The 288,358-nt window shown below is 40.4% G+C and overlaps 11 protein-coding genes and 3 long non-coding RNA genes across 26 annotated transcripts in view; 6 read left to right on the forward strand and 8 right to left on the reverse strand.

The window, feature by feature from the left end:
* bmper (BMP binding endothelial regulator) overlaps positions 1-11,405 on the forward strand; it is a 27,865-nt gene extending 16,460 nt beyond the window's left edge. Inside the window, exons 4-16 of the mRNA XM_047598210.1 lie at positions 1,157-1,239; positions 1,821-1,911; positions 2,327-2,409; positions 3,094-3,193; positions 3,498-3,607; positions 3,723-3,857; positions 4,328-4,432; positions 7,085-7,130; positions 7,910-8,079; positions 8,387-8,588; positions 9,144-9,486; positions 9,655-9,785; positions 10,175-11,405. Of these exons, the coding sequence (XP_047454166.1) occupies positions 1,157-1,239; positions 1,821-1,911; positions 2,327-2,409; positions 3,094-3,193; positions 3,498-3,607; positions 3,723-3,857; positions 4,328-4,432; positions 7,085-7,130; positions 7,910-8,079; positions 8,387-8,588; positions 9,144-9,486; positions 9,655-9,785; positions 10,175-10,356 (1,781 nt within the window). The 3' untranslated portion in view covers positions 10,357-11,405. The remainder of the gene's footprint in view (positions 1-1,156; positions 1,240-1,820; positions 1,912-2,326; positions 2,410-3,093; positions 3,194-3,497; positions 3,608-3,722; positions 3,858-4,327; positions 4,433-7,084; positions 7,131-7,909; positions 8,080-8,386; positions 8,589-9,143; positions 9,487-9,654; positions 9,786-10,174) is intronic.
* A 172-nt stretch (positions 11,406-11,577) lies between these two features.
* On the reverse strand, positions 11,578-17,422 carry eaf1 (ELL associated factor 1). 2 transcript variants are annotated; one of them, XM_047598213.1, is made up of 7 exons: positions 17,296-17,422; positions 17,082-17,191; positions 15,465-15,559; positions 15,163-15,299; positions 14,784-14,956; positions 14,014-14,235; positions 11,578-13,709 (listed from the first exon to the last, which is right to left on the reverse strand). In XM_047598213.1, the coding sequence occupies exons 2-7, from the start codon at positions 17,182-17,184 to the stop codon at positions 13,660-13,662; spliced, it is 780 nt and encodes a 259-aa protein (XP_047454169.1). In that variant the 5' UTR covers positions 17,185-17,191; positions 17,296-17,422; the 3' UTR covers positions 11,578-13,659. The 2 variants fall into 2 exon arrangements, with proteins under 2 accessions (XP_047454169.1, XP_047454168.1); XM_047598212.1 differs by having other exon boundaries at positions 17,082-17,188; positions 17,296-17,342.
* A 139-nt stretch (positions 17,423-17,561) lies between these two features.
* Positions 17,562-22,183, forward strand: mettl6 (methyltransferase 6, methylcytidine). The gene is made up of 5 exons (XM_047598211.1): positions 17,562-18,062; positions 18,593-18,727; positions 19,059-19,229; positions 19,448-19,589; positions 20,564-22,183. Exons 1-5 carry the CDS (start codon positions 17,751-17,753, stop codon positions 20,716-20,718), a joined length of 915 nt encoding a protein of 304 aa, XP_047454167.1. The 5' UTR covers positions 17,562-17,750; the 3' UTR covers positions 20,719-22,183.
* Positions 22,184-31,318: 9,135 nt separating this feature from the next.
* LOC125017071 lies at positions 31,319-32,315 on the forward strand. The gene is made up of 3 exons (XR_007113798.1): positions 31,319-31,487; positions 31,574-31,686; positions 32,075-32,315. It is a non-coding gene; the product is annotated as an uncharacterized LOC125017071 (long non-coding RNA).
* A 9,473-nt stretch (positions 32,316-41,788) lies between these two features.
* sh3bp5b (SH3-domain binding protein 5b (BTK-associated)) lies at positions 41,789-72,121 on the forward strand. Its single transcript, XM_047598839.1, has 9 exons — positions 41,789-42,131; positions 43,292-43,354; positions 48,297-48,425; positions 62,635-62,799; positions 63,377-63,507; positions 66,485-66,527; positions 67,386-67,605; positions 68,687-69,043; positions 70,218-72,121. Exons 1-9 carry the CDS (start codon positions 42,054-42,056, stop codon positions 70,424-70,426), a joined length of 1,395 nt encoding a protein of 464 aa, XP_047454795.1. The 5' UTR covers positions 41,789-42,053; the 3' UTR covers positions 70,427-72,121.
* Positions 72,122-74,344: 2,223 nt separating this feature from the next.
* On the reverse strand, positions 74,345-89,643 carry capn7 (calpain 7). Its single transcript, XM_047599330.1, has 21 exons — positions 89,281-89,643; positions 88,917-89,025; positions 87,935-88,092; positions 87,757-87,824; positions 87,282-87,521; positions 86,886-86,972; positions 86,220-86,346; positions 85,746-85,831; positions 85,219-85,312; positions 84,403-84,549; positions 84,052-84,158; positions 83,815-83,935; positions 83,504-83,648; positions 82,968-83,067; positions 82,717-82,852; positions 82,517-82,592; positions 82,115-82,260; positions 81,153-81,215; positions 80,820-80,950; positions 79,121-79,213; positions 74,345-77,651 (listed from the first exon to the last, which is right to left on the reverse strand). Exons 1-21 carry the CDS (start codon positions 89,380-89,382, stop codon positions 77,507-77,509), a joined length of 2,481 nt encoding a protein of 826 aa, XP_047455286.1. The 5' UTR covers positions 89,383-89,643; the 3' UTR covers positions 74,345-77,506.
* Positions 89,644-98,818: 9,175 nt separating this feature from the next.
* On the reverse strand, positions 98,819-103,607 carry LOC125015883 (killer cell lectin-like receptor subfamily B member 1B allele C). The gene is made up of 7 exons (XM_047597921.1): positions 100,966-103,607; positions 100,728-100,802; positions 100,551-100,640; positions 100,272-100,382; positions 99,966-100,129; positions 99,729-99,841; positions 98,819-99,654 (listed from the first exon to the last, which is right to left on the reverse strand). Exons 1-7 carry the CDS (start codon positions 101,012-101,014, stop codon positions 99,528-99,530), a joined length of 729 nt encoding a protein of 242 aa, XP_047453877.1. The 5' UTR covers positions 101,015-103,607; the 3' UTR covers positions 98,819-99,527.
* Positions 103,608-104,371: 764 nt separating this feature from the next.
* Positions 104,372-116,413, reverse strand: LOC125016018. Its single transcript, XM_047598183.1, has 5 exons — positions 116,227-116,413; positions 116,105-116,131; positions 111,278-111,288; positions 109,918-110,718; positions 104,372-106,195 (listed from the first exon to the last, which is right to left on the reverse strand). The coding sequence occupies exons 1-5, from the start codon at positions 116,411-116,413 to the stop codon at positions 105,077-105,079; spliced, it is 2,145 nt and encodes a 714-aa protein (XP_047454139.1). The 3' UTR covers positions 104,372-105,076.
* A 3,749-nt stretch (positions 116,414-120,162) lies between these two features.
* LOC125016522 lies at positions 120,163-127,386 on the reverse strand. 2 transcript variants are annotated; one of them, XR_007113696.1, is made up of 3 exons: positions 127,271-127,386; positions 127,018-127,198; positions 120,163-120,763 (listed from the first exon to the last, which is right to left on the reverse strand). It is a non-coding gene; the product is annotated as an uncharacterized LOC125016522 (long non-coding RNA). The 2 variants fall into 2 exon arrangements; XR_007113695.1 differs by lacking the exon at positions 120,163-120,763 and having other exon boundaries at positions 125,937-127,198.
* Positions 120,755-124,568, reverse strand: LOC125016521 (CD209 antigen-like protein A). Its single transcript, XM_047599052.1, is given in 9 exon segments — positions 120,755-120,897; positions 120,900-120,943; positions 121,016-121,128; positions 121,209-121,372; positions 121,460-121,741; positions 122,309-122,416; positions 122,604-122,681; positions 123,434-123,520; positions 124,429-124,568. Coding segments are annotated over 9 exon segments (1,014 nt in total). The 5' UTR covers positions 124,487-124,568; the 3' UTR covers positions 120,755-120,817.
* Positions 127,387-127,416: 30 nt separating the features above from the next.
* LOC125016020 (C-type lectin domain family 12 member B-like) lies at positions 127,417-133,143 on the reverse strand. The gene is made up of 8 exons (XM_047598184.1): positions 133,140-133,143; positions 132,643-132,720; positions 131,859-131,924; positions 130,908-130,976; positions 128,560-128,664; positions 127,715-127,921; positions 127,464-127,627; positions 127,417-127,422 (listed from the first exon to the last, which is right to left on the reverse strand). The coding sequence occupies exons 1-8, from the start codon at positions 133,141-133,143 to the stop codon at positions 127,417-127,419; spliced, it is 699 nt and encodes a 232-aa protein (XP_047454140.1).
* Positions 133,144-133,877: 734 nt separating this feature from the next.
* nes (nestin) lies at positions 133,878-141,757 on the forward strand. Its single transcript, XM_047599831.1, has 4 exons — positions 133,878-134,895; positions 136,037-136,161; positions 137,719-137,792; positions 138,399-141,757. The coding sequence occupies exons 1-4, from the start codon at positions 134,065-134,067 to the stop codon at positions 141,122-141,124; spliced, it is 3,756 nt and encodes a 1,251-aa protein (XP_047455787.1). The 5' UTR covers positions 133,878-134,064; the 3' UTR covers positions 141,125-141,757.
* Positions 141,758-148,008: 6,251 nt separating this feature from the next.
* On the reverse strand, positions 148,009-231,504 carry mef2d (myocyte enhancer factor 2d). 10 transcript variants are annotated; one of them, XM_047597791.1, is made up of 13 exons: positions 231,273-231,504; positions 199,079-199,452; positions 191,794-191,997; positions 179,412-179,549; positions 172,791-173,016; positions 170,218-170,274; positions 163,362-163,540; positions 162,572-162,592; positions 159,897-160,014; positions 159,277-159,454; positions 158,661-158,729; positions 155,389-155,439; positions 148,009-152,653 (listed from the first exon to the last, which is right to left on the reverse strand). In XM_047597791.1, the coding sequence occupies exons 2-13, from the start codon at positions 199,130-199,132 to the stop codon at positions 152,242-152,244; spliced, it is 1,707 nt and encodes a 568-aa protein (XP_047453747.1). In that variant the 5' UTR covers positions 199,133-199,452; positions 231,273-231,504; the 3' UTR covers positions 148,009-152,241. The 10 variants fall into 10 exon arrangements, with proteins under 10 accessions (XP_047453747.1, XP_047453745.1, XP_047453748.1 ...); XM_047597789.1 differs by having other exon boundaries at positions 162,563-162,592; positions 231,273-231,503; XM_047597792.1 differs by lacking the exon at positions 179,412-179,549 and adding an exon at positions 179,731-179,856 and having other exon boundaries at positions 162,563-162,592; positions 231,273-231,502.
* A 23,552-nt stretch (positions 231,505-255,056) lies between these two features.
* Positions 255,057-270,361, forward strand: LOC125016481. 2 transcript variants are annotated; one of them, XR_007113692.1, is made up of 5 exons: positions 255,057-255,316; positions 256,992-257,041; positions 260,172-260,449; positions 265,217-265,477; positions 268,561-270,361. It is a non-coding gene; the product is annotated as an uncharacterized LOC125016481 (long non-coding RNA). The 2 variants fall into 2 exon arrangements; XR_007113693.1 differs by lacking the exon at positions 256,992-257,041 and having other exon boundaries at positions 255,064-255,316.
* The last annotated feature ends 17,997 nt before the right edge of the window (positions 270,362-288,358 follow it).

Consider the following 288,358-nt stretch of genomic DNA (forward strand, 5'->3'; position numbering starts at 1 on the left):
GACCTTTTTTCATTCTGACATACTGTACATCCTCTTAAAGTAGTAATCAGCATCAGAAGGATTAGTTTACACAGAGAAAAGAAGATCAATGAGTGTGATCAGGTTTCATTGTATAAAAAGTTAAACATTGATCTGAGACCACTTACTGTAAATAGGATGAAATGAATAGGCTATTCATTTAGTGGTGAGAGGAAAATGGTTGACAGCTCTGTGGGTGTGAGCTACTGAGCAGCTGTTACATCCAAGTGTGTTTTTCTAAGAGTCTCTGTGAGACAGAGTGAGGGACAGATTGATTGATTTTTGGCGGCAAATTTAGTAAAATGTTCATGTTTGTAGTCAGACTCAAGTCTCCAGAATGAGACATGACTTGGTCCTGACCTCTGAGACTGCCTTGACATTGTAATACTCAGAGTAAACCCTGCAGTCACAAACCTCAAATATTTAAATATTAGGTCTCGACTTAAGTACTACACTAATAAAAGCTTTGGAAGGATGATGTTGAGACCTGCCCCAGAAGACTTAAAAAAGCATCTCTGCTCCCACTGCCAGTACAGTGGTCCTATGTGCAGCACAACAAGTGAGTGAGGAAAGAAATAAGCAATCGGTAGTGCATTCATGGAATAAACACTTTCTTTCTGTTCCTCTGTTTTCTGTGTATACATCTAACTTAAACATTTGCACCAGAGGTTTATGCTCACTGGCATGAGCTGTGCTGTGTTTTGGATTATAACATATTGTTTTACATCAGAAATGACTGTTACAAACATCTGAAAAGAAATGTTGCTGCTCAGTTTTTTCTCTTGTTAATGACTCAACAAATTACATGAATTAAGTACAAGTACTTACAAAAGTGAGAAATTCTGTGACTGAGAAAAGGTGCTTAGTTTGCAATTTATGTATTTTCCCAGCAGAAAATTAAGCAAATGAGTCCATCAGTACTGAGAGCATTTGGGGGAAACAAATGGTCATCCATTGGTTGTGAGATGTCTTGGACCGTTATGGTGTTGGCCACGAATAGTCAGCAATGCAGAGAAGCCTCCTTTTAATGTAGACCCTGTGATGGAAATGCTGAAGTTCCTGAAAATGTCCCTGCCCCTCAGTGAAAACAAAATGTGCATTGAAGCATGTCTCACATCACTGTGTTTCTCTCTCACAGGTTGCACGTTAGATGGGCGATCCTACAACAGCTCAGTGTCCTGGACCAACTCCACCAAACCCTGCATGACTAGACGCTGCCAGGTGTGTGTGTGTGTGTGTGTGTGTGTGTGTGTGTGTGTGTGTGTGTGTGTGTGTGTGTGTGTGTGTGTGTGTGTGTGTGACCAAGCTACGCTGTCAGCAGATGAGAGGTGAAGCAAGCAGACGGTGTTGTTTCAGCTCACACGTCACCTCTGACCTCTGATCTGAAAAACACGCAGGCGTGCTGGTCCGAGAATAGAAGAGAGATACAGGAAGGAGTGAAGGATGGAAGAGAAGAATAAAGAGATCAAAAGTAGTATTAAAGGCCAGGGGAGGGAAAGAGTAAGAGTAAGAAAGACTAATGGAAGAAAATGAGGGAAATGTGAGAAAAAAATGTAAGGAAAGGACATGAAAGAAAAAAGGAGGGAGCAAAAAAGAAAGAAAATGCATGAAGGAGAAAGGAAGGAGGACAGGAAATAGGCAGATAAGTAAGACTGGAGCAAGGATGGGAGGGAAGATGGAGAAACAAACTATAGGATGAGATGAGAAGGAAGGAAGCACACCTGCAGTGTGAATGAGAAAACATTTACATTTTTAAAGAGATCCACAAACTGAAGAAATGATTTGTATCCTGGTTGTGACAGGAAGGTGTCATCACTGAGGCCGAGGTGCAGTGTGTAGTCCACTGCAAGAACCCCAAAATCCACCCCAAGAAGTGCTGCCCCACCTGCCCCAGTGAGTACGCTTTCTCTGGAAATTCAGCTCCAGTCTTCCTGCTGTAAATCAGGGAAATATTTCTTCTAAATAAAAAGCTTGTAACAACTGACTTGTGTCTTTGAAGTATTTAGACTGTTTTATTTTTTTGTGAAATAATAAAAAATACTCAACTCTTATTTTGACATGGATTGACAAGTTGCTCATTTACCGTAGTCTTATTTAACCGTTAAGTCTTATTTAGGGAAACCTGACTGTTTGAGTATTTATTCTGCTGTCAGGAGGTTTCATGATTTTCATAAAATGTGCATTGGTCAGTTTGTTGATTTTTATTTATTTATTTATTTATTTATTTATTTTTGAACAAAATACTTAAAGCTAATTTTAATATGTCCCTAAACATGAAGGTGAACTAAGCAATCATTTCTCTCTGCAGGTTGTATCTTTGAGGGTCGTCTTTATAAAGAAAAGGAGGAGTTCAGTCCAGAAGGAAAACCCTGCATCAAGTGTACCTGCACTGTGAGCATACAAGCACACTGCCTATATTCTCACCTTTGAGCAGAGGCTCTGTCCTGTAGATTAGTTAGTTTTGGAGTCTCCTGGGAGTCACAAATTTCTAGCTGGAAAAACATTCTCTTCCTTGCTTTTTCCGCTTAATTTCCTCCCGTGTTACCCCCCTTCTGTGTCCCCCAGTCCTACTCTCCCTCCCTCTTTCCCCCTTAGAAAAACAAACCCTACAGGTACGTCCATAAACACATTACAGCATTAATGTGCTGACACCTAGCTGGGGTGCACAGAAGGCTTTTTGACAAATATACACACACACAGCGGTGCTGAAGTTTGTCCCGCTGATTTATCGACTTACGAGATAGAGACAGATAGACACCTTATTTATCCTGTGGGAAATTCAGTATCCAGCAGCATCGTTACACAGGGACAGGATCAATTACAGTCAGAGCAACGGATCCAAAAATAAACTGTTTAAATGTGTAATAATAAATCACTGCTATCCTTTTCATTCAGGTGATAGCAATGAAACAACCAGCCAGATGTTAATTAGATAATTAAATCAAAGTAATCAGTGTAATTAGTAATTAATTTACTAAATATAAGCATGTGTGGACACATTCATCTATGAAGCTTTATTAGATCAATATCCCACAAAAGGGCATAACTTAATGTCGTCTGTCTGGGTTCTTTCAGGGAGGCCGAACTCTCTGCATGAGGGAGGTGTGTCCTGTCCTTTCCTGCCCTGCCCACCTCAGCCACACCCCGCCTGGACAGTGCTGCCCCAGATGTCTTGGTAAAGACCAGCGAGCATTTCTTTTTTTGTATTTATGATGTGGGGAAATTCCTGTAAAATCTCCACATGTTTGAAAACATTTCTGTTTTCCAAAATTTGCTCATAGTGTTTCATGTTAGTTATGTTAGTTTTTCATCCATCTTTCACAGTAATCCTGCATCTTGCAATTTTATTGAAACAATTGTTTTTTTTGTAGATAAAAGGCTCACATTTCCTGACAGAAATCCTAATTTGTTTGTAAAAAATAAACACACAACAAAATGATTATTTATTTATTTTGTGCCTGATTCTTATCCTCCTGCAGGCCAGAGGAAGGTGTTTGATCTGTCCTTAGGAAGCTGTCTGTTCCACAGTGACGTCTATGAGAATGGCACTTCCTTCACACATGACAACTGTACCACCTGCACTTGCAAGGTCTGGATATCAAACTTATCACAGTCTCTTCCACTAGTGCTTTACATACAAGAATGCTGCAACTTAGGGAATGCAAAATCTGGGGTTTATTGTATTTGGTCCTTCTATCCCCCAGGATTCCACAGTGGTGTGCAAGAGACGGTGCTCACGGCAGGGAAGCTGCCAGGGCAACCAGTGCTGTGAGGAGTGTCTGTCCTATGTGAAAGTGGAGGAAGTGAAGTACTGCAGAGTCCGCAACAAGATCTACAGGGTGAGAGGGCAGGGTTAATACTGGATGGATTCATGGACAGAGACAAGAATGCACAGATGCATGGATAAATAATGGATGTCCATACAATACCGTATAGATAAATGACTCATTTACGGTTAAATATATGGATGATTGGTGGTGTATGGATTAATGGATAGATACTGTATATGGATGGAGGAATGCATGGATAGATGGATAGATGACTAATGGGTTGTTGGATTAATGGGCAAATCCATGATGATGATTGGAGTGTGAGCAGATGGAGGTAAGGATGAGTGAATCGATGTTGTATGGATGGATAATGGATGGTTAAATGGAAAATGAAGGTATGGAAAAATGACAGATAAATGGAAGGTGGATGAAGTGATCACCAAATAGTTGATGGAGGCATGTATGGATGCACAGAACGGACATATATACGGATGAATGGATCAGTGTTTTGATCCTGTGGTGCACTTTCTCCCCTACAGGAAGGAGACATGTGGTCATCAGTTAACTGCACTCTATGTGCCTGCGTTAAAGGAAACATCGAATGTCGGCCCAAACAGTGTGTACCCATCACCACCTGCCCATCGGTGAGTGTCAGGGCCCATACATACATCTGTTTGTTGGGTTTCCATGAGGATATCGTGGTTGTTCAGCTCTGTCTCTGTCCCTCCCCTTTATGTGAACTCGTCTTTCCCTGACACTCACACTTTACAGCCCATGACTAACGCTGTCATTTTCACTTCACATGCGTGACGCCTAAAAAACCCCGAAACCGCAGTAATTTATCGATGGCGATGCCATAACTGCCTCTCAAATTCAACAGTTTGACTTTAAAAAGAGGGTGTAGAGTATCAGTCAGAGCAACAAACACTGAATACCCCATAATCATCTTCTAATCTAAAACTTGTAATGCCTTTCAAGTCTCCCCAAACATTCTGTCATGCAGTCAATAAAAATACACGACGGAAGCCAAAATATTCATAAAAAATCTGTTTGGACAGTACAGATGTTTAGCTTTTTGTTTTTTCGAATATTTAGATTTCTTTTTCATGTTCAGCTCAGGTCAGTTGATGCCTGTTATTAAGATAGATTAATAGCCTACAGTAAAACCTACAGTAAAACTGTTGGCAGGAGGAAAGCCTGTGCTGCGTTCACCTGTCGCAGAGGTCTCTCTGAGGTCATCTGTCGGTTGGCTGGTGATGGAGTGGATTCTTCACATACCGCCGGCTGATGGCGGTCACGCAGTAAAAGCTGGTGTCAATGTTAGTCCAAGTTCACACGCTTCCAGCGGTTACAACATGCCCTCACCTGTTGTTTGTGGTCAGGACGGACAACTGCATTCATGTAGGTGGTCCACACTTTCGTGGAGTTTTGTCTCAAGCGAAAAGGGAAAGTTTCGCTCCATGTGCTGTTAATGGAGTATTTGAAGATGTAAACACATTACAGAGAAGGATCTGTGTCATGCAACAAAGCAAAATAACAGGACGAGGTGCTGGTGATCCTACATTGTTGTTATGTCGAACTTCACAATTCAGCCATTTGTTCTGAATGTTCTTGTTTTGTCACACATGTTTATGCTCCTCATTCATTCACAATAGTATTGTGCAGATATCACAGCTCACAAAACATCACATCAACTTTGTTTATGGTAACAAGTTTAAATACAGCATATTAGTTTATACTCAACCAAATGAACACAATCAGCTGTTAGCTCTGTTGATTCGTAAAGGTAAGCTAGCCTCTAACACACTGGCACACCTGTCCTAAGTTATCATGAATGTGACTTGTCTTTCTCACAAAGGTCATCACAGCCCACATCACCCTTCCCAGCATACATGCACTCACACACACACTCTCCTGTGCTGTCATGCTGCGGTCAGCAGCCGGTCGACAGTGTGTGGGTCCTTTTTGGAGACAGTGTGTCTCCGAGCAGCCTTTTGTCTGTTTGGCGTTTGAATGACAGCAAAGAAGAGGTTCCCTATATTTAGGCCCCTGAAAACCAATCTGTGTCACAGTGCGTGCGTGTGTGTGTGTTTGTTCTCAGCCTGTCAAAAGGCAGCCCTCTTCAAAGAGAGAGAGTGCCCTTTGTGCGGAGGTTAGGACTATGGAGTTTACAGAGAACGAATGTATGGCATGACAGATGAGTGCTGTGGCTCTGTATGTGAGGAGGACAGGGGAAAGCAGTGTGTGTATGTGTGTGTGTGTGTGTGTGTGTGTGTGTGTGTGCTTTTTACATCTATGTTTGTGGGGACCAATTTCAGCTTTAGACTTTGGGGGTGTAGCAATTTTGGGAACATGAGGACATTTGAAAGGTCCAGACTTTCAACAGATTGATTGAGGTTAAAATTAGATAAGGTTTGAGGTAAGGGTTGGGACATTTAATTTTTTAAGAAAGAAAGAAGGTGTCATATTAACGAGGGTCCTCACAAAGGTAGAAGTACAAACACAAAAAGTATGTGCGCTAATGAAGGGCTTCCCTGAGGCCACAGTAAACTAGGTGTGTGAAAGAGTCCTCTGATCTGCACTTGTGATGGAACTTGACACATACTGTACACCCACACACACACACACACATGCAGAGAGTCCTATTACACAGACAAAGTTCCGTGGTTGAAGTTGGAGTATCGGTGTCTCAGAGGCCGTCCTGGTTTGACTGGGAACTTGTCAAAACGTGAACTTTTCCTCCATGTCATTTCTGCTCTGTCTGGATGAATGACAGAAGGAAAACAGAACTGTTACCTTTGTTTTTTCTCCACCTATAAAAATGTAGGAAGAGCAGAAGATGTTGGAAGTGATATTTTTCAAATTCCCAGTTGTCCCAGATGTTGGCTTGTTTTTATCTCATGGTGCATGCTAGCATCACAACTAAATTAAGTGCAAATACATAGAAACTATTGCAGTGTCATTTAATATTTAAGCTTTCAGACATTTTATTCTTACCCTGATTTATCTATGTGCATCTAATACTATCAAAAGATAACATTATGTGCTGTCTCTTCTGTTTTTCTCACTTTCTCACCCATCTCTGGCCTCTTTGTCCTTATTTCAAAGAAACCCATCAAGCATTTTTTTAATATCTATTTATCTGTCTATATATATACACACACATGCATGATATGTGTATTCTTGTACATATTTTGTCCCCTGGACGTGTTTTGCACTGAATGTTTGGCATCCTGCCATCTCATCATAATGTAGCTAATCCTTAGGCTAACAATGTATGTTTTTGACTCTTGCAGAATAAGATCCTGAACAGAACCGGCTGCTGTCCAGTTTGCACTGAAAGTGAGTAAGTCCATCTCCAGCCACCCCCCCCATACATCTTCTATAAATCCCTCCACACACTGAACTGCAGGATTCCCACTGCAGTGTCTTCTCATCTCTATATAATCAAAGAAAAGCCTATAATTTGAGGTTACAGCAGTCTTAAAATATCTTCAATATATTTATGCAAGTTTTCTTATAGCTTAGTTTTGTGTTAATGCAGCTCACTTCTGAATTATTGATTCGCAGTTAGGTAGAGTATATATGGAAAGATAATTAAAAGCCAAAACCTCCAGTATGAGTAGTCCACCTTAAAAGCAATCAAAACAAATCCAGCTTCTGTAACTTCAGCTCAGTATTCCTCATGAACCTCATTCCAGACTGTGGTTTGCCCTCGGGTCATTTTTCTTAGGCTTTTGGCTTTGACATGCAGGGAAAAATCCCCCCAAATCACTGTAAATGTTCTATTTCAGAATTACAAATACTCCAAAAACCTCACTTGTACATAATGTAGAGTTTGGCTTTAGTTGGTAAGGCAGACATTTCACCACACCACAGATCGTGCATCCACTTCTGAGCAAGCCAGATTATTGCCACATATTTTAGCGTTTATCATAAATTAGATTTTTGCTGCCGGCTGTCAGGTTTCAACATGCACCCTTTTTAAAACACCACACTTTGGGATGTCTCTCGTGATCTTGGTTCATGGACAGAGGCCTCTTGCTGTTCCACTTCTGGTGTTTTACTATATTTCAACATTTACTCCATCTTTCTTTGTTTTTGTCTCTGTCCCTTACCAGAACCAGGTGTATGCACAGTCTTTGGCGACCCTCACTACAACACCTTCGATGGCAGGACCTTTAACTTTCAGGGAACTTGTCAATATGTGCTGACTCGTGATTGCGGTGGTGTCCCCTCTGGAGGGCCGGGCAATACCATCAATGTCAACAGCCCAGACTCCAGCTTCACGGTAGGGTGGCAGTTGGAGTGTTTAAAGGAGATTTAGGGAAACTTGGTACTCAGAGTTAGAGTACCCCAAAACAGTCAGGTTTAGTTTTTCAGATGTACTTAATCACATTTTAACTAAGAATGTAAACATTTACTGTATATTTCACAAAAAGCGGACAAATTCTTTGGATAGCTGTGACACACTGATTAACAAAAAATATGCACACAGTGATATAATCCCTCTCTAAACCCCACCCAGGTCATGCTTTGTTTTTATGGGAATAATCACAGTAGCAGCTGTAATGGGTTTAAATATGTTTTAACTCCAGGTGCTGGTGAAGAATGATGCTCGGCGAACTCGCTCTTTCTCCTGGACTCAGTCTGTTGAGGTGAGGCTGGGCGGTTTGATCCTCAGCCTCCACCAGCACCTGACAGTTCGGAGGAACGGTACCCGCATCGCCCTGCCCTACCACGGCCCTGGAGTGCACATCGATCTGGACGGATACTTGCTCAAACTCACCACCATCGCAGGTCAGCTCCCCTGTGTTTAAAGTTAAATATCCACCTCTCTCTTTAGTCTCAGATAGAGCTGGACGACATTTTGGTAACACTACATTTCCTAGGTATTTTAAACTTAAAATATAACAAGTATAACAATATAAGTGGGTATTTATTATAAGTAAGCAGCTGGTGTAGCTTCCTCTGTAACAGCACAATACAGTTGAATACTGGAATGCATAATGGCTACCTGAACCATTTAGTTGGAAACAATAAAACACATTGAAGAGGGCTGAATGTACTGATTTGAATTTGCCTTTAAAATTTAAAAGTGTATTGTCATTGAGCACTCCTGTATCAGACCACAGTGGATGCTGAAAATGACCCATTATGTCAAAACATTTGGCCAAGCTTTGTTTTCATGAAAACCGACCATGGACTGTATGTGTGGTTAAACGAGTCAAGAAGGAAAGCAAGATTTCTTCAGTTTTTGAATGTTTAAAGCACTAACCTTATTTGCGGATCGAAAAAAATGTGTAGTGAATTACCATCACTCCCAATCTAATCTGGATTTTGTTCCATCTGCAGGTCTGGAAATCACATGGGATGGTGACAGCTTTGTGGAGGTTGTAGCCGCTCCCCACCTGCGTGGACGCCTCTGCGGCCTTTGCGGCAACTACAACGGTCACAAGCGTGACGACACCATGGGAGGTGATGGCCAGTTCAAGTTCGACGTGGACGAGTTTGCAGAGTCGTGGCGAGTGGACGGAAATGAGGTTTGCAACCAGCAGCATCCGCCTCGCAGGCCGACGTCCTTTCTGTGCCCCGGCAGTGTCAAAGTCAAGTTCAGGGCCCACCGGGAATGCCAGAAGATAAAGTCATGGGAGTTTCAGAGGTGCCACCGTGTTGTGGACTTTGGCCCTTTTTACAGGTGATGATGAATAAAAAGTGCATATGTTATTTATTTATTTTAAATCAAAGGACATTTTAAATCCGTTCTGAATCAGCCTGTTAATATATATAATATATTAACAGGCTATATATATATAATCTATTCCCTGCTCAAACCTCATCCTAAACTAAATGCTGCCCTCTGTAGGTCATGTGTGACGGACATGTGTGAGTGTCCAGTCCATAAAAACTGCTACTGCGAGTCCTTCATTGCCTACAGCCGAGCCTGTGAGAGGGAGGGCATGCCTGTCCTTTGGAAACCGGACTCCGTTTGTATGGGTTAGTTATTTTGCTGCTTTGATGCTTGTCTTTAACTGAAAAAGTGAAATCTTTGCCAAACTGTCCCCTAAAAACTGCTTCTGAATGCATAAAGGGGAACAAGGTAAATGCAGAACAATTGGGAGTGTGAGGGAGCAGTGAGGGAAGCTAAATGGAAACAACCAATATCTGTATAATGCAACATCTATTTAATACACTGAAAATGAACCTCTCCAAATTGCCAAAGTTCCAGATGCATTAATAAAACACACCTTTAAAGGATCTACTGTATGTAGCTTTGAATTCCCTCCCCCTTTATACTGCGTACTCTGAGCTTAGTCAAATGAAACAGTCAATTCCAGAAATAAAATACGCTAAACTTCTTTCTCTTTCTATCTGGTCTCCATCAGCCACCCAGTGTAAACATGATGCTGTGTATGACACCTGCGGCCCTGGCTGCACTAAAACCTGCGACAACTGGAATGAGATCGGGCCGTGCCAGAAGCCCTGTGTGGCCGGCTGCCACTGCCCCGCCAACCTGGTGTTGTTCCAGGGACGCTGCATCAAACCCACAACCTGCCCCGGACGGTGACCCTTGTGACCCTGGTGGGAGGGGGGCTTGGTTAGGAAGGGTCAGCTGTAGCATCCACATTAGGGGGCCAAAACAGCCAAGAAGAGTTTGGGAGGACACTACAGGGGCTCAAGTGGACAGATTAGATGCAGCAAGGTACTCAGGGCCCATACATTTACGCGAGGAAGCGCGTTGCAGAGACGCATGAGATAAAGACTGTGGCGATGAACTGAAAGGAAACTTGCTAGACTTGCTAAACTTGCTAGATGGGAGGCTGACTGTGCTTGCCACTTTCAGCTTCTGACTTCCTTGTGCCTCTTGCAACACTGTGTGCTGTAACTATATTAGTCACCACCACACGAGGAGCTAATTTCGTTGAAGAAGAAAGAAGAGGGGAATCTCAGGAGCCTCATTTGGAGAGTTTACATCTCACAGAGCTGAGGAACATTCGACAGGTTGCCATCGACCCTCAGGAAACTATCTGGGCCAAAGGACTCTGGTTAGAGCCAAAATGGCAACCCGAATTCCTCTTGCAAACTTATGTGGGAAACTGGGCATCTGCATTTGGAATAGCGAGATTCAAAGTGGAGGAACTGTCCACGCATGCATCATATCAAAGTGCCCTTGGGATCTCTATTCCAATATTTCATACTGTAAGCTAGCCAGATTTATATGAAAGACAGACAGCTTTTATATTATTATTGTTCTAATTATTCTAATTATTATTATTATTATTATTATTTGTTGTTGATGTTGTTAATTTATATATCGGGTCAACTGACATGTTGTAGCAAGAGCCAGAATCATGAATATAATTGCGTTATAAATGATTTAAAGGGAAACAAAAGCTATTTATGTATTTGTCGTGTACTTTTGTGTTAACTGTTTGAAGAGAAATGCCCAAATGTGACTCAGTGGTTGCACCATCGCAGGGAAAAAGTACTGTATTGTATTATGCTCCATGTACAGGTTGTTGTGGTTCGTATCAAACTGAAGGTGTTCCTGTAAGCATATGTTTCACTTGACGATAATTATTTAAGACCAGCAATATAATCTTTTCTCAAAGTTCACTTTTGACTGCCGTCTTTACTCCTTGAAGTAAACATGAGACAACCAGAATATGATGTTTACCTCTGAGGTTTGTAGTGGAGATGGCTTCCTTAGATGTATGCTACTGAAAAAAAAAACGATATTAGATTCATCTGCACTAAGAAAAAGAATCACACAAATCCAATAAAAGGGTAAATCTATGTGAAATACACATGCACACCTTTAATACACTTCAAATTCCTACAAACATAGTTCACATAGCTCTATGTAATGTAATGTAAAAACACAAGAACCACAGCACCAAATACGTCAGAGCCCAGAGGACCACAAAATTGTGTTACAAGAAGTTTACAGTTTTCAGACAAAACACCAGAGGGTAAAATTAGACATTTGTGTCTGTCTGCATCATCACACATTCAACAGTTCCCCGCTAAGGATTAACAACCTGCAGATGGATCATTCCCTACGCAGTGGAAGAAATACTAGTAATTTGAGCATTAGCAGTTTTCAGTGACTGTCTCATGACTCAACCATGTCTCCTCTGTTCTGTGCCAACACTACCTTAATCTTAAGATGCTTTTTGAGGAACGCGGTGATTATCTCTGTTTAACCAGAGATAATGTTAGCAGTGTGATGATGAAGTTACACTCACTTTCCACTTCCTTAGGTACACACATTACATTTAGTTCATTTCAGGTTAATTATACAGTGTCAATAACAATTCAAATTGTCTCAAGTAATCTGATAACAGTCCTGCACTAAATCTGGACTTCATGATGGTTATTAGATTCAGAATTTGCTTCAAATAACTGAGTGAGCTGTAGATTCAACTATGTTTTAGAGAATGCAGTTGGCAGTACTGTTAGATAGTATTGTTAGTGGGCTAGACTAAATCACAGAAATACTTTTGTGTTTAATTTAATACAGGTTAGCAGTATCAAAACCTACACCCTCCACAATGAACATACCGTTAAATTATCACCTTTCTTCCTTTGCTTTAGCTTAAAATTAAACATTAGAACAAGCATGAAGCTAAGACTTAAGGCAAGAAGGAATGCATTACAATGCATTTATTTTCCCTAGTGTACCTATTAAACTGGCAAGCATGGGTATGCCCTGAAGTTTCAATTACACACCTGCAACTACCACTTATGAAACTACCAACAGCTGTGTATCTGGCTGACAAAGAGAACTGACACCACAACTCGTATGTACGACACTGGGAGCCTGAGAGCGAGGTAAAATAAATACACACACTGATAACACTAAGAACAATCCTGCACGTGAAGAGGGGCAGTTCAACTCTTTGGCATTTTCAGAATGACACATTCACCTTCATTTCCAAACTGAAATGCTCTAAGGCATGGAATGGTACTATGGTAAAACATTTTTATGAAAATACTCGATCAAAAATAAAATGTTCTCTGCCTGATAAAACAACACATGGCTGATACAGGAAATGTGAAACAAAAGAATGTCTGTTCCCTTCTCCAGCTTTAATCCTGCATACTTTGTTTTAAAATCTAATGCTGCTTTTGATCTAGACTTTTTTTTTTTATTTGGATCAATTATTATCCCACTACTAAACTGAGAAGGATTTATAATCATCAAGTAATCTCTTTTTATACTCTTTTCTGTGTTTTGTCTTGACACCAGAATAAGCCTATAAACAATGCTGAGGTACAGTTACACTGATCAGCCACAACTTTCAAACCACCTGCCTAATATTGTGTCATTCTCACTTGCGCCTTCAAATAGCTGTTTTCATTGAATTGTTGCTCATTCGCTGAGTATCTGTGCAATTCTGCATGTTTTTGTAATCTTGGTAAACTAATAACAATCTTGGTAAACTAATAAGAACGTAGCAACGATGCAGAGATAACTTCTATAGCTCTCTCTGAGAAAGAGGAGATAATGAGTGGTGACATTTCAGGACTACATTTGCTTGTCTTACCATAAAGACAAAACCCAAAACCAAAAAAAAAAATGTTAAAAGGAGCTGCTCTAAGTACAGAAAATATGTATGTGCACTCTAAAATATAGTCTTCCAAACCTCTCAAGTAAAGTTTTCTAAAGTTTTGCTATACAAAAACAAAATATACATCTAATAAAAATACACTCTTAAAGTTCCAGGCTGGCCAGCTTTAAGGACATACTAAAATAAAATAGAAAATACAGTCAAACCATGATATCTAGCTGGAGTCAGCTATCACAGCAAAGGAACAGGTGAACTGGGAGAAGGAGGAGTGTGGAGTGAGAGACTGACTAATGAGTTCAGTCGTCATCACTGTCGCTGCCCGATTCACTGAGCTGAAGATCGTTTCCTGTGAAGACCAGAAGAAGAAACAGTTGAGAGTATTATTTTACTGTTTACAGCCTTTACTTATGGTGTTGTTGCTACATGTACCAAAGTGCTCACATATTGATATTGAGGCTTCAGCTTTAGTCGTTTAGCCTTGGTTTGTTTCAGTTTCATCAAAGTATGGCATAAATCTCCACCGCGCGAGTTTTGAACCGTTCCTGCTTCAGCCATAACCATAAATACACATGAATCTATCACACAGTTGATTTTTAAATGTAACAAAAAATACACACGAGGCAAAATCTGAATTTACAAACAGTACTTACGGAGAGTGTTCATGAGCTGGTTGCTGCCCTGCTGCCGGTCGCCTCCTTCGTTGGCCATCAGGTGGCGGCTGGGGGAGGTCTGGTTCAGCGGTCGGGGGGCGTCATGCTCACCGTCACTGCTGCTGCTGTCATCGCCGCTACCCGAGGCGCTGGCTGAGTCAGAGGAACTGCTGCTGCCGCTGCTGCTCATCTGCTCTATCACCTCCACCTCGGCTCGCAGCTCTGTGAACAGCAGGGACAACAAAATACTGCATTCTTTCATCCACTAAATGGCATCATAATGTAATAAGAATAACACTCAGCTGATGTTAAAACATAATGAATGACAATATAGTAAATCACATTTAATAATACATTTAATAATAATGAATAAAGCATTGGTTTTATATAGTGCTTTATCATAGACACTCAAAGACACTTTACATTGGATGCATTATTCATTTGCTCACAGTCACCCCCTAGTGGTGGTAAACTACCTCAGCAGTCACAGCTGCCCTGGGGCAGACTGACTGAAACGTGGCTGCCTACAACCTCTCCGACAACCACCGAACATCACTCACTCACAAGTGGGCAATATATCTTTTTACCACTACTGACAGATTGGTTTACAATGTTCTAAAAAGACTTTATTAAATGGTTATATGGTGCTTATTAATGGTAAATATGGCAGCTTAAAATGAAAGTTACCATAAAAATATGTTTAACCTGTTCCAGTTATTGCTCTAAAGTCTATTCCAGAACGAGCTTTGACTGTGTCTGAATCTCCTCACCTCTCTTAATGTCATCGAGTTGAGGCTCTGGGGAGGGGTTATCTTTAGATGGGGAAGGGGAGGTTTTGACCCCAGCTCCGGGTTTGGTCGGGGCCCGGAACTGAGAGCTGGGCTGACTGGACCGAACCGATTGCTGCTCTATCCGGGCCTGGATCTTACTGCTGCCCTCCGCCCTGTAAAACCCGCACACACACAACATGCAAATCAGTTATGAGATACATCTGACCATCTACCATTTCACTTGGAAAACTATTCGATCAAATTGGTTTTACACAAGTTTTTGGTGGCTTTACAGCAGCTCATAGCCCAGCCTGATAACTTTCCTGTCTATCTCTCTCAAAGTGTTTTTATTGGTCCAACCCAGACATCATCCTCTCACCGGGTTTTCTTGACCTGGATGCTACTGCTCAGCTTCTCCAGGACAAATTCCCCTGTGTCATGATTAATGATGAGCACACAGTCTTTCTGGTATGGCCGCTTGTTTCCTTTGAATACAGTCATTGGAGGAGTGGAGCCCTGCAAAAATAACAGCAGTCGAAATGGGCATCTTGGTTTAGTTTTAACAGACCTCACAGAAACAAAAAAAATGCCAGGGTTCTTGATAGGCTTAGGACTTTAACTAGTTACAGTTCAACTCAACTCCAGTTTAAGCGTGAAGTAGAGATTAACAGGCAGTCTTACTGGAATATGAGGTAGTGTTATGGTAACTTCATCTCCTTTCCCAACTTGTAGCTCTCCCTCACAGCTTGTGTCGATAGATGCTGGTTTGAAGTCATCTGTAAAGGAAGTACATGAGGAAACTCAGAGTCAGAATAAGAATCCCTTTCATTGTCACGTATATTTCCTCAAGAGAGGAATTTGTTGTGGTGGTTGGTACAATAAACATAAACAGAAGTCAGGAAAATGGAACAATCCATAAAGTATACAAACATATACATACAGAGGAGGGGATGTACAGGTTGTGTTTGAAAAATGTGTGTATTAATAATCAAAGTGTAATAATATTCTCATTGACAAGTTAAGCTGAATATGTGAGGAAACTGTTCCTATGGCATGAGTTTTTGGGCCTGATGTACCTCAGCCTCCTGACAGAGGGGAGTGGCTCAAAAAACAAATAATACGCTGTGGCCTGTCTTTGTCCTTGGCAATGGCAGCAGTGGAGCAGATGGTGAAGTAGGAGGTAAGGATGGATGGATGGGTGGATGGATGGATGATTGAGGTGTCCATCATCCGTCTAACTTCTAATAAGTCAGGTGATGTGTTTCTGTGTCTAATTTTAAAGATGAAAGACTTCCTGTAAATTATTGGCCATAAGTTGTTTTTGTGTATGCTGATTACAAGCATATTACATATTAATATGGTAATGTTAGTTTGGATTGCAGTGGACTGTAATTATGTTAAACTGACTTAAAGTTAGACAGACATGAAAAATAAATGAAAAATAAAAAACTGTTTGGTCATAGTAGCTCAGTTATTAAAAAAGATGAGGTGTTATACAGCTGGACAGAGTAACAATCACTACGGGAGCGGAGCTGTATCAGTCTGTTGATTCTGCCCTCTAACATTTGGTGTAATGGATGGATGGGTAGTCCATGATGGACAGGTCTCCATGTCTATCACAGGGCTAACCAAAGACAAACAACCAATCGCACTCACACTCACAGGGTTAATTTAGAATCACCAATAAGGCCCAAATACCATATATTTTTTATATATTTTTAAATTCAAATCAGATTTCCGAATAGACTTCCTGAAAGTCCTTTCTTAAAAAGGAGATTTTATTATGTATTTTTCGATAAATCACCCCTCTGGTTGAAATGACTTGCAGGAAACTAGTTTTTAAATAATTAAAACAACAATAACAAAAACATGTCCTTAACCTGCAATAAAGGAAGTACATTGTTCTGTACTATTTTAGTAATAACGATAAAACTAATTTTAATAATATTTTGCCATTTGCATGACTTACGTGCAATATTTTTCACAGTTGTAACTTAAATGTTTTTCTATAAAATTTACTGGATATACATATCCACTTAACTTGCTACTTTATATATATATATATATATATATATATATACATACATACATATATATATACACACACACACACACACATACATATATATATTTATATACACACACACATATATATATATACATACATACATATACATATATATACCACAGTCTCCTCGTCCATGTGAGCTGACTACTCCTACACAACAGCGAATTTAACAGGGAGCTTCGTGCGCTGGCAAAGTTTAAATAACATACACCAGGTTTTTTTGCACTCACATCTGATAGTGTGGAAGGAAGATTTTGGCCTCTTCTCAAAGCTTTCTCCGAGCTTCAAAACATGTTCCTCTTTGTCCAGCAGCGGATTCGTGCTCCCGTTCATGGCTCTGCTTGTTTGAGATTAGTTAAAATTAACATTTATGTAAAAATAATACAAAGATAGAATCTGAGTTAGAAGACAACTGTAAGACAAAGTTAGCTTGTTGCTGCTAACCTTTAGCAAAACATCGCTCACGTCATTCGGCCCCACCTCTTCCGTTTTGGGTCTGGCTGTCAAATACTACCGAAAACAAGTCGTCAGGAACTTTTCGTCTAACATATAAGCATATCGCATATTATCAAATAATATTAACATAACATATTAACAGTAATAATTACCAAATGGCACTCGGTGTTGTAATTCGATCATGTCACTAAAAAGAAGAGAAGTCATGGAGTCGGAATCAAATTCTTAACGTTACACGGAAGAATTTACTTGACGGACAACATGGTGATAAAATGTGTACAACTCTGGCAGAACTCCGTGAGACCCACGTCTTTTTAGATTTTATTGTTTTAGTAACATGTCTAAATGCCGTGTGTAAAAGTAATTGAGAGGAATCTTTTTCTTTTTCAAATGAATGTCTAGAACAGGAGTCAGAGCAATCACCGGGGCGTTTTAAAAGTAGCATGGCACTGTCGAAAGATCCAGTCTTCAGTAGTGACATGAGTATCACACATTTCGAAGGAGTGGACTCAAAAGACGAAATGTCTTCGTGTGTCCCAGGACAAACGAAAACCTCCGCCGTCAGAGTTTTAACCCAGGGCGAGCTGGACAGACTCAGCGGTGACCGGGCTTTGGTGTCCGAGTTCAAACAGATGAAGTTGGAGAAGGAAGCTCTGAAAAACTGGGACTTGTTTTACAAAAGAAACACGACAAATTTCTTCAAAGACAGACACTGGACCACAAGAGAATTTGAAGAACTCAAGTCATGCCGAGAGGTGAGAAACGAGCTAAGAGATTATTTCCAAAAGATTTGAGAATTTGATGTAAAATCCAATAAAAAACAAAAACAATAAATCACAATAAGATAAAAAGAAAATAGGAAAAATATACAATGAGAGAAAAAAACAGGTCAAACCTGTACACGCAGCAACTCAGTTGTTAATTTCTCTTAACAAGTTAAATCATACATGTTCAAAAGGGCGTAGGAAGAAGTGTACACTTGAACATAAATTTTTGTCTAATTAACCGCACTCGTGTCTACATAAATTAACTTAGTACGCTGAGTTGTACTACTGTCATACATGTATTTGGTACAGTTTGACATCATACACAACTTACTCTTTCAAAACACTGTTTTGAATATAAATTTACCATAACATATTGTATGTTTCAATTTGAATTGTCAGAGTTGCTGTAATAAGCATAGGTTAATGCTAAGTTGACAAACATGAATTCAAATGAATGAAGAATGAATTGATAGTTGTAGCCATGTCTCACTTCTGTCTTTGTCTGGTCTGATTTGCAGTTTGAGACTCAGAAGCTGGTGCTGCTGGAGGCTGGATGTGGTGTGGGAAACTGCATCTTCCCTCTGCTGGAGGAAGACCTTAGCATCTTCGTTTATGCCTGCGACTTCTCACCACGAGCTGTTGAATTTGTCAAAGTAAGATGCGTATCCCTGATGGGCCTGTGAATTACCCTTTGTCCTCTGACTTTCAAGCAACTGCCAACTAGACTATTAGGCCAACGATAGGAGTTGAAGAATTAAGAATCTTGTTTAGAATTTGTAACTTTGAGTATTTATTGTGGTCATAGGTTGCACTTGCCTACTTATTCATAGAGGTAGATAGGTGCAGTTTTACAAGACAGCTGGTGACAAAAGAAAAAAATGGCATTTGATAAATTGCATTCCTTGGAATAAGGAATTTAAAAAATCTCTTTAAATTAAAAAACAAACAAACAAACAAACTACTTTATCCTTTTTCCATTGACAGCAAAACCCTCTGTACTGCCCTGAGCGCTGCTGTGCCTTCCAGTGTGATTTAACTAAAGATGATCTGACAGAACATGTGCCAGAGGGCAGCGTGGATGTCATCACTCTCATCTTCGTCCTGTCGGCCATCCATCCTGACAAGATGAAGCTGGCTTTAGAGAACATCAGCAGGGTGAGGGCAAAAACAACATGTTTCTAAATCCACAGCATCATGGAAAGTATTATTATTCTGAAAGTTTTAGACGTTGTTGGCTGTATAAACTATGCAGTCAAGTATACACACATCTTATGTGCATAAAAAAAAACATTAAGTACGAGCCAGTACCCTACAAGCATTTATTCAATGTTCCCTAATACAGATGCATTAAAGTAATGTGATGTGACCTTAAGGTGTTGAAGCCTGGAGGCATCGTATTGTTCAGGGACTACGGCCTGTACGACCATGCCATGCTCCGATTTAAATCTGGCAGCAAGCTGGGGGAGAACTTCTATGTTCGCCAAGATGGAACCAGGTCCTACTTTTTCTCTAAAGGTCAGTAAATTACTTTAAGGCTTAAATAAAGTCTTTTTAGGGTCAGATAGATATATATTTAATATAATTAGTCAGATAGTATAGGGATATATATAGAAGGCACTGTCACTGTTTTTCAGTCTCTTTAGTGTATTTTTTAATAGTTATAGTAATTTGTTAACAGTTAGTTTGGTCAGTTTCACAAACAAGCCTCAACATTGTATCCAGTAGTTAGTGACATACGATGTAGTTCATGGCTGGTGAGGTACAAATTTATAGTTATAAACTATAGCTTAAATAGCTTAAATTCATCATTCAATTGGCTGCTACCCCACTAACTGGTTAAGTTTCATATCTAAAATGAACATTCTTTACGTGCATATTTGGCCAAAGAACGATGTCCAACCTATGACAGTTAAGAGGGAGAATGAGAGAGAGTGTTTCCTGCTCAAGTTCGGTTTAATGTCAGTTAAACAGGATTATATGTTACACTGATACACGAAGTACATTACCTAGGCTATGGAAAGTTAAATAAGAGTGTTTACAACCATTATATTGGTGGCATGTGGAGAGTAAGCCTGAGCTACGTGTCAAGGACACGAGCCTAACCCAGTTTGTGAGAGATGAGGCTCAGCTCACTGGTGTCTCTCCCTGTATTTACACATGAAATATGTAAATTCAGCGATTTCGACTATAAAAATGATAGAAATTACTGGAATCTGTCTTGCTGTCTGACGCGCTCGATGACCACAAGGGGTTCTTATGTGTGTATGTACAAATGGCAAATAAGTTTTATGAATCTAAAATCTTGGAATTATACCGAAATGACATTAATATCATAGACCTGAAAGGTGTATAAAAACTGAAATTCACTAAAATTCTTCACTTTAGTTACTCATCAACTTAATCAATAGTAGGAGTTACACACCTGTTTGAAAAAACAAAAACTGCATTCTGCAATGCTTCTTCATTCTGGGGTCTCACTCTGCTTCTAGAGTTCCTGGCCGAGCTGTTTGAGGAGACAGGCTTCCAGGCTGTTTCTAACGACTACGTCCTGAGAGAGACCGTCAACAAAAAGGAGGGGCTTTGTGTTCCCAGGGTGTTTCTGCAGAGCAAATTCACCAAGCCTGCCCAGTCACACAGCTCCTGATGTCACCTGGCATTGGTCTGTCATCTTACAAATTTCCCCAAAGATGCAGTGAAATATTGGACTACAATCTTTGGTTCTAACTGGATGGCAAACAATATCCCTGTTGGAATTTGTAGCCTAAATTTTATTAGAAGGGGATGTACAGCTTAAACAATCACGGTTTTGAGTCCTTCAAAGGATTATAAAAGTCGGTTGTAATAACTCTGTCACACACCAATTAACCAGTGTATGCCCTTCAGTGAGTGGTGCTGACAGACTGGCTGACAGCTGCTCTTTTGCCAGCAGTTAAAGAGGTAGAGATATGTGGAACTTTACAAATGTACAAAAGACAGATATGTAATTTTTTGCTGGGTAACTAATGAAGAGTATGATCTTCGTATAGCCTTTGTCAGAGCTTAAACAGCTGGTAGTAACATCCTGAGACTTCTCTGTGGGTCTTTGAACTTTTCTTCTGCGAACAAATGGATAAAGAGGTTTCTCTATCCGATATTTCCTTAATATTGTCAGTTTTATGATTTTAATATTTGTGCAAATGAATTCCAATGTGTTTTTATACTGCAGAAAAATCAAGTGCACCCACATTGTATCATTTCACTCTCCCTGTTTTTACGTAACCTTTTTTGGAATGGGTGAACTGACTTCCAGTATATTCCTGAAATAACAAAGGCAGCACTCTAAAAGACTGAATTCAAAAAATTAGGTCAAGAGAAAATTTACTTACATTAGTTCTGTTATTTCAAGCAGGATGGCAGAGTTGACGGATGACAACTTTTTTGTCATCTACAGACTGTGCTCCGTGCATTGCTAGATTGCAGTATACTAACAGTCAGTTTAAAACAAGTGATTTACTCAGCATGGATTCTGTTATACAGATCAGACATGTATTCAACAGCGTTTCTCCTCCAGCTTCAATATTCCCACAACAGTCTGATCACAGCCATACCCCCTTAGAGATCTCCCCTATTCAGTCTTGGGCTTCACCCACAAGGTTGGGTCGATCGTTTTCTAGATTAGAGTCATAGTGACTGGTGTTATGGAATTAAGGATAAAACAAGTAGAGAGTTTTGCTGAGGTTTTGGCATCATTAAAATGGAGTGTGGAGATCCTGAACCTGCTGTCTTTACTGTAGTGACTCTAGTCATACTTCCCTATCAGTTTGTTCATCTGGAGTGGAGCAAAATAACTATTGTGGTGAATATCACATTTTAAAATGATTGCTACTAACCTTTATTGTCATTGGCTGTCTTAGAACAGCATACTGTAATTCAAGTGTCTTCTGTGCCTTCTCCTGAATGTATTTACAGGCTTTAGGAAAATCACCCTGCGACGACATTTTTCCACCAATCACAGGCCATTTTACGGAATGTCACTGATGAATTAGATGTTGATTTAAAAGCTATTTGACCATAAAAAGTGGTAGAAATAAAAGAATTTCATGCAAGACTCATGAAAAACATCCCTCAAAGGAATGTGTTCTTTATCAACAATGAAATGATCCATTCACGCTATACACTGCCTCTCTTGTACATGCACGCAAAACTGCACACAAAACCACACAAAACCACGCAAAACTGCACACAAAACCACACACTCTTAGACATACTAACAAACACACACCACACACAGACACACTCACACTTGGGAGTCCCTGGTAGTCACGTGGCTCCATTATGATGAATGGGAAATTTACAAGAATTTCATCCATCGACCGACAATGAGAAAATGACTCAATCTGATCAAGTACAGTAAAAATCTCAAATATCAGTAGTTTTCTTCTAAATGCAATATTAACATCACAGAATGAAATGGTAGCCAAATTAAAAAAATTTAGTTCTAATGGAAGTCTATGGGGCATTTTTGGTCATGAAGGTGTCTACAGGGAGTATCTGACACTACATAAAAAACACTAATGCAATCAAATCAATTTTATTGCTAATCTTTGACATATCCAAGACTCTAATTACCACCAACGTCCCATCCACTTATTGTTTATTTTATGGAAAATAATTCAGTTTTTGTCTTCTTTGTAAAAAATGTTTAAAACTTGGTATTTTCAGACCGGCATTTAAATGGTTAAAATCCTGAAAACTCTTGAAATTTTGACAGTTTGGAGCAGGTCTGAAGTTTATTCATGAAACCTGTGTACCCTGTATTTTACTGTCCTGTAATTTGCAGTGTTTGTTTTCTGTTTCTAGAGGCAATGAGACACTTTGTAACTTTATCACAGACAAAGAGGTGTATATATAATGAAAGAGCAAGAGAAGAAATACACAAAGGTGGGTGGGCAAAAGTAGCATATTGTGTGTAATGGCAGACCTGCTGCCAGTAACAGACAGAGTTGAGATGAATAGTGGTAAATATGAAAAAGGAAAATAGCAAATCCGGTGCTATTTGTGTCTATTGCTTTAGCTTGTGTGTATTCTTAGCTACTTTATGCCTTTTGATTTCCCCAATGAGAACAAGTAAAGGGATCTGAATTCAAGTGAATTTAGTTGAATTATGATTTCCATCATTCAAATTATGCAACAAAGGTTTAAAGCATTTTGCATATGGGTGCAATTGAATATACATATATATTACTTGTTGCAGCCAATAAAACATTTGTATGGCTGTAGAATACCATTACCCAATGATACATGAGACCACTGTGGTGAGGTCAGCTTTCTTTGTAGAGCCTTGCAGCATGCACCAACTGTGGCTTCCTGTTCAGGAACCATGTCACCCTCTGATTTCCTCCCTTCAACCTTATGCTGTAAACGGAAGGGTAAAATAACAAAACAGTAAACTCAACTGTGAGAATGCCAGTTTTGGTTTTTACAAAAAGATTAACCGTTCGGTTCAGTAAAACAGGCCTTGTTAGAACAGACCTGACTTTGTACCAGGTGGAAAAAAATATGAAGTGTAACAACTTGAAGAACTAATCAATTGGGTTCAATTAGTTTTCATATTCATTTAAACGGCATAAGGTATCAAGCTGTTGTGCAATATAACATTCATTTGTGAGATCTTTGTTTATCGTTGCATCATTCTCCTGCTAACATATGGTAATTAGCTTCAACTGTTGCTGAAGAAAATGAGAATGTTCTTCATATATATTTGATGATTAAAAATATTAAAGTACATCTTGACCCTATCACACCAAACCAATCACAGCAAGCCATCTAATAACTGTCAAGATATTTCAAGTAACAATATCAGCCTCATGAAAGGAAGAGTTCAGGAATGTTTATGGTCATGATAAATAATCTGAGCAACATAAATGAGCACACATTGGTCCCGATCCAGAAGATGATCTGTTTATACTATTTAATTTCAATTTCATTTTTTTTTGTTTTTTTTTTTTGTTTTTTTTGTTATAGCATAAAGATCAACTAAAGCTGTTTCTTGACGAACCTACAACTCTTTGAGAAACAGTCCAGCCAGCCAAATACAGAGAGAGAAAAAAAGGGAAGGAATGTAAAAGAGGAGAGTAAGTAGCAGATAATTAAATGCATCTGCCTTGTGCATGCAACTTCAAGTGCCATTTCAAAGCAGCACAGTGAAATTGATGCAGCTTCCTGTTCCATGGTTTGGTTTTGTTAAGCCCACCACCCGTACGGTTAGGTTAGAAAAACATGTGGGTGTGAAATAGTCACATATACGTGTCAAGTTTATTCTTGATGTACAGTGCAGGTGCAATCTTGGGTAAGGTTCAGTATGGCAATAAATGTATGTGCGCTGAATGTCTTGAATGCAAGGATTCAGGGTGAGGGCTGATACTTGCTTCCGTCACTCAAACAGATCGTGACAGAGAAACTGCATGGAGTGCTGAGTGCTTCAATGATGCTGCAGCCTTCATACTAATTATAACTTCTGATACTTTTTTGCGGTTTTCCACATGCTTCTTCTCAATGTGCTACTGCATGTCTGATCTGTACCAGCACAGGCAGCTCGCTGGAGGGTTTTAGAAATCTGTACAGGGCTCCAAAAACGTTTTAGTGCCATGAAAATGTCTAAAAGTCTTAAAGATATCCTGTATGTATAGTGGTACAATACATTTGTAATGCCTTTATTGGATGTTTCATGTCTGTGATCTCTATACACAGGATGTTTATTGGCAAATCCAGGTAATCGGATACATTATCAACTAACATGCTTAATTACAGTCTTGCAAAATATTCACAACACAGAGTGCATAGTTCAACCAGAAGTGTACTCCTGTCCAGAAAATATAATGGCAATAAGGAACAAGCTGCTATATTATTATTTAACATTTCTACTGACAATATAGAAGCATGTGATATGATTTAAAGGCCTAAGGTTTATGCAAAGACATCACTAAGGTATGCCTCAACAGAATGACTGTCTTGACTAACACGGCTAATAACGTAGGGACATAATCATGCTGTAAGTCTTTAGTCAGCTGACCAACCAAAGCAGTGACACTAGTTGACATGCTTTAAGTCCTTATTAAGTTTAGTCAATGTCCATTTAGTTCAAATCACTCAAATCCAAAACAAATATGAAGTTTGCTGAAATGCTTTTAAAAAAATAGTCTTTTCCTTTCTGATAGAGCCTGCTCAGCCATGATCAACCTGCAGGAGAACAAGAGCAGAACAAGGCATCAGTGTACATCTACTCTATAAACTGACCTTCTCCGTTTCACGGCATGGATTTCTCACAGTTAACATGGTACAAGAGTCATTTCATTCTGAAACTAGAAGACAAAAATGTACTCAGTTATTATGATAGTTCTAATGACTGTTAGATCAATACCTTCAACAATGACCTCGATGAAATGTCCCATCGCTTGCTCTCCACTTTTGCACTCAGCCTTGCATTGAAACTGCCCGCTGTCCTCTGATCTCAGTCGGAGAATCTCTGTCACGACCTGCCTGCGTCGCCTGTTGCCATCAGAGACCGTCTCATTCACGATGCTGAAGTACTTCTTGGGGTCAGTCAGCTCAATATTTTCGCTTCCGATCTTACACCACACAACATGCACCATGCTACACCTCTGAAAATCATAATTTGCCTCGCAAGACAGTTTGACTGATGAGCCTCCTCTAGCTTGGATGGTCCTCTGAGGGTAAATGACCTCTACGTTATCTAGAACACAAAAAATTGTTATCAGATTCAGGAAAAAAGGTATTTTTTCCCCAGGGAGCAATCAGGATGTTGGCATCATGTTTTAGCTTTATTAATCTTTTTCAAGTGTCTTAAAGAGGTTTGACATTTTGGTAAGTACACCTATTCCATTGCTTGCTGTGATGAGATGATCACTCTCACATCTGTCAGATCAATATATGCTGTGTGCCCAAGCATTGCTCGTCTTCTGGGCATATTTTTGAATTAGTTGGGAGTTACGTGGAAGTCAGGCACTTAAAAAGAACCTATGGGTGACCTCATGGAGGCTAATTAGCTTTACAATAGATAGATAGCTATCTATACCAATAGATATAGCAATAGATAGCTTTACAAACAATAGGAGGAAGTTATGCTCTGTTAAAATGAGCAGGAACTCTAAAGATTACTTATTAAAATGCCACAGCTTGTCTTTTTAAGAGACTCAAAACCCGAAACATAAAAGTCAATTCTTGCTACATATATCACAAAGGATCCCTGTGCTGTGAACACGCGGTTGTCATCAGGTTTTGTGTGTGCCTTAAGTAATACCCAATTCTGTTTTCTTCGTTGGATTAACAAGAAACTTGTGGTCTATTGTATGAGTTGGATGATTTTCTAATTAAATATAGTTTCATCTTATTCTTTATTCTTTTTTTCTAATTTTTCTTCTGACAATGACATGACACTATTTTATATTAAATGACGACCACATGTAAAACAAAACAAAACAAAACAAAATGTTGACTGACCTCTCTCCTCGGCGAACAACAGACACAAATTCATCAACAAGAGCACTGCAGGTCCAGTAAGCCAGGCCATTCCGTAACACACGCACTGGGAGGACACTGAAGATGAACACGAGGACCAGAGCACGAGTTTAAAATGGCAGGCTCAGTTACAGATGTCACCTTAACTGAGATGCAAAAAAGGGTGTTGGTATTGTAGGAGTGTGTTTGCTTTGTGTGGGTGGAGGATATGTTCGTCTGCAGTCTGCATTCTTGTTGACCACCGCAAGCCTTGCGCTTTCTTAAGCTCACTACTGTTTCCATTGTTAAGGTTTGCTTTGCACCTTGAATCTAGCATTCTGTTTCACTATTTAGTTTAGTTATGATTCAACCACTTTTGCAGGGCTACATGTAATGGTTGTCTGTAGTTGCATACAGACAGGTATATAGTGTCTGCTCTCTGACCACCATATTTTTAGAAAAGATCAATCCCAAGATGTGGTTTTTATTCATTGGTGCACAAAATAATTCAGTCATTTCTTTCCAGGAAATCTTTGGCACATTAGGAAAACATCATAATAACAATGGTGAGAGCACTAAAGATTAAAGTGATAATAGCCAGAATTTCAGATTATTCATAGCTTCATAGCTGTATTTCAGTAAGAAGAGATCAAGTAGGTATAAGAAAAAGAACATTTTATAAAGGCACCTCTCTTGAAGCCTAGACACTGGTGGTGGTGCAGGCAGTATGATGAGTGAACCTCTGTTGAAGAATTCTAGGTCACGCAGGAAGAGGTGGAGATGGGTAGGAAGAGAGTTGCATAATACACTGCCAGAAAGCAGACAGATTTACATGTATGTAAAGAAGGGGAACAGCGGACTGACAGAATCAGAAAATGAGGGTAAATAAATTATTGAACAAGAGTGGTGATGTTGGTACTGACAATGAGGTGATTTTGACAGCATGGGAAAGTGGAAGAGAAGAGGAAATGGAGCAGCACGAAAAGCCCATATTCTACACAGATGGGAAAAAACAGAACGTGAAGGATCAGATCTTCCTTAAGTCCATTTTCACCATGGCTTAATTTAAAACACATAAACAGTCTTTACAGAATCTCAACACTGATTTGTCAGATTCAGCAGTGCTTCATGATAACTGCAGTGTAAGTGCTGCCCTCTAAAGTCCATTTACTCACCTGGTTCAGGCAAACTAGTCTCAATCCAGATTTCTGCACCACCTCTCCAATCCCACATTTTGTACAGTATGATGGTTTTCCTACAGGGTGATTGTACTTAAAAAACAAAACAAACAAAGAAAAAAACAACACAAAAATCAGACACAAATGATCATTTGGTGCCGAGATCTTTTTCCAAACTGGAGGAGAGCTGTGAACTTTTGAGTGTTTTCAAAAAATACCATGAATATTAAAAATACTTATTTAACAGATTTTTAATGATGGGAGCAACAGGCAAAATTGAGAAACACAATAGGTACCAGGTGCCTATTTACCAGCAGAAGTTTAGGAATGGGTTCAATTAACAGTTAAATGATTCACTTTCTTGATGTCATAATCTTCACTTAAGTGGAAACAGCTCCTTGCTGCTGACGTCAAGCAAGATTAGTGTACACCTGATAGTAGTGGGCCATAAAACCAAAACAATGAGCTGCTGTGCTAAAAAAAAAAAAAAAAGGTGGAGTTATCAATTCAGTGGAAGTTCGGATCTGTAGCAGGTCCTTGTTTAGACAGAGAAGCATTCAATGATTCAACTGTGAGAAGGAGCTCAACTCCACCTCCATCAAGCCTGAATAATGTATTAAATGTTATGTTTTCACTCTGGTGAGTTATGGTTAGTGTGTATGATTTAGTGTATGATGGCCAAAACATCTATATGAAAATGTGACTGTGTTTCAGGAAGTCCTCCAAAAAACTAAACAAAAACAGACATCTACAGTTAGCATACTGCAGAAAGGATGGAGAAAGGACTTTAAACGCTAATAGAAAATAGTAAAGGAAAATAAATGACAAGTGATTAGAAGACAGGAGCTTGGTGCCAGGGAAGAGAAAGTAGAGGACATGTCCTCAGTGCATCGTGGGGGAAAGTTCAGTCCAGCCTTAACTATAAGCTTTGTCAAAAAGGAAAGTCTTAAGCCTGACCTTAAACGTAGAGACTGTGTCTGCCTCCCGAACCCAAACTGGACTAGTTCCACAGGAGAGGAGCCTGATAGCTGAAGGCTCTACCTCCCATTCCACTATGAATATGAATGAAACATGTCAGTTACATTTTTTTTTCTGACTATGTTCATTTGCTTGATGGATCAGCTCTACATGATATGAAATAATGTTTGCAAATGCAAAAAAACATCAACTTGTGCTGCCTTGGAGAGCGATTGTATCCCCACCACTGCCAAAATCAAACCTACTCCCTTGTTGTGTGTGGTGACCTTATATATTGATTGCTGAGCCATGTGTTTTTGTTTTTATTTTATCGTGTGTCAGAAGGTCTAGGTGTGAGTACAACTCTGGCCCTTCTAGATGGAGTTTGCATGATGCTTGGGTTTTCTCCAGTGTCTCTGTTTTTTTGTCATGAGGGTACTAATTGTGGTATTTCTGGATTACAATTTAAGATGCATTTTCCTGCATAGTCCCACCAGAATTTCCAAACCAAAATCGCCACCGGTGGACACACTAGATTCCTATCATTTTCAATACCGCACAGTTGAAATCTAAAATGTATCTGATGTCTTGTTCCCTTCCAGTAAGTAACTGCTTAGCGAATGATGCATTGTCAGTAGGGATGGGAAGTAGGGGCAGACAGGCAGGGTGGATGGGGAGGGGTTGTGGGTGGCTGGACAGCTTAGGTCGGGGATACAACCTGTCTCCTTTTACTTTTGCTTCTGATTTGTAAATTTTATTTTATATCGTCTTGGCTTACCTCTAAGTATGCATCAATAAAGAATGGAGGAAAACAAATAAGTTTGACATAATCATCATAATCATCACTAAGAAATTAGTATTTGACATCACCTCAATATCTAAACAGAACTTCTTGACTGCCATGTCCTGCCTTTAAATTACCTCGATACTACTAGTAGAGATCACAAATTAGTGCACAAAAATACTCATGGCACAAGGTGGGACAATAACTCATCTGCCTCCTCCAGATTTCAAAAGAAAGGGTTTTGAGCCATTTAAGGAGAATTTCAGTGGGCAGCTGTGTTTGTGGGTGTTTTCCAACAATTCCTTTTTTTTTTTTCTTTTTTTTTTTTTTTTTTTTTTTTTTGCTGTCTGTGGTTAGTGACACAGTTTTTGTCATTACCTAACATCCGTTAACATAAATAGGAAATGATGAAACTCCCTTTTGGGCACAAGAAAGGCAACAGTCAATAAATATAGGCACAGTACTTAAACCTTAAAAAGATGGCAAGTGTGACAACAATGGAGATGGGACACTATGTCAATTCACAAGTTGTTGGAGGAGAGAGACAAAAGGAGTTGATGACACAGGATTCTCAATCAGGTAAGAATTTCCTTAATGGATTCAAGTGTTTTTGTTTGTTAATTCTTCCATCTATTATGATGTTACAATAACTGGATTGTAGATATAATTTAATAGATGTCTCTGTGTAGAGGGAATATGAGCATTTAGCACTAGAGGCTTTGTGCAAATGTTTTTGTAAAAGCAACAAAAAAGTAGGTGATCAAATATGAAGCTTTTCTAATTTTACGTCAGTGACATTTTGATGAAGGTTTGTCAAAATCTACTTTTTTTCTCCTAATGTTTGTAACAGAATTTGTTGAACTATGTGTGTGTTTTTGCCTGCCTGTAGGAGGATCAAAAATCCACAAGTTGGTTGGCATCAGCTTCATCCTGCTGTGCATCACACAGTTCTCTCTCAATGTTTTTCTACACAAAAGTAAGTATCAATTCAATTCAATTCAGTTTTATTTATATAGCGCCAATAAAAATACAAATCGTCTCAAGACACTTCACAAAAACCAGCCCACACCCACAACACCACAGTGCAAATCATATTATATATCATTTAATATTGTTATATTGTTGCTACTCTCATTGAATAGGAGTAGCTGAAACTGTTTGGTGCTTTAATTTGTTGCCATGACTCCTGGCTAAAGTTTCATAGTAAACATTAACTGTATTAACTGTAACTGGCAAATATGTGTATTTTCCTGAGCACTGAGATATTTGAACAGATTGGAAACATGACTCTTTTTATCTTCTCTCCTAGGTGGAACTTGTGATGGCTCCAAAAACGTTTCCATCTGCAATTTCACTACATCAGATAGTGACACCCTGATATTAGAGAGAAACCAACTCATTCTGGAGAAAGAAGAACTTCTTCAAGAGAAATACCACTTGAATCAAGACAAAAACAAACTTCAACAAGCTAAGGATCAGCTGAATCAAGAAAAATCACAACTTCTTCAAGAGAACAGCCAACTAAAACAACAAAATTATTTACTGGAAAATAAAAGCAGAGAACTGCAGAACACCAATGGGTTGCTAAAGGGGAAAATTCTCTCACAAAACAATTTGACTCAGGAACTGCAGAACAGAGTAGACATGGGTGAGTGAGCAACTTTTAGTGTTTTATATATTGTTGGTTATTCACTACTGGCTGTCATGCCCTCTTCTCTTGTCTGTTTTTGCTACAGCAATGTGTTCTACTTGTGTGCTTTGTTTTTGTTTTCAGAAAAAAAAGGCTTTGATCTTGTCTGCTTACATCCCATATTTTCCTGATGTGCTCTGTTCATTTTCTCAGCAGAAGCAAACACCCAGGGTTGTTCCCCAGGATGGTTGAGATTAATGGGAAGCTGTTATTGGCACTCCTCTGTGCCAGACACTTTGCATGAAGCCAAAAAAAACTGTGAGGTGGAAGGAGCTCATTTGGTGATTTTTGACAATGACACTGAAGAGGTATTTGTGATTTTTGTTTCTGTGATATCATCTGATCTAGTCCATACCCTGACTTGTTCTGGTCTGTCTAAATGTCTTCCCAACAGAAACTTATCAGCATCATCAGCAATACCACATGGATTGGCTTGAGTGGTCAACAAAACATTTCTACTGGCTCAGTGACTTGGACATTGGTTGATGGACACTCACTGACCTATGGGTAGGTTTTTTTTGTTTGTTTGTTTGTTTTACTTTTTATAAATACATTTTTAAAAAAGCAACCTGATTAAAAGTAATGTGCTGATTCAGCAGATGGACATCATTTTACACTCTTAAGCATTTAATATCCCATTTGCAGAAATTTGACAGACCTCAACTGCCAATTCAAAATTTGCCGAAAAAAAATGTAAATGGGAAAACCTCATTAGCTATCCATTTTCAGAATAGCCTTTCTATGTGTTTCCTTTCGACTTGAATACCAAAAAAGTATATTTTTGGCATAAATTAGTGCTGCACTTGCCAGCCACAAGAAAAGAAAAGAAAGTAGCATAAATCTCTGAACTATCCACCCTCAACAAATTCACTTTGTACACATTTTTTTTTTCTAGTTACTTGCAGATTCATCTGCAAAGATGGTGCAAAAGGCTTCACTGCTGTGCATCTGTTTACGGGAATAAATGGTTTCTGCACCCTTGCCATGAACAACGCCAATGGATTTGTGAGAAAGAACTGTAATAATTTTTTGTACTAACCACCGGTGACCACGAGAGGGCAGTATTTTATGATGAACAACTTAACCTCTGTACCGTTCAAGTTAGTAAAACATACTTCATGACAGTGAAAGCAAGGATTAAACTCTCTGGAAATGACTTGCAGCACTTAAAACTGCTATATTGCGATCACATTTCTTTACCAATATAATCAGTTCACTTGATTAAATATATTTCCATTGCACTGTTATTTCGGTTATTTATTATCATGAGTTGAAAATAAACTTTCTGTTGCCATGTTGTGATTGTTTAATTTGAATGTAGTCGTGATGAAGTGACTGGTGTCTTACTTCTGACTGCAGTAAATCACAAACAATTTAAGTTTAAGTATGTTTTATGTTCACAATACCAGATAAAATAATATCACAGAAGATGATGGTTTTAAACATGGAAAACCACCCCAGAATCCTGTCCCGTCTTTGGGTCTTTGGCTTCCATAGGAGACGTTCAAATTAAGAGATGGTGTTTCACTACACTTAATGTCAATGTTTCTACTGTTAATGAATGCAGCCTGTTCTCTACTCTTCCCTCAGCCCTGTGTTCAACAAAGTGCTCACAGTCCAAGCATGGCTGCAGTGTTGCATCATGGTATAAAAGACTAGATTGGTCTATAGGTGAATGAAGGCATTTGATGTTTGTGTTGGTCCTCCTCTGGGTCCATGATTCTGGACTTGGCTCTGCTAAGGTGTTCATAGCTGCACACATAACTGCAGAGTGTAGGTTTTCTACCTGGACAGGAACTATGAACATCATCAGTCAGTGAAAACACTCACAGACAGAGATAGAAACTTCATGAACCAAGGATAGAAAGAGGAATGTGGTGCTGGGCCAGAGCCTGAGTCACTTTCAAGCCGTCCATTTTCTTCACCCTGTGTATTTAGATGAAAACAATAAATGAATCAGACTAAATGTGACGTAAGGAGCTAAACAAAAGCGAACTAAGGTTTAAACTGCTTCTGAAATTAAATGTTAAGTATATGAAATGGATTTTTTATATGACGCAAAAGTCACAATATGTACTGTCTCCTCACTAAAATTGGCAGGACATCTGAATGTCACACTGAAGAGTTTAATATCAGAACAATCAGCAGTAATGTAACTCTCCCTCAGCTGATACAGCACACTGCTAAAACTGTTGAACAACACTGCAACACCTTTGCAAGGTGCAGGAAAGTCCGGGGTTGTCTTTTTTTTGATGGAAAACAGTTGGTGCTGTGTGGGATGTGCAATGATGTGTGTGCGTTGATGTGAGACATGTGGTGATGTGCCGCAGGAAGTCTAGGGTTGTCTTTTGTTCAATGGAAAAAAGGTTGGAGGTGTGTGGCCCAGGGGCACTATAAACCGTCATCATGCTTACTAACACAAATGCCATCAACACACCCTGAGTCTGATGCCATGCTGATGACGCTGCTCTTTGAAAGAAAGACAGAAATCTTTTAATTCCTGGTGGTAGAAGACTAAATAAAGGGTTATCCCCTCTGGTGTAGTTAGTCTCTGATGTTCTGACTGTGCTCACAAAATATGAATCTCACGGTACATACCCATTACTACAGTTCCAGGCCATCTCTGATGCTACAATATTTGAATGATGTATCAAAATAAAATCTATTAGATTTAATTGAGTGGACCTGAATAAGTGAGCGAGTATAACTACATCTTTGTGGTTAATGGTTTAAGGACAAAAACTAAAGTTAGTTGTACATTTAAGTAGTAGTAATTACATTGTACTTAAATTGAATAACTTAGCTGTCATTAACTTTGAGGTAAAGAGTTTTTACTAAGAGCTTATTTTTTTAAAGAAAGGTCAGTTTATTACATTTTACAGTGTACACAATAATAGGAATTTTGACTTCATACTTCATAATTTAGTATTTCTGCATAGTTTGATTAGTTAACTATATTCCATTTACTTTGTTGAATTGTGAGGCAGTTTAAAAAAAAAAAGGTCAAAAATGATGCAGTGACTTAGATAGCCTGACCACAAGTCCTTACAGCCAGCACCTAGACCTGATGCCCAAGACATGGCAAAAAAATAAAAAAATAAAAGGCTTTCTTTTGAAAATGCCAGCATCTTCAGTCCCTCTCAGTCTGCTTTTTTTATTTCTTGAGCCTAATGACTAAAATGTGGAATGCAAATGCACTGGGCATTGTTGCGTCATGAGTGGATATTTGTGAGCTGTCCCTGAAAAGAACAGTGTGTCTCAGTTGCCCATCCTGTCGTCAGGAAGCAGACAGGAAGTCAGAAAGACAGAGACAAAGAGGTCAGGTACCCGGCCTCACAACAAGGTCTCCATCATAACTGCAAGGCCTCTGTGCTGTTATGTAACTTTCTGAAATTATATCTCCTTAATAACACCTCCACAGCTATAACTTTAAAATGAAAAATAGGTTATGACTAAGAAACTCTTGGGCTGATTTTCAAACAGTAAAATACAGTCTCCTCATCTTCGTTATCAAGCAAGAGTGAGATATAATCTTGAGCACAAGCTGACATTTTAAATTAATCGTAAATTAAGTGTAAATCACATCTATAAAAAAATTAGTCGGTGATAATGATGTCCTACAACCTGTTCTAAAAACTGCCAGCCACAACTCCACCAAAGTGTATGCAGTAAGAATTAATCTCAACAATGCTTCATCCATTTTAGTCACAGAAACTTCTGGAGTGTGTTACAGTTATATACAGTGTATAGTGAAAAGGTTAAATTTCACCAAACCTTAAGTATACTGTAGGAATAAAATAGAAAACACTATAATTTTCAAAAGAGTCACATGAAAGGCACAGATAAGTTCTGTAGTGTCTGATTATGATAGTTTGTCTGTTGTCCTGCCTTGATGCTCATATGGGTAAATCTGGAGAATTATCCAAAATAGAAAGGGTTTCCAGTTTGAGAGGAGCATGAATGATTAGTCATTTTCAAACTTTAGCATTTCTTGTGCACATATTTTACCATTGTGTTGGTACCAAATAAATGTCCAAAATCTTTAAGAATCATAATTTTCGGACCATGGGTATCCTCAGCTAATATTACGTCAATGTGCGCAGTATCATCCTTGTGTAATTTTATTATTTAACTGAATACTAAGGATAATGTATTTTGAGAGCTATGCAGTATTTTTCAGTGTCTGAGAGGTTAGCTTTCTGTATAACACCACATACTGTAGGTAGGGTTAATTTCTCTGTGTCTTTCCTCGAGCACCTTCTCCTCTCAACTATCCAGGTATTTAGCTGACTCTCTTAGAGCCACTTAAACGAGTGCCTCGGGACGAGTGAGCTTAAACAAAGTTAAACGGATACAATTGGCTCCTATTTGCGGTGAATGCAGCCGTTGTTTTGGCTGGTACGTATGGCGAAAACCACATTGTTAGCTCCTCCACACCATTCATAGCTTGGCTATTTAGCTGACACTCTCATCTGGTGTTAGTCACAATGAGAGCAAGGGCAGGAGAAAGTTTTGCTCTATAAGCTCACTACTGTAAAGGAAACATAAGTGGGCGAAGAAGTACAGGAATGAAACAGCCCCAAAATGTTATCTCAATCTCTGCTATGTGTCCTTTATCAAGACAGAAGCTCCAAGATGTCAGGATATCAGGAATCTGCTGACAACGTCCTGTTCTGGCAAGTCCCCACGAGGCCTCGAATATTTCAAATATTTGGAAATTTGTATGACATATTCATCATTAAGAAGTTTTTACTCTATGTCTTCCATTTTTTTGCTGTGTCTTACATTGCTTCCATGTTGTTGGAGAATACTTTTTTGTCATACTAATAAGGAATAATATTGTCAAACATACTTTTTTGTGATACATGCTAACATGTCTCTATTCCTCTACGGTCAGTTTGTCCTGTTTCTTCTTCATTCCCTTCAAAATCCTCCAGGTTCAATGTCATTACTCTTCTCCAATGATCAGCTTTCTACATTCTTTAAGACAATCAGTCCTGTGTCCCTCGTTCTTTACACATACACGTATATACACACATCATCCTAGTTGTCCTGGGTGTCTCAGCCAAGGTCTCCATCAGCCCCATTGCCGGTGATGTTGTGGGGTTGGTTGGTTTGGTAATTCAAATAGCGACAGACAGTAAAAGAGAGAAGAGAGAGCTAAGGACGGCTGCTGAAAGATAGATAGCAGAAGACAGATCATTTTCCTGGATCTATCCAACATCATGTAGTGTGTGGTTCTAGCTAGCTTGGCTTAGCTGCTACAAACGGGGTGTTGCAGTGTTTATGCCCAGACATCTTTCAGTGAAAGCATTACCACTTCCAACACATCCACGTCCTGGCATACAATGTGGAAAGTACGGACCGTGGTGAGACAGGACAGGCTGCAGATCTGTGGCCTCTTTTAGTTTGTGATGTTCTGTTAATGGGTGCCTCAGTGGTGCAGTGGTTAGTTTACCATGTGAAGTTTGTGTGTTCTCCTTGTGTCTCCATAGATTCAAGGATGCCCTCATGCTCCGGAGACAGGCATGTTAGTTGGCAGTGTTGGTAGATTTTTTTTTACCTGATAATGGAGGGTTCAGTCATATTCTCTTTCTGTTTTGCTACATGGGTTATCTGATTCACTACTGTGTTATATCAATTCCCTGTGCTTGTATTCATATAACATTGCTTCCTGTCTGGAAGAAGGGATATATTATGATTACCATAAACTAATAGCCATTGACACACATATTCGCACAGAGGTCAGCAAACCAAGGCTATGACCGAGATTGACCAAGAGCAGTGAGAGGACACTGCAGTCTGTTTCCTTCTCTTTATAATGGTTTGACATATCCTGTTATTCAAACAAATCACCAGCAGCTCAGCAGCCCAGCGGGAGACACTCAGAACATGCTGATATAATTCTGGATATCCTTCAGGCTCTATTGGGTATCAGCAGTTCTTTCTGCAGCTCTGCAGGGAGTGGTGAAATTTGGTCTGCACATGGATATGTTTTGCATACAAAAATCTGCACCTTCACCTCTAGTGCAAAGAACATCAGATGACCTTTTGGTGTCTGTTTTGTGTTGACCACTGAGCAGCACCTCTTCTATTTGACTATATGTACTTTGATGTTCTGATGTTCTTAGGATCACTTAGAGGTAAAGGCAGACTTTTATTCATTCAGCTGTATTGTATTCAACCATCTATGTCCATCCACTTAGGTAGCAGAGTGTGACATGTGCTTGTGTTGCTTTGCTCACCTTTATTTGATTGGATGAAAAACATTTTATTTCCTTAAGCAGACAAGCTATATGAATCATAGAAAATTGTTGCTTGAATCAAGAAAAAGCTGCCATATTATCAATGCCTCCTTTATGTTAAATCCTCCATTCGTCATTCTCCATATTTATGTATGTCGTAAGGAAAGAGAATCTGTGGTCACTCAAGGTTTTTTTTTGTTTTGTTGTTTTTTTTTTTGTTTGCCTTTGCTGATTGTCTCATTCTTGGAGCCACTTCATTAGCCTCAGCTCTTGAGGTAAGAATGTGTAATGCCTCCTCGGGCCTCAGTCCTTTCAATCTTTGTGCTCTCAGTTTTTTATCCTCTGATGAGCAAAAGGAATGAAAACAAAAGACATGAGAGGTGGTGCCAGTCAAAAGGAAACCTATCTCTGTAGAAACCCTGGTGTCCTTCAGCATATCTGAAATGTCTTGAGGGATATGAATGTTTTGTGTATTTTGCATCAGTCTTTGGATACATTCAGTTTGGGTTTTCTAACTGATTACAATCTGTGTAAATGGTGGTCTGTCAATATTGAAAGTGTGGAGGTTGTTTCAGTTTTATGTGCCCTTGAAATTAAAGCCACAGACATCACTAAGTAGTTTTCTCTGGACCTGCCTTTTACTGGAAAAGCATGTCACAATGGTGTGATTATGCTAGGCAGTCCATTAAAAAAATAAATTATTGGGAAGACCTGGAAAGACACTGATTGGAAATTTATAAGACAGAGAAATAAAATATGGGGAGTTTAAAAGGCAACAGACAAGCTTTTGTTAAAAGGTTCTGGTGAAATATATTTAGTTAAACATAGCTTAAAGACAGGACAGAGTCATACCAGGTGACATATGGAACAGGAAAGTCTACATGTTTGTTCTGATAAAATTCTCACTACACGCTAATAAGACATTCAAAAGTTTTTTCCATTTGGCACATAAGACCTGCCATTGAATAGAAATTGAATCGAAGTGTTTGTTAGTTTGCCACAGAACTGTGTTTGGCAGCCGACATCTAACCAACATGTAGAAACATAGAATTGAATTATTTTTCATAATTAGATTCAGTCTTGTTTCTCGTTTCGTTTCTAACTCAATAAAAAGTCCTTTGTTTGTAGCTTTTTTTGACCAGTGCTTCTAAGAAGAGTTATATCAGGGTCCCCTGAATCGTGAAAAATTTTTGCCATTAGTGAGGCCCAAGAAATGCTGCATTTCCCAGAACAGGAAGAGTTGAGGAGTGTGTCTTTGTGGCCTTTGTGTTTTAAGGCCTTTAATGTTAACCAGCAATGGGTTTCCAGGCCTAAAGAGGGGTATGGTGGAGATAATAAGAGCCATGAATGTAATCTCTGGCAGACAGGATGAATGAAGTTGGATGTAGAAAGTTTCCAAGAAAAGCGTCTAATTTGGAGACAGAGGTGCAGGCTAAAATAGACAGTGTTCAACAACTACAGATTACCATTGCTAATGCGTTTTTTCATTGGTGAGTGCTGGATTCTGCACTGCAGCTTTGTCTGGTTTTAACTTTAACAGCATCCATCTCCACAGCCATGTAAAACCAGACATAGGACTGGACTTCACCACTCAACTAATGCATACAAGGTGGCTCATAGACAGACAGGCCTTTTTGCAAATTTAACATATTTTCCAAAAAAGACAACCTGATTAGTGGTGTTTAGGGTTAACTTTTGATTGTCAACATTGTTTTAAACGGACTAAAGATATTGTAAACAGTTGAAACACACAATACAAACACAAGGGAATGCCAAAATGATTTAGCCTGGCATAGCCATTAACAGTCATTTAGATTTCACTATGGGCTGTGTTTCATCTTACGCCACGTGCACATATCTGGATAGTTTTCCACAGATCAGAGTAACAAATCAGTCATCCTGCTTCTCACAAATGCTTTAATCACTGTAAATTGTTTGTCCTTTGAAGTGATTTTGTTTATATGTATTTTTTATTTTTTTTTTACATAAGATGTAACAGAGGAATCTAAACTTCTAGGTTCTTCAATGGCTGCCATTTTGTTGGAAGGAAAATCTACTCAATGGTGTCCAGATCTGATGTGTATGACTATAGCCTCTGACTCCAACGACCTGGGTCAGTGGCCTGGCAATCAACTTGGGATGTTATCGGCTTGGCTCGACGCAGCTTCGATGTGAACAGGAATTGTGTCAAATGACCCGGGTCAACGACTTTGGCAATCAACCCGGGATTTTATTGGATTTTTATCGTTTTTTCGCTCTGACACTGATATATCTGCCTGTTACATTCTGACTCGATGGCCTGTCAGACTGTATCATTGTAGAAGCTTCAGCTCAAAAACAAGTTTTAGTCTACTCCCATAAAGACTGATCTCTGAAGGCCAGAGATTTTTGTTCATTTTTTTTTTCAGTCAAACAAATCAAATGTGTTGTTACATGATACTTTAATGGAAGCGCATAGGTGAACGGTGATTGTGTTTGTATACAGTTTGTATAGCGATATGGCAGATCTGCATCCAAGGAGAAGAGGAGATTTGGCAGAAGATCTCAGCCTCTGTGAAGGACACAGTGATTTATTCTAATATTAGCAGCCTTTTGAAGGAGCAGGGGTTTGACCTGTCCATTCTTTAGGTCATCAACAAAATGCAACGTTGTCTGCAATGTACACAATGTGATGCAGGAAGGCAGCAGCTCTTACGGCGGGAGGTCCGACCCCGGGACTTCCTGTTTAACCTACATGTGCATGTAATTTATGTCAGTGTAGACAGTCAAATTAAATTATACTATTTCTGAATATTTATAATTTTTCAGAGTAATTTCAAACTTTTCTCCGGGATGGATAAACATGGGAGACTGAGGAGAAGGTAAACACTGCTCCATGACTAATGGGGTGATTGGGCTACAAAGCATTTTACCGGCTCACTTAAGACATTTAAAGTAAGTAGACAGTGGGATATTTAAGTGAGATTATATATTGACAGACGTTGCTAATAACATTTATAGGCCAGCCCCACACCCCCATTGTAGAATCGTCTGATCACCCTATTCTATATGAGCTGGGTTTCTTCCTATTAAAAGGGCATTTTTCCTTGCCGCCGTCAGTGCTTGCTCTGGGCGCCTTGAGACAATGTGTGATGTTATTGACACTGTAGACCAGGCATGTCAAACATACGGCCCGCGGGCCGGACCCGGCCCGTTGGGTCATTTAATCCGGCCCGGCATAAATTTCTGAGTATGTCAAAAAAAGAAGCGAGTCTCTAGCTAATTTCTATTCAAAGTTGCGATTTTTTAAAATAAATACAAACCAAATGCTCCCTCCGGCCGCTAGAGGGCAGTAAATGTGTAAAAGCGCTCACGTCAAGCATGCGGCACTGACACGAGTTAGTCACAGGAAATAAACATTCGCCACGTGATGTGTCCAAGTAAAAATAAACCGGCAATCTTGCTTCACCATTCACCACTACTAAACAAGTTATCGGTCAACACACCCTTCCCAAAATGGCACTGTCAAAAAAAAGAAGAGTGGACACGGAGTGCAGAGTTTTCCAGGAGAAATGGACCGAGAAGTATTTATTCACAGAAGTGAATGCAAAACCAGTGTGCTTGGTATGTAATCAGCAAGTTGCAGTGTTCAAAGAGTTTAATATTCGGCGCCACTCATCATAAAGACAAGTATGTCATATTAAAGAAAATTAATATTGTGCAGTATATTCTCAACTTCAGTAGGCCCAGCATAGTAGTTTGATCTGTAGTCTAATCCTATTGCCCATGCACTGCTATAACTTTTTTATTTATTTATTTATTTTATTTTATTTTGTATTTCTTTTTTCATTTATTTCAAAGCAGTATGACAATTAAGGCGAAAATATTTTTTTTTTATAGCTCCCACTTGAGTTTGTTTAGTGTGGTGAGTTGGTTCAGGTGTAAAACTGCATTCACTCAACTGTTAAAATAAACCAGTTGTTAACACATTCACGGCCAAACATGAAAAATATTTTTTTTTCCCCATTGTTTTTGAATAAATGTGTTGTGCTTAGAAAAGATCCCTTGTCATCCGTGATTATAATATGTAGGGTAGGCTACAAATGTAGGCTGAATGATAAAGCATAGTACTGAAAAACAAAGCTAAATATTTGGAGTTGACATTCTTTTACTGATCCGGCCCACCTGAGAACAGAAAGTCTGGATCCGGCCCCAGAGCCAAACTGAGTTTGACATGCCTGCTGTAGACTGAATTGATCTAAATTAAACAAAATTCACTACGAGGGTTCGCCGCTACGTGGCACTAACCACCCCTCATACAGCCCGGTCTCCTGAAGGGGGCGTTCCCAGTCTGCAGCGGAGCAAAGGCAGTCCGAGTCAATTGTACATTAGCACCGGGCTGAGAGCTCGCTCAGTGTGGAGGGAGAGGTCGACCGGGACGTAGGCAGTCATTCTGTCCGGCGGAGAGAAGCAAGGATGTTTCTCTTCGAAAAGCCGTCCATTTAAAACCGCGTCGTTAAATTTAAGGACTAAAGTAAGGACGGTGAATCCGCCTCGCAGTGACCGGCTGGGGCAGATGAATGTGCGGTGTCTCCGGCTGTAGTAACGTCTGTCTTTGTTCGGCTGAGGCGTCTCTCCTTCACCTCCACCATGGATCATTTAGAGAAGGAGCACAGGTCGGACGACGAGGCTGAGTATGAAGACGAGGAGGTGGACCCCAGAATTCAGGTAATTCGTTAATGCATTAATTAGTATTTTCAAAGCCTCCAGCGAAGCCCAGTCTCTCTCCACAGCGGCCCTTTTTTGTTCATTTGTTTGCAAATATAAACAACAGCAAACTTCACCTGTTCCTTCATCGGTTTAGTTTCTGTGCACATAACAAGTCCTTTCAGTGCATTGTGTAAAACTAGAGGCTAATATTCTGATACTCATGTAAATGTGTTCGAAAGTCAAAAAGAGCCTCGGTCAAGTCAGAAAGAGAAGGGACATGTAAAAGACAATATTTCATCACATTGGTTAGGCAATATAAAGAGGGCTTATAATTACAGGTTTTGAAGAGTATTAGTAGTGTCGATCATTTTCTTCATTAATTAATTATTTTGTCAAGATAAAAAGTCATCAAATTACTATCATATTAACAATTTTACTATAATAGATATAGATAATAGACAATTACTCCAGGTTTAATTGATACTGATAGAATTTACACAGTTAACTTTTTTTTCTCATACAATGACTGTAAAGTGTGATGGTGCTTTTAGTATGTGATGAATATTCATGTCATTCTTTCAGGAGGAGGAAGTAGTGTAGTGCAGAAGTAGGTTCATTTCTTTTGACCATGTTCTCACTTCTTTGGCTTCTGTTTTCACTGTTTGCACGGGCTCTGCTTTTGAGATATGTTAGTTCTGCTTACCTGTTACTGGGCCAATCGCATTCATGCGACGCAGCAATAATGAAAATTTCGTGTTCTGCAAAGTCATAGGGGCTAAAATATTTCGTACTGCGGACACTTGCGCTTGACAGTGAAGTGTTTAAGAGGAAAAGAGGTTTCGGATGATTGTATCAATAAATTGCAGTTTATTCATTTAGGTTGATTAAATGTTTAGCCACGTCGAGCTGAAAATCAGCAATGCTAGGAGGCAGTAGTTGGTTTCCTGAGTAAAGGAAGTAAGAAAGGACACTAAATGTCACGTATAATTTGGATTGAGTAATTTTATGAGCCACTTCAACATATCAGACTATTGCTTCTGTTTAGATTAGTTTAGTTTAGAATATTCTACCTTCCTTTCTGCCTTGTGTTCATGTGTTTAACTTCAGATGTTGCTTATAATACTTCCTCCTACTCTTCCTTCATTTTCTTAATCTCTCTGTTCTTCCCTTTCATCCAGGGTGAGCTGGAGAAACTCAACCAGTCCACAGATGATATCAACCGATGCGAAACAGAACTTGAGGTCAGTATGTTGACACACACACACACACACACACATGCATTCAATGGGTTTGCCGGTTATCTTTGTTGGAGCAGCTTGTTAGCTTTTCAGTGATACAGCATGTAACTGTCAGTAATTGTCAGTGTCAGCGGATGAGAGTTCAGATCTACTACTTCACCTCTGCACAGACTAAGTGTTCACTAACGGCCTGAGAGAAAAGTGTTTCGAAGACACGGCTGTTTGCAGACACAGCAGTTTGTTTTTGCTTTCTTTACAGAATTACAGCTCGACCTTTAACCTGTTTCAGGGCCACATATTTTATAAAGTTCAGATTTTACTCTCTGTCAGCAGATGACAGCCTACAAGGGACTAACTTGTAGCTATCTTGTTTTACAAGAAACCCTAATGTGCTGTATTGTGTTACAATAAACTGGTTTAAGTGCTTAAAGTAATTTTTACTGGGAGCTGTATTCAGAACGTTTTGCAGACAGAAAACAGACAAAGGTCAGAGTCTAGCTAAATACCAGTGTTATGGAGACCTGAGCCTGTGATAAAAATGAATGCACTATAGAGGAATTACTTTAAAGCCATTTAACTTGCATAACTCATCTTTGAGTCCCATTGAAACCTAGTAAAGGCTGATGACTTACATTTATGTAGGTTAGCAAGAGTGCTTCAGTTTTGTTGAGGTGAGAGTCCAAAGTCTTCTTGTGCGTGGGGTGAATCAGGTGGCTGAATACTTAAGGGAAGCTCAACTCAACGTTGTAATTGATGATGGCATCGTATGTAGTCACGTCTTCCGATAATGAAAGCAGGACTAAGAATCATGGACATCCACTGGTGAATTAGTTCTTGATTTATGGTTGCATTTCAGAGAACTGTATCAAATCAGTTTTTTTGTAAACAAAGCTAAAATAAAGGCAGCTGGACCTGCTCTGTGATTTAGGTCTGAAGTGAAGAAGCTTGAGTGGTGAAGTTGCTTTAATGTGACTGTGTAACTAAAACTAAAAGTCGAAATTTATTACATTTTAAATTAGTTTTAAAAGTCTGCAAGTAACTGAAGTTGTAAAAAGCAAACCTGTATATTTATACTTAGCTATCAGCTGAAAACACTTTAATTTAAACATGTTTCTGACACATCAGCGTCATCTGTGACTTTTAGACTTTCACACCTTTTTTTTTTAAACTCATTTCAGATACAGAGGGCCTTTGCTTCGTACTGCTAAAGTGATGAGCTTGAAATATGACAGGCTATATTTCCTTAAAGAAAATGTGTCAATCAGTTGAATGGCTGGGGGAGTTGTTGACCCAGTTAAAGGCTCTTAAAATGGTCTTGACAGTTACAACATAATGGACATTTCTAACAATTTAGGAAATTCAACTCAATAATGGTGATGTTTGTAATACCTAAATAAATCCCAACTCAAATGTAATGGCGATATGACTACAATATTGTTCTTAGTAGATTCGTTGCTTATATTAGTATGCTACATGCTAAAAGAAGATGAAGACCATACCTGAAAAAACGGCATTACAAGCATTGCTCACATTTTGGTTATTTTTTTCTAATGGTACAGTTGCTGCAACTTATGTTTGCGGCAAGTTAGACTCAAGTAACGCATGAATAGATACATTCTTAGTAGGCATTTTATAAATAAAACAAACCCGTTTGCTCCCGGTCATATGCCTCATCATATCAGCACCACAGTATGTCATTTGTTTAGCCTTTACTGATTTATGTTTCTGCCTTGTCAAGAAAACTTGTTGTCATGTCTGACAAAGATGTCTCCTGTTCAGAGCTGTGACAGGCTATTTTCACAGAGGGGAAAAACCCTCATGGTCGCAACATAGTGCGAAAAAAAACATCACACACTGGATGTTTTTGTGATCACTAACAATCAGGAAATTATTACCAAGAATTCAACATTTGAGACATTATTTAGGGAAAAAAATTCAGACTAAACATGGCGTGTACATTGGTTCTGGTACCATTTCTGCATATCTGAAAAAGCTGTTGTCATTTAATTCCTTATTGACAATAATTCTAATTGTGCACACTAATGCTAAAAATTACTAAAATAAATTGCAAAATGTCTGAAATATAAAACAATGAAAATGCCTTAAACTAATCCTTAAATCCACTTGCAATTATAACATCTAGTACTTTGTTTTTCTTTCCGTATGTCAGTAATTTGAACATAATTGACAGTGTGAAATCTTATTGTTTGACCCAAAGAGGATTTTGATCTGAAGCATTCATACCTTCTAATGTGAATGATTTGAGTGACTGTGATTCCAACATTTTGGGAGCTTCGCTGTTATGATGATGGAGATGATAATTTACCTTCACAGCAATGATGCTTGCTAATTAAACACATAACCATAACTTATACGTATTATATGTAATATATGTTGTTGAGGTAATTTTAGTACTGTAAGATTAATATAACAGATTTTTGTACGTAGATGGGTACTGGAAATGGAATTATAAATTCCATTTATTTTTTAGATCCTTTTCAATTTTTATATTGATCAGCTGTCTTTGTGGAAAAGTAGTACACTGTTTTCAGCAACAAGCCAGATGCTTTATTGTCTGTCAATCTGTCAATGGATGTATAAATATGTTAACTTACTGAATGTGGTAGTAGTACTAGTATGAACGTGGTTGACTTTATGTTAACTAAGATGTGTAAAATTATTTCCAATTGATAATAAGACTATGATGGGCCACCATAGGAAATTAATGGGAAGCGATGTTTGCATGAAATCACAACCTTGCACTGATTCCAAATGACATCAGAGGGAGAAGAGTTTTATGACAATTCATTCCGTAAATTTTAATCTGGGCCTTAGTGGTAGAGTGACTGATTAACGTTGCCTTCCTCAGAGACTATGCTGCTAGCACGGCTCAAAATACATCGTTAATATACTATTAATGCGTCAGTTCGTGTCACTTGATGTGGGAAAAATGATGAGCAATTGAATGTCAGTGATAGAGGAAAGTATGCACTAGAAGGGTTTTTAAGACCTGATGAGGATGAGAAGAGAAGATGAAGGGTTGAAAAAGAGGCTAAATGTCAAACTGGAGAGGACGCCTGCTGGGAGAGATGTACTCAAAGTCAAGATCAACCTTAGACACGAGTGAAAGTAAATAGTTTTTCAGGAGTTATACTTGATGTCAACCTTAAGTCTAAACTTAATTAACAAGTACCTGGAAAGTGTAATTTTATGTTCAGTGGGCCAAAGGCCATTTCCCCTTAGTTAGGCCTACTGTTGCTAACAATAACAAGAACTTATATACCACTTTATATTGATTCTCATTTTTGAAACAATAGAGCATTGACACCTAGACAAAATAATACTTTTTTTTTTTAACTCTGGAGCTTAGTTGGGCTATTAAAAATTAGCTCAGTAAATTCCTTGAAAACCATCTTTATCAGTTTTCTGTTTTTTGTTTTTTTTTCTATCTGAAGATGTAAAAGATTAAAAATAATACTACGTGATTGGTATCGTAGTCCTTCATTGTTTTGTAGCGTTCACTATGGCAGTGGAGCTGAATCATTCTGAGAGAATGAGCTCCTCTGACCCTCGAGTGTTTGGTGTAGTGGATGGGATGGACTGTCCATAATGGAGACCAGTTTATCCAGTGTCTTGTTCCTCACTGAGACAAACGTCTCCAACTCCCTACCAATCACTGGATCCTCTTGGATCAGTTTGTTGATCCTACTGATGTCTTTTTTTGTTGAACTCCAATATTGTAACAAGAACATGAGGATGTGAGAGCCATCCATGACCCCCATAGACCTTTAGCACAAGTGTAGTAATGATGACTCAATCTGTTACACTTTTTTGGTGTCCCAGGAATGTTTCCTTCATTAATCCACATATTTTTTTCCTACTGTGAGAAAGAGCTATTGCGTGATTGTATGTATTGTTGAACTAAGGAAGTGAGTTAGAGGTCCAGTCCATTGCATATTTGAGCCTGTGGTCTATAAAACAAGTCAGAAACGTTCTTTTCTTTTAGGTTTGCTTCACAAATGGCTTGTTTACTGTAACCTCAGAGCTAGGTCAGGGATTGTATAAGAAGCAGTTTAACCTTGTATCATTAAACAGTTATTCTGTGCAAATCTGTGATGTTTTTGACTTGTTGTTCTACTCGTTGCCCTTTTTCTTCTTGCACAGGCTCTTCGCGCCAATTAGATTGCCATGATGACATTTCCGAGACAAATTCTTATCAGTATGAAAAATTTCTTTTCACGAGTACAAACAGAACTCTCTAAGATGTAAGGTAAACGGTTAGTTTTCCACAGTCTGGCTATGATCTGTTTATTGGGACAGTCTTGCCTTGAAGAAAACTTTGTCAGCCATATCTGGCCCCTGTGAACACTTTCCCTAGGTGGTGTTAATTTGAATAATTTGGAGCTACTTTTTGTGCACTATTTAGATCAAATTTTGTGTGGTTTTATCTTAGAGTTCTTGGCTTTTGTGTGCTTTAGTTTTGGCCATGACCCATAGCAGAGGCAGCAATAGAGCAAGTTTCATTTCCTCAACAAGAAACATTACAAGCTGTCATTAGAAAGGAGGTAAAGGGTCAAGAACTGCAACACCCTGTGAATGCGAAAGATGTAAGAAGTGTTCATCAAAGCTATATTCTTACGGTCTCAGCAAGAGTGTGTTCAGAATGAAAAAAAGAAACAAGTTTTGTGGTTGTAGCAAACTGTGGAATTGAGCTTGCTTTCTTAACCTAAATACTTTATATAAATAATCCCAATTAAAAACTCTTAAACAATAACACCTTTTTCATAAGTTTTGCCTAAAGTTTCAACATGTTTGTTACAAATCTGGAAAAACTACCGTGTTCATTTTTTTTGGGTGTAGAGTAAGCAAAGCATTTAAATTTCTTCCAGGAAGAGGTTAATTTGACTTAAATAACTAAATCTTCTCTTTCCTTCCTTTTGAACAGGATGCAAGGCAAAAGTTCCGTTCAGTTCTGGTGGAGGCCACAGTGAAGCTGGATGAACTTGTGAAGAAGATTGGCAAGGCCGTCGAGGAGTCAAAGCCTTATTGGGAAGCCCGTAAATTGGCTAGACAGGTTAGTCAGTACAGTACATGATTGGTGGGATGAATGTAAACACACTATAGCTTTACACTGACGAGTAAATGTTGATGATTTTCTTTTCAATACTGTTTTTACATAGCCCACATACTCTGTGCTGAGTTATACAAGCCCATTCTTTGTTACATTCAGAGTGTTGCATGGCCTTTATTGTGGTGGGGATTTAAAAGGTTCACTTGGTTGCTTTTACTTTTAATGTGGGATAGAAAGAAATAGGAAAAGTGGTGGTTGAAGGGGGACTGCGATGGAATAGAATGGTAGTTTTAAATGCCAAGATAATAAAAAGGTAGGATGTGATGGATGGATTTTATAATAATCAATCGTCGTTGTCCCAGTGACCAAACCTGATTCTGTGGTCAAATGTCCGTATGGAATGTCAGCCTGCTCTAATTTTTAGTAAAACAATAACCTCTCATTACTTGCATTTTGTCTGATGTTTATTCATCTTTTAGATGTTCTGTATTGAAATGAAAGGAGAATTTTCCTTTATTAAAGTTGTTCAAGCTAGTTGAGGAGTAAGACTCAGAAAGTCACAGCAACTGAAATAAGGGAGGAGGGGGAACAGCACAATTTCAGAATATGGTGTTAGTTCCCCTTTTAGCCTTTTACAACAAAGTGGATGCGATTTGTGTGCAAATAAATGAGGAAGGAGCCACCTGCACGTCTCACTGAGAGCCCGTGCAGCTGTACGGACCCAGTCAGGAAGCAAGTGAGATATCAAGTGAGACTCACAAGGCTTTTTGTATCCTTTCACGGGCATCTACTCTGGGATGTAGTTCATAGTGGGCAGTGCTATTCACATATTCCCATGGAGATACATCATTGCTACATTCTTTTGTAATTGTCTATGATGTGCTGAAATACTAGCAATGGTGAAAGAGTTTCTGTAAACTGACACTGCAACAGAACTTCCTTTTTTCGTACCTCTTATGAACTTGTTTTTCTATGAACACTAGCATTAGCCATGAAATTATGAAAGTAGAGATTAATCAGGTTTGTGTCCATAAATGCAAAGTTCTTAAGGAATTCAATGACATCCAAATTCTATAAGGTCTGAATTATGCTGTGGATTGCTTGACTTTGAAATTTTGGGTTATGTACTAGTAATTAATCTAATTTTAATTAATCTTGTGGATGTTCTGTATTGAAATGGAAGATACATTTTCAACCATAAATGTGAATCCATTTGTAGTCTGATGAAAAGTAATTTATTTGTTACAAAACCCAAATTACCTTAAATAGGGAAGTAGGGTTCTATTAGAAATGAAACCACCTGCCTGGCCAGTATTAATACTATTGTTTTGGGCACAGCAGTATTTCCTACAACAAATTCTGTCCAAATTGTGTTATGATAATTATACATTTCAAATGAAAACATACATGAGAGATATGATAATGCTTTTGTCAAACATATACTAAGGCAATATCCTCTGTGCTTGTGGTCTGCCCGTGTTTCAACACGAATGGTCTGAAGTGGGTGGAACTGAGATGAGGATGCACAGCATGTGATCGTTCTAGTTAGGTCTACCTGTCAACTCTCCCGCTGTCCCAGTTTTATTCTGGGGTCTTCTCCAAGCTTATTTTCACTTTTTAGCCATGTATGTGGAACAACTTGGGTTCAGGCAGCAGAAACACTGCATTTATAATGGGTGCTTTTCCTGTGACCCATGTGGTGAGGAAGATCAATGTTGAGGTATGGATTGTGCTTTCCGCTAGAGCAAAAGGCCATTACTACTGTTTTCACCCACTCCCCCCTTTTCTCACCAGAAAACAGTTCTGTGTCAACACACTTTGGATTTTTACTTAGCCTTGTGACAGACGAAAGATGACCCACTTTTGCTAACTTTGCCAACATTGTCTTCTAACTTGAATAGAGAATGTGGCCCTTGTGTTGGGTAGCATTTCTGAAGTGGTCTTCTCCTTGTTTGAGTTTTATTCAGTGCGTTTACATGCACAGCTTAATTGAGCTATGCTTGAAATTTGACTTTCTGATTACAGTCCTCGTTCCAGTTTACAGAGAAAATCGAATAACTGACGGGAACATGTCCTCCTCCTCCACAATAGGTGGTGATATGTGTCTTTTCAGCAGGTTAATACCACGTTACGGCCCACTTTCCGGTTGAGTCAGTCATGCGGCAGACCGACATTTAAACAACAACCAGATGGATAATACTACATTTTTTTTATTCTTGTACATAATGTGCGCGCTACTTCTAGTGAAGATGAGATGTACACTATACCTCAGACAGTTCTTCTACTAGCTCTGTTTACCTTCTTCTACTGCGACTGGCTTTGTTGGATGTTTCTATTCTGGGGTCACACGCCAGCGCAGCGGTTGTGGAACATGCGCACATGCATTATTCTGTCATAGTCCGATTAAGCGTAAACATGCCGGAGAAAACTGATTTCCAATCGCATTATCTGCGTGTTTTGAGTCGGAGTAACGTGTTTACATGCACTTAAGTTCACCAGTTAGAGTCTGATTAAGGGAATAATCTGTTGTTGTTCATCAGTTTTGATAATCCAGTTTTGTGATGCTCTCAGATCTTTTACAGTCTTGTTCTTGCCATTGTGTTTTCTTCTTCCATGCCTACTGCTGTGAAATTTTAATTATAATTTTTATAATTTATTTAGTTGTACAGTACAAGTCTATACCCAATTTAAAAAAAAAAAAAAAAAAGGCTTTCCTTGCAATAAGTCGAGGAAAGAAAGTGCTGGAGGAGGTTTTTGACTTGTACTTGAGCAGAGTGAGAGCAATATTGATCCATTCCTGGATAACCTTCTGATTTATTGATTTATTTTTTTTAATTCTACAAAAAGTAATCTACAGGTCAGTTATTACTACTAACATGTATATTAAAAATGTGGATTGTTCTGTTTAATAATATAGTTTTATACCTGATTTAGAGGATGCAGTCTGACCTCTCAGAGAAGATGGGATGTTGACCCTAGTACTTTTCCGCATGAAAACGTTTTTGCTGGGATTTAACATCTGTTCCTCTTGTATGTGTTCCTTGGTATTCACAGACAGTCTCGATCTAAATGAGCCCATGCAGACATTCAGACCTTAACTGTGTTCAGTCTTTTAACACCCTGTGCCTCCATGGACATTTAACAGGTGTACCTACAGGATAAACAGATGCTGAAAAGGACTGTTGGAACCAAAATAGAAAGCCCTGAAGTCAAGTACGAAAAGCTTCTGTTGCAGGACGTGAATGCTTTTGCTTCTCACTGACGGTGTCTCATGTCTTTAATAATGCTGTTTCCAGTTTGTGAATCAAACAAATGGGTCCTGACACAACAAGGGAAATACCCTTGATGTCATTTACTTGAGTGATTTGCCAACTAAAAATATATCCAGTTTAAGAAACAGTGGGACTCTTTGTCACTGTCCTTGTGTCTCCTTCCATTGCTTACGCTGTCCCCTCATTATATACTAGTGTGATTATGCCAGGTTTATTAATTGCAGTCAGTGTTTTCAGTACTACGTGCTTTGTCATTGATAGCTTAATGAGTAAATCTGTTTGGGAGTAGGAAAGCTTGAGCTTTCTTTTTTGTTGTCTTTTCTCAGTTCATTTGATCCTCCCTGCTTCCTTTCATTGCTCTCCTTTGTACATATTATAGTTGTCTAATTTTCTGTAGCTGGTCTTTTAACTTATACCGTGTTATGCAGCTTAGTGTCCCCACTGGCCTAGCAGTGAGAGTGCAGTCTTTGGATGGTGCATGCATGCATTCTAGCCTGACAAGCCACATGGCTGAGGAGTCCTTAAAAATTTTCACTCCTCAACTGGAGAGGCTCACCATGCCTCACCTGTCACCATTATGCAATATCTTAATGAAATAAATCATCTACTTTTGCAGTTCTGATGTCGGCCTCCACTTTATGTACAAGACTATTTAGCTTGAGTCATTGTTTTGTTTGCCCATTCATTTTTTGGTTCCTTTCTCTCCATTCTCCCTTCATCTCTCTACCACTCAGTTTGATAAGAAACTAATTATTTGCAGTTGCAGATAAGCAACAGCGGCGCCCTGGGAGTGGTGGCAATGGCACATGGAGATGACGGACTCTGTTTGACCTTGGTTTTAGATAGCAGATAAAACACAGACTTATAACTCTGAGACTGCTGGATAATCGGCATTACAATATCAGGCGTCTTGTTGCCACCTAATGAGTCATTTTGCAGGAGTATTGTACAGGTTTCCCCACTGAGGTCCACCAGGGTTTTCTGCAAGCTTACAAAGCTAGCCCACATAAGTTTATGACCATATGCAGAAGTTAAAGGAGGAAATTGACAATAGGCACCACACTAAAAATGAGTTAGAAATATCAGCATCCTGTGTTCACATTATTTAAGGTGATTGTATGCAATTTTCAACACATTTTTATATAGACTCATACACTGAATAGAAAAGTAATGGATCTGGAAAGATGAGATCTAGTGCACATAGTTAAAAGAGCTCACAAGTCCATACTGTTGAAATGAGGAGTTGATTAATAGCAGTAATACTAGTACATGAACAGAGAATCGGCCTGCTATTTACAGCTTTTTTTTTTTATGTAACCATCTGCTGTTTGTCTTTGTCACATATAAGGGGTTAATGAGGAAAATGAGTGTTCAACAAGTCACCTCCAGGAAGTGAACCATTAAAATGTATTCATCAATTTTTTGAAACTGGAAGCATGGTGACAAAAAAAATGATCGCAATGTAAAATATTGCTGTTGTAAGTACTTTTGCTGGCCAGTCCCTTGTGATAATCAGGCAGAACTCTTTTATTTAAGGACACACTAAGCTTTGCATGAATCAAACTTGTGACCTTTCCGTTGGAGAGCAGTATCTCAAGACGTTGACTTTAATAGGTTTAAGCTCCTCTTCTTCCTTTTGATTTCACTGCTAAAGGTTTGTCAGAAGGTCCAAAAAGAAACAGGTGCAATTATTGGTGACCTGAGCATTAATGGAGGAAATGGGTCAGGGTGACGAGGCAAAAAAATTTTACAGAGTAATCGCTAGAGTGGACGTCACTTCAAAGAAGCAGTTTTAAGTGCTGACTCTGGGGTGCAGCAGGGATGCTGGTTTTATTTATTTATCTATTTTTTTTTAACATGAAATATGCATTGGGCTCACTATTTATTCCACTTCACCTGTCATGGTTCTCAAGCTTGAGCTGGAAATAAGGCTGTAAGCACATGCAAGTGCCTTTTCTGGCACTGCTAATACTATATGTTGAGTTTCTTGAGCACTGCACGTTTAAAAAGTCACATATATTTGAACACAAGTGGTCGGCTTTCAGAACTGTGGGTGTTCAATTTTGCAGCCGTCAACTTGTCTTTGCTGCTTATTCTCTGTACTTTAAGAGAGAGACTGGGCAAAGCAGCAGTGAAGCTACTGGATTTGTGTCACGATGGAAGTAGATGACTCATTCCCTCCCCATCAGTCTGACAACTGCAGAATGTGATGGAAACCAGCAGCCCCCTCAGCCTGCCTCACCACGCTGTGTGCCTGCAGGGCTGCTGTGTCTACTGATGAAAGAGAGGAGGTTGTAGGCGACTGAACATGGGGAGGTAAATAACGTCAGGACAACATGGGAAACACAGAATATGTATGAAAACTGAAAGTAAATTTGTAGATAGAATGAATTTTACATGTCCTGGCAAAAGAAAAATAGGAGCCAATGAAAATGTGTCTTACATGCACATGTTTGCCTTTAGTGTAAAATAAATTCTGAACAAATTAACTACATGACACCCTTTGAAGCAAACTACACAGAGTTCAGTATATTTAAATGATAATTGTCTGTGAGGAACTCCTCAAAGACTATAACAGTGGTTTGAGTGTACATTTGAACAGGTGTCAGGGGATTAGTTAGAGAAGTGACAGTGAAAAAGACAAGCTAATTGCTGACTGTTGAGAAGATGATGTGGAAGACGCAGCTGGGGAATAAAGCTGTAAGTAGGTGGAAGAAGAAAAACACTATGAGGGAGACGGTGAGAGAAAGAGGTCAAGAAAAGACAACAGACAAAGACAAACGCCCAAGTGCCAAAGTGGATGTGATTGTTTTGGCTGTGTGTCAGGAGTGAGCAACACAACCTGTGTAGTTTCTGCTTCGGCCCCATTAGACAGATGGGGCTCAGTGAGAGGAGGGGTGAATTTGAGGGGGTGAGGTTCTAAGCTACACATTGACTGCACATTAAAGTATATCTATACAGAAATTATTTTACACTCAAATAAAATTAGTCTCCTTGGTGAGCAGGAAAATTGTGATTAGTCATTCATCTGTCACCCCAAACATAAAACTGATGATGAAATGCTGCACTAAAGCTGTTTAAACTGACAGAAAACTGACATCTTTCCAAATTTCACAGTGCCATTGCACTATAAATACACATAACTTTCCCTTCAAAAAACTTCAAACATCAGTTACAGCAGGTGGGCATCCTGCCATGAAGAACAGAAGATGCAAGGAAATCATTGACAAATATGGATCTGGATAAGTGGTCATTTCGCTGTTTTATAATGTGATGTGAATAAAATGAGTAACTCATTTATCCTCACACAGTAATTTTTTCCCTTGCTTCCAGTCACCTTCACCTTCCCATAAGCCTGTTTTCCTCGCTTTCTCTTCCCCACTGCCTCTGTTTATCTCACCCTCCCAGCTGGAGTGAAGTGTGTTTTGGACGCCAGGCATCGCAGGTGCACAAGGGATGGTGATGATGGATGGAGTGAAATAAATGGATAGATGGACTGAAAGATTTGGGGAATCAGGGGAGGGAGGCTGTTCCTGCAAGGTTAAAGCCATCTGGTTTACTTTAGGTTTCCGGGATACTATATTTGTGAGAGTGTGTGTGTGTGTTGACTGAATTGTTTCAATACCGTTGGCTGGTCCGTTATTGCATAAGAGCCTGTTGTCAGAGCAGCTACTGTGACATGCCTGCATTTTGTGGTTAGTGAGTTTCATTTTGTACTCGTTGGCAATGACGCAGTAAGAACATACTGTATGATGGTGTTTGATAGTGTATGTTTGCTTTGGTGTGCTTGTGTGCTTTGCTTTAGCATTCCTACAGAAAAACCTTGAGACTAAATATAGCTTTTATTTTGTTTGTTTGTGTTAAGAAAACTTAAAAATGAATATTTAAGACTTGCAGAGATTAGACATCCTAAAATTTGGAAAAACATGAACATAAATTAAATTATACTGACACATTTTCTGTATGTGTCTGCATTTAAATAGTTCAGCTAAGAATGGTTTGTTTTCTGCTTTAGCCACATTGGTTACAAGGAGTTTATTTAATTTAGGATATCCATTTTTTTTTCTCCGTTGTGTTGACATGGCATTATGGTTAACTCTCGTTTTCGCCTTACAATTCCCATTTCCTCACAAGTTCTGCAAAATGTACATGATTGGTCACACTCTTCCAGACAGTAAACACTAACCTAAAAGTGGGCACTGGCTTACCATACCATATCCTTATGATGGTATTTACCACATGTCAAGTGATACCAGTGTTAGTGTACAAGATATGACAGTTAATAAGTAACTTCAGCTGCAGAATATTTAAGACAGTGCCACTAGTTTGTATAGTGTTTAGTCCAACAAAGATTATTTGTAGTTGTTCTGAAAACAGGACAAAGAAAGAAGCAAGACTCAACAACGGTGAGAATATTGTGATAGAAATATTCAAACTTACAGATGTAAGTGGGATGGCCCTGGAATACATTCATATTGTTGTACATATTTTTACATGGACTGTGACAGGAATTTGAACAAAAAAATAATAATTGTGCTTGACAGAGTCTTTTAGTACTTTCTCACCTTCACACAGCGGGAAACTCTTGTTGTGAAGTGTGATGATTGATTGCCAGTTTTCGAAAGCGCAACTATCTGACACAGTGTTTTGGCTCTTTGCACACTACGTTTAAGTTCTCCCATTTAACAACAGTCCCTGCCTCAGGACTGCAAATGGCAATTGTCCATCATCAATACCAGAGTTTAATTAGATTTGTTTGGTACCAGCTGACTAAATCTAAAAAGCAAGCGCTTGTCACAACTTTTCCCTTTCAACACACAGCCAGAGCAGTCCTACTTCTAAGCCAGGACGTATCTGGGTTAATTTGCTTATTAAAGGCCGTGAAGTGGACATTAGAGGCTAAGGCTTCCAGTTCTTCACTGCTGCTGAAGTCCTCTCTGAATCGTTCAACCCTGGAGCTCTCTAGTATCTGGGCCAGCCACAGTTTGCCCATCCCTCTCCTGGAATAAACAGCAGCATCAAATTGAGGTTTGCTAAAGGCATGGTTTAGTTGGATGTCTCAAGAAAAAAAGGATGTTTTGTTTACTGCGCCTGCATTGCCTTCGGTCAGCACCTCTAATAGACTTCATTGTTCGAGATTATGCTCTCAATTAATTTCCAGACAAGATCAAGGGGCAGAATTAAACATAATCCTGGGAAACTGGCCAAACCAGGTCAATTTGAAAACAGACACACCCTCTTTCAACTTGCTTTCCTTCTCTTGCCTTAATTGTAATACGTCTAGACTCGCACAAGATTAGACTGGCATTAAGGCATTACGATTACATATGGGGAATGTCAAAAAGGGGTATTCAAGCCTTTCTGTCCTGGAAGAATAAAGGAGAAACACATGTACATGGCAGTGCATTTAACAGACGCGGATAAATGAAAAGCACTTTGAAGTCTGAGCATGTCTTTAGTCTTTATGATCTTAAGGTCCATTTCCCCAGAACATCTTTATTTGACAGCTCTGACTGATTAGGACAATTGTCCTTTCTGTATGTCCTCTCATGCCATGTCCTCTTTTTTTTTCTCTCCCGGGATTTGACCAATAAAAGGTTGTTCCAGCAGCTTAAATTGACTGGAGGATAAAGATATAGACAATATACAGACAATATGTGCTAATTTAACCAGCTTTATGTCAGACTGAACTGAATTTTTTGTTTAAGGGGCATGTATGTTTTAGAGAGCTCTGTGTATTGTCTGGAAATGCATTTCACAGTATAGCAAACTGATACCAAAATAATAATTTTGGTTATACGAAATATATTAGTGTTAAACAAGGAAGGCTACATCACTAACATAAGTTAGACAAAGTTGCCTCACCTACAGAAATGAGTCAAGGACACAGGCCTCAGAATAGGACTATATGATGTTACATTATATTATTATATTATATTGAGGATACTTTTGTGATATTAAAAAACTAAAACAAAGATAAAGTACAACAGAATGTGCATTCATTTTTGAATGCAACAAAAGCGGTACTAACTTCACACTAGCAAACAAATCAACAGGGAGAATGAGTTATTATTGCATCCACATGCGTCTTGAGATCTGATCAGAGGGACTTTGCGTGTGTCAGATTTTTTCAAACAAAAGCCAACATTTACTTTCAGAAAGTTATCGGAATTCTTTCAAAGAGAATTTACTGTCAAAGTAAAAGCTCCCAGATATTAAAACCACCTCGTTGGGGCTCCTGGCTGATACCATCACCTACAGCATTTCAGGGAGTTGTACTTAAAGGATAAAAGTCTGCAATAATAAATAACCTAAGGCAGGAACTTTCTAAGTCCCTTGTCCTCCACATCTCATCACTTTCTGGATTTTCCAGCTTATCTCGTGGCATCTTTCTGCTAAACTTTAACAGCAACCCGTTCTTTCCACCTTTTAACAGGTTACACATTAGTAAAAAGGTAGATTTTCTACTCTCAGCTTCTTTAGCTAATGCACTTTAGAAACATCTTTAGTACTGACCAAATATCCCATATGGTACGTAAATAAGTAAAGTAAAGTTAGTAAAGCAAAACAATGCATTTTGTCTTGATAGCTGATGGCTGGTTTTAGATTAGTAACTTAATTAGTAATTGTAATAAACTATGCCGAAGTTAGAAGTGCTCTGAAAAAGTTTGACTTAAGATTACTCAGCTGTTATCCTTATCCTTTCTTATCCTTTCTTATCCTTTCTTTCCATTTAATATTTCTGTGTTAACAAGTTAGCTGATTGTTTTCTCAGCTTAATGGTCTCTTGAATAATGAATACCTCTGCAGAGCCACGTTCCCTTCTGTCAGACAGACTGAGAGGGAATCACAGATGAGTTTCTGAAGTTCTGCATTACTTACACATCGGCTTCCCCTCTGGAGGCTCGCCTTTTTGAAAATTTCATAGGGCCTTGTGCAGAGTGATTTAAATATGAAGTAGAAGAGCAAATGAGAGGAGAAATGAAGGAGTGAGAGATCAGTGACAATGTTGCTGACATTCAAAGAGGTGTAGAAACATAGTGGAGGATTAAACATGACGTGGAGGGAAAGGCATGTAAAACCAGGCATGAGCAAGGCCAGAAATGTGGCAAACGAGAAAGATTAAGTGGGATATAGAAAGTGACATATTAGGAAATGTAAGAACAAAAGACATGAGACACGAGGAGGAAGAAAAGATAATAGAAGGAGACATGGATAAAGATAGAGATTACAGAGGAGGAGAAAGAGTGGAAGAGACAGGCTGGATTAGAAAAAAAGTGGAGAAAAATTAAAATGGGAAGTTAAGGTAAGAGAACTGGACTGTAAAACATATCTTGGATATAAGATGATTGAGAAATAAAATTATGGAAGAGATGCAAAAATTGAGGAAGTCTTGTCATGGTTGGCCATATGCTAATGTGGCACACTCGCACACTCTTCTCCTCAGCAAAGCTGATCTGCTGCTTGATTGCACTGACCCTAAGGGGAAGTACTGTGGTAGCAAGGCTCAAAGTGACTTCAGTTTTTGTGCATTGGGGGAAGTGGTAGCACGTCATCTGTTATACATAGTCTGTGGTCTGGTCTTACCACCTGCGGGTTTAAAGACTTTGTGAGAGCACAAGTCATTGCGCTTTAGATTTAAACATGTAGAAAAACAATTCAGAGGCAACATACTGCACATGAAAGCATTACCTCCTGCATCTCTTGCCCTCCATCCATTCATTGCACTCCCCTCTCCGTCTGTTATCCCTTCTTATTTGCTTTCTCATGATGACAGCACTGAAGTGATGGCACAGAAAGGATACAGGGGAGGAAAAGCAGGCTTTGTCATTTTCACACATTTAGTTTGCCTGTTATCGTGCGTCATATGTTGACTATTCAAAGTTTTCAATTGTTCACTGCAAAGAAAAGCAAAGGTCATCTGTTAAAGCTAAAAGAATCATTAAGTAAGTTGATTTGTAAAATGTTTGTTGTTGCTTCTGAGCATTTTACTACCTTTTGACTGAAGCAGAGTGTTTCATATCTGTGCTGATAGAAAGGCAGAGGCAGGCAAGGAGAGCGAGTTAGCATGTGCATGATGGGTTTCTTGTGGAAAACGTGACAGTGGAGGAGGAGGAGGAGGTAGAGAAGGAAAACTAGGCTAAAAAGCAAGTAGCACAAGTGGCACTGTGAGGTAGTAATATATAGCGAGATGGAGAAACAACCTTTAGCATCTTTTGCTTTTGTAAATCATTTAGCAATTATTGGACAAAAATATTAAAACATGGTTTGAAGTTCTACACAAAATAAACAAACCCTAAACTCAACAAATATATGAAAGGTGTGATCATCAGAACTTCATCAGGGACGTCACCGAGATCATTGTGTTTTGGGTACTTCTTGTCATGTTGTACGTCATTCAGGTCGTTGGTAGGATTGGACAAAACCATTTGCTGTTACCAGTCTCATCTGTATATAGCCTCAAGGGACGTTGCTCAGATGTTCATGGCAAGATAATGCTGTCCACAACTTTGGTCGCTAATACCAAACACAACTCCCTGATAAAAGGCTTGGATTATTGGGGTAGCCCAGATAAAACAATTTATTATAGGAGAGCAACCTTATTCAACGCTTTTTGGATAACCATGACCTGGATGACTGGGAACCTTCACCGACATATAGGAGAGCAAGTTCTTGGCAGTCCAGAGTTACCGATGCAAACAGCCTAGAAGTTCATATTATACAGTAAAAAATTATTATTTATCTACAAACACTTCAATATAAATCAATTATTTGTCTGTGTTAGAAATGGTACTCTAGTACTTATGGTTACAATGTCCAGCATCCACCAACCCTCAAGCTACAAAACAATGGGCGCTGAACTAATAGATTTATAGGCTGAACGTTTTAGTTCATTCTGTTTGAAAGGTCATGAGGTTATAGATTCATTCAGTACAATAATCCACTATGTAGTATAGACCGAGATTTGTTGGTCTATATATTTTAAAATGACAAGCACAAAGTCTGGCGGAGATTCATTTTGGCTAAGGCTTGATCTTCTGCTTTAATAATTAGATTTTCGCTAAAATGATTACCTAAATTACTTAAATACTGACGTGCTTAGGCCTAATGTCACTGGTGTAACATAAGAGACGTTACTGTAGGTACTTCGTAGCTCTGTAGTGTTCAAGAAGTGTGGAATACAAAGTCAACCACATGACGGCAACAAGGCAGAGGTTGTTTGGATCTTGCTGCGCTGGCATGTTGATGACCGTCCATAATGAAATTATAGCAAGCATGTGGTGACGTCAGTGTCTGCAGGAAAGAGTCTGACTGAGTGAGCTGATGGAAGACAGATACACTGTCTGTGGACTGAAACTGCTGATAAGTGACATATTTTGTGCTTCAAAACCATATCAAAACAACAACAAATCCATATACATTCAGAGGAATTGGATGCCAGAGGGTCAGGTTAAACTCCCCTGCATTTGGTGTATATCTAGTTAGCCCACGTTTAAATCCAAGCTGACTTTTATCTGAAACATGTATCCATACAGGGATTGGATCAATGTTTTTAGGTACAACACTGATATTCAGTAAAGTTTGTACAGTTGCCCAATTCATATAAACTGGGCCGGTAGAATCAAATCCTTATTTGATATTCGGTAAACTGTCAGAGATCTGTCACTCCACAGATTTTTACAGTCCCCTCCTCTTGGCGAGCTCTTTCTGAGTCGAACAGTTTCCTTCACAACCTCAGAAAACTCGTGAAGAGCTTATGGGGCAAAGTACGTACTGTCACTCTTTGACAGGAGCTTCTCATTCTGGACTAAAGCTGCCGCTGTCACCTCAAGCTTTCATGAGAAGTACAGGATTAACTTAATGCACAAACTCTCCCACTATGCACACACACCTTCTTTGTTAAACTTTCTTTAGTTGGTTTTTACAGTATTTTAAGGGGTGTGCCGTGAGTATGAGTAAAGGCTTGTAGATAAAGATCTCTGCCACATACACAGAAACCATTAACACACCCTGGACTCAGCTTTGTGGAAAGTAAAATCATTTTAATAATAATAAAACAGTTATTAATAATGATTTAATAATTCAGTTTAATAGTTTAACCATAACCCTAAGACCAATATCTATTTATAGAAGAACAATCTGTACTGCTACCTGCCTGTATCCTATTACTTGTAGTAGATTTTGAGATAACCAGCGTCTCATTGTTTCTCCTGTTGGCTCGTGGCCCCAACAATACTTTTTAGATTTTCTTAACTTTCTTATGTTATGTTGTTATGTTTTAGTGTCTGAATTGTGATGGCAGGATTTGTCTTCAGGCTGTGATGCTAATGCTAATTCTCGCAGGTAAATACACACTACAATAATTGCCTATTGACAGTAGTTATCCTACTGCTGCTACTACACTTTGGTTGGAAGCCAGTTGGAAGTCTTGAAATATGGACCTCAAAGCAGGTGGGCCCGTGAAACGTGACTGATCTTGCGTCTTCCTCTGTGATATTTGGGTCCCAGTCGTATCAGCTGGAGGGAAATGGCACTACTGCTGCAGTACTGAGCCTTTATACGATCTGTGCATGCATGCACAGCTGTGTGAGTCGAACAGCCAATTTATTCTGGTGGAGCTGACAGGGGCTGATAACAGTGACAGACTCAACATGACACTGAGACACAATTTACACGTGACATGATTAATCATTCCCATGCAGAATGACTGATGCTGTTGAAATTACAATAATCTTCTAAAATGATGTGTGTATGAAGATGAAGTTAGGGTTAGTGACAGATTAGTGCCTTGTTTGAGCCCTTGCTGAAATCCATCAATATACACCACATAATGGCTGTACATGATAAATAAACTGTAGCCATGTTTTACATCAGAATGACTCGTCAGTTACAGCAGTTAACAAAAATATATTCATCATATCTCTCTGTCTGTTCTCCAGGCCCAGCTGGAGGCCCAGAAGGCCACTCAGGACTTCCAAAGATCCACAGAGGTTCTGCGGGCTGCGAAGGAGACCATCTCCCTGGCCGAACAGAGGCTCCTGGAGGAAGACAACCGGCAGTTTGACTCTGCCTGGCAGGAGATGCTGAACCATGCTACCCAACGGGTGAGGCAAGGGGAAAGTGGGGCAGCTCACAGCAGAAATGGAAGGTTTTGTTCTTTGCTTTAGAGCAAGTTACCTTCTTATTACTTTTGACTATTCTCTAAAGCTAAACTTCACATTATCATTATCACTTTTGTAGAATTTTTGTCTTTATGTAGCTAAATTACCAGCATTGTAAAGTGTGTACATATTAATATAAACCCAATAATGAGAAATCTTCCCCACTGAAGTACAATGTTTAAATGGATTTGATTCAATCTCTTGATAAAATGCCTCAGACATGGTTGTATCATTCATTCATGCAGCCAACAGTTATCTTCACTACTAATTGATTGTTTAGTGTAAAATGTAAAGATGTAGTGAAACAACCACAAATCAATGTGTTTAAATTAGTCTGATTAGCAGTCAAAAACAAGAAGACACTGGTTAGCACTGGTTAGCAAGCTATGTAAAGGAATTTTGGTTGATTTTCTGTGCAATTAACTGAGCAGCTTGACAGTACTAACAATAACCTAAAATGACTTTTAGCTCAAGATTTTAGCGCAAGTTTGATGGTGGAGGTCTTGATTGACTGTTATAGGTGATGGAGGCAGAGCACACCAAAACGAGAAGCGAACTGGTGCACAAGGAGACAGCCGCCAAATATACCACAGCCATCAGCCGCATGAAACAGCTGGAGAAGAAACTCAAACGCACTATCAGCAAGTCCAAGTAAGAGCCTCAGTCTGCTGTCTAAATGGAAGCCAGATTTTTCTAGGCTGCTTATACAGTTTTCCTCATTTAAAATCAATAATGTGAGATTTTGTGAATAAAATATAAATATTTTTCAATTTAAATTATAACATTGAACGTGGATTCATTCTCAATATATTGGGATTTTCATTGGCCATAATATAGACTGTTGAAACCCTGGCACATTCATGACTTCGAGGCAAATATAGAAGATTAGTTTGTGGACTTCTAAATAAAAATTCCTTGTTAAAGTTATTCATTGACTTAACACATGACTGAATTCAGTTATGCTGCAGTATTTTCAGAAAGATCTAGCTGCTAGCCTGGGTATATTTTGATGTGTCTTTTGGTGGCATGTGGACACAGTAGGGTGCTGAGCTGAGGGATTTTAACCAAATGTTCAGCTGCAAACAAAGAAGAAAGTCCTTTATCTTCACATCCTATACCATACTTCAATGTCATACCGTCAGTTTCACTTGCACACACTTGAGGACATCTGTCAGACTTTTATTAAACACCGTAAAATACCCTCTCCACAGATGATGAGGCTTGTTCTACTCCCTTTAAAACTCTGTAGGTTTTTGAATAAAATAGCAAGTTCCACTTCTCTTTTCAACCGAAACGGTGAACAGTGAAACTTAAACCACACTGAAACTGTTGATTGTAAACAGGCAGGTGTTAAAGGAGAAGTCTGTCTAAATGTAGTACAGTCACGAGTTGTTGGCCTTGTGATCCTGCTGCCATTCTCAAAACTCTGGTCACTTTCGAATCATCATTAATAAATAAAAAGGGCAACAGAAGTCCCCTTATTACCATTTGTCAGATGTTTCCTCAGAACTGCCAACTCAGTCTGATGCCATGAAAACTCCTAAAAAGCTTTGGATACAAGATTAAGACTAAACTAAATATGAATATGTTAAGAGTAAATGTAGCTCTAAAAATTGGTTTGACAATGAACCACCAGTGTTCCCCTAAATACATTAACATTAAAATTAAGACATAGTTAAACTAGCAGCTTCCTGCAATGCAGATTAGCCTTTTAACTTGTTTTTGTTAATTTATAAAATGACCTTCATGCCCTTCAGATTTAATTACCGTTTTCAGTGAAAGGAAGTACATTTGGAGCTCAGTTGCCCTTCTGTAAAACCTTCATTCATACCATTAGACGTTACATAAGACCCTCCCTCAAATCTGTGTCTATACCCAACACTCACCACGCCTGGGGGAGTCCGTGTCAGCCTCCCGCTGTCACAGACTATGAGGCATGTAGGCATCTTTGGCCTTCTGCGTAACTAAAGGGAAAACACAAGGTTTGCATTTGCTGCATCTTTATGGCTAGAACAGGCGAATAATGCTGAATCCTGATATGCCTCCAGATGTGTTTGTTTAGTTTCAGAACACAAATATGCTTATATGTGTTAAGTATTTCATATCAGTTGTTGGTAGGAAGTGTTGTAAAATCTCTTTAACTGTAATATTAGAATTTAATAGGCTGCGGTTAACATAAAAAAAATCCAATCTTCATCTTGTTGTGTGATTGGAAAAAAAAAAAACAGACTCAAACTGTCAACAGATTGTCATTGCTACAGTGGACATGATGAATGAATGTAAAACAAAATGGTTTTAGTTTGGTACAGGCACAACATACTGTAAATTACAATAATGAAATAAAGTACAAGTTTGGAAAATTTTGTCAAGACTACATCCTGTTTCCTAGTCACAAGTAGATGAAACGTGACTACAGTAGCATGTAACCAAACTGAGCCAACTCCCTGATCGTCACTGAGTCAGCCTGTGCAATCATTCAGAAAACAATCTGATAAGAGAAGCAACTGGATGAAAGTTTAAGCTGAAACATCGACAGGAAACAGAGCAACTTGCGCTGACTCTTGAAGAAATCCTTATATATGTATAAACTACAGGAGTTATACTACTACTGGAGTTCTACTAATTCAGCATTGTGCAGCATTGATATTAACCAAGTGAACTTAGTTAAATCTTGACAGAACAGTGGTGACATGTGGAGCTTCAGCTTCATATCAGCTCTATTTTACCTGAAAATGCATTGAAAACAGTTTTGGTGGTATCTTCTACAAAGAGTCTAAACATTTGTTTAACTTCACCAGTGTGAAAAATGGACACGAGTCCAAGAGAATGAATGAATGAATGAATGAATGAATGAACGAATGAATGAAGGCTTTATTTCAAACATGAGAAAACACACACACATGCAAAAACAAACAAAATAGTCAAAACTACAAAACCAGTGTTAACATAAGATGTCCAAAAGTGATTAGTAAGAAGCATATGCTTATTTAATCCTACCTCTTCTCCTTTCTCAGTAACTAACAATCAGCTGATTCCAATTTATAAATACATTTAAAATGTATGTACCAACACCTCATTACCATTCATATTTATATATGTGCATTTTACAGACAAAAGAAAGTAAATAATATAAATAAACAAGTGAATAAATGATCTGCGTAAACACCTGATGATGGTCAAAGCCCTGTGAAAACCAGATTTTTGTACCGCCTTTTGAACCGGGTCATGCTTAGACTTTGCTTGAGCTCCGCACCCAAATCATTCCACAGCTTCACTCCACATATTGAAATACAAAACTTTTTTAATGTTGTGCGGACACAAAGATGTTTTAAATTGTACTCTGCCCTCAGATTATAAACCCCATCTCTGTTCAAAACCTGGTTCTGGATTAGTTACATTAATAAAGCAGTTTGGATCCAGTGTAGCAGAGTCCTTGCATCCTTCCTGTGTGTTCCCTCAGCAGGGTGTTAATCTCTTCACTCATCCAACATCACAAACCCTTTATCTCCCTCTCCTCTGCCTGGTTGTCATGGTGATGCTGCTGTGGGTACTGCTCTTTTCTGGGTTACTCTGTATTTTTCCCCTCTGATCTAATCTCTCTCTCCTGACCTCTCTTCCTCCTCCACAGGCCCTACTTTGAAATGAAGGCGAAGTACTATCTACAGCTGGAGGTACGTACGTTGAACTACTGTTGGCTCTAATTTACTGATGGCCTCTAAAAACTCTGTTCTCTGTTAACACAGCTTATCTAGCACTGTTTGGTCTGAATCTGGTTAAATGGCTGTGTCTTTTTGTGTGCACATTTCATGGGAAAATCCATGCTTCAGGGTGCAATTACAATGTTTCAATAACACGAGCTGTTTTTCTCTGACTTGAGCACATATTACAGCTGTTGGTATTCTTAAGAATGAAGAGAACCGTGACTGCAACAGAAGGCACAGTTGAAATTTAGTATGATACATATGTTCATATACCTGTGTTCCTATATAACTGCTACAACTGAGCTGATGACAAACTTTCTATGTTGCAAAGTATCATTTACATATAGTCGTGTTATGCCCATAAGTCTGTTTTTACATTTATTTTCCATCCATGATTCAACATAGAAAAACAGCACAGAAGGCCATAAAACTTTACCATTTTCTCTGTTCTTTAATTTTTCTTCTTTTTCAAAAACAAGCAAGAGGGTCGAAAATGTCGAACCTGAATAGAGCGAAACAATGTTGATTTCTCTCACTAGGCAACCCTTTGCAGGCAAATAATGCAACTGCATCTCCGCAGTCATTAAAGTCCAGTCGAAATAGTAAATAAAATGTTTTCTCATCAGGTCTGAACTGAATTCATCTTGACTTTTGTTGAATAGTTTGATTTTCAATATGTGGTGGAACGTAAACCAGTGATGGTACAGACTGACTGCTGCTGTTGTCCTGCATAAAGAAGCATCTGATCCTCACCTGATCTCAGATCAACTGAGACACCCTCATCACTTTCTGTCCCTCCTTCATGACCACCCTGTTTCTCTCCTCCAGAACCTGAAGAAGAATGTGGACGAGCGGCAGGCCAAGCTGTCTCAGGCCAAGGGAGAGTACAAGACAGCCCTCAGAAACCTGGAGATGATCTCAGATGAGATCCATGAGCGGCGCAGAAGCTCCGCCATGGGCCCGAGGGAACGCGGCGTTGGAGCCGAGGGCGACAGCGTTTCAGGGGACGACATCTCCAGCTTTAAGATGGAGTCGGACGGAATATCCAGTGAGTACAGTTTATACCGCCTCATCAGTCTCACAGAGATGTTGTCACATTAACTATATTCACAGAGAAAGCGTCACTGTGCTCTCTGTCGTTGTGGCCTGACTCAGAGAAAGCTCATTAGTAAAGGTTAAACTGTCCCCTCTTGTTTCTCTGCTGTTGACATCCGCACTAACCGCTGGAACACCTGGTGACTCTAAATGTCAAGTACAGCTGTAATGAGATTTAGCCGTCTTCAGTGTGAAATGGGCAGTAAGGAAACGTTTAAAACATTGGCTCAGAGAGCAGAAATTCATTTTTGAAAGTGTTTGTTTCCTCCTAACCAGAGGGAAAGCCAGATCAGTGGAGTGTCTGAACAAATCAGGAACGTCTGTAGACCATAAGCCAACAGAATAATAATTTTGCCTCCTATTAGGTTTGCCTATAGAATAACTGGAATTATGTTACCATGGCAACGGCAGTCCAGTCTAACAAGATGTATAGAGATAAAGCAACCTCATAAGAACCTCAACCTCAAAATATGTGGTTAGTATGTTCCACTCCAAATGGATACAAAGAAGCATTGACTCATCGTGGTGTTAGTGATCTGAGTGGCTAAAAATACCAGCAGGCTTGATGGTGCGTTCTTGTGCTTTGAATTATGTTGGGCAAATCAAACACCTCCTCTGAATGTGATGAGACACTTAAGAGTCCTCTCGGTTCTATTTATATCTATGCACTCACACGTTTTCACATCTCATCTTCACTTTCTTCTATATCTTCGTCATCCTCAAGCCTTTCTCCTCCGTTCGGTAGAATTGTTGCCCCTGTCATCCTTATCTCCTTCCTATTTACCATTTACCATACCATTTTTACCATTTTTACTTGTTTTGCCATCACTCCACCTTGTCCCTCCCCTTGTTCTTTTCTCTGTTTTTTTTTTTGTTTTATTTCTCATTACCTCCTCTCTCATCATCATATCTTCATTTTCACATTTCTTTTTTCCTACCACTCACTCCTCCCTTTCTCACCTTCTCTTAACTCTACTTTTGTGCTTTTTTCTGCCTCCTCCTTTAACCTCTTCTCCACTCCCTCCTTCCTCCAGTGGCGTCGGTGTGCTTTGATGATGATCCGTGCGGTGGAGGCAGCATCATGTCCGAAGAAGACTCAGAGACTCACTCCAGCTACAGCCTGGGTTCGTCTCCCAGCAGCCCCCAGGAGCTCCAGTCGCCCTGCCTGTTCGCCAGCTCCTCTTCCTCCTGCATGTCCTCCTCCTCCACCTCTCCGTCACCCACCCCCTCCTCCTCGTCCTCCACGTCCTCCCCGTCCCCTCTGTCCAGGCCCTGCAGTCTGGACCTTCCCAGCCCCGTGTCACTGTCAGACTTCGGGCTCATCTCACCGGTGCTCGGCCCTCGCAGTGAGTGCAGCGGAGCTTCGTCACCTGAATGCGACATGGACAGAGGTGAGTGATGGGGCGAATAAATTTATGGTTTGTGTTTTATAAATGTGTCAGCATAATAAAAATAGACTGAGATTGGAAGTATAATCAGCATGGGGATTTTGATAAGCAAACACAACATACTGTACAGCATCTTCTATCTTGAAAATACGCTCAGCTTCAAAAAAAAAAAAAAAAAAAACTATTTCTAATGGATATAAATGTGTGCTGCACACAGTGGAAAGAAAAAAAACTACTTGGAAGTGAGATGTATGATAGTTGAGGATCTATTCTGGGGACACTGTGCTTTCCTTCACCTGCCTGGCTCACACCTGCTCCACCAAAGCAGACTATCAGTCAAAGTGACAGTGAGCTGAGAGCTTCACCTGCAGAGAAGAAACTCACGTGCAGAGCTTCCTGCAGGGAGGAAAATAAGAAGTCTGATCTGTGCCACTGTCTGTTTACTTTGTAATTCAGTATTATTGCTTGTGTCTTTTCTTTGCCCTTGTGCTCTTCTATATTTTGTTGTAGCTCAAGGCTGAAAAACAATTTCTCTCATTTTCCCTTTTTTTAAAAAAACCTTTCAGGGGTTTTAACGAGCTGTGGATGCATGTAAGAGACAATAAGATAATACGATAAGATTATCCTCTAAGGCCAATAATATTAAACATTAAAAACATGTGGGTCAATATATCAGCTGGTAGTTATTTTTAACACTGACAGGTTCAAACAGGTTTTGAAGAACTGTCATAAAAATTGAAAATCTGATGATTTTAATTGTATTGTACTTCATGTCACTACATCAAATACAAAACCTCCTCCTCAGAACATATGATGGCCACAGCAGCTTAAAAGGAGGTTTTGGTTTAACTCAGTAGCCTCACCATTTGATTTAAATATAATATTCCCAGGTTTAAACACTGGGAAAGATTCACATTAATTAAATGTATTTGTTCTTTTTTTGATTGTCTGAAGATTGTCAGATGCCCAGGTCATAGTAAAACAAAGGCAAACACAGTAGTAAAATGTCTTCAAGAAAGCTCCACTTCCCTTGATTTAGCTTTTTCTGCTTGAGGTTAAGTAAGAACATTGAGTTTTCTTTCTTTAAAAGGTGTCACTGGTATAAATTCTTGATCTCTTTGTACCCCTGATGGCCAACATGCTCCATCTTCACTGACCTCTTTCTCTGGTGCTCCAGGTGACCGGGCCGAAGGTGCAGAGGGAGATCTGGACAACCCTCCAGCCAGCAACAACAACACTTCAAGTTCCAGCGCCAAGAAGAGCTTCAGCCTGGAAGCACGCTTCAGCTTTCTGAACCTGCGACGCCCACGAGCCAATCAAAACACAGCCAGCTGTCCCCAGAAAACAGAGCCTGGGCAGACCCTGGTCCTGGTCAAAGGAGTCTGAGGAACAAAAAGAGAACTTTGAGATGGAGCGGCCTCCACTCATTCTGAACTTTATAAACTATTGCTGTTCGTAGGTTAGCTGCCACTACTGCACTCACATCAAACAGAGTCAAAGAGACTTGGACTGTAATAGTCGGTGTGTGTTAAGTTTCCTGTGGCAGTGACAGGAGGGACTCCTTCAATATCTGAACTCTGGTGCCTGAGAAACAAAGAGCACTGTTATGTTGAAAATGTCTTGGTTAAAGGTGATGAAAGGAAATAGTTCTAAGTTATTATCCATGTTATTTTGTACCCTAAAAGCTGAAAAAATAAATAAAAATGTTTGTCAGAAAATCAACCATACACTCGCTGCTTGCTACCTTCCACCTTCAGATCATGTGAAACCTACTGTACAGAATATCTGACAGCAGAGATTATCAAATGGCACATAGCATGCTGTAAACCATCCAGAGACATGTTCTGCTTACTTCAACAGTTGAAAGTCACATGTGGAGATGTTCAATAAATAACTAACCTCTAATGATCCGATATATGCTCCTATATCTGACGTTATCTGTGTGACCTTGTAGAGTTTCAGCTTCACATGTTAAAAACGCTTTATTTTCTACAGAAACAATATAATATGATGGACTTTGCCAACATGACAACCTTTATGTAGATGTTTGTGTATCTGACGTTGACTAGAACTCCTCTATATTTGTGCTTCTCAGATTTAAGCAGGTCACAATTTAATGTTTTTGTGATAAACAAGAAAGAAAAGTGCCATTATCCTGTGATTGCTACTTGTGCTCACCGTATGTTGCAATTTTAAATTTAAAGTTTATTGAACCTGTAACCACATGAGAGCAGTAAAGATGAGTCATTTGCCAAACAACAGCTTAAATGTTTGGGAATTGTCTAGTAAAAAAAAAAAAAAAAAAGTTAAACATTATCTTGCCACTTTCGGATTTACATAATTTAATTTGTTATTTCATAACTATCCGTAGATCATTTATCATGGATGTGTTATTATTGGTCAGGCAAAAAATGGTTTCTTAATCCACCAAACCTTTAAAAGACGAAACTATTCATTGCATTTTTTCCCCCTCCATCTTGCCATGTAATGGACACTCCATCACTGTAGCATTGGGAGACGTCAGCACCACTAAAGTTTAGTGTAAACAAGAAACCCCAAGTTACAGAAAGACTTGACTAGTTGCTTCATTTAGAAGTTGGAACGTGAGATCACAGATCACTTTTACATTCAGTATTTTGGTTTTTTAAACACATGAAAAGGAGGTAAATGTTCTTGCAGTTTGAGCCAAATAAACTTCATGTATGGAAAGTGAAGTTCCAAATGGTATTTATCTGTTTTCCTTTGTCTTAAACCAGTTTATTTTGTTCCTTTGAGTTTCTCACTGTCAGCAAATCTCATAAAAAGACCAAAACCAACCATCTTTTATTTAGTTGGTATTTAAGCGTCAGTTCATTTTGTAGTCCTAGGATTTTGAATCTGATAACACAGCGTATTGTAGGAGCCATAATAACAGATGTTTAAAGGTATTCTGTATATTGATCCACATTCTTTTGAAGAGTAAACGGGCTGAGTCATCAAGGCAGGTTGTGTCTCGGACTGTGTTACTCATCAGAAGGATCAGTGCGTCTGTTAAAGTTCTGCAATTCAATGCCACATTTTAAATAAAAGAAATAATAATCACGTCAGCTCTTTATTGCCTGTCCTCTCTGACCTCAGTGGCTTAAAGCGCTGGGTCAGCTTCTGTACGTTTTTCATTATGGGTCAAAATAAAAAGATGTATGCAGCTGTATACTTCTAGTGACTTGATTGGCCTGGCAGATCTTTTCCAGGGTATAATCAGTTCCCAGTGGGGAAACCCAGACAAAAATGTTTTGGTCGGGGAAGTTGGGGCTGGGGCATAGTGATTCTGGGACTTTTTTTTAGCAGCAGATTAAATCCCCTTAGTTCATTCAGGGGAATTTAGGAGATTTTAGCAGGGCAGTGTATATTGAACTAAATGAAAATATGGAAAGATTCATAGGAGAATAAAAGGGTGTTATATTTCTTTGATATATGTGATAAGAGGAGGTCCCATCAGCTGTATATTTGTGTGTCTCTGTGTCACTTTCCGAAGTGGCATTAAGGACATAAACTGCTGACCAGCCTCCCCTTTCATCGTCTCTCTGGCATGTTTCCCAGATAAAATCAATCTGAATTTAACTTAATTGTCGTCCTGTGTCATTAGAAGTCGGAGCCCATGCTGCCAGAGACTGGGGACATGATTCTGAGCTGAATGTCAGCGTGATAAAAACACCCAAATAAGCATTATGTTTTGGTCTGTGATTGAGATATTTAAAGAGGTCTGATCCAGTCAACAACCAGACTGAACTGCATTGACATCAGCCAGTTTAGACACTGTCCTGCAGCAAAGAGAAGCTCTAACTGATCTAAATGCAGGTCACATTTTCCCAATAGAGAAGAAAGCACCAACACACAGAGGCCCTCTTGTTGTGAAGGTAATATGGACTGCACTCATGTTCATGCAGTAAAACTGCTTTATTCTAACCCGATTTCATTTAAATGAGTCTTTTCATGTTAATTACATGATGAAACGTGCTCTTTGATTAGTTTTCAGTTCTCTGATTCTCCACTGATTCTTATGAATGGTTACATTCATAAGAACGTGTGTCTCACATTCAGCCTCAACAGTTATCAAAGAGTTAGCTTATACTGCATTTAGCCAAATTCACACTATCAGTTTAAGTTTTACATTTGTTAATTAGCATCAAACACAAGAGCCCACAACCAGACACAGCAACTTCTACTGACATGCACATGGAATCATTAAGGAAACTCTCAACCTGTCATGAAAACCATCAGTATCATATATTTGACAAGTGTTTTTACGTCTGCTACACATATACAACTAAACTGACTCTTTAAGTTTCCAAAGAAATGAAACTACCTTGCATAGATGACTTGAAATTTGTCTTGGCCACATGTGCCTTGGGACAACAAATTAGCAGACACGTGTTTCCAACATCCTCGAAAGCTCTCTTTAATTGACTTACACAATATCTTTTCAGTGGTTTTCCCATGACCTTCCCATGTCTTCCTCTTTGTACACTTTTTTCCTCTTCTTGTTGGTGTTGATAACATTGAGGAGAAAACATTAGATTGACCTTCAGGTGTTGCCATTACTGTGTTGAAAGGTAGAAGAAGAAGAAGAAGAGGTACAGTAAATGCTTCTCTCCCTGCAAATAAATGAGGAAAAAGCTTTGCTGCTGATATTTACACAGCTGTTGTGACTTCTGGCCATGTGTAGTGCTGGTAGTGTCAGAATCAGACATAGATGTTGTTATATATATATATATATATACGTGTGTGTGTGTGTATGTAAAGTTTAGTAAACCAACCCCAGTCATCATCTGCAAGAGAGAAATAGGTTTTTTTCTACCTCAGTTTTTTATGCTATTTTTTCAGCATATTTTTATTAATTTATTTTATATTACTTACTAAATAAAGTCTACATTGTAAGACAAATAATATATGGAAGTAGCACCAGTTTAAAAGCTGAAAAAAGTGCACAAAATACTATGATTCACATTTTATACAACGAGTCCCTCAAGGCTCATTACTGGAGTCTCTACATTTCTTTTTTTCCTTTTACAAACCTCTCTATTAAACTATTTTGACAGAGAAAACAATACAAGTACAAACTTTGCATCTTCTAATGGACACGACATGAAGAACAAATATTTTTTTGTGAATGAGAGACTTTTGACAGTGTGTAAAAATGTTTACACAATCCAGCCAGAGAGTACTCATACAGTACATGTGCTACATACAGAGTACAACATTTGATGCTACGAAAAAGGAAACAAAATATACTACCAATTAAATAATTCAGAGCACAGACAGAAGCAGATATAATTTGCTGTATTCAAATTTCCGACACATCATTTTACCCAACATTTAGTGCAAATTCTGCAACCATTACATCATCATTCATACGAACAGGTTGCTGCAAGATTGTCCAGCTGCATCTTTAAATGAGTTGGCTAGTTGACAGTTTAAAAAGACATAACAGAACACAGTAACAGACAGAATTCAAAACAATAATAAATTATTATTAATTGACAGGAGAACAGAAGTGCTTGGCAAGGGATAGTTAAAGCTATATTCCACTCTCAATACATTTCAATCTTAACAACCCTACAGTTCATTTACAGTCAGCCTGCATTTAGATGGAATAATGGTACATGGACAACATTTTCAGGTTATAGCCAGTCACTTCATATCTTCAAAATAAACTGATTGTACAGAAAAGCCAAAATTTGCTGTTAACATAATGTATCATTACACATGTTTGAGTACTATATTAAGACATTTGTCTGTCTTATGTCTACATTCAGGTCAGAGTCCCACTGAGTTCAGCAAACATGCCAAAAATACACATCTGGTTCCAGATAATGACGTTCTTTATATTTAATTTCATAACTAATTTTTCAAATTTTTGTTCCATTTTGTTGAACAGTTAGTTGAATTAAATTTTACAAATAATTAGTGACAGATGTTTACACGGCACTGAATGAGGAAGGGGCTTGCAGCAACTTACAGTTGTGTGCATCAAGGTCAGAGAAGACAGACTTAGTCCTGCAGCGTGCAGCTTCAACACTGATACAACTGTGTAGTCAGACACACTCGTTTACTATTAACCCTACATGTGGGCATGTGTGGCTGAAAAGCATTGGCCAAGTCAATTGCCTCACTTTGAATTTGCCAAAGTACTTTTTCTCTATTTGGGAAAAAAATATATACATATTGTTCTTTTGATATTATGATGTAAACATCACGTGACTTGATGAAACTTTGGAGGTAGAAATACAAGTTGAGTTTGAAACAATAGATTCTTCTATTGAACGAATTCCGCATTGGTCAGTAAAAATGAGGGAACAAAAACAACTTAGTCCTCGTATGATGTTTAGACCAGATTCATGCTCCACAGAATGAGTTCAAATGTCAAAAAAGTCCTATTCTGATTGTAGTTTTGGGGCATAGATGAAATATTGTGAATGTAGTCACACTGATATCGTATTTGAATTGGTGATTTAACTAAGTAAGAAATGTGTTTCAGACACAAATGTTTGCACATAAAGCATAGTAAATGAGTGTGACATGATCCGTCAACTTCAAGACAATGTAACTTCTCAGTGAACAACGCCTGCATTTTAATCTCACACAAATCATTACCTCCGAAGTTGAAAAACACACATTGTCCCCAGGTGATCTGCAGCTGTGCAGAGATAAACGGCACACAATGTAGGAGTGACATTTGTGCAGAAGACAATGACGATAGGTGGGCTCACCCAAAACAAAGCTTCCACACACTGAGGAAATGAGGTGACTTTACATGAGCTGCTGCTTCCACTAATGAATCAAACAGAGATTTTCAGTTCCAAATATTGTGTATGACAGTAAACATGTTGAGAAATTATTTCAAAAAAGTGCAGTAAATTTACAAAAAAGTAAAGTAGAATACGAGTACTTGGCGATACATTTCAAATTTTACCTGTAAAAAGTTGATAGCGACATTCAAACATTTACACACACACACACACACAGACGGGTATAACACATGCAGTGTGCGATACCCGTCTCATGCAGCGCTGACGTGAGGCCTGTCAGTAACAATCAGGCTGATGTTTGTCAATCAGCCATCACATCTGCAGACAACATGAAGAGACATCATTCAACTGCTGCCATACTGGATCCCTGTGGTGCTGCTCTGCTGCACTGCTCCTGAGAATAACAAAACCTTCACCGCCATTCACCGAAACAAAATGTCCCGGCCTTGGCTATTGTTTGGCAGCCCAATAAACTCATAGAAGTCAAACTGAATGACAAGACGTCACCAAATCCCATCAGGTCTGAGAGAATATTTTCAGATCAGCTGTTACTTATTTGGCTGTCGGCATCAAGGAACTTCTTCTTATTCAAGCTGTTTTGCAATAATGAGCAACTCAGACATCACACACTATCAACAAATTCGTACTTATGTGAGAATTATGGTGGAACCAACAATAAATGTTTAATTTAACTAATTTTAATGAATTTAAAGCTTGTAATAGCCTGCTATCCACCACTAAGATGTTTGGACTGACATATAATAACAAAATAATGTGGGTGAATTATATAAAAAAATCATCTCAACTTAGATTCACCAAAGGTCTATGGACACCTTAACATTTAATCCATATGTGACCCCAAAACGATGGGGAGGTAATTCTATATTGTTGAGTTGCTCATTGTTACAAAACCGGTCTCAACAAAGGAGAAGAATATGGAGAAGAAGAAAAACAAGGAGGATGAGAAGAAGGAGGCAGAGATCAACAACAACAAGAGCAGGAGGAAGGAGAAGAATAAACAAAAGAAGATAAGAAATAGAAGGAGGAAGCAGAGGAGGAGGAAGTAGCAGACTTCAAGGAGGAGGAGGGGGAGAAGATGACTCAGCTGCTTCCAAACAACCCTGGCACAAAATTTGCAGCTCATTTAAACCCTGCAACATCTCCTGTGGATTCCAGGATGTTGTCGTATGATCACTATCTTCTCAAGAAACCCCTCAGATTTGGCAGACAGACTAAAAACCGTTTAATTGATGAAAAGCCTAATTAGTCTGATAGAGGAACAGTGTCTGCCATATTATGGCAAAAGGAGGTACCGCTTACATCACCATTACTTTGTCAGTACTGTAATGGCTGTTTCATTTTTGGTGTATATCATTCTGTCCCAAAACGAGTCGACGGTTATGGGTTTCACCCTGTGAACATTCCTTATTAATGATATATTTCTTACATTGTATCATCCAACCAATGTTAAACTTCAAGGGCCCAATGTGACCATTAATGTTAGGAAAGTTTCAGTGAGAGAAGAGGAGGAAAGGCTAGCAGCAGTCATATTCTAGGCTATTGGGGCTTTAAGGAAACTCTGACACCACATCACATCCTGTTTTTAAATCAAGCGTCCCTTGACGTCGTTAAGTACCTTCCTCCAAATCCCCACCCTGAATGTTCTCCAGCTCCATCTTCACTGGAGCTGGGAGACCTTGAGAGGTGAAGTGCTGGCAAAGTCCAGGAAGAAGGGTCCCTCCTGTTTGGGTAGGAAGGTGGTGGGGATGACGTTATAGATGCCTGCCGGGACATGGTCCGCCTCCATGTAGCAGAAACCACATCTGTAAAACAAGAAGGAGAGATTTTAATGTTCAATAGAATTTAACATCAGTTCAAAGGGTTTGCAATCCATGAGGTTAACATCCATGTCTGTCCAGACTGATTTGGATGTGGAGAACGTTACAGTTGATCATTGAATGTTTACCATCACCTTGTTTATCCCATTAGACCTCTGGATGAGTTGAGTGGTCTGTGGGGTTACAGTGAGTTTTGAACTCCAAATTAAATTCACACCATTCTTGAGATTAAGTAAAAAATACGCTAGTCACCAACGTGACATCCTCATCATACGTATTGAGTGGAAATGGTCACATGTCTTAATGAGTCGGTCAGGAGCCTTTGATGCCGCAAAGGCTGACACACTGATTAGAACTACACTTGACTGCATCACATCTTACAAACTGTCCTTTCCAGAGCATTTTTTTTTTCTCGGGTTACATAGAAACAACAAACCACAGTGTATAGAAAAGAGAAACACAATTTCTCACACCTGCTGTTGAAAATAATGCATTTAAAATAAGACATTGAATTGACGCACACAGAAATCCTTATTTAAGGCATCTCTAACAAAAATGTTTATTAATGCTGCCAGTCAAATGAGTCAACACATTGCTGGCAGACTTTTTAATCCATATGTTTTTTTTGTAAACAGTGCAAAATAAAAATTGTAATCACTGATGAGCTTTATGACCAGGAAATGCATTCATCAAGTTATCAAGGATACACACTGTGTTTCAGTGAGGAGCACTCAACGCTAATAGTACTGTTCCTTTACCAACTGGGATAAATTTATAATTTGAGTGAAAAGGAGGCAACGCAACTAAAACCCTAAATATCCCAGACTGCAGATAGTGTATGATAGTGCCAGTATATAAACATTGTGATTTTACTGGTTAACTTGAGCAGCACATCAGTCCACTGTGAGGCAACTGTGAGATGGGTGAATATTCCTGTGACCATGCCTCCACATGTAACTGATTAAATTAAGTTGTAGAGTGCAAGCTTGTGACATCCCAAGAATCACAAATACTCTAAAATAGAACGTGGAAATTGTCGACGTTTTCTTATGAACAACATGTTGACTGGCGAAGATCTAGGAAATGACTTTACGAAGGCATGACGCCGTTTCCCTCAGTGTGGCTTCACGGGTATGTAACGTAAATTATTTTTGTTGGAGGTCCTTCCAACAAACATACTTTCTACTACTACTTTTGTATTTATTTAATGTTCACTCTTCCTTGTCTTGTGAACTCTGCTTAATCAGAAGTTGCTTTAACTTTGTGTTTGTCCCTACTGTGGGATAAAACAAAGGATTATTTTATTTTATCTGAAAAAGGTTTACATTACCTCTTTCAATAGATTGAATCATTCCAAATGGACAACTCAGTGGCATATTAGTGTCTATGTGAATTTTGCTCATCCTACCATCTGTGTTGAGGCAACACCAGTGATGCTTGTTCACTTGCTGTACCTGTAATCTCCACTGCTCTTCTTCTGGAAGGCAGCTGAGCCCGGATCACCCACTGTTGACACCGTCACCATCTCAAAACCAACACTGTACTGCCTGCAGACATACAGATTAAAAAAAAACAAAAAAAACAATGACATGGAGTAACTATTGACCTCAACACAGATTGATGATGATCACGTCACACGTTTTCAGTGCACTAATCCCATCTTTATTCATACATTCCTGACCTATTTACAGTCTGTACATTTTGATGGTGATTGCAGAAAATGCAGATATGCCACTGAGTTATGTAAGTAATTCCATGAGCCTAATGGTAGACAGGGTGAAATGTAATGTGAAACAGAACATTTCTCATGTCACTTTAAGACTGAGCCTGGCCCAGTGTGTGTCTAGAAGAGAGGGAAGGCCAGAAACAGATAAAGAGAAAGAACCAGATGATCATTATGTCTTAATGCTACATTGGAAAGGTCAGTGAGTCATCCTCCTAATGAGTCACTTAAAAAGTCTGACGCATTCATTTAAGAGACAAGTTGGAACATCTTTAACATGACCAAATTTAATGCTTTTATGAAAGTAAGAGATGCAACCATATCTACAGCAGTGGCATTTGACTATAGACATGACATATCTATTAAGTGAAGCTGCAGGCGCTTGGTTTTACATGTCTGTCTCTATGGTCTATTATAACCTTCCTCCTGGGAAAACACTCAAGTGTTTTATTTCAACTTTTGTTCATTTTTTCTGTATTTAAAAATTCAATTTTACTTCTTGGCTAATATTTCTGCTCCTGCTAGTCCACTTTATACACTGCAAGGCCAACAAAATGGTTACACTCTCTTTCAGCTTTGATTACAGCAGCACCCTCTGTGGCATTGTTTCAATAAGCTTGAAATAATGCAATGTCACAAGATTTATTTCCATCCAGTGCTGTATTCATTTTTCACCCAGAGTCTGACCACCACACAAACCTTTCTCCAGCATGTCCCAAAGATTCTCAGTGGGGTTAAGGTCTGGACTCTGTGGAGGCCAATCCATCTGTGAAAATGATGTCTCATGCTCCCTGAACCACTCTTTCACTATTTGAGCCCAATGAATCCTGATATTATCATCTTGGAATATGCCAGGAAGGAAGACAGTAAGAAAAAATCCATTGATGGAATAACCTGGTCATTCAGTATATTCAGGTAGTCAGCTGATCTCAGTCTTTGAGCATAATGTTGCTGAACCTAAACCAGAGCAACTGCAACAACCCCAGATGATAGCACTGCCCCACAGGCTGGTACAGTAGGTACTAGGCATGATGGGAGCATCACTTCATCTGTCTCTCTCCTTACCCTGATGTGCCATCATGATGGTTCCCCACTATCCTTAGAGTTTTTGATAACGCCTTGGACAGTTCTAAACCTTGTTTTAGTAGTTTCTGCTTCAATCTCCTTAATTTTCTCTGCTTGATGCAGCCAATGATTTGACTTGTCAAACAGACTAACATCATCTAACCCAAAACCAGAGGCCTACAGACGCGACAGCAGCAAATGGCCACCATCAGCTTAGTCTGTCACTGCCATGAAGGCTGAGATGAAGTAAACACTGGCTGCATCATTCTGCTGCCTTAAATATCTCATTGAGCTAAACTAATTTGACCATAATATGATACTGAGGTCACAGTGAAGGCTTAATCTGTCACTGTTATGAGCCTGACCTGGATCCTCGCAGCTCGATGAGCAGCGGCCCGGACCGCTCCAAGTTTATCTGATAGATGGGGTTGTTTTTGTATGAATCCTTGTAGTTCCCACAGCCTCCGGCGCTGATCCCCTTCCACTGGCCATTCAACTGAACACAGAAGCAGAGTCACAAACATAAACACCCTTTTCAGATTTAATCACAGGCAACAGATTTAACCCAAACAGAAACAAAAACACCTTTGACAATGTATTCAATATGTGTGAGGCAACAAAATTCCCTCCATGATTAAACAAACACAGCTTGACAATCTATGACGACACACAGTGTTTGTACAGAACAGGTAACTTACCCTTTTTGTGTGAGTGAAGGGATTTGGGATCTTGGAGAAGGTGAATTTGCATCCAGAGTACACCTAAAAAAATAAAACCCTCTTATTATACCCCTGGAATAAAATGGTCTACATTCTCAGTGTTCATTGGAAAACTCTTAACTAAAAAAAAAGAAAGAAAAAAAGAAACCAAATAGCAAACAACAAAACACTAGCTCATTATTTTTTCATTATCAGCATTTCAGCAAAACAAAGCCATTAATATATGCATAACTATCTGCTCACAGAACAGATATATATTTCATAGCAGCACTGTTCAGGCAGAAGAAACATGAGAAAACAAATCACGTTTAGTGCTTTGATCTCTGGTGAAAACTCAGAGACCAAAACGAGTTCAATTGGTTATTATCAAGACAATTTTTAAAAAGGAACGCGGATCTGAGTTGAGATTATTTCTACAGTTGGTTGAGAGACAACAAGAAAAGAGACAGAGAGAGACTGCAGAGGTTGCAGCAGTTGTTCTGCTGTCTTACACGGAATACAAACAAATGTGTGTATGCTATCTTTGTGAGGACATTCACTGACGTAATGTATTCCCTAACCCTTACCCTAACCCTGACCATAACCTAATTGTAACCTTTACTCTAAAACAAAGCCTTAACCCTGTGTGACCCTCAGCTAGTCTCAAGAATCTGGGGAGAGAATGTAGTAGAACAACATGAGAGGTGAATTGTAACACAGGACACAGGATGTCTTGAACTTCCACAAACATAAATAAAGTCTTCTAAGCCACACCCTATTTTATAGTAACTGCACATTTGTGGGTATGGAAGTTATCACTGCAGTTTGAGCAAGTTTTGAGTCTTCGTGGAGGCAGTAACAGCTTTTCTATGCTCAACTAAAAGACACTGAGGCAGGGTAAAAATACTGTCTATTGTTCTACGATTTACAGATAACCACTCAAAAGTTCCTAAATCTCTCACCCGCAGCGTGTACTTGATGGTGTTCTGTTTCTCGTACTGGGAAACCACCAGGGTGAAGGTGTGCGTTCCCGCGCTGGTCAGCCTCATCTTGGTCAGATAGTGTGGGCTGTTGATGCGGATGCCATCAATGTAAGGAGGGGGGTCCGCTGTGGAGAACATAAGGTGGGTTATTTAAGCAAATGACAGTATTCATCTCACATGAAAGTACTAATTAGTCCAGTGGTGTTTTATTGCAGAGGGAAATATCTGTATCTTGGTAAATAGAATAATGTGTCAGACAGGATTCTAATGGCCAAATCTTCTTCCTAGCTATCTGACCACTCTGTGTCCCTCTATGGCAGACGGTAAGACAGTGTTGCCATGACACTGCAAATGCCATCTAAGGCGTCTAACAAAGCTCACCTGGATAGTAAACCTTCTTGCCATCTGTCTTGTAAACAACCAACGTGATGAACTCTCTGTTTTGTGCAAAATCATCCTAGAAAAACAAACAAACAACAAACATTAGACATAAAGAAGGAATTACACCACCAGTCACTGTGCTACAGTAAATGAGATTATATCATGGTGTTACTTTGTACCTCTCAGCTCTATTTGTCTACCTTATCAGTGATGTGCCTGGTGAGCAGCACCCACACTGCAGCTCCCCCTGTTGGACACTGGACCTCCAGCTTGTACTGGGGATTGTTGGCAAGACTGTAGACATCCTTCACTGGACCCTGCTTCCCATCCCAGCTACTGCAGGTGGAACACAAACAGGAAAACATACACATAGTCCTGATAATGTAAATGTGTGAACAGATTTATATTCCACCAGAAAAAGAACCTATAATTGTAGTACATAAACACACACCTGTGAATGCAGGAAGAGTCTTTGAAGAGTGCAGGGTTCCAGCTCAGGTAGATGACATCGTAGTACTGACAAAGGTCCTCCCATGCAATCCAGAAAACACCTGGAGATCAACACAAACTTCATTAACAGAGTTTACTGTGATTAAACTGTATGTCTATGCCTTGAACTTCAGCCACACGGCACATTTTTTTTTTTTTTATTAACAAATACATTTTGATGCAATTAGCCTACTAAAGCTAATTTTTACTTTTTATGTTGCATAACATTTAGAATTTCTTAAATCTTTTTTATAATCTCCCTGGATGTGAAATATGAGAGACTGTGTGTCAGTATTGCTGTGGTAGAAGTTGCTATAGTGGCTCCACTGTATCACTGAACCAAGTTTTTACCTGCTCATTTAAGAATTTATGTTATGGAACCAGATTCTCTTTTTTGTTCCCATAATAAAGAGGAAGACGAAGACCCTACACTGTTTATGTGTAAACAGACTGATTTACGGGAAATCACTGCATTTACAAAAATAAAAAATTGTGTACCGTTGTCAAACTTCTGTGCAGTCTTGGGGTCAAAGTTGAGGTATTTGAGGAGCTCAGGTGTCCAGTTCTTCTCATCCCGTTCGCTGTAGCGCCCCTTCCACCGCAGATGGCTCCACGGATTCTTCAGCTGCAGGAAACGCATTCCCTAAGAGAGAAACATACCCACAGACATAAATACAATGGAAAATATTTGTTGATTATTGTATATTAATTAAGAGATCAGTATAATACATGTATATTTTCTGTACTCTCTCTGAGTTATAATGAAAGTGCTTATGATGACATGCTAATGCTACACTAATAATGCCAACCTTGTAATCCCTGATGTCAAGAACAGCGTAGGCGTGTGTTGGCACCAAACCCCATCTCTCCCCTTCTTCCTCTGTCATCACCCCTGTTGCCGTGGTGATAAGTACATCGCCTCTATGGAACCTAGAGATGGAGAGAGTGAAATAGACACAAAAAAATATGTGAACATGAAGTAAAGGGAAAAGAGCCTGGCAGGTCTTTACAAGAAACTAGAAAATAATTGTTCATGAGTTTATCACCTCTGGAAGAGCATACGGAAGGTGTCATCTTTGCTGAATGACTGATTGTCAGAGTGCATGGCGATGCGTTCAGGGATCCAGCCAGTGAGTGCATGCAGATCAATATTCTGTAAAAAATCAAATCAAAACTTTAAAAAATTATTTTTCACAACTTAATTTGTTCCATACTTGTCAAAGCTTGGAAATGATGCAGACTTACCAAACAAAACTAAAATACAAAGCTTTTTTTAAATAATAACTAATCCGTGCTGTAATTTTTTACAAATTTTTCCATGGGACAGTCTTTAAGCGTTGGACATGAAGTCCTCTTGCAACGGTAGTAAGTAATTAGTTTAAAGAGAAATGGCTCACCGAGTTGGAGCCAGGGAAGTCGTAGCCACCCATCACCTTCATGTAGGCCTTCTCGATCAAGGAGACCCAGAGCTCGTTCCTGTTGCTGGAGTAGGAGCACAGCAGCTCTCCATTACGATCCACTGGGAGGTAGTCGTCTATAATCACCTGCAACAGGGGCAGAGCTCAAAGTTGCAATATATCCGGTAGAACAATTCTTAAGACTACCTGGAAACTGAATTACTTAAATATTCGCCTGGCTGGTAACATTGATATTAAACATGTGAACAATGCTCTGAGCTGCTTTCATTTTGAATGAACCCACATGAAAATTCATAATTCACTCGCTGAAGTTAGCATCAATTGCATGGATTAAAGATTTTTTTGACAACCAAAGAGATAATTATCCTCCATTCTTTTTCCTCCAAGAGAAGAAAAAAATATGATATGCATCTTGTGCTGCCTCCTAAGTGTTAAGGCAGGCGTCTCCAAGGACCGATGGAAGAGATTCAGTAGGGACCCCCTACCTATATTAAACTCAGCCTAGTGCTATTTATAAATATACACTATTATTATCATTTTGCATTCAATATTAAGCTATTCCTTATCCCTTTACTAAAATATGCCAGATTCATGTTAATGTGTATTTAAAGAAATTTAAATTTGTGGGGAGGAACTTAAAAACATATATATAAAAAATGTCTAATCAACCAAAGACTTTACGACCCCCTTGCAGTACCTCCACGGACCTCCTAGGGGTCGTGGTCCCTCTGTTGAAGACCTATGTGTTACAGTACACAGGTACATATGAACTGGATGGAGTAATTTGTTTCTTACCTTCCTGGGAACTCCGTTGATGTGAAGCTTGACCATGTACTTCCCACAGGGGTTATACTCTGGTTCACCTCGTCTGTTCTGAGGGTAGATTATGCTGCAACACACAAGAACACGCACACTCAAAATAAAAAGGGTTGAAAATATTATTATATTATTAATTGTATTAATATAATTGAATAAGCTCACAATTGTTTATTTAAAAGATTAGCAACTGATAGGTGATATAGATGTGTCGTCTGGCTTTGAAGACATTGATAAAATACACTGAACTTTTTATTGAATGTCTATATAATAAGGGCTGTTTTGTAAATGTACTGTATAACAGATGAGTTGACTTTTTGGGTACCTGATGTCAATAACGACTGACAATATCAGTATTGCTTTTTGTTTTGTGCTTAAGTAGATATTTGGTACATTAATAACAGAATATTTTTGTTTTTGGGATGAATGAGGTCAAAATTCATTTCAAGTTATAAATACACTAAATAATCAAGTATCAGTCAAGACATAAAGCCTATACACAGTACCTGGTGATGAGTTTTTTGTTGTAGCGCCTCTCATAGGCAGCACTTATGGCTAGTGATGCCACAAACGAACAGTCAGATACCACCGTCTGGGTGACAGGAAAGACCATCAAATTAATACCTCAGGTAAAGCTGCAAATATGGTATGTGCATAATATACAATATATACATTTAAACAATACATATTAGTAAAAGGTTGCCCCTTATTATAAAAACGTGCTATACATATGCACAACAGTTAAACTTATTCAGTTACATTTGGATTTTTAATACTCAATGCTCGTTCTTACTTTTTAGACCAAATGTCTGCAAAAAAGTTTGTGTCTTCTACTGGATCAATTTAAACATTAAATAATAGAATACTTTGTCAAATAAACAGAAGACATTAAAAAGAAGACAATTCTAAATGACTTTGAATAATGCGTGTCATTCAGTACTGAAACCCTCCTCTGGTCTGGCTCCAGCCGCTAATCTGACCTGTTTGATGCTGAAGCTGGACACAGACATGATCATGGTGGGGTTATTGCAGATCTCGTCTGGACGGACCCAGCGGGAGAAGATGGCTTTCTGTTTGGGTGACAAGGCCAGTTTCCCCATTTTGTCCCTGGTGGGAAGAATTATTTTGAAGAATTAGAAACTGTGTTTAGTTACCTAGTTAGGATGAATGGACATCCAGTCTGATTGCCCACATTCACATCTTAAATCTATAGTATGTTATACTGTCAATAGTAATTACTGCAAGAGGAAACAAACGCACACACACACACACACAAATAAATAAATAAATAATAAAAAAAATAAATGCTACACTAGTATTGGGGTTTTCAAAGTTACATTTCTAGTCCAGGTCATGTTTTTATGGTCACAGCATTTTAGGTATTTATACAGACACTGGTATTTACTAGCAGGTGTTAATGTTAACAGGTTAAAATTATATCTTTGTACAATCAGGATACAAGAAACATTTTAATGTCAGGTGTAAATGGTTAGTGGAAAAACGATATGGCATGATGAATGAGATTTCTGTAAATAGTTGTACAGGTCAATACAGTGTCAACCACACAAGGCAAGCAATGTTTGTGTCTCTGATATTTAGAATTTGTCATCATCAAAAATATTACAAGAAATAAGAAGCACACTCACGAGAAAGGGACAGGAAAGGCAAATCGCTCCTTCAGGTCCACACTCATGAAGGGCACATAGGCTATGCCATTGATTGTAGATGTACTCCTGAAAAATACAGATAAGTTTAGTGGAGCGGAGCACCTTTACAACATATTATTCTGTGGTTGCAAGTGTAGTAGTTCCTACATAACCACTACATGGCACTAAAATAAAATAGTTTCTAAAATTATTCCAGGCATTTTGGAGACCCTAACAAATTCAGATTTCCCTTATCACTGAAATTTCAGTGTCAAATTTAGTACGAAATTTGACACACATTGTTTTGCATTCCAATGTAATTTTCTATTACATTTTGCCACAAGAAAGTTGTTTTAAAGAGTCAGCTAGGTCAAAACATTCTACCAGAGTTCTCACCTGAGCACCTCGATCTCCTCAGATGTGTAGCGCTGACCTTGAGGCTCACTGGACTGGACAGCCCGAATAGGTTGTGGTTGTGGTCTGTCATGGAGAGAGAAGTCTGGTCCAAGAGGGAAAAACTGTCGGACCGGTCCTCCAGAACTGGCACAATTATTGGGCTTGGTTGCAGGAGGTCCCGTCCTGTCCTGAGTCTGGGCTTGAGCAGATTTGGACTGAGATTGTTTAAGACCTTCCGCCCTGACAAACATAGTGGGAGAGGTCATGGCAGTCAAGTTTAACTTTTAATGAAAGTGCTTAGAGAAATACGTGAAGACACCAAGAAAAAGTCCAAGAGTACATCAGAATTCACCTGTTACCAAACACTTTAACCAAAGCTAGGAAGTGTAGGAGTCACAGCACAGCCAAAACACAAAGCAGCTTCTACATGTGAATGTCTTAGCTTACACCAAGAAAACAGTGTCTTCATATTTACCTGTCCAACGCCTGACGTGCTAATTGCTTTAGCTTGGTCTGCAACGCTTGGTCTGATGTTTCATTGGACTGTAACAAAAACAGAAGGGAAACAAATGCGGAAACGAGCAGGAATAATTAACAGGAAGACCAATGGAAAGAAGAGGGACAAGAAAGTGAAGACAAAAAGAGTGACCTACCGTCTTAATGCACAGTTCCACAGCCTGAGTGTACAATTCAATAGCTTCATCGCCATTCCCCTTCTCGTCTTCCTCAAAGGCCTGGGTGACAAGGAAGTGGGCACGCTCTAGATCCAACTGGTGGCGGGATTTCAGCGGGTCACTTTTCTGTGCCTGGACTAAGGCCAAAAGTCAAGAGAAGGAATGCTTAAAACACATGCTTTGTAAAATGAACAGATTGCTGAACAGCAAAACCTTGCAAAGCACGTTTTAACAGGGAGTGTTGTTGTATCTTTTCCACATAAGTTCTTAATGTCATTGTTAGGATGTTGAGACTAATTTAGTTAAACCTGCTTGGGACTGGGGTCTAGTTGAGGATGGAGGTCTGATTCTGTTTAGTAACTTCTGTTTGTATCAACATCCTACTGTCCAGAATCAAGGCTCATATTTAAGCGTTGTCTATACTTGTGTTTCTCCTAGAGTATTGCTGGATGCTGAAATTGAATATGAGCTTCCGACACATGTGTACTCAATATCCAGTTAACTAAATTCAAGGAAGTCAAACTGAGACAACCTCATTTCAGATAAGCAGATAATTTCTTGTACTCTAGATCAACACCAGACAAAAAATGACAAAAAAAGTGTGAATAAAATGTTCAATTCCTTTTGCAAAAAGCAGTAAAAAAGAAACCAACAGCTAAATAAAGCACTAAACGTCATCGATTGGCTGTCCAACAAAGCAGGTCACTCTCACGATATGGTGTCACACCCATGTAAACACACACCCATAGCATAAAAAAAAACACGGAAAATAGCAGTCAGCCACAACTGGAGAAAGTATATCCTCAGTGCCCATTCAGTAATACTCCTGAACAGCTGACATTTGACCAAGATAACACATTCCTTGTTACTTTAGTCACAGTTTATTTGTAATTCGCCCAGATACCATTATTTAAAAACCTGAAAAGCAGATACCATGTGTCCCCTTGTTGGGTGAGCTTACCAGCATTGTGAAGGGCTTGGACACGATCCAAGTACTCATTCACTTTATCCTGGATTCCCTCCAGCTTAGACCCTGCCATGCCAGCATATATTAGGGCCTGGGCTGCCTCCTATGGCAATCATAAAATAAACAATAAACAATATATAACAGGGAGTTAGTAACAGTCTAAGATCTCAACAACAAATTAAATGTCACGGTTATCTAATGAGTAGTAGATTCAAACCTTTTTTTTAAAAAAAAAAAAAAATCGTATTCTTTGAATCCATTATCGAAGTGAAAGCAAATTACAACTTCTACGCTAGATGAGCTAAATGCTAATTGTGACAGCTAGCTGTGTTTACCATTAAAGCATGCAGTCATTTACCTTATAATAAAATACAGCCTCGTTATATTTGCCATTCTGGTCATATGTCACAGCCGTTTTGGCAAACTTGACAGCATCGAGCTCCAACGCCGTGCTGTCCATGGTGAACGAAACTTGTTGACAGAGTGACAAGCTTTCAGTTAGCCGACAGGCTAGCGCACGGCCAGCTACCGTACTTCACCAAATTAACCAAATGTCAGTTTTTGACGAGCAAAACAGTTCATTTCATCTGCTCGGGTAAATAAGAGTTAACATAGCCTCGAAGTGTGTCCTTAATCCCACGGCCAAAACAGGATAACTAAAAGTTTTGCTTTACCTTTTGACAAATGACTACACTAGCTGATGCCAAAACAACCATCTCGCTTCCGGGTGTCTCAGTACGCGCAGCCGCAGTAGGAGACACCGTGTTGCCTTCAGGTGCAATACAGTATAGACCAGGGGCCTCATTTATCAACCGTGCTTACGCACAGATCTGTGCGTAAAGAGAGCGTAAGCACATTCCGACACAAAGTACGGCATTTATCAATTTGTACGTGTGCTTAGAAACGTGTATTAATTTACACACAACTCTGACCGTGCGTGCACACAAAATCTAGTGTTAGAACAGTAGAACTATCCATTAAGAGAGTCTCAGTGTTCAGCAGCATCTCAACCTTCACAAGTTACCACATATTGCCGGTCTCTTATAAAAAATATTCAATCGCTAGTTTAGCGGACACTTTGAATAATTGGCGTGACAAGCTATAAAAGACAACTTGAAAAGAAAAGTTGACGTACACTACTATTGCTTATTTTGTCTTATTGGAGGATTTTGAGAACCGTGCGTTTTCAAAGAGCATTAATTAATCTGATCTGTCCAGCACTTGGTATGTCTGATGACTTTATTTAGCCCTGTCTTTGGAAATTAGACAATAATGAATACGATTTATTGGTGGGTTTTCAATAAAGACGTGATAACTTTTGCAATGATCCTCGTGACTCTGCATTGTTTTTATCTGATCTGGGCCCTCCATAGCATTTGCTTCTCGTGTTTGGATATGTTTTGAAGTTCGCAATCAGTTTTCACCTCGCAAAAAGTGATTGAAGGCATAGTATAGTTACTGAGAGGTTATTTCTGCATATATATGACGTGATCTCATTCATGAGCTTCATAATGTAAAGATCTGAGCTCACAGAACAGCTTAAAATTCTTTTAAAGGACCATTACAACACAAAATAGGTCTGAATCAATGTTCATCCAAGTCTAGCCAATCAGGTTATGCTCCATTGGTCATGAGGCGACACCGGCACATAGGACGGATCACCCATAGCCACCAAGAGTACTATTTGCGTTCGTGAAATTGTGTAACAGATATTACTCGATTAGTTGAACATTGACGGAAGTATTGAACAGTATCTACACTGAACCTTTAATGAAGTGTCAGTGTTGAAAATTGTGTTAAAAACTAGCTAGTTACTGGCTGTGAGCATCTTTACCCTCAGCTACAAACAACAAGCCAGTCTGAACTGAGCAACTCCGAAGTGATGCCTTTAATGCGCTACTTAGTAATCAGAGTAACTTAGTTGCTGATCCAACTCACTGTCCGTTACTATTTTTACAATGTACATTTACGCTCTGACCGTACATACACACAAAATCTGGTGGTAGAACAGTGGAACTACACATAGAACTCATTAAGAGAATCGCAGTGTTGATCAATCTCAAACTGCACACATTACAGCATATTGTCGGTCTCCTATCATAAAAAATGTCAATCAGTAATTTAGCAGACATTTTGAATAAATGGCGTGACAAGCTATAAAAGACAGTTGTGATGGGACAACCTGAAAAGAAGAAGAGAAACCTGAAGTTGAAGTACAAGTACCATTCATTATCTTGATTAATCTGTTAAACAGCGCTTTCCCAAAAACATACTCATGGATTTTCGCCGTGATTTAAAATTCTTGTTGGAGCCAGACACAACCCACACCAAGGCTATCCCAGTACACATCCAGCTCCTGTCCAGCCTGAGATGTTCAGCCACCGGAACTTTTCTGCGATATTTGGAGACTTACGCGGCATTTCACAGCCGACACTAAGCAGAATCATGCGGCAGTGATGGATGAAATCATATCTCTTGCCTCAGTTTACATCCAGTTCGCATACAGACAACACCAACAGTCATTCAAGCCATTGCCGGATTCCAAAACATGTATATATATATATATGTATATATATATATATATATATATATGGAGAGAGAGAGAGAGAGAGACTTACTTTATTCATCCCCGAAGGGAAATTAGGTTGTCACAGCAGTCCGGTATTTGTAAATGGTAAATGGTCTTGCTCTTATATAGCGCTTTTCTACCTACTCAAAGGTACTCAAAGCGCTTTTACAGTCAGAGACACATCCACCCATTCACTCACACAAGCACACACACATTCAAACACCAGCGGCAGTTGCACTGGGAGCAACTAGGGGTTCAGTGTCTTGCTCAAGGACACTTCGGCATATGGCACACTCGGGGGATAGAACCGCTAACCCTTCGGTTCATGGACAATCCGCTCTACCTACTGAGCCATAGCCGCCCCGGATTTGTACAATACAATAAAATACAATAGAATAAAATACTGAGGTATAAAAATAAAAGCAAACGTAAAAACACAGAATAGGACAAGGACGCTTAAAAAACAGGTAGATAATGTGCAGTGGCAAGATGATGGCAGTAGTACTTATGATATGATGGTAGTGTTGTAACTAAACAGTACATAATAGTAGTATAGTATATAATATAATGATACAATATATAACAGAGTATATAATATTAATAAAAGTATGTAGTACCAATAATGACAGCAGCATCAGTATGTAATAATAATAATAATAATAATAACATACATATAGAAATGTGTCATATGTGCAAGGTGGCCATACATAATTGCAATATATAATATATAAACATGTATTAATGCATGTACATATATATACACACATATACACATACATATATACATACATACATACACATACACAATATATCGTATAGGTTTAATATATGCATATAAGTACTTGATTATGTAAGATATACTTGAAGTGCAAAAGTGACATGTAGTAAAGGGTGACAGTTCAGTGCAGATTAAGTTCTGTGATGGTGGATCTGACAGAGGTGGATGAGTTGTAAAGTCTTATTGCAGTTGGAAGGAATCATGTCCTGTATCGTTCGTTACAGCAGCCAGGTTGAATGAGTCTGTTGCTGAAGCTGCTCTTCAGCTTATCCAGTGTTTTGTATGATTGCCAGCAACTTTGCCAGCATCCTGTCCTCCTCCACCTCCTCCAGGGTGATAAGCTTAGAGGCAACAACAGACTCTGCCTTTCTGATGAGTTTGTTCAGTCTGTTTGCGTCCTTAGCCTTGATGCCTGCACCCCAGAACACCACAGCGAAGAAGATGGTGCTTGCCACAACAGACTAATACAACATCTGCAGCATCTTGTTGCAGAAATCGAAGGACCTCAGCCTCCTCAGCAAGTAAAGCTGGCTCAAGCCCTTCTTGTAGACAGCCTCTGTGTTAGTGGACCAGTCCAGGTGATTTGTCCAGTGAGACCCCCAGGTACTTGTACGCAGGTACCATCTCCACATCCGTCCCACCGATGCAGACAGGAGAGGGGAGGGGCTTGTTCCTCCTGAAGTCCACCACCATCTCCTTTGTCTTCGTCGCGTTCAGCTGCAGGTGGTTCTCCCCACAACACTTCACAAAGCTTTCAACAAGGTCCCTGTACTCAGCCTCCCTCCCCCCCTCAACACACCCCACACATGTCATCAGAGAATTTCTGCAGATGACGCCACTCAGTGCAGTACTGAAAGTCAGCAGTGTAAGTAGTGAAGAGGAAGGGGGACAGTACATCGGGCCCCGATGTTACTAATCAGACGATCAGACACACAGTTCTGTAACCTCACAAACTGCGGTCTGCCCGTCAGATAGTCATCAACCCAAGTGACGAAAGGAGCACCAACCTGCGTGTTCTCCAGTTTGGCCTCCTGCTGTCTGGGCTGGATCGTATTGAAGGCACTGGAGAAGTCGAAGAACACGATCCGGACTGAAGTGTTGGGTCTGTCCAGGGAGGAGTGGTCCTTCTGCATGAGGTAGATGATTGCATCATCAACCCCAACGTGGGGCTGATATGCAAACTGCAGGGGGTCTTGTGATGGGTAGGTGTGCCAGGACCAGTCTCTCCATGACCTTCATGATGTGAGAGGGCCTGTAGTCCTCCAGTGCAGCAGCTTGTCCTTTTTTGGGCACTAGGACCAGGCAGAATGTTTTCGAGAGCACTGGCACTCTCTGAAGGTGTAGGCTCAGGTTGAAGAGGTGCTGGGGAACTTCACAGAGCTCACGGGATCATGCCTTCAACACACGAGAGCTGATACGGTCCATTACAGCAGCTTTCCTCTGTTTCAGCTTCTCCAGGGCTCTCCTCACCTGGCTGGCTGTGATATGGAGTCTAGACTGGGGGGTGGGGGATGTCAGCAGTGAGTTGGAGGGTGGTTGTGACGAGGGTGGTGCAGAGAGGTGTCTACTGCAGGAAGTGGTGGTGGGCTGTGGGGGATGTGAGGATGTCCTTGGGGAGGGAGGTGTGAAAAAGTCTGTGGTGAAAGGGGGTGACGGGAGTGGTGTGGGGCAGGGGGTGATGGGGGGAGGAGGTGGGTGGTTTTTGCTCGGAGAAGCAGTAGAAGCAGTAGAGTTGAACCTATTGAAGAACAAGTTCAGCTTGTCAGCACGTTGTTCAACCCCCCTCCGCTGCTCCCCCACCTCTCCTCTGGAAGCCGGTGATCTCCCTCATCCCACTCCAGACGTCCCAGGTGTCGTTTTCTTTCAGTTTGTGCTCCAATTTCCTCCTGTAGTTGTCCTCGCTCTCCCTGATGCTGCGTTTGAGTTCCCTTTGTACTCTTTTGAATTCTGCTCAGTCCCATGATCTAAAGGCCCTCTTCTTCTTGTTGAGAAGGGCCTTCAGGTTGTTGGTTACCCATGGTTTGTTGTTTGGGTAGCAGGGGACCTCTTTAGTGGGGATGGTGTTGTCAATGCAGAACCCAGTGTACTCAGAGACATAGTCAGTCATGCCATCAATGTCCTCACCATCTGGCTCATAAAGAGCATCCCAGTCTGTGGCCTCCAGCACTCCACGCAATGTATCCATGGTCTCAGGAGACCATTTCTTCACTGTCCTCACTGCAACTCTGTGCCGCTGAACCACAGGCTTATATGATGGTGAGAGCAGGACTAGGCTGTGGTCTGACCTGCCCAGTGGTGGCAGGGCAGTGGAGCTGTACGCATCCTTAACATTTGCGTAGAGCAGATCCAAAGTCTTATTTTCACGGGTGGCACAACTGACAAACTGGAAGAAGGTTGGGAGTGTGGATGACAGAGACGCATGGTTAAAGTCACCTGTGATGATGATGAAGGCACCAGGTTGTTGAGTTTGTAGTCCCTCAGTCACAATGTGGATGACGTCACACACTGCTTCGGCGTTTCCAGATGGAGGAATGTAAACAGTGATGGCGATGACACTGGTAAACTCCCTGCAAATAATATGGATGAAGTCCAACAGCAATGAGCTCAATGTCCGGGCAACAGACCAGGGAGTGTGGAGCTACGTTTCTTCGCTTCGGTTTATTTTTATTCTGCTGTATGCTACTACGTGTTAACGTAAATTTATACTATTCAGTGTTCTACACTGACAATGTCGTATCTTTTTCCTCCTATAATCTGACAGTGGTATTTAACCATTGTAGGCTAGACGATTACTTAAGCTGTGAATTCAAGATCACATTGACTGGAAATGTAGGCTACATTAAACCATAAATGCAATAAAAGGCTGGTCTTTCGTCTTTTATTTTGTGAATATTTCAGGTCATGACAAGTGAATATGGAGAAGTTTAATCTATCCTAGCTCAAGCTCCCGCGGCCAGGGGATACAAATTCCATCTTGGCACGACACCGGCGAGTGGTGCCAGCATGGCTCCCAGTGCACCGGAGAGACCAAAGTGCAATTAAGGTAGCAAAAAGTATCCAATTTGTTGCAAAAGTATCTAAACGTTGTGCGTTGTGGAGATGCACAGGACAGTGCAAAAATAAACATCTTGGTATAATTTCGGTTCTTTGGGCTCTTCCTTTCTTCATTTATAACCTAATCGTTTCTGTTCTGGGGCCTTATTTGTGAAACAGTACATGCTCAAATGCTCTTAATGTGTACGTGTGTCAGTAAAAAAAAAACATGCGGGATTGAAGGGATTTTTTTTACCCTCACCGAAATCCAACCCGGTACAGTTTCATGATCCACAGGTTGCGAAATCATGGCAAAGAGAAAGAGGGTCAGTCCCACTCTGTTGTTTGTAGCTGTGGAAGGTAAAGGTGCTCACAGCCAGTAACTAGCTAGTTTCTAACGCAGTTTCAATAACACCACTTCATTAAATTTTCAGTGTAGATACTGTTTAATACCTTCCGTCAATGTTCAACTGATCGAGTAATATCTATTACACAATTTCATGAACGCAAATAGTACTCTCCGAAGCTCCATCAGTCGTGTTGGTGGCCATGGGTGATCTGTCCTATGTGCTGGTGTCGCTTCATGACCAATGGAGCGTAACCTGATTGGCTAGACTTGAATGAATAGAGACGGGGTTTTGCTCACCCGGAAGCTAAGTCCAGCTTTTTCAGAGGTTGAAAGTTGGAGGTTGAAGGTTTGTAGTTGAAAGTTGGAAATTGGAGGTTGAGGGTTTGTGGTTGAAAGTTGGAGGTTGGAGGTTGAGGGTTTGTGGTTGAAAGTTGGAGGTTGAAGCTTAGAGGTTGAACTGTTTGAAGGTGTATCTTTGAGGTTGAAATTTTGAGGTTAATTTTTTTATGTTAAATTTTATTAGGTTAATTTTTTTTTATTATTGTTGAATTTTATGAGGTTGAACTTTTTTTTGATGTTGATTTATGTACACTACATTTACCTAGCAATTTATATTCAAACTCTGATGGCACAGAAAAACTTCATTTTTCTTTATTTTAATTTTTTAATTAAATTTATTCAACATTTGCGATGCGCATCCATCAATATGCTTCGACGAGTCGTGTATATGTACAGTAAAGTACTTTCAATGTTCATCAGATGAGCCTTTATTTCATTTATGGATTTGGTGGGGTCTTGTTGATTTTGCAACGATTTTCTTCCGACTCCGCGCGTACAGCCTCTTTGCCGTGATTTCGGTGGCGGTAAAAAAACAAGAAAAAATGGTAGTTAAGAACAGGGGGGATTTATCATCACTGATTACTTATTAGTGTGCGTAGGACCAGTGTCCACACGTTTGATAAAAAAAAAAAAAAAAAGGTTGAGAAGAATTAAAAATCAGAGTTACTTTATTGATACCAAGGGGAAATCACTTTTCAGCAGCTCCTACTCAAAGTGTACCAGTATTCAGAACAAAGACCAATGTAGGCACTAAGAATAAGTAACAGTAAGTAGGAAGTTATAGTAAGAATACATGCATCAATGTAAAATATATATATATACAGTACAGTATGTACAAGTTCAAGTGAACCTGTGTTCCAAGTTGTTGTTCTATAATAACACTGAATATGGAGTATTGCAAAATGGGAAGTTAATTGCAGACGGTGAGTCCAGAGTCCAATAAATATATAATGAAATATGTACAAGTATATGAAAAGAAAGTGAACATGAGTTATTGCACAATGTTGTTATAAATATGGGCTATGCACATTGAGCACATTGCTGTCTGCTGTTAAGTCCTGGGTCTCTGTGTTGTGTTCTGTCCACTTCTCTTTCTAAAATAGTGATTAATTCAAACATTGCGTTCTTCCACAGTGGTGGAAAAGAAGATTTTCGGACACCCTTAAAATTTTACACAATCCAAAATATTATCATGAAATATCTGCGGAAAAATCTTTGTGTTTCAAAAGTTGTGGCTGCATTAGACAGACAAAGACAAATACAAATTATAATTATTAATATAATTATTATATTATTATATTATTATTTTGTTTATTGTTTACAAGAAAAACTAATAAAACTAAATTCTTGACAGTGTCAGTATGTCAGTTCTCAATATTTTCGGTATCACAGTGAACAAATAACAGAGAATGTGATCAAAACTGAACTAAAAAGAAATAAAGGTGAGAGGAAGGGTTATCACAGTCTATCACAAAAACAGAGAGAATTTATTTGCACTCATGCTCACACCAATTAGCGAGCATGTCTTTGGAGGTGGGAGGAAACCAGTGTGCCCGGAGAAAACCCGGAGAGAACATACAAACCCCACCCAGAGATGCATGAGCTGAACTCGAACCTGGACCTTCTTAATGGGAAGCATCAGCGCTAACTACCGAGCCACTGTGCCACCCTCTTCCTGAATTATTACTTTTAATTCTTCTAAACTCTATAACCTACCACAGATTTTCGATGGGGCTCATGTCTGGGATACTGTGCTCCTGCGGCCAAGTTCTACTGGCTCTGGATGTGTGGCAAGAGGCATTATCTTGTTGAAATGTCCAGTTTTGACCTCTATGGAACAGTGCACCTGCAGGAGCATGCGGGTTTGGAGAGTGGCGCAGTATCTGTTAGAGTTCAATGTGTCTGAGAAGACCAACACCAGCAGCACTCATGCATCCCCAAACCACGATACTGTCTCCACCATATTTGACAGTAGGTACCATACATGCTGGAGATAATGCTTCGCCTGGTCTTCTGCATACCCTCACATTAGCAGGAGGAAGATAAAGCTGGAAACTGGACTCACCTGACCACAGAATTCCTGACTGTCCAGTTTTAACCTCCGTTTCTCATTGATCAGGGGCTTTTGACAGCCTTGTAGGACCTTAAGCCATGATCTAAAAGTTAACCACGTGCAGTACAGGTGGAACACTGGACACCAGTTTGGTTTGACCACTGCTGTTGTATGGTTTTACCTGCACATGTGGCTCAGGATGCGATAATTTCTTGCTGAAGAAACCCTCGGACCCTTAGATCGTGGTTTGTCTCCACTGTTGGTTCGTCTGTATCTGTGCAGAATAGATCTAACTGTTGCATCTGCACTTCCTTGTCTGTATCTTAAGGCGTGTTTCCTGTGTTAGGTTCCTTGTTTAAGACATTTCTGTCTCTGAAGAACATTCAAATATACAAAGCATGGCAACAAAAAATATGTCTTATATTTATGGAACCAATAGATTTTATGTTTTTAATGGCTGTTTTAGGAGTTGTTTAGTATTTTGTCTTTGATTGTACTAAAAGAAATTGCACTTAATGACCTAAGAGTGATTCTTAATGCAATATTTCACAAGTGCATGGGGTGTCTGATAACTTTTTTCCACCACTACATGCAATTTTCACACATTGCAAATTCATGCTGCAAACCGAATTAGACCCTCTGGTGGTCCTGTTATGTTTGACACATAACCAAAATTATTTATAGAAGTAGAACATGGTTACAAAATACAGTTTCCCTTTTTTTTGTTATTATAGACAAACAAAAGACTAAAAAAGACAATGACTAAAACTTGCACACAGAAGCAGTTTTTATTTTTCTGTGAAATAGAGGTAAGATGGAAGTGTTCATTTATTACATGCTGTAATTATTGAGCAAGCTGACATTATTTTAGATATAGTGAATCTTTTTAGACTACAGCATTTAAACGGATAAAGACTTATGTTCTTTGATCCATTGTTTCCTGTCCAGTTACAGCTCACTGATTGCCAAGGTTTTTACTGGTGGAAATCACAAAGTAACTCACTACAGGTTAAATGATAAGACTATAGATAGTAGATGGGTAGACAAATAACTGAAGGTAACAACCCAGGAAATATTTCATCAAGTAATCAACCAATGCAGCAGCCAAACGACAACAATGATATAAAATGTTCCATTAAGTCAGGAGACTGATCAGTCAGAAGTCATCCTACTCTATAATCGTTGTGCAAGACAATATTGACAATATTTTACATTTAGTTCATCTCTACAGCAGTGAACACCAGAGCTTTCTATCCAGGCAGCTGTCAAGTATAACAAATGCTCCCAAGTGACTTGCTACAGTACTGCTACAGGTAATAAGAGTCTGTTCATACTGACAAAGGAGGAAAAATAACAAATGTGGAAGGAAAATAAATATATCGAATAATAATATATCACTTAGGATGCTATATTCTATTTATAGTTTACAAGAGCATCTGGATCTCAGTGCCTGCTAAGAACAAATATAGTTGATGACACCTTGTTCACAGAGATATAGGCTCCTTTTCACAGATCCATTGGTTCTTGTTTTTACAGCTCACTGACTTCCATCCTTCGTTGAAGACGGAAATTGCACATTGGCCACTGATGGGAGGCTGTTTCACCCAGAGGCTGTGACAAAAATGTTACTTAGATCAAGGCTGGTAGGTTTTGCGATTTGTGGTGTCAAGAAATGTGCCTCTTACTTATCAGTCAGATCACTTCCATTGACCCACTTCCATTTCCCATCTTCAACTCTCAAGCCAATCCAGTATCCACTAGTTCCCGAACTTCCCCAACTGTTATCAGCAACAAATGTCTGAGGACAATAGAGATAAAGAGATTGGAGATATTTCAATACTTGAAAATACATGAGGTGACCAAAGACTCGATGTGTGTTCAGACCTATGCAGAATGTCAGAGAGATTCTGTTTCCTTTATACCTTTTCAGGTTCATTCATCACAACAGCCAAATCTGAAATCTTGCCTCTGCAGTTTTCTCGAGCTTCCTCCCAGGTTTTCTTATTAATGGCTTCAGCATTATTGATGGCATAGCAGCTGGACTGGAAGTCCATCCAACCTTTCTGACAATATTTACAGTGCATTGCTGCAACAACAGAAAAGAACTGATAAACAAAGTCACTGCAGTTATAGTTATATTTGCTGTTAAATAGTTCTGAGTATGTGGTTATTTTCATTGGGACAGCTGAGGTTAATGCACCACTGATCTCAGCTGACACTGAACTCACCGAATTTTGTCTTCATGTTCTTTATTTGGTCTGTTAGGTTTTTGTTTTGCGTCATCAGGTTGTAGTTTTCCTCAATCAGCCTGGTATTGTTTTTATAAATTAAAAAGGTAACTGTTGTGTCAAACATAAAAGATTTAATGAATAACAATCAACTGGATTTAAACAAAATACGTCAGAAGGATTGTATTTTACTCTGGAAGAATAATTCCAGCAGAGCAATAGACACATATACATATTTAGTTAGAGAGGACACAGAGTTACTATTGAGATTATACTCACAGAAGGTACGACAGCCAGTAACTGCCAACAGTGTCAGCCAAAACACTGCCAGCAGTGGGAGAGTCCGAGCGAAAGAGGAACACTTCTTATCTGATATAATCAGCAGAAATACAGTATGTCTCACAAGATCAATGTGCACCTATAGAATTTGTCAAGTAAACTGTGTTAATAACACACCTGAAGTGGCTGGCATTTTGTTCACTGTGCACGCTGCTGGATTTATATAGTTGTGCTTCCCACATATGTCTGGAACTGTACACATAAAAGACAAATACTTATGCATCTCCAAAACAATCTGACAGAGGCTCCTTAGAACATTACATTTTACCAGTTTGTTCTCGTGTTATTACTTGAAATGTTCATGCAGACAACAGCAGTAAGAAAATAAATATACAAAAGTCAGGTAGTATCTTACCTGTAGGTTGATGGATTTTTCTCAAATCCATCGTCTGTGTACTGTACATCTGGGAGACAATGCTTTGCCTGGTCTTCTGCGTACCCTCACATTAGCAGGAGGAAGATAAAGCTGGAAACTGGACTCACCTGACCACAGAATTCCTGACTGTCCAGTTTTAACCTCCGTTTCTCATTGATCAGGGGCTTTTGACAGCCTTGTAGGACCTTAAGCTATGATCTAAAAGTTAACCACGTGCAGTACAGGTGGAACACTGGACACCAGTTTGGTTTGACCACTGCTGTTGTATGGTTTTACCTGCACATGTGGCTCAGGATGCGATAATTTCTTGCTGAAGAAACCCTTGGACCCTTAGATCGTGGTTTGTCTCCACTGTTGGTTCGTCTGTGTCTCTGCAGAATAGATCTCACTGCTGCATCTGCACTTCCTTGTCTGTATCTTAAGGCGTGTTTCCTGTGTTAGGTTCCTTGTTTAAGACATTTCTGTCTCTGAAGAACATTCAAATATACAAAGCATGGCAACAAAAAATATGTCTTATATTTATGGAACCAATCAATTTTATGTTTTTAATGGCTGTTTTAGGATTTGTTTAGTATTTTGTCTTTGACTAAAACTGTACTGTGTATTTGTCTTTTTTTCTCCGGCTTCTGCTCAAGGTTTCTGCCTGTTCAAAGGAAGTTTTTCCTCACCACCGTCGCCCTCAGGCTTGCTTATGGAGGTTGCAGGCCAGCTTTTGTAAAGCGCCTTGAGGCAATTTGTATTGTTATTGACACTACATAAATAAAACGTAAAGAATGAAGCTACACAGTGTGATGTACAATTATAAACATGCCTATCTGTGGGTGTTACTTTTGGTGTTGTCTTATAAACACTAAAGGGGTGTTTCTTTGTTTTCTGCTGCATGCAAATATAAGTAGCATCAAATACAATGTTCTTTCTAAAACATTGATTGCAACACTTCTCAGATAAGTTAAACTTCGGGTCATTTTCTGGAACTCTGCTGATATTGATGTGGTTAACATGTGACTATGTTACGACCCGACAGGGCAGAAAATGTCTAGGGGAACACAAGGGGGTAACAATTGAGGTAAAAGGAGAAAACAAAGAAGCCAACCAAGGACCGTCTGCAATCGCAGGGATTTATTTACAATCTACAATAAACCAAGAAGAAGCCTTTTCAGACACCACAATGCCGGCCAGAAACAAACACGCTGCACACGCTGGCTGCAGGATCACTCTTCTAATGACGCACACAGGTCGGATCTTTATGGACTACAGCTGGCAATCAGCTAATCAGCTGATTGAGGTGGAGGGGGGGAAGGCGGTACCTGAAATGAAAGAACAAAAAGACAAGGCCACACACACACTGGCCCGTAACACCCCCACCGATAAGAATAAACCCCGCCTACAGGCAGAAAATAAGCATTACACTATATATAAATCACAGATCATACACTAATATAACACAGATGTTAACAATTGACTTTGCAAGCAATGACGTTACCCACGTGACAGCATGTCAGCCACCAGATTATCAGCCCCTTTCTTGTGCTTCACCTCGATGTTATAGCGCTGTGCTTGGAGCGCCCAGCGCATCAACCGCTGGTTACTGTTGTACATCTGCATCAGGAAAACAAGGGGGTTGTGATCTGTGTACACTGTAACCGGTACAGACGTGGAGCCCACATAAACTTCGAAGTGCTGCAAAGCAAGGAGCATGGCCAGGGTTTCTTTCTCAATCGTTGAGTAATTCAGCTGATGCTTTTTAAACTTCACTGAGAAGTAGCAGACAGGGTGGCACACATTATCAACACCGTCTTGCAATAGCACTGCTCCAGCTCCTATGGCACTAGCATCGACTTCTAGCTTGAAAGGCCTGGAGAAGTTGGGTGCAGCCAACACTGGGGCACTACAGAGGAGGGACTTGACAGCAGTAAAGGCATGGGCACAGTCATCATCCCAAACAAAAGGAATGGATGGGCTACACAGCTTGGTCAATGGGGCAACCACTACAGAAAAGTTTTTACAAAAACACCGATAGTAACCGGCCATACCCAGGAAACGTCTCAGTTCACGTCGAGTCGTAGGTGTCGGGAGAGCCAGCACAGCCTCAACCTTGGTGGTCACGGGTAGAACCTGCCCATGGCCAACCTGCTTCCCCAAGTAGGTGACCATAGCCTTGCCAAATTCGCACTTGGCCAGATTTAACGTTAGTGAGGCATCTGCCAGGCGCCGGAACACATCCTTCAAGCTGGAGATGTGACTCACCCAGTCTCTGGAATAGACCACCACATCATCCAAGTACACGCTACAGTCAGGCACATTTCCCAATACATGCTGCATGAGGCGCTGGAAAGTGGCTGGGGCATTTCTCATGCCAAAGGCCATTACGGTGTACTGCAAGAAGGCATCAGGGGTTACAAATGCAGAAATGTCAGATGCACGTTGCGTTAAAGGGACCTGCCAGTACCCTTTTAGCAGATCTAGTTTCGTAATAAATTCTGCAGGACCCACACTGTCAATACAGTCATCAATACGAGGTAAAGGAAAGGAATCCGGCACAGTCACTGCATTCACCTTACGGAAATCGGTGCAGAATCGAGGGGTTCCGTCTGACTTAGGAGTCAACAAACAGGGCGAGCTCCAAGACTACAACTAGGTCGGGCAAAAGCCGTGTTCAACCAGGTACGCAACCTCTTGTTTCATTAATTCTCTTTTCTCAACAGGACAACGGTATGCATGCTGCTTAATGGGTGTATGATCACTCACATCAATATCATGTTCTAACACGTTGGTACGGGATGGCACATCCCCATGCAAAGTGGGGTAGGTAACGAGAAGGTCAAGCACATCCTGACGCTGAGCTTGGGGAAGATAGGACAGATGTTGCTTGGCATTCGACATGAACTCAGAGTTGGACAACCGGCCAGACTGCTGCGCATCAGAGGGTGGAATCAAGTCATCAGTTACATCAGCTACACAAACAAGCAAAGGAGCGACGGTAACAGAGTGCTTTGAACATGCAACCTGTTTATCCTCTGGTGAGTGGAAAGCTTTAAGCATGTTAATATGGCACAAATGAGTCTTCTTGCGACGCTCGGGCGTCCGGATGACATAATCTGTGTCAGAGATTCTACTCTCCACTACATAGGGACCCGTGAATCGAGCTGTAAGCGCGGACCCAGGTGTGGGTAGCAACACCAACACCTCATCACCAGGCTGGAACTGCCGCTCAACAGCCTTCCGGTCAAATCGTTGTTTCATACTGACCTGAGCAGAGGAGAGGGCCTCTTTTGCCAGTTTAGAGGCAAGATGCAGACGCTCTCTGCATTTGGAGACAAAATCCACAATGTTAGTTTGTCTTGGGGAGCTGCCCACCAACTGCTCCTTCAAGACTGCTACGGACCTCGCACATTGTACCCAAATACTAGCTCTGCTGGGCTGAACCCCAGGGACTCCTGCTTTGCATCTCTAATGGCAAACAATACAAATGGTACCCCCTCATCCCAGTCTTTACCACTGTCATGACAAAATTTACTCAACATAGATTTTAAAGTTTGATGCCACCGTTCAAGCGCACCTTGAGACTCGGGATGGTAAGCACTCGACACAGAATGACCAATACCCAGAGACTGCAGGGTCTCATTAAAGACCTTGGAAAGAAAATTAGTTCCCTGGTCAGTTTGCACCACCCTCGGCAAACCAAACAGAGTGAAAAACTTCAGCAGTGCCTTCGTGACCGCTGGTGCTGTAATTTTTCGCAAAGGGACAGCCTCAGGAAACCGAGTGGAGACACACATCATTGTTAACATGAACTGGTTGCCAGCCTTAGTTCTAGGCAATGGACCCACACAATCAACAGTCACATGCTCGAAAGGCTCACCAACGGCTGGAACAGGACGAAGAGGAGCAGGGGGAACAGGCTGATTCGGTTTCCCTACAATCTGACAAGTATTGCAACACTTATAAAAATTCGTCACATCATCCTTTAAACCGGGCCAAAAGAAATGCCGGAGGACTCGATGATAGGTCTTAGTTACCCCCAGGTGACCAGACCACAAATGTTCATGGGCCAACTTCAGCACATGCTGGCGACAATTAACAGGAAGGACTATCTGATGGACCACCCCCAATCCTCACCAAGCTCAACTGCTGCTCTGCCTGATTGTGAAGCCCACCTGCGCATCAGGACACCATCGTCAAGAAAATATGGTTGCTTAGATGTACACTCACTGGATTCCTTCACAGCAGCAGCCATACATTTAGCCAAGGATTGATCTGTTTGCTGGGCAGCAATGAGAGCCTCACGATTAAGTGGTAAGGGAGCCGCAAGAGCAACAGAAGCAACAGGCTCCCCACCCTGTTCAGGTTTTCTGAACCCACCGTCCTCTGAACCACCACCAGGGGGCAGCTCATCCTGGGAGAGAACAGATAGAAACAGAGAATCGGCCAAATCAACCTCCTGGTCCTGAGCCTGCCCACGGGCCTTAGCTCTTGTTAGCACACTAACCATAAACACATCAGGATGTTTTTCAGCCAACTCATCAGGATAAGTCTCTGGAATGGGCTCAGCAACGACCTTAGGAACAGGATAAACCTTTCCGCCAGCAATATCATTACCCATGATGAAATCGACACCACTAATAGGAAAACACGGGCGAACCCCCACATGAAAATAACCAGTTGCCAGATCCGACTGCACATGGATTCGGTGCAGAGGGGCGGGAATGAAACCCATCTCAATCCCCCTTACCACAGCACTGGCGTCAGACTCAGCACCAGATGGCAACACACTGGACAAAATGAGGGACTGCGAGCAGGCAGTGTCACGCAGCGCAGTCACTAGGCGCTGGTCCCTGGCCTGTCCCGCAAGAGACACCCAACACTTGAATATGAAAGGCCTAAAACAGTCTTCAGGAACCTCTGACACTACGGTCTCGCTACTGATGGACGTTTTAATAAGCCCCACGCCTTTTGGTGGCCTCGCAACAGGCTGCTTACACTTCCAGGCAACACAATCCGCGATCAAATGACCCGACTTATGACAATAAAAACATTTCCGATCAGCTTTGGAAACAGAAGGAACAGCAGCTCCTGACACCTGCGAACCAGACTTCAGCAAAACCTCCCGAGAAGACTCACGTTTAGCCAATACACTTTTGTGTGTGAGCGCAAACTCATCTGCCAAGGTAGCAGCCTGCTGCAAGGTGGACACTTTCTGTTCGTTCAGATATACACTGCAGTCACGCCATCTGCGCTTCGGCGAGGCACGGTCGCGCTATCTACACTTGAAAATCGAGTGCCCGTCTACATCGCATCGGACGGTAAAGCGTTTGAGCGGTTTTATGGTGCATTCAAGTGCAGATTCTTCTTCTACACGTCCCCAGCTACCACTGTAGAGATTTTCAATTTATTTCACTGCATCATTTTCAGATAAACTCGTGTTGAAATCATACCCAATGAATGATGTATATGGGCAGATTAAAAAAATTATTAAAAAAACTAAACAAATTGTTTTCTCAAAACTCCACCAGATTCTTGTTCTACATCTCCCCAGCTACCACTGTGGTGATTTTCAACATAATTCACTGCATCATTTTCAAATAACCTCGTGTTGAAATCATACCCAATGAATGATGTATATGGGCAGATTAAAAAAATTATTAAAAAAACAAAACAAATTGTTTTCTGCAAACTCCACCAGATTCTTGTTCTACACGCCCCCAGCTACCACTGTAGGGATTTTCAACTTAATTCACTGCATCATTTTCAAATAATCGGATGATGAATTCATATCCAATGAATGATGTATATGGGCAGATTAAAAAAATATTTAAAAAAAATAAACTAATTGTTTTCTGCAAAGTCAACCAGATTCGTGTTCTACATGGCCCCAGCTACCACTGTGGTGATTTTCAACCTAATTCACTGCATCATTTTCAAATAAACTCGTGTTGAAATCATACCCAATGAATGATGTATATGGGCAGATTAAAAAAATTATTAAAAAAACAAAACAAATTGTTTTCTGCAAACTCCACCAGATTCTTGTTCTACACGCCCCCAGCTACCACTGTAGGGATTTTCAACTTAATTCACTGCATCATTTTCAAATAATCGGATGATGAAATCATACCCAATGAATGATGTATATGGGCAGATTAAAAAATAAATAAATAAATAAATAAAAACAAATTGTTTTCTGCAAACTCCACCAGATTATTGTTCTACATGCCCCCAGCTACCACTGTAGTGATTTTCAACTTATTTCACTGCATCATTTTCAAATAATTGGATGATGAAATCATACCCAATGAATGATGTATATGGGCAGATTAAAAAAATAATTAAAAAAACAAAACAAATTGTTTTCTGCAAACTCCACCAGATTCTTGTTCTACATGCAACCAGCTACCACTGTAGTGATTTTCAACTTATTTCACTGCATCACTTTCTGATAATGTGATGTTGAATTCATATCCAATGAGTGATGTATATGGGCAGATTAAAAAAATATTTAAAAAAAAAAAACTAATTGTTTTCTGCAAACTCCACCAGATTCTTGTTCTACATGTCCCCAGCTAACACTGTGGTGATTTTCAACTTATTTCACTGCATCATTTTCAAATAAACTCGTGTTGAAATGGTGCCCCATGAATGATGTATATGGGCAGATTAAAAAATAAATAAATAAATAAAAACAAATTGTTTTCTGCAAACTCCACCAGATTCTTGTTCTACATGCCCCCAGCTACCACTGTGGTGATTTTCAACTTAATTCACTGCATCATTTTCAAATAATCGGATGATGAATTCATATCCAATGAATGATGTATATGGGCAGATTAAAAAAATATTTAAAAAAAATAAACTAATTGTTTTCTGCAAAGTCAACCAGATTCGTGTTCTACATGGCCCCAGCTACCACTGTGGTGATTTTCAACCTAATTCACTGCATCATTTTCAAATAAACTCGTGTTGAAATCATACCCAATGAATGATGTATATGGGCAGATTAAAAAAATTATTAAAAAAACAAAACAAATTGTTTTCTGCAAACTCCACCAGATTCTTGTTCTACACGCCCCCAGCTACCACTGTAGGGATTTTCAACTTAATTCACTGCATCATTTTCAAATAATCGGATGATGAAATCATACCCAATGAATGATGTATATGGGCAGATTAAAAAATAAATAAATAAATAAATAAAAACAAATTGTTTTCTGCAAACTCCACCAGATTATTGTTCTACATGCCCCCAGCTACCACTGTAGTGATTTTCAACTTATTTCACTGCATCATTTTCAAATAATTGGATGATGAAATCATACCCAATGAATGATGTATATGGGCAGATTAAAAAAATAATTAAAAAAACAAAACAAATTGTTTTCTGCAAACTCCACCAGATTCTTGTTCTACATGCAACCAGCTACCACTGTAGTGATTTTCAACTTATTTCACTGCATTACTTTCTGATAATGTGATGTTGAATTCATATCCAATGAGTGATGTATATGGGCAGATTAAAAAAATATTTAAAAAAAAAAAACTAATTGTTTTCTGCAAACTCCACCAGATTCTTGTTCTACATGTCCCCAGCTAACACTGTGGTGATTTTCAACTTATTTCACTGCATCATTTTCAAATAAACTCGTGTTGAAATGGTGCCCCATGAATGATGTATATGGGCAGATTAAAAAATAAATAAATAAATAAAAACAAATTGTTTTCTGCAAACTCCACCAGATTCTTGTTCTACATGCCCCCAGCTACCACTGTGGTGATTTTCAACTTAATTCACTGCATCATTTTCAAATAAACTCGTGTTGAATTTGGCTCAATGAATGATGCATATGGGCAGATTAAAAAAAATAATTAAAAAAACAAAATCAAATTGTTTTCTGCAAACTCCACCAGATTCTTGTTCTACATGTCCCCAGCTACCACTGTGGTGATTTTCAACTTATTTCACTGCATCATTTTCAAATAATTGGATGATGAAATCATACCCAATGAATGATGTATATGAGCAGATTAAAAAATAAATTAAAAAAAACTAATCAAATTGTTTTCTGCAAACTCCACCAGATTCTTGTTCTACATGTCCCCAGCTACCAACAAATTTTCAACAATTTGATTTATTTATTTATAATTTTTTTTTAAATCTGCCCATATACATCATTCATTAGGTATGAATTCAACATCACATTTTCAGAAAATGATGCAGTGAATTATGTTGAAAATCACCACAGTGGTAGCTGGGAATGTGTAGAACAAGAATCTGGTGGAGTCTGCAGAAAACAATTTGATTTGTTTTAATTTTTTTCATTTTTTTAATCTGCCCATATACATCATTCATGTAGCCAATTTCAACACGAGTTTACTTGAAAATGATGCAGTGAATTATGTTGAAAATCACCACAGTGGTAGCTGGGGATGTGTCGAACCAGAATCCGGTGGAGTTTGCAGAAAACAATTTGTTTTGTTTTTTTAATTATTTTTTTAATCTGCCCATATACATCATTCATTGGATAAGAATTCAACATCACATTTTCAGAAAGTGATGCAGTGAAATAAATTGAAAATCACCACAGTGGTAGCTGTAGAGTATGCGGAAAACAATTTGATTCTTTTCTTAAGTTTTCAAATCTGACTATGCAGAAATGAGTTGGATTCTGAATATGCTTCAATAATTATGTTCTGTCACTTAGTTTTAATCATTAAATAGAATGCAGTAAAATAACAACAAAGTAATGACTGATATATGTATTTCAACAAATGAAAATAAGAAAAATATAGACTTCCGAGTTTACGGGATGCACTTGAATGCACCATAAAACCGCTCAAACGCTTTACCGTCCGATGCGATGTAGACGGGCACTCGATTTTCAAGTGTAGATAGCGCGACCGTGCCTCGCCGAAGCGCAGATGGCGTGACTGCAGTAGATATACAGCAGTACGCTCAGAAACACAACTTTTAAATTCCTCCAGCAACATAAGTTCGCGCACCGAGGCAAAATTGTCAGCCTTACAGGCCGCACACCACCGGTCGAAGAGAATGCCCTTCTCTCTGGCAAAGTCAATATGGGTCTGGTTGGATGTCTTACGAAGATTTCGAAATCGCTGTCTGTACGCCTCAGGTACCAGCTCATATGCCCGCAGAATAGCACCTTTAACTTTGTCATAATTGAGACCATCCTCCACGGACAAGGAGGAGCAGGCCTCCTGAGCTCTACCTGTCAACCTGCATTGTAGCAAAATAGCCCACACATCCTCTGGCCAGCGTAATGCAGCGGCAATACGCTCAAAGGCGCCGAAATAAGTTTCTACCTCTGCCTCACGAAATACAGGGACCAAGGAAATGTGTTTAGTCACATCGAAAGTGATGGATGGAAGTGACACAGGTGGAGCCTCGCCAGCAGGAGTAGTACGAGCCTGAAGCTCAACTTGGCGCAGCCTAACAGCTGTGTCCGCCTCTAACTTTTTTAATTCCAACTCCCTGCGAAACTGAAAATCACGCTCCCGCTCCTCTTTTTCTAACTGAAAACGAGCTAAACGGACTTTCAGTCTGGCTTCCACTTTTGAGCCAGGAGTGGACTCAACAGAGAATGGGACAAACTGAGGTAGTGTGACCGGCCTCGCCGCCGTCCCCACCTCTTTTACAGCAGGAGTACCCTGATCGGCCACTTCCACCGGGCCGCCCTCACCAGAGAGGCTGCTGCCACAGCCGGAGCGTCCCCAGGCAAACTAAGAACTCCTCTACTGACCAACTCATCTAAAAGCACCGCCTTTAGCTCAGCTTTGACAAGGGACATAGAAACCGGAACACCATAATACTCGGCAATCACACGTAGATCACTTTTTGTACATTTATCAAACACGATTAATGAGGGATCCGACAAAAATGCGCCAGCGTCAAACGCTGCCATTACCAAAAAACTCCGCGAGGAAATAACAGCAGACCACAAACAAAACAATCAACTGGGAACCACCAGGAACACACGCACCACGTATGATGTCCACACACAAACAGCCGCCGCGAAAGACAAACTTCCCCAGATCCTACCTAACATGAACTTCACCTACCTATCTTCTGGGGCGTGCCGGGCTCGAGGCGTCTTATTGGCAACACATCAGCGGCCGAAACCCTGAAACGCCAGCCCCCACCGGAGACCAAAGCCTCCACCCGGAGTTAACCCCGAAAATAAAAAAGGCAAAATAACAAGAGAGCACCCGATGGAAAGGATGAGTTCAACTCAACCAAACTGGGCACTCACCTGTGTAATCTGGAGAAGCTGCCACTGACGTCGCCACCGGCTGCAGGCACACAGACACCAATACGCAGGACAAATTGAGAATGAACAACGAAAAAAAACTCTCCGGTACGGCTGCGAGAACGATCCCGGACGAGCCCCCAAAATTGTTACGACCCGACAGGGCAGAAAATGTCTAGGGGAACACAAGGAGGTAACAATTGAGGTAAAAGGAGAAAACAAACCAAAGAAGCCAACCAAGGACCGTCTGCAATCGCAGGGATTTATTTACAATCTACAATTAACCAAGAAGAAGCCTTTTCAGACACCACAATGCCGGCCAGAAACAAACACGCTGCACACGCTGGCTGCAGGATCACTCTTCTAATGACGCACACAGGTCGGATCTTTATGGACTACAGCTGGCAATCAGCTAATCAGCTGATTGAGGTGGAGGGGGGGAAGGCGGTACCTGAAATGAAAGAACAAAAAGACAAGGCCACACACACACTGGCCCGTAACAGACTATATATGAGAAACAAATAAAGGCAGTCTGTCAGGGATAGGGATGGCCAATGAGAATAGGTTCTTTAATAGAACCAGTTCCAACTGGTTCAATTCATTGATATCGTCAGCTTTGACGTGAAACAGTCCAAAGTGTGGCTTCATTTCACTAAAAGGGATTGCAACAGTTCAACATGCAGTTTATACACCACTGTGACTTCAAGCAAGGGTGGCAACATCATCAACAGAAGCTTTTGTCATCGACACACAGCATTAAGAGAGTGACATGAGTTTGTCAGTCTCCAGTCAACAAGTACAGCTATCGTTAGGCCTCGTCAGAGCAGTGCTAGTGAGGATCCAGTGGTACTGGAAATGTAAATTTCAAAGGCTACTGTAACTTATCTTGGCAAACAGGTCGGTCAAGGCCAGTGGAAAGTAAGATCCAGGCCATCTTGGAGTAGGTCCTACCCAATACCCCAGACCAGGCGCGAACGCCGCCGGTTTCTGGGGACGGCCACTACCGCTTCTACATCAATTTCCTGGATGTGGTTGCTCCTCTCACTAGCCTAACGAGTGAAAAGAAACCTTTCTTGTGGTCAGCCAAATGTCAAATTGCCTTTGAGTCTTTTACAGCTCTTCTCTGCAGCACACCCGTTACCTGTTGACTTCTGTAAGTTTGGTGAATCTTTTGTTTGAACTTAGTAAGAAGCAGTAGGGGTGAACTGCCATTTTCTTTTGAACCATATTCTCTCCTGTTTTTATTTAGACTAAGCAGTCTTTCTATTTCTTCTTTTTGTGTTGAGGGTTTATTTATTTTCTTGGGCGTGAGATAGCTGGTGTTTTGTTTGTTGTTTTGGCCTTGGTTCAGAGACAGAGAGAGTTCACTTGTCACAGGCGTTGTTTTCATATTGTAATTAAACGGATCCCCTCATTTGTGTTGCGTTGCCTTGCCTTTTATGTTATGCCCACGACCCCCTAGACCGGGTCTTCTGTTATTTTAATTATTGTTTCTTCCTTTTGAGTTACCATGCTAGTGGGAGGTCCTTCCTGGTGTGCAGCATAAGGTGTGGCTAAGGGCAGTGGGCACTTAAATGCTATGACCTGCCCATCATGCCAGACCTTTAGAGAGTGATGTCAGTTAATGTTCATTTTTGTTTCCCCTTTTAGTTTGGCCAAACCACTATAAATGTCCCCTTACGTCTCATTGTTTTAGTGTTAGGTCAGTTAATGCCCCTGTATTGTTCCTGGGTTGGTTTCGCTTTTATAGGCCTACATTTTTGGTTTTGATTTAAATTGTTTGTGAATTACCTTTGGGGAAAATACAAAAAAAAAAAAAAATGTTTTTTTTTTCAACGATACTTCTGTTTCCTCGTTTCCTTGCAACTTGGTCCCTGACACAGGCAAAGCCACCAAGAAGTGTTACATCTTATGTGTGGGAGCACTTTGACCTTATTATCCTAAAAAGGTCAAGTGTTTGATCTGTGCTCAAGAGCTGGCCTTTAATAACAACATGTCTTCAATGCTGAGGCACCTGTGCTCTCGAGTCTAGACACCCCAAGACTACACCCAATCGAGCTGCTCCTGCTGGTCCTAGAGTAGCTGGACAAGGTAAGTAGGCAAGTAGGCTGTATATATCAAACCTTGTATGTGCTGCACTTTTTATTAACAAGGTTCAATGTTCAATGGTAACTGTTCTGGATCCAAGGTTCAAAACGTTAGCATTTGAAAACCAAACAAATGCACAAGAGGCAGTTGCCAGGGTCACAACTGAATGTACGGGTAATAACTTTGTTGTTATTACTCTTTTAAAGAACTGTATGCCTATTTCCATTTTTTTTCTCTTTTTTTTTTGACACTCTACAATGGAGGAAGCCTCTCACCTTCTTCTGTTCTGATTACTTGTAGGTGTAACTCAAGAGTCCAAAATGCTAACAGTTGAGGTTCAGCAATATTTGTCTGAGCCCTACCTCTCCCTTTGAAGTACTTTTAAGGCATTTAAGGGTGGCAATTTATCTGAACCTGGACAAGCTTGCCAAACAGCAAGTTTCACTAAGTTAAATCACCTAGTGAAAGTAATTTATCAAATAAAACCTTGACAAACTAAATTTGGGAGAAGTGTGTACTTTCATGACTGTGTGGCTGTCGCCATCACAACCTCCATTCTCTTATTTCTCCTTTCCTCACTCTCAAACACTTGGACTATGCAAACTAATCTATTGTTATATTACTCTTACCTTAAACCTCACTCTCCCTCATTCTAAATCATTGACATACGCAAAACTCTCTTCTCAAAAAACCATTACATTTTGAGAAACTGTGGCTATTTCTATGCATTTGTGAGTTTGACAGCCACATCCTGAATTCAAAACTGTGACATGTGCCAATTAACATGTGACATACATGTGCAATACTTCTACTTTGAAAACTCGACAGTGTGTCAACCTTCTGTTCACACTGTTGACTTTTTTTGGGGTAATAAGGTAAAAGTGCTCCCACACATAAGACCTAGCTCTTCGTGGTGGCTAGTTTTTTTTTTTTTTTTTTTTTTTTCAAAGGAAATACACAAACAATTTAAATCACAACTAAAAATCTAGGCCTATAAAGAGGCCAAAGAAACAGAGCTATACTCAAATTGGCAGCAACAAAACAGGGTGTTAACAGAACAAACTGACCTAACACAATCTTCTTCTTTCCGGTTTATTGGTGGTTGGCAAGCAACAAAATGGGTCTTGGCCTATGGACTGGAGTGTGAACAGGAGATACAGAAGGAAAAAATGTTGATTTGATTTTGAGCTGTACTACCTCCCCAATACTCTAACAATTAAATTCACTTAATCAATCCAGTTTCCATTAAAAACTGCAAAATCTGCCTGTATAAATGGTATGATTACTCACTGAGAATACTCTCCACATTGAAGCTGATCTTTGTTTCATCAACTGCATTTCCTCCCCTGCTCCTCATATACAGTACACTGGATTAATACATGTGCTACTGACTCTGTCGTCACACGTACCTGTAGGACGTTTATTAAGCATTGTGTAATGTCTTGTTTAATCCTGAGTGCCCTATTAGCTTTCTATTAGCTTTTCCTCCATCACCAACCTGTTTTTGTATACCGTACAAGTGTCTGCCTGTGTCTTGGAGGTCCAGTGCCTCCTGCCATGGAGTATAAATGTTTCTGAAATATGTCTTTTGCCGCTGCTTTGCTTAATGATACATTAAACTAAACTGTCTTAGATTTGAGACGCAGAGTAGTATATTATCTTCTTGTTTTTCTCTTCTGTCCCTTTCCTGTGTTTGGGGTTTGTGAAGTGTGTATAAAGTTAAAGGTCAAAAGGTCATTTACCAGATGCCAGCTCGTAAAACTAACCAGACATAAGGACATCAGTTTTGTTTGTGTATGGGGGTTCTTGGGGATGACCATCCTATATAAGGTGACTGTGGGAGCTGAACGAGAGAGGGGATTCAACGATTGGCCAGAAGCTCTCTCAGATTCGACTGAGTTTTTGACATTGTTCTTTCTAATAAACCTTTTTAAATGCAAGATAAGACTTGTCAGTGGTGATCACTTCTTTCTTCAGCACATCAATATACAACACCAGCTTTCCCGGTATGTCGGTATCCTCATTACCTTCTACCCCAACATGTGCTGGAACCCATACAAAAATAACCCTAATTCCCTTTGATTCTAACCTATACATAATGCTAAATATTTCTTTCAGAATGTTTTATCTACAGCATTTTCCTGACCTAATGCTATTGAGAACTAAAATGCTTTCTGAAGCAACCACAATGTTCCTGATCCCCTGTTCTCTATCTAATGTAAGTTCAATCTGATGGCTACTAGCTCTATTGTGCACACTGCCAAGTTGTCTGAAGTTCTCTGTTTAATGGTTATATTACATTCTGGAATATACACTGCAGCGCACATTCACACAGTTGTGGGGTCCTTAGAACCATGAGTAAAAAACATAATTTTATTATGAACATCTAACTGCAAAAGTTGAAACTGATGTTCAAGCTCACTTAAACCTTGTTCTTGTCTTGCAGTTACTTAACTTTCTTTGCTTCACGAGCCTCCTGCCTCCCCATGTGAGCCATAAGGATGGCCATAATGTCCATCAGAGTTGGCTCCCTACCTTCACCTTTTTTTCTCTGTAGAGCAATAACTCAGAACACAGGTTCACTTCACTTATACTTGTACATATTGTTATATATATATTTCCTATATTTTTTACATTCATACAATATTTTTTCATCTACATCAAATCGAATATCATCTCTTGCAATGCAGCGAGGAAAGTTTCTCCTCGAGTGGCAAATCCACCCTCTGCATCCATGGCCGCTAGTAGGGCTGTGGATGCTGGTCACATACCTTCCACCTCCAGGAAGAGAACAACACCTGGATTTAGGAATGGTGAGTAGGGAGGGAGATATTCCACCAGCAATCTATCATGTGCTTGAAATCACTGCACATCATCCCGAACATCAACATACTTGTCCAAATGGTCTCATTCTCAGGGATTATGTCCCTGTAAAGAGTGTTTAAAAAACCCAGCAGATGTTGTGTGTTGTATGGACCAAGACGGGGGATGTGGGTGAGGACACTGTTTTCTGAGATGGCTGCACACAGTAATATTCCCTCCTCATTGGCCTGGGACATCAATGGTTGCTCTCTGTCCATTGCGATTCCTTCCATGCCTTCTACCCTTTGCCAGATTCAAACCTGCCTCATCAAGATATATATATATATATATATATATATATATATATATATATATATATATATATATATATATATATATCTATGTGCAGCAGTTCCCTGGCCTCCAGCTTCAGTACACGCTTTATGACAGAAGAGGGAGTGAGAAAATGTGGTAAAGAGTAAAATTACAGTAAATATGGCAAATCTTTACTGTAATACCACTGTACACTACAATACCATAAATCTGTGCTACAGTAAAGCTGTAAGTCTAAATGTAAAATGTAAAACGTTCTTGTCCCACTGCAAGCTTCATGTATGACACAATGATAGTAGTGCAGTGGAGATTGTTTAGTGCTGAATTACTGTCCAATTACACATTTATACCTGTTCTCTCGACAAAATGTTTGAATAATTGAATTTACAGTGGTTAATACATTTGACTGCACTCTTCGACCAGCCTCAGCCACTGTGAGGCTGTGATTGACATGATCCACAATTGTAGCCCTGATTTCATCAGGAATCTGCCTATGTACTTGGCCCCTTCTTCCTCTTTCCCTGTTTTGCCTCCTTCCCCTTCCTCCCTGCACCCTCACCCCTCTTCCACAATGCTGACCTTCCATGTCACAGTACTGTAGAAATGGTACACACTATGTCCTGCTTGGTTCATATAAGCTTGTAAAGTGGGGGTTTATGGGATTCAGCTCTGAGTGACTGTAGAGAAGTGACTTATCACTGCTTGCAACTAATGCTTCACACATCCCTTCTCATCAGTGAAAGCTGAGTTTCAAAAATGTATAAAATATGCTTGACAGATTTTGACAACTAGTTCAATATTTTGTATGTAAAGTCTCAAACAATAAAATGAAGTACTGTTCATTTTGACCGACATGACATAAGCGAATGATAATGTTATAAAACAGCAGAGAGTTGTATGAAGGCGATTGATGCATGTCCAAAAGCATTTCCAACTTGTTGGAAGGAATGAGAAACTGCTACTATGATGTGGACAAATGACTAAATGTTGTGGAGGTTGAACTAACTGTAAATGTTAATAGTGATGTGAGAAACGTTTACACCACTGTGAGCTGGTACTCATATACACTTGATCAGTCTGTTCCTATTCTCACACCTGAACAAAGTCTCATATATTTCATTAATTATATTCTGCATGGCATTACATGTAAAAGACTTAAGAGACTCTAAAGAAGAACATGAATCAGAACATATAATAGCTCTCTCCATTTTTGAACCCTCTATCCATTGCAGTGTATGTTAGCTATATTGTTTGTAATCTATCGTTGCAACATCCCCCGCCTCTTAGTATATCTTCGTTCTTTCCAATATATAAAAGTCCACTTCCAGTGAAGGAAACGATCATGGTGGTGTCACTGATAATGGAACTGTAGCACTGTATCGCCTGGATAAATCTGTCCCAATTTTAACTTTATAAATCTATCAAATAAAAAGTTTCTAATCCAATTATATGTTTTTCCTGCTGTTCCCATCGTTTTTAGTTTGATCACCAACCCCTCCTTCCAAAGGGTATCATAAGTATTTTGTACATACAAAAAGACTGCAATAACAGATTCTTTATTAACTTGTGCTTTCTTGATCTCTGTTTCTCATGGTTCCTCTCCTCTCACTGAATCTGCTCTGTTGTAGTGTTATTATTCCTGTACTTTCCATATAAAATGCTCATCTTTCTGTGATCATTATTAAAGTTTGCCAACTCTACCTTTTTGCTTTACGTGCAACTTTCCTTACCGTTGCTTGTTCTTGCTTGTATTTAATTAATTCTGTGCATTATGCGTTCTTCTTAATAACCTGAAAGTTTTATTCTTCTCTTTCACTACTTTTCTACTTTCCTCTGTCCATCAGGGACCTTCCTTTACTTTTAGGAATTGCCTATTTAGCAGCATCTGTTACTATAGTATTTAAACCTTTTATCTATGTCAGTATTGTCATTAAGTCAATATTTTCCATTTCTCTGTCACCAAAATACTTGAACATATTTCCCACTTTGCACTATTAGATACCCACTTTCCCCTTCTCCCTTTTCCTTTGCAGTGACATGACAAAACACTGGAAAATGATCACTGCCTGTTTACATTTCTTCTAACACATCCCACTTGCATACTTTATGAAATGATCTTCAAGTATACTATTTTTTGATAAGGGTAACTCTTTCAATCATCTCCTCCTCAATGGACGTCACAGCTAGGTGTTTGAGGAGTCTACTTTGGCCCGTGGTCCTTCTCTGCTATGGATTACACTTACACCTGGGCTTTAACATCAACACATATGCCTACCAAAAGATTAACAACAGCACAGCAGCTCCAATATAAACTGTGGACACTAATTGATTGACTTTCATTTCTGTGTGGCTGTGGCCTTCGCACAGTCTTACACTGATTAAGCAAGTAACAGTATAAATTAAATAAATGTTGTCTTACTGACCTTTTCCTTTTTTTTTTCCATTTGTCTGCATAGTTGAACACCACAGGGTGTCAACATTATATGAGGTTGATGCAGTTATATTCTTGCAGCTGAAAGCTTTATTACTTCAGTGCGTGAGTGTGACCATCACCAGCCCTCCCTGAGAACTGTCCTGTTGATCTTTATTGAGTGTAGTGACCTTGTGTGGCAGGGAGGGCAGTGCTACACCTCAGTGAATAGAGGGGGAGAACAAAGGACAGAAAAGGGACCTTTTCCTTTAACATTTTACAAGAACATTTCAGCAAGGACAATAGTTACCAGATACAAAGATACAAATATAGTACTATCTAAGTAGAAGTAATGCAGCGTCCTCTGTTGGACAAATAGGAGCTTCAGTGTACAAATATGATCTATTACACAGGGGTCAAACATGGCCCGCAGGCCATAAGCAGCCCGCCAAAGGGTCCAGTCTGGCCCGCAGCATTTTTAATGAAAATAACTACTATTCCTAATTTATACACATGTACTGTGTGTCCACATGGGGGACAGAGCAAGGCTTCACAGGACAATCAAGGCAGCCCAGAGGATTGGTAGCTGCTCTGTCCCCTCCATGATGGACATCTACACCACACGAGTTTCCGGCTGTTTGAGCTGTTGCCCTCTAGGAGGCGCTACAGATGCATCAGAGCACGGACATACAGACTGAAAAACTGTTTCTTTCCGAGAGCCATCACCACCCTGAACTGTCATATACAACAATCTACGTAACATGCGGACTTGTAACTACATTGATGCTGCTGTTATGTCTGTCCTGTCTGTTCTAAAAACCTTGAGCGACACTTTTACCACTGCTGCAATAAAAAACAATGTATAGTTTATTTTATATTTTTTTTCTACTAGTATTTTAAATTTCACTGTAAATCTTTGTAAATAATACCTGCTTTGCACCATTTAGTACATACTAGTGTTTTTTGCACTTCGTTTTTTTTTTTAAGAAATCTCATTTTCTTTAAAGGCAAGCTGATCTAAACATTCTTCCTTTGTTCTTCTTTGCAGTAAAAAAAAAATAGAAAATGTAGAGTTGTCCTTACTTATAGGTTAATATTCTGTTATGTTGCTGGTCCAGCCTGCTTGAGATCAAATTGGACTTTATGTGGCCCCCAAACTAAAATTTCGACACCCCTGTTTAATTGCTTTCTTTGTTATTTGAGACATAAAACAGGAACACGAACAAACGGCTTAATTCATAAAGAGTTTTAATAACATTTTCACTATTAATAATAAAGGTAATCTTTTGCTTGTATTTACTTATATTTACAGATGATCCAGTACCTTTCACTAGTTTAACATTAACTCCCATCTCAATATGAAAATATTATTTATGTCATATACTGATTTTTATTAACATTATATATCAAGAAGTGACGCAGCACCCTCTGCTGGACAAATAGCAGCAACAGTGCAGAGATTTAACCTAAAGTACAATCTGTGAATTTGTTTTCACTTACGAAGAACAAACCAAAATGGCAGTGTCACTATAATAATAAATATTTTTTCTGTTTATAATAATAGTCTTTGAAAAATGTTCGTTTTGGTTTATTTGGAGTCTCTTGTATCTAGGAGCTGTGGGGGAAAAATGGCAGTCATAAAATGTTCTATCAACCCATTCCATTTCCAACCTTCTGCTCTCAGACCAATCCAATATTCATTGGTTTCTGGATTTTTTTACTTTTTTCATTTACATAATTCTTAGGACAAAAAAGAAAGAAAGTAAAACAGTGTGTAAAGTGTGTTCACATCTGAGGAGAATACAGTTTCATCTCATGACAGTTGTAAGACACTTCAGCATGTGGCATATTCCAGGGAATCGAGCCACTAACCCTCCTACTCTGCCTTCCAAGCCACAGCCTCAGACTATCTAGTAGCCTACTCTAGTTTAATTATAGTTTAAAGAGATAAAGCCTTCTTTTCACAGATCCATCGGTTCTTGTCTTCACAGCTCACTGATTTCCATCCTTGGTCCTGACAGAAATTATACAGCGACCTGTGATAGGAGTCTCTTTCATCCAGGAGCTGAGGGGAAAACACTAGTTAGATCAAGATTGATACATTTTGTGATTCACTCATAAGAAATGTGTCTCTTACCTATCAGTAAGATCACTTCCATCAACCCACTTCCATTTCCCATCTTCTGCTCTCAGGCCAATCCAGTATCCTTTGATTCCTGAATCTTCCCAGCTGTTTTTATGGACATAATCCTTAGGACAATATCAGATATATTTAAAGTGTGTTCAGATCTGGAGAGAATACATTTTCATCTCATAACAGTTATTGTTACCTTTTCAGCACCGTCCCCTACAACAACCAAATCTGAAATCTTTCCTCTGCAGTCTTCTCGAGCTTTTTCCCAGGTATTTCGATACTCAGCTTTAGCATCATTAATGGCATAGCAGCTGGTCTGGTTGAGTAGCCAGCCTTTCTGACAAGGTTCACACTGTCTTGCTGCAACAACAGAGAACAACTGATAAACTGTCTCTGTAGAAGTAGATAATTATCAGTTATTTTGCAGATGATGGGATGTAGACGTACTATTATTATGTTTGGAGCGGCAGTAGGCGTCAATGCTCCACTGAGCTCGGCTGACGTTGTGTATTGGTTCTTTTAGGTTTTCCAGCTCCTTGCTCAGGTTCAGCTTTTCATCATTCAGGCTTTTGACTTTGCTCTCAGCAACAGCAACAGCTTGTGTCAAGTTTTCAGAGTCTGACCTGAGTTTATTGATGAGGTCTGTGTGGTTGAGGATGACAGCCAGTAGGGACGTCTGGTTGTGCTTCAACTGGTTCACCATGCTTAAATAATGAGATGATACAGTATCTGCAAAATGAGAGTAATTGTTCACTTTTGATTTTGCTCTTGTCAAAGTTATTTTGTGTTTGTTCTGCTTCTTTCTTCCTCATTGTTTCAGTATTTTGTCATTTCCACAGACCATACTAATTCTGTGGCAGCTAATTTGATTATACTTCCTGTCTCAGATGTTACTCATTAGAAGAATCCGTTCATTTGTTGGATATGTCACCACTAAAAGATCAGTACAAAACTAGAAACAATGTGAACAGAAGTTACTTGTTACTACTGATTATTACATTCACAACATGTGTCTCAGATTTTTCTTTCCAAATCCGAGTTATGGATTTTTCATTATTTGTTTTTCATGCAACTGCATTGGGAATTTTATAATGGATGTGTGTAGAATATAAAATGCAAGTTTAAAAAAGTATAGCTCATTGGCTGTATATCATTAATTAGTTGTTCATACCAGATTCATAAAATGTATAAACAGAAACTTGCTAATAAATAATACAACTTACTGACTATTTGACTCACATCTAAGTCAGAAGTCTAAATCAGTTCATGTATGAAGTGGTTGTTTCACATACTTACAGTAAACACAGACTCCTATGATGCCCAACAGCAAAGTAACACAAAGAGTCCCCAAGCAGCACTTCAACTGCTGCCGTCTGCCCTCTGATTTCTTGTCTGTCAAGAATCCTGCTAAACAACACATTTAATTTTAACTGAAGATCTCCAATGCTTGCACATGCAACACACTCTGGTTAATGGAGTGTCAATGGAACTATTGTGAATTAGTTCCTGTTTCATCGTCGTAGGCTAACCGTGATAACAGTAAAAGAAATCCTTCTAGTATTACTGAAAATGTTGAGAACTCTTTACTTACCATTTGTGTCAGGAGTTTGTACAGTTGCTTTTTTTTGCACCTTGACGTCAACGTTCACAGTTTGCTTGTTCCTTTGAGCTGAAAGGTTTAAATGTTCATTAGTGTACCGTGGTTAATCAACGCAAAGAGCTTTTTAGTCGATTCCATGTTTTTTTTTTTTTTCTGTTATGCATGAGTTTGACAGAATTTAGTTTTTTGTTTTAGTTTAGTATTTTTAGCATTAAAAATATATAATGTGACAAGATATTTTCAAACAATTAGCAGATCAGAATGTTTTGTTTTTGCGTAATAAACAGCGAGGGTGGGTGGTGTAAAAAAAGAAATCTTTTTTATTCAAAAACAGAAGGAAATCCCCAGTTATCAGATTTGGTTGAAGTGTCAGTAAGTTTCAGCTGAATTAAAAAGGAAATCTGAAATGTGTCTTTTTGAAAGTAAAAAGTAGATCATATAACTGAGTTTGGCTTCTCTTGTCACAGTGAATCATTATTAACAATGGATTCTAAATTTATCAGTGCAAATGTTGTGGGTTTGTTAAGTCAATATATAACTTGCCCCTGTTTCTTCCTAAATTGAGGTTTGCCTGCTCTGAACATCTGAACCCTTCTGATACCTATTTTGTGTGGAATCAGGCAGCCATCTCTAAGTGGTCATAACCATTGCCTGGTGGGGGTAACAGGGACGGACCACGGGTATCCTAAGCGCCAACTCCAAATGTCTAGTAACAAGACGAAGGCTGAGTATAACTTGTGTAAATCACTTCACACTGAATGGTATTAGTTCAGTTATGATGACAGACACCCAGGTTATAGAATTCACAGCTCTTTACTTACCATTTGTGTCAGGAGCTTGTACAGTTGCTTTATTTTGCACCTTGACTTCATCGTACACAGTTTGCTCGTCCTTTTTAGCTGAAAGGTCTAAAGGTTAATTAGTGCAAGAACTTTGAAATGATTGTTTTACACTTTTTGTATGATGCTGGCAAGTGGATAAGATGGAGTCCTCATTTATTTAGCCCACATTATTATACGGTGCCTAAAATGTGCCTCTCACATAGACACACCATTTCACGGTTTCAGGCATAGACCCATTCATTAAGCAAACTCAGGCAGGAGTTGCAAAAAGAGGAAATACAAAGCAACTGAGTTTTTTTTTTATCCAGTGCATTAATCAAACAACAGAGGGGAAAAAATGGGCTGCGGAGTTGTATCTGAAAAACAATGCACATTCAAACCTGTGTTAAAAATGTTTCAGTGTGACATCTTTCAGTCAGTGTATAAAGACCAGGCAAGAGAATGCAGCAAATGTCTTTCTAATGCAATACGTTGGAAATTTGAGGATGGGATTTGTTATATTACAGCTGTTGTACTGTTAATATTATAGACAGAAGCATATTTACAACATTTTAATGGAGTCATCATTTTACATTTTGAAACTGAGTTAGTGTTAGATTAAGTGGTTTTACATCATTCAAAGGCAAATGAAAGTGGGCTTTCTGAAAGCAAGTCAACTGTGGAACTATGTTTGGCTTTTCTTTTCATTTATCATAAATCATAATCAGCACTGGGATTTAAAATTTATCAGTGCAGCTCTGGTTTAGTTAGCTTAACATTTAACTCTTCTCACAGTTTTTTTTTTCTGTTTGTTATTACTGAATCAAACACTAGTACAAGAAATACTGTAGAAACAGTGCATTTACAGTACAGGTGACCACATAAACAAAAACTGACTGTTTGTGTGACCAGCTAGCACACATCTGTATCAATCAGTCAGATTCCCCTTTAAAAAGGCTTTTCTTGGTACATGGTATTTTAAAACTTTAGCTTACCTTTTAATTGCTTGTTGGATTTGAATATGACTGAAGTGTAGGTAACCTCCTCTTCCATCGTTACAGTCTAAAGGCTCCTAGACAGAGAATTTCCTCCTGTAACTGAAGCTGAACCCGACCTGGTTCATCTGTAGAGTAGATCTGTCACTGTTTCTCAGTGACCAATTTCTGCTTTTGGATGGAAGTAAATAGCATCCAGCGGTTGATTTCCATCAGTTCACGGGCTCCACCTCCATCATTATCACATGTATCTTGCTTTGCTCACGTGTATGTAGTGTGTAGTTCTGCCTCTCAATCTGTTCGTTGTGAAGTCACCCAGGGTGATTCTATTGTCAGCCCTTTACTAAAATTTAGGCAGTATACTAGAAGTTTACTATTTATATACTTTATTTTAGATACTGAAGAATAGTATAGTGAAGTATACTTGGCTTATATTGAAAAGTATGAAGGGAAGTCTAAGACCAAGTACATTAATACTAAGACTTACGTACTGTAATACTAAAGCTTAAGTGTTTAGTGTGCTTTTTACTTCTTCCTGCCACAGAGTAGCCTACTAATACTTGATATATATTGATCCAAGTACAGAATAAGGTTAAGTCATTTACTCATGCTTACGTTTAATTTAATAAAAATGTTTTTCACTGCACACACTTGCTTTGAAATATAAACGTACATGTTCAAGATCATATAGTGCTGGAGTTTAAATATTTACAGTAATAGTTCCAGTTTTGCAGTAGTAGTAGTATTAAGTAGTAACGCACATTTTGTAATGATTTAAGCAGGCATTTGTAAATACACTGCATGATATACTTTCAGTATACTTCAATAAGTCATAATGTGGACTAGAATGATGTAACTAGTAAAATTGGCCGTGTATAGGAGAGTGTACTTGTGGTATACTTTAAGTATACTTCAGTAAACTAAAATGTGGACTACAATTATACGCCTAATACACTAGTAGTCAACAGACAAGTGTACTTGTTGTATAGTTTGGTAAACTTAAAACGACCTTATGAACTATACTTAAAGTACACTTTTATAAACTTAAAAATGTTGCGGTTTAGTCTGAACAAGTATTTAATTTGATCATAGACAAGTAACCAAAAGAAAAAAAAGAAAATCAACTCTTATTTTAAGGGGTGTTGGACAAAGTTTATGGGTGCTTGGTATTGAAGTTACTTTGTTCCCTGCTCCTGCCTCCCCTTGTATGTTGCATTTGGATCCTACCTTTCTATTCAATGCCCACTAAAGACAACAGAATCTAGCATATAGTCATTAGGCTTTGTAATGAATGTGGTTTCAAAGTACAGTCCATCTTTAATTCAAAGACATTCACAATCACTCCCTTTAATGTGTAGCTCTTTCTTTTTGAAGGCATCCTGGACTATTGACTTAGTCTGGAGTTCATTCCAAGTAAAGCCTTTGTTTTTTCTAAACCATTATCATCCTCCAGCATGTTTGGAGATGAGGAGTCAAACCAACATTGTATGTACAATGTACTCATGACATAGTTGTTCATCACATCTTTATTATACATATACAGTATGTATTAATCTGTTCCATCTCCACAAACAGATGCAACAAGAAAATTCAGTATCTGCAGCAAACTAGTCCTCATTTGCAAATCACCAACAAAACACAGAGCAGGCTGGAAAAATCATGACTATTATTATACATACTATTATAGACACATTTTAGCTGCAGACGTGTGGTCCTGCTTCTTTATGTTCATAATATGAAAGTCAACTGTACAAATGTTATACTGGTTAGTAATTCTGTTTTGACGTTTTCTGGCTTTTGTTGGAAACTTATGCTGAGCTGTTATGAGGCGAACTATTCTCTGTTATGGGTTTTAACACATGCAGCCATCGACATCACTCCAATCGGCTGCAGTTCACCTTTCATTGCATTCATTATGAGTAAATGTTTTTTCTGCAGTGACTAAAGACTGATATGTCAAGCACAGCATTTTATATTCAAGCGCTGTACTTCAACTTGTATTCATCCATACACTGGTGAGGCTGCTGCTTTTCTCAGATAAGAACAGGGACTGATCTTCAGTTTAAAATACAGTTTATATACACACTAATGTGGTCATTTGGCTCAGAGCAGAAACAAGTGTGAACTTTAACTTTAACTTTAACAGAGGCTTCAGTCCCATTCATAACCTCCAGAACCAGTCAAGTACAGATCTCTAAGACAACAGACCAGTAACATAAAAACAAGCACTACATCATCCTCTCCTGAACCCCAACAGTGTATAAATTCATAATTCAAGAGTTATTTTATTGTCTTACAGCCTGAGGAAAGAAGCATGTTCATTTATTGAAGAAAAAATAAAAGTCTTTTTTGTAATTTACTTACATGTGGTATATTAATGGTGAATGGTCTTTTTAGATTATTTTATATATTTTTTATCTATTGCTACTCAAAGCGCTTTACATTCAAAGTGACACATCTGACCATTTATTCACACAAGCGCACACACATTCACACCCCAGTTCTAATAACTGGAAGCAACAGGAGGTTCAGTGTCTTACTCAAGGACACTTCAGCATGTGGCATATTCCAGTAACCCTCCTACTCTACCTACCAAGCCACAGCCTCAGACTATCTAGTAGCCTACTCTAGTTTAATTATAGTTTAAAGAGATAAAGCCTTCTTTTCACAGATCCATCCGTTCTTGTCTTCACAGCTCACTGATTTCCATCCTTGGTCCTTGACAGAAATTATACAGCGACCTGTGAAAGGAGGCTGTTTCATCCAGGAGCTGAGGGGAAAACACTAGTTAGGTCAAGATTGATACATTTTGTGATTCACTCATAAGAAATGTGTCTCTTACCTATCAGTAAGATCACTTCCATCAACCCACTTCCATTTCCCATCTTCTGCTCTCAGGCCAATCCAGTATTCTTTGATTCCTGAACTTTCCCAGCTGTTTTCATTGACATAATCCTTAGGACAATATCAGAGATATTTAAAGTGTGTTCAGATCTGGAGAGAATACATTTTCATCTCATAACAGTTATTGTTACCTTTTCAGCACCGTCCCCTACAACAACCAAATCTGAAATCCTTCCTCTGCAGTCTTCTCGAGCTTTTTCCCAGGTATTTCGATCCTCAGCTTTAGCATCATTAATGGCATAGCAGCTGGTCTGGTTGAGTAGCCAGCCTTTCTGACAAGGTTCACACTGTCTTGCTGCAACAACAGAGAACAACTGATAAACTGTCTCTGTAGAAGTAGATAATTATCAGTTATTTTGCAGGTGATGGGATGTAGACGTACTATTATTATGTTTGGAGCTGCAGTAGGCGTCAATGCTCCACTGAGCTCGGCTGACGTTGTGTATTGGTTCTTTTAGGTTTTCCAGCTCCTTGCTCAGGTTCAGCTTTTCATCATTCAGGCTTTTGATCTTGCTCTCAGCAACAGCAACAGCTTGTGTCAAGTTTTCGATGAGGTTCACTGTGCTAAGATCATGAGATGATACAGTATCTGCAAAATGAGAGTAATCGTTCACTTTTCATCTGATTTTGCTCTTGTCAGAGTTATTTTGTGTTTGTTCTGCTCAAAGTTTCAGCAGTTTTCAGCCAAGTTTTCATAGTCTGAGCTGAACATGAACTCCTACATGTTGTTGTCTATTTGTTCTTCTAGGTTTTTATTTCTCTCCGTGCGTTTACATGCACGTGAAAAAAAAAATATATATATTTATAGGCTTTTGATCTTGCTCTCAGCAACAGTATAGGTTTGTGTCAGGTCTGCTGTGGTCCCTGGTAAAGTTTACATAGTCTGAAATAATAAAACAACTGCTAAATAAAAATTTGCATTTTAGGAGTAAGTAATAATGCAGACGTTCTTACAAGTGACATAGTACTGTCTTTGTAAATAGATTTTTTTTAATGCTAAGAAACCTTTAAGCAGGTGGCTTTATTATTTAGCGTGATACTTTTCAAACTACTGCATTGCACATTTTACAAAATACAAATCAACTGTATATACAGAGCTCAAGGTTCGAGTATTGACCATTTCAGGGAATGGATAGAAAGCATGGTAATAGAAATATATAGACCAACAAAACTATCGTCATTTGCGGGGATTATAATATTGATATATTAAACCCTTCACATACTTACGGCAGATGCAGAATGCTTTCATGACCATCAGCAAGATGACAAAAACAATGCCCAAACAACACACCAACTGCTCACAGCGCCGAGCTTTCTTGTCTGTCAAGAATCCTGAAAACATTTCACAGTCAAAAGCAAGAACGGGAAGAACCTTGAGTATCAAATCAAAGAAACTATATTTAGAATTCATTTTACACTATTTTGTAAAATTCAGACAAACTTTTTTATTATTATTATTGTGCAGTGAGACAGTGACAATGACAACACAGTGATGGTGAAGCAAAGAGAAAAAAAAACAAAAAGAGAGGGAATAACAATATTTCTGGTCATGTATGTGTGTGTGTGTGTGTGTGTGCTTGTGTATTAGTTGCATATTACATAGATGACTATGATAATAGTGATAGTTAAGACAGGAATAATGATTGTTACAGAGCTTATGATAATAATAGTAGTTATCAGATAAACAAGAGCAATAATAATTAATAAAGTATTTAGAAATGTTTACGTTAATGTTTTTGTAATAATAATAATAATAATAATAATAATAATAATAATATCTCCCTATCCCTGGATACCTCAGAGTCCATGTGACACAACACCATACCCTGTATCTATGTAGTCTATACATACATTTGTAATGTATTTATTTTAGTTTTATTTATTTATGATGTGTGTTCGAGTGCATGTGATGCATTAAAAATAAATGAAGAGGTGGACGGTTACCATGGACTGATTTTGTCTGTTTGTTTGTGTCCCCTTTCCTTTTGTTGTTGCACAGTGCATTAAAAAAAGACACACTGGGACAATCCAGGGCAAAAATAAATAAACAAACAATACATAAACAAATAAAGAGCAATAACCATTAGCAATAATAAAAATAATAATAATATCAATATATTGGTAGTTCGGTTTAAGAAGGTGGAAACATCAGTTAATGATGACACCTGCAATAATCGATACATAAATAGATGGGAAATAATGGGAAAAATTAACAAAAGAAAGGAGAAAAAAGGAAAAGGAACAAATGAAAAAAAAAAATAGGCAGAATATTGATAAGAAAAAGAATAGCAATGACAGATTGCAGATGCAAAACAGTAGGAACAAGGAAAGTGGGAGAGGAGGCAGGACAGTGTGGGTTGTGATTGGTGGCTATGAGAGCGCATGCATGAATAAGTAAATAAATAAATATGATATAGTAGAATATTTATGGACTGAGAGAAAGGGATGAAGAATAGAAGGGGAGATAAGAGAGGAGGTATGTAGGTGTTAATAAGAGTAATAATGATAATAATAATGATAATATTAAAAGGAGTCAAGAAAATAAATCAGCAAATAAACAAGAAGGTGTTCCCATTTAGCCCTAGATTTCAGAGTTTTATTTGCCAGGAGGTCCAGTACTCTGCTATATATCATGACACCTGAATGCCCTTCAGAAAGTTATCAGTTACAGGAGATTCTAGAGGGGTTGGGTGCCCAGCCTAGGAATTGGGTTTTCTTGTGTATAATGGTTTCTAGTTGTTGTAGTTGTTTTGAGTTGGGTTAATTCCTGTTGTATTTGTTCACTGGGGTTCATTGATAAGTTGCTGGATTAGCTGTTTAATTCTAGTCTCTTGTGTTGTTTCCTGTTCTTGTTGCTTTTTGACTTTAGTGTGTAATGTTTGATCGTTTCCTAGGTACTCTGGTTTTGTATGTAATTGACCTAGGTTGATTGAGTGTGAATGGGTTGTCCTGTGTAGTGTGATGACTGGAGACCTGTCCAGGGTGTACCCCGCCTCTTGCCTGATGCCAGCTGGGATAGACACCAGCGACCCCATGCCCCTAGTGAGGATAAGCGGTATGAAAGATGAGATTAAGACTGCTTTTCTTGTTTCCGACACCCACTCTCTTTTAAATCAGTGGGGTAAGATCTGGATCTTCTAAGAGTGAGGTGTTAAAGCGGCATCAGGAGACTGGATGATGATGTGAAGTTTTATTGATAAAGAGACGTGTGCGATCACTGATTATGATAGGGTGGATAGTATTTAATTGACCTGTACTCACACTGACAATTTACTAACCAGTTTCATTAAGTTGGTTCTGAACGAGTGTTGGCCTGTGACGAATACCTGAGCTCTTCTGGTACCAGTGCTGTAGTGAACCATCTAGGATGGTAGCATATCTATTGGCTCAGGGTGAATCGATGTCATGATCATGATCAGGTCCACATCATTTACACACCTCCAGTTTGCAACACAAATGCTGAGCTGTACTTGTCACGATTACAGAGTTCCTTTTCAATGATAGCAGCAAGAATTGTCCCCACAGTTTACATGAAACTTCCTCAGCTGCGTGCATGTGCTTTCACCACAACTTACCATTTGTGTCAAAAGTTGCTTCATTGTCCACTTTGATTTCATCACACGCAGCCTGCTTGACCTTTTTATCTGAAAGGTTAAAAGGTTAATTAGTGTAGGGTTCTTAAACTTAAACAACATCAGAAGTGCTTCAGTTCTTTGAATGAAATGATGATGCTGACATAATTCAGTATATTAAAAGCAGGTCAGACTGCATAATGAGGTGATTCTTTTCATTAACTAAGTTATTCTAAAATAGAAGGAAAAACCCAGTCAGATTTGGCTGAGGTGTTGGTGGTATAAAGTTTCAACTTATGGAAAAAAGGATTCTGCACATTCAAACCATGGAAAATTTAAATTTGGACCACCTTTAAGGCATAAGCAGGTGGCACATGAATGCAACAGTAGAGATGAAAGCTCTTCTGTTGCCCAAGTTGTGCAGATGTCTTTAAAAATCAATATGTTAAAAGTTTGAAAAAGCAGATTACAGTTATTTGTCATTTTGAAACAGTGTCACACCTCCAGTACTTGAAATTACATATCATTCAAATGAAGCTGAAATGGGGTTAGAAGATTAAAAAATATGTAAATTTACTGAAGAGAAAAGTGTTTAATTTTATATAATTATATACAGATACATATATAAGCATACTCATTTTCCTGTTAATATGCAATATTCCTCCCAACTGCACATACATATACTTATATTTTTATACCTGCTGTTTTGCACTGTCTGCATCCCTGCCTACAGAGATGTGTGAATATATACATATATTTATATATATAAGCACATCCATTTCCATATTTTGTTACTTGTTTGTAATATAGTTTTTGTATATTTTGTGAATATTCTTATATTATGCCCTGTGTGCACTGCCTGTGATGCTGAATGTCTTATCTGTACCAAAAAGACTAATATTTTTGTATGTACTTTACAAAAAAAACAAACAAACAAACAAAAAAAAAACTTACCTTTAGATCTTTTCTTAGCTCTAAATACGACCTCCTCCTCAGCCATGGCTAAAATCTTTATGTCAGCTTGTTGAAAAAAGAAAAACAGAAGTAGTAACACAGGACAAAAAAAACAAAAAACAAAAAAAAAAAAAAACCCACAACACTAAACTAACACTGAATGGTTCCTGTGCTGAGGTCTGGTCTGTCACCTTTAGGTTCTCAGATTTTGGCTGAAAGAAATTTCCACTCGGCACTCGATGGGTAAATAGCATCAGGGATTTTTTTTTTTTTTTCAATCCTGGTCAATATTACAAGAAATATTGAATATTGAATATACATTTGGTTTTAAAGACAACAACTTAGCATGTATGCTCCACACTTTGAATAGATAAATCCATATTCAAAATATAAAGAGTGTTACAGTATATGGCTCCTGCTCCAAAAACACTGGGATCCTCTGATTCTATGATGATAGTATAAAAGTAAAATGTGTAAATTCTGTTTCATAAACTGGAAAGAATTCAGTACTTGCTTAAATAAACATTAAAACTACTGACAGGAGAGGTAAATAACCACCTTGTGACAATTCAGTGTTCTGCTGCATTACACTTAAATAGATGATGACAATGCTATAAGGGCAGAAAGATGTATGGACAAATAACAACAAATTGCTGCTGTGAGGCTCTGACAAGGCAGCACAAATGAGGTAGTCAGTGTCTGCAAAGGATAGTTGACAATGCAATAAAATGTCATTTATGATTATGTTCATTTGTTCAATTACATTTGAGCCCCTAAAACTCACCGTCCCAGTACTGCCTCTGCAGCCTGGGAAATGTGTTGCCACACAAGACACAGTTACTGGGGTTGGTGGAGCACTTCACTGAAAGGAAATGTTTAAATAGGAGAAGTAATCTACTCCTTCTACGCCTTTATCTCTTGACGTAGAAAACTAGATGAACATTGTACAGAAGTCCACCATGCTCCTGCAGCTCTGCCCAAATGTACAGAACAATAGAGATGTTGAACCAAGACATTATACAACGCTGTCTCCTCCTGACAACAATAATGAGCGAAACCACTGATGATCCAATTGTTTTACATTGCATTGTTACAGTTTTAAGAGCACTGCTATTTACTTTCCTATTCAACCTATTACTTTCCTATTAGATTTCCTTTTTATAGTCTTTGTTGTGCTAAGTTTGCCAAGGCCTGTGGCTCTATACTTACAAGAAAACATTTTAACAAATTGTTTTCTGTGTAAAGCTAAAAAGTATGATCTAACATCTGTTGTACTCTTACCCATATTGATATATTTCAGTGAAATGTGTAATACAATATAGAATTACCTACTGATGCTCTATTTTCTGGCTGATATAAAGAGGTCATTAGAAACCTTTGTTGAAATTTTTTTCTTTCCTAAGATGAGATAAGATAAGATAAGATAAGATAAGATAAGATAAGATAAGATAAGATAAGATAAGATAAGATAAGATAAGATAAGATAAGATAAGATAAGATAAGATAAGATAAGATAAGATAGATATTCCTTTATTCATCCTACTGTGGGAAAATTGTGGTTGTTAACAGCAGCAGACATTCAACATTCAACATTCAACTTCACAAGCAGTGCACACAGTGCACATATGGGGGGACTAAAAAAAAGAAAATATATATATATATCAAAAGTATATAAGAAAGGCAGTGTTTACATAAAGAAGTGGGTATGTTTATAAATATAAATGTGCATATATGTTGACATATCTCCAGTGACAGGGAGATGCAGACAGTGCAAAAAATGGGACACAGTGCGAGGTACCTTAAACACAACTAGAAAAGGTTCCAGTGGTGAAAGAGTTAACCTTGGGAATGACATCACTGTGTCTGTCTGCCCTTTCCCATGTACCCCACCCCTCCTACTCCATCTCATCTCTCCTTTGCTGTCCTTCATTATATTCCCCCTCCCTCTCTAGCCTTCAGTCTCCTCCCTTTCCATCCCTCCTCCCATTCTATCCATGTTCCCAGCCCCTTCATTAAGTCCAGTATGAAAGGGAAGCCTCTAGCTGGCAGTCACACATCCAGAGCCTCGGAGGAGCCTCACTTACTCAAAAAAACCTACACACTGACTCAGGCCTGGGCACAGGGGTACATTTGGCTGCCAAATCCTAATCAGTGCAACTCAGAGTGAGGCCTAGGTTTGCCAAACTCTCTATTTTCGAATACTGACATGGAGCTCCACAGTGCCCATAAAATCTTCCACCCCACCCACCTGGGTGACGAGAAGCAACAGATGCTTAACCTTAACCAACGCCTAGAGACTTACCTGAGCAGAGTCAAAGTACTGGAGGAGGAAAATGCGCTGCTTGCAAAGGAGATCCAAGTTATGAGATACAATAATCAGGGAGCTTTGACTCGAAGGAAGGGACTGGAGGAAGAACTGCGGCAGGCAAGGCTGGAGGTGGATGCTGTTTGGAGGGACAGAGTCTTCACAGAGCTGGAAGTTAGCAAGTTGACTGAGGAGCTTCGCGACCTGCATCTGCAGAGGCAGAGGGAGGCTCAGGCCCAAATGAAGGCCAAGACAAAGATGGAGCAAAGCAGAAAAGAGCTGGAGGAGGAACAGAGGGCACAGATCTGGCTGAAGGAGAAGGTCAGGCAGCTGGAACAGGAGATGCAACTTCTTATTCAAACCCATCAAGAAGATGTGGTCCATTTGGAGGCCGCATTGACCCATTCCTCAGCCACAATGCCTCACACACTGGCTCAAAGGGACAACCAGGCGGCAAACCTCCGCCAGTTGGAACATGAGTACTCCCAGAAAGCCACCAGAGCATGGCAGGAAGCAGCAGAAGCCTATCAGGGCCAGCTGGATCAACTAGAGGAGTCTCTTAACCAAGCCAGGAGCCGTTTGACCCATGTGAGCCAGGAGAAGTGGGAGAGCCAGTTGAAGCTCCAGGCCTTGGAGAAGGAGATCACCTCAGCTCAGGATGTCAGGCTGCATCTGGAGAAGACTGCTGCCCAACAGAGAGAGAGACACAGCCAGGATATCCAGCAGCTCCAGGTGAGTGTAATAATTCATACCTACTGAGATGCAGCAGTCACTCACTGATTCTGTGAACACACTAGTTAAGCATCAACCAAAGCTTTTTAATATAAAAACAGTGTCATTTCCTATCATATCTTTTTCAACAATTAAATTTTACTAAAGAGGAGAGGCAAAGCAATGCTGAATTTTAAATCAGTAGAAAGTTGTGGGAGTATGAACAGCCTTAGGTACATGTAATGCTGGGAAAATGAAAAAAGCTGAACAAAATTCAGACTTGTGTGACAACAATTACCACAAGGCTATTATTCAGCTTTCTAAATGCACAGTCACAGTGGCTGATGTCTCAACCATAGCTTTACATAGCACAAATGAACGCAGTCTAAAATAATTAAATGACAAACCACAAGGGAATGCAAGCAGCTGATAATCGTCAGACGTGTTACTTAGGTTGCTTGGACATGACAACCTAAGCCACAGAGTTTAGATACATCCTCTTTCATGTCAATGCACTACTGATAAAGCCTAAGCTCTGTCTTAATCAGGAAAGTTAATTTTTTTCTTTTTCTTTTTTTATTCAAGTTCCTGGTAAATGATCAACGTGTTTTGTAAAATGTAAGCTTCCCCGATTCAGAACGCACCAGGGAACATTTGTGTGTTCTTCCCCCCAGAGCTTTTGCTTCCTTGGTATGATAAATGAATATGCTGATGCAATTAAAACATTTGGGTATAAAAGGGCTGGGGACTACGTATTACAGGTTGGGGCTGTTGGGAGCAGTTTATGGTCCCACTGAGGCCTGTGGGGTGAGGCACCGGGGAAAACACCTTGAATGACAACACTGCTTCTCCCACTGTGGTCCAGAATGAGTAGCATCAAAGTGACTGACAGTCACAGGCTGCAACAGTTTTTAACTCTAATAAGAAACCAGTAAGACAAGCCAAACCTTAACTGTCTGTTTTGTAACACTTGATCTATACTAGATTAGAACATTAGCAACATAACCTTCTCTATTAACATTTGATAACCCACAGTGTATGACAAACAATAGAACAAAGACGATTTATATTTACTTAGCATGCTTTGCAGAGAGAACATATTTGCAACTCTTTTTTTTTAACCTGGTAACCACTTCCTCTTTTTCTCCCTCTGTTTTGACAGGAGCACTTACAGGACCTGGAGGTGGAGAAAGAGGAATTGGGCCAGGAAATTGATCACCTCCTCTTGGAGAACCAAGGCCTGCTGCAGCTGAAGATGTCTCTGGGCCTGGAAGTAGCAACATACAGGTAAACTGCACCAGTAGCACCCTTTATGTTAAGGAAACTGAATTCTGGTCACATCTGAATGAGGGCTTTCCATGCAGGCAGAGTAGATCTAGCCTTATTTTGTCATGTTTTATAAAAGTTTATTATGGAAAATGTATTAACTGGAGCATGAAAGAGCTCATGTGCAGGCAGTTAAGTGGAAATTGTGTGTAACAAATTGCAAAAGTTAACCATAATATTATTAGCACATGCAGCATTTTTTATTTAACAAAAGGAAGTTCAAATGCTTCGAAGAGACCAACAAATCAGGAAATATCCCAGTATTGGTGTAAAATTATTGATGACTTAATACAACTTACAACTTGTGTGGCCCACTCATCCCTAAATGTTGTTATGGGCTTGTACTGTCAGGTTGTGAGACAAAAGTCTATTCTTGTCATATGCCTTGCATTGCACAAATCATATTTCAAGTTATTACAATAAACGCTGTTGTCGTATCAGGTCATGGTAATGGACACATGAAACCTACCACCATCCCACTGTAAATGTTCCTTTTGTTGAATTGTACAGTGCATATATTTTTTTGTATATTTTGTATATTTTAGTGTGTATATGTTTAGATTTATTTTATTTGATCTCATCTTATTTTTTTTTTATGCCACAAACACCAAGGCAAATACATTTGGAAAACACTTGCAGTTCGTCAGCTTTAAGTCTACATGTGTCCTCTTGAATTATTATTGCATCACATGTGATTTATATCATTAGTTTAATGCATTTAGAAACTGCTGCTCAGTAACAGGCTTGACAATCCCAATTCCATCAGTGAAAGAACCTGACAAACAAAGGGTTCTGGCAGCCGGAGCAGCCGTCTGGACTGTGGGTCACTTCATGGAAACATCAGCCTCCTTCGTCTTCAACTTGTCCATTATGAAGCTCTATAATGGCGTCTCCTGTCTCCTCCACCCCCAAGTATTGACCCTCGCCCTTCACTGAGGACCCACCAATTTATGAGCTATGGGAGTGTAGAATAACAGCGCAGGGAAGCAGCTGTGTAGGGGATATGACTGGAGGACAAATTTCAATGTCATGAAACTATCGTTGTCTTCTCATATAATATTATTTCTGCAGTTATGTTTTAACTGTGTTACATAAGGAAATGTAGCCTAAAAACTTTTCATTTTGCGTGTGCAGCTGTGTTGGAATGAAAATTGCGATGGTCCACATGTGTGAATGGAAACAGTGGTATTAGTGCTGCATGGGCTGCTCCTAATATCTGCAGTCGTTTTGTATGTTTGTGTGTGTGGGGGTGAGAGAGAGAGAGAGAGAAATTGATGGCTGTGGTTTGTGTGCTGCAGATGGCTCCTCAATGGCCAGGCTTTTCCTCCATTACCATAACAACAGAAACCTTGGTCTGTTCCTGCTGCTCAAGAGTAGAAAACGTCTCCCCTCAGATAAAGCTCTGTGTGCTGTGCTGCATCATATCCACCTCATTATGGTTCTTGCAAATCTAAGCATCACGAAAGTGTGCGAAAGCTGCACAATATTGCAATGTTAACTTGTCATCTCTTTCTACAGAGCTTTGCTGGACAGTGAAAGTTTCAGGGGAGATGGCTCTTTGTTAAATCAGCCAAGACACGTTTCCATCACAGGTAACTGGAGTAAACTACAACTACATTCATACATCATCATACACCACAATAACAACTTCACTTCTGCCTTGTTTAGAATCACATAAATCCACTCCTGTATGTTTACTCTCCTTCCTACTTTAATACCTCCCTCTTTATGAAATGAATCATTTCACTTACTCTGAGTAAAAGCCCTCAGAGTGGGGAACATGTTTGATACACCTTGTAATCGCATTAGTCTTGGTGGAGGCTGGTGGTGGTGGGGGCTTGGATGAGGGGGCTGAGGTAGGCACTTTGGGTCCTGTAATGCAAACCACCCATGAGAGTCCCCAAAGGTTACTGAGCCATATGGCTTTGCTTGCCAGTAACATAAAGCCCAGTGAAAGGAAATGACGATCAATATCTCCCCATTAGTGTCCAAACTCCATCAAGGACATACATTTTAATCATTCTTTGGTGAGGGAGTTTTTCCCTGTTTCTCCCCTCACATTATTTAGTGTTGCATGGGGATATCGAAGGTACAGAATACTGAATATTTGAGTAATAAAGGTTTCGCTTAAATGCCTGTACTACGTCATTATTACTACAGTACTTCATTATATATTCATGAGCTCTTGTCTTCCACAGATGCAGTGTTCCACTCCCAGGGGGTTAAAAAGAATTACCAGACCCAGCTGCCAGCTCGCCTCAAGACCACATCCCTCTCATCTGTCTATGGCTTAACAGGAAAGACAGTGGTCACTGCAACACCGGGCTGGAGTAGGAAACCTGTTACTTTGACTGACACTCAGAAGATTTCAAGAAAACCTACCGAAGTAGATGCAAAGTCAGCAACACTGGACATTTCATATCCAAAAATACTATGTGATGGAGCGGTTGAAAGTTTCAGACCACAGGAAGTTAATGAAAAAGTCACATATGCTGCGCCTTTGTCACCTACTAATGAGCAAGAAGCATCAGGGGACAAAGAAGGAGAGGGGGGTTGTATTAATGCTGATGTTGAACCTCCTGAGGAACAAACAGTTGTTGAGTCAGTGATCAGTTATCAGGTTAAGTCTGGCCTCAGGAGTGAGCCATCATTCCACGATAGAATGACAGGACGGGATGAATCTGATAAGGATGAGACTTATGATGGGGAAGCTGAAAAACAAGATGTGCTGCAGCTACCTGCTCTAGTTGATACATATGTAATAGATGAGTGTATTAGCAAAGAAACAGACCAAGAGCAAGGAGAGTCCTCAGATTCTGAAACAGAAGCAGTGCTCAAAAAAACTTCCGAATCTAGGCCAAGCAGTCCCGAATCTGAATGTGAACCTGAGGAAAGTGCGATTAACCAAGAGACAGGTTACCACCTTGATGCAGCTGTAAGACAAGGTAAAAGCTGCCCAGTGGCAGGAACACACGACACAGATGTTGAGGAGATGTTATACCCAGATGGAGAAGAGATGGATACGTGGGATAGTGTAATAGAAAAGAAGGTTGATCTAAAGACAGATGAAGGAATAGAAAATGATGATGAGAAAAGACAGCATGCTGAACCAGAGGATGACATATCAGCAAAAGAACCAGATTATGTAAAGCGAGAAATTAGTCTGGATGTGGTTAGAGATGACGATGTAGTCTCTACACTGATGATCACACAAGAAGATGACAGAGCGCGAAGTCCAATAGATCAGGAGAATGCACCACAATCTGACAAAGACGAAGATGATGAAGAGGACTCTCAAAATGTCTCTGTGTCATGGAGGACGGAGCTGGAGGGTGACAGCTACGCTCAGGATAACACTCTGGCTGACACTCGTCCTCTGATTCGATACAAAAGTGATGAGACTGACGGCAACACTCATGCATCACACATAGACGAGAGCGAGTCTAGCGAAGGTGAACAGGAAAAAAAGGTCGGCGAGACGGAAGCATTGAGTGAAGGCAAGTCAAAGAGATTTGGAACAATGGAAGACCTGTGCGAAGATGTTGAGGAGGAAACAGTGGATGAGGATATTGATCTAGGATATACTCACATTAAAGAGAGGGATGTGGGCCAAGGTGCAATTGCAAATGAGATCACAGAAAGCGAAGAAGAAATGGACAAAGTCAGTGAGGGACATTCAGATGAAGAAGTCGAAGAACTTGCTAAACGCGTGGTAAGCACAAATGAAGGATATGACGAGGAACTGGATACAGACAGACTGGTGGAACAAGAATTAGAAAATCTGTCCACAGACAGCTATAGTGCTCACTTTGCACAGCAACAGGTCAGTGACGAGGTTGACCAGAAGTATGTCGGAGAAATGACAGAGCAAGTAGAACAGATTGAAATAGCGAAACCAGAGGATATGTCTCCCTGTGAGGCTGGAGAGAACCAAGAATCTCCCACTACAGTTATTGAACAGACGTCTGAGAAACTAGTTTTCATTGATTCATCATTGGCCACGCCTGAAACAGACACCATGGCAGAGGAGGACATTGAGCGTAAAGATGAGGAAGATGTAGAAACAACACAGAAAAGAGAAGAAGAGGATGAACACAATGTGTCTCTTGTGACACATGCGGACGTAACAGAGGATCTGTATGGTGTCAGTGACTGCATCAGCAGGTCTTATATGGAAGAAGACAACAACTCAGAAGATATAAACTCTGTGTCACTGACAAAGGCAGGTCAAGAGAATCTGCAGGATGAGGCTGATCCCACCAAGGAGATAGAGGATGAAACATCTACTGAAACATCTAACGAGCCTCAAGAACATCTAGTTGTGGATGTTGCAGACTCTCAGGAGCTTCCTGAAGCTCCAGAAACAACTGAGTGGGAAGTCCTAGAGAACCCAAGAGAGGACTTTGAAACCAGGGATCAGAATGAACATGATCAAAAATGTGACAATGTTTCTAAATCAGCTCATGAAGATATGATGACACGCCAAGAAGAGTCCCTGGAGATTTCCCCCGACACTACACATGCTGAAAAAGAAATCTATTTTGTGAAAGATTCAACAGATAATGCCCTCCATGGTTTCTTCTCCTCTGGTGTAACGAATGACTTCTGGGGGTCCTCCTGGGAGAGTGGGGCAACCAATCAGATTGATGATGCCTGTAATGAAGTAGCTGAGCAAGCCAATCAGAATTTAGGATTTACTGAAAAACTTGTTTGGGGAAATTTGGAACACCCAAATGTGGTTAACGGAAAGTCTAGGGTTCACACCGACTCATCTGAAGCCCCAGCTGCAGAGAAAGAGCAAGAAGAAATGCACATGGAGGTGAAGCATGTGTTGTGCAGAAAGGTTGTTGAAGGGGAATATGTTCATTCTGAGGAGTCTGAAGCTGAGGGAGAGCTGTGGTCATCTGGGGAGGAACAGGCATAGAATGTAGTGAGGAGATAGGTTTAAACTGTTTTTTTTAATGATAGTCAGGTTGTGTTTTCTGTATAATTCATTAAATATGAAAACCAAATCCGTGCCTTGGTGCTCTCCTTGGCGACGCTGTCTATCAATGTGCCAATGCTCTCTATAAAGACACTGAGAACTTGTCTTGTTCGAACTGACACATTTGACTTACACTGTCTTTGCTAATGGTCCAAAATTTCAGTCTTTTAGTGTGCATGTGACAGAAGATCAGGAGATTGTGCATGAGGGAACAGCATGAACAAAGAATGTCATTTGAAAGTCAAAGCATTTATTGATCTTTGCCTAATCTGATTTTTGTGACTGATGGAAAACAATGAGACCAGAAGGGTAGAATTCCTTATCTATTTATTAGTGCATCAAACCAACAGCTAGTGTTTCTGCAAGTGACTTGTTTCATTTCGCCGGACAACTACTGACTCATCTTTGAATGTTTTACAAATGTAGAATAGGTGATGGTGGTCATAAATCAGTTCAGATAAGCAAACTGTTAGGGTTATATTTGGGCAGTCTGTGAGAACACAGGTTTATTTCTGAAAGTTTAATTCTACTATGGTACATAAAGTTCAAAATAAAATGTAGATTCAGAATAAACGCTGTGTCTTTGTGATCTTCTTTGTGAGCATCTTGTTAGCTCAGTCCTCTTCATGAATTCATCCTAAAACTGTCTTTGTCATGAATACAGATACAAAGTTGTGGATACAGGCCCCGTGTTTTTCAGAATCGTGAATTAAACTCTTTACTGAGCCTATATAGAAAATATTCTGGCTCCACAAGGGGCTGAATCTGCTTATTATTACAGTTGCATACTAGACCTTAAAGGCTGTTTTTTAGATTAGGATAAAAAGTAGATTTTTCAGTCTGTAACTTTCCCTGCAGAGGAAGAATTGTAAACAAACTAAAGGGAAACTACAGTTCAGATTAACATGTGAAACAAATCTGTAGGCAAGCGTGCCATCCAACATAGTGAGTTATGTATCCAATAATGAGCGAGTGAATAATTAATGTGATCTAAGAATCAATGCTGCCAACAATCAAAGGTACTAAGCACAGTGTTCTTTCAAAAGAACTGCATAAAAGGTAGATCATTCAGCTACAAAATGCAATACTCTTGGTAAGAAATAATAGGAGGTGATAACTGTGGTGATTAAAACTCTATAACGAGTTGTTTAGTTACTGATAAAAATATCAACCCTTTCTTTTACTAAGAATACAGTTGCATCCTTGAGAGAAACCAGCTGCCCCCCGCCTAGCAGCAACATCCATCTCTGCTTCCTTTGTGGTTTGCTCTGAGGAGGGCTGTGAAGCTCTGTGTGTGTGTGTGTGTGTGTGTGTGTGTGTGTGTGTGTGTGTGTGTGTGTGTGTGTGTGTGTGTGTGTGTGTGTGCGCGCGCGTGTGTGTGTGTATGTGTCTGGACTTGGCAACATCCCAGCTTCACTGACCTCAAAGCAGGAGTCAACAAAGCAGCACCGGGGCCCTCCACAAGCAAACAGCCGTCCCACGAGACAGCTGAGCGAAAAAGTAGGAAAGAGAACAATGTGTGACCTCACCTCCTCTCCTTCCCATCCATGCCCCCACTCCCTCGCTCCCCCCTTGTCTTTCATTAGTCAGTTTACTGAACAATGATGGCTATTTTGGTGTGAGCGCCTCCTCACTGCCCAGATCTGCCCAATGGCAGCTTCAGTGAGGAAGGAAATGGCAGACGGTATTCACCGTGACAAGGCTGAAGTGTTGGAATGGTATTACGGCAGCTGTCTGGCATGCTCCTATTCTCCTCCCCCACCAATAGAGCTGTCCTACCCTAGACAACCGCTAATTGTGTTAAGAAGAAGAAATGTATTATTGCCTATTGCTTATTGAGAGGAGAGCAGTAACGGAATACACACTGATAGAATTAAGCACTGTGATACATATTTAAATAGTGACTGAGTCACTTGAGGAACCTGATTTATATTTTATTAATAAAGTCAAATTATAAATGAATATCCATTTTCCGGTATGGATAACAGATGTGCATCGAAGAGAAGAATTTGACTATAAAGTGCAATTTGGACTGGTGGCATCTTCTTAGCAAAAATAGTTTACTGTTTCACTAATACTACATCATTATTGAAGCTGTTAACTTGAGAAAAAATGTTACAATTGGATTATTTTACACTGCAGTTTGAAACTAAATCTGGTCATGATCAGGTAGTACACTTCTGATGTGTCAGCATGTTGTCCACAGATTGTCACATTTATACTATACTGAGGTTTATATGAAAAAAAGCTGTAAAAAAAGAGCCTGACAATGAATTACATGGCTTCATTTAAAACAATGTGGGCTTTATGGGCATCAAGGGAGCCAGGTACACTTCAAACACACAAGCGTAATTAAAGTAATGCTGGCTCAGACTCAGACATCAGTCTTGAGGACATACTGTATGGCCAAATTAATGGACGCCACTAAACCAACTCGGAGGTTGGATCCATTTTTGACAGCTGCATGAAAAATTTTATTCCTTGGCAACATAACATAATAAAACCCTGTTGCAGACACACATGTTTAATGCGTGCCAAGTTTTCAGTAACAAGTTCCCTAGTTATCAAAAAATAAATATTTTGGCATGGTTGCTAATTGGTTTTGTTTATGGAGTTTTGTTGTGTTTGAGACAACTCAACACATTTTCTGATCTTTGATTGTCCACCCATGAGTACGTTGGTTCTAATTCTCTTGGATTTAATTGTTTTAATTTTCTTATTTCTTACCGACTGCAACACAGACACATCCTCAGAAATTCTGTTATAGTTCTTAAGATCAGTGGCCATCGGTCCAGCAATGACCAATGACTATTGATCGCTGTTGATTAACACGGGGGAGGTGGGTCCATACGAGTCCATTAAGAGCGACAGCAATCTCTTTCAGCTCTTTGTGTTAGAGTGTGTGCACATGTGTGCTCTGATAGCCATCTGCCAGCTACCATCAATCTCCATTGATTTACCCCTGATGGTATTGGTGTGCATGGTGGTGGAGGTGCAGAGCATGATTAAGGAGGAGTTTGTTCCACTTTAGTTAGTCCTGTTTTATGAGAAAAGACACGATGACACATGGGAGAGAATAAAAGAAATGCTCTATAGTCCACAGGGACAGTGAGGAGGTTAAACAAAATCATCAGCACTCATCCTCTGAGGATTCCAACATTAAATTTAAAATGTGACGTCAGACATGTAAATGGTTTTATTTTTGTATAGCGCCTTTCTATCTATTAGTAGTCTAAGTGCTTTACATTCATATTGACATATCTACCCAATCTATGGTTGTTTTCATTTACATCTTTATATGCCACAGCTGTTTGGTCACTGTTATATATATTTCTTTTTGTTTGCAATTGAGTTTTGTTTGTACAGGACATAACAAAATGGGTATCTCAAAATGAAAACAAAACACAGGATAAGAGCTAAGAACTCTAAGAACTCTGCTTAGGTGAATGCAGTCCTCCGGTGAGGGACGAGGAGCCAAGGAAACAACAACCACTGTGTTACTCTCAGTAGTTTTCAATACCTTGTGACTTACCATGATGCTGGTGCCAGAGAGATGCAAAGACCTTGAACAAAATCCGTACCCCAACACGAGTATACATGCAGTATTTGCAGACAGTAATTTAAACATAGTTTTGTTGCGAAATGTTCTGTTATTATAGACTATAGTTATTATAGAAAATCGTTAGACTGAATTTTTGAGCACTTTATACTGATCTGATGCCTAAAAACTGAAGCCAAGATGAAAGTTCCTTATGTCCTGTGGTGTGATGATGACACAACTTGCAGTGCACTTCAAGTTCAACAATAGAGACTGTGGCTGTCAAGTTGCATCATTAAAATAATGTAATAATACATGACAATGGGTTTATTGCAAGAAAAACACAAGTCAGAAAGTCCACTTCCCCTTTGTGGATCACTAGTTGTTTGTTGCAAACTGCTTCAATGTGTGTTTAAAGCAGTTTAGTTTAAATCTATTGTGGTCCTAAAACAAGTATTTGTAGCTGTGTCTCAGCCTCTGTCCTGACTAAACAATACTGTCTATGTGTGATTTAACTCCAGTATAGTACAGCACTATCGAACTGCCCATCAAACCATTGGTCTCCAGGCTGTATCAAAATAGAATGCAAGTTGCACTGAGGCGTGCAATCTGCTAATGACAGCTGCAAGTTGTAATCCATGATGAGTGGATGAGTAAGACTTCGGGAATGGCTGAATGAATGAAGAATAATCACTCTAATAGCCCATGAGAACAATATTAGAAAGAGGCATGCCCTGGATATTTGAACTGATACTCATCTGGTGCAATATGAACTATTAGTAGAACAGACTCAGAAGTTCACCCACTTTCAGAAATCATGATTTAATTTGACCACATAAATTTTAAGACCTTCTGTCTTAGACAAGGGGATGAGGATGGAGACTGTTTTTATGTCCAGCTTTGTTTGGTGTGAGAGAAACATCCAACATGCATACTGGATGAGTCCAACTAACATCTCCTCTCCAGTGTCAACATTATCATAACAACATATCAACATCCTCCTAAACAGGAATTCACATGGAAGGTTGGAACTTAAAGAAAATCATGTTTTAATTTTATACAGATAAATGACGCGCAAGAAATGTGGCCATTGGGCCAAGTAGAGGTGGCTGAGTTCCTCTGTTGGTGTGTGTCTCTGTCTCCCAACAGATGCCCACACAGTAATCTAATTAAGTGCAGAAATGAAGTTAGATGTGGTCTGGTAGAGAGGCCACGGGCCACACCCATCAACACAGAAAGCACACTGTATGGGAAAGAGGAAGATCACTTGCAACAGATTCTCAGCTTCTCTGCCTGAGCAGCCACTAAGGGCACTTTGTGCAACAAATACACCACATATATCACAAATTCGCTTTCTCAAAATTTGTTGGGAAATCTACAATTGATACCCTCGTATGAGTCATGTGAAAATGACGATTAATATCTTAACAGATCTATCTTAATGATAACAATACATTTCTCCCAGTTGCAACTGTGTGAATGTCTGTGGTTGGATGTGCCAATAGGTACAAAAGTGCTATATAAAAGCAGAACCATTTAGGTATAGGACCATGCAGATAGTGCATACACTATTCTGCATCTCTGTCTCTGCGTGACCAACTGTACAGCCGTGTATACGAAGGGTTGCAGCAGACTCTACTTCCTGAGGAACCTGAGGACCTTCAACAGGAAACTGTTGAATCTATCTATCTATCTATCTATCTATCTATCTATCTATCTATCTATCTATCTATCTATCTATCTATCTATCTATCTATCTATCTATCTATCTATCTATCTATCTATCTATCTATCACATACATGAGCACTTTATCAGTGCAGCTGATGGACATGCGGCATTAGGGAATATGAGCATTAAGTACAGGGTGGCAGTGACAGACCATATACCCCTTTTGGCCTTGTTAAGATATACTACCCTCACACATGTTTGAGCCATAGTCAAGACACTCACTGATGTGTTAAGTGTAGAAAGACTGACTAGAAAGAACCAGCGTGGGCTGCCTGGCAGACAGTGGTCCTCCACTGTCTAGATTGACTTTTGATTAGGCTGTTGAGCATGTGTGGTTATTATTAGAGGCCTGTTGAGCCAGGAGAGTGTGTCTGTCTGAGACGTGAGCTCAACGGCTGCTGTACTCAAACCAGCTGACGGTGCCAGATGACGGGCTACGGTCAGTTCGGTCAGTCCTGCGTTGGGTTGGGTGAGCGGTTGCTTGGGTATTGCTTCTTTGCCACACGGGTCCAACCACCCTTATTTAGCCGCATTGCTATGGTAATCAGTCATGTTCTTCTTTAATATCGCATCAACCGTTTCATATGTAAGCTTCATATGTGTAGCATGCAGGAGACAATGCCATGTTTAATTGACTTCTAAATGGCTATACAGATAATACATGCGTAATAGATTATAAATACTTGAGCTACTACATAAAGTTTAATTGTAAAATCCTGCTATTCTTGGTCAATATGGGTTGTGGGAAGCAAGCTGTGCTCAGCAGCAGTTAAGGGTTCGGGAATTTCAGCCTTTTAATATGTAGCCATTTGTTTTTTTAAGGGACCAAAAGTAACTGGACAGTTGACTTAAAAGCTATTTCTTGGGCTGTTTGGGGTATTCCCTTGTTAATCTTTCATCATTTAAGCAGATAAAAAAATCTGGTGTTGATTCCATTTGCATTTAGAAGCTTAGGTTGAATAGAAAGAAGAAATACTTCAGAGGGATAGCAGAGTGGTCAAATCAGTAGTTTGGCAAATTCTGAGAAAAGAAAAACACGCTGGTGACCTCGGGCCCTCAAAAAGGCCTGGATGTTCATGGAAGACAACTGTGGTGGATGACTGTACCAAAGCACCAAAGATTTCCTCCTGAACTGTAATGAAAAGCAATAAAAAATAAGGCGATTATAATAAAAATAATCAGGAAGTATATTAATATAAAAAGGAAGCAACTCACTTAAATACATCCCCACACCTAAATACAATAGTAAATGTGACTCTTCTCAGCAGTTGAATAATTTAGCTGAATAATTCACTCTTATTTGCAGCTCACAGATTGGTCTCTGAGGGCTTCACAGTAAGAACAAAATGTCCATCCTTCCCTTCCCCGTCCCTCGGACATTTAGCTGTTCCTGTTACTGAGATTTGACCACCTCTGGACTCTGGAACTCTGAGCTTTTTGACTCATGAACAGCTCAACCATCAATACTAGATGTTACAGTGCCCTCTAGCGGTAACAACATGGCAGTGCTTCCACAGATCAGAATAACAAACTATTGAATAAATGACACAAACTCAATATTTTTCTGTAGGTCAACTTGTCTATTTAATATATAAAATACGGTAAAACATACGCAAAAAGAGGAGGAGGGTAAGAGGGGACCAATGGATACTTTGGTACAATAACAAACACTTTTTTTGTAAAAGCAGTATAGAATTTGTAATAACATATCAGTGCATACTTTATTTATGAAAATATACACAAATTGTATATCATTCTCCAAAAACAACAAAAAAAATTATCTTTACAACAAAAAGCAGACTAGCCGAACACAATATATTAGCTATAATTTATTTTTAAACTTTTTTCTTCAATTTCAATTTTTTTTTTCTTAAATGTAATCCTGTGTGATGTGTATTTGCGTCAATATTACATTTGACTTCCTATAACATGATATCACTCTTCTCTTGTTTTGAAACGTCCATGCATTGACATCATTGTGTCTGGTCAGAAATAAGTTAGACGTGTCACTCCCCCCTGCCCCCCTCCCTCCCTCCCTCTCTCCCTCCCTCCCTTCATGAGAAGTTTGTACATTAGACTCAAAGTTGCAGCACTGAAGCGTTCCCTCGCAGTCGCCTCCATCCATCCACAGCCACACGTGTGCTAACATCACTACGCCTGTGGTGTTTGATTCATAAAAATCGTGCAACATTAGTAACACCCTTTTTGAAGAGAAAAAGAAAACAAATCCCAAAAAACTAAAAATATATTTATAGAATATTTTTATATAATAAAATAAAATCAAAATCCAAATAAAACAAAATGACTAAAACTACACAAAAAAAAGGTTATCATCATGACAGCTACCATCAGCGGCAATGATGATGATAAGAATAATATTAATATCAATTCTCAGAGAACAATTAAAAACAGACTGTCACCAGCACAAATTAACACTGGAAAGTGAGTGAGACTTCTAAACATCATTATACAGGAGCATGTATCGCTTTCTCAAGGGGAGGAGGGGTATGCACGTTCATAGAAGTGTTTCTCAGCACGATTGTCTTTCAGTTTTGTGATTACAACGACTTCTAGTGTAGTTCTAAGGAACACGTCAGGGCTTCATAAGAGCTCTCGGCCCACCTGCTGACAAACAAATCCCCTGTGAGTCCTGTCGCAAAGGATCTCATCTAGTTTATTCCTTGGACAAACCTATGACCCCCGACTTAAACGCGGGGTCCTGTTTTATTTTGTTCGAAGCTCAGGGCACAACAGTCTTAACAGTCAAAGTGTTTACACTCGGGGGATTTATATGCTCACGCTGCCACATGCTCAGAAAAGCAATATTGACACTTGTCACGGAGAGGATGAGAGTATGTGTGAGTGAGTGACAGATGGAATAAAAGGAAACGAGAAATAAGTGATGGACTGAGGAGAGGCTGATGGGAGTAGTGTGTGTGTGGTAAAGCTGCATGTTGGAGAGGGGGTGGGGTGGGGTGTTGATTTATCCGTGGAAATGACCACGAAATAATTTGACTTCAGCGCTGACACCCGCTGCCTGTAATGAAATGTGAATGCACGACTTTGTGGCCGTCTCAGATTAAGTGAGTGACAGGGGCGAGAGGGAGGTGATGAGGGCCTGCCCATGAGAAGGATGCAGTGGCTGGATGGTGGTAAAACCCAAAGTTGACAAGTCTGCGTTGGATTTGGGAGGTAGTCATTAAAAGATCAGGAAATCGTTCTGAAACCTCCGGCTTAATGACAAATGATACCCAAACTCTGCCTCCAGTGCTTTTAACAAGCAAACGGATGGAGGCTGAGAGTGCTTTTAGGAAAATAAACACGAATATGCACTTTTGAACACCACATTTCTTTTTTAAATCTACCCACTAAACCCTAAATCACCCCTTGCCACATTTATAGTAGTACGAAAATGACATCCTTCACATTTCTATTTCCTTCATAGGCTTTTCATCTCTCCATAATAGAAAAGAACAGCCAACCAGTGATAGGTGAAGGAGAGAACCTTTCAATATAGATACATGGCTTTTAATAAGAGGGAGGGGTAAACTTCTAAAACAAACACAAAAAGAGAGGAGGGTGGGGGTGGGGATCCTTGGCTCACTTAATCATATACTATCTGTGTTTGTGTGTTCTGGAGTTTGACTGATATGTCTGTAACACACATTTGTTTTTTGTACCAAAGTTGCAAAAGTAGTCATCTGATCAGCAAAAAACCTGAAGGTAGAAAATCTTGATCACGTGACTGAAGCTGAAGACAGAAGCTCTTCAGTGGTCTTTAGTAGTTTTTAGTGTAAACAGCTGCTGTTGGCTTTGAGGGATGGATCTACAAAATTCAGTAAAAACTAAAATGCTGATCTTGAACAATTTAAATTCCTGAATTTCTTTTTTTATATCTTAAAATGATTAATTATTGGATGGAGGTTTGTATGCAAACGCCATCTTCCAATTCATTTTTCCGTTTAGAGTCTTATCCAGCATCTGCAGAGTAATAAATACATTTAAATCAAACCACAACAAAATGCAATATTTTCTTTTTTTCTGCTGATTATCGGATTATAAAGCTTTTTCACTTGTCAGTTATATCAGTCTAACCCTTGTGTGTGTGTGTGTGTGTGTGTGTGTCTATAGGTCAGGTGTGTGCAGGTGTCTGAGGTGGGAGTTAAGGTAAAGTGCGCTCCATCTGTGACAGTCCTAATTGCTCACCCCAAACAAACCAAATCACCATGGCTACATCTTCCCTTTCTGCCTCAGCAGCACCCTCTCTTGGCTCGTCCACATATTACACTCTATATACACGCATAAATAATGATAAAAAAAAAAAAAGAGAGACCGATCACTGAGAATCAATGTTTGATTTTTTTCTCTTTTGTTCAGGGATGTCCTGCCGAATATAGAGTTTATATATATACACAATCCCTGTCGTCTGTCTCATGTCCCAGATGCAGAGCTGCCCTTGAGACCTCCTGTTTAAATATATACTTGTATATAATCTATTTTAACCTTCAATACACCTTATCCCTGTCACACAGAAGCCACAAAGGTTACAGATTGCTTATATACATGGTACCTCACGACTCTCCCTGTCAGCTATCTATTCAAAAACATTAATTGCTTCACAAAAATAATTTCAGCTGTGTGCATTGCAGGTGTGTGTTCAAGGATGAAATTGAGAATGAACATTTGTCCAAATCACAAAAGAAAAAAGAAATAAAAAGAGAGCAGTTGAGGTAACAAACCTGTACACACACACTCACACGCCTTTCTCAGCATCTGCAGTTGACACAATGTTGGTGAAACGAGGAGAACCTGCGTCATGTGTAGTTGAGCTGTTGCAGCTCATCCCTGATTGAAAGAAAAGCAGTCTTTTTACCTCAGCAACGAATCGCGCTCCTCGTTTTACAGCTAGTCTGCATGGTTCTGATTAAATAAACACCCAGGGTTTGTCATTCTCGTACAGAGGTGCCAAAGTGCTGACTCTCCTTTCGACGGAGCCTTTTTCTTGGCTGGGACGGGAGGGAAGTTTTTATTTTAGTGTCTTCATATTCAAAACTGAGGGGAATCCAAACTCTAAACGTCAAGAGTCAAGACAGGAGGACAAAACTCCACACTTTAAAAAGAACACAGCCGCCCAGGCTCTTAGACTAAAATCTAGAGCGATAGCAATACAACAGTGGACGTGTGGATGTGTACTACGATGTGGACTCATTTGGTGGCGCTGATTTTAATACAGCAGTCATGTCAGAGCAAAACCTACTGTGGACAAACAGTAAGGACATGAGGATGGGATATTGCCACCTGCCTCTAGTTAAAGCAGGGCATGCTGGGAAACCAAGACTGATTTGTTTGTCTTCTCTGCCAGGAAGTGTCACATAGTAGTACGATTACTTGCCACTGTGGCCTGATTAGAAACTCATACACTTCTATTCAAATACATCTGAATGAATTCCAACGTGGTCATTGTTTGGATGAATAATCCCTGTTTTGGTGGCTCCACCCACTGTGGGTTTCAGTGTGTGTTGGTGAAAGTACATTAAAGTTCAGATGTGAATGCACATTGCCATACAAGTGAGTACCAGTGTCCACGCGTGCGACATGAGAGTGTGTTAGCATGCTTGTGTTGTGTGTATGCGTTTCCTTTGCAGACAGTAGTTACTGGGTCGATAGTATATTAGGCATGTGTGTATGCAAGGGGGAGACATGGGGCGTCGGGGCTGGTAGGGGCATGTACACAAGCCACAAGTACACATCCTCCATCTGTCCTTACTTCCCTTCCCATCTTCCATCTCTTTATGTGACCCAGGCATCCAGTCTCATTCTCTTGACGTTGGTCCCGTCCTGTTCTTGGGGTTCAGCCGAAGAGGGCCGCAGTAGGACCATGGCGGGTTGCTGGGCTCCGGCGCCGGCCTGGTGGTGGAAGTCCGTACCCCCGACTCGACCTTGGTTGCCATCGTCCCGGTCGCTGCCCTCATATGAGCTGCCGTTGCTGCTGAGGCTGTCAATGGGCGAGCGGGTAGAGTAGGCGACCGACACCAGACCTTGTCCCTGGACTTGACCCTGGCCCCCTCCACCTCCGCCGGCACCGCTGATTGAGCTGGGAGTGCTGCGGTCACGGTTTGGAGAGACAGGTTCGGACTTGATGTTGACGTTGGGGTTTGTGTTGACTGTCAGTGCGGCACCCTGAGTTAAGTGGCTCACAGGCCTGGAGGAGAGGGGAGAGAAAAGACAAAAAGGGTTATGACTGTATGTGAATGCACAACTACTGCATGTGTATTATCCTCAATAGGACAGAGGTTGACAAGGATGGAACATAAAGTTCAGCCACTAGTGTAAACAAATTCAAAGAATGGGTCGCTGTCAAACCAATGTATGTTCAGATTAACATGTGCTGGACAAATACCCAAAACACCCAGGCAATGCTGTGAACTAGGCAGATGTAAACTTGGATGGACAACGAAAACACACATGACAGAGAAGACCACGTCTGATCCACATAAAAGCACAGTCCATAAGCCATGCAGCTCAAACACTCTTACATATCGGTTCTGATCTGTCGAGCTTTACAGCTGAATGTGGGCATCAGTGGAGGATGTTTCTGAGGCAGTGATACTTTGTTAGTGTTTTTTCAAAAAATAAATAATGCTGCTCACGTAGCTTTTAGAACAATTTGAAGAAATGACACTGGTCCGAGCTTTTGATTGCAAATCTAGGCAAGCTCCAGCAATACTGAAAGAGTTTTAAGGCTTATCAGGAGGTAGAAGACTGCATAGCAAGAAATACATAGATCTTTTCATTTCTAACGAATGGATAATGGTTGTCATTGGTTGTCACATTAGATTACATGCAACTACTTGTTTTAGACAAAAAAAGGACTTACAGCTGGCCTACACTCCGTACTGTGCCTGAATGCATATTTCTCAGACATAAACAATGCACTGAAGCTGATGATCCTCTGCCCCTGTGCTACTCTTGCTACACTTCCAGTGTCCACCAACAGTATTTAGACGAGCCCAGCGTTCAGGTTTCCCTCTCTGATCTACAATACATTTAAAGAAGTTGCTTAACAATTATTCAAAATCTTCTCTGCTGCTATCTTAATCAGCATACTTAGACACCCACCTCTGAATCCCGTATTGCACTCATAAGTTTTGAAAGTATAATTGTGGCCTGAAGGAGAGCACACAACTCCAGCATTTGACTCAGCTGCTGTACAGATCATTTTTGTGCACGCGCCCTAGGATGCTCGGGACAAAAATCATGTGCCAAAAAGCTTTCGTCTGTGTCACTGTCTGTGCTCCTACCTGCCACAACCCTTTGATCAACCCCTCCACCCTCAGACTCAGCCTCCACCTCCTCCTCCTCCTCCTCCGCTGGCTGGAGGCTGAGTCGAACCTGTCACTGGGGCTGACACCAGCTGTTGACGCTGCACTGTGGCTCGCTCCTTTGACGGTGTCGACATCATTTTTTTCCCGCTAGAGCTCGCTCTATCGCTCCTTCTCCCCCAGCCTGACATGGAAGATCTGAATTTGAAGCTCCCAATTACTGCGTTTCGCCCCTCGGGTATGTTCTAATATGTCATATCATGAGCCATCTGCAGCACTGTATCTCTAATATTCCCTCAATTACTGGCAGTCTGAGAGGGGAATTTAAGATAGCATTCCTCCAGGCCATCTTGGTCCACAGCACTCAAATGTGCCCAATGTCTTCCTCTGCCTGACACACACTTAAAGTTGTGCACTCTTGCTGTCTTACATATACAAGTTCTTCCCCTTCTGTACCCTCTCTCTCTCTCACACAGAGATCCCTTGGTGGTGGCGAGGCTCACTGTGTCTCTTCCTGTACCCACTTCATCAAAGCTGAGCGCCGTGGCTCGGGCCGGGGCAGGTAGATGGATGGTGGTGCCACAGGAGTGCCGCCGCTGTGGCGAGTGAAAACAGCCGAGTCAGCGGGCCAGTGACAGTGATGAAGGCGAGAGCGGCAGGCTACCCCCCGCCCCCCCAACCAGAGCATGAACAACACGCGAACACAGCCACAAGCAGACATTTGGTCACAGTGCGGTGTGGTGAGCTGCAGCCGTGTTTCCCAAAATGATCTGCTTTTTTGTTCAAGATTTCTTCAAATCTCAAATCGGGCCGCTTTACTAAAGTTTATGTGTTATAACAGTTTGTTATTAGATGTGACAGATCACAGTCAGCACTGCTTGCAGTTAAGACTTTCATTTGGTTAAGTTAGTACTGTATTAGAGGAGGCAAACTTGAATACTAAATCAATGAGCGACTTCAGTCTGAGCAGAGAGCTCACAGCATCTTAACACTCCCACTCCATCTACACAAATTAACAGACAGCTAATGTTTCAAGTTCCTCAATCAGTAACTCTTAAGATTTTAAGAAGTTATCTTGTTTTTAATTTAACTCCAGCCTGTGTAAATTTTAATGAATCCCACTTGTAGACACCAGCACTCTGACACATTTTTAGCAAGCACAGTGGTGTTTTATTGATATTGTAGCAGTAAGTCAAAAACGACTTATGCAATTATGCTATTAGGCTAACAATATTCAAATACTGTTAGTAACCTACTATAATATGTCAGCTGAATATGATTAGATTAAAAAACACCTATGTCAGACTATATCTACTTTCCTTTTAAGACCTTCAAAAGAGAAGGAGGCACAAGTGAATAAAAGTCCAAACAGAAAGGAGAAGGACCGTCCAGCATTACTCAGCTGCTTAATTCTGTAATGCAGTTGTAACAGCTTCTCTCTTTCAATGCATTTTCAAAAAATAATTGTTTTTATATAGTGTACATGATAAAAATTGTTTCATTTCCACAGCAGGTTTGGGTAAAAGTTTCAAAACTGTGCTGAGGTTCCTTTCTGCAGGGGATATTTTGGGAAAGCAGTGTGCTGCAGCTGGCTTTAGTGGAAAGAGTACAGTACCAGCAGAGGCCCTCCTCCCTGCCAAAGAGCAAGTTGGACTGAGAGGCCAAGCTGTGGAGGGAGGTGGAAAAAGAGACAGGCAAGTTTAAAACAGCTAAAACAGCAGGGAAACAGTGGAACGGAGGCCAGTGCGGGTACGGTTAAAACAGGAGGCTCAACAGCTGCTTCGGTCACGCTGGGATGCTGTTAGAGGCACAGTCGTTTACGGGAGGAAGTGTTAAAACCCAGCTGACGTGAATTTGATAGTCAATCACATGCAATGCGTTTTTACTGTGATGAGCTTGAAATAGTTGGATTTTCTAGTTGGTTGTCCTCAGGCTGGTAGGAATGTGTCTGCAGTGCTAGCGACCATTAAAGGACCATACTGCCAATTTTCATTGTATTTCAAACACACTTTTTTTATACCTGCTGCTCCCATTTGCTTATTTGTTACTGTTCTCATTTGACTTAAATTTTGAGTTAATCTGGGATGAATCAATGCTAATTGCATTGTGAAGATTTTTCAGTGACAGTCAAGATAGGATTACTATTGGTCCTTCGTTTAACCGGGGACCATCCCTGAGGAGAGCGCAAGATTTCTGAGCTCTGGACAGCTGCATGTTGAGTCATTTTGCATTGAAGCAAACTAACTTGTGGCCATCTTTTATCTCTGTAAGGGATAAGTAAACAGCTTGGCACTCATTAAAACTTCAATAGATTTTTTATCTTCCAGGTAGAAGGATAATAGCTTCTAATCTGTGGTCTGGGACAACACTGATTACGCTGGGGAGGTTTTACTGATCAGCCTCTGATAGCGTGTGTGCATTGTGCACAGCTGTCAAACACAGTGTCCTGTAAGCAATTTAGACAAGTGTACAGTCTCTGCAAACGTTTTCCTCTTAAACCACTGCAGAGAAAGTTGACAGAGATGAGAGGCCGACTGTGACAGACAGTGTTTTGGAGGATTAAAAATAAGAAAAAAAGTGAGACCTCCATGAGGCACTACAGACTTATTTTATATTGAATTTATTCTGTAGGCTATGCTAGTATACTGATGGTTCAAGTGGACGAGAAACATGTCGCAACACAAACCTGAAAAGTGTTCATTCATTTACTGCTAAAATGTCCCAAATGGACACCTTGTCTGCTGGTAACACATTGACTCAGGTGGGCAACAAACAATGACAACACGTCCTGAATCAACCACCATCCTAACAGCACTTCTATATAAACACACCTACTGGCTGAGAGTGAGCCTCTGCAGAGAGGAGGTTTAGGGGGCAGCCGTGACATTAACATTTAGATTGGGGAGTCAGGGGGAAGATGAGAGTCAACAGGTGTACACAAAATTAACCGAGCCTGAAAAAGAGCAGGAAATAAGCGTAAAGTCGGAAGGAGTGGGAGAAGGATGATTAAAGGGGGGAGGGAAAAGGGTAAGATGACAGAAACCATTTCCTTGTGGAACCCGTGGCGAGGAAAAATGTGTACAACAGCAAAGGCGAGGCTCGCAGCCAAGCCGTCAATCACCATTTGATTGGAAGGGCTTGTTTGCTCGCTGTGAGGGCGCACTGTGATGAAATCAAAAACAAAGCAGAGCGGTCTGGGCCGCAGAAGTGCCCACGTCTGCCCATGCTTTCCTAGGACGGCACGATTTTCCGTTGTGCCGAGAGAACAGTTTGGTGAGCTGGGAAAGCTTCCCACATATCAGTGGCGCTCACTTGTTTTCAGTGACAGTTATTCTGGTCCCACACGCAACACAGCAAACCTGCCTGGTGCTGATTCTAGTGTCAAACCTGAGGGTGCTGAAACTCTGCCACAATCAGCATCTGGGCTGCATGATTATGGACAGAAGGTAAATCCTGCTTATTCAGTAAAATCCAAGTCCATGGCTATTATAAAACATAGGCTCTACACAAAATCTTTTATCACTAAAACTTAACTGACATATAAGATTACCATACAGATGATTTTCTCTGTGAATTGTTTACTGTATAGAATACTTGCCAGAAATAAAAAAAAATTTATAATATCAGGATATGTGCATTTTCATTTACTTTTAAATCTTAATTTATATGTTTAAAAAAATAAGAATGTGCTTTGAAAGATTGAAAGCTATTTGCAGGCTTGTGCTTTTACATGATTTCCAAAAATGTAGCCCTACTCTAGGTGTCAGATACACACACACCACTCAGAATAGGAACAGTAGTTGGATCGATGAAACTAACACTCAGGGAACACTAAACGCAAATAAGTGCTGCTTATTCAGAATCTCTGCGTGGTTTAACTGATCTGTTTGCAGGATTACATACAATCTGGACTACCATTTGTTAACATCTACAAGGCGATATGAAAAGCTCTGCTGCATCTGAGTTGGTGGTGACTGTTAACTATATGGTCCCTTTTCAAAAAAATAAAATGCTCACCCCCCTGGACACACAGCTGCTGTGCAAAAATAACAAACACTCTATTATCATATTTTCATGGACAATTTTCAGCTTGTCAGGCAGGAAAACAAGTAACAGTCTTTCTGCTGACAGCTAGAATGATTCTGAGTGTCTCTTTTTAAACACTTTTCTGTTACAGGGATTCACAGCAGGTTGGTTATAAACCTGGTCATCAAATTCCAAACTGCAAACCGATGAATGCTTTTATTCTAAATAACTGACTTTGACAGCTCTTTCAGTCATGCCAATGTAGGAATTTCAGGCCTCCATGTATCTGAGGAATTGAATCTCATGTCTGACTGTCAGCTGAGTGACAGCTAAATGGCTGAGGAGTAAAATTTTAATGCAGTAAGCGTGTCGGTGGTGCACAGCTGTGCACTGGTTCAGTGCTGGGGATTGAAAGCGGCACCCATAGTCTCCTTTCATTCCAGAACTTAGCAAGGTGCTGCTGCTGTCACACTGAAGCTTCTTCCTCTTTGTTCTGACACTTCCAAAGAGTTCCAGATCTAAGCTTTCGGTGGCATAAAAACACAAAACAGCCACACTAGTGAACGGATAATCTGGGAGGGGGGAAAACGTGATTTTTCTTCAACAGAACTAAAAGAGCAATGAAATACAGACAATGCAAAGCAACAGGCTTCACGTCATACATACAAATGGAAGGAAAAAGATTATTTGATATCATGTTTGTCATTTAATTGCATCTATTCTGTAATTTTGTCGGGGGTTATTTTGGTCACACTCTGTCAAGTCATTATACAGTCATACCAGCGTGTGAGCAGTATAATCACTTGGCAGAAATATGGCATGGCAGAGCTGCACAGCGCTAGATGCTATCATGTCATTCACCTCAGGTTAGCAGCAAAATTGGAGATGCAGTTAACCATCTCCGCATTCTGTTTCTCTGCACCCCACATGCTGTGGAGAAAAAGGGGGGGGAGGGAGGACAAAACAAGAAGGCAGTTATAAGCCACTCCCCTATCCACAGGTTAGCCTAGCATAGCCAGACTGCTCACACAAGCACTATTAGCTGAATTCATAAATGAGACTGTAAGTAAAAAATAATTTGGCAATATTTGACTTTTCAACATGCTAGAACGCAATAATAGAGAGTAGGCTATACAGTAGTAAAGAGATAATATGCAATGGTGGTTTGAGTTAAGTTGTTCCAAATGTCTCTGACCAATATCTCAGGTAGCAGCCTTGCTACCTACCAGGAGGTAAAACTGAGTGGGACTGCAGGCAGAGCTGAGTGGGGGGTGAGGTGGGGGTGATATCTAGGTCACCACAAAGATGAATCAACTGCAGCTTTGTAAGCTTTGTATGTGATCAGTGCTTCAGTGTGTTTTATGTGCATGTGTTGAACTGGACTGTAAAAGATATATGGCTTTAAAGGGAAAGGTCAAACGTCAGGGAATTGATAAATCAATCTCACTTATGAGTTTAGTAAGAAAAGGAAGCTTACACCAAGTTACTGAGTGATGCCAAGCTCAGCTGCTGTTGCTGTTGTTGTTGCTGTTGTTGTTGTTGCTGGGAGACTGCTGGTTGCTGTTGCTGTTGCCAGGCAGCCATGTTGCCAGGCACCAGCCCTGGTGGTGTGAACGTCTGGAGCGCTGTGAGTTCTGCACTCGTCAGCTGGTACTCTGGGATTAAGGGACAGAGGAGGGGAGGCACAGAGGGAGAAAGACAGAAAGGAGGTGGAGAGGAGGGGTGAGGGGGACTGTTTTACATCATACAACTTTCTGGTGCATTAATATTAATCAGGGCTAATCCATATTAATGGAGATCTTTGAAGTGGAATCATTCCAGAAGCTCTCACACAATGAACAAAGTGAATATTCATAGTGGTTTGTGGCATCACACTGCAAGGTTTTCAAGTATTTCTCTGTGACACTCACAATGTTTCCTAAAATAATATAGACTATATCTTTTACTAGGCATGATGATTCACATTTTCCCTTTTTTTCAGTCGTGATGGAAGTAGTTCCATTTCTTCCCTAATGTGAACGGACAGATTCAGTTTGAGCTGTGAAAATGTCCTGTCTTGCTGCGGGGGGCAGTCTTCTGCTGCCTTCAACGTCTTACCAGTGTTGTAGGCCGTCTGCATGCCGGAGAAGGGTGCTAGGAGACTGGGTGTTGCCACGGAGACCACTGGTGTGGTGAGCGGCTGTGCCACCTGGGAGCCACCTAGCCGCTGAGCATTCTGGGAAGATAGAGAGAGAGGTGGAAGAAGATGAACATAGTGACACAGGACATTTACTGCTGCGGTGATTCTGAGGGGGTCTGCTGTTTTAGACTTCAGGTACTCAAGAACTGCTCTACTTCACAAAAATCTAATAAAATATAAATATATAAATAAATATAATAATATGAATAAAAACTATTCAATCTAAGTGCTATACATTTGACTCTTTGTACAATCGTCTGCATCTCCTCTGTGCACAGAGCAGTTAACTCATTGAAATATGGCACTGATGGAATTATAAATGCCATATTTTAGGGTCAAAATGTAAAGTAACCTCTCCTTAGGATCACAAAAGCATTTTCAACCAAACTCTTTCTTTCTTGTGTCATGGCTCAGCGTTGTAATAAAATCTGGTCCAGTTCCACAACAAGTCATGTCTTTTTCTCCTTATATGGACTGAGTGTAGAAATTCATGGCTCATGACTTCATCCATTTTCAGCAGCAATAATAATAATAGTTAGCATGTGCTTCCCAGTGTACAGCAGAGTGAATGCAACGTCTTTGCAAAGTGACCAAAAACCCTTCAGTTACTACTTCAATATTTCTCTATAACGCACCATGTTCTACTTCTACAGGAAACAAGAACAAATTGGAGAAATGCAACTCTGACTGACCTTCAACCCTAAACTTTCCTGCTTCTTTTTAAGTCTTATTCACATGTTAGATGAAAACAAAACTAATCCAACTAGGACCTGATATCTAAAGTATGACATGATAAACTGTTAGACGACATCATTTGCTTGTATAGGCCAGTGGAAGATGTTTTATTCATCACGCGATAGCCAGAAGTCTTTTTGCTCCCTGTGAGAAAACCCAAGCCCCTCAGTTCCGTCTGAGGTGTTTAACTTTTCTGTGACACTTGAACATCGGCATGCAAGATGAGAAATGTCTCGCATCTCAAGGTGGCGTTGGCACGGCAACGCTATCGCCAGGGCCGGGCGCTCGTGTTATGTAGCGTCACTGTGGAAAGTGTTATGAGAGGCATCGCTGTGCTGGAGAATCATGCTGACAGGAACGCATGCATCGACAAGGATGACAGAGGAGAGATGAGTTTGTGCGGTTGTTTGTATTGAAAAAGTATGTGTGAAGAGAGGTATGCGAGGAACGAATACACAATGTGAGGAGAGTGTTTCTTCAGAGGCGTGTGTGTATATTTTTGCAAAGAAACACACATGAGCATGTCAGCATGCATGTTGCATGTGTGGCGAACCGAAGGGGTCAGCGTATCTCAGTCTAACGTGACCATCTGTGTTCCAGGTTGGAGACTTTGGGAGCTTTCCTCACTGTGATCCTCGGAGCATCGACACTCAGATGAAACCAAACATGCACATGCTGAGCAGCTTTCACAAACAGCGGAGAGTCGGCTGGTTGCTCCTGTTTCCTCAATATTTCCTCCCTACAGTCTTATTTGGGTTGCACAAATGTCACTTCAGGCTGGGTTTACTGTTCCATAAATAGGTATATATTTTTAAACATTTTGGTTCAAATATATTTGAAACAAAGCTCTAGATTTTTATCACAAAACTCACACACTATTCAAGAGAAACAGGAGGGTGTGGAAACATTCTTTCAAATTCAATATATTTGAAAAACAATTAAACATAAGAAGTGTATTTTAAGAAAAGAATAAAACGTTTTCTGTCCTCCTACACTCAAAATTTGACACTTAGAAACAGTAATAGCACTAAATTGGAGGTTTAAGTGCATTCAATATGTAATACAGTATATTTAAATCAGTATCACTTGATTAAGCTTGTCAGGTTTGGAAGTAGAAGAGCAAAATCTCCTTGCTCCCCAACAAGAGTTGGTTTAATTCCTATTTTTGTACGTAATGACCTGATGACCTTATTTTTTTAAGGAAGGTACAAGTCATGTGTTAGGACATTAATTAAACTCAAGATAAGCCTGTTAGGTTTAAGAGACACTCAAAGTAAACCAGTTTTATTCATTTAGTTATTGTGAACAATTCTGCGCTATTTGCATTATAGGGCACAACATGCTTGTAGTTATCTGTAGTTTAAAAGGGATACACTTCCAATTTTGGTCTAAATGCACTTACAGACTAGACAAACTGTCTGCCAAATGCATGTAATGTAATATTAGAGTCCTTTTGATGCAGACACAGTTTAAATGCAAGGTATGTTTTCATATAAAGCCTGTGTATCTGTACTGATGCTCTCATGCAGTCTTGAAGGTCAGGTAATTTAGTAATCAAATGTCAAAGTACAAGTTAAGTCTTAAGTTCTCATTTGTGCAACTTAAGTCCACAGCTCTGCTTGGTTAAGCCTGTAGTGAAATCTTCCAGGAACAGAGGCAACCAGGTAGTATGACCACTATTGGTGTGAAGCTCCACTGCTCAAGTATCTTTACTTGTACTCTTGCCATAGCATCGGTGCCACTGAGTCTACCCTGATGGGATGCTGATCGTGTCACACTCATGCTTGGTGAGATCACACAGTGATTTGACACGACATCCATGAGGCTAAAACTCTAGAAGTCTATTCACCTCACTCACCAACTCCAGCTCTTCCTCTGTCTGCACGGCCGGGGGGGAGGGGTGGGGGTAAAAAAACAGACGACTGTTAAGTTTCTACAACAACTAATGGCTGTCAAAAAAGGAACACTTAAAATCTATAAACAAAATAGTAATTGTAACATAAATGTGTTACTGAAAATGTGGCCTCTAAGTTTTGGGCACTGCTGCGCTACTTCACAGAGCCGTGCTGTGGCAGAGATAAAGACGAAATAGTTTTTATCGAGAAGTGGGACAGGAAAACACAGGATCCATGACTAAAAGGAGAAGCGGTTAAGAGGGAGCGGCAGTCATCTGAATGCATTTTCATGGTATCACACATGCTGCTGGAGGCTGAGAGGATGTTTGCCCCCTGCATGGTGACATGTATAAAGCCCCTACTATACTACTGTAGTTTTCATGGTAACACCTTAACCTTTTTTTCTTACTGGAGAGTCAGACTATGCATTATTATGACTAGATCTATGCATAATCTAAACAAAATTTGTCTTCATGTGAGTTGTTCTTGCACGAGGACCATTGTATTATTAGACAAAAACTCAAAATGATCGTAACAATTAGATGGGGAAAAAAAGAGATTCCTAACGCTTACCATGAGATGGATAATTATTCATTTTTAAGCCATTAGTGGAGCATCAGAGGGAGCTCACCTTTGACCAATCAAAAAGCTTGGATCTTTCGGATGCCTCATTGTAAATATTACCCATTTAATTTGAAAGACAGTATTAAATCAGTGACTAATTATGAGTTTAACCGCTTGTGTTCTCCTCACCAGCTGCATGAGGCTCTTGCCGCTCTGCGAGGTGATGACCTTCAGGTCCGGCTTGCGGCTGTTGACCATCTGAGGGCTGGGCGGAGGTGGAGACTTAGCCAGGACTACTTTCCCCAGGCTGTTGCCGTTGGATACGGAGAGGAGGCCTGGGGAGGCCCTGGCACTGATGTAGCCATTAGCTGAAGAGACACAGAGAGAGTGAGGTTTAGTGAAGAGGGAGAGTAGGGGGAGGTTGTGTGTTTTTGTCTGTTTTGATGTTTTAAGTTTGTGTATCTACCTGTCTGTGAACTTGTAACTTTATGTGGTTGTTTGTCTGTCTGTGTAAATTCTGAACTCTGTGTGTGTGTTCTCATTAGCACGTCTGATTCCTCTGTCACACCACATGCTCCTCATCATTTCAGCAGCGCTTCCACATCAAAACTATGTCATGCTCTCTCCACAACTATTTCATTTCTACCATCTCTCTCTCTCGGCCTGTCTGCACGTTTCCCTTCTTTTGTTTCACTCGTCTCGGCGTTTGGTGAAAACAAAAACACACAAACGTCTCTAGACCCCATCCATCTTACACTTTCACTGAGCCCTTGAACAACTGTTTCCAGTCACGCAGTAAAAAGCCTCTAATGCAGTGCGATTATTGCACTGTGCTTCAAATAGTGTATAGAAGTAATTATTGGAGCTCCAAATTATAGCTGCACAAGTGTGCGGATTCCCATTGCGTAGCGTCCTTGTGTGAATGTATGTCATTATGTGGCGGATTTATCCACATTTGGTGTGCTACTGAGTATTTGGGACAACAAGTTGCCCTACGCCAGATTGAATAATAGATAAAACACATTTTATCAGCATTCAAGCATGCTTTCTTTCCCCTTGCGTCTTTGAGTGGTGCATTCCAGAAACATGACAAGCCACATTACTGAGAGTTACATGTGTCGAACGCGCCCTTCTTAGAAACCGTCACATTCCAAACTCCTACGCAGTAACGTAGACTTACTCTAGGAAAAAGCGACACCTGACGTACTAGTGTCGCACAACAGCACATTTCTGTTTGTGTGTGTTTGTTCGTGTGAATATTCTGGTTGTTTTTGATGTATATAATTTTTATACATTTAAATTTTGTTGTGCATTTCATTTGCATGTGGTGTTTGTTCTCACTTGTTTTGAAACATATTTTTTGGGGGAAAAGAAACTATGGAGGGGTAGGGTGTCTGGGTGTCATGACAACAGGACTCCAGCAGACAGCAGCCTGTCCGTGTGGCTTAGGTTAAAAGACAAGTCATAGAGTGTATAACAGAAGGACAGCAGGGACTTTCCCAGGCCTGACTGACACACACACAAACACACAAATGCTGTATTCCCCTTAGACAAGGGGAGAGAGGGTGTGTGTGATAGCAGATAGCACTGCTCCATGACGCCGCCACCAGACGACAGTGGCATGTGACTCTGCTTCATCTCACACACACACATAGAGTGGCCATAAACGAAACCCGACAACTACAACAACAAGCGAATACCGCCTCTGTAATCAGCTCACTGGAGGGAGACTGGGCAGAAAGGTGGGAAGAAAGAAGAAGAGGAAATGGAGGAGAAGAAGAGGGGTAAAACGGAGGCTGGTGTAGGAGAAAGTGTTTGACGGTGTAGGAGAGGAGAGGACTGTTTACTAGTACACAGGGAGAAGAAAACAAGCAAACACAAATAAGGTTTATTACCTACATATCACTACATTGTTCAAATGGAATTTTATTAAAGGTAGCAGCACGCAAAGACTTGAGGCTGACACAAGCGTCAGGTTTTCTGAGAGTTAGTTTCAAATATGCAGAGAATAACAAAAACTACTGTTGCTTCTCCATGTTTAGTTTAGACTCTGGGGACATTAAGCAGACCTGTCCTCGTTGATCTGAGAGGTCTGGATGGATCCTAACAGAGCGGCAGATCAGAAACATATTTTGGCCCTAAAGCATTCAGTGGGAGGATACGGATAACAAAAGAAAAATAAAACAGAAAAAAAAAACAGAAAGGAGGTTTAAGAGCTGCACAGAGAGTAATACTGTTCAGTACATTCATTTTATTTGCCCTAAACTGTAATACAAGTCCTCCAACAACCGCCAACCAGAAGGAAAAAATACTAAAAAAAAAAAAAGAAAGAAAGAAGAAAAGGTAGAAAGTAAGGAGAAGAAGATGGGGCAGGAGAGATGAGGCATGAAAGTAGTTCGGAAGGAGGGAGGAAGATGGGAGAAAAGAGAGCATGTAAGGAATAACAGAAGGATTTTGGCAGAATGAAAGGGAATCAAAACTATACGAGAAGGTGAGAAAGTAGAAATAGAAGGAGGGTAAATGGAGTCAATATGGAAGGGGGGAGAAAGAAGATGTCTAGAAATGGAAAGCATGGATAGAACAGGGATAACAAAGGAGACAGACAGAGTTGTGCAGAAGGACTTAAGCATTGGAGGCAAATGAAAATAGCCGTTTATTAGATGTGACTGGGGAATGGCACAGAGAAAAAGGCACAGAGGGGAATGTACAATAAAAGAGAAGCATTGAGATGTAAGGACTGAGAAAAGGGAGAAAACTCCAGGAGAAACACATATGGATGAAAGGGAATGTGGTAAAGTAGGTACGGCATGGCCTAAGGGTGGAGAAGAGATGGAGGGAGGAGGCTAGAAAGGAAGAAAGGATTTCTGACACAGAAGGTAGGGAGACACTGTGGAGGTAGTGAAGACTGAGAGAGAAAAAGGGATTTAGCAGCTATCTGACCACTGATCAGCTGTGTCCTGACGCACAGCGACCTTTCCCCGCATCAGTTGCTTCTGGGAAATCCTGCGACTCTCCGTGTGTGTTTGTGCTTGTGTTGCGTAATGTGCACAGTGTCATTCACTGATGGGAATCTGTTGCTGACTGCTTTGTGTTAATGTTTGTGGGTAACAGATTAGGGGCGCAGGTTTGTGGTGAAGTTATGACACACACAAACACACACACACAGTGGGTGAAAGTGAGTCAGTTTCTAGGTTAGCGTGTGAAACTGACATGTTTTACAGGTGCCCTATACAGAAAATCCCCTGACGGAAAACCGCCTGAAGAGCGGGCATCTTTACTATATTGTATGTGCTGGCGTGGCAGGAATTCACAGAAAGAGGCAGTTGAAGCATTTCTGTGCGTTACTGTGTTCACTACAGTCATTTTAACTAGACCCCAGATGCATTCGTGTTTGAGAGCCAGTGTGCACATTTGGGGTGCAACTTTAAATTGAGGAGAGACATGGAACACAATGTCAAGAGATCAATGCTGACCCTTCAAAGGTATGTTTATTTTCAGGCATCACATTCTGTCGTGAGAAAGTTACAATATGGCTGAAAATATGTTTAATGGGGTCAGAGGGATCTTGACCTTTGACCACCAAATTCTAATCATTCCTCCTTCAGGCTGGGTGGACATTTGTAACAAAATCTGAAGAAATTTCCTTGCGTTATTGGGGTTACACAAGTGAGATGAAGGAGGGTTAAATATTGGTTTTCAGTGCTCAACCCACACAGTTTTCTACGGACAGTTTCCACTACTTAAAGACGACGAACTAAATGTCATTACCTCCACTGAACTGAACCGGAAACAAATGAAACATTGTCTGCACTGACAGAAACCACTGGTGGTGAGGACAAAATGTGATTTGAGGGAGAAAAAAATGTTCCACTACAAAAAAAAAAGTTTGGGATGTTTGGAAAGTTACACCAAATAAGTTTGATGGGTTTCAACTGGCAATAATAACACGAACAAGAAACAAAAGTCAGGTTCTTGTGTTTTTCTGACTTTGTTATGTTTTACCAAATCGCAAGGTGACTGTTTTAGGTGTGTGTTTATGTATGTAGCTGACACTGTGACTGTGGAAGCTCACGTGAATATCAGTCCTGGTGTAAGTGAGTCACAGAAACATTGTGAGCTGTTATTTATGTCAGCTGACTGTTTGCATGTAAGTCCACTGTTTGTATGCACCTTTTTTGTATCTTTTACATGTGCTCTTGTGAGTGTTTACGCGTGAGTACCACTGGTGCATGCATGTGTGTGTGTGTGTTTGTGTGATGTCTCCTATTACGCGAGACTGGGCGTGGGAATGTGTGGAATGCCAGGTGACGTCAATGGTGACATTCCCGGGGCCCTGAATCCCAGGACAACAGCTGAGAACGACAGATCCGAGAGAGGAGGTTGGATAGGAACAGAGAGGGAAGAACGGAGGAAGAAGAGGAGAAGAGGGAGAATGAAAAGACATTAGAGGAGTGGGAAAACCAGCAGTGAGAGGAAGAGATCTGGGCAGAAAGAGTGGAAGAAAAGTAAGAGAATAGTGTGAGTAGGAAAAAGGGAGATAGAAGGGAGAGAAGGAAGAAGGAGGAGATGAATATAAAAGTGAGAGAAGAAGTGGTACAGAGTTTAAAGGAGGGCATGTGGAGGGAGCCATCCGGGTGGATCAGGTCACCTGAGCCGAGCTCTGGGGATGACAAGGTTTCATTTTTCGAGACATGAAGGAGTCGTGACGGCATTACAGCGAGCTGCAGGAATTCTGATTCATCCACACTGAGACACAGATGTCCACCTACTATTCACCAGTCTTCTTCATCCAAATAACAACTAAAGAAAGACCGATACCAGTCACCCATGAAAAATCCACTGTTTAAAATGATTACTTAAAAGTTAACAGTCAACAGTAGATGAAAATAGCCTACTACTTTAAACCAAAATGATCATTAAAGCAGCTCTTGAAACTACTAGTCAAAACAAAAAGGGACTTTAAACAACATTCATTTATTGATCTAGACTAACATTCAAGAACACCACTTGATAGGGAGTATATACACTTTCATTAATAGCCTTGAAAAAGTAATATCAATATTGAAACTTGGCTTTGGTGTATTCCTCTTATACAGTGCTGGGGAGTTAATACAAGTTTATTGATTCCTTTTGGCCCACCTTACCTTGAGACAATACGTTTATCAAGTGGATAAAAGAAGAAAAAAACACACCTTTCCGCTATATCTATTACTATGGGCTGGCTGGCAGTATCTATCCTGGCTAATGGGATTTAAGAGGGGAGCTCTGGCCAGTGTCAAAGTCACCTCTGAGGAGAGTCCTGTGCCAAGACAAGGGACAGTTGGATAGGGGGGTGGGGAGGTGGTGAGTCGGGTGGGGCGGTAGATTATTCCAGAGAGGAGACGAGGGGGAACAGCTGAGAGAGACAGGATGAAAGGGGGGAGGTGCGGATAGAGGGAGCAGATGAAGACGGGAAGCAGTCAAAGTGAACAGCAACACTGTAGCAGTAAAAATGGAACATTACCGACTGTGACTGTTGATTCTGAGAGGTAGATAGACAACTGGCACAAAAAATGCCCCTCATCAAATGGTGGGAAAAGTGTGGGGGAGGGGATTTCTGACACTGCTCATGCAGTTCTGGAGATCATTAACCATACTTTTAAATAGCCTCCAGTTCAAGATGTGAATGCTTTATTTCTTTGAGCCTGACTGGTTACCAATTAGTGAATCACACCTGTGATTTGTTGTCTGTTGATGGGGAAAAAATAATTGATCAATCATAGTTCTGCATGGCAGGATAATATAGACACATGTACACAACAAGCTATCGTATGTACATAAATCAACCTGTTACATTGCTCAGTGACAGGAGCAATCTTTGTATTATTGTATTATCCTCTGCAGCTTACAGAAAAGTTTGGAACAGATTCTGTATCTTCTTGTGCACTGTTTCACATTGTTTAATGCATGTGTGCATCTGCATGTTGCTAAAACACATGTAGATCCACATGAGTAATGGGTTTTGATGGGTTTTAAGCAACGGGGTAACATTTGCATCAGGATAAGATGGTAGCCAGTCATTTGTTTTATCACTTACAATCAAATCACAGTGATCAAACCAAACTGTTGTGGTCCCGAGGACTACAAAATACTTTCCATGAATATATTATGGAAATATACTTTGAGGGACTATAGCTTCCACATTTCAATTTCATTTCCAGTTTCCTCCATATATTTAGAGGATAAAATCACCAGCTTGATGTGTAGTACTCGTGATGGCTGAAAATAACACCAGGGACACTGATAGTTTAGGGCAACACAGAGCTAGATAACCCCCTCCAAAACAGAAATCCGCTAATATTAAGAGTCAGGTTGAATGAAAAACATTCAGTGAAATAAGACTTTAGTCTGATTAAAAGGATGTCCCAGATTTCTTTTTCTTTACTTCAAAGGGACAATTCACCCATTTTCTGAACTTTTCTACAGAGACAGGCCACACGAAAACTGCCCCAAACGACAGAAAGGCTGCTTTTGAGGCCTTAAATATGCTTATGAATGTCAGTGGTCACAAATGTGAACTCACTTTCAGAGGCTTTTGTCATGTAAGAGCTGTCAGATTTGAGACCAGTTTAGAAATTTTGCCAAGGTTTCAAAACATATTAAATTTTGTTCCCAAGTCACTACTCAGAAACAGCAACTACACAAAAAAAGACCTTCGTACAAGTTGTTTTCGACGGCTGTCAGTTTATTTTCCTCTTTTCAAACGCTCTCCTTTGGTTTCTCTGCCACAACCTGAAACTCATTCTGTTCTTTGGACTGTTTACAAGCAGCTTGTACTGTGACCCTCAGCTGTCGCCAGTTAACAGGTGTTTTAGTGCAACTGTGTTTGAGTCGCTGTGTGAGTGGTGCGCACGTGGCCAAGCCTGTTGCCACACATGAAATATTTTGCATTGCTCTGCCAGTAAGTTAGAATCAAAAAATACTGTATATGTATGTGTTTGTGTGTTTGTATCAGCACAAAATGATTTCTTCACAAAAATATGATCTGTGTGAAAGATTCACTTACGGACTGGACTCGGGCATGCTCCATTTGAGTTCCCCAAATCTCCTCCTAACAGAGCACCTAGAACAAGAAAACACACCTCAGTCATAAAAATATGACACAATTAAAGCAATCTAATTTTATTAAGTACATCATTAAACAAAAAACAACTTGCCACTGACACTCATATCCACTCTCTGAAGGATCTTAATTGGTTCCAACTGTGAGCTTCCAGTTAATGTTTAAGCGCTGGTTTCATCAGTTCTCAGTGGTCCTTGAGTTATGTTGTGAGTGGGAAAAATTATCTCATTTTAAATAGAGAAAAATGAAGCCAGCCAATGTTCATCATCATTTAAAGATACAGGACTGTTAGTGGAACTGTCAACCATAATACTTCACTGTTAAATATCAGTCAACCATGTAATTACAACCATCAAGGTAAACTAAGGCTAAACTAATATTTTCTCTTGTCCTTATCTGTATCTCTGTGTTCCTGTGTTTGAACTAGGGCCAGGTATGGTATTGGCAGAGGTTTTAATGTTACATTTGGTGGAAAAAGCTCTCACGAAGAATCTGAAAGGGAGTCAGGGTTTGAAGTACAATAAGAGTGAGCAGAGTAATAATGAAAAGCTGTGATTATCTGAACGTTACCAGTTAATTAGTAGCTGATCTTGAATAAATAAGTCAATGAGCATTAAAGGGGATCAGGATTTAGTGGATGGTGGTAAACATTAGGCTTTGTTTTGGGGTCATATATTTTGCTCTCCACATTTAAGAACATACTGTATATGCAATAATGTATACTACTATAATGGTATAATGTTACCATGCAGGTTGTTTAAAATTGTTTAATAACAGACATTCTGTCACACATTCATCATATAGACCTAATAAAATGAAGTCAACGTTAAGTTCACCCCAGTGCTTAAAAATGTCATGGTAGGTACATGTTTATTTTATTTATTTATTTATTTTTTAATAATCTCGGATGTAGTATACGACAGCGATATACTTTTATTTTTCATTCTAGAAAATGCTAAGCTCACTTTTCCTCCAATAGCAGACAGCATTTTTTAGACATGGCACTTATTTTCCCTCCTGTGCTGCAGATTCAGTTTTGGGATTTTCAGAAAGGCAGAAAGTCCAGGTCATTACGGTTTACTGAAAAATATCTGTCACGGACAGAGTCGGGGAAAAACACCAATGAGTAAACACGATGAACCCAATACTTAATGTTGGATGCATAACAGGGTAGGGCAGAGCATTTGCACTGCCGAGGTTATGAGGAGAAGGAGGGGGGAGGCTGGGGCGTCCATTACTACTACGTGAAACTCACTTGCCTCAGAGAGCGGCATGTTATGAAAGATGCTGTAATGCATTTGTTGTGCGTTACATCACCTAATTCTGACTTGCAATGAGATTACGCTGGTCAGAACAAAGCTTGATAAGTAACCTTGTCTGAGACGCAAAAATGGGGCACAAATCCTTTTAGTCAGAGGGTGAAGCATTGGTTTGCCACACAGAGGCAGGGGGCGCACACAGCAGTGTACCCGGCCATGGTCAAAGAAATGATGGATGTCTGTCATTATAGCCAGTCTGCACTTATTTGAACAGGCAGGAGCTACCCAGACTGACTGAGCATGACGGCTGGACAGAATGTCGATAAACAGACTTCTCTGGTCATTTCTACTGTTTGTTGACTCAGAAAATTCTCTATAAAAGTGCTGCGGTTACATAAACGGAGGGTGCACCTTATGAAAAAGGAAAAAAGGTCCTTAAGTAGCTGCATTGCCATGACAACGTTGTCTATAAAGGTGGCTCATATCTTTTAAGTTACAGACTTTGACATGAATAGAAGATGCCAAAAATGATGACAGCAAACTGTAGAAGAAGTAGGCCAAACACAGAGAAAGTGTAGCGACAGAAGAACAGCACTCGCAAGTTTAAATCGGGATTTGAGCCCCATATACATAATACAGTGTTGACAGATGCCGCTAATTGGCATTCAACACAGTACGACCCATATTTACAGCAGGGTTTGCTGTGGTCGAGTAGCTACTTCACGACCTCTTTCACTGAGACATTTACAGACTACGGCGACGCTGTGTAAAGCTGAAAGAAGCACTTACATTGATCTGATCCACATTTAAGAAAATCGTACACTCTAAAAGTTGTTTGACATCTTTCAGGCTTGAATGAAAACCTATCATTCATTTAAATACAAATCTGAGCATCGTCACTTTCAGAAAATTGTCTTCATTTTGTCTCCAGCGCTTGTCAATCAAACAGCGTGGGTGGCAGTCGAAAGCATGTTTTCTTTTGAAGAAGCTTTGGGATTTTGTTCTTCTTCAGTGCCTCTAAAACTGCTGTCACTGTTCTCAGAAATGCAAAACTCATCAACTGCTATCAGTTGCTCGGTGTTTAGAACTGCTAACAGAAAAGCTATAACGTACTGTTTGGATCAATCAGCTGCATGTGTTGAAACTGGATGTGTATTTATATGAAAATGCCACAGATCGTTGATTTAAACAACTACAGGCGCTGCGAGGCCGTACAGAAACCAAAGCAGTCCAGCTGTGTTTCAGCAGGTCTCTTACCTGCGCTGGCTGGTCGCTGTGGTAACCCTGGTGACACGGTGTTCCTCTGCAGAGTGGGTTGCTGTGGCGACAGGAGGCGGGGATCTGTGAGGGTGGAGGTGACAAAGGAGGTGGTGGTGACCAGGGCACCGGCAGGGTTGTTAGTGAACTGGAGGGCCGCTGCTGCGTTCTGATTGGATACTGGCACGGTGACTGGCATGGAGAAGGTGGGCTGTGGGACTGCGGACTGGTGGAGAGAAAGGAAGAGGGCGCTAGTTAGTGAGTGGCCATGTTTACACCCCTCACACGCACATACAGTAGAGATACAGTACGGGACAGGTGATCAGTTAGTGATCAGCAGCAGCGCAAACAAGCCCATAGGTGACACATACACAAATACAACCAACATACACGAAGAGCCTTTCCAAAAGGAGATACATTTCTAAGAAGCAACTGTCAAACATTTAAATCTTATCTGGTCAAACAAAAAACATTGAAAAGAGAAAAAAACTTTGTTTCTTACGTAAATTACTGTTTAAGTCATTTTGCTGAAGAATGTTTAGTGCCAAAGTCATTCAAACTTTAAATACTGACATTTGTAAAGCTTATTTAAGAGGAAATGCTGCGTACTGACATATTTGTTCAATTTAAATTAAAGACTGAAAGAAACTAATGAGTGACATTTCCAGTTTGCTGAGTAATTTCTGTCAATATGTATAGAGCTGAAGAAAACACATTAAAACTGGTTGAAACCAAAATATTAGGAAATACTCATTTGCGTTGGAAAACATTTTTTGCCCCCTGCACTTATTTGTTTTTGTGTTACGGTTCACTGTTGGGGCAGAAAGTTATCATCAGGCGTGTTTGCATTCAGTGGAATCAAACATATAAAAAGAGCAACTGGAAACTGTTCCTTTAAATAAAATTTGTCTGCCTCGTGTTTTGGAAATAAACTCTTCAAACAGCCAAATACACAGAGAATCCCTCTCACTCTCACACAAACACACACACATAAACACACAAACAGTGGCTCAGTTTCAGCATGCAAAGTGACTTGGTGGAAAGGCCAAAAAGCGGTGTCGCCTCTCATGTCTCATGCCAGGTTAAACTCTTGTCGCAGCAGCAGGTTATTGCATCAGGTTATTGGTGACATTTCGTAGCGTGCGCGTCACATTCCTGCAATATCCCACCACCCCCACTGACGTGTGCTCATCACCGGGAACGTTATATCCTGCAGAGGCTGTACTGAGAAAGTACACCGCTCAGGTCAGCTACAATAACTGAAGACATACTGCTTGTCTCGACTACAACAACTTTTTAAATGGTCTACCTTGTCATCTGATTTGATGGAAGTAAAGGACCAGATAGCCCAGGGTGCTGAAAAATCAAGGGCAAGGACCTGAGGTTGTCCAGCCAGCTGACCCATTTCACCCTGTTCCAACTCAATCTGAAATAAGGACTTCTATATATAGAATATGGGCCAGTGCTGCACTGTACTGTACAAAAACTGCCTGGGACCCAGTTTGATGCTGAGGAGGACGAGGGCACCTTCCTGCCCTTGATCTCTGCGTCTTTCGCTTCTGCAAGCTTTTGTTATTTTTCTCTGATTCTGGAGATAGCAAGGAAGGAAAAAGGAACACAAAAAGAAATAAGGAGTGGTATCTAGCTGGGTCTGACAAAAAAAAAAAAAAAAACTTTATCGATAAAACTTTAAATGTCTGTAATTTTCAATCAATATATTGACAAAAGTCAACAACATTCACAGAAAAGAACTATGCAGTTTGGTCCTAAGTATGATAGAAATGTAAATTATGAAGAATAATGATTCATTTTATTTATTTAGTTTATTCTCCAAGCTTCTCATTTTTTCCTGAGATGTACAAGTGGAGACAGTCTATTTTTATTAACAACTCCCTTCCAACTAAAACTCCTTCTTCTGATCCAATAAAATGACCCTTGCTCAAAAGGAAACTAAACCAAAGATAAAGGAGTCCTTGCAGCCATTAGCCACAACTGCCTGAGATGTCCAATTCAGGCATCAGGCTGCAAGAGGAGGTTTGCAAAGGAGAGAGCTGTAAGTGGTGACCAGGGAGGGTGAAGATAGCAGCTAACAGCACTGCACCACTGCACACTGGCCAAGCAGAAGGTGAAGGGAGGGGATGGATAAATGGAAGGGTGGATGGGGGGTTTAATGCAAAAGGGGAAGAGGTGTGTAAACACAGAGCATACAGCACTAGGAACGATTTATCCTCACAGGACTAGGGGGTGAGTGGGTGAGTTTTATTTATTTATTTTTTGTAGCCCACATGTTTCGGTATTAAGCACTTACTGAAAGATAACAAACAGAATTTGCTGAAGGCCATTTTCATAGAACAATTCATTCATGAGTTTAGATGACTGTCTTCCCTCGAGTCAAACTGCTGTCTGACTAATCATATCTAAAATTTGCTAACCATTTGGATTTTTGATCTGATCTTTTAACTATGCTGTTGAAGTTAATATGACCACTGTCTACTGCCGTGTACAACTGCAGATATACAGCATAAGCTACATACTGAAAAATTATGAAAATGAAACAAATAAATAAATGCTACATTCAGGGCAGCTATCACTGAGGCAGCACGACCTCAGCAGTAACTTTGTGAGGTTTAGGAATGATCAATTACAGAATTTAAACTTAACAAGACGTTTTTGTGTGCGTGTGTTTTATACACCTAATTTTAACACATCTACAGCCCTACCTCAACAGTCTTCTCCAAGCAGCAGTCTCTTTATTGCAATTTGTAATGCTTTTAGCCTTAACTTGTTCAAAACCACTTCTCCACAGGACCTCTGTGGCCGTGCTATCTTCAGGTTGATAGTATATTGATGACACAACTCTCTTCACTTGTTCTGTAAATGTAAATTTAAAATGTGTCCTCGCCCTCTTCTGCTCTGTGTTTCGCTGAGAATTAATCTGTGCCTCTGGCAAATTACAAGAGAATTTACATATACCCGCTGCAGCAACATTTAACACCAAAGCTCCTAATTGCAAATAAAAGAGAGGAGGGTTAACTGGGTACTGCCAGTCACCCTGCAGATTTAGCACAGAGGATAGAAACCATATACTAAAAAAAAAAAAAAATACAAACAAGAAAACTGTTAGGTAAATAATTGACTGCGAGCTTTTCCAGAGGGTCATGTGAGGAAGCTCAAGGCTTCTTCTGCGCAAAGGGAACAAAAAGAGAGAGAGAAAGCTAACCTATTTCCCCGCAGAGGAGCCCTTTCAACAAGGGTGTGTTTCCTGGATGCAAGGGTAAATCAGAATGAATTAAACTCATGGCCTAGTTTCCCTTTCCTTTGCTCTTGTCCTGGAAGCCTTTGAAAGTTTTTCTATTTTCCTATTTCAACTTTAGGATTGTCGCATCCCATTTGTTAGCAGCTTTGGATGTAACACAGAGGCAACATTGGAAAGGTTTCTGCATTTAGATAAGCAGCTGACCAGTAAATAGGTTTTAGTTGCTGTTTTGTTTGGCGTCCCCTCCCTCTGATTCACCTTTTACTCTAATATTTGAATAAAGATTAAGCTTTACTGCTAAGCTTCTCCAACAGGAGAAGTTAAATTGAAGCTCTTGTATGTAATGCTCCAAACAGAAGCTGCTAATATTAACGCTTAGGTTTCTGATGCCTTTGTGGTAAAATAAGGAAACTAACGTGACAAACATTCATATTATCTTCAAGGCTACAAATGTTCATTGATGATGTTCTTGGTTGTTATTCTCCTCTCAGGCGACTAATAGGAGTCTATTATTAGTGCTCAGTATGACACAATAATATTATACTGGGGAAATGTTTTTTGTCCATATAGAGTGCATGCAGTGCAGAAGGCAGATTGATAACATAGACATGTTAATTATAGCTGCTTTTTTCCATCATTACAAAACAGGAAAAATTATTCAGAATTATGTGGAAGGAACTTTAAATTGTTATCGAGACTTAATTAAAATTAAATGATTTAGGGACCAAAGTTGATCGACCACATGTCTTAACTCTGACATCACAAACTCATCTGAGTGCATTTCACTGATTAATAAAAGTCAAAAATCCGACCTCTAAAAATTAGATTAGTTATGAAAGACTGTGATTAGCTGCTTTACTTGACATTCAGAATGAGCCTGTGCGGGGGACAAAACGTTTAGCTCCTAGCTCAAGGCCACCACAGAGGTGGCTGTTAAAAGGAAGAAATCTATTTCTTATTTAATTTCCAGAATCTCAGAGCCAGAAAATGATCAGGCCAAGGACCCTCTGGTAAAAAAAAAAAAAAAAATCGCTGCCTTTTTCCTCGCCTACCACAGTGCCAGTGTAACATCAACAGATCAGTTAGCCCGGGGTTCGTCTAGCCAAGTGTCCTGCGCATTCTCCCTCACCACTCTCTCCTACCTCAGGAGGTATTTTAGTACAAGTGGGATTAAGCTTGTATATCCCGGCCCCTGGCTGTCATGCTGCGGATTAGGATGCTGGGAGGGGGGGTGGTGGGTGGCGCTGTATGCTTCCATTTGTTGGTTGCCCGTGAAAGGTGTGCTGGGCGAACCAGGAAGGCAGGCAGGCAGGCTGAAAAACTGAAGGACAAGGTTGTGACGGGAACTCTGCTAGCTAGGGACATTTCGGCTAGCATCAATTGACGTGCGCCAAGAGCTCCGGCTCTCCAGGGGTGGTAGATTGAATTCCAGCCTTCTTCTGCTGTGGCTTTCTCTTCTGAGAAAAGCTTTTAAGAGCCATTTCAGCTCACACAGCACAGAGCGACTGGGTCAAACTGAGAAATTCACTCAACTGATTAAACCAAGAGGTGGCTCTATTTCTCTGTTGTTTGGATCGTGTTGACAAATTATTATTAACGTTAGCATCTGAACGGTTCTGTGGTGGCTATACTTTTTAAGGAAAAGTAAATTATTCACCACATGATTTTGTCCATCTATGTTTTACCTGTATTCTCTATCTTGCATTGCAACTGTAATATCCTTAAACTAGCACTGCATTTCCTGTCCATATTTCATGTACCTTCTCTCATTACAAGCAGTAACAAGCAGTCTGCAAATGTAAGACAAAATGCTCATCCTGCAGATAGAACAGCTGTCCAAAAATAGCTGTCAAATAAAACTCCATCCATAATTAATTGACAGATCACAAACACTATGAAAACGTAAGACTCTATTTGAGTAAAATAATGATGGACTAAAAAAGTACTTTTGCGTGAAGTTATAACACCACAAATGTGATTTTAGGAATAACTGCTGTCTGACTCTCCTACAGCATTTCAGTGTGACTGTGTTCCATCCCAAATGACCAATCAGAGTGGCAGGCAGACAGGAAGCGGGGCTGTAAATTAAGTGCAACTCATTAAAGTGACATTAATGGCATTATTGAGCACAGAGGAAAAAATGAATCACAGGGAAATTGGCAAAGGAGCGGAGTGGTAAAAGGGGGTTGGCAGAGCGCCAGTCAGGAGGCAGAACCTGGATAATGTCAGGAGCAGAGTCAGAGTAAAAGGACTACACTGGAACTAACTGGCCTCACTAACACAGTTAAAATCCACCAGTCAGTAACTTTCTGAATAATGTCTACAATTGCACGCATCTTTCTTTAATGTTGCTAAGTATTACACAATGGGTACTTTCAGCCAAGCAAGCTGAGTGCTCAAAGGCATGCTCCAAACGTGTTGATTATTACCATAAAACATGATTTCCCCTTCCAATATCTGTTGCTATGCCAACTTTTGTGAAAACCAGGGACCTAGTTAGCTCTCTTCTCCCTCTTTTGTTTATTCTTGTACATTAGTAAACTTACAGAAGCATCAGGAACAGTATATTAAAATCACAATATTCCCAAGGAAGCTCTTCACTGTGATAGCGGTAGCTTCAGACAAGTAATCCCAGTAAATCATGTCCTATTTAGCCCTATGCTGCTTTTTTTTAAGGTTTTCTTTCTGTCTTACCCACAAAGTTATACATGTGCAGCATCGCAGAAAAATCTCAGTCGTCTTTTTCGGAGTCTGCCCTCGTTGAAGGATTCTGTTACACCGTTTCCAGAGCACACCAGATATTTCAAAAATTGTCTGGAAATGCTCTTGAAACGAGAGATACTGCACCAATAAAAATCAAGTTCAGATTTTTAACTGGAAACCACATTAAATAAAATCTCTATGGAAAATGTTTTTGCAGTGCACTTGGCTTTTTAAGTTTTAAGCTTTGGATTCTGGATTCTTATGACAGCCTTTCATCATTTTCTGATATTTGTAAGAACAAACAATGAATTGACATAGTCACGATGATTAAGATTAATAAGATGAATTAATGGTGCAAATAATTCTAGTTTTATAACTGTTTCCTTGAGTTCCTCAACTTGGCTGCTCTGCCATATGTTTCTTGCTCACACCATTGCTGGGGTGGGGTGGTTGTGGGTGGTGATTTGGTGGGTGGGGACAGGTGCTGTTGGTAAGAGGTGAAGTGGAGAAGGTAAAGGGTGGGGAATGGCAAAGGCGAGTGCTCTGTGAGTAGTCAGGCCGCCATCAGCAGCCGGAAACCTCCGGTTGTCTGGTCAGCGGCAGCAGCAAGGTACCAACATGAGGAGGGGGCAGGGTTACACAGAGTGGTGGGAGGTACTCACTGACAGCCTATAGTTCTGCATCATTTTATCAAACTCCTCGTCAATTTTTTTGTATTTCTCTTCAGTGCGAGGGGTGAGGGAGAAGGGCTCCTCGGGGTCTGGGCTCTCAGAGTCCCGGTGCTCTTTCTTGTTCAGAGCCTTGGTTCCCCAAACAAAAGAAAAAGAAGGCAGAGAGAGAGAGAGAGAGAGAGAGAGAGAGAGAGAGAGAGAAAGAGAGAGAGAGAGACAGAAAGAGAGAGAGATGGAGGAAGGTAGATAGAGAAAGAGAAGAAAAGAAAGGGTAGGTTAGATAAGGTGACAAAAGTATGATGGTACTCACGCCGTAGCGTTTGAAGAGGCTGTCCAGGTCCTCAGTCTTGCGGTCATTTAACGGGCTTTGGTCGATGGAGTCGTCGCCGTCTGGCTCAGGGCTGTTGCAGCCATTAAAGCCTTTCTTTCGCAACGTCTGAAGCGATTAGAGAGGGGTAGAGGAGAAGAAGGAGGAGGCACATTTACATTTCATTTTTCATGCACATTTCAGAATTACCACTTTGATGTTTGGACACAGTGAAACCATTTTCATTTATCAAACACAAATGAGCTTGACACCCTCATATGTGTGACTCATACACGATGTCACTGTGTAAAAATGAAGCTGTCAAGGTCAAATGAAATAAAAGGAGTTGTATTTCTCATGGCGAGTTGAAGGACTTCTGCCTTCTGGAAAGCACCTCAACCTCTGCTAACCCAGTCGATTTCAAAGGTCAACGTGCGTAACTTCTGCTGCCCACGTAAAAGCAAGTTATTACCACTGCGTCTGCACTGCTCACCTGGCAGGTGCTCTCAGGAAGTCATGGTTTAAAAGGGTGAAAAAGACACCTCTGCATCAAAGAATGTGGCCTAAGAAAACAGACACCCCACCTATCTTTACAAAGTGCACAGGATCTGCTGTAGGTACCCTATGGCAAGTGTGCAGGCCAATAAAATACTAAACTTACAAACTTGAGACAAACATTACAATGAGGCATCACACCTCCGCACGCATTGGCTAATCAACAGTGTTGGTAATTGGTGAGAAGCAAAAGGGGTAAAGGGTGATCTAAGAAGCATGTGGTGGTGTCATTTCTGCAGCTAACAGCAGTCAGGTTGTGTCAGTGTTAGCACACTTTGGAAAGGGCGAGAAGAGAAAGAAGCAAACTGTGGAGAGAGGCGAATAGAGAGGCTCTTATTTTGAGAGGATTCTGCTAAACAAGATTTGCTGTTAAGTAGCTTTGCCTGGTGGGCCCTCGACCGCAGTGCCAAGCACAAAGATCCTCGCCACGAAATGGATCTCAAACTGGAGCCGAAGAATCTTCTGTGGTCCAAATACAAGATTTACCCCTGAGTGGCGCAAAAAGAAAGAATCCCTTCACAAAATTCTGTCGAAAAGAGAAAAGAATCACTAAAGTACACTGCAAAAATCTCAATCATCTCATCAGATCGTTTCTGGAATTGATTCCTGAATTCTCCTTTATTAAAACAAAAACTATGGTGGAATAGTTCAGTCCACACTGGATCAAATGTTTTTAAGAATTATTAGAAAAAGAGGCATTCACGGTACTGGATGTTTGAAAGTTATGATGATAGATCCTAGAAAAGAGGTGTAAGAATGGACAGCCATACACGACATGACTTTACATGTTTATGTCTGTTTACCAAAACTGCTGCATACATCAGACATTTTGCAAACCACTCTAAATAAATCTAGCAGCAGACTCCTGAAGCTTAAAGCAGCAATAATTGATTTCAGTGCCCACATGGAGGCAACGGATAAAGGTGCAACCACAACAATGTCACAATCTAACCTAATGGAGGTTATGGTGGTTTCATACGGTCCAAGTCTAATGCTCCTTTTCACTATAGTCTCATCTTCAGCTGCTTAATGTTCCCCTTTTCTGACAAATGAATCACTAACACTTTATGCCTGCTGTTGGGGTAGGCCATGTACAGAAGGTATAGATGAAAACAGCAGCCTTCTGCATGAAAAACTGAGACTCAATGAGCTGAAAGAAGCAGCATATCAGAGGTGGTGGCTCGTCACTTCTGAAAACTGTTGACGTCTCATATTTCATTCATTGCTTACACAAAAATGTAACTGCATCTTCAGTTTGATGGACTGCTAAACTTAAGACTCACATTTCAGATTCGGAAATGCATCCAAAGTCTAATACTTTACAGCATTGTCCTTTTGAGATTTAACTACAGATACATCTTGAATTGAAGGATTTGTTCCCCAGTATATTGTCTAATAGCTCTAAAATATATAAAATATTTAACACACCTTATATTTTCTTTAATTAACAACCACCTGCTATGTCAGGTGTGACTGGAGTCTAGTGGTGGTCTGATTAAAACGTAAGCACATGCTTCATGACTCCCCACTGTGCACAATCAACACTAAGTGAGAATGATTCAACCGAGTGCAATTCAGCATCCTAAGTGGAGCTGGTGGGAACTCCTACCTGCAAGAACGCCAGACTAAGCCCCGAGGAGGCAGATAGACATTCTTTTCATTTCAGATGAATTAGCCCTAATTCCTCAAAACAGGTGAGGGCAGGAGGGTAATGATGCCATTTGGATGTAAGGGTAAAGAGACTTTCAGCGTTAATAACAATAGCACCCTTTGATATGAATCTCATTAAAACTCAAAGCCATTATTATTATTGCGGTGTCAAAGCTGCGTTTTATCTACCCACAGAAACGGGTTATTAGAAAGATTTGTTCCAGCATGCAGACAGCCTCCTGATTCAGCTGTTCGGTCTCAGCAGAGTAAGTCAGTGCTCTGATCTGCAGCTTAATGCAAATTTAACGCGCAGGAGCCACCACCACATGCTTTGTTGTTCACAGAGAAAGCACTCCATGGTGGCAGATGTGTGTATGTGTGGTCTGACCTAAAAACTGAGAAAACAAAAGAAAAAAAAATTAAATAAATAAAAATAGAACCACTTTGGGCACGACAATGACAACATGTGACAGAGGGCTGCACGGAGGACGTGATCGAGCCGTGCACCTCCTGCCCCGACTGTCAGGACACAAAAAGATAAAGAAAACTGTGATGACAGTGGAGCTGTGTTGGTTCACTGTTCACATGTAACGAGGCACATTTTACTTGAACACTTGTGAAGACCGTCAAAGACATAATTCAGGCTTTGGCAATTCCTACAGTACACGCCTAACTCGAACCAGAAGCTAAACATAAGCGGACTAAAGAAAATCTGGGATCATGGCATCAACAAACTCATCTTTTGATATCATTTTATCTTATTAACAAATTTTAGTTAAAAGCATCAATTCTATAGTTACTGTAAGTCAAAGAACTGTGCAGTCATTATATAAATAAGGGGAATGAGGGGATCTAGTGTATTGAGGCCAGGTCAACACCTTGTGCTGTTCATGTTCTAGGCACATGGTACATGTCTAAGTAACATCCACATGAATGCCAGGTCTAAAGGTTTCCCAGCAGAACACTGAGTCGTCACAAGACGCTCAATGCTATTAGCTTCTCCTGTCAGTGGTTTTAATGTTGTGGCTGATCGGCGTATGAGCGAAGCCTGTGTGATGTCACCCATAGATTCCTGAAGAGCGGTTTTGAAGCTTAATGTGGGTGTTTGGCAGATTGGCATCTGACATGATTCTGACATTTTAAGGCTTTGTATAATTTGAGAGTATGAACTTCATTCATATATTTCGTCATGAATCAAATCGACTCAGGTAAACAGACCTGAACTATCTTTGGTATCAGGCTCTAGACATTATTTCTGCTGTAAAGTTTGACTTTTTGCCACTGAAGTCTATGGGGACTGGCGCGCGTTTCGAACTAGCCTCGAGTGACCATTTGAGGAACTGTGTGTTCTTGGCACTACTGTGTTGGCGTAATTTTCAGCCTTTAAAATTGTTGCTTGGAATCTTCGACGGCCAAACTTTTATCAGTTTTGAAGATTGGGATCAGGATTGAGTGCACCTGAGTGTTTGTGCCCACTCTAAAGAAATTACCTTGTGGTGCTCCTGAGATGTACTGTATTTTGTCTAGCAGTAACTGTCTAGCAATAACTTTGAGCCAACAACATTTTATCCAAGGGAAAACTAATGCAGAGCAATACAGACCTTGGTGTAATTTTGTTGTATTTTAATCAAAAAAGTTTTTTAAAAATTGCGCTGTTCAAGAGCATTTTACAAAGCTGGCAAACTTTACTTTCATCTATAATTTCTTCAGTCTACAGTTTTGAATTCTAAATCCTTATGCACATCATCTTTCATACAGAGACATAAGTATCCATTCTTGCTAGCTGGCTAGTTTAATCAATTTCCCCGTCAAAGAGGCATGTGATGCAACAGATCAGTGTATTCATAACAGTCCCCACAGGAGTGCAAGGCTCAACCCGCAAATTTTAAACTTGGACGGAACATATTTTTTTATCCTGTATTTTATGTGTTTCATACTTTGACTTACATAAAGTGACAGCCCTAATGCACACACTGACATATGGGTGCTAACAGATGCACAGTATGCTTCCTTCTCACACTGCCTCCACTTGCTTTCACACACACTCGATATTTTTTTTTTTGGGAAATCACAGGCTTGTCTCTTGTCTTCATCTCATGTAAACTCAACTGATATTTTGTGAACACTACAGAGCAAACATTGGGCATCTTTCCCCCCTCTCTCTGTTTCTTTGTTTTTCTTCCCACTCTCTCATACAGTGAACATTTTGTGTTACATGACAGTACATTCCCATTCTTTTCCTCTCTCCATCCCTCTTACACACACACACACAAACACACACCATGTGTAGTGGACTGATCAGCTTGTCTCTCAGTCAGTCAGCCATCTGTTCACCTGTCCACCGTCTCCCTCTCTCTTGCTCTATTGTGTTGCCAGGGTAAGATTCACCCTGCAGAGCTCCACGCCGGCCTCTAACTGGCTGTGGCTGCTCACAGGCCCCGCCCCCTCCTCCCTCCCATCCTTCCCCTCTGGCTCACTCTCTCGCCCACCCGCCTGTCCGCCCGCCCTCTGTTTCCAGCTCTCCATGAAACGCTGCTGCCGCTCTCTCCTCTATCTCTTTTTGTCTTCCTCTCACCCTCTCATCTCTGGGCCCACCACCTTTAACGCAGTTCCCGCTCTCTCACGGAAAAGTGCAAAGTCTCACCATTAGCCTTGCGTGTTTTTCTACCTTTAACATCCCTCTCATCTGTTCAAATTCTTCCCACAACTCTTTCTCTGTCCTCTTCTGCCCCGTTCCATATCTTATTCCTTCACCACTGAATTTCTGTCTTGATGACTCATGAAAATTATTTTCTCATTGTTCATTGTCTTACATGTAGTCACTTTAAATGCCACGATTGTATTACTGCTTGTATTGAGGCAACAGTTGGCTTCAATGCCACACATTTAAAAGTTACCCAGCCCCCTTCCCCTCCTTTTATCTGCCTTTCTCTTCTTCCTGATGTCTTTTTGTCATCATTTTGTCCTTTTTCTTCTTGAAACAATGTTTGCATGCGCCTGTGTCTTGATCTGTGTGTGGCAGGGCATGACTTGTGCATCTTGCCTCTTTTGTTTTATGCTATTTCTGTTTTCATTCCATTTTGTATCTGTTTTTGTATCTGGACATCTACAATACTTGTGCAAGTTTAACTGCATATACATCTACGTATGTGTTCGGACAAACTGGGCAAATGATTGAAGCACTTACGGATTCTTAACAAATCCAAACAGAGAAAGCATGAAGTCCACCTTCAGCATCAAGATAACAGTGTGCAGGTGTATCAAGGAGGAAATGAGCAGCTTTAAAGGCAAAGTCTGCTCAGACGAAATGTGGATTTGCACTGCACTTTGAAATTAAAGGTAGGGTCACAATATCTTGCTTTTACACAATATGGACTTTGAAACATTTTTATTTTTCTACTGTAATAATTCCAACAAGAACTTTTCCAGTGTAAGTGATGATAGGCAAGTAAAAAGTTTCATACAGGCACTGAAACTTATTTTTGACTCAAGAAGACCTTTTTGTTTCTTTAAAGACATCTATACTTCTGTTGTCTAAAGCTTCCACAAAGTGCATTGCTATAGACTACTTAGACTTAAATAGTACGTAGACTCCCTGATGCTTAGCTCTGGTCAATGTATGCCACCTCCCATTGTGGCATGTCACATACAGAAGAGCAGAAGCAAGTCGGACACAGTCAGACACACAGCCCCCTCCAGTCAGTCATATGGACATTGTGTCCACAGTCTCAGCACAGTGCTGGCTGCCAGGCACCTCAGATGCTGTATTAAAGATCAGCAAGCTCTGAGATGTAACCAAACACAGACTTGACACTGTAAAATGTCAAAAATCTACTATAGGTCACTATTCCTTAGAAAACAAAGACCAACTAAATGCAAATGATGCTTCCTGTCAACGTTCCATTGAGATTACTCACTCTCCCTCTGGCTTCTGCTCTCTCCATGCAGAATCAATGACTCATTCAATTGAAAGACTTCAGTCAATTCATATCAAATCTTCTTTGGCCGTTGTCGTTCACTTGTAAAGGTATTCTTAATTCAGTTTAATAAAGTCTAATCATTTTTTCTATCCAAACATTTGGACACAGTTTGAGTTTTCAGATTTCGTTTTGTCACCCACCACTGCCCAAACAGCCATGACCTCAGCTCTGACTGAAGTTATTTATCCATGACATCAGTGGAACTCTACCCTCGCTAGTTTCTTGCGAGACCTCTGGTCAATTTGCTGCTTACACCGATGTGAAAAGTGGAGAAAGTCAAGTTTGACAGAATGCTATGGGGATTCTTTTTAGCATTTTGGGGGGTAGGTGTATATCACTAAGTGAGTTCACACTGAGAGTGAGTCACCAATTCATCAATCAAGGCCTTCTAACACTGAATATCTTTCAAAGTGGCCTTTTAATTTGCATGGCAATCAATGACTTGGTAAAAACGTTTCCACTAAACTAGATACAATGCTACTGCTATTGTAAAAATAAGCTGTAACTTCCAATAAACCAATGGTTTCCCTTATTTTTGACACTGTCTATCATATGTATACTCTGTATCTATCATTAGAATCAACATGTGTATAGGCTGTTGACATTTTCTTACATTGTTATTCAGATTGCCATTGTAACTTGATCTTCTAAAGAATTTGTTTACCTCAATTTGTGTTGGATTTGTGAAATAGTGATGTCTTCCCCCAAACATTTACTGTTCTTAGTGCATTTTCTAATTTATCAATGAAGAGATTCCCTTACAGTGTTCTTGAGATGGACCCTGTGTTTATTAATTTCTTCGAGAGAAGTTTTATGATAAACTGATTCAAACAAGTGAGTCAGAGTGATCAGTTGACATGTGTTGACAGGCCTAACGGTGACCTCCTTTAGTCCAGATTAGGACTTCAGGATATGACAGGTCTTAGCCGGAAGTCCTCAGAGTTTGGATAGCAAAGGAGGATTATCTGAGCATCTCCAGGGCAACAAAGGAATCATCTCCAACCTGTGTGTGCTGGAGGAGGAGGGGCTGGGGGAGATGTGGATGCAAAAGTCTGGAGAGGGATGAATTTCCCAGCATGTCCTTATATTATTTTTGGGTCGTAGAGTATTTGTTTGAAGTGCTGAGGCTATCATGGCAGCAAACAGAATCGGTTGCTTACTGGGCGAATACTATCAAGGGCTGTTATGTGATACGTGAAGCTCCGCTGGCTGCGACCCAGGAAGACTGGGGCGGTGCCCAAGGTCCTTAAACCCCTGCAGCGAAGCTCGCCGCTGAGATCTGCCTCCTTGAGCCGCTTAAAGAAAAAAGGGCATTCCCCTTCTCCGCCCAACTTGCTCTCTCTCTCCTTGGCTATTCATCACCACTCTTTTAGCATTTCGCTCTTTCGCGTTCCCTCTGTCTATCTCTCTCTCTCTCTTCCTTTCTTTGCCCTGATTGGGATCTGCAGTCAAGCGGATTAACACATTCTGACAGGAGAGGCAGGCTGCCCACACACACAGAGGCACGCACAGACAGACACACACTTTCAAGCAGCACGTGCATCTCAAATAGAGGCTGTGTGTGCATATGCATTGCCTCTCAGGCTTGCACTGGAGTGAAGGAATGTCTAACTGTGTGATGAATACAGAGTCCATGCTTACATACACACACACACACACACACACACACACACACACACACACACAAACCTCAATGAAAATTTAAGTGCTCCTAAGCATTCAGGGACATTGGTGCGTGCATGTATAGTCCATACAGTGTGACATACACTAAGCATAACCCTGGTGTGTATGCGTGTGCACGTATGAGTGTGTGTGCCTGCCTGACTATATCCACACTTCATAATTTATACTCAAAAGCACTTGCTTAGAGAGGCTCACAGAGGCAGAGCAGCAAATGGGCACATTTTGTGACTATCCAATTATTCCCTGCTCTTCCTCTCTCTCACTCTGTCACTTGGTATGTCTCAACCCTGTCCTCGACCAGCGCTGTTACACCAAATGCCACTGTAGATATGCTTTAATAATTATTGTATAATTTATCCATTCGGTCACACTGGCTGCTCTAATCTGTTGGGTTCCACTGAAAGCTCCGGCACTTATATTTGACATTTTTGTTAAACCTGACCAGTCGTAGCCTAATGTACAACACACGTAAAAGTGACCCGGACAAGAGAGGACAGCAAGGAAATGAAAAACTAAACTGAACTAAACTACTAAACTGGTCAAAGAGCCACAACAATAATTCTGGGGGGATTGGATGCTTGATTATTTCTAATTCCTTGGTGCTATAGAGCTCCGTTGTTGTCCAAAATGTATTAATAACGCCTCAGTGGGCCACGCGGTTTCATTTGGTGGCATGTTCCCTCGCTGCCATGAACACTGACACACTGTGCGGTAGTTTATTTGGGCTAAATCCCACATTCAGTACAGGCCTCACTAGAGCACCAAATTTGGATCATTCTGCAGCTGAAAATAGTCCACTTAACTAAAGTACAATTTTCCAATGCAATGTTTACTAGAAACTATAAAGGAAATGTATATTTGTGAGCTGTAGGAACCAGTAGGACTGGATCAAAGTACTTGACTTGAAGTCTTAGTAAGACCATATGAAATGAACTGTCGCTGTATCCTTAAATGTCTGGTTACGAGAATCTTCTACTTTTTACACTTTAAAATAAGTATTACAAGTTCCACTACATTGTATTCAGTGTATTCACAGATTTAGATTTTTTCACGTAATAACAAAGGTTTTTACATTTTTTTGAGCAGAATTTTGATTGAAAGTTTTTAAAGACATTTTTAAAGACTTCTCTTTAAATTGTAAAGATTCATAATGTTTCGCTAAGGCAACTGGAAAAAGAAGAAGGACTAATGGGAAATGGCGGGGACGAATCACACTAACATCCACGTAACAAGGAGGTGTATGAAGGGGACAGCTGAGGTCAAATGTTGGCGAATGTTGCTAAATGCCTCATGTCCTCTTCTGGCCTGCAGGACAGGACGGATGAGATAACAGGGTGGGTGGTGAAGACAGTATAAAGGCGGCATAGGAGGGAGGCTCCCATGTAGGACACGCAGCCAGGCTGACACACGACCAAGAGACTCACCAAACCTGAATATTGTATGAGGCGTTCTCATGGGCCACTGCAGAGTGTGCAAACAGAAAGAGTGGTGGACTTCTGCACGCACGCACACACCCACCCACACACACACTAATGAACACACATAAAAAGAAAGTAAGAGACAGAGCGACACACTTGAAAACACAAACACATGTACGCACACAAACAGAACCAGTGGAGCATGAGCTGATGTGGCCTGGAGCAGCCCAACGCCCTGCCACGACACACACACACACTTGCATACACTTAAGAGGCATCTGCAGCTGGAGATACAGCCTACAGAAAGGCTTTACTGCTGACACTCTGAGACAGACAGAAAGGGAAGGACGGCAAAGAAGGGGAAAATTGTCGTGACCGAGTGAATCGGGAGATTAAGGAGGAAGGGGAGCAAGAAGGAAGAGTAAAAAGGAAGAGAGAAAGTGACAGACAGAGAGGAGGAGGGGGAAAAAATGCAGCCCAAAACTTTGCTACCTCAGTCTTACCTTCTGCCCACTCAAACACGAAACTGCTTCACCAACACTTTCACTAAGATTTTAGCAATTACTGGACTCGAGCCCTTATTAGATAAAATCCCCTTAGATTAATTCTGCTCTGGCTCCAAAGACCTATAGTCCCTTTTCAATCAAAACATTACCACACTCTGTACACTAAACTCAGGAATTTCAGGAATACACTTAGGACAGGTCCCCCCTGCACATCGAATTGGTTGAATCTCTTTACACACATGCATAGTGGACACTGTAGCCTTGATATAATGGACATTTATTAAACAATGGTTTCTCTTGTATTTACCCTGATTAACTTTTACTTCAGATGAGAAGCAAAAACATTTGTCAACAGAGAAGTGAGCAGAAAGCAGCTGTCGGCTTTGAACGTGAGATTCTGATTCAGATTTATTTAAAATATCTCATATATCACTTATAAGTGGGCCAAGAACCAACTGTATTTGAAAGGCCTCCAGCACATAACAGTAGTTAGAGACTGATTTAGATGCTTGTGGGTAGCTGCAGGAAACCTGGAAAAGAAGGGAGCCTCTGAGGTCAGATGAGTTTCCCAGGGGTTTGTGAGATGAATCAAAGCCTCTGGGTTTCGTCCAATAACATATTTGATAAAACAACCTGAAAAGGGGAAATAAAGCTCATCATTTGCTGCCAAAAATCACCACTCCTGGGACAGTTCACTTCATAAATGCAGTAAATCAGAAACCAGAGGAAAATATTTATTTCTGTGGTATTATTATCTTTTCTTTATGTTCTTTTACTGAGCAGTTTAGAAGCAGTTGATAAAAACCATCATGGGGATTCACTCCCACATTATGACTTTTTCGTTCATAGTTAAGTCATTATCATTGGGAAAGTTCTCAGTCGTCCAGGTCATGGTATATCCAAACATGACTTTGTTTTAGTATATTTGGATAAGCTGAAAGAATGTAGGTCTTGTCAGTGTCCAACCTTAGTGGCTTAAATATATTCGTAAGCTGTCCACTGCGTCATCTGTAACTTAACTACTTTGTTGAGTGTGTTTATGTGGAATATGACTTAAGCATAAACATTCCTTCTTGACTTCCTGTTGACAGTGTTTGTGGTTCAACGATCATGAGCTTCTGTGTGAAAAAACAAACTCGAAAAATATTCAAAGCCAAGCGAGATAGAGCTTTAAGTCGACGCTCCATATGACACGTAAGTGCTGTACTGCAGTGTACACGGCTCGCTGAATCATACCTAACCATCTCGTGTTCAATTCATGAGAGGGCCATTATGTATAAAAGGGTCAGCAAGGCATGTGAATCTGTTCCGTATTCGCCTGAAAAGCTCCAGCGAAGCTTTTTCCCACAGGAACGAAAGACGTTCAGAAAGAAATGGATTCATATTACACAAACATTAAAAAAAGGAATTCAGTGATTGACCTCACACCTTCCCCTCTCACCTCATTTCTGCCCCCTCTTCTAGTCAATATGCAAATGAAGAAACATTATTTTTCAGCTGTTCTTGACAGGCACACTCTCTCTGGTGGCCATTTTGTGCCGGAGTGGTTTCCTGTTTGCTCCAGGTATTGCCCTTTGGCTTGTTGCTGTTGTTGTTGTTGGGGAGGTCTCTGGGTAACATTATGAGTGATGCCAGGGGAGCAGACACCCAGGTCATGTGAAAGGTAGGTCAAAAGAAAATATAAGACCTTATTTGTTTGCTTACATGAATAAAACATGTCAATAATGAGGGTGAAGAGCATTTACTCCCATAACCAGGAGGCAGTTAGCAGAGAAACTGAAAGCATGGAGAAATAAAGCTTTCCTGGATCTAAAGCTGTCCTAACCCGAATAATACCACTTCTTCATTTTACACTTTAGCTTTTGTACGGATTAAACAAAAATATAAGTGTGTTTCAAAAAAAGCTAAGCAAAGCCAAACAGTTAAAAAGACTAGAGTGCAGTGGACTGGACTAGTCTTAATAAACTGGATGAGACTTAATTAACTCTGAATCTGAGTCTAGAGAGGGTCAGATTAGATTAGTTAAGATTAAATCTTAATGATCCCACTGGGGAATAAATTGAGTACCAAGTACTGGTAGGTTGCATCAACAGCATGCCAACATTCATAAATAGAAGAAAACTAAAAATGAAAACGTTTTAAAAGGACTGATTCCAGAATCTAATATTTTCACCGAGGACTTAACTTAACCAGGGTACATTCTTTCCCACTATTAGATATATTACTGTTGAAATATTATACCCACTGCCCTTCTCTCCCGACTCCGCGCTTTACCTCGATAATGTCGGCGTTAGTCCGGCTCTCGTGGGGCTCGTTATACTCGGTGTACTTGAGCAGGACCTTGTCCATGTCAGTGCTGGCGTACTGAAACAGCTTGTTGGAGTGGTTGAAGATGATGAGGGCGATCTCGCAGTCGCAGAGGACGCTCAGCTCGTACGCCTTTTTCATCAAGCCAAACTTCCGCTTGGTGAACGTCACCTGGTGGAGGAAGAAAGAGAAGAGAGAGGGAAAGGACAAAGAGAACTGAGCTGATTGAGATTTTTTGATGGTGATAAAAGTCTAGTAAATTTTGAATTTTTAATCAACAACATGTCCACAGAAGAATAATATTCATTGTTTATACATTACAATTCATTTTAATTAACGCCCTGCACATGCAACGCTTCAGTTAACATCCACATATATTCCAAAAAGGATGTTGACAGCAGTGTGGGCAGGGGTTATGAGTCCCTACATTGTCTGCGTAGGCATATTCACATACTTGCAAACATGAGCTTTTCAGGTTTTGACATTCACAATGAGGGAAAGTTCTTCATGAATAATGTAATGTTTACTTAAATTGTAAATTACAATAAATAAACTAATAATAATACTCTTGTTGTCTTGCAGTTAGAAATCCATTTTGGACGCGTGAACACATAAAAATCTGTTGAAAACCTACTCCTTTCATAAATTAGTTTAAAATTCTTATGATTATTATAAATCTGCACAAAATATACAAGACCTACAAGAAAGCTAAATTGATTCCACTGATAAAATATGAACATGACCAGTTGCAATTTCACTGTAAGTTATCTGACCTCCCACTGACTCTCAATCTCAGTCTTGGCATGAAAGTAGAAAAGCATATTTCCCAAAATGTTAAGCTCTTCCCCCGGGGGTTGACTCCACATCATCCTGAACCAGAGAAGTTTAAACCAGCTTATGCTCGGTTAAACAGAAAGTATAATTTAAGCTTTTGCATTTCAAGACTCTAATCACTCTTTTATAGCTCTGATGCTCGCGCAAGGGCTTCTGAGACAAAGAGAGACGGACTGTTCAACTGTACTGTGTGTTACAAGACAGAGGCGTTCTTAGGAAGAAGACTTCTAGACACTGTCTAAACATGCTCTCTTTCAAGTACCCGGGCTTGTGTTCACCACACACACTGGCTTTCATTTCCCTCCACACACTCTTCTTTCTCCCGTCACATTCACTCTCCCAGTCGTTTTCACACTCTGTTATGCTCTTTTCCATGCTCTCTTTCTATGTCAGACACTCTCCCTCGCTCTCTTTTCCACACTCTCCTTCTGTCACACGTTATTTCTCTCTTTCCCTCACACACGCACGCGCACATAACACACACTCATGTACGAGCCCCCTCAGTTGTGAACAAGCAGAACAGAACTGGGAGTGTTGCTGAAGCACAGGGTCCCTTGTTATCTGCTGGTTGGCTTTAGAAGCGCTTCCCTGCTATAACCAACTGGTATTTACAATCCGGGGAGATTTGGCTTTGTTTGGATTAAACACACAGGATAGGATAAAAACAAACACACACAGGGAGAGAAGGATTAGCGGAAGAAAAAGAAGAGATGGCTTCAGGTAGTGCTACAGTGTCTGCCGTTTGATGCGGGTGAAATGAAAGTAAATGTGTACACAGATGGGGTTTCAAGCATGCTGCACTTCAGGCCACACCCTCCAGTGACGTCAACACATTTTCCATCAGACGTAAAAGCCAGAAACCTGTTGTGGCATCTTTGGGGTCATGGCCTGAGGTGCAGCATCCTGGAAGTTCATCTGCACTACATAATGTGATCCAAAACCTATTTTTCTGACATCTCCGACGCCTGTTGTTCTTCTGAAGCTGTTTGTTTTTTACACAGACATTAGATTAGTTACATTTCCTGAGGTGGAAAAGGGACCCAAAGCTTGAGTTCAGACAAGGCATTTCAATTATTTTTATTTTTCATTGTCCCAACAGGATGAATCCTACCAACACTAGAGATGCCTTAACCCATGGTACCACTGTCAGTTTGACATGATTGTGAAATGATATTGACAACTGTTGAATAGATTACAGTTTTTACAAATATCAAATATTCAAAGTTCCCAGGGGATGGATTCTGCTTACTTTGGTAATCTTCTGATTTTCCATGTAGCTCCTACACAGGAAGCCAGCCCAAATTTTGCACGCTCACACAGTGTTTGTGGTGGAAAGTTGGTCTCAGGCCGCTTTAATTCTGGAACTGATTATTAGCCGACGGAAGATCTCTTGAGCCAATCAAATAATTTGGACGCCATGAGGTTGTAGGATTATCCAGGTCCATGTTGAGGTACTCTTTTTTTCAACGACCAGGCCTAACTTTGTGTTTACTTCCAATTTGCAAAAGTTAGCATGATAGCTTACAGAACCAAAAGGGTTAAACTGGTTAAAGAGTTTCTAGCATGGCTGCTGCTTCACAGTTTTCTTAATACCAACCCAGTAAGGTGTACGTCATCGGGCACGATTATTAACTAAATAGTACAGGAGTATAGTAAAAGTACATTTATCCATAGGTGTTGAAAATAAAAGTACTGAAGCAGGAATGTAAACAGTAGTTTCATATTAAGAAGATTGAGAAAATTCTAGAGTTGAGAGGTCAGTGAGGTAACTTCTACTACTACATGTAATACTGGAATTATATGTATGGTCAGTGAATGAGTGTATTCATTATTTTTCTTCTAGTGTTCACTTGCATTGATACAGGCTGCATTTCTGTGGCTGCAGGCTGCTCTGCCGGCAGCGCACTTTTGAACTGAAACTGTAATTGAAATGAATTGAATAAGGAAAGAATGGGAGGAACAGATAGAGAGGTGGAGATAAGATAGAAACACTGAAGATGAAAGGGAAAAAAAGCAGCCATGTGAGACCCACAATCTCTCTATCTCTCCCTCTCTCTTCGGTGATCACTCCATCTCTCCTATCTTCTTCTGCACCCGACATGTTTAAGCCTCCCTCATCCCTCCTTCCCTCCTTTTCTCCTCTCTTACTTTCTCGCCCTCGTTTTCTCTTCTCTCTCACTTTTTTCCACATCCTCCCTCCCTCCCTCCCTTCCTCCCGTCGTCCCTCCCCCTCCTGTCTTCCCTCCCCCTCTCTCCCGTCTTCCCTCCCCCTCCCTCCGTTCGCGTTCGCTCACTCATTGCTTCCTGCTGCCACAAATCAAATTATATCGGGGTCGTATCCATGGGCAACCGACTCCCCTCCTCCGCCCCCCATTTCCCACCTCATCACACACTGCTACCATCATCTTACCTCCCTCGCCCCATCTTTATCTCCCTGCCTATCTACATATCTCCCCTCTTCTCTCTCCCACCTCTTCCTCTCTCTCTCTCACACACACAGAATGAGCAGATAAATTATGTGGCGATGTTGGGAAGGGAGGAAATTATGGCTGTGCAGGATGACAGGACTAGTTGGTGATGAAGAGACAAGCCACTACAAATCAACAACAACTGCTCTCTTAACAAATTATACAAGGCCATGGACCAGCACTGAACACAAACAAAATTAGTCCAAACACAGCAATGAAACAAGTGTTTTTCTTTTTTCTTCTATTCTTAGAAAAAGTGGGCAGCGTGGTGGTGACTTTGGGTCTGAGCATCAATCCCGGTGTTTACCACAAAGGATAAACAAGCTGAAGGTAATTGACATTAAGAGCTGAATTGCCAGGTAACCAATGGCAACTGAAGAATAAGACATCCTCAGTGAGGAGAGAAAGAAAGAAAGAAAGAAAGAAAGAAAGAAAGAAAGAAAGAAAGAAAGAAAGAAAGAAAGGGGGCGAGCGGCTTTATTTGACTGTGTGTGTGTGTTGGCGAGGTTGTGGTTGTGTGGCAGATGGATGAGGAAACCTCCACTGACAACCACAACCTCCTCTTGCTGTTTCCCGTAGCCAGAACGTCTCTTTCATTTGCTGTAGCACAGTCTCGCTCACACATAAGTGAGTATTAGCACGCTTCTTTTAGGTAATTAGTTTTAAAGTAGTAAAAACGCTTTTACAAGTGACATGCAGCTGCATTGCGGAATGACTAACATTTGCCACTTGTTTAGAGTTGCAAAGTGAAAGGTGTACTTATTCCAAACATTAAGCTGGAAAGATTTGAACATAATCTTAAAGTTATTGCAGATAACCATGATTTCAGAAGTAAAATTATACTTCTAAGATTTGGATGGCCATGAAAATCTTCTGGTTAACAATCAATGATAGAAAACATAAAGAAAAAAAGTCAAAGTTAAAAGCAATGACAATCACGTGAATTAGATAGGTGTATTGCTGAAAGAGAGAATCTAATCACAGAGCTTGAATCTCTGCTGTGCCGAGTTAGGGCAGATGAAAAATGAATGCTAAACTTTGAAAATCCTAATTTTATGATTCATTCATTTTCCGTAACCGCTGGTCCTCTAGAGAGTCGCGGAAGGGCTGGAGCCTATCCCAGCCGTCCTAATTTTACAACCCCAAGCTCAGATTGTGTCACAAACAGACACAAACACAGTCGCAGAGTAGGAGCACTTCTTGTTTTAAAGAAAAGATCAATTGGAATACCTCCATAGCTTAGACTTCACTGTACGGGACTCTCCTGGCTGATTTATCCATAGAAATAAATGGATTTTATACTATAAAAGGTCAGGACCGTGAATGCAACAGTTGATTAGATTGAATTACACTTACTCTTAAATATGTTCACATCACAGGTCGATATGAATTCAATCACAGCATCACGCCATGTTTTACTCCTCACTTCACTGACTAAGCAGAGAACTGCTTTTTGTTTTAAATCAGGTTGTTCTCCCATCAGTTTGGTCAGGTGATCGGGTTTAAGTAACTCTAAACACTACAATACCCATAAGCCTGAGGGATGGAAAACAAACCCAAAATTCGAAACTAAATGCATAATCAAGTTTCTACCATGTACGCAGAAGCAAAATGTAATATTAAACTCTGTGACTGAGCATTTCGTCCTGAAACACCCCCCACCTCCCCCCAGGAGTTATAGTTGACTTCTCCGTTTATTTTTGTCCACAGCTCCTTAACTTTAATGTATTTCCTCACAAGTAACCATGTGTACTAATAGCATTTGTGCTAAATACTCTACAGATGCTCCTCACATGAATACAATTATTGTTTAAGGATTGTTGGATACCTGTCTTCCTATGTCGTATTTGTGCTAAAATGGGTCACAGTGCTAATCTAAAGACAGCTCCTTCTGTGTTATCTTTGACAAACACTATCCAAAAAAAGCTGGCCAATACTGCCAGTCCTGGTCTCTGTTCTTTCTCGTGGGTCTTTGTCTCCATAAGAAATGTGGTATTTGAGATGCTGTCATGTTTCCAGCCGGGGCCCACACTCTGAACGCTGTTTATTTTGCAGAGCTTATGGCAGCATCTCTGAATCAACATGTAGGAGGGTGACGGGCTGCATGTACTCCAAAATTCATTTGATTTCCTTTCAGAGGCTACACTGTTCATTAGCTGAAGCAACACAGCCTAAGCATGTAAAAACCACTTATTTCTTCGGCAGCTTAATTCTCTGTTCCACTTCAGAAGCTAAATGTTGCTGATAGAACAACTGAATCCTGTTTTCCCTGAGTAAATTGTTCGACAATGTACAGCAACAACGTAAGATAAACAGAAAAAAAAGTGAAAATGCAAATGCTGAGAGCAGTTCTGGTTCAACGCAAGCATCAAAATGTCATCTCTCTGACTGTCCTTTTGCCAAAGTGATTAAGAAACAATTTTCTGCTGGTTTATCGCCTTATCCGAGTCAATGAGTAATCTTTAATTCTTACATTATGACCATGTATTACCACAGAGTGCATCACCTTATTGACAAACGACTCGACACCTGATACAAACACAGGGTCCATTAACCAGAGCTTGCTGAACCAGAAATAGCTGCAGCCCCCTCCTCCTTTATGTCCGATTGTGTACTGATGAATAACAAGTCATCATACTTCAGTGATCCCCTGCAGGCCCCGTTTCCTCTCTCCTTTATAGAAATGCAACCTGCTAAGATTGATGAGGAGAAAACTGAGGATGATTTTCCAAACCCTACGGCCACCTCTCTCTCACGCCGCTCGAGTCTTATTCAGCTAGCCACCTTGTTTCTCTCCCTCTGCCTCTCTCAGTCTTGTTTTTCTTCTGTCTGCTTTAGAAGGTGGGCACGTCAAATCCATTACTCAATCTGCTCAATGGAGCGAAGCCCATTTACCAGTTGACTCATTTTAGATGGATCATTTACCCTTTCATCCTCTCTGACAATGCCACTGAAGTAACCAGAGGGACTCAGGCATTTTTTTTTTTTGATTTTTTTTTTTTTTTTGAGCGGGGGGTATCATACTTTCCTGCTCTTTTTCACTGTAGGCAGAAACCCCATGATGGCTCTGCAGAGTCATATGAGCCTCATCAAACACAATGCTATTATACTGTTCTGTTGTGGCACTGCTGAGAGAACAGCTACTGTGTTGTTCATGCTACATGGGACATGTGAAAACAGAAAAGATCCCTGTGGGAATTTATCACGCATGAGATAATTTTTTTTTTCTGTCACCATAGTGGAATTCAGTCAAGGAGGAGGGATAATGATTGTTTCTTTCTTTCTACTACAAAGATGTGGAGCTCTTCTGAACCTTGTGGATATGCTTACCTTGAGAGGCAGCTGGATTCTTGTGAAATTTGTGCAAACGGGAGATTAGATAAGAATCCGTGTTGTGTCCAAAATGTGACAACAGCCTGATAACAGCAAGATGTGAATGACTTGTTGAAATAAGTCTGTGGTATATGCATGGACAGATGGTTCATCCAATCATCTGCCAAGGATTTTTCAACTTTCCTGCCCTTTTTCAAAATGCTTCCTAGGACAACTTCTCAGATGATTTTATGTAACAAACCATCTGGCTTGTCAGGTTAGATTGTTAATTAGATTGTTAATTAGAATTCTTCAGGAGTCCTTAAGTTATCCTTAAGTTAAACACATCAAACCAATACAGATTTCAACAGGTCACATGTACAAAAAAGCTAAAACATGCACTGAACAAAACGATATGTGGAGCAAAACTTTTGAAATATACATAAAATGATAACTCTAAATGTTATTAAATAATAAAATACATATATAAATTAACCATTAACCAGTCCTCTGTATTAATTATTAATCATTAGGATTATATATCATTATATATCATGGACAGGATGAACATGGGCCATGAATCTGTACAGTCAGAAGTTATTATACAGATAGTGTTGGTTCATGTCGCAGGTGCTAACCTGTCTGTTGCGTTCATCAGTGATCCTCTGAATCTGGATCTTTTTCCTCCCCATGGTTGTGGTGTTGCAAAGGGAGGAGCAGGGGAGAGAGGCAAGTTGTGTGGTCACGGATGACTGTTGGTGTATTTCTTCCTCTTTAAACTTTCAGTTTACCCTCACTGTGAACACTGACCCTGTTTGAAGCACCTGGGCAGAGATGCTCTATCCACTAAAAAAAATAAAAATAAAAAAAGGAGGGAGAAGGAGGAAAGGAAGAATGGGGTTCTGTGTGCAGCACCCTCTTCAGATCATGGTCCTGTTTCTGCGGGCAGGTCATCCACACGCAGGCTGAACTGGGATCTTCTGCCCTCCCCTTCACCTCAGCTGGGCAGCTCCTGGAAAACAACACAGAGGCTTTCATCAGACTGAGAGGGAGAGACTCTGAAAAGGGCAAAGAGGGACTTTGTTTGTATACTCTGACCCAATTCAGCTACTACAAACGCTGCCTTTGCCTTGACCCAACATATACGAGAGAATAAATGATGCAGCAATACATTTGAGGCGCCATCAAATCAGAAGCACATTAGTCTGAAGTGTGTGTGTGTGTGTGTGGGGTGGGGGGGTGGGGTGTTTGTGGTGCTGCATGCAGAGCAAGAGGCCCTCAGGGGCCCGCGAGGAGGAAGGCTGTGCTGTGTCAGCTTCATTAGAGGCATCACCGCCACATCAGTGATCTGCTGGTCGCCCGCGGCAACCGGCTGCCCGGCCTGGGCCGCCTGACACACCGAATGTGATTCCCTAATCGGAGGCACAACAGAGAGGAGCCACTGAGTCTGTGGATTTGACATATTTTTCATTTTCAAAACTCTTAAATCTTATCTAGGATTATTCCTCCACAGGAAACTTGACCTACATCATGGAACCAAGCAAGACAACGTGGCGGACCATGCTAAGTGGAGGGAGATTGGGACTGAAAAGCAATTGTCAATTTTCTTTTCTTTCAATTAAGATTTCCACATGCTCATGACAGATAGCTGACCCGTCTGCAATGCAATGGGAGTGGGCTGATTTTGCACGAGTGACATTGAGCATTTGAAGACGAGATTGACACTGTGGTGTTCTGTCCAGTAATATCATTATGCATTATTACCTAACCCGAATGCTGACCTAGTTCCATGCAACACAGGGAAAGATATAGAGTGTGAAAATGTGTGTCTAATTCAGTCGTCTATCTAACTAACCATGAAATAAGGGCGGTCTGCAATGCGCTACCATGCCTGATCAGCAACAGACTACAGGTGCATTATAAATTCTAAATTTCACAAAGGCAAGACAAACAGGGAAAGCCCCTCTGCAAATTCATGCAAAGTCATGAATGAATGAGACGGCAGCAACCCGGGAATGGCAAAAGAGGCGAGCACCGTTTTAGGCCCTGTTACTACTATTTGTAGTTCAGCTTTAAAAATAGCGCTCTATATATACATTCAGACAGTCTGTACACACACTGTGTGCAAACACACACACACACACACACACACACACACACACACACACACACACACACCCAGACAGCGGTAGCCAAGTGGCAGCATTACAGAGCTGAAGCATCTGGAAAGCTTAGAGTACAGACACCACACCAGCTCCTCAGCATTGTTTGCATTGCCTCTACCTGGGGGAGCAGAAGCAGAAGAAACCCTCTATTTACATCCATTCTTATGAAACAAAGGAAATGAAATAGTCTGTTGTGAGACTGACATTTCTTTTGTGAAGCTGTGGGCGCTGCACTGCCTGCTCATTTAGAGGGGATGCAATTGGCTTAGCTTTGGCAATGAGATGCTTATGAATTATGCACTGATGGGAGAGAGTGGAGGGGGGCTGAAGAAAGAGGGTGTTATGAGTGTCATAATTGCTTTGTAAAGAGGTTTGATGGAGAACTGGAGGCTGCCCGAACATCTACAGTGAGCTACAGGAATTGAATCTACTGTATTGGCAACATTTTTCAGATATTTTGTTCCAGCCCCTTCAGCGCCATCATTTCCTAGAATCCATCTTTAACTCAACTGCTTCTGCTTATCTTTAGCTTCTCCCTTTTTACTGGCACAGATTTATGACCAGTAACGGATAATGAATTATGCCTGGATCACCTCATTAGTGTACTTGTGGAAAAAGTATCTATTTCCAATATGTTTTACATGCATTCTTTTCATTTAACTTTAAATGACAGGTAGTAAGGTGGCGGTGACACATTTGTAACAAAATGATAATGAGGTGTGTGTTCGTTTGCTCTCACAGTCTTTGTTAGCCACAGAATAAGTGGGGGACTCGCTCCAGTTGCGGTGAAGTTCAAAGGCAGCGAACTCAGGGATTTGTCTTTAGGCTGTGGGTTGATCACACATGAAAAGGCTGCTTTATCTGCCTGGGGTGGTCAAGAGTCGACCTTTTACCCTTCATGCCGCTGCAGCTCGCTTCCCATGTCTGATGTCAGGAAGAATCTCTGCTCTCACATGGGAAGTGAAGGGCCTGGAGTGTGTCTGCTGCCTCGCTGAACAGACAAGAGCGATAGAGACACTCTGAACAATGAAAAGATAAACGCTGATAATGAGGATTCTACAGTGGCTCCAGATTAGAACCCTGGGGAACACCTAATGCATTAAGGGACTTTCAAGAAGAATCAAGAAGTAGCTCTTTAATTTATACGTGTTGAGAAAAGATTTTGGGTAAATCAATTCAGAATTTTGAGGAAATTGAACTAACATTAAAAGCAGTTTTCAAGTACAGATGCGAGAATATTATATGCTGTCAAGATCTGATGAAATATTAATTATCCCTGTGGGTAAAATGGGCAAGTGGATGTTGATAAAGCTCTGTGATGTCTCCAATGTAGAATGCTTTGATGCACATTTGTATCAAAAGAAGAAAAATATTCAAAATAAAGTGTTTCTACATTATTTCATGTCATTTCCTTTGGTGCTAATTTGCTTGGTTTTGGGCTGGCAACCGTTTTATACTAGATGTACAGTATTTTCTATATCATTATACAAGCAAGGATATATCACACAAATTGGCAATTTATAAGACATACTGTATTACCAAAAAGGTACGTAAGACACATGCGAAAGGATAATAGTGTAAAGAAGAAATCTGGGTGTGAAAACAAAGCTTCTTAAGCAAGCATCACAAATGGTACAAAAAAGAAAAATACTATTACTATACAAATGCATCCACTAAGCTTTAGAGAGGGCACACCAGGTCATAGCCTTGGGACAGCCTGCAACAAAGATTAGACCATAAAAGAACAGTTAGAAAATGTTACATGGCATCATTGACCTTGACATCTGTGGCTGTGGCCGTTAAGTATTTCGAAGCTTTAATCTTCTCTTCCAACAAAGTGTGTGGAAAGCAACGAGCTCTGAGAGCAATACTATGATTTCAACATTTATGAGCAGAAAGTTGACAGGAATGTGGTTTCACGCAATAACATGCTTCACAATTATGCAGAATTGAAGGTGGAAGCGTCCCAGTACAACCATATTCATCTACAATTTGACAAGTTTCTATTGGGCAGTCAGGGGTTAAGTGACTTGCTAAAGGGCACGTCATGTAGATTTTCACAGCCAGAAGTGGTTAGCGAACTAGTGACCTTCCTCCTGACAACCTGCCTGGCTGTCCCCAAAGCAATTGCCGCCCTCTATATTACTGATACATTGCCACCAGTGTTTTTGCTTCAAACTGAATGTGTCACAACCTGCAGTGAAGGCACACACACATGACTGAGTCACGACACACAAAAATCACAAAGGTAAAGCAGCCGAACAGGATGTTTGGGTTAGACGTGATCTGCGTCAATATGTCATTCTTTTGGCTAGTACGAAAAAAGATGTGATGTAATAAGATGACGATGATGCTGGGTGTGTGTGTGCGCAGGCTGATACAGTATAATATCTAGGTCAGTAATGAGTGATAATTGGAGCAGAAAAAAAACTGAAATAGCCTTAAATCTAAATTAAACTGAATGCAATTCTTAGTGTGCCATAGTGAGGCCACTAAGAATTGCATTCAGTTTAATTTTGTAAACATTTTGTACCAACTGGCATTTAAAAATATCATGATTCTGATGATGAAGATCTTTTTTTCTGTGTTTATTTGTTATTTGTTATGGACAAAATATGTAACAATCATCTTACTAAAATAAGCATCAATATATTGGTCAGGGCTAGGCATTTGTTATCTGTTGTGCGCTGGCAGGTGTGTGTATGTCTCCCTGCATGTCCATCCTTTACTGCCCTGGCGTGTTAAGTGGCAGTGGAGCAGCCTGAAGCAGAGCGATAACAGTCAACAGTAGGGGGCTGGTGTTTGAGGGGAGGGAAGCTGGTGGTGAAGATGGTTCTGGGTTGTTGGAGTGATGCCAGAGGACTACTGAGAAATCCATCACTTCTCCCACTCAGCACCAACATCTGTCCAACCGGACCGCAACCATTTCCACAGCAGAAACACACTTTGTGCCGTACATACGAGCCCAAACTGTGATTACACCAACCTAATCTGGTTATCTGCAGCTTAGTGGATGCAAAGGCTGGCAGTGTCATGAGAATTGTCAGAAGCATAATCTATGCATATGTACGCCCTTATGCCAGTTGTGATGAAGCAAGGGAAGTGAGTTTCAATACGCAGAAGGCGAGCAAAGATTAACATATATATATGAGAAAACTAATGTCAGAGATAAATAAATAACTAAAAGAAAGAAACTACAAATCCTGACCAAACTCGTATGAAAAGGTTATTACACTCTAAAAACAGTTAATCAAAAAAAGTTTAACTTACTTAAGTTTAAATTATTGATGTCCCATCAGAGCACCTTGAACTGAGGTACATAATCAACAGCCATTTATACATCTCCAAAATCTCTCGAGACACTGCTGACTAATGTTGATGTGGGAGTCGGTATTTTTTGGGGGCATGTGGCTCTTGGCTACCACCACAAAGTGAGGAATTATGGACACTACAGAAACAATGGAACCTAACTACTCATGTATAATTGGAATTCGTGGATAAAGAAAAAAAGAAAGCACCACATATGACTGAATTCAGTCTTTGAATTTGCACCGCCTCTAATTTGCATCATATTTCATCTGGAAATTTTCTGGATGACAGAGCATGCATCTAAAGACATACTGAATCATACATTTCAGTTTTATTTGGTTTTTGTGGGGGCTTTTATAAACAAAACAGGGTGAAACCAGAGTGTCTCACTTAATCAAGAATGGATGCAGAGCTATATCATATACATTATAATCTAAAGTGAGCTGGGCTAGAGTTTCCAATCAGTAGAAGAGGTCGTATGACATGATATAATTACAAACAAATAATGTTATCCGTTGAAATACGGATGAAAATGAACACAGGGGTCACCTCAAGACCTGCAGAAGTCTTCTGGGACTCAGGTTCCAAAAGAGGACCGTCTGCCTGGAGCGCCGTAGCAGGCTGCCAAAATGACTGATCCATCACTCACTCTGGGGTCAGGAGGATCGATATTTCACCGATACTCATTCATCACTCAGCATGTACTCAAACTGGTCGGACATGATGGACAAACTACAAGATGACAAACGATGCCATCAGATGCTATGTACTACTTGAAACTACATGATCTGAGGTTACGTTGAGGGTTTTTTGGCCAAAGACAAAAGCTGATGGGTGAACAAACCGTCCTGCCACAAGATTAAGATGCCCAAAATCTAACACCTGAAATGTGTTTGAGACTTTTAACATCTTAATCCACACAGAGCACAAATGCTGGCTCATCAATAAATGTATCGATGAATCAATTAATCAAAGTTTGTCTTTTGATTTTGACTACTCCTTTTCCTTTCTCCCTTGCAGGTCCCACAACTTCATGAAAGCCACTCACTAAATGGCAGGAACACTCTTGCAAATATCTGCACACAGAGTTCCTGTCACCAAGAAGGCATTAATGCCAAGGTTCAAGCAGAGCTCACCGGCTTGGAGACACACAGCAACCCTGAACCAGGTTTTGTAAGGGAGGGGAAAGAGGAGAAGTTCCATCAAGATTTGTTCCTCTCTGTGACACTGATAGAACCGCCGATGGGGTCGAGGCTGAATGGTTGGGGGGAGGTTGGCGTGTAACTGGGATGTTGAAAAGCCCTCATCTGACCCGGCGGGGCTCAGTTTGCGGCTCAACCTTGAGGGTGTTCTGCCAGCACCAGCTGTGTGATATTTACAGCCTGTTGCCTCATGTTCCCGGGCAACCATTGGACACAGCTCCCACCATACTCATGCTTCACGTCAGCCAGCATTCATCTTTATAATATCAACAAAACCCTAAAGTACGGTTTATTTTGTGGTAGAAGCATCAGCAGGTGGAGGAGGGGACATAGATGGAGGAAGGAGGCTGCTGGCCTTATATCTGAAGCCTGGCTTATGGTTGCGACTGTGCCTGCGTATCTACGCTGCCAGTCCTGGCAGTGGAATACGATCTCCCCTTCCCCCTTCTCCTTTTAACCAATCATGGGTGAGACTTTGGAGAGGTGGGGGAGAGTGGGGAGGGCGGATGCAGTGCAAGGGCAGCACTTCTGAGGTGGTGGTGGGGGTGGTTAGGGGGATGGGATGAGATGGGACCGGAGGGCTGGTGAAGAGATCTGTGCCTCTTGGCTCGTGAATCACGGCGGCGCTGCCGGGCCGATATCAATACCACCCGAGCCCGAGCACATACACACACTCCCAAACGTGTCTATAAAAACAAACAACTGCACACACAAAGGAAAACACACACCTACACACCTAACTACTGTTTGGCTTTAACACAGCACAAACATTCCAGAGGGCCCACATAAAGATGTATTTTGTCCAGAGGTTTACAAAGCATGTGGAGCAGAGAGGACTCATTGGCAGGCCACACAATACTTTCAGCGTCGCTTGTCGTTCACTCCTGTACCTGTCACTGCATCTTCTGCGTGGATTGTGCGGTTTGACCCGTCAGGTTACATCACAACCAAAGGTAAACAAACTTATCATGCTCAGAGGCACACCCATCACTGAAAGGTGTGACTGGTGGGAGTCAGTGGAACAATGAGAGGGAGAGCTGTCACAGTTTACGTTTTGTTTTCTCATTTATTGGAGGTAATCTGGGCTTAAAAAATAAATAAATAATAAAAAGAGACATGGTATTGTAATAAAATAATAGAGGGAGATGCATCAGAGGGCCGCGTAATGACTGAGAGCACTATCAAATGATCTATGCATAATAACATCCTCTAATTACTTAGCATATGAAATTGGACAAATATTTAATCTTCAGATTGATATTAGTTACAGGTTTGCTGTTGATCTGTTACAGACTGGCACATTTTTCAATGAATTTGAAACTTGCTTTACTTGGTATCCTCCAGAACCGTCATGTTTTTTTCAATCTATCACATTTTGTTAAAACATCTTTGCTCTAACACTAAAAATGTAAATGCTGGTATCGCCTCTCTCATGGTAGAAGAATGAAGCATAAAGCAGGGCTAAGGATTGGTCCAGTACGGCTCAGGATGCTTATTTAAAAGGCTGGTTTGATAGACATTATGAGGTCACAACACCTGCTGACTATTCTAAATAATCAGAACGTTATTGATCATTTAATTATATTTGGTCTAACAAATGCTTAAGCCAAGATGCTGTCTCAAATCTCAACAAATTTACTAAACTGTTTCTGAAATTATCAGGTGACTTAAATCTTAATGTTTTGGGCAATTGACTGTAATCATGTTAGAAGATGTGACCAGACTGCACCATCACAATATACATACCTGAGAATCAGAGTTACTCTGACACACAAGTCATTATTCATTCAAGTAACTCATTACTTAATGCTTCTGTTTGCTTTAAACATCAGATCATCTATAATTCTTCTAATCATTAAGGCAAACAGTGCAGTGCTTTGGAATGGAACTCCTGAGATGTGTGAAGTGAGCTCTCTAAGATGGTTTACAAGTTTCCTCCCTCATAATGTGTCCCATCGTCTCAAATCTGTGCAACAACAAAAGGTCTGACAGAAAAGAATGTTCTCTAGACAAAACACTAATGACATCAATGTGCAGCTTGAGGACTGAGGGCGTGCATGGCCGGCATGTGTACCAAAGTCTGCCATCACCAGTTGAACGTGTTCTCATCAGTGAGACCTAACACAAGAGCCAGACAGGCAAGATCAGGACAACTGCCGTTTACAGACCTTTATCTGAAGTACTACTTTCATAAATGCTGGTGAGTGGGAGGAGGAATGCTGTTGTTTTAGGCACAATAATACCTGCATATTTATAGCATGTGAGATCTATCTGTCATTTACTATGTAATGTGACCACGGCAGGTACGCAGAGGGAACTCTATAATAATAAACACTCAATGGCTACAAACACCACTGTTTTGAAAAGAGAACTGCATCTTTTCAACAGACGCACCTTCCTCCAAGAAAACAGTTTCTTTTCCACATTCACAGAATAAACCGACTCATGACTGTTTACACGTGTGGTCATTAACAAGCTCGAAGTCCCTCAGCTCGAAGAGGCATCTTTCAATCTGGCCACAGGAGATCGAGCCAGGGTGGCTTTGTTGTCAAGATACCCTTCAAAACAAGTGTCGAGCAGCTGCTTGGAGACCCATGAGCCATCTACGCTTCTTCTGAGAGGTTGGAAACGCAACAGGACAACAAGGCAAGACAATGAAACTTGGAAAGAAATAGAAATAGTAGAAATAAAAGGGTGGAACAATATTGCCATTAAAGGTCAGAGACAATTGGTTTAATAATCTCTTACATACAAATAGAGGCCGGAATATGATCCTTCACATTTCTGATATGTTTTTCTAGAAGATACAGATAAACATAATCAGACTGCGCCTTTATCTCTAAAGAAATACCTTTAGTCTGCTGAACATGGAAAAAGCACTTCCTGCTATCTACCTCCCACTGAGTGACAAGGCTTTGAAAATCCAAGACAATAAAAAGAGCAATCATCAAGGTCAAAGAAAATCACAAATCCTCTATCTGTACTTTTACGTACGCACAAACATCACACGCGTTTGAACAGGTGTCAAGGGCACAAGCGTCATGATACTCCCTCACCACCTTAACGGCCATGTAAGCCTTCAATTCAAGAAAGGAAAAGAACAGGTGTGAAGCTATGAGCTGCATGACAACACAAGCCATCAACCATAAATCACCCAAGAGCCACCCTCCACTGTCAGACCTACCCCAGTAGATTTTGGGCCGTAGAAGGTGTCAGCGTGGTGGCTGACGCTGGACAGGCCACGCACCAAGTCACTTCCCATTCCTGCCTATCGAAGTAGTAAAGTCCTCAAAAGCGGCAACAATGCAACCTGAACTGATTAGAGACGCCAGAAAGCTCTAAATATTTCGGAAAACGGTCTCTTCAGAATGTAAACCAAGTTTGGGAAAGTTGAAAAGGTTGAAAAATGTTAGTTTTAGCCCAAGCAGAGGCCACGTGAACACTTAAGCCATCAGCTAAGACATTTTCTCTTGAATTGATTATGGTTTTAGACGAAGCAGCCATGTCAATGTCTGTTCAAACCAACTACATGAGTGGAAACACACAGAAGCTTAGACCTGCAGTGTCTCTATGGGTCACTCTTACCGTCAAAGATCAAAGGTGCCACGAGCTGTTTTGACAGTGTGTGACACAACCCAAATAAAAAAACCCGTCTGGACTGTGGATTGAGGCCAGTTAATATGAAAAAAGAGCTCCAAGAACGAGATAGTCCAAGATCGCAGAGGGATACAGTCCTGAAAAGAAAGAGGGGCCCACTCAGAGAAGCACATGTGCCACTCTTCCACCAACTGCTGAAGTGACAACTGCTAGCCGAACGCCTTACTCTGGACGCCCCAAGTTACCCTTCTCACAGGACACCCCCCGCCAACATCAAGGCCCCCTCCTCTGCTGCTGCTCCTTGTCACCCACCCCACCACAGAACGCTCATCTCAGCCCTCCTCACCCATAAACCCCTCCCAGGTCACCCTTTGCCCTAATATGCCTTCAGCAACTGCCACCAATTCATCAGTGTCCATGTTGGTAAATGAGGTGGTTGCTGTTGAGCTCTTTAAAGGACCAGTCCACTGTTTATTCCCCTATTACTTCAACTCATGGATACTTCATGGTAGCAACTAACGACTTCTTATTGTGTCATAAATATGTCACTACCTAAAACGTTTGTCTGCACACAAAGGTCCCTGAGCCAAAGGCCTTTAAATAACTTACTGATTATTTTTTTACAATGAAATGTGAAATTGTCATGTGGTCACATAATATAGAGTTTTATTATAATCTAAATAATAGTATCAAATCAAAATTGAGTTTCAACCTTTTGTAATGGTCATTTATTGGCAGGAACTTCGATAATTGGCTGAGATAAGAGATTTATGTATTAAAAAACACACTCTATGGCTAAACAAATAATTACTGTTTAGTGAATTTGACAGTTTTAGATCCTAAATTGAACGTCTCTGGGTTTTGGACTAGTGGGTGGACAGAAACAGGATCTCTGAAGAAGTGTGTATGCATGTGTGTGTGGAATGTGAGTGAAGGAGTCACTAACTGCCGGGCTGTGTGTGTCAGAATCTCGTTGCACACCAATCTGTCCCTCGTGCACTTGTGTGTGTACATCTTCCATTTGGATCATGAGCTGCTGGCAGTGGGATGGCAGCTGCTAACATACCTTTTGTTCCACTGGACCCTTCAAGGCCCCCCACCCTACCCTAAAATCTATACACGCACAGACCCACACACACAAACACCACCACCACACGTATCTACACTTGCATGCTCAGCTGTCGAAGGGTTCAACACACTGGTAATGTCTCGTGCCACTCAGCCAGGCCTTTTCCATTTTAAAATGATTTCTTTGCTGTCAAACTTCAGCGGCTACACTGCCACATCTCCACCTCGCTGTCAGCTTCAATGAAGAGCGCTGATGACTGCTGTGATCTGACGCCACGTCCAAAGTTGTGGAAATCAAAAGTAAACCACACACATCTGAACGGGGTGAGATGCACTTAGATGACCGCGTATAGGACTGTAAAAGGAGAGATTCACTCTCTGTGACCGTTTACGACAGTGGATCTGCTTCCCAAGAAATGAATCTCAGCCCATGCCCTTTCCTGACCTTGAAATCTCCAATGGGGCCCCGAGGGTGTGGGAAATGGGAGGCCAGGAGTCTGCTAAACAGTTGTGTCATTGAGTTTCCACACAACACAGAGAACGCATGTATGGGTGAAGCACGTATGTGCTCAGAGCTCAACGGGTTAACCAAGGGGCAAAAATTCCAAAGGCTAATTTCATCTTGAAGCAATAACTTATATGGATAAATCTGAGAGGGGAAAGCAGAAAAAAAGAGCTCATTCTTCGTCTATCTGGAGCAGGAAATCTGCCCGTGGATGGGAAAAATATACACCGCCACTAAACACAACAATCCTAATGTCAGAGCACTGAGGACACAATTACTTCCACAACAAACACAAGTGCTCAGATAGCCTTATCTTTCTGCCCTTTCTCCAGGTTTTTCCCCCGCTTGCCATCCACATTTGTCATCAGTGTGCACGACTGCCTGGGGGCCCTCCATGTTCAACACACGGTGTTGGCCTGGCGCCTAAAATGGGGATCTATGAGCCTACCTCCGCTCTTCCTGACACAAACGCAAGCCTCAGCCAAGACTGTGTGGTGCTGGCTACATGTGGTGGGGATCCGGCACCGAGGAGAGGTGGGGGAGGCACAAACACTGAGCAAAAGGATATCTATTCTCTCGTCTTTAAGAGAGCGGTGAGAGGAATCAGCTCTTTTGCCCAGAGGCAAAGTGTATTTATGTTGAAAGGAAGCACAAAAGCGTATAAGCTACAGCTCTTGAAATGATAAACAACCATCCACGTAGCTGTGAAACCTTGGGAACAGCTGTAAAAGAGGCAAAAACACATGTTCTCATGCGTCGTTCCATGAAAAAAGGTGCAACACCTGAGTGATGCGCTGTAACGAAGACAAACTCAAGAGGTTTTGTTGAAGGCAAGCTTATTTGGTACTTTGTCTTTGTACCAAATGACTAATAGGTTTGTGAATAAACATGATATGCTTTCAAGGCTTTGACAGTGAATACCCTGATTATGCAAATCTGCCTCCCAGAGGATGGGGTAAATTAAAAAAAAATGACAAAGCTTTTCTCTGGTGTGGCACCACTGTAAGCTTTTCTCTTGTGTGTGACCTACATTGTTGAGGAATCCTCCACTTTTTTTGTCGTCTTTTCGACAAATCTCACGGTACAATAAAAGCTCAAAAGACGAAAAACAGATCCAAACAATGAGGCTGTCTAACACTCTACATTATCAGAGCCACCATCCAAAGCAAATCTTCATTTTTACCTGCACTTCACGTTAGAAACGGTGACTTCATATCGGCCCATTTCTGTGAAAACAGATGTCTCGAAGAGTCAAACCAATTTCAGTCCAATTTCACCCACTGTCTTTTTCATCTACTTCATGTCCGAACCATCAAAACACAGGGTTTCCTACGCTCTCTTCACTGCAACTCCATGATTGATTTCCTCATAAGGATGATAGTTTTGGGTTTTCTTAAAATAACGGAGGAGGTATGCTATACATACAGGTTGTAATTCCTGAAGCAAACATGATTTGGTTTAAAAATAAATGTGATGAGAGACTATACTTTATTTGATGTTGCTTTTATTCTTCCCTTCATATTTAATCTGAAGTTGAGCCATGGAAGTGCGTATGCTGCTGACAATTTTGCATATTGGCAATACAAGGTAAAATCTGTACTAAATTCTATAATTGTGAAAATGAACGTCAACATAGGCTGCTCTCAGGGCTACTGCTGTCTATGCGTCCCAATAAATGTGTCAAGCTTCGAGTTTCCATTCATTATCTAATTTTCTGGGTTGAAAAGTGTCCATCCAGGAGTGAAGAAGGGGTTGTTTTTATTTGCCGCCACCGCCACCTTGTTTTCAGATTACGGCTGAGAAGCCAAATGTGTTTTTCCACATAGGTCGATCAATGCTCCCATAATAGACCAACTAAAGCTTCAGCTACCGGTTATCTCTATTACCTACAATCTATTTTCTCGAAAAGTTGAACTATTGTTTTGCCTGTGATGTCCCTCTCTTTATGTCTGACCAACAGCTCAAACCACAAACATGTTCAGTTTACGATGTGTTGCACAGAAAAACAACATTTGATTACCAAATTGTAAAAGCTGGAAAATGAAGTTTGGCATTTTTATCAATGACAAGATCGGTGCACAATTTTAAAGCTCTTAGATTAAGTCTAAATTCAACAACTCCCTTTAACTCATGGACTTGTGTCCAGGTGGTTTTGTATTGTTTAACAAAGTCATAAATCTTATAACATTTCTTACACATAACACAATACAGCTATTCTTAAAAACAGCATGGGACTGCACTAGAATACCCTTGTGGTGAGTTTTGTCTCGTCTGTGTCTTATCTAGCCGTCGCTCTCCCAATCTGAGGAAATGTGGTATCGCCCAGCCCCTGGAGCTGTCACAGCTAAAGGTTAAAGGTCAAGAGCAGCAAGACGAGTCTTAACAGACGCAGCAACCTGTTCCCTTCAACTGTCTGCCTCACTCAGTTGGCACCACAAAGGCTCCAACCCCCCCGCCTCCCAAAAGCCTGTTTCTGCAGCTCCAAGTCTTCTGCTTTTCCAGACTGTCCACTCAGATAAAGGAAGTGTTTCAGGGACAGATTATTAACGTCAAGGTGCACTTAAACTGCATTTCAAATCCTCTTTTCAACTCACAACAGCTATTTAAGATGCTCTGTGATTCTTGTTCTTTAGAATTAGTTTTGATGATAAATTCAATCAATGCACACGTGAATTTATGTAGAAAGCCATACTCTCTAGAGCAGAAATGTGCCTTCCTGTGCAGAGCGTGCCTTTACAATCTGTTAAGTGAAGCAGTGAGCTGTTTCTGCCCCGCTGCCAAGTGACTTAAAACAAAAACAGAAGCATGCTGTGTTATCCTAATTAATGCTTCGTGCTTGTTGCTATATTATATTTTAATCTATCAAGTAAAATTAAAGCCATAAATCACTCAACACCTGTGACTCCCACGCCAGCATGAGCGACTGGAGACTGGAGACAGCAGACGTTTAGCTTACAGGCAGAAAATTAAGAGCAGACGCATGGAATTTAACGTTCCTAAAAGAGCTGTCTAGATCGAGTGGCTGTGAAGAAAAAATCTTTTCTTAAACTTAATTCTACATAACGTGAAACCTTTATTACATCTCTTCTGACTGGTTATTGTCAATGTTAATTACTTGGGGATTTAAGATCAACTTATTCCTACACTTCCTACAATTTCTTGTGGATAAAGTAACAATGTATTTGTTCCCTTTAGACGACTGAGTTTTGTTTGAAGTTTAACTGTCATAATGGTTTAATGGCCAAAACCAACATGAACTACCTCTGCAAATTTGATGGAGATGCCGCCGGATGAAAACGTTTCCTGAGAAGGAGACAAATTCATGTTACCATAATAACATACAAAAAATAGACCGGAGAAATAATCTGAGGACACCCTATGGCTGTGACAAAATAATGGTGGTGGGTAGATATTTGCCTGGTTGGTTGGGTGGTCCTTGTTTTCAAGGCAATCACAGGAAACTGGTCTCGTAGAGTTTCTTGAAGACTTTCCATAAAGAGTAGCATCTTCAGATTTAAAGACCGATGGGGAGTTTGATTGAAATAGGAATATACATACTATCAGAAACTCAAATTACTAGGGTCTGAAGAAGCTACCTTGATGAGACTCTACAAGTCCACTTGCTTTTGTTTCAGCTTTGTTGTTTATGAATAAGCATGGAAGTTTCTCTACACCCAACAACTAAGTTGGCTAACACTAATAGAATGCCACACGGTAAAAATGACGCAAAGCAATCTTGATCAATCAAAGATATGTATATCTCTGTAGTTAAATAGGATTCTTTTCATCCTTCAAAATCTTTTTTAAATGAAGCAATCTTTGATGTAAAAATAGCTCCTTGGTCGTTCACGGTTCATGAAGGCCATTATCACTAGCAGTGGCCTTCAGTCAAAGAGACTGGGAACCAATGTGGCACATGGTATTTTCCATGAACGCTGTATAAAATATCAGAATAAAGAAGAAGAACGTGAAATGAGCAGATGTTTTAGAAGTTTACCTGATGACAGCTGAGGGTCAGAACAAACAGCTGTTGAACTAGCTCAAAGTGTCCAACATATCTTAAATTGAAACAGTCTACTTAGCTCATTCATGGTGAAGAACACCTTCCCTCCAGTTTCAGTCTTGTTCTATTACTATGATCAGGCATTGTCTAGTGTTAATCATTTTTAAGACTGTTTTATTTTGGTAAATTTAGTACAGCTGCTTTGTGTGATAGAAACTTTAAAAGCACTTTGGCTTTGGGTTCAGTTTAGAAAAATAGAGTTTCATAGAATAGCAGGTTTTTATTCCTCATAGACACAGAGACTGGCGTTTCCACCGACAGTCTTCTTCATACATGTTCGATATTAACTGTGCTGCTTTTTTTCTCCATTTCTATCTTTTAGTCTGGAGAGTTTTCAAAAGGAAGTGGTTGTTGACTAAGGCTACAAAAAGCAGGAAAGAGGCATGGCAAGACTAGACCAACACAGAGCTCCGAGCAGGCATGAGGCGCTGTGTTGTGCGCAAACAAATCCCCGAAGGCGACAAGGCGTTTGATGTGCAATGGGGCGGTGAGGGCCACACGGAGCCAGGCCCCCACCCCACCATCCTCCAAACCTCCACAAGCTCCCTGACTTTGACTAACACGCAGGCACACACACAGACGCACACACACTTCTCCTCAGAAACAGCTGACGTTTTAACAGGCTTACAACAGCTGACAGGCTACAGGTGGGGCAGAGGGGACCCTTCATAAGCCCTCCAACCCCTCCTCCTCCTTTTAGTGGACGGCTCATAATTCCCCTCTGCAATCCGCACACACACACACACACACACCTGTTGTGACTCCAGAGGAATTGTCCTCTGCGGAAAGCCTTCCTGCATACTGTATCACCCACCTACTCACACACACACACACACACACACACACACTGTGTCTCCCCTCTCAGTGCATTAAAGCAAGGCTTTATGACCCTGCAGCATGTGTTTGAGTGGCTCGAGTATGCGTATGCTGTGTCCGACTGCAACAACAGATGCTCCCATAGACCAGAACTACAGGCTAAAAGCACTAAGCTCCTTTGCTTTGCTTCAGTGGAGCCGGTGCTGGCATTACAGCGAGGAGAAAACCATGCTGTCATGTTAATCCATAATCATTTTAACCTGCAACACCCAGGTTTTCACTTCAATCACCGCCATGTATAATCAGAATGACAGGCTGACCATATGTGGGTCATATAATGCTACGGTCACGTTTAAGTTCAGAAATAAGCAACTCCTTTTTATTATTGCAAGGTTATTAACACTTGCTCGATTGTTAACAGCGAAACTTTTTGGGCGTTCAGATTCTGCTGTTGCACAATGAGGTTCCTCCTTTGATGGAGACAGAAAGGCTCTGACACAGAAGTCTTATTGAGGAATCCAGAGACACTACCCCTCCTGAACACTCTCCACGCGCTTTTGTCAGACAAAGTTCCCTGCGAAAGTGAATTGTGGTGAAACGAGGGTGGGATATTTAGGGCGACGAGTATCTGTTTGTAAAAAGGAGCAAAGCTGGGAAGAAGAGAGGGGATTTGAAAGCACAGCACTTCTTTGGATTGGATGAGAAAACCATGGGGTGAAGGGGAGGGGAAAAAAAACATCTTTGGATTATGTATTCTTGCTGGGTGTGCAAAACAGAGCAAAAAGAAGTTTCCATAACTTTTAACAGACTTTTTAACCGTCAAATCTTTTTTGTTCTCTTCTCTTGTCATTCTTGTGGCACCTACTGTGACGGGAAATTACTTATCAATATTCATTTACATCTGACTGCATAAATCTATAGTACATGTAGGTTAACCATAGTTTTCTTGCTTCTATGATGATAACTTCTTCATATCATGTAGAACCAAAAGGTCTATTATAAGGCATCAATCATGAGTGTCTACATGCAGGTGGATATGAAACCCTGTAGACAAAAATGCAACAATAAATACAATCTTAGAGAACCTGAGGATTAGGAGTGTGTGGGAGAGTTTTTGATTCACCTCTGTGAGAAACAAAGGTAGAGAAACTGAAGCTGCAATGAGCCCTCTATATTAAATATCAATATGTGTCATCTGTTACTGCCCTGCAGGAAGCTACACACAACAAGTAGCTACAGTCAGTTACAGACATGTTCTGATCCGATGTCACTGTTGGCAGGAAACCAGCAGGATGACACGATATCTTCTTTGCTTTCCAACATAATTAGAATTGGCTTAAAGGTAAAGTTTGTGTATATCGGGGTGGTGTTTAGCTCAGTAGGTAGAGGACCCACCCCATGTGTTGAGGCTACAGTCCTCGTTGCAGTTTGAAAAAAAAAAAAAAAGGTTTGTGTGTATTTGGGCACATATTGCAAACACAATTGGGTTCATCCAATTTGTTACCTGTAGGAAGCATTTCAAATCTGCTTATTAAAAAAAAGTCTGATCTCAGTATTTAGCTGTAAAAATGTTATTGGTTTTACCAACATTAGCTCAAATTTGTTTGGTTCTGTTGGGTCTGTGAAAGCCATCTTCACATAATAGATTGATTCATTATTGCTTAACATATGGCAAGAAAACCTCCAACAGGAATCTTTTTTCTTTCTTTTTTTAACCATAGAAACACACTATTTATGGCGTTATTATTTTTTTTTTCTGTGAGAATGTGTGGGTGGGTGATGGTTAATCAAAGTCTGTGTCAGGGCCTGTTCAGTCTTGCAGGACTGATCTGGGCTATCAATCAAGTAAACAAGTGGCCAGCTTAAGGTATGTGTGTTCAGACCTGGCATTAATATGTGTCTGCAGATCAGATCTCAGTTCATGTTCTTTATGTAAATAACCCCCAACATTTTCTGGGGCCCAGTAGAATTAACTGTTGTCTCTAATGGATCTCTGCCACTGCTCCAGAAATGAGAACACTGTTTTATGTGTGTCTGTCATCACTTTCGTACAGGGCTGAACCATTTTGTAAAATAGTCCAATTGCGATTTTTTCCTCCAATATTGCGTTTGTGATTTAATAAGAAATTATATATAATTATATATTATTATTTTTTTTTAAATGTAATGAATGATTTCAAAATCTAATATTAGATATATGTATAGCATAAACTATCACCTGAAAAGGAAAAAGCCACGTAAGTGATGTATGGAAAGTTTTGGTTAGGTCTAACTAATGTCAGGACTGATCAATAAATACTAAATTAATGTGTGTGCTAAAGTAAGGCTGAACGATTCATTGAATTTGCAATTATATCGCAATATAATAAAGCGCAATTTTCAGTTTCCATATGCACCGTAATCTGACATCGGTGAATGAGGAAACATGTAACTTAACCACACGCTGCGCCTTATACATCAACATGACAACAACAATAATTAACACAGAATCAAACTTGTGTACATTGTCATTTGTAAATTTTGACGTAGATTTATTGATTTTTTAGTTGGTTAGTTTACAGCTGCAAGGACATGATATTTTAAAAGGCTCTCATTACCAATGAACATACATGACTTATCCTGCTTCTTCCTTTTCAGGTGATAAATTATAATAGTGGCTGTATGTTTTTTTCTGAATGAATGAGGCAAGACTCCACTGACACAGCAGAAACAATGCTGAGTATAGGAGGTCTTTATTGCATTTATTGCATGCATTGTGTTCACACTACCAAAGGAACGGAGACCACCTCCAAATGTGGTCCTGGGGCTGTTCACACCTGTCTTTTATGTGATCAGATCGTCCAGATTGGGTCTTAATGCAAGGTCTGAACAGGACCTTAGTCTATTACCTAACACTTGCTTCTTTTTAGCATGACAGAAATCTTCCCCTATCCACAGCAGATCATTTGTACCAAGCCTGAAATATAGCTGTGGAGGATCAGACAAGTCAAATGAATCATCAAAGAAACTTTCATATAGATTTTACAAGCCACCGATAAACTATTTCTTTGTCTAAATAGGGTCACAGCAGAGTGCTCTGTAAAGGTCACAGTCTTTAATACTAGTAAGTAGTAATAAGAAGCATGGTGATGCTAATGAGAGCAGTGCAAAAACATTTTAGCATATTTTTTATCTAGTCTCCCCTCTGCTCTTGTTTTTCCCTTGCCCTCTCACTGCCTTCCTTTCCTTTCTTGAGAAAGCAGGAGGGCTCTTTCTCTGTGAGCCTGGTGGTGTTCCAGCTGTAATGTGATAACCAGTTCAATAACATAAACAACTGCCAGAATCCTCCAGAGGAAGGATGCAGAGAGAGCGGGGGCGTGCGTTTCTGAGTGTGTGAGTGTGTATGTGAGTCAGTGGGTAGATGTCTGTGTGCTCTTGGTTTTACATGGGAGCGCGTGTGGGCTGGAGAGCAAGAGAGGCCTGGGCGAGAGGTGAGGACGAGTCAGCCATTGAACACCATCAAATAAAATGTTATCTAATGCCTGCACTGACACGGCCCGCCAGAAAACAAGAACACTCTCTATCGACCGAAAGCACGGCTGTGCTTTTGCCCGCGAAAACACTCCTCGCTGACGCCGTAAGCTTAGTTTGCACATCAGAGGGGAGAAATGGATTTCAGCTGCACTTTAAAGAGCCATCAGGGTATCTAGACACTTTCTTAGAACAAATTCAGTGACTTCTACCACCTTTTTAATGGCTCCAAAAGAAAGGAAAATACTATTTCCTTGACTAAAAGGTCTAAAGCAAAGCTACTAGAGAATAAAAAAAGTAAAGTAATCATGCCTTCAAGTGCGTTAACAGCACCGCAAGCTGTGAAGACCTTTATTGAACCAAACTTGAACAATTTAACATGAAGATGGAAGATGGAAGAACACACACACACACACACACACATATATATATGTGTGTGTGTGTATGTGTGTTTAGCATTCATTCCCAAAACAGTCCACAAACAATCACATCTCATGTTCTTCATTAGCAGACTGTCTTCAGCAAACAGCCCATCCCAGCCTCTGCCGACTAAAAGCTTCTACGAAGCCGGTAGCTGGTGTAGTAAAATGTTTTCTGATTGGCAACCATAGCCGTGCTTTTGTATATTAATCTAGTGAGCATTCATGTATTGGAGAAAACTATCAATATCTAAATATGGCATTAAATGTCAGGTCAGAGTTCCATTTGGATGGGATTTATTTCTCTGTGGGACAAGAGATGATTTTCATAATACATGCCCTGGTCAGTTATTTAAATCCGTTACACTACACACACTACATTACATTTCACACAGTTCCACGCTGTTCTTAGGTGAACACACTAGTCCCACTTTAAATCATATCTGGGTTTAAGGGACATCAACTGAATCTATCAGATACTTTATTTTGAGGAGTACTTGACATTTTGGGAAACACGCTTATTTGGCCTTTTTTTGACAAATGTGAAAGATCTAACTCTCTTTAAATTCATATTTAGGAAATACACATAACAGAGGACTGAATACTGCTTTTTAACTTTTAAAGAAGCAAAAGACTAATATCCCAGAATGTGAAACAATTCATTTAAATCATAATTTCATTCTAATTTTAGACCTTAAATGACCTGGGTGTCATTTGAAAAACCACGAATTGTAGCCTAATTTCAGTCGCTTCATTTCTGCAGCAAAACTGAATACTCTAAAAGAAGATCACCCTTCAACAAACATTCATCTACACAATTTGAGTAGAAATACGCATTGTGTATATCTCGGTAATGCTCTCACACATGAACAGATAGAGTGTATGTGTTCCTGCGTGAGCACACAAACACTCGCCTGAAGTCATAGTGACATCACACGCAAATACACAAGCATAAGGAAGTGTGCAACTTTGGAAGGCTGGAAAGGGGATTTTCCTAGCTCCTCCTCCCTCTCTACTTCTTCTTCTCTCCCTGGAACCATTCCCAACTCTAGTTATGGCTATTCTACAACAAGAATGAAGAAGCAGCCGCCCCATTTGCACTTCCACCCACCCCCCCCCTTCATCGCTATATTTCTCCACATTAGCTTGTGGCTATCTTAATGAGCCCTGCGCAGATGGTCCCATAACACTGCCACAGCTGCGCGACTGTAAAATGGTGCCACGCCCCAGCGAGGAGGAGGTTGATAAACATTCAAATATTCAAATGAGGCCGCAACCTCTAGCCGCGCTTTACTGGTAGTGGATGAGAGGTGTGGGAGAAACTGGATGGGGGCAGGAGCAGAGGGAGCAGGGAGGATGGATAGAGGACGATAATGATGAAGAGCAAGAAAACGCCAGGATTTCAGATCAAAGAAAAGCAGGGGGATAAGAAAGGTGAGAAGGCAAAAGGAGAGAGAGAAGGGGAGAGGGAGGTTTAGTGAGAGAAGGGGGGAGTGTGAGAAGCCTGGGTGTAGCATTTCAGCTCCTGGCTCTGCTTCTTGCTATTTCAGCTGTGCCGGAGTGCTGGCCAGCAGCCTCTGCTCTCACGCCATCATAACCCCGTCAGTATGGTGGCACAGCACTTGAGCTGCATTCACAACTGACAACTGAAAGTCTCCCAATTCTTATTTCCCCTTCTCACAAAGATCTGATTTTCTCCTCCTTTGTGCGACTGGCAAGAAACGCTGGCTGAAGACACAGTCACTAGACCACACAGATCTATGGCACCAATCAAGACCCTAATGAGACTTGGAATCCTCAAGCAGCAACATAGTGACCAAGATAATTTCACGTCATTCATCTGCAATGATCGTCATAACTTTTGGCAACACGGCAGCCTGACTGAGCCAACATTAACAAAAAGAAAAAAGTCAGGAATGAAAGCCAAAAAGGGAATCGGTTTGTAATGAGGGAGACGCCTTGAGTCAGACAAAATCTGAAGGAATGTGGTGCAGCCAAAATCCAAATGTGTTGGAATTTAGGCTGAAGAATGGGTGCAAACAGAGAAGTGACGTACTCGTGCATGCCTGTGCATGTGCTTCCCAGCGTAATGGAAGAAATACAGGTTTACTTTGTATCATAAATGAACCTGTTTGATCTCAACTTGAATGTCAGCAGAGCCAGTAGGATTCACATTTTGCTCTTTCTGTACAAAAAAATAAAAGAAGGGAAAATTTTGGACTCCGTTCTCACAAAACAATTCTGGCAAAAGCAACTTACAGTATCAGTTAGAATCCAGGTCTTGAGTCAGCGAACGACTTGTGATTATGAAACATTTCTGCTTCTGGAGGCAGAATGATTTGTGTTTTCTGAATACAGAATGATGCATCCGAGCTAGCACACTTTCCCAAAACAGACACATGGCCTTTTGAAGAAGAAAACTTAGTCTTATACATCTCTTTTCTCTTGTAGCTTCCTCCGGTCGTGTAGGTGTGCAGCGCTCCTTGATTCGTTTCCCTGCTTCTTCTTTTTCCCGCTCACTTCTTGCTTTTTTATCTTTTGCAAGGCGTTGTCCTCTGAGCTTTTCTGGCAACGATACCAGATAGACCTCCTGTGAACCTTCAGCACAGACTGCAGCTTGAGTCAGTGAACAGAGACGCATCAACTGAACATGAAGACAAGGCTGTCACTTGATGCCTGTTGTTAACAATGAAGTGAGAATGAAAGATTTAACTTTAAAGTCCCACAATGACGTGCATTTGCTCCTATTTATGGACTTTGAACAAGACACGATATTCTCTTAACGTCAAGGTTACGATTCGACAGCAAGATTTAAATGACCTTGACCCATGACCTCCATATGGTAAAGGTTATGTATGCAGGAAATGTTACAGAATGTAACAGAAATGCAACTCACAATCATTAGGACCAGTAGTTTCTTTACCGTTCATTTGGTCTATCACTTTTCTACTTTTCACTTTTCTTTGAAGCACTCAAAGACTATAGAGAGCATTTTAAACAAAAGGCCGTATTGCTAGGCTGTCAGAAGCTGAACTAAATGGATTCAAATTGAGAGTAAGTGGATTTTTATACTACGGCCTTGTCAAGGTCAAGCCAGGCTTGCTGGTGTGCAGCGCTGCAACCCTGAGAGCGCTGTGACTCGCCGCTCAAGCTCCTGTTATTAAAGGTTAATCCTGCAAATTGTGTTGGGTTTAAGTTGCATTTAACCTACATAGAAGCAGCGGGTTGTGTCTTGATCCCGGACCACTGGCCTTTGATCCCGCCACACACCAGATACAATGTCCATTTGGCTAGCTTTGCATTTGATGGCCTCTTATGTTGGCACCGAGTATATCAAAATAAGGAAAATACATCTTAATCTGGATAGAGTGCTGGAGTAAAGTGCACCGACTGGAAAAGGGAGAAGAGTGAGATCACAAAACACACACAGACACCCGGAGATGAAATGTAATGAGAGGCGCAGATTCCTGCAGATTCCACAATCCCTGATCAAAATAAACGTTATGTGCGATCAGTGCATTCATTTGCTCATCTGTTTCCACCTCACAGTCAAAACGAGGTCAGCACAGATTTACATTGTGGCTACAAAGACATTTTTTTACTAGTAATTTCTTCCGTGGGAGACCGGGTATATTTAGTGCCCTGAACAAGGTATTTTTAGAAAAATCGAGGAATTTACCACTTTTTTGTTTACTTTTTTGTCTACTTTAATGTAACGTATCGTGATATGATGCATGTGACTCAACTCAACTCAGCAACATATAGAAATGATCCCACAACTAAATCATCACTGAAATCTGAATAGTATATTTTTTCCAATGTCAGTGAACAGCATCTAGCTGAAGGGCACTTTGGCAAGACACCCAGATAAAGTCTTGTGACCTTTCAGATTTCAAGACAGTCTACTTAAACTGCAGGCCACCCAGCTGCCCTATTTCCCTGGAATCCATCATCTGAGGACAGAGAAGAGAAATGCTCTGCTCCCTCTCTGTTTATCTCAGAGATGAATGGAAAGTCTGTGGTAAACCACAGAGGGATGATTATAATTTAGGTCGGGATAACAGTCAACAGATAGAGCAAATTCTGGCAAACATGAATTTGGAATCCAATTTTCTCTTAAAGCTCAGATGCTGTGTGTGGTACTCGTGCTGAAATCTGAGACCAAAACTGGCCACTCGTCCAGAAAGCCACAACATATCAGGTTGTTTTGGTAGCAACATAACTTCCTAATGTTTCATATTGTATTACGCTGATTCAACCAAATAAGTCAGGGTTAGAGTTGCAGTTTACGAAGTGGTCTAAATCAAAGGTCAACGGGAAATAAGTAATGGCCTTACTGACCTAATGCTCCAAAGAACTGAAGAGCCCAGAAACTGATTCATGAACCAATACAGGAACTAAAACACGTACATCTGATTGTCAGGCAAATCACACTGATGATGAATTAAGTTATACAAAATGCCCATAGGCAAGGTTTAAAAAGAGATTTAAAAAGCAATGCATCCACGAGATCTTCACAGGCCACAATCATTTACAAAGGTTCTTCTTTTAATTCAGAATGTTGCCCGTTTTGCTCTATTTAATGTAGACAGGGTTCTTTTACTGTCTACTTAAAAGAAGATTTCTTCTGATTGGCATTCAGTTTTGCGTTCACCAATTTAACTTGAAAGTTTCATTCCAAAGGGAAATATGCCTGCCGTTTGAACAAGCTGATGAGAAGCAGTAAAAAAAAAGACGGCTGACATGAAATGTGAAGCACGTTTTGGGATTCTATTAAATCTATGAGTGATTTCGAGAGTTCCGCTTATAAAATAGTCATAGGTTAACAGTTAAAAATTGAATCATCTCTGTATGTTAAATATTGAATGAGAACTTTAACATGGCAAAAGTGTTCAAAATGGATACTTGCAGACATGTTCGACATTTTACAGACCTCTCAGACACGGATACAGCAGCATCGCAGAGTTCAGTCAAATGAAGACAAGCGGAAAGACACACTGGAGTATGCAGCAACTTCAAAACTTGCCCCTACGATTTAATACGATTTACTATCATCATATGACGGCGGCTCCTGTATTCCCAATAAACACAAACCACTCTCACACAACACTCTCAGGAGAGGGATAGCATTCTCAAACACATCCCTCCTTCCAGATAAATGTGAGTTATTTGCACAAAGTGCTTTGAAAAGGCAGATGTGACGAAAAATAAAATTTGAAGTTGTAATCTGCCAGACAGTTTTGCCGCTCAGTGCTGTGACTCTGCACTTCCAGAGATCTCTTGTCAGTCAAGTCGTGTGGGTGGGAACGTAACATCTCTCCTCCCTGTTGGACTTGTTTGTGATGAAGCTAGGGTTTCTGTAATAGCCACTCTTTTTGAGAACTTTCTTTCAACTGCAAAGAGCAAGCTACCTGCAGAATATAATACACACACACACACACACACACACACACACATACATATACATATACATATATATCAGGGTCACAATGTATTAAACAGCAGTGCAATAAAATATCTATATTTTGTAATATTTCAGATCAGAAAAAAAAGTTATTTAGGAATTCCAGTGCTTTAAATAACAATTTATTTACATGCCAGAGTAACAAATCACACTAATTTATACATTTCTCTGAGCGTGAACAACCAGGAGGAATATAACAGGACACCAGTAAAAAAAAAAAATTATAGATAACCCCCATAAAGGTTCAACATTAGAAGAAAATCACATCAACAAGGCTCCTGACAGTCCAGTAGCAGCTGAGGAGCTCACCCAGACTGCACCCTGTCCAACACAAACACAGCTAAACTAACAACAAACCACCATCAAGCTGTTTGAAGCAGCCTCCATCCTGCACAACCACAATCAACACTCCACTCCAAGGCTCAAACTCACCCCGCTCATCAAGCTAGCACTTCACAGAAACACACACTTCAGTTTTCCTCAGGGTGGGCCTGCATCACCTCTGTGCACTCCAGTCTGAAGACCCCTTCCCCCAGCCCCTTGTCTTTCCTCCTCTCTATCTGCTCATTACCTTAATTGATGTTTAACCCGTAGATCAGCAGCTGATGATGGCTCAATTAAGAGCTTGCTGGAGGACAGGGATTAGTCCTGTAAGGTTGTTCGTGGACCTGCAGGCATAGGTTCTCTGGGCCCTAATCTTCCACAACGGCCCTCAGGGTCAAATCAAGGAGGCCATGTTGGCAAATAATTTCAAGTGGGATGCAATTACTTTCATTATCAATTAATCTGCAGATGGTTTTCTCCTGAAAAGGTTTATATCATTTGCAACTGGAACCAAAGAATACTTGGAATTCTCATAAAAATTTTGAACCAATGATCAAAATGATCAAAACTCCAAAAAAGATATTCAGTACGATGCAAATATGATTCCTTTGTCAATATTCTTCACACAGTTTTTTGCAGATTTTGAATAAATCTTTATTGTAGCTGCATTTTTTAACACAATCAGAAAATAATTTAAATAAAATAAAAAATAAAAGTTTCTAACCAAGTGCTTTTGGAAGGGGAGTCTGATGGTGTTCAAAACTCAAATTACTACACTGAGACCCCTGATAATATGGCCATTAATCCAATGTGATGTAAAAAAAGACAACCTTAAAAACCAAAGGGGCTTCATGAGGATAATGCATCACAGAATTTACTGGTACAGTGAGGTGGATATAGCAGCTATTAGAGTTGTTATGCTTTGAATGCCTAGCAAATGAAAATGGACTGGAATCTAATCATAGACTGGACAGATGCTCAGATTCTTTTTTTCTTCAAGTGTTCCCAGCTGGTATGAAAATAAAAGCTGGTAAATTGCAGCGGAGCACAGAGCAGAGCAGGGTTGCTGCTTGCCAAAAATACCACAATCACATGCATTTCGACTTTCCCTGATTTATTAAAATTGCCAGCCGTTTGAGACTAAAGGCAACACTCCACGAAAAGTGGAGAAAGCGTGTTCCTTTTCTCTGGTGGTACACGAAGTTTCCTATTTGACCTTGTTTTGCAGTCATTTAAGATTTTGAACTGTTTAACCGAGAGCGGCTGCAGCAAGCACTACGAGGGAATTTTAAATGCACCCACGTTGCCAGTAAACAGGCTGAACTGCATATCTGCAGAGTCGAACGTGAGCAATGACAAACTATGAGTAGTGTGACGTAGTCTGACACGCACCACTTAGCTTTGCACGTAGTTTGTGAAACAGAAAACGAATCTTATTCAAAAAACGGAACGCATTGTAAAAACCGTTTCACTCCAGCCACATCCAAAGAAAACAAATAGCAGGTGTGATCAGCAGCACAAGGAGAAGAGAATCTCGCCTGGTCTGGTTCCTCCGCCCAGCGTGGTGCTTCTCTGGCTGCAAGCACAGAACGGAGGCCATTTTGAAATGACAGTATGGGGAGAGTGTATTGTGAGGTGAGGCTTGCTGCTGCTACTTCCCACATTAAGTGGCTGATGGTCTCCCCTTGGTAGAAAAACACCTATGGCTTTAAGTTCCATTAACAGAGAGCGAGTGAGGACGTTTCTTTCCTCTTTCAATGTGCTGGGGTAAAGTGTTGCCCTGCAATGATTGAATCATCGCCATAATAGCAGAAGGCAGAGGCCTGCTGTGCGGCTGAGTTCTTCCTGTTCTCCTCACTCAGCGTGGGAACAGCCGTGGACAAAATCTGCCCTGGAATCAGCACACAAAAGAGGCCATGAAAGCAACACGACCAGAGCAGGTAGTAATTGCTCCTTTCTACTGAAATGCTCCGTCCAGTTATAAAGGAGTGGGACGTGTGGTGTGAAGCTTTCAGCTTTATAGCAGTGAAGGTGGAACGCTCGTCTAACCCGGCTCACCAGAAAGGTTTTCTGCCGCCGTGGGACAAGAGCACAGGTCAGCTGCAGACGAGCACGCAGGAAAAACCAACACAGATGCTGTGGTATTGAACAAGGCTTTGGCTGAGTTGAAAAGGTAAACAGCCAAATCAATGAGGCAGCAGGCGACTTGTCCTCCACACCATGGCAGCTACAGCTCACCTCTATTCACCAGCTTTCCATTTCCCTTTCTATCTAGTTTCCTTGGTGCCGAAATATAAAACAAGCTTTTTACATTCCACGGCATGCTGATGTAATTTTCTGCTCTCACTAGCTAATGTGACCTCAGCTTCAGCAGTGATTAAAGCCCATCAATACTCAGTCCGGCCAACAAACAAATTGATTCATGAAAATTAGACCTCAGTTAGGGCACGCCAACCAGGGTTCCACTATGAATGTCTGGAGGGCCTCAGTCAAGGAACCAATGCACTACTCTTATGTTTCATTTTAATGCTTGACACTCGACATCAAAAGTGTGTAGTACTAGGATTTGGTGGTATTTATTCCCATCTGACGCTTCAGTGATTATTATTATTTTCAGTAAATTGTGGATCACTCTCTATCGACTCATCCCTAAGTTTTCTGAACATTTCTTCGAAAAAAAGAAAAAAAAATGAAATAAAAATTTTGGTTCCCAATAGATTAAATCTTGCCATTTATCTAACAATTTCACCATGAAGTCCATTAGTACCAGTTGCAGAGCTTTCAAATGTCACAAGACCTCCCTTATTGTATAAAGGCTTTTATTTCTGAGCACCTTAGGGACTCTTTGCCCATGTATGCTTTAAAGGCTGCAGGGGTACTCACAAAAAAACATGAAGTAAAACTGAAATTTGAACATACATCTCCTTGGAATATCGACAAATGCATCTGCTGAGGAACATCATGGGCTCCTATATGTTTCCAATGTCAAAAAGTAACCAGCTATGTGAATTAAGAATTAAATAACTGAACTAATCAGTCACCTGACCCAATAATCACAACCAGTGGTTTATTGCCATGTTTGTTCACACATATAAGGAAATTTGATGTTTGGTGCAATAAACATAGGTCTAAGTAACAAAGAAGAACAGTATAAATCACAAAATATGCAAAACATAGATTAAAAAAAAAAGTCTGGATTTAAATAAGGAAGAGTCTGTTACTTGTCCCTTAACAAACAATGTGTGTTAATGTAATGCATGGAAACAGGTTGTGTGTGTGTATGTTAATGCAATGAATAGTGAGTTGGTGGGAGTGGATAAGAGTGTGTGTGTGTGCCTGCGTGTGTGATTGTAATGAGAAACTGTTGATATCTGATTAAGCCTTTCAGCCATTTATCAATCAAAACTGTCAAACATTCACATGCTGCAGCTTCTCCAAAGACAGGATTTCTAACATTTCTCTGTCATAAAGTAAATTGACCAATTAATTTAATACACTTAACAAAGTCACCTTGGGCTCTGACCGACATAAATCAACATTTTCAGACATTTTAGAGGGAAAAAGATCAATTAATGTAGTACGAAAAACAGTCCACAAATTAATCACTGGTGAAAATAAATAAAAAATTACAGGTGTTAACACATCAAATAAGACATGTTACAAAGACGTCAAACAGAACTCTTATATGCTGACAAAAACAACATGGCTATGTACTTCATTGTGTCTACGACAGGCTCTGACAATCTCTGTAATGTCTGGAGAGCTCGGCGGTTGACTGCCTGTGTTTGCAATTCAGCAGGAAGCTGCACCAGGAGAGAATGAATGTACTTCCTCAAATTAGCAGAAGCGAGGAGAAAGCGGGGGTGTTTTTTTCCCCCCACTGTGTTTTGACTGTAGCCAGCAGAGCACACGATGCCCGAGCTTAAAGCAAGGGAATCCAAAACCCAATCCTGTTTCTTCACGAACCTCGACTCTGTGGGCAAAGTCTGACTCTGTAAATTTGGACGGATGTTCAGCAAAATTAATTCCCAGATGATTTTCACAAAAAAAAAAAATGTCTTCTTAAGTTTTGTCCTGGCATGGAGCTTTCTCTGTCAATGAGAGTGGAGTACAGCTTCGGCTGCAGTCACGGTTCTCAGGGACACAAAAGCCCATTACTAGAGCTGAGCCCATAAGTCATCTGGAGCTTAAGCCCCTTTTCGCTGAACAAGTCCAGTTACAATATTTTGTTCAATTTATGGATTGTGTTCCTGTGTGAGTACACGACGGAAAGGGAGAAGCCTCTAGAGATTTACTGACTCTATGAATGCAATGCAAAGACGGCTATCATGTTGCACACCTAAGTGCTCTATCAACTTTTCTGCTATCTTTCTGAGATGCACAGGAGAACAACAGTGGGATCTGAAGGAGAGGATGATGGCCACCTGGGTCATCTCACACTCATCTCTCAATCTCACATGGAAAGAAAAGATAAGAGTGTTTTTGTTGCTCGGACAACACAAAAAGCCTGGAGTGTCTGACATAAACCTCCTATTTCTGATCTTTAAAGTATGTTTTATTTAGTATTTATTTATATGTTCTATTTAGTACCTTTATGAAATTGTGCAACACATGTCCCGAACCATGGGCACTGTGGCCAAACCTCTCGCCCCCTGCATCTTTCAACCAGGTATCAGTTTTAGGATTTTAAGCTCTAAGTCGATAAGAATTGACCTTCGCAGGTCCAGTTTTCTGGAGGGTGTTCTGACTCTATTTTGAAGATTGCTGTCACTTTAGAGATCTATTTTTTTCTGCATAGCAGGCTTTTGATTCAGCCTAGAAAGGCAGCTTTATCTTAACGAAAAAAATCTTCAATGTTATTGAGTAATTTGAAGGTGAATATTTACAGTTATAGGGGTATTTCAAGCTCTCTGGTTTCATACTACTCCATCTGGGTGATTCCGTTGCAGTCCTGCAGGTCACAAGTGTATTTTACAGATTTAAATGGGACAAACTTCGACTGTTTCATGTCCACATCATCAGCCAGTTCAAACCTGCACCTCCACAGAACCTGTCTTATCGCGACAAACACTTGTCTCTGGTTATCCTGAGCTCCTAAGAACACGTCCTACTCACAAAGAACAGCTAATCTGCTCTCCTCTGCCTGCTGGGACGCTCACCAGCACTGCTCAGCACCCTTATCTGGATTCTCTCTCTTGGGATCCGGTGACACCTTTTTGGCAACCTGGACTTTACCTGCAGGCGTCACTGAAACACTCATCTGTCCATGTCGCACCACATCCCTCTACTGCACTAGATAATGATGTAATAGATAACAGTTCCTCCTGACATGCCAGACTTTTCTCCAGAGACATATTCTCATTGTCCTGCTGCCCTCTAATCTCAGTCACCTGCATTTCTGAGATGCTGTTAACCCAACGCAGGGGGTGGAAGAGGAAAAACAAAACTGGCAGAAAGGGTATTTTTCACTCCAAAGAAATCTGGAAGCTGACTTGACAGGAGCTTTATTTTGGGTTTATTGATGCCATCATTACATGCCGCTACCCCGAGCAAAATGGTTTCCGGGTTTGAGGAGGAAATTAGAAGTTTGATGGCACTCTCTCCCGGGAGAGAAGCAATTACGCACAGCAACGAGAGCACAATCGTCGGAAATGGGCTCACGAAAGAGGCATAAAATAATTCAACAGACACAATAGCTTGAAGGATATGAGGAGCGCATCCAATGTGGTCTGGATAATGAACCACAATTAAGTCATTCACCGCAGTTTTCATAAGGCAAAAAAAAAAAAAAAAAAACATCAACAACGCTCTTTTCTCTTTCTGTATGCCCACTTTCTCTGCAATGTAAACCTGTCATTTACACCAAATTGATGGGGCGATAAAAGTTGCCAATAAACTGTACGCGCTTCTTTCTGAGATGAAATCCATTTGCAGAAATGAAGAGAAATCGCGTCAAAACGTGGCTGACACTTGTCGTAAATCGTTTCTGACAGCTCCTAGTGGAGTGTTATTACTGTTGCGCACAACGCTCCAAAACGCCGGCTGGCGAGATGTTGCTCTAGTAAAGGTCTGCGGGGCTGAAACTGTGCAAGTGCACGGAGGAAAGAATGATGTGAACTGCTATACCGGTGATAACTTAACAAACTACGCGAAGCTGCGTCTTCTTTGATGTGATACAGTGACAGAGACTTGGGGGTTTACAGCGAGTGCCGTGCACAGCCTCCTCAGAGTTACCACAACACTGTGCCAGTTAACAACTCAACGCGCAGATAGCTTAACAACAACAACACGGCGTCTGGACACACAGTTGTCAGAAGTACCCAAACACAGGAAGAGGCAGAAAATAATAATGTGGAAAATGCGGACACAAGCTGGTGAAGAGTGACTTACCCGAGCAGTGTATCCACATCTGTTTGATGGGACGCGAGGTTGTAACGTCACACTTTTTGTTTTTGCATTCAAGACGTACGCAAGGTTTTAACGAAGACGACCCGTAACTCTCTGCCGAGCGCGACGGGGCTAGCAATTAAAGGAATTCTTCCTACTTGATGTACAATGTAACTATTTAGTTATGGCAAATGGTGCCTAATCTATCCTGAGTGGCATTGCCTTTGTTGAGTGACAGGAGCGCAGCCAATAGGCGGCGGCCGCCCGTTCTGCTTCGACCAATCACGTCGCCAGCGCGCATTCGGTGGAAGGTGAGCTGCGAAGTAGGAAGGGCTGATGGCGACATCATGTGTTAAGAGTTTATATCCCTCCGCTTGTCATGTTCTGAGAGCAGCGACTTCACTTTCACTGCTTCTTTATATATATATATATATATATATACATATATATATATATATATGTATATATTTATCCACGGAGTTCATTTATAGTTGCTGTTATTTGATAGCATATTTTTTCTTTGGAATAACCTAACAGTAATACATAGATTTTAATTTTAAAAAAGCCTTTTATGGTTTCTATGGTTTCTCATGTAACTACTTAAGTTGTACATTTACCCCGCGTAGCTGTGTCTTAGGTTGGTATCCTGACAGTTACTGGCCTATACATTAAACGATTTTTTTATGTAATATGTTATAGGCTACATTGTAAATAAATAATATGAATAAATATTTTATTGATCTAGTTTTCACGGTTGTATTTTCCCTCAATGTCAAGGGAGCGGGGATGTTCCGAGTCTCATCCGCCCTATTTTCTATGTGCTCACCGCGGAGGAACACGGTGTTTACAGTAGGGAGAGACTATAGTGACGTTGTAGTGACACATGTGGTAAGTGAGGCGCGTGTGAGAAGAACCTGAGTAGCAACAACTCCACAAAAAAATACTTTCGCACGAGCTCGAGTTTTCACAAGACTTTACGTAAACGACGTGCCGATTCTGTTTAATTATTATTTTCTTTTCATTTTCCAGTTTCCGCTGTGCGCACGTACGTCACGTTACGTCAGTGTGGAGCAAACGCTTTGGATGGGAGATTTAAAGTAATAAGGCACGTGCGCTAAATCACTCAAATAGGCGGAGATGTCAGGAGAGTTCAGAGATGAATTTCTTCAACAGACCTTCGATAATATTGTAGACTGCCTGACTATCACAAAAAAAAAAAAAAAAAAAAAAAAAAAAGAGTCACCACCTGGATTTAACTATGCAAGTAGAGACGAGCCTCCTATTGGATAATTACTGCATGGGTGATTATCTTTCAGCTGGCAACAAGTTATTTAACCCCAACTGATGCAATGAGTAGTTTCATTTCTTAACCAACCATGTGGAAAGACACATCCTGTGGTTGTTGAAAAGATGTTATTCTGTTTGAGAAGGGTCAGATCATTGGCTGCATCAAGCAGAGAAAATTAAGGAGATTGAAGCAGAATCTACTAAAATTGGGTTAAGAACTGTCAGTGTATTTTAAGCCCTCTCACACTGAAGACAAAATGGAGGAATAGTTAAAGAAGATAACATATGCATTTACAAGGGAACGAGACATACATGCGTCTGTGTACGCGTACATAGGTCATGCATTGTAAAAATAATAATAATAATTCAATTTGGAAATACATAACTATATCCATGTATTTTATTTATTTGAACACCTCTTGTGCAATAAAAACAACTACATGTGAAGGCAAAATTGAAAAAACAGCATAAATATATAAGAGACTGAGACATCTAGTACATGATGTAAATATCTACTTTATTGTGTCTTTATGAGAGGCAGAAAAGGTGATTGGATGTTTCCTTCAACATTGTTGGAGAACCATTCCAGGTGGCTACCTCATGAAGCTGACTGAGAAAGTGCAAAGCTGTCATCAGAGCAAAACGTGGCTACAATATAAAACATATTCTGGTTTGTATTACAGTTTTTTGTTCACTGTATAATTTCACATGTGTTCTTGCATAGTTTTGATGTCTTCAAAATGAATCTACAATGTAGGGAAAAAAATACCACTGAATGAGAAGTCATGACAATCTTTTGACTGGTATATATAAATGAATGCATGCATTTCATTTTTTATAACTGTAACAGAAACAAGTAAAAATAAAAGTTCAGGTTTCTTGTTTAAGAGAAGTCTTAATAGGGCTTCATGTTGCATTTACATGCTGATGCTGATTTACATTATATCATGAAATGAGGGGTGTTTTTGTTATTGTCCATCCCAGTTGTATCAGCATAACGTATTTCCCTGTAAGATGCAGTGATGTCTACTTAACCTTAATGAAATTATGACAAATGAATATACAGGTCTGTTGTGTTAGACTGTATTCATTTTTGGCTGCCATAGTTTACCTGATAGATTACACTTCTATCTGACTGTATTTTGACATGTAGCAAGAGGTGACCCTAGGTTCTGGGAGGCCCCAAAGATGTTGTAGGTGTACCGTACTCCCATTCCAAATTAGCTAAATATTTCCTAGAATAGATAGAATGCAACATCTGTGGGGATTAAGGATGTTTGTCTAGAGGGCTTTCATAGGTTTATGGGGGTTTGTGGTTGTCATTGCCAGGTAACCATCAGAGGACTTTCTTCCTCTTTTTTCGCTAAAGAAAAAATGCTCAGTTTGGCTGTACTGACAGTACATCCCTGCAAGTAAGCAATACTAAACTGGTAACTAGTAGCTACTATCATTTATAATGAATTAAAACCACCTACAATTACAAACATTTCATCTCGTCTCATCTTCTACTAACGCTTATCCTCATTAGGGTCGCGGGGATTGCTGGAGCCTATCCCAGCTGTCTTGAGGCGGGAGGCGGGGTACACTCTGGACAGGTCACCAGCCAATCACAAGGCTAACACAGAGACAAACAACCATTCACACTCCTACAACACCTAACACCGCCTAATGAGTATGCCATGTCCTAACGAGGTGGAGGGAAACCAGAGTACCTGGAGAAAACCCACGCAGGGGGAACATACAAACTCCACACAGGAAGAACCGAGCTGGACTCGAAGCCTGACCTTCTCGCTGGGAGGCATCAGTGCTAACTACCGAGCCGCTGTATTACAAACATCTAGAAATACAAAATAACAACTAAAAGTCCAACATTCAAACTTAGTACGGATGCGCTTTAGGTTTTGAAAGTACACGTAAGACGTTATGCAGACAAATACCCCAAGAGGTTGATATCACATTCAGTCTCGCGTCCTTAAATAGTTTCTACTGATGCAACAATGTGTGAACAACATTCAGTGCTGTAGCTGTTTTTTTTTTTTCAACGTGGTCACAATATAAATATCAGGTGAATAATAAGGACAGAAAGAAGAATAGCTCCGATACATGACTCACACCTAACACAAAATAATAATATATAGCCCTTTTCTCAGACGCTTCTCTTTTGATGTATCATATATTTTAATGACATGTCATATATCAGCAAACAAGTAACTCCAGCTGTCAAATAAAATTCGGAACATATTCTTTTTAAATGCGCTGGTAAATGCAGGATAAAATTACGTACTTACATTCCACCACTGTCAACTGTAAAACTGCTACTTCCTCACACATTTAAAAATGCAGGTTTCATGATAATATGTGCAGTGTCAGTCTGTTTTCGGAGTCTGTGCAGACTAAGACCTTAGTCTTAGACTAAAGACCTCAAACATAAGGGGGAACTGAACAGTAACACCATGGGGTGTACGTGATACAAGAAAGCCCAGCAAACCAGAAAAGAAGACATTTAATATTGACTTCAGAAACAAACTTCCAAGGAAAGTCACACACACTCAAAATGAACAAAGCAAAACCATGTGGCAAAATACTATATCTGCAAGCCCATGTCTATACCAGTGGTTTATACACAGCCTGAATGTAACTCAAAATCTCAGAGAGAATGTGCTACGCAGTCTGGACTGCAATGTTCAAAGTAATGTAACATATGAAAACAGCAGGGGATGGACAGCTGACTCCTCTCACACAGCTGCAACCCAGAACCCATTTTCAATTAGTTCCTTTTAAGCTTTAATATACAGATAACCACCATTAATGAGCATTCTACTGCTTTAATGTGGTAAAGCTTATTATTGTGTATCTAAACATGACATTGGAAGTCTTAAGAGATCTGTTAACGAAGCAGAAGAATAAGGCAAAACCAGAGTAATGAATTAACCACAAGCAGTCGTAACAGTGACAACAGCTCAGACACAGAGACGGAGAGAGGGAGTGACAGAGAGAGATTACACAGTGTTTTCTGCTTTGCATAAGAAGATTATACGAAGGGGTTTTTCGGAGGGGAATTGCAGCAGTCAGATGGACGTCCCGCTGTCCTCATCTCATACAGCTGGGTAGTCCAGCGGTCAGCTGCTTGGCCCAGGGGTCAGGGAAATGCCACGGGAAAAATGACAACAAACAATCACCGTCCAGCTTGAGGTTGGAGTCAAATAAATAAATAACAGTTAAAATGGCTGTTGTCAGTGTCAGCGCTATTGTGCAATAACCAAAGCTAATGACATTGTTGACATTTAAGCTATTGATTGAAAAGTATAACATAGCCATTATTGTAGGGCACAGATCCTATGCAATGACACAAACAGGATTTTTTATTGCTCAACATAATGTCAACCACCAAGATGTTTCTTTCAGCCCAATCAATAACTACAGTTTGGCGCCCCCTGTTGACACAAAATACCTCATGGGACTTACTAACAGTAGTTCTTAATTAAATTTCCAAGTAGAGGAAGGACAAACTGTCCCACTGAGAATGTGTTCTTATTATGTGCTTTTTCATATATTACATATTTAAATCTAAGCTCAAACAAATACTCACAGAACTGATTAAGTTGCCAAATAAAACCCCCCAATTTTAGTAGAAGCTTAGTGTTACCTGCTACATTACCAGTCCACATACTTTTGCCTGCTTTTGATTAGGGACAGTTTTTTCTTAAGTTCCGAGAAAGGGAAGACGCCCGGAATCAGTGCTGGGTTTCAGTGATGCTGTGCCGTACAAATGGGAGCAAATCCCTGCAGCAGGTTCAACATCTGGTGGAAAGACTGAAACCAGAGGAGTGGAGGCTGTTACAGCTGCAGATTAATGCCCACGGCTTTGGAATTATGCATTCAGCTATCACATATGGGGGTAATATTGAGTATCCACATATTTTTGATGATAATATAGCACTGAGATACACAGACAGGTAAGCTGCAAGTGAATTATGAAATTCTAGATATCTACCCTCATTTTCAAACCCAGGTGAGGTTTGAAATGGTTGCTTTAATGTAGTGTGGAGCAAAGAAAACAACAAACCCTCATGCAGTCGCACATAAGAAGGATAAATGTGCTAGATTTCCCTGCTTTCACTGAAGAATCAACACTAAGTAAAACCTATATAAAGGTACAGGTCATTTATTACTTTGCTTTTATGAATATACTTGGATGAATGGAAAATAGTATTGGTGTAAACACAACTTGCGCACTGAATTTGGAAAATAAGAAATTTGCAGAATTATTACATCCAAATCACATGGGTAGAAGTAATGCCTTTATTATGATGGAAAATTTGAAGCCTCTTGAAATTCTGATGATCATTTTATTGCCTATTTTGTCTGAAAAATATATCTTGAGGGCCATGTTTATTGCTTGAGCTCATGTCTGTGCTTACTGCAGCTCCGGGAATAACAACAGGCTCAGCTGGTCATATTTAACATTGAGTTCGCAGATATAAACAGGAACTCAATAACCTCGCCATTGTCCGTCAGCCTGAATGTTCAACTCACAATGCTCTGAAAGATTACTAATGTGCTTGGGAGGGCTTGAGGTCACCGTGGTGGGAGAATGCTGCAAAAATTACCCAGTGTTATGCAATCAAGGGGAGATGCATTTTGAATAAATTGCTCAAGTGAAGAACACTGAGAGCTGCTCTGTGTTTGTGTAATGGCTCCAAATGGTTAACCTTACTGAGTTTACAGCACTGTGTTTTAGGAAGACTGAATGATAAAAGATCTCCTCAACATTTCTGATTATATTGAAATTACATAATACATCTTCTCACAGTGCTGCATTCAAATATGTCAAATATGTGACATGCTGTTAAATAGGATGTAAATCTGGCCAACGCTGCACTGTGTTTAGTCATGCTGGCGTTGCTTCATGTCTGTGGAAGGCATAGGTCATTGCACCAATTTGAACCACTGATTTATATAGAACTGTTCAAAGGTTATAGGCAGGTGTGGGGAAAATACTGTAAACTAATGCTTTCAAAAATATAAATAATGATAGTTTATTTTTATTTTACAAAATGCAAAATGAGCGAACAAAAGAAAACTCTAAGTCACATCAACATACTACCTTTTGCCTTCAAACCACCATCAATCCTTGTAGGTACACTTACACAAAGTCAGGGAATTTGTAGGATCGTAGATGCAGTGGTCGACCAAGGAAACTTACTGCTGCAGATGAAAAACACATCAAGCTTAGTCTCCGTCAAATTCTGAAGATGTCCAGCAGAGCCATCAGCTCAGAACTAGCAGAAACCAGTAGGACCCAGGTACACCCATCTACTGTCTGGAGAATTGCAGCTAAAAATCCATCCCTCTGACATGGAAACACAGCGAAGAGACTCAACCATACACAAAAACATAATAACTGGGGTCAGAAAAATGGCAGCAGGTGCTCTGGACTGATGAGTCAAAAGCAGAAGGCAGTCCTTGACAGTTTGGGACTGCATTTCTGCAAATGGAGTTGGGGATTTGGTCAGGATATAGTGAGACATCCACAGAAGATCTGTGTTTAGTTCTCCGAGATGTTTGGAACAACCTACCAGCAGAGATCCTTCAGGAACTGTGCAAGTAGAAACTGTAGAAGAATTGGTGCTATCTTGAAGGCAAAGAGAGGTCACAGCAAATATTGATTTGATTTAGATTTCTCTTCTGTTCATTCACTGCATTTTGTTAAGTGATGAGAATAAACTGTTAGCACTTCCATTTTAGTTTACAGCAGCTTTTCACATTGTATAATTTCTTAATTTTCTTTCTTTTTATTTTCTTTGAATTATGTGACATTAAGGGTGTTCTTAGAAGAAGTTCTTGTTCATGTTCTTGTTCTTGCACTGGAAAGGAGATGCTCTTTCCAACTGTGTTGTATGCTGAGATGCACAATGACAATAAAGTCATAGTTCTATTCTATTCTATTCTATTCTATTCTATTCTATTGACCCTTTGCACGTGATGTCATGTTCCTTCTTACACCCATGGTTTCAGTTAGGTTGCAGACAGCGATAGCTGTAGCCGTTATGCATTATCTAGTCGCTGCTGCTCACTGCTAACACATTGTTATGGAGAGCTTATGAGTGGTATATAATATTCACATTTTAATACTCTTCATAACAACCAAGATCAGATGCCCTATGAAGACATCGACATACATGGCATGGTACTGACTGAACTTTATATATGGCTCTTCACACTTTTGTCTTGAGTTTTCACACATTTCCTTCACTGCAGTCATCTCCTCCTAATGGGAAACATCACTGCACAGATGGAGGACTTGTTTGTGTCTGTCTGAGCAGCCCCTGCTGACCTACCACTTCTCCCGTTCCCAGGTATATCATTTATTAATAAGCTGCAATGGATGTGTGAGTAAATTAAAAGAAAATGCTGAATGAATGACTACAGAAAAATAATATTTACAGCTGCTTCCAGGCAGCAATAGTAACAACAACATCAACAACAACAGTGAATGATTTGCAACTTATAATGCTTCACCTGTATTCCATAAAATTAGGTGATTCATTTCCCCATTTCTTTAAATCCTTTATACATGTGGTAGGTATAACAAAGTCTACACAACCCTGTTAGTGATGCAAATGAATTAAATAAAGATAAGAATATTTCCTAAACTTTAATGAAACAAATACAACTCTCAACAAATTCTCAACAAGTTCGTGTGTGATATTACTCACCCGAAATGACCCTAATGAACCCTACATCCACTGGCCCAAGTTCACAAAGCATTAATGAGATTTTATTGTAATAAGACATACATGCAAGCAAAAGGTGATCAGGGAGGCTGAGAAGTGTTAGTGTCAATATTAAAGGAATACCAGCTTACCCATGGTGAAGCATGGTGGGAGGGTATAAAATAAAATATAATAAAATAAAATAATGAAAGAGAACAATAACACATCCTAAAATAATGGCCTATATAATTTTTGATAAAATTGTTTTGTTTTGTTTTTTGTTTTTTAATAATAAATACCATATATTCAATATTTGGTTCAGTTTTTTGTGTTTTCTGAAAAACCTGAAAAAAATGACTGGGCCATTATTTTCCGAGGGTGTCACCGTGCTATCTGCTAATGCAGAATCCCAGACTTTTAAGTACATCTGTTTACCCAAATAAGAGATTTAAGCTGTGAGCTAAGATTTTCTGTTGGCAGTTCACTCCAGGGGCTGTGACCTCACCATCGAGATTCATTCTGTGAGCGTACCAGCTGCTGGATTAATGTTTAAATCTGGCCATTATAAAGACATGCTATCTGTGCTTCTACCCCCTGACCAAAGCATAACACTGTGAGTGTTTGCCCGTTGAAGACCAATGTCAAGGCCGCTGCAATTTGCTGCAACTTAGGTATACAAATCATTACAATCGCATGTGAAGTCAAAGGAACACAGCAACCAGAAAAGGACAGGAACGGACAATGGTGATATTAAGGTTCAGTCTGCAGTCATTCGTGTTTTCCTCTTTGTGCTTTCTACATGTTTTTTTTTCCACTACGGCGCAATTATGGTCCTAAATTGCATTCATAATCAAATTTAACTTGTCAAACGCTGCAATATTACTTTACAGTATGTACAGTCCTGGATAGTTGGCTGCTGGTATGACACTGTATTGTGTCATACGCGTATGAAAAAATCCGGGAAGAAATGGGAGCATTTGTTTGTGATGCCGCTCGTGAAATAAAATGCTTAAGAATTATTGTTTTTCGAAATAAGATTACGTGTGTGTGTGTGAATCGAGATCGCAACTTTTTAAAGATTTATCATGCAGCTCTAGTTAACAGTAAACATGTAATGTTAATGTCCTTCGCCCTTAATATGTTTTCATTTGCAAGGTACCAAGAGATGAACATGTTGTGTTTCACTTAGCATAATTGTCTAAGTCACATTTGAATGTCTTTGGAAAACAAGATGAAGTAAAAACATTTTTCAGGAAACACATCAGTATTTTTATTTACTTTGTAACAGTAGGTCAAAAAGTGACATAGGCAGTTATGCTATTAGGCTAACAATGGCCTGGCCTGTGTGTTGAGGCTACAGTCCTTGGTTCAAATCCCGCACTGAGCAGCTTTTCCTGCATGTTATTCCTCCTATTTCCTCTCTCTCTCCACTGTGCTTTAAAATAAAGGCATAAAAGTAAATAGCAGGGGGTTCACAAGAGCCACTGGGAACAAATACCATCATCTCTGTTTTCTTTTAATTAAAAAATTCAAGGCCATCCGGGTTTTAATGTCCTCGTGACATGACAGGAGTGGCTTGACCGAGAAGTCATCCTTCTTCTTCAATGGCATATATAAATGACTGTCGTCAGCATAGCCATGGAAGGAGATACCATGTTTCCTCAAGATGAAACCCAAGGGGAGTAGATACAGGGAGAATAGCATATAATAATAACCCCATATAACAGAGGGGCAGAGCAGGACTCCAAACCACCAAGGATTACATGCATGGTCCTGTCTGCCAGATAAGACATGAGCCAATTGAGTCAACTAGTTGTTGTAGCCGACCCATTAGAACATTATGGTCCACAGTATCAAAGGCCACGGTTAGGTCCAGCAGGACAAGGATCACAAAATCACCAGAGTCGTTTGCTAGGAGGATGTCTCTCAGTAGAGCTGACTCTGTGCTGTGTCAAAGAAGACTCTGTGAGGTCATTTTGCTGATTCATACCTGAGCACCATCCAAAGAAATGGAAAACCTTCTTGTTCTTTGATCATCATCGTCATTATTACTTAAGAGCAGGAGTGTAGAGTAGATCAGACCCAAGGTGCAGACTAGCAAAGATGACAGTCCAGCACATGCTAACAGATGCTAGCCAGATCAGCATACATGGAGAGGCACAATCAAGTGCTCCGGATAATGTACAGGAACATCTGATACCCAGTGTGGAATAGAAATACCGAATGGGCCATACCACAGAAGGTGGTTGAGAACAGCAGGGCCTATTTCTTGCTCATTCTTGACATACAGCTTGATGTCATCCATGGAGAACAGGTGGCTGATTGTTGCTCCACATCCGAATTGGTCTATGCAGAACTGCAGTAGTGATAGCACCTTGGTATAAGCCGCACTTGATGTTGATTTGGGCACCACTGGCCACTGGGCATGGTGTTGTGTGATGCCTCTCTTTCCTATATGCCCTTCTAGTATACCTCCACCTCAGCTCTTGGTGGGTCTGACCAGTTGTTATTTTCCTGCCACTGAGAGTACACCTTGGCTGGTTCGGTGTTTATCCCCCTATCCTCTGTCATTTTTGTGTGCTCTCATGTTCCCGTAATAAATTTTTATGTTATTGGTTCAGGACTTTTATTATGTATTTATATTTATTATATGTTCTCCCTGTGTGTGTGTGGGTTCTCTCCAGGTACTCCGGCTTCCTCCTACCTCCAAAGACATGCTCATTAGGCTAATTGGTGACCCTAAATTGACCCAAGTTGTGAGTGTGAGTGTGAATGGTTGTTTGTCTCTGTGTTATCCCTGTGATAGACTGGCAACCTGTCCAGGGTGTACCCAGCCTCTCGCCCAATGCAAGCTGGGATAGGCTCCAGCAACCCCTGCGACCCTAGGAGGTTTAAGGAGGATTAAGCGGTATGGAAGATGAGATGAGATGACTTAAATTAGATCAAACAAGGGTTTTGTGAGCTCCAAAAGCTTGCACTTGCTACACATTTTATCCACTTCTTCACAACTCTGTTCCTGTCACAGTGCACTTTTAAAGATCCTGCTAAATCAAAAGTGCACACTCAACTCATCTCGGATTAAAAATAACAAAACAGACTCATTTTATGTGTGTATCCTGCTCTCAAGTCTGATGCCACACTGTCACGGTCCATTCTTCTCCCCTCCATACTGCATTTCTCTTTACTTTGTGCCACTTCTCTTGTCTCATGATGATTTTGGTGTTTTTACTGTCAACTGGTGAAGGTGGTAAAAAGTGTAGCAGTGTCAAAGTAAAAGTGAATTCATTATTTTGTAATTATTGTGTAAGCTAACCCATTAACTGACTGCTGAACATCCAACAGGACCATAATGAAATACCGCAACCTTGAAATGATGTTTCTGTTTAAATTCCAAGAGGATGGACACAACATGTTAAGTAGTATTTGCTTCATTTAAACGTGTTACAAAGACAGTAAAAAAGGAAAATACATGCATGATTAAAAATAAAAGTCTTTAAAGATTTCTCTGGACTTGCATGAGGAGATAACCTCCTACCAGTGATTTGTAAGACGTCAGTGTCCCTTATGATGTTGGTAAAATTCTTCAACATCTCTGCCTGCTGTTAGCAGGAGAGAGCTTCCTCTGTGAAGTCCCATTTTCTGGGTGTAGGTCAAATGAATTTTGACCAGATTTCTTTTTCATATGGTGCAGCTTTAAATTGCTGTATAATTGTTGTTACTCAGCAGAGGATCAGGCAGTTTTAGGTTAGTTTTAATTAAGTCTGCCTCATCACTTCTTATTTGCTGCTCTCGCCCCTTTTGCTGTATGCCCGTCAGTGTGTGAGGGGTGTGTGGGTGCATATCCCTCTCTCCACAGTGACCCGTTGCTCTGTTGCACTCTGCTTCCGCAGCATCCCGCTGGCTGCTTAGCAACGCTCAGTGTCCATGGCAACGGAGCCAACAAACGCCCCCACACCTCTTCAGCCTGCACCCCTCAATTAGGGCTGAAGTGTGGAAATCAGGAGAGAAGAGTCACACGGCAGAGTACCAGGGAGGGCCAGGGGAAACCTGGGCGTGCAGGTTGGAGCCGAGCGCTCAGGTTTACTGCAGTCAGCTTCTGCTAATGTTTCTTGATGAGGGACTGCTAATTTAAATCTGAGACCGCTGAGTGATGAAGAAGGGGTCAGATACAAATCAATACTTGAGGGACTGAGGGATGAGATAAAATGATGTTTACACCGACATACAGAGAATTAAGATCTTTCCAATACGTTTGTCAGTTTCAAAGTGATGTGAACTGTGTTTCAGGAATACTTGATAACTAATAAACAATAAACAATCATTATCTGTTGTTTGTGCATAAGAGTAGACGGGATCTTCAAACAGATGGAACTGATGTTGTACTCAGCCATGTTGCACAAAAGCCTGAGCTCTGTACTTATTCAGCATCACATCTCCCATAGTGACACCTCTACAAATATGTAAATCGGTATGAATGGCCTATATCTTTAACTGTTACCAACATATTTCCCTCTTCCAACCTTTCCTTTACATAGATGTAGATTTGTAAGGCTTTAGTAGGAAGTCTTGATAACATTATTTCTCTCCAGATTTTATTGAATTTTGGAAAGCTATCTCTTTTTTGAATACAAGACAAGAGCAACATGTCTGATTTACAGAATTAAGATGACTCATGGTAAGTCCACACAGTTGATACGCAGAAACAACAATAAAACAATAAAGCTGCACCTGAATATATGGAGAATGTACTGTAGGTCCCACAGGGCATTAAGAAACTTCCAAGAGAAGCCAAACCAGGAATGGCCTGATCCACCTGACCCCCACTCTACCACAAAAAATGTGATTAGATTAAAACTGATGAGACTACTGAATGATTTATTAATTCAAAGTTACCTTTCTCCCTGGTTTTGATAGTGAATGTGTCAGATGTGACTGGGATTAGTGCAACACTAACTTGACGCAATCCACTGTGGATGGACTGATGCAGGTCGATGTTCTCAATTTATAACTGAACTTATTGTCTGTGGATTTTTGACTAGGAACTAGTTTTAGCAGAACATCTTTTAACACTGTGGCTTCTTTTTATCTCTGGGTTAACACATTCATCTTGTAAGAGCCCTTGGGTGTTAATGTTCCCGCTTGGCATTCTTCAGTTGTATGAAAACACAGTGGTACTAAATACAATTAAAGAGTGAGAAGATTAGAGTGAAGGAGCAATCTATGGAAAATTCACCTTCTTGACTCTGTCAAGAGGAACATAAGAAAGAGTAGGCTGGACCACAATGGGAGTGAAAATTTAATCCTCATCTGTGTTTTTTTTTTTTTTTTTTTTTTTCTGCGTGGAGGTCGATCAAGCTCCATCTACTTTGGATCTTAGACAGATTTTATTTTTATGTAGACAATACCCAAATTACTTTGAAGCATTTGTTCATGTATATTAATACTGCAATAAAACTAGTCAGTAGTAACAGCATGCCCTTTTCCCCACAGAAGTATTACTACATAGCACTATTATTACTCAGTTACTGCTGCTCTGTATTTCGTGAAAAATACAACGTAGTAAAAACAGACCGCCACTAGAGGGAGGCATAAATCTAAAAACGTCTGAATTAGCAAGAGCACTGTCTACCCTGCAGGGGGCAGTGTATACCTGCTGTTCGCTCTCACTGAAGGCCCATCTCACCGGTGTGTCTTCCACAAAGGCTACTATTACACCAACGAACAACGTGTCTACATTGTTTTTGTTTATTTTTTGCATTTCAGGACGATTTTCGGGTAAATGCTGATTATTAATAGTAAATATTAATCTGACATATGCATCTTTTCCTGTGACTTTGTGGGGTCTAAGAAACGATGCGCCTGTATCCTCTCACTGCTTCACTCCTGCTTGCTTGTGTTATTGTAAAATTATTGAGAGTACAATATTTTTTGTTTTTTTATTTATTACATCACAGAAGGTTCTTAGTAAACAGTTAATGAAGAAGTTCATCAAGACACAAACAGCAAATTAAATCCTTCAGGGTGTGGCATATCTCAGATGTTACATCTGTTCTGTATGAAATTGGGTAATTCATGTAATAAACGAGAGCTTGAGTAAAATAAAAATAAATAAATGAAATAAAAGATTTTCTGCTGTATTTTTAAAGATAATATGTCTGTATTTGTGGGTGTTTTCCACTATAGATAGACAGATCTGCCTGACTATGGTGTGTTGTAGAGAGTGGTGGACATTTTCTGTGATGGTTCAGATTTTGTTCAGGGTGCAACACTTGGTTTGTTAATAGTGATTGTCTTCTGTGCCATGCATTGCTAAAAAAGTCTACTCTAAACATCGTTTCCATCCAAGTTTTTAATATCACTCATGTACACAAGCTCATCAAAATGTGAGTTAGAGAGAGACATGAAAATGGACTAAATTATGAAAAGTCACAACTAATTACTCAAAAACACAGCAAGATATCCCCTTGCTAGTCCACCACAGTTGTTAACACAAGACAGGGGAAAAGTAAAATGAACCCTTCCATAAACGTGGCCTCCTCCACCTGGTCACCGTGTTACATACAGTATTCACTGTATCTCTGCTGGTTTGGTGTGGTGTGTAATCTGGTGTGTGTGATTACTGGTCTTCCCATTCAAAGTTAATGATGTGAAAACATAATGACAGCCTGATGCAGGAGATGAGAGTGGTGATTTAATGTACCATGTTCAATAGAAATAAATATGAGATTATTCCAAAAATAAAAACAGTATTGGTATTACAGTCAGCATCCTTTACATGAATCCTTCTTCAAACACTCCTCCCATTTTAAAACACAGTCACACCACGTCCCTTTATGGGGATTATTTTACTATTGTAGAGCACTGGTAACAATATACAAAAAACAGGACTCAAGTGTGTCACCACTGAATATCATCACTTCATACTAAATAATTTTTCCTCTCTCCTCCCTTACTTTCTTCTGTTCCCTTCTTCCCTATTCTCTTCTCTTGTCTCCAACCCCTTCCATATCTTCTTCCCTTCCCTTTCTCTGTATTGTCCTCCTCTTTTCTTTCCTCTCCTCTCCCCTCTATCTCCTTTCTCTCATTTTCTTCATCCAATTCCTTCTCCTTTTCTCTTTCCCCTTCTTTTCCTGCATCATCTCTTCCTTTTTCGTCACTACTTCCCCTTTCCTTTTTTGTCATCTTATCCTTTTGTCATCTTCCCTCTTCACTTTCCCTCGTTTTAACACCCTCAATCCACATTTTATTTCCTCTCCTCCTCTTTTTCTATCCTCCCTCTGTTCTTTTTTCTGCCCTTCTCTCTATCCCTCCATCCTCTCTCTTCTTCTTCTCCTCCTCCTCCTCCTCCTCCTCCTCCCGCTGTCCCGTGTGAACAGAGCCTCTTTTCTCTCCTCTCTCCTCCTCTTTGGATGACCGCCTGTTCCTGGAATTCAGAAACCCCTCTCACTTTTAATTTATGTGCATATTAATTGCTCTCCATTGTAATTTCCACCGTGGGATACAACATGCAAATGCGCCATGCATTTGTGCCTGTGTGTGTGTCTGTGTCTAATTGCGTGTGAGTGTATATGTGTGTGTAACCCCCCCGTCAGCATAATCCGCCACCACAGACATTTCTTTCCTGCGGTTGTTAACGATGATATACTTTTAACGGTTTATTTAAATGGCATCAGATGTATGTAAAACAAGGTGGATATTTTAAAATAGAAAACGTACAAAAATCATGCTTAATTTTATGTATAATTTCAAACAAAACTAGTCAAACTCTAATGAAATATTTCATTAAAATAAGAAGAAATATGTTTTAAAAAATTAAACTATACAGAAGATTAAATTTAAAAATTCTTTTTCATTATTGTCTTTTCAAGACCATTATTTAGTTAAATAAATTATTTTATTTTATTTTATTTTACAAAAAACTCAAATGAAATAAATAATTTGTTACCACGGTGTTTTCGTTTTAAATCTCCGAAATTAATCTCTTAAACGGAGAACGATTGATTAGAAGTTCAAAAAAAAGAACAAGATATGACTGTTAAGCCGATATGGCTTAATTTATTTATATCTTTACTTGTTTTACAGATTTGAAAATTAAGTTCGTTTTCTGTTGCCCTTTATTTATTTCCTCTTATGTGCGACGTGAAGTCTATTTGACTATTTCTCCTTGCATATAGTAAAATAGGCCATATATATATACAGATTTTTATTTTTTGTTGTGTTATTATTAAAATTAGAGCAGAAGAACATGTGTCCCCAGGTATAAAAGAACAATTGGTGATTATTTCCTTTGGCAAATCGACTTGATCTGATCTATTCAGCTCACATCATCGGTTGAATTATTATTTTATTCCGTTTACCAAACATGTTGTCATAAAATGTATTAAATATGATTTATTGTATTTATGTATTGTATATTAAATTATATTTCACATTATCGAGTAATTGTTGCTCACAATTGTTCAATTAGCAGCCTCCTAAATCCCAGTCTCACACAATGCAGACACAGAGGCAGCAGATACATGATGTGAGGGCAGAATGAAGGAGTAATTAGGACGTGCTTTTCTCAGTCTCAGTTGTTGCTTTTCCTTGAACAAAGCAAAAGGTCAGTGACTGTCTCCTTCTTTTTCATTAATCTTCAAATAAAAGTTATGGGACGGAGTTCTGTTCGGGAGTGCGAAAAGGTACAGTCCCTTGACTGTTCCAGTGTTGTGTGAAAAAGATGTTTGTTTTACAGTTTTTATAGAACAGTCATTAAGATCATTAGTAAATCTAATGGTTTAACTGGCTGGAAAAATGCCTTAGGAAATCAAGCACCCCTCCCTCCCGCCTGCGGGCTCACTCACTTCTACTTGTTGATATTCTGTCAGTTCATCGGCACGAGCAGCATTTTGTTTATTTGTCATACAGCAAGAACATCGTCTGTGTCCAGCTCGATATGTCCGATGAATTTATCTAAATCACACACCATAGAATCACCAGCAGCGTGAGAGCTTCAGAAAGTCATTCAAGAAAGAAAGAAAGAAAGAAAGAAAGAAAGAAAGAAAGAAAGAAAGACATTCTATATGTAATATGCATTCATGTCCGTACTGCAAAAGCATCAGACGTATTAATTTCCCACGAAGCAACGTCTCATCATCACCATCACTGGCAGAAATTCCATGAACCAAAAAAACAAAAAACAAAAAACAAAAAAATAACAATACAGGAAGTCAAACCGGAACCTGTGACCTGTTGCCAGCTACAACAGACCTGTCTGCAGGAGTGATGCTGCTGCTGCTGCTGCTGCAGGTGAGGTGACATCTAAAGCAGCAACAGGAATCATCAACAAGCAGGAAGCGTTGCAATGCATGGAATATTTATTGCACCGTGAACTCTGCTTTTAAAGACTTGTCCAGAATAAAGACATACATCTGCTGTATAACACTCCCTGCTCTCTATAATCTACATTATACACTTAACACAGTCACTTGGACACAATCCACAGTCCATATTTGGGAAGAGTGTGTCCAAGTGGAGCATAGAATGATCACCTTCAATGTAAGACAGGCTTTTCTAATAAGTTCCATTTTGTAAGAGGGTATTAATAATAATAATAATAATAATAATAATAATAAATCATTGATTCAAGATCACTCATAAGATATTCATGTGAATGAATAGACTTGAGTGTTTCACTTTTCCTAATAAAAAGGAAATTTACACACACACACATCCATACATAGCTTAAGCCTTTCTTGAACATTCAAATGCTCAAGTCTTTATCAATTAACAAGTAGAAAGGAAGAACAGCGGTTGCAGCTGGCTCCTAAAGCATTAGTAAATGATTTATTTACCTTTAATAAAGACACTAGTCACAGATTATAGGGCTGGATTTTGGCAGGATGATTTATCAGGAAGTGGTGCCAAAACACAAAATACACACATTCCCTCAATGATCCTCCAAAGTGGATAAAACAACGAGGACCAGTGGAGACTAATAAATGGACGACAAGATCAACTTTAAAAGACATGGTTTCTTAATCTGAAGCAGTTATGTCCTTTGTCTGTAGAATAATTAGAATCATTCTATGTGCTAATCAGTAATTTGTCAATTTCTGTTTAAAACGCATCAGTTCCATCAATAAAAGAGGGGACACTGGATTTGAACACAGATTTATCTATTCTCTATTTATTTATGCAAAAAGTTATATAAATTCTATATCATTTAAATGGCGTAGCAGGTTTGGAAGTGTCAGTTGGTTGTAATTTGTGGCGTTACACTGATAACTAAGGCTCTGTCATCTTCAGAAGCCCTGGATAGGATCAGTTTGTATAATGCCTGTAAATTATAAATTCAAACATCCTGTCAGCCTAAACATTGGAGGCATTTGGGAAAATAAAAGGCTCTTCGGGCCTCAACCTTCCATGTGAAAATTCTTCTTCCTCTTCAAAGTCCACATGCAGTGAAAAAAAGAGAGAAAATATTCCCTTGTTTCCTTCCAATGCCGACATGAATTTCTGACTCATTAGCATTTATGCAAATGACTTTCTAATTGCAGGCGTAATGACTCTGGCGTGGGAGATTTTTCAATCCGCCATGTTTTTTGTTACTGCATGCTTTCCAGGATGCATTTCCCCCCCTCTCTTCATTTCTAAAAAACAAAAGCGGACCTTTCCCTTATTTCCAGCCGCTCACCCGACAGAAATCCTGCTGGAGCTTTATGTCACATTAGAAAGAGTGGAAGACATTTTTTTTCAGACAAAAAAACAAAACAAAACAAAGGCCGCGTTTATCTGTAGCATCGACAAACGCCTTTTTTTATTTCCCTGCTCAGCGACGCAGTGAAGCCCTTCTGCTCGGGTGTTTATTTTTAAAGATGCAAAGGAATGCTGGAGGAGAATCTGACTTGGAGGTGAGTGCGGTAATCCGAGACTGCAACTCAGAGACGCCTGTCAAAGCCTGTAGCTCCTCTGATGCAATGTGTACAAGCAAAATGGAAATGATGCAAAATGGCAGCAAATGAGGGAAGGGACGGTGTGAGGTGCTTCTCACCATGGCGAGGATTACAGACTAAAAACATGCCTAAACTTCCGTTTTGAAATGAACACCAGTTACATCTAAGAGAAATATTTACCTTACACTGCAGGATTTAATGTCTTAGAAAAAAAAGAGAAAAAAATGACAGATCTTCTGAAACAAAAGAAAAATTCAATGTTTTTTATAGACTCGAATTATTTCCAGTTGTCTTTGTTCTTCTTCTTCTTTTTTTTTTTTTTTTTAATTTACCACTGTCCCCAGCTTAATGAACTATTAAGAAAGACAGTGGTGTGTATGTGCGTGTGGTGGTGTTTGGGAAGGGTGGGGAGAGGGGGGTCTGTCTGGTTTGGCACAAGGAGGCTGTTTGGCCCCCACAGAGCTGCAACAATATGGGCAGATTTTGGGGGACAAAAGATCCGAGGCTTTGAGTTGCAGAGCACGTCTCTGACACTGGGACTCAGGCGAACTGGGGATACTGGGATGTTATACTGGGAGCCGGTGAAGCAGCAGGAGTTGCAGCAGTTCACCTGTTGTACAGTGGCTTTGAAAAACTTGATCCATCATAATCAGGATGGATTCAGGCCTGAAAACATGAAAGGAAACTAATTTTTAAATATAGCGTCTGCTATGTAGGAGAAATATTTCAAAGTAAAAATTCCCAAAGGACACAGAAGGTATATTTCGTTGTTTGGATCCAGTCCGTTCACTCCGCTGGAGCATTTTGTCACAAACATGAATGCAGCCATTCATGTTCCTTCTCCAGCTCGTCATTGTCCTTCAGAGCCATGTGTCCCACGTCCAAGTGTGAATAAAAGAAATATGATTAATGAGTCACATATAGACAGACAAAATGAGATGTACAAAGTGCATTTGACCTCTGCTGCTTTCAGAAGAACCAGACCAGAGTGCCCTGGGTAGCATTGATTGTGTCGCAACTTTCCATAAAAATATGCAGTTTTATGATTTAATCCAAGTTGAAATTGACATTATTTAGCCCTTGGCTAATGGAATGCACTAACATACAAATCCAGTTAGAAGGCGAACAGTAGCCCAAAAACATCTCAGCCAACATTCATGCGTTCGCTCTGGACAACATGTCTTCTGCTGGTAAATGGATTACAGTACAATCAAATCATGAACTAAACAAGCTCAATCTTTCAGTCGTGGAGGAAGTGCAGTGTCCTTTCAGGCTTTATGAGTGGGTGATGTTGTAAACTGGAGCTTATTGTCTTTAAGAGCCAGAGTTCACAAAATTCTAAAAAAAAAAATCTGTTTTACCACAAGAATAAACAACAGTGCGAAATGACTCATGTGCTCTGGTGTGTTTTGCAGTGGAATAAAGTCTTTATTATCAAATCTAACCTAACCATTAGAAACTTTACTAAACGTGTTTAGGTGTGATGAAATTTTTAATTTGTCTATGTTTTTACTTCTCACATGGTTTAACTGTGAACAGGAGTTACTGGCTGAATTTATTGAGGTTTAACAAGGCATCAGGGAAGAAACAACAGAGGTTCTGAAATCTGAATCTTTTTCTGCGTTCCATCTCTGTACTGTTGCAGTTTTTTTCTTATTCTTCCTTTGGCTCACACTTCTCATTCAAGGGAGTGTTTTACATGCTGGTCAGCAGCAGAACAGGCTCACTGAGGGTTTTTTTCTTTTTAGTGTAGACAGTGCCAGCTGTCAACACATCCTGGTAAATATTTAAGCTGTAGATCTGAAATATACACACACATAAAAAGAACCCAATGTACGATGAAGATGCACTGAATTACAAAATCAATCAGAGATAGAAAGAATAAGTATTTCAGAATAAGTAGCCGTGTCCAAGGCTTTATATTTCCTTTCTGATCCTGGTTCATTTTATGTGACTGTGAATACACAGCCTATATGTTAGGTTATCTATTAAAGAATGGGTATTTAAGATATCCCTTGCAGGGAGGACAGGTGCTATTTTAATGCAGCCTAACACTGAGACTATCCCTGAGGTGTGAAATCAACACTCCCATTTTCAAGTGTGAATCTAACTTCATTCCAGTATTACCTCATAATTAATAGGAATGATGTCACCTTAAATTTAAGAGATTTGGGGGGTGAAAAAAAGGAATCGTCAACCTAAATAGTGCCAGAGGTGTGTGTGGAGGAAGCAAACCATCCGTCTTCTACTGCCTGCTTCATGTCTTTCAGGCATGTTGAAATAAAATGGGTTTGCTTTGAATTTGTTGGAAACAGTAAAAAATGCTGAAGATTTTTCACATGTTTTGGTCATGACTCCTTTTGCTGTCATTCATCGGCCGCCAAGATGCTTTTCGCCCTTGAGCTGCTCCTGCAAGTGCTGCAAATCTGCTGAATGAGTCACAGTTTATCTGAACAGAAGGGTCGTTCTGATCCCAGTGGAAATTTAAGCCCACCTCAATGCATCACACCGAGCCCGTGTACTCTGTGGAACAGAAACTACCAATTGCCCAGACATTTTACATATACATGCAGTTTTTTTTGTTTTGCTTTTTTTTTTTTTTTAAAGTTATGCCCGCCATATTTTCATTATATTTTCTTTATCTGTTAATTGATCTATCTTTTTTTTTGCTTTTTGTTTTCAAATTTTAGAAAGCAAAAACTGCCCAGTGTGATTCTTTCATAACTGTATGTCTAACGAGCAGTGTGAAACCCTTAAAATATTCAAATAATTGTCACTCATGTCAAAGAAAAGCAGCAAATTCTTTCCTTTGAAAAGTTAAACCCATTGGATGTTTTTTAATGATTGAATATAACATAAATGGAATCGGTGGTCCATTGTTGATGTTCTAAATTAGTCTATTAACTATTTCCTCTCTTGTCACAGTTATAGCTGTAGTAAAATTTGAGATGTATCAATCTGAGGTACTTCACTTCCGTTGCCCGTTGTTTTCCTTGAAGTCTTACCTTGGTTTTTCTTTTAAATTATGATTCATTACTGAATCTGGGAAACTATCCCATATTATATAACATAATTGTAGGTACAGCATCAAAACTCTCCTTACACGTTTTACTGTGTTTAAGATAATTTTTCACTCAATTTCTGAAGGCAGAACTTTGACTGGTGGGAGAAGATCTTTACAATGTGACAGTGTAATTTTTTTTGAATACAGAATTTCTCTTCCTGGTTACAAAAACAGCTCTGTAATTATGGTTTTATCAGGATAATAAATATTACTCTTAATGTTTTAGTTATTTTGTAGTTTCGATAGTGAAAGTTTGGTAAAATTTAAATTTAAAATTAAAGCCACAATGTTTAAAGTTTTAATGAGCTGCAGTAGTGGCTGAATCCTAAAATTATAATCCAAGTTAGTGGCCAGTTTGTCCTTCTGTGCAAACCTGCAGATTAATTCTGGTGCAGCCTAAGAAATGTTTCCTCTACAAACATGGATAAAAAAAAAAAAAAAAAAAAAAAAAAGAAAACGGAGGCCTTTGCTTTGCAGAATAAACTTGATGAGGGAGGCAGTGGAGGGGTGACGTGGGGGGGTTAACCGCCATGCCCCCCAGGAATGGCCTGATGGGTGCTAATGAACTTGGGATGTGCCACCACAATGCTGAGCGGCCCCTGGTGCACCTCGGTGCCCGGGTTCCCATGCAGCCGACGGAATAAGAGAGAGGGGTTGATTAGGGGAGGGGGAGGCGGGGAGGTGATGGGGGGTGAGGAGGGGAGGGGGCGGCTGGATGGTGCACCCAGTCTATTGTGCCCGGTCCTTAGCCCATTAGCCACCACCAACCACTCCGCTTTCCCAAGAGGAGCTCGAGACCTGCCTGCCTGCCTGCCCGGACTCGGTAACCAGGCATCGGCGCGGGCGAGAGGAGGGGAGAAACAGTAGCCGTATTTAGAGTTTGATCTCCAGGAAAGCGTCCAAAATTTGGAGAGAAAGAAAGGGGGAACCGGGGACATTGGTAGGAGTGAGAGAGAACCCCCCGACAACAAACCGGGGGCTGACAAAGTTGTCTCTTTGGCAGTCGCGCCTCCTATTGAACCAGTAATTTATTCAAAGGAGATTTTTATCCCCGCGATCTGATTATTATGATAATCAAGTGACCCAGACCCCCTTTCTTGGCTCTTGTCTGCGGGCTCTGGGCTCGGCGGTGACAGTAAAAGCTGATTTGCACGGTCTTCACCCCCTGGTCACATTCCTGGACTCCTCTGTATCAAAGACGCGGACAATGAGAATAGTGGATGTGCGCACTTGATCCAGGCGCATGAGCGGAGGCCGCAGTCTCCGCCGGGGGCTTTGTGTCAAACGAATACTAGTAGCCAGACAAGATTACACGAAACTTTTTTTTTTTATAATCCCACATGGGCCAAAACGGGGCTCAAAACGACACACTTGATACGTGCAACTCACGAATAGACCTATAATAGAGGCAGCAGAGAGGATGCTGCACGGAGGCACCTGGTGCTAATTCTAGAGTAATTAGGGAATTAATTATGAAGCCGGCCATCAGATTTTAAGCTGTATGAAGATGGTTGCCAATATTTTTATATTTCTGTTGCTTCAGCCTCACGTATGAAATCAAATGACCACATCCAACATGAACTCACATTATTAGTTCCCAGGATTCTGATCTGTAAGAGAACTTGAGCTTCAGTGCTTATTCATGACCACGTATGCTTTCATTTTTTTTCAGAGGGTGGAGACAAAAACAGACCTGCATCGTGTCATAAAGGGGAGGGCCTTGGTGGTGGTATATGTTTTTAGAGCATGCATGTTTTAAGTTCATATTGCATCTGACGCGAGGAATGGCGAGTGCGAAGAACGGCGCGGGCTGGAGGGGGGGGCGGTGAGATCCACCTCCGAGAGAAATAATGGGGACGATAATAAAACAGGGGGAAAACCCGTTGGAGGGAAGCTGAATGGATGGAGCCAGAGACACGTCACGGCCAGCCGCAGCCATGAAGACCGTGCGGTCCAGCCTCCGGCGACTCAGTTGGTCTCCATCTCCCGAGCCGCTCGCTTCTCGGTTTTGGAGAACGGACGCCGCAGCGACTCGCAGGCATCGGCGTGAGTATGACATATGATCAGTGTTTTCTCGTAGCGGAGCAGGCGACGATATGTGAGGAATATCGGTTAGAATCGCCAAGGAAAGCGCATTTGCATCCTGCGCTGTGTACGTCGCCAACCTGCACACAAAACGGAGCAGGATGCATTCAGTCTGGATGTGGCGGCAGCAGCGAGCGAACATGGGCGCTTAGTGTTTGAGCAGCAGGTCCTCGGCTCTGATATTTAATATCATTTCGTATTTCTGTGTCTCCACCACCCTGGTACTTTGAGAAGTGTGAAGGAGGAGGTGGTATTTCAATCAGAACGACAGCTGTTGGGAGCGAATACGAGTCGGCATATTGCTCAGCAAATTTAGAATTTTATTTAATGTTCTGTTTTGAGTATGTAACAAATTCTCTACAAAACAATTCCAATTAATAGTTTTCTTAACTGAGACATGGTTGTAGTGTACAGTTCCATTGAAAGGTCACAGCTGAAGATGCATCAAACATGCAGCAGCTGTGAATGATAAAATATATATGAGAAATACAAACTAATAATTAGACGTGGTTTAACTGTGCTTTAAAGGAAAATACTTTTTTTTCGCAGCCTCAATGGCGCATTGTATCCAGGCTTCATGTGCCATTCACACAGAGTCACAAAGGCCAAAATGCGCTTGAAGCCCCGATTTCAATTCTCATACACACCTCCGGGCACTTAGCAGGGTCACTTCTCCAGCTCTGCTTGCAGGCAACTGGAGCTGCAGAGGCAGGCAACACATGGCACCAGAAACGGCAAAGTCTGACACAATCAGGGTCTAGGAGGACAGAAAAGAAACCGTGTTTTGTCTTTCTAAATGAAGCCATTGCACGAGTCTATGCGGTCATATGACTCAGATATGAGGATTACCAACAAACAGACATGCAATACACGAATAATAAGACAAAGTGGTGGCGTTCACGCAGATGGTTGGAGGATAAAGCGATCACAAGGCCAACTACCCAGTCCACACGCGTGTGCAGTGAAGGCCTGCTCCGAGTACGCATGCATGTTTAACCCAGATAGACCGCGGGGTAAAACTGGTGTTGATTGATGGAGTTTGAAGTAAAAACAATAAGTGATTATGAAACGTTTCACACGATGAATATTAGTGTATTATTTTTGCGTGAACACAGGGGTCAGTACATGAGGCAGCTGCACTGTGCAACATCTGCACAAAATTGTCGTTTGTGCAAATTTCTGATCCAGGTTAGGGGAATTGAAGGTTATGCAATTTTAGAGTATTTATTTATTGAACTACACACACACACACTCACACACACACACACACACCGGACTCATTTGTGTCCCAATACACTGCATTTAGAGATGTGGTTCCACGACACACACGCGCTGAGTACACTCTGCAATAATCAAAGACGTAGATGAGAAGTTATTATTATGTTAAAATAGAAATCCATGATCACAGCTGTAATGTGCTGCGCTTGTAGGCGGGTTGCACGGGAAGCATCACGCGGTCCATACGGCTGAGGTCTACATCTTTTAACTGATGTTATCATCATTATGTTTTTGTAAACATTTTTCCTTGTCATAGAGGAAACTGGAATTGTCTGACTGTCTGTCTAGAATATGCAGAATGGGCCAATTTGGCTTTGTGGTCCATTTGGAGAATAAAAGGATCGTCTCTTTTTTCCAGGGATCCCTGGAGAGACATTCATCGGCCTCACAACACGTGGCTTACTCTAGGTAATATGGGCTACCAGCTCTCGTTGTTACTCACATCACCAGAGGCTTACGTAGTTTTTTTTTTTTTTTTTTTTTGAAATTTGCTAGAATAATAGACTACCTTATTAAATATTTAATTAATAACAGCATGATAGATATGTAGTCTAGGCGGGATACATAGCACATTATAACAGTTTACCATATATAATTTCTAAATTTCTAAAAATGATATCTTCCTTCAAAAAAATGTGTTTTTCTGAAAGTATTTAACCATAAATATAGAGACTGTCGAAATCAAACATAATGTCATGACAAAAACAATGATATTGTTTTGCAAACGTTATACAATGTAATGTGTTAGATCAGCTGTAAAACTTAAAACAATGTAGACGATTCATTTTGTTATTCTACAAATGATCATTTCCAGCTAATGAGTTGCACACACACACAGGCACACACGCTGCTCTGATGAGCATACACACACTTTTTGCGTGTGTGCTCATTCACGGTGTGCTGCCAACAGGCCGGCCTCACCTCAGCGTGCATTCTAAATTTTTGCAGGGATCTCTGAACATGATGTAAACATGTGCGTAAAAATACTTTTTAATGTGCGCAAAACTGCTGCATAATTGCCTTTGTTGCCTAATGCAGAGTTCAGTCTGAGAGCCTGTGTTAAAAAAGTGGGCGTAAAATGAAACGTTTTCATCTGAATTTATCACGCGATTACAATCAGATGGCAACCAATGAGACTTGTTAATAGGAACCGTTTTTTGATTATCCATTCTGCGCTGTTGTATTTTTTCCCTTATTAGAGGTGGTGGATTTGTTGACGTCATTCACTTCTTGGCCAATGGTACGGCCTGATGAGGTTCGTTTAAATATTGGAGAGCAAGAAGCTGGAGCTGACTAATGATTTATAACGTGTTTTTAATTTCTCACCTTAGGTAAATCAAAGAAAAGCGATAATGAGAAGGTGACACTATGGTCATTTTGTTCATTTAAACTTTTGCACAACAGAAACGCTAAAATCTCCATAGGCTTAATTCCCTAATAACCCCTTGCGTGAAATGTATCCTGAATGGTGACCATTGTTGGGATGAAAAGCAAGCAGAAAATAATGAAACAGTATCAGTTTAAAATAATTATATAAACTGCAGCACAATCGGGAATGAACCAGCGTTAAGGAAAGGACTATTAATGATAATGGGGAAATAAGGACAATCTGCACGTAATTATTTTCCTATTTGTTCCTAGCTTGGAAATGGAAAAAAAAATAATAATAATAAATAAAATAAAATAGAAAAATGACATCTACAAAAACGAGTAATAAGGCTCTCAGGAGTTTTATTGTTAAAATTGCTCAATTCACATGAAAAGTAATATTATTTTTAAAATACCGAAGGCTTAAAAATTTGTAAGCACAGAATTAATAGCAACACGAATAATATCAAACAGTTAACATAAAACATTTCAAGTTTGGAAAAAAAATACAAAAAATGCTTCAGTGCTTTTCACTTTAAATACAGTTAAGACATCATGACATGAAAAGAATACTGGAATCTTGCATTTAATCAAGCTATTTTTTAAATGGGAAAAAAAATGGACCTTTCAAATTAATCATTTATCCATTTTTCTGAGCTATAACACATTCATGTCTTTATGTGGGACTGCATTGTGAGTGTGAGATAACATGTATCTTTGTGCAGTCATACATAAGCCTGGGTCAGAGTGTGAAATCTGCAATTACATACACCGAACAGGTGAAAGTACACACAGTTTGTCTGCGGGTGGGAGCCGGTGAAGCAGTATTCTGGGGGTTGAGGCACGTTTCTGCTCTTTGCTTCGTCCTTGTAGACTGACACAAAGCACCTTGACGACGATATGTGTTATTTTGATAGCATTCTAAATGGCAACAAACCATCTTTTTAAAAAACAATCTACATGCATTTAGATAGTAGAAGAAGAAGACCGGGTGTTTATTGTAAGTCGGAGGCAGAACAATGCCGGAGCGATTTGTTGATTACTAACGGGGGTGTAGCCATGTCTGCATGTTGCAAGTCATGTGTTGAGATTTGGGTTTGTGTGATGGAGGGATAGAATATTCTATGCCTCGCCCTCTTTCTCTCTCTTTTATTCTCTCAGTATCTCTCCATCTCACTCTATCTGCATTCTGTCATTAGAGCTTTACTTGGTGGTGGCGTTGGTGGGGGAGGAGTCTGCCACAACAGGGATCTGGGCACACATAGCAGCTTTAATTAGATGGGGCCTCGTGCCATGTGCCACCACAGCAAGCGCGAGGAGGACTGTGTGCCTGTGTGTGTTACAGCATTGTCTACGCCCATACGTGTGGAGATGTGTTTTGTGCGTGCTTAGCTCTATTTTTGCTTGTTTTTGGAAATATTTGGGTGAATGTCCATTGCATGATTTTTTGTCATTTGGTAAGAAATTTTGTCTTTACATGTGTGCTTCTTAAATCCCTCTGTCTTTGCTTTGGTGCCAATCTGGAGTGTTGGTTGACTGCTTTGGCATCAGATAATGTAAATGAAGACAACCCAGTTTCTTTTGTAGTCAAACAGCTAGGATCTTCTTTTAATTTAAAAATGTATTTGGGTCAAGGCGGGGGGTGGCGTTTGAAGCCATCACCCTCCCATGGAGGCAGTCAGCGGGTGAGGCGGGTGCGCCGTAGGGATGGGCGCCGGGCCGAAGGAGGGAAGGTTGCCTCCATAGCCAGTTTGGACTGGTTCAACAACTTGTGCACATTTTTTTAATTGGTGCCTCTTGCTGATTGTTGGAGTTTTTGATATTCAGGCATTACTCACAAGCCAATCAAAGCTTTTGCTGGACAATGGGAGGTTTCCAATTGGTTGAGGTGGTTTGAGGCGGGGTGAGGGGCCACTTAGTGACATCACATAATATAGGGTCAGGACATTTAAGGGCCGCTCTAAGTTGAATGAAGAAAAAAGACCCTAAGCCAGAAGAGTAACATCTTTGTTCGATGGCGTTTGCTACCGTTTGTTATTTTTTATTCTGACTCATATTTTTGATATTAATTTTAACTCCACTCCAAGTTAGTTTTAGCCATGTCTATATAAGATGGGGCCATGTAATAATATAATATGTGTTTATTAACAACTTTCTCTTCTGCTTATAGGTCAGAACTTGGCCAATGCTACTTCGCCTATGGCTTGAGAGGATGGGTAGCCTTAGGGGTTGATTGTTATCTTTGGTTATCTAGCTGTATGAGTGATGTACATTCTTCATAAAGCTAGATAACCGAAAGTAACAAGAATCCCATTACACTCCTGAAAAGGCATCAAGACCCCAAATGCACTTCTTTTCAAAAAGAAAAGAAAAATCTACTTCCAGAAGACCCGTAACAAGAGAGAGAAAAATGGACATTTTAATGAAGGGAGAATAATACAACAAAAGGTAGGGTTTCATGATTTGTCTGTATTTGTTCTGTATCTGACTGAATGTGTATTTAAGTACATGTATATACCTTGAGATCAAGCAATTCATCAACCGCTAGAAATGAGGAATAGTATTGTTTAGCATGTATAAATAAACGAGCCATTACCACACATATTTCCTAAGGCTCTCTGCAGCCTGTGGCAGTGATCCATAACAGTAAGGTTGGTGCAACAGGATCACTTTTAATCTAATAAGCCCCATGATCCCTGTGCGTGGGGCTGCATGCAGGGGCTTAGTCTAGTATCACATGGTGGGGAGTGCCAGGCTTGCTGAAAAAAACCCCACAACGACTCACCAAAGCTGGTGGACTTATGAGTTTGCTTGCCCATTTGGTTCATAGTCTATAAATTTAGGTCCATGAATATCAGCTTTTCTGCTTGCATCTTTGGCATCAAGAGAACATGCAATATGGAAAGAATGTGGGCCTTTTATATTAAAGGAGCTGCATACGGTGCTATGAATTATACATATGGTCTAACTTGGATGGGATTGTGTGAGTTAAGAATGCTCCCTTCGAGTTAATCTGGCCTCCCAGTGCCCCGCAAGCACCTAAGCGAACAGACAAGAATTTGTTTGAGGCCAGTTTTGTTAAGTTATCCTTGTTGATTTTTTTTCCTTTCCACCTACTCTTTTCTCCCTTTTTAATGAAAAGATGTTTGATTTGGGGTCCTGGCCGTTGTTTGATTTGACGTGACAGTTGGCTTGGTTGTGAATGGGCCATGGAAAAGCCTCCATTGCATGAGGTGCTACCATGTGGAAATGCCTGATGGGATCTCACTGAATGCTGCTTGGTGTGCGTGCAAGGCTCAGAGGGGGAGTGGTCCAGGGGCAATCAAGCAGAAAGTACCCCCAGTGACAAGATCCATGAGTGATGGAAGGAGAACAATCTCAGCCTTTAGGTTCTTTGCCGAGGCTCATGGTGAGGAGTAATTGGTCAATCAGATCTTCGACAACAAGGCCTCTGATGGTTGATTGAAGGTGTGATTTCTGTTCTGCCCATCAAAGCTAGAGGGTCACTCCTGCTGAGAGAGACAACTAAGGATTGTTCCCAAGGTCTCAAGACTCTGGTGCTACAAGGCCAGTAGCGAACTTCAATTGTAATACATATTCCACATGGTGGTTTGCTGTCTCCACATGGCTGAACTAAAACATCACGATTGGGTTTTGGTGTATTCAGCTTCACATGGTACAAATTTCAAAAGAGTTGTGCAGGGCTGAAGTGAAATTTCTAAAAGCATGTGTGGCAGTCTTACCTTGCAATGTCAATCTCTTTGAGCCCTGCGGTTGTGCCTGCCTGTCTGCTGCATTGCAGGTGCTGAGTGTGACATTTGAGTTCAGTGCTCAGCTATGTAAGAGAGAAGAACGAGGGCCTTGACAGGAAGTGACAGCAGGAGATGTCACCTTCTTGGTTGGCAGAGGCAGTACCAGGTTCCCTCTCCATTGGGCTGCTGCTGCCATTGTTGAGGTTTTTCTCTGTTGTTGTTATTTATTTTTTTATTTTTTTACAATGAAGACTCATGATCATAGTATGATCATAGTGTTTTTGTATAGTGTATAATTATGAATTTTTTTTATCAGGTACTAGGTGGCCAATTTTTAGAGACCAGATTGATCTTTTTGTTTCTTTTTTTGTGTCAGTTACAGTGTTGGGACTAAATGGGAACCGAAGTCTTGGACAGATTGTGTTTATACCCTAAGCAGTGCCCTGGGAGACGCATGTCATGGTGCAAATGCTTTGTTCTGGCTCGGTGTGTGGCACAGTTATATCACTAACACTCCACACTGGGGACCACAGAGCAGAGACTGTCTCAGCTTATGCCTCCCTGAAAACGGCACAGAGATGGGTGAGTTCCTAAAAACCACCTCAGGGCCTTTGCGCTCTCTCTTTTTCTGTGTCCCATGGCAGGATTTGAAATAGAAAGAAAAAGAAAACGGGTGGAGAAGGAAAGAAGGCAAGGAGAGGAAAGCAAAGGAGGAGGGAGGTGGGTTTGTCTTAGCTTTCATGCGCTGGGCAAGCAGATTTAGACTCCAAGTGTCAAATAGAAAAACAGCCATTGTGGTTGGATCCTACTTGCCCCCCCACCAGTAGACTTTACAGTCAATAGAGCTAGTCCACTTGTCACTGAGGGACAATGCGCCCCTTTGCCTCCCTTTCAGGCCTGCCGGGTCCGAGCAGCCAGACAGTTTTCTGAATAAGACCCAGTGATTCTTGCCCCCTTTTCTCTGCCTCTCTTTCTCTTGACGGAACACACCAACAGGGTTTGGAAAATGGCTTCGCTGTGGGCCACAGGGTAAGGCCAGACCCTGTTATTTTCTACAACATTGGCATTCCCTCCACCCCCTTACTCTCACACAGAAATGAATGTATCTAAAGCAGTTGCAAAAGTCAATGGGACTCCCCAGACAAAAGAGATTAAGTTTGGCAACTTAGCGGTAACAGGTGTACTTTGACTATGTTCAGACCACACGGGGGGCTACTGCTGTTGTCTGACCCTTTGCTCTGTTTCCCTCCCTGTTGGTTTTCAGTTGTATGGAGATAAAGATGAAATTTGCATTGTATTTTCAGACGACAAGAATGCTTTAGACCTTGTCGACTTAGACATTTTAGTGGTGTGTGTGTGTTAAGCTTAGCTGTCCAGCGCTGGTCTCTCATAATTTTACCAGCTTTTCAATATATAGTTAAAATTTGCCACTTTTCTCCTGTGATTAGCCAAGTTTTCTACAAAGAGATTCTGCAGATATACTTAGATCCCCAGCAGTGCATACCCAGGGGAGCAAGTTAAGAGTAAACAATGCGGGCAAGCACAGAAGAAAGAAATATCAGAGGAAGTGCAGCACTGCACTGAAGCATGAATGCAATGTCACATTTAAAACTGAGACAGTGATGTTTTAGGGGGAACTATCTTTCAAAGAGAGTGAGCAAAGCCCTTTCTATCTATACCTTTAGTATTTTTCAACCACAATAAATAAAGCCATTCAGCAGCAGTACAAACAGAGACACCCTCAGAGCCAGAGCAAAACAGTGCATGCATTTGTTTGTTTCAGTCATTAATAAAGCTTTTACTGAGAGCCCCTGTCCTCAGAAAAGCCCATTCTGTTGAAATGACTTGGCAAAGCATCCGATGGAGAGTCTGTTCAGACTGAAGCTGCTCCCGCTGCCATTGTCTGGTTCTCTCTCACACACCTACGAGTCCAGAGTAAGCACACAATTTCATTGTTGCGTGAGCTGTTAATATCTGAGGCTTCACAATAGAGCCCATTCGCCATATTTGCATAAGGCACTTTTCCAACAAGGACCCAGAGAGGGCTTGAAAGCTGGCCCACTCCAGTGCCAATGGCAAAAAAATGTCAAGTGCCAATTAGGAGAGGTTTGCCACCATTCAGCAGTACCCCACCCCTGTAGTCCTTATCCTCCCTGCTTACCCACCCCAACTCTCTCACACTCCAAGTCACCCTTGGTTTTACCACCTTATTCCAATTTCAGACGTGGCCTTCCCCTACTGACACCCTCTGACAAAAGCAGACTCCCTCCTCTGCTGGCTATTGGAGAATCCTTTCTGGTGGCCTCAGAGTATTAGCAAAATCAGACAGTATGCTCGGTTTACCGACTAGTCTGCTTTCTTTGTTGATCACTTTAAAGGGAAGGGAACTACATGGCTAAACCTGTGAGATACAGACTCCACCTTCTTGTGAATATTGAACTTAGCAAGCTGGTTGCATTGTGCTGCTTTGGTTTTCGACTCATGGGTTTTCATGTGTAGGTGTGGGCAATTGAGGGAAGGATTGTGGTAAAGGGATACTGATTTCAGACAATTAAGAATTACTCCTTTCATCCGTTATCCACAGAGGTTAGTCATGGTAATAACAATTAGGCACCTAATGACTTACTTTAAACTTTTGTGCGTTTTATTTTGCTCTGATGCACATATAAATACGGAGAAACCTATTATGAGAAATTCTGTAGTCCAGGTTACAACAGTTATTGCAGGCTGAGAGTCAGCTATTAAGGCTAAAAGACATGCAGCAGAATTTATCGGAGCTGTATCGAATCCAGCTTAGCCTGGTGATGTCAACAGAACACAACAACTGTTTACAATTCTACCACTGCTAAAAATGCACAACTATATCCACCAATGCTTAACTGCGGTTGTCAGATACTAAGTACATAGTGACAGGAATTTAGAGCATCGTCACAGTGTTCATGCCATGAAAGCCTTTGACATCAAATTAAAAAAAAAAAAAAAAACTTGCATCATGTAAAATGACAAGAATGAAGTAAATTAAATAGAAAAAATTAAGTCATAGACACAACAAAGGAAGGTAATCGTGTTTGCCCAATTGGGCTACCGTTGTTTTCCACAGAGCGTTTACCTAACTTACCGCCTCCTGCCACTCAAAAGGATTTTTCTCTTGTCCCTTTTTCTCTTTCATTCAATCTCTGTGTCGAGTTTTTTTTCTTTCCCACCCTTGATTCTCAGATGGTTGGATCTGATTTGCATGCATTTGCATAATGAAAGTCATTTGCATGCTCAGGGGCAGACTGTACCATGAGAACAGACATGAAAAGGTGTGTGTGCATACGTGTGTGTATACATGCATTCATGTGTATGCATGGCTTGGTTTGTATGCTTCTGTGAACTGTACACGTGTGTTTTGATGGATAAACGATGTTCTTAAAAATTTTCCTCTTACCCTCTGATTTCCCCTTCCCTGTTTTCTGTGCAGGCTACCACACCACTGAAGGAAAGCTGGCAAAAGAAGACTGAAAAACAGAGAATAAGGAGGAGGAGGGGTTGCTGTTGATTCTGCCCTCCCTCTCTCCTCGCCCTCCACTGCATCGCCTCTTCCCTCCTCCTCCTCTTCCCTTCCTCCTCCACTCCATCCTCAGCAGACTGCCCCTTTTTCCTGTACAGCGAAACGCAGCCCGCGCCACCATCTTAGAGTAACGCTGGCATGAAATGGAAGTGTGAAGACCAGCCAGTGCAGGTAACACACGGAACCCACTGCACCAACCATGCTGCATTTTTCCACAGGCACCACCCCGACTCTCCATCCCATCCATGCCCTTGCTCCTCTTCTCCAGTGGGCTACAGGCTCCGTTTTAATCGCCTCTGATTTGTTTGTTAATTGCACGATTCACAAGATGCACTGATGGAGGGAGAGGAGGGAGAGTTGATGTGGGTGGAGCGTGTTTTGTATGTGTGTTCACATTAAATCACATCGCGCTCAATGCCTCTCTCATGAGGCTTTCAGTGGGCATCTGTCCTCGAAGCGCCAGGTTTTCTTCCCCGTTTGGGAATTCTCATGCCATCCTCACATGCTTGCCCCGACATGGCGGCGACTGCCATTTTGGAGACGTGATGCAAGCTGTCCCTTCTAGACAATACAGAGGCACAATTTGTAGCTCCATATAGTGGGCATCTTAGGATTTGTTTACTATAAGTGTGGTCACGGTCATAGATAATTTGCTGCTGTAACTGGTATGACTTAATTCTAAAAGTATATTAAACTTCAATTCTTTAAATAAAGTCAGAAAAATGTCAAATTGGGCATATTGGCTGAGTGGCAAGTAATAGTATCTGTGAATTACAAGTCACAGATGCTGCAGCACATAAAACTGACACGAAGCAGGAGAGAAACAGAGAAATAATAGAGAAGAGATGGTGAAAAATTTACAGCTTGAATGGCAAAGTCTTACCACTGGAAAGCCTTAGTTTAAAGGAGCAACAGAGTACGAGGGCAGACGGTGCTCAGACAAGTTGAGTATTGTTCTAATAGAGTGAGCTTGTTGTAGTGCAGCGTTATTTCAAGCAGGGAGCTCCCAACTTTGAAAACCGCTTAAACCAAAACACCAATTAGCGTTGGCTGGGCCTGATTAACTAAGGCAGCCGGTAAACAATGAACACCATTGTCCTGGTAACAGAGAAATCTCCCTTTGTTTGTGTCTGTGGTGGGGAGGTCAAAGAGACAATGCTATTGCTAACTTACAGTAGGGTCCCAGTCCATAGGGCTAACAAAAAGACTGCCCACTGTTGAGTCAAGATGAAAGCAAATTAGATTGCTGCCAAAGATGGCAAGAAGGAATCGTGTCATTAAAATTAGCTTAAAATTTTCACCTGAAGTATTTTATTTTAAGTCCATCATTTACAGAGACAATCCTTAGGTGATATCAGTTCTCACATTAGATCATTCCATTTCATTTAAACTTTTGACGATGATACTTTTAAAAGCAAAGTCGTCGCTTGGCTTCCCTGAGAGGTGCTGTGGTAACTGTTTCAAAGCTAAAGTGCACTAATCACAGCCAGACCTCCATAAACAGGTGGTAGATTGAGCACAGAGGGCCGGGGCCATTCTCAATTTACTGTGTAAATTATGCAGAGCCCAAAACAATGCAAACAGTAGACAGTGGAGTGGCTGGCGTTGGCTAATGAGATGATGAGAAGGCTGGGAGCTGATCGAGGAGAGGGGGTGGGCACGACCGGCAGCTTGTGTCTGGATTCGTGTGTGTGAGGGTCTAGAAGAGCTTTGGCAGGGCAGCAGACACTGTCCCGTCTGCACAAACCCCACTGTCAGCACCCCTCCTGCCCAGACTGAGTGCTACAGAGGGAGGGGAGGGTTAGGCAGGCAGCTGGGGCACCCTACCCCCATTGCTCAGGCAAGAGCACCAGCCTTGGGAACCTCTGTGGCAGGGGTCCCCCGAACACTGGCATATAGGGGCCTCCCGAAAGTCTGGCTGCATCCCTCCCCATTCCGCCACCATCCCCCCTTCCTCCTGTCTCCCCAACCATCACCACCCCTCCCACCCTAATGTGAAGCTGGGGGCCTGGGAAGGACTTCAAGTTCACGGCCAGACCTCCTATTGAGCTGACAGCCTGACTGTTTGCTCAATTCTGCTCCCTATTCAGAGCCGTGCTGGAGGGGGGAGTGTTGAGAAAAGGCTGGAGGATGCAGGGGGGTGTCGCTAGATGGGACACCGTAGCACTGTGATAGCTATTCATTCAGCGAGGGGAGGCAAGTAAAGAGCGAGGGAAGAGAGTGAAGAGGGACGGGGGGTTCGAGCTGGGGTGCATAAATAAAACGTGAGGAATCTAGGCTCAAAGTTTGCTTTGAGCGGTGTGCGCCTCTCTCACACTCTTTTAGACTCTTAATTACCGGCGCCTTCCACTTTTCTCTTCCCCTTTCTCTAACTGCACCCCCCTCCTCATCCCCATCGCATACGCACTCTCGAACACACACACACACACGTACATACACACAAAATGGCAGTGGCAATCATTCTCATCATCCTCTCTATCCCTTGGTTTTATTAGGCCACATGCTGGGGCTGTAAATTTACCATTAACAAGCTTATTCACTGTAGTCCTCTCTACAAAACAAGACCATGATGCCAATAACTCAAAGCGACACCAATACCCGAAACTGCCTTTTATACCACCAACCTCCACTGTTAGCCCCTCCCCCCTTCTCACCCCAACCCACCGTGTCCTCCATGGCAGAGTGCACCCTCTCTGAACAACACCGCAATGCTAAATGCCAAGTCTAACGTGATGCTTGCTGATAGTTCAGGCAATGCTAATTAGCACGGCTGTTGTTGATTTCTGCTGCTAAGCTGGATGGCTGCATTATTGGTTCATTCTGAACTCGGTGACCTGCTGTAATATTTTAAGTTGCTTGTCTGAGCTGCTTGAAAATTTGACAAAAAAAAAAGTCCGATAGCCTTCTGAAGTCCAACTCAGCCAAGCTTAGGATGTGTCACATGCTTCCTCTTTGTATTAGCAGCTTGCAGCGTACCAGGCTCCTGTAAGGCCTTTCAACTTCGGCCTCAATCCCCTCAGCTGGTACACGGAGCTGCTCTTACCTTAGCCAGATTTAGGACACACAAGAAATTCCCCAATAAGTAATTTCTCATGTTTAAAGACCAACATGGACAAGACCTCTTTTTAAATTGGACTACACAGACCATTGTCTCAAATAATTGTTTTGACATTCACATGATTGGCCTCATGGTGTGTTTTGACTCGCTGAAAAGAGTCAAAGCTGTATCCTAATGTCTCTCTTTTTTTTGGCAGATAAATGTTGGGGCTCTAGAATGGACAGAACACACAATGGGACGACAGCGGGACTCCTCCTTTATTGGCTGTTTGCTGCCTTTCAGCGGGAGTAAACAAGGATGACGGCGCTGCTGTCTGCACAAGAGTCGGTGGTGATTCCTGCCACTGGGACACTGGTTGTGCCTCTTGTTGCCGTTTGATGCATTATTTGACTCAAAAGCCGACCTGGACTGTTTGTGAACGCCTTTCTTTGGGAATTTGTGGGTTCGCACAGGAGATGATGAGCTCGAGAGTTGGACGAACTAGTCTATAAATGTGATTCTCATTTTTCTTTTAATTTTTTAAGGTAGTACTGATTTAATTTTTTGTATTATTTGTACATGTGTTTATAAACAATATCGACACAAAGCAATATAATTTGTCTGCGACTAACTTAGACTCTACTAACTGTGGTGGTATGTGATGAGTTGTAGCGCACATTTTGCTCAGTTTCTTTTTTTATAGTTGCTAGGACTCAAAAGACACACGAATGTGAGACCCACGGCAGCAGTGAATAATACTGCACTGCGATTGGACAGCTCCATGTGTCGGCTGACACAATGGTGAAGGAGTAAGCTGTCGTCTTTATACTCTATGCAACAGTTTGTTCTTTTTTGTTGTTTTTTGTTGTTTGTTTTTGGTAAAGCCCTTTTCCACCCTTACCTTTGTTGGGGGCATCACACTATAGACATTCTATCAGTCATCTTCAAAATATGTTCTTCGAGGAGCCCACATTCCTACTGTTAATATGCTGAAACAGAAAATACAGTGGGACTGTGTGTGTGTGTGTGTGTGTGTGTGTGTGTGTGTGTGTGTGTGTGTGTGTGTGTGACAGATGACAGAATACATCTGAGTTTCATCAGTGGACGGATTGAATCTCATATTTTGCTGCCTTAACAGACTTTGATCTGACTGTGCAGCCATGTGCCTGAGCGCACATGGAGTCTGAGTAAATATAATATTAAACCAAACATTTAATATTCCTGATGGTAGGAGTGTGTTTGATCAGCAAGAAGTAGCTCATGGCTGTGTGTATACAGAACAGGCCGCACTATTAAAACCTGCTTCCCGGTAGGCTTCCAGACACAGCAGTTTGGTTCATAACGGTTACCTGCTTCACTGTAATGATACATCTTTGGGTGAGACATTACAAATAGATTGGCTTCAAACACTGCCTTAATTTCCTGTCCTTGACGTTAACACACACATGCACACACACACAAATGCAATAAGGCAAGTACTATCAGAGCCTAATTCATTCTATATTAATTTTCGGGAAGTGGCAAATTTTTTTATTACGATTGATAATCTATGCAAATCTTTTAAATATTACTTTAAACAATCTATGTCTATGCAGTGCTTTTGCAATTGATTCAAGGGAGACTATCTTGGCCTAATTTAGAAAATGTATTTTTTGATAATCATGCACATCCCAGTGCTCAAGACAATTACTTATCTGCCTGGATAAGCTTGAAATTATGTTTTTAATCTCAAGCAAAAAAAAGTTACTCTTCTGATATCAGTCCAGAGGCATGGGAACCGTGAATTGTGGTCTAAAATGATTAAAGCAGTTGCACAATTTTTTTTTCTTTTCTTAAATGCAGATCAAACATACTGTATCTCCTCAGCTTTTGCCTTGCAAAGCCCATTATTTTATATAATCAGCAATGTTTGTGTTACACAATCTAATTGCTGTGAATGAGTGTTCACCACATGTGCCTTCGTATGGAAAACTGTGTTGGAATAGTAATAAAGGTTTACATTGAAAACAACGGAAAAATTGTTGTTGTGCATGATTTTGTCCGTTTCACTTGCATGTCATTAGCTGGCAGAATCCATCTACTAATAAATGGAAAGGTGGTACCTTTAGCGGCCACGTGTGCTGTTCAGGTGTCCTTGAGCTGTCAGTGAGCCTGGTCATTATTCTGAAAATCAGACATGGTGTAAATCAGCTAAATACATAAATGTACATGTAAATAAAGAGAGAGGGGAATACATTTACAGTATTCATAAAAAAAAAATCTAAATGTCTCAGTAGCTGGCAGCTTTTCATTTTTTTTTTATTTATTTAAAAAATTAATTTTTTGCAGCAGTCACATCTACAGAGACATAAACTGCAATTTAGCGTCAGCATAATGTAAGAGGTAAATGAAAAGATTATCACAATTCCCTTGCCATCAAACCAAACATCAAACACTATCAGAGATGTTGGTTTACCCTATTCTAGTGTTTAGCATCGAGCTTCATGGGAGGAAACCAGCAGAGCTCTCTTTAAGTGTAAAATTAATCAGTGGAATCAGCGAAAATCTTGACCTCATTGTGGTGCAGATGGATAATAAGCCAATACACACTGCCCCGCGTGCCGTTAACCCACTGTTGCTTTGAATGTAGGGAAAACAAAGAGCCCAGTCACACTATCATCCTGGGTTTTGAGCAGCTCTGGCGCTGTGCAGGCCACCGTGTGCTGTGCAAAACACTTCCCCTGTGTGATTTGCTGTCTGACACCACATATGGCAAATGTGCCAACATCGACATATGGACCTCTCACAATTCATTAGCATTGTCATGTAAAAAAGGGTAATCCCACTGTAAAACAAATGAAATGTAACCCTTTACAGTACAGGTTGATCACGCAGCTCTCCATTCATTCCCTCTCTTTTATGAAGTCTTGTGTAATTCAATGAAAGAGGTTTTTAACGCAGCTCCAACGCAGCCCCTTGGGTGTCTGCATTCTCGGTTTGCAGCGGCACAGGCTTTACAAGGCACTCTCCTCTTGTTTACAGCTGCGCTGTGCGTTCAAATGAGCCGTAGTACACATAAACAGCAGCTCCATGCAAATATTACAGTGCCCTTATTAACCAGGGCAGGCTGCAATTACATTATGTCCTGAGCGTTAACATCCAGAGAGCAAGTACTGGTCCTCTGTGACAACTCCACTCGCCCTCAGTGTTTCTTGGCTGTGTTATGGCCTTCATAATCTGATTCACAGTTTTTGTCATGCTGCCAACAGGCAAGTTGCGTTAGCCAAGCACTATAGGCCTTAATGAACTGAGTGTCAATGTTAAGCACACTAGAGCATGCTGGAGTGACGGCGTACAACCAGGCTGTCATTTGCAGCCATGCTGGATTACAGTCTAAATTATTGGTGTTTGCATTTAAACATTGTGTTGTCTGTTTCCTGAGTTAAAAAGAAAGTGTTCTCCCTTCAGTTTGATGCAGTGGGCATCCAAATGAAAAGAAGTCCTGTGTTTTTGGAGCCTATAGAGATAGGGTGTGGTTTTCTTTTGACATAAAGCACAAAATGGCTGCTCACATTACGACACAGAAGAACGGGATTACAATATGGCGCTGCAGTGACATGAGCATCACTTGGATCAAAGTGTGTCATTACATAATGGACAGGTCACACTTTCAGATGCAACAATTTGATGGACAAGAACACAAGGCCCAATAGCAGGAATGTTACAAAGTGGAAAAATGGCGGGTTTTGATGCATGTCCAAGGTTTACGAACTTGAGTGCTGCTCCTTTCACAATTTACTCCGACTTGTCATTGGTATGCAGGAATGCCTCCCTAGGAGGCCATTCTATGTGATTTTGGAGGGAAACATGTTTGCGACCGGTCACTAAGACAGAGGATGTGTGTGTCTTTGGATCTGAACATGGCCAGTGCCAAAAAAACGGGGGGTGGGTGGCATTCGGATTGGTCTACCTTTGTGAGCTGTTTTGCTGTGGCAGCCTGGTCATTCTGCTCACTGGGCAAAGACAAAATGCCTTCAGGTGCTTTGAAGGGTACATTGTCTTGTGAAACGTTCCATCTATAATAAATATAGATGATAAATAAAGAGATGTGTGTACGTGTGTATTGAGGTGGTCTGTCTATGTCTGGGGAGGAGATTATCAAGGCTTTCCAGATACAACAACAACACATTTTAGCCCCTTTGTAGGTATAAGGCATACTCAGTTAATTTGGCTTTAACAGATTTCAACACACACACACACACATATATATATATACACACAAACACACATTATATATATATAGATTTTTTTCCTCAGAACTGATTGGTAGGAAACTTATCAAGTACTCACTGATGAATTGAATTTTTCACTTTCTTTTGTTCTTTTTTACATTGCAACTCTTTCATACAGTTATGCATTAATTTCTTAGAAGCCTGTGATTACAACTCAATGTAAATATTATGAATGCATGCATTCATCAAATATAATGCAGTATTAGGCATCATATTTGATGAATCATTATGGATTAAACTAACTCACCAGCTGTAAAAGTAGAAGAAATAAGTTTATCTACTGAAAACTTATATTTATATATTAATGCATTTTAACATCCATGTTCATAATCTTTCTTTGCACATAAAGACTGTCACTAACTACTGCTGACGCTTAAAGTAATGTTAAAGCTGATAATACCAATTACCAAACTTCTTGACTTACATAAAATACTGAATACAGACCTTTTAACAGCATTTAAATGACTGCACATCATCTACTGTATACGTTTGGTCCTGCTTTACATGAAGACACACATGCTGAAATGCTGTTGAGGCAATTTCATTGCAGGGATTCCACACTCTAAAAATCTACAGGCATCCCATTTAAAATCAAGCTTTGAAACTCGACAACTGCACGTTTTTCAGTTTGTTTAATGAATTTGGAAGTTCAGCAGAACTCTCTGCAGAGCACAAATTCCCCTCAACTTCAGTTAAAACATGAAAATGGCCAAAACGCAACTAACGAGGTTTTCACATCACAGTGGTGATATTTCAAATTCAAGCTTTGTCATTTGCACAGGTAACATGTAGCTCCGGCTGAAACACTAATCTTAAAATCCTCTCAGACCCCAAAGCAGTTTCACTGAGCTTATGTATTTCTATAATGAAGGAGAAATACTCGAGCAGGAGAGGTTAGCAAAACTTGCAGCTCAGGCCTGATGAGTTAGACATCCGGATCACTGAGGATGCTTTTCTTGAAGGCGAGAGAGCCCTGTTGTGGAATGTCAAGTAGTTTGGCCGGGGTGGGTGACTGAAGCGGGAAGTGATTTGACTAATGTTTTCCCTTTCATAGCGTTGCTCTCCACCACGTCCCCCTCTGTCCTCCCCAACCGCCAAAAACCTCCCCAGAAAACTTTACGGTGATGTCATTCATATGCAAAACAGGCGTGCTTTTAGCGGGTGAATGTGTGTGCATGCGTCTGTGAGCAAGTGTGTGTATGTGTGTATGTGTTGCTTGAGTGGCTGATTCCATTACTTGAAGGACCATTACACTTGCCTGTCAAAAGCCAAAAGACCTGAGAAAAATTAGCAGATTAAATCACTCTGCTCCTCTCCTCCTCTTCTTCCTCCTCCTCCTCTACCCTGAAAGCATCCAAGCTGTTGTTCGCACCATGGAGGTGTTTTGACAAAATCAAAAATGCAATGCGTCTCCTTTGAAAGCTGCATTAGTATTTGATCAGTGACAGGTCCTAATTTTGGCCACAAATCTCTCAAAAATGACAAAAAAAATAAATAAAAACAATGATAATAGTGTGAGACACAATCAGGGCAGAGCTCCTGGGAACGTAAGTAGCTGGGAGGCAAAATCCTATAAACAAGGGCAACCAGGGAGACTGAAGCTAAATGTGGTTTTACAGTCTTGTTAAACCAAGTGACACAGAGACATTGGGGTTTACAGTATACATTTATTGAGGCAGCCGGGTGAAAGTTCAAACGCTGGGGAGAACCGTGCGACTACTGAACTCACGGCACAGACCTAAATCGTCAATATAATCCTCATATGAACTCCAGAGGTTACACCTAGTTTCGCCACTTCCAGCAGAGCTTCTTCCCCCAAAAACAAAAGAATAAATCTCAGATCTCAGAATGTGGGAATGAAACCTCCTCAGGTCCGATTAGCATTCTGGGAAAAACAAAATTCCCCACTGGGGCGTTTGCCACAGACCAGATGGGTGTACCCCAAAAATCAGCCACACAGGAGGAAGTGGTTGCAGAAGAAGAAGAGGCTTGGCCCCCAGGGAAGATGGAGGAGAAATTGTTGCAAGGGGAGGAGAAGGTTGTGAGAGAGGGGTGCGAAGAGTTAATGCCGACAGCTTAACAAAGGCCACCACTGCTGCAGAGGGCAGGGGGGAGCACGGGAAAAGAGCTAAGGTCAAGGGGACCTCAGGGGGGTTCAAGTTCAAGGCGACTGTCAGTGTCTGCATTTTAACAGCCACACCACACCCTCCCAGTACTTATACTTCCATTTACCACAGCAACAACTGCGCCCCCACATCGCTATTTACCCCTCAGCATTAAATCTGAAGCTACACACAAACTAGCCATTGTCTCACTGTTGCCATATCAGGGCCACATAAAGGCAAAAGGTAAAAGAAGCAGGGAGAGATGAGGTTTATCTGGGCGGCTTTCATTGTGCTGCGTGAGATTTTGAACTTGTGATGGCCTCCGCGGGAGAGCTGCTGTGGGGAGGTTTTACGCGTACGGCGGCTGTGGGTGGTATCGAAGTTGAAGGACAGGAAATGTTCAGTGACTTGCACCAAATGCATTTTATTCAGTGAGCTCAGACTCTTCATAGACGGGTCTGTCTGGACTTTAGGTGGATCTGAAGCCATTTCAGACATCAGAGTCTGAGTCGGAGAAAAGAGACGCCAGTGAATAGATGTTGTCTGGGAAAAGTTTTATCATTATAATATATTTGGATTGAGAAGGATTTTGTGATGGAAAAGTGGTATATAAGTAAACTTTACTCACATTTTGTTTTATTTACATTAAGAAATGCATTTGAACACCTAAACATGCAGACGTCCCTTTAAGCTGATCTAAGTTTGTTTATATCTTCTTGTTTCACTCTTTCTTGACGGTACCTCTTGCAGGTTTTGTTCACTGAGGCTGTGATGGGTGATTTATTCAAATGAAAGACTGCATGGTTAAATGGCTGCACCCCTACAACACTTTTCTCCCTCAAATTTGAAAATCTTGGTATTTTAAAATCATCACAAAGACCAAAATATGAATAAAATAATGTGGCTTTGGATGTTTGGACAAGTGGACAGGTTCCAACTTGTTTAATATCCCTGCAGTTGACACTGATCAATTGGCAGCGATCATGGTTATTTTTTTTTTTTTTTTTTATGCGCTTTATCACTACTGAATGAGGTTCTTTTCACTCGAATGTACCAAGACGAAACATACTGTGAAGTCTGTGAAATTTCATTCTGCATTTTGCTGTTCAATTCAATTGTCCTTTTTTGTGTAAATTAATTTAAAGTTGTCGGGACTCAAGGTTCAATTGGCCTCTTGTTGTGGAGCACACAACTGTTTTCACAGCCTTCACAAGCGGAATAAAAAACACTTGAAGTGGTTTAAACCCTTGTTAGGTCTTGATGCTCTGATTCTGATGTATATTTGTCATTCATAGAGCAGTAAGAGCAGTATGAAGTAGCTTAATGAGCCACTAAGTGTACTGGACAAAGTTTCAGTCAATGCTCTTTCACGCTGTGTTTACAGACCTGGCAAAACTGAAATTCTGGGGGGAAATTTAAAGAAATTGGCCGGGTGAAACACCACCTGCACCACAGATAATCTGGACACTGCAGATCCATTATAGATGAACATCCTGAGTGCATTAGGCGGGATCACGTTACATAAAAATACATTTTGAAGAAGATCAGATTCTAGATACCCACAGACATCTTGAACACACCCCCAGTGTCTGAACACGGAAAAGGAGATGCTGCTGGATATGCAGAACAATATCATAATGAGATTTTTAAAGTCAATTATATCAATTATTTCTGCTTCTTTCTCATGTCAAAGGTTACATTAGGATGCCAAAACAATTCAGCATGGACGGAGATATAATCTGCTACAAGCCCGAAATGCTGTACGTTGCGCGTCTGCACACTGCGTCTGGGTTATGGCAGTTGGAAAGTGGTGCCACGGGTCTGGCTGGTGACATAAATTAAAAAGGAAACAGTAGTGCAGACACTAGGATACAAGAAGAAAAAAAGATTCACTGAAACACTCTAAATCAGGCATTGTGCAGCACAGATCTCTAACATCTGATTCAGTTCACCTTTGACCCAAAGAACACACTTCTGCAGCACACGTGCTCATGCAAGTCTGCAACTGCATCACGACTAAATATGTTTCAATTCATGTTTTGCACTGTAAATTCAACATGTAGATGGTGATGGTCAGCCTGTTTAAACTTAGATAACAGCAGATTTTTTTTTAAACTTTGCACCTTCATTCAATTATGTGAGAATCCAGCAGTTTAAAAGACATGAAGCATACTACGACAACCATAAAGTGAACTTGAATCCATTTAAAACCGAGCCAAATACCTGTGCTGTAATGTTCACGATGCTGGTGGCCATGTGTCCTGGAGGAGTGTGACACCATCTTTGACTAATCTTGACCACAGTGCAAAGGTTCAAAACAATTTAATGAACTGGAGCCACCACAAGTGGTCCCCAGTGATTTAGAGCCCATTGAAGAAAAGCATATGTTTGTTTTCTTTTCTGTGACCAGGCAGTGGTCAGAGGTCAGGCAGACCACCACCATCACCACATAAAACACAACATCACCACTGACCCCCCTCCCCACCTCCCTGTCACCTCCCTAACCTCTGCACAATGGAGGGTCAATGGGGAGGAAATCTGTGCCGCTGCATTTTTTTGTTTGTCTCAAATGGACTAGACAAACCACAACATGTCCACACGCTGACCTCTGACCAGTCGGCCTGCAGGCCACACACCCTGAAGTCTGTGGGACGTCTCAGTGAAGAGAGTGGGGTATTTAATATTTAGTTAGTATTAAGTTCCCCTATTTAGGAAGAATAAACCTGTATGTCGAAAATGTTTTTGGTCACATCAATGTAAATATCAGATCATTTATTAAACGGCTCATTTGAAATCTTTAAACCAGATTATAGAAATATTAATTTATTCATTCTGCATTCATTCTGTATTTGTATTAGCATCAGATTGAACATGTTTGCTTTAGTCATATGTATGTATCTATGACACATGTTTGTTTACCTGTTTCTCCTGCTCTTCTTTTCTCTATCTTCTCTGTTTCTACCCAGCTGGCCTTCAGCATCCCCCATATGAGCTGGGTTCTGCTCAAAGTTTCTCCCTGTTTTTATGCTTACTTTTATAAAGCTTTTAATAAAGCATCGACAATATATAAATAAAATTGAATTGAACTGAATTCATTATGTGTGACTACATATCCCAGCTGTCACTGAGTGAGAGGCAGGGTTCTGTATGGACAGGTCTGCAGTCTATCACAGGGCTAATATTGTCCATGTAAATATTGCCAGCAGGAGCAGGGGTTCATTAGATTTTACACTACATACAGTATGTGTTTCACAGGTGTTCACTGGCTTATATACCAAGTGGAAAATGCATATTTGGCACACTCTTAGTAAATGACTAGAAGTTTATTTCGGGAAAGAGAAGCTAAAGATGAGGAAATATATACCACCACAATTTCATTTATCTGGAGATACTCTGTATTTTCACAAAACGCCTGTTCCTTTGCTCCACATGTTGATGCAATTTTCTTAGACTTTCTGATCTGATGCAGTAGTTCAATAAGTGAAACTGAGTGATCTTTTTGTATGATGTCATGTTCTAGTTTGGTAACATGGAGACAGCGAGAAGCTGCAAGTATGGAAGTCAATCCTCATAAAGACACGCTACAACCACTGATAAAGTTCGTCAATAAGCTTCTAATAGGTGCTTACTACCTATAATAAAAAAAGGACAAAAGCAATTCGGTTTGGAAAAAAACATTTGCTGTCAAAAATTAACTCTCAGTGAGACAATTCAATGAGATCTGATCTAACAAGTCAGTTGACCATCAGATCTGGAGTCTTCAAATCTAAACTGAAATCGCTGCATGTTCCCTTGACTTAATGTGGCAGCTCTGATGAGAAAATCTTACACAGTTTCAACACTCTACAGCCTTTATGTTCTCTTTGTTTTCTATTCAGCAACATCTACTTATTTAATTTAAACAGGGAAGTAACTGGAAAGCAGACGATGGTTAATGGACACAGCATCTTTTGTTATTTACTCTTTCTGGCTGTTAATGTCGCTGTCCCCCCGCCTCCCCGTCTCATTATGGGTCAACACAGGAATATGCACAAAAACACACATTACTGCATCACCTTCACACGCACACACACTCTCTCTCTCTCTCACACACACACACACACACAGTTGGCAGTTGCTTGTCAGGCTGGTGCCATGCTCCACCTCTCCTCACAGCTTTCAGGCTAGTTCCTGGTTGCCTTGGCAACTGGCTATGCGTGTGTGTGTATGTGTGAATATTGGCACTGTGTCGAGAACGTGGAGAGAGAAGGAGAGTGTGGAGAGCAGCAAATCTAGATACACATTCAAAAACACACACAAACTGCGTGCAGAGGACACACACACATACACACACAAATTAATTTATGGAGATGTGAGAAGTGCAGGATTAGCATTATGCCCCGTGTTACTACACATCCACTTTAGTGGCCTGATGGCAAAGCAGACCACAAAAACCCTAACGTCAAGCCAAGACATGTTGCAGTCTTCTTTCATTCTCTCTCTCAAAATCTTGTCTTAGAGAATGTATTAAAAAAAACAAACAAATGAGAAATGACTAAATGACAGTGGAGATTTACAGGTGGTAATAGAGTGTAACTGACTGCTGCTGTCTGTTGAGTGTCTTCAGTAATTTACAGAGACTGATTTTGTTGAGTAATGTGTGCATATTGTTATGCACAAAATAGTATATGCATGAAATACATTCTATCTATAGTATGTCATGGGTATGTGTGTAATTTGCTGCATATTGACTGTTTAAAGGCTCTCTGTATAAAAGCCAGATATGATTTATTTTACATTCATGCCTCTACTGTTTAAAAAAAAGAAAAAGAAAAAAAGAAATAATTAAAAATACACAATATGACGTCATATTCACATGACCAGGAGGTGGATGCCCAGAAATTCACCCACTATGAACTCCTTCCAATTCTGACTCCAAAGCAATTCATTCATATAGTGCTATTCATTTTAGAGGGGTCACAAAATGACTGATGGGTTAAGCAATCATGTTCATGTTGTGTATTCCTTTAAGGTTGTACCTTGTTTTGGATGCCTTCACACAACACGTCCACACTGAGCCATGGTGTCACAAAGAGACAGCGTGCAATTTTCAGGGGTCACAAGTTTAGTTTAGTTCAGTTTATTTAGATCTCCATTAGCTCTTACCTTAGGCACCAGCTTTTCTTCCAGGTGAGTCGCCAGTCACCAAAGGTGTAGAATTACTACTCCAGAGAATCAGAAACAATACAAAAGTAGAATCAAATATTAGCTGTACACACAATTTGTGACAGTAGGAGCTGGGATCATTTATTCTTATTGCTTGCTTTTTGATGATAAATTTAAAAACACAACAATATAACCATGATGAAGAACTTGCTTTATCAACCGCATCAAATCCCATCAGTTAATCCTTAACTTTCTAATAAAGTGTTTTATCAAAAGAGGTTATTTCTTGGAATACATCGCACCATGTGTATGTTGCTGGTGATTCAGTAATCCAAGACGTCAGCTGTAAATCTCAAGGCTGTGGAGTCATTTCCTCAGAATCAACCTGACTAAAGTTGTGTCCAGACTCTGGTCCAGAGCCAACGCATTGTACCAACGTTTAGTCAATGATGAAGGAAATCTGGTGCAGAAGAGGCAGGAAGGAATTTCCCCGCAGATCAAACTAAAGTTAGAGTGATTAACCACGAAGCAGAGCAGCCACAGCTTGTACCTTTTCTCTAGTACCTGCAGAATGTGACTGCTGCACTGCTTTGTTTGGTGCTACACTGCACCACTAGTGACATTTTTTTTCCCCCTGTTACAAGAACACACCATGCTATCACTATCGCTGTCACTCTGCAGCCACAATGCTGCTGTTTTTCTGTCAGACCAGCTAATTACAGTTAATTGCATTCACCTGCTGGCCGTGGTGTGACTCACTCTCCAATTAGAGGGTAAGAATGAAAAGCAGCAGGCCTCCACAGATTTATGACCGAGATGCAGGAGCACTGACCTGCACGTTTAGGGCATTTTTACATTTAGTCCCAGAAAAATATTTGATCTATATTTGAAATATGTTGCATCAATTCTGCATTGTTCTAGTGACGACATGTAGGACGGATAGCAGAGCCAGGAAGGAGTGCGATACTAAAGATATGCACGTTTAATTTCCAAGTTTAATTTCCTTGAACAGTCTGCCTTTTCTAGAATAACAGCGATCCCATGGTAAAAGAAACTCTTTTTGTAAGTTAGATGATTACCATAGGTTTCAATGAATGTGAACTGAATGCAGTTTTATTTCAGACTGGTGTAGTGACATGGCATGCACAGTTAATGTGAACACTTGTTGATAACGCATGACCAGTGCTTATGTTTACATATTAGTATTACTTGGAATAATGAGAGTCAAATTGCCTCATGTAGCCACCTCAGCCAGAACCGACTGGCCTGATTGGAGCGATGTTTCAATTGGACTGAGAGGGGTGGGGTAAGCTGCTGATAATCCATTCAAAATGAAAATATTAGCTCCTAATAACCATGTAACGCTTGATTCTTGATTCTTTTGCCGCACTCGCCTTCAGACTTGCTCTGGGGGTTTCAGGCTTGCTTTTGTAAAGCATCTTGAGACAATTTATTTTGTTACTGATCCTATATAATATCTTTATTAATTTCTTTCATTTCTTTAAGGTTGGGAGAAACACTTTCTGTGTGCTTCTGAGGATAGACATAAAGATGGAAGTAAAATAACTAGTGGTTCAAACAAGTATTTGAAAGAATGAACTGAACCAGAATTGGTGTGGGCTGCACTGTCGAAAACTGAATACAGTTTGTTAATTTCCTTTGTTGAATAAATTAAATGTTGTCAATGAAGTTGTGCAAAAACATATGTTGCTGGTGTATTTCAGGCAGATTCCAGGCTGCTACCTCTAATTTAGGTTAGGTTAAGGTTCTTTATGCAAGAGAATTAGTTCTGCAATTAATGTTGTCTTTTCTCTTTTAAACGCAATCTTCCCATAATCTCCAACTTAAAAACACAACCATTAAACACTGTCCAAGATTTTGCATGGTTGTCCAAAGTTTTATCTGTATTTCACACATATGTCCAAGAAATTTAATTTACATAGGCCTACGGCCAATTTGAAAAAGTAAACTGCAACAAAGTCATTCTGAAATATTTTCTGTTTAATTCCCGTCAGTTAGTTACGAGTTTGGGAAATAATTTGGTCTGGTTTAATGAAATAAAATGATTTGAAGTATGAGATGTAAAACGTAAGTTTCTCTCCAATATAAAAGTGCAAAAAAAAAACATGAGATGGAAGGAAAACCTCAGTCAGCAGTGTCAAAGTCCTGCAAATTTAAGTCCTCATATTACAAACAATCTTATCAAAATCAGTCACCATATACTAAATTCCAAAAACAAGCAGAAGATTGAAAGGGGCAATGTATATGTTTAACAAAAAAATAAATTTCCACGTGCCTAATCTCTAAACAGCTACCATAGAACATAAGTATATGTGGAGATGCTTGGGGCTGCAGTGGGGGCCTGTGGGGCCTCTGGAGTGAGCCCCTGTTAGCGGGAGCGACGATGTCAGTTTATTTCATCACATAAGGTTAGTTGTTGTACACCTTAATCCACATGCACGCCTCCTCCCTCTTTCATTCAGCAGCTCTGATTGGATTACACCACAGCTCAGCCCATACATGTGTGTGTGAAGAATGAGAGAGAGGCGAAGGGCATATGGAAGGAAGGAGGGAGGGCGAACACAGGATGATATGTGTGAGTGAGCTCCTCTCACAAACACCCTTCATTTCCACCACGCCTTTCTCTCCAGCTGTACTGTTTACGCGGTGAATCTTTGCTAGTTATATGATATTTGACTGAGAACATTTCTGAGTGTTTTTTTTTGTTTTGTTTTGTTTTTTAATCTGAAATCTGTTCCTCATACAACCTTGTTTCCTACAGATTTATTTTTTTTCTTTCTGTCAGGGTTAATTAAGCTCCTGCTGACATCCAGCTGGAACCCAAAATAAAACTAGATATCCACACATTTCAGAATTACAATATTACAATGTGTTTAAGACCTAAGTTGTTCTTCATATTAAAGAGAAGAAATGTATTACAATTACAGCCCATTTAGAAATCACCACACACACAAAAAAAAACTGTGCTTTTGTCTCCAGCTGCACTACAACGTTTCCTTCTGTGTGTGCACGCGCGTGTGTGTGTGTTCTTCCTTTTATTTTGTTCCCACGGAAATCTGGATTCTAATTAATATTCATTTGAGTTTACACAGACAGAAACTGTGTAGGTATTTCATAGCTACAAATATAAAACAGATTTGAGAATGGAATGAAAATCAAGCCAGCATACACAACAAAAATGCTCAGTTGTACTGTTGATGGATGTCAACGTCCCACAACACCAGTGCACAAAGAAAATGGAGGAGCTGCTCATTGAAAATAAAAATCTATTTTTTGTTCAGGAGAAAAAACTCCTCACTAGCTAGTGATTACAAAAGCATGATTGCTTCTCTGTGCATACATAAAATGTAACTTGAAAGATTTTGCAAATCAAAAACACAAAAGCAGACAAACTGAGCTCTTTTTCTGTGTTACTACAGTGGAAAAATGAATTCACTGATTTGGAAAATGATGTACAGCACAACATTGTACTGTAGAAAATTACACAAAAAGAAGAGGAACTGTCCAGGATAGAGGTTATGCAACATTTTGGTGGCTAACCATTGCCTCTCTCTTGTCAGTATTAACTGTGAGAGTTATTTGAATTTACTCAGCAGAAAGCAAGCTAAAATTTGACTGATGGCACACAGCATATTAAACCTGCTTATAATGCTCAACACGTTCCAAAGTCTATATGATGTTATAAAAAACTTATTCGGATCAACTTTAGAGAACTTTACAAGGTGAGATTAGGTAGGTGGAAGTACAGAAACAAGCACAAATGCTTGTGTTCAGTGTTAAAATGCTGAACCATATTACTCAAACATATATTTAAAAAAGGGGGTTAATGGCCAAAGACAAAAAGAAAGGATTTTTGCCATTTTTACTCGCATGTATAAAAGCACCTCACAACTGACAGTCTTGTACTCAAAGTCGTGCCATTTATCCAGCTAGTAAATGTCCACAAAGTAAGCTCTCACACAGCTCATTCGGCTGAATCATTACATGCGGTTGCCTAGTGATAAGATAAAACTGAAGAAAACAACTGTGGAGCCCATAGTGCAGCTTTCGTCTATCAAAACATAAGTGAATAGGTTGTCAAATGCATTGTCCTTTACAAAGCAAAAAAGTACAAAGTGCTTGACAGTCAAATGAGAATTCATTTTTATCAAATGCCAGAAGTTTTGGTTGTTTGTACCAGACTGTTGCCTCATGGCAACATCTGGGACTTTTCACACTGAACCCACATGATGCCTTCAGCTTCTGACCTGTAAGCTTCAGCAGTATGCATGACAAAAGAAAACATGACCAATGCTTATTTTCTTTCTATTAAATAGCACAGATGAGATTATATGCTAAGAAACCAGAGTAATATTTAAAGTAGATTTTTCCCTAACATCTTGGGATATAAATTCTCCAAATTCTCCTTTTATATGAATGAAATGAATACATTGTACATCATCTTCAACAATAATGACCATATGTGCAAACACTTTCCGATGTAACACTTGATATATTTTTAGGTTGACAAAACAAAAACCATCTTCCCATAAGAAACAACACTGTAAGTTGCTTATGCAATAAGCATATATATGTATATTTACCACATATTGACCACAGTAATTATTGCCAAAAAAAATGAAAAAACATGAGGTGATTTTGTTACAGAGCCATAAAGTTAATGTGGTGAGGGAATGATGGGTATAGAAAACAATTCCTATGTAGGTGAGCAAAAGAGCAACACAAACAGTTTTTCACATATGCGTACTAATGTCAATACATGTCAGTCCAAATATAAAAAAGATATTGCATACATTTTAAAGCCAGTGTTTTTAGCTTGTATTTAATGTTACACTCTACAATTTCAAAAAGAGACTCATAGAAATTGTCAAAGTATGTTTTAGTGGTTTATCATCTATACCATAGGCCCCTGCAGCCAGAAGCACAGACCCAGTGAGTGGCTACTTACTTGTGACCCTATTCTCCTATTCTTTACAGTTTGATAAGCACTTCACTTCCAATGCTGCAATCTGCAACAGTTCAGGCACTCAGCCTAGTTTTCTGCTACTCTCAGATAACATACTCTTGTCATTGTCAATCCAGTGCATCCTTCATATATATATGGAGTACTTAAATAGTCAGCACTCTTGCTGCCATGGCCACTGCAACAATGCTCATGTCTGGCATAAAACCTATCACCTGAGGCTAAACCTAACACCAGATTAGTGCAATTACTGATACTGATGTGCATGTCAACTACAATACGGTTAAGGTTAAAGGAATAGAGTGGGTAATTAAAAGATGAACAAGGACTGTGACATGAGGTAAACTCTCATGCCTAGTCTTAAGGTGAGACATGCTACAAGCTGTCTGATTTCAGCGTCCATCAGAAAAGCAACAGATTGATTTAAAAAAAAAAAATACAAATGATTATTGACTGCAACACAAGATCCAAACCAGTAACTCGTGGTCTGTGATAAGGGTTTCTAAATCAGATGGAAACTTTGATAATCCAAATCCATTCAAAATTATTTGTAACCATTACTTTTGTTAACACTCGATCCAATAGTTTCTCACTGGCTAGAATGAACCAAGACAGACTACCGGCCCATAACACTCCCATGTTGTGGGCTGGTAGTCATTCTTAGTTTCACATCACGAAAACCCAAGGTCAAACCTATGAGGTCACCCCAACATTTTTCAGCCATTACTCTGCCTCTTTCTTTTGAATCAGCACACTGAGAAATGTGTTAAGTGACATTTCACTCTGGGAGTCATGGCAACCATTTTACTCTAAACCCCACCATTACCACCTGAACATGGCTGAAACGCACAAAGGAAAGAGGACCTCCGAGTGTGTTATCGCGCATTGTTCCTCCATGAGACCTCCCTAAAAACACCAGGACAGGTCAAGGCTGGCACAAATACGGCCTGACCTCAGGGATCTAATGGCTGAAGGGGGGTTGGCTGCTGTGAATCAAACCCTCCAGATTAGATTTGTGGGAGCAGGAAGAGGAAGGAAGTGAAGTTGCAGCTCGTCACTTGACCTCTACATGCGTGCCTGACTGTCCCCCCTGGGAAAGGAAGGCAGAGGACAGAGCAGTTTGATGGCCTCCTACAGCCAGCTCCAGTCTTGTTGAGGACAATGAGCAATCAGGAGTAAGTGTTGGTGATTAGGGAGACACTCAGAGCAGACCTGGCCTCCAGTCAACCTACTGAACCTCCACAATAACATCAGCCTCCAGCAGCCCTCTTATGACCATGCCCATACAGTGCTGGCTAAAACATAGCTTTTTCTTCTTTGTTTTACACAGCAAATCACCATTTTCACACCCAAAGGGTGGATACATCCAAAAAATGCTGGTATCTCAGCATACATGTAAACGTTCACAGTCAACGGTGAATCAAGTGGATTTGTACCTAGCTCATTCATTAACTTTGTTGGAAGGCTCCTTTATTTTGAAATAAAGATCTGATCAACAGTGAAGAAATCACTGTCCACTGTAGCAGATTTAACTAACCCTAACACTAACCCTAACCGGGAAACAGCTAAGTAATTTAACTAGATCTACACAATCAACATGCTTTCTTAAGTGCTATATGTTTTCAGTTCCAAGTCTAAAAACAAATATGGTAAACGTTTTTATGGTAAAGAATGAACTTTTTACCTACATTTGTTCCAGCTTTCCATCAGGAATGTGATGGTCAAGCATTGTGTGATTATAAAAGGAACTGCTGATATATTATTACGAACTTAGACATTATGGGCTCAGACTCTTGTTAATGTGCTGAAGTATAAATGTAACAAAACAAAAAAGTTCTTTACATTCTTGTCTCACTCGGGTGGGAAAGACGATGGCAATATGAAATATCTAAACATTTCATTGTAATTCAGCCTAATGGAATTCTTTCAGGGTTAGCAGCTCTTTTAGGCTTCATGACCCTCTGACACACATATTTTGAGTAACTGGGATCTGCACAACTGGAATCCTGCCTTAAAATTTCAAAGACAATTGCTAATGGCCAGTTAAAATGCAGAGCAAATCAATTATAGATGTGTGGCTGATATTTGCAAACATAAAGATAAGTTAAATGCATAAATTAAAAGTATATACAATCCTCATTATCTCGAAAACTGAGCACAAGTGCATCTTCGCTACAAAATAAGAAACTGTTAGCGAAACAAAGTTGCTGCATCAAAATGTGTCAAAAAAGCACAACAGATCAAAAGTCAGTGTGCTGCTTTAAAACATCCTCACCACTTTGTCAGTATAATAATTAGTTCTTGAGATAATATATATATATCTGTAAAAAAAAAAGAAAAGAAAACAACATTGTTGCAATCAAAACTGCTTTTGCGTTGAAAGCAGACGTGGCGATTACCATATTGCAACATCAGTGTGCACAAAGACGTTCCCAGGCTTTGATGGTAAAACAGAGGACGCCATTGATGCTGCTGTGAATGATGCACCCGTAATAGGCTGCATATGTTTCTCATCTCGTCGCAACTTTATGGGATTAAGCCTCTGAAAACCAGACAACACACACACAGATATATTACACATGCAAAGTCCACAGCTATCTCAGGGTACCCCTAATCATGCTCCTTCTATGGGTCCCCCTTTCTTCATTAAAACTCAGACAAGAAAAGGGGGTGCAGACAGGAGCAGGGTGGCAAAGAAAGGCTGCTGAGACAGAGTGCTCCAGCCTGTCTGGTTAAGAGTGTGGGAGCGTGTGTGACGGTGTGTGTTTTTGGAGAGAGGGGGGTGCATGGGAATTGACTTCGGCATTAAACAACTTGATTGAGAGACACCCACCCACTCTTCTACCCCAGGCGCGAGGACAGGAGTGGCAGTCGAGCACCGAGGAACCGGCAACGACCATGGCAGCAATTTGCTGTCTGGGAGGCACAAAAGAGGGGTCACAGGTCAAATAAGTGCAGTGAGTCGGAGGTACTTTCTCATGGTAATGCATTCACAAACAACTCTGCATCATTCCAGGGCTGTTAGGGAAGAATCTGGGATGCGGGATGCATTTGTGATGATGATTTCTGGTCTGATGATGAATAATACTTTTGAGGAACCCATGAAAAGCAAAACGCTGTGTTAGTCTCAGTTAAGCAAGTGTCAAACAACTGTGAATCACAGCTACATGGATGTGGAACATCAGTGGAAACACCAGCAGCAGTTTATGGTGGAAATATTACAAACACAACACTTTATTAAATTACTGCATTTGATTATCTATTCTGATCCTGTAGAGTTTAAATTCAGTTTGGTTCTTGAAAACAGAGGAAACGATAGCTCCTCACAGAGCTTAGGTTCACACTGAGAACGCAGTCCAAACAAATCCCACCAATTGATCCCAAAAAGAAATGCTTTGAGGGATAGACTTGTTCACATATTATTGCCAGCGGTCCCTCGTGTCAAGCATTATGTAAGGTAATGACCTCTGGACAGATTTGTGGTGAAGTTGCCAAATGTAGAAATGTTTC

The sequence above is a fragment of the Mugil cephalus genome, chromosome 11 (assembly GCF_022458985.1).
Source record: "Mugil cephalus isolate CIBA_MC_2020 chromosome 11, CIBA_Mcephalus_1.1, whole genome shotgun sequence".
NCBI classification, from domain to species: domain Eukaryota; kingdom Metazoa; phylum Chordata; class Actinopteri; order Mugiliformes; family Mugilidae; genus Mugil; species Mugil cephalus.

Excerpts from the sequence above, each read along its gene's own strand:
- mettl6 (XM_047598211.1), top strand. The coding sequence starts at position 17,751 with ATGGCACTGTCGAAAGATCCAGTCTTCAGTAGTGACATGAGTATCACA. Across the intron at positions 18,063-18,592 it reads AACTCAAGTCATGCCGAGAG|TTTGAGACTCAGAAGCTGGT; the intron begins GTGAGAAACGAG and ends TCTGATTTGCAG. Across the intron at positions 19,590-20,563 it reads GTCCTACTTTTTCTCTAAAG|AGTTCCTGGCCGAGCTGTTT; the intron begins GTCAGTAAATTA and ends CTCTGCTTCTAG.
- LOC125015883 (XM_047597921.1), bottom strand. The coding sequence starts at position 101,014 with ATGTACAGTACACAGACGATGGATTTGAGAAAAATCCATCAACCTACA. Across the intron at positions 100,803-100,965 it reads AAAAATCCATCAACCTACAG|TTCCAGACATATGTGGGAAG; the intron begins GTAAGATACTAC and ends TTATGTGTACAG. Across the intron at positions 99,655-99,728 it reads GGAAGTGATCTGACTGATAA|CCTCTGGGTGAAACAGCCTC; the intron begins GTAAGAGGCACA and ends TTTTTGTCACAG.
- eaf1 (XM_047598213.1), bottom strand. The coding sequence starts at position 17,184 with ATGAACGGGAGCACGAATCCGCTGCTGGACAAAGAGGAACATGTTTTG. Across the intron at positions 15,300-15,464 it reads TAACACTACCTCATATTCCA|GGCTCCACTCCTCCAATGAC; the intron begins GTAAGACTGCCT and ends TTATTTTTGCAG. Across the intron at positions 14,236-14,783 it reads ACTCGATGACATTAAGAGAG|AGCTGCGAGCCGAGGTGGAG; the intron begins GTGAGGAGATTC and ends TGCTGTTCACAG.
- LOC125016018 (XM_047598183.1), bottom strand. The coding sequence starts at position 116,413 with ATGGACAGAGAGCAACCATTGATGTCCCAGGCCAATGAGGAGGGAATA. Across the intron at positions 116,132-116,226 it reads GAATGAGACCATTTGGACAA|GTGTTGTTCTCTTCCTGGAG; the intron begins GTATGTTGATGT and ends TCCTAAATCCAG. Across the intron at positions 106,196-109,917 it reads CTGAGCGTACTGCTGTATAT|CTGAACGAACAGAAAGTGTC; the intron begins CTACTGCAGTCA and ends TGCAGTGTATAT.
- nes (XM_047599831.1), top strand. The coding sequence starts at position 134,065 with ATGGAGCTCCACAGTGCCCATAAAATCTTCCACCCCACCCACCTGGGT. Across the intron at positions 134,896-136,036 it reads AGGATATCCAGCAGCTCCAG|GAGCACTTACAGGACCTGGA; the intron begins GTGAGTGTAATA and ends CTGTTTTGACAG. Across the intron at positions 136,162-137,718 it reads CTGGAAGTAGCAACATACAG|AGCTTTGCTGGACAGTGAAA; the intron begins GTAAACTGCACC and ends CTCTTTCTACAG.
- LOC125016020 (XM_047598184.1), bottom strand. Across the intron at positions 131,925-132,642 it reads GCAGAGGCAGTACTGGGACG|CTGACATAAAGATTTTAGCC; the intron begins GTGAGTTTTAGG and ends TTTTTCAACAAG. Across the intron at positions 127,922-128,559 it reads GAAAGCATTCTGCATCTGCC|ATACTGTATCATCTCATGAT; the intron begins GTAAGTATGTGA and ends CTCATTTTGCAG.
- sh3bp5b (XM_047598839.1), top strand. The coding sequence starts at position 42,054 with ATGGATCATTTAGAGAAGGAGCACAGGTCGGACGACGAGGCTGAGTAT. Across the intron at positions 66,528-67,385 it reads AGTACTATCTACAGCTGGAG|AACCTGAAGAAGAATGTGGA; the intron begins GTACGTACGTTG and ends TCTCTCCTCCAG. Across the intron at positions 69,044-70,217 it reads TGAATGCGACATGGACAGAG|GTGACCGGGCCGAAGGTGCA; the intron begins GTGAGTGATGGG and ends CTGGTGCTCCAG.
- mef2d (XM_047597789.1), bottom strand. The coding sequence starts at position 199,132 with ATGGGGAGGAAAAAGATCCAGATTCAGAGGATCACTGATGAACGCAAC. Across the intron at positions 173,017-179,411 it reads TGCAGAACTATAGGCTGTCA|TCCGCAGTCCCACAGCCCAC; the intron begins GTGAGTACCTCC and ends TCTCTCCACCAG. Across the intron at positions 163,541-170,217 it reads AGCATGCCCGAGTCCAGTCC|CTAATGGCTACATCAGTGCC; the intron begins GTAAGTGAATCT and ends GTGTCTCTTCAG.
- capn7 (XM_047599330.1), bottom strand. The coding sequence starts at position 89,382 with ATGGACAGCACGGCGTTGGAGCTCGATGCTGTCAAGTTTGCCAAAACG. Across the intron at positions 89,026-89,280 it reads AGGCTGTATTTTATTATAAG|GAGGCAGCCCAGGCCCTAAT; the intron begins GTAAATGACTGC and ends TGATTGCCATAG. Across the intron at positions 88,093-88,916 it reads CCAAGCCCTTCACAATGCTG|TCCAGGCACAGAAAAGTGAC; the intron begins GTAAGCTCACCC and ends TTTTGGCCTTAG.